At 43.4% G+C, this 243,793-nt stretch overlaps 4 protein-coding genes, 3 non-coding genes and 1 pseudogene across 10 annotated transcripts in view; 4 read left to right on the top strand and 4 right to left on the bottom strand.

Moving 5' to 3' along the window:
• Positions 1-743: 743 nt before the first annotated feature.
• On the top strand, positions 744-148,525 carry Sh3d19 (SH3 domain containing 19). The gene is given in 22 exon segments (XM_040752570.1): positions 744-1,072; positions 65,150-65,189; positions 94,670-94,710; positions 99,916-99,958; positions 102,095-102,233; positions 102,363-102,525; positions 103,228-104,214; positions 113,175-113,282; positions 118,182-118,294; positions 123,670-123,731; positions 124,789-125,053; positions 127,327-127,395; positions 127,577-127,717; positions 132,452-132,524; positions 133,674-133,804; positions 136,262-136,320; positions 140,085-140,229; positions 140,231-140,288; positions 140,886-140,938; positions 142,177-142,363; positions 142,736-142,833; positions 146,669-148,525. Coding segments are annotated over 22 exon segments (3,204 nt in total). The 5' UTR covers positions 744-960; the 3' UTR covers positions 146,786-148,525.
• Positions 20,248-28,051, bottom strand: Prss48 (serine protease 48). Its single transcript, XM_040752571.1, is given in 7 exon segments — positions 20,248-20,405; positions 20,407-20,588; positions 23,332-23,498; positions 24,053-24,309; positions 26,194-26,356; positions 26,750-26,794; positions 27,845-28,051. Coding segments are annotated over 7 exon segments (927 nt in total). The 5' UTR covers positions 27,894-28,051; the 3' UTR covers positions 20,248-20,341.
• Positions 148,526-159,369: 10,844 nt separating the features above from the next.
• Rps3a (ribosomal protein S3A) lies at positions 159,370-164,077 on the bottom strand. The gene is made up of 6 exons (XM_040752569.1): positions 163,925-164,077; positions 163,249-163,352; positions 162,805-162,992; positions 160,643-160,851; positions 160,136-160,245; positions 159,370-159,534 (listed from the first exon to the last, which is right to left on the bottom strand). Exons 1-6 carry the CDS (start codon positions 163,984-163,986, stop codon positions 159,413-159,415), a joined length of 795 nt encoding a protein of 264 aa, XP_040608503.1. The 5' UTR covers positions 163,987-164,077; the 3' UTR covers positions 159,370-159,412.
• On the bottom strand, positions 160,382-160,449 carry LOC121142495. Its single transcript, XR_005879540.1, has one exon. It is a non-coding gene; the product is annotated as a small nucleolar RNA SNORD73 (small nucleolar RNA).
• LOC121142494 lies at positions 161,934-162,006 on the bottom strand. Its single transcript, XR_005879539.1, has one exon. It is a non-coding gene; the product is annotated as a small nucleolar RNA SNORD73 (small nucleolar RNA).
• Positions 164,078-202,158: 38,081 nt separating the features above from the next.
• Positions 202,159-202,269, top strand: LOC121142563. The gene has a single exon (XR_005879597.1). It is a non-coding gene; the product is annotated as a U6 spliceosomal RNA (small nuclear RNA).
• An 8,191-nt stretch (positions 202,270-210,460) lies between these two features.
• Positions 210,461-211,603, top strand: LOC101841743 (annotated as a pseudogene).
• Positions 211,604-229,228: 17,625 nt separating this feature from the next.
• Positions 229,229-243,793, top strand: part of Lrba (LPS responsive beige-like anchor protein) — a 539,975-nt gene continuing 525,410 nt past the window's right edge. Inside the window, exons 1-2 of one of the 4 annotated variants that reach the window (XM_040752567.1) lie at positions 229,229-229,462; positions 230,504-230,942. In XM_040752567.1, coding sequence (XP_040608501.1) covers positions 230,727-230,942 — 216 coding nt within the window. In that variant the 5' untranslated portion in view covers positions 229,229-229,462; positions 230,504-230,726. Of the gene's footprint in view, positions 229,463-229,820; positions 229,932-230,001; positions 230,198-230,503; positions 230,943-243,793 lie in introns of those variants that run through there. The other 3 variants (XM_040752566.1, XM_040752565.1, XM_040752568.1) reach the window with 3 other exon arrangements.

Genomic DNA, 243,793 nt, shown 5'->3' with positions numbered 1-243,793 from the left:
ATCCCCCATATAGTGGTCCACTTGTTAACTAATAAACTTACGCAGACACGAGACACATCTTTATCACCCACAAAGTCCATAGTGTACATAGAGGCTCATCCTTGTTCTTGTACACTCTATGCCTAATCTATAATGACACGTATCATACAGTGGTTTCATTGCCAAAAACGAACAGCAACAAAAACCTGTTCCCTCGTGAGGTACATTTTAAAGGGTTATAAAAGGGGGAAGGGCCCGGCATGGTGGCACACTATTGTAACCGCATCACTTGGCAGGCAGATCAGGAGTTCGAGGCCTGCTTAAGTCACATGTGCCAGAGAGGGGTGGGGGTGGGGGGGAGAAGGAAGACGAGAGGGAGACAGACAGACAGACACACAGAGACAGAACTCCCAGAGCCTCCACTCAACTCTAGGTGGTGTGCCCCAAGTGAAGTTCAGCCTCTCCCAGCTGGCACATCTCTCCTAGCTCGCCTAGGAACCGGTTCCTCCCCCCTTTTGTTTAAGTGTCAAACGAATGGGTTTCCTGTTGACTCTGGAATATTGTGAAAGGGCAGGAAGAGGCCAGGCCTCCCCATCTCTCTCCCCTCGTCATCCCCTTTATTTATTTTGTGCACGTCTGTTTGGGTTCTGGGGGTGTTTCCAGCTTGTGCTGCTGGAGGGCGGCCTCAGCAGCCCGTAACCCCTCCCCGAGGAGGCGAGGCCGGCCGGGAGCCCGCCCGATCCCAGGCTGGACCTCTGTGGGGCGGGGAAGGGGACAGGACGGGAAGCGAGCAGAGAGAGCCAGCTGAGGAGCTGCAGGCCGCCCGTTCGTGCACAGGAGGCGGGGAGCTCGGCCGGGTCCGCGCCCCAGCTCCGCGCGCTGCAGGTGGAACCCTCCTTCCCCCGCTGAGCGCGCTGGCGAGGGGCACCCGCTGCCCGCAGCTCGCCGGCTGTCCCCGGGCTGCGTGGCGGTGCCTCGCCCATGGCTGAGGGCCGGCGGAGGGAGGACGAGGAGGAAGAGCTGCGAGAGCGCCGCGAGCTTGGGGGCCCGCGCCGTGCCCGGGGGCGCGCGCTCCCGGGCCACTCGGCTGCAGGTGAGACGCGTGGGGCGCGGGGACCCGGGCTACACAAGGGTGCGGAGCGCCTAGGACCCGGCTCCTCGGTGGCCACTCACACCCTGCCCCGCGCGGGGGCAGTTCTCGCTGCAGCCAGGAGGGACTGACACCTTTAACTCGTGGAGGCGAGAGGGCGGGACGGTGGCCATTCCATCCTTAGTCTCCTTTTTCCGGGCTGATCCCGAGAGAATTCAGATTGGTTTCTTTGCCTGCTCATGGCTTTGGAGCTAAAACTCCAAAATTTCCGTGCAAACTAAATCTCAGATTGCTGGTTTGGAACTTGTGGCTGGGTGATTACTTATCTGTGGGTGAGTCAGAGGCCATGGAGAACTCCCTGCGTCTGGCTCTCTCGGTGGACAACGACCCCTCCCTCCCTATGGTTTCGCCTGCTCCACCTCAACCTGGTCAGACCACGTGCCCGTACTGAGTCAAGTCTTGTTGAACTTTGGACCTCTGGTCCCTTCCTTCCCTCCCCCACGGCACCAGTTTTCTGCTTGAGAATTACTATTTGTTGAAACTACCCTCCCCGTGGTAAAAGGGAGTGCCCAGTGTGGTGTCGGAGAAAGCAATTCATTTGGACCATGGATCTTTTGGGGGCCTATACTTACCTTTATGATCTTGTTTTGGGGCACACAAACCCTGTGCGAATCAAGTAGCTTGGCGCATAAGTGTAAGAATAAATGGAGGTCCACGTTCCTTCCCTTTTCCTGGGGTGTTTTTTGTTTGTTTGTTTGTTTGGTTGGTTGGTTTTTGTTTTTTGTTTGTTTGTTTCTAACATAATGAGGAGGAAATGATTGGCCTTTGGTTCCAGCTGGCTAACCACAGTTACCTGCAGCTGGAGGGAGGGATTAACCTAGAGGCTGATACGGAGGTGAAGGTTTTGGGAAGAGTCAAGTGACATCCACCCACCTGGAGGAAGTTGGGTCTGTGGAAATGGAGGGCAGAACATGGGATACAAAGGAAAGGAGAAAGTTGATCAGAGCCGGGTGCTCTCGTAGAAGTCCTGGAACCTTAAAAATAACTTCTGTGCCCGTTACCGAGCCTTTTCTTCAGAGTGAAGACTCTTGAGTGTCATGAACCCCAACTGATAATCACTGGTAGTTTTGTACGGTGTAACCCTAAGTGAAATAATACATAACTGTTGAGTAAATGATTCAGGAATACCATGAAAAAGTTTGTAAGGCTGTGCTTCCATGGCTTTACGGGTTTCAGAAGTGTTTGCTCTTCTGGAGTCTTGGTACCTGAAAGCTTCTGTCTTACAAAGGCTGCACTGTGGAGTGCTGTGTTGGAATTTAAACTAGTACGACCCAGATATATGTTCAATATTTCCTCAGTGCTCCCCCAGGCCTGTACAAACGGTATTTTTGTAGCTTTTTACTGGTTCCATAATGTCCGAAGACTGCCAGGGCATAGCTAGGTTCTGTGATAATAGTTGCCAAGACATGGTGTGCAGTTTCTGCATCTAGAAATAGGTGCTTTCGCCTTTCTTAGCTTTCATACGGCCTTTCTTCACGGAGGGGTGGGGGACAGCAGTTCTGTAAGTGGGTAAGAGGGTCAAACTTACAAGTTTAGGTTTTATTGTCTTGGAGATAAGTTATTTAATAGTTGACACACTTTAGAGGTGGCGCTTCTCCCGCCAAATTTATTAGCATGTTTCAAACACTTTTTGCATTCCTTACCAAGCTTGGGCATTAACTGTGGCGCTTGTCTGGTGTCCCCTTCCAGGGAGTGGGAAGTGACTCCGAGGCCTACATTCCTCCGCCTCCTCCGTACAGTCGTTCATTCTGCCTGTTCCAGTGTTTCTTCCTTCCCCACCACGTTGAAGATTTCCTTTCTAAAGATTTCTCCTTCTCTTTCATCTCATATGACCTGATGCATGCCATAACCCTGGGGCGCGGAGACTTGAAACAGCCAGTGACCCTCCTCGCCCTGATAAATTATATGTGGTTATGCAAACTATCTATTTTTGCAATATACTTACAATAAACTATAACATGAAGACTAATTTATGCAAGGGTAAGAAAACAAATATCAGTTCCTTAGAGTCATGCTGCTACCCCTCAGACACTGCCCCCTCTCTCTGTATAGTTAACTATTAAAACCTTTGTGTGTGTGTGTGTGTGTGTGTGTGTGTGTGCGTGTGTGTGTGTTTCTAGAGACTGAATCCAGACCATTGTGTGTACTAGGCAAGTGCTTTCCCACTTGAAAAAAAACCTTTTTTTGAAACTGTTTCCTATTTTGTCTTTAAATTTTTACCACACATATCCTATACAATACTAAGTTTATAACTTGGCTTAGATAGAATCATCATGAATGTAGTTTTTCCAAGGTCATGCTATGCAGCTTCAAATTAATGATGCATTTACCTCAGCCTTTTAAGTGCTGGAATTATATAGGTATTTGACACCAGATTGTGCTTTTGTTTTATTTTGTGTTTCTTAGACGACAGCTGTAAGGTATTTTTAGAAAACAAAAGTGACTTTAATAATCATTTCATCTTACACGTAGAAAGTTAATTAATTTGGTTCTTACTTTCTTCCTAAAATATATTTGAGTTTTCTCAGGTTTTGTTTGTTTGTGGGAGGCAGGAAGGAATGCTAGAGATTGAAGCCAGGGCCTTACCTATGATAACATGGTTCTTACCAGCCCTATTTCTTTTTTTTAAATTTATTTTTTAGCGTTCCAAGGCATTACCTAGGGCACCAAACGGACTATTTCCTCACGTTTTGATTGTTATTGTTATCATTATTCTATTCTCCCCACACCAATTACTTCTTTGTGACTCCAGTTTTCTCTTAGCAATTAAGAGACTCCCACAAAAAGCATTGTAACCTAGCAGGGGTAAGAAAGAGGGGGCTTAAAAGAGAGAGAAAACAAAAGAATGAAGGGAAGAAGGAAGAAGAAAAAGCCAACTGAGATTTTGCAGAATTGGAGAAGCTGCCTGGTTGATATTAATTTATGAGCGGACAGGAGCAGAGAGGGTAACCATGTCCCAGCGTTTGTGGACGCTGTGCTGCTCGTGGACCCTGGGCGGTTCTGAACCTGGTACCACGGGAGAGATTCTCTGTTGATAGTTCGGTACGAAATCCTTAATTGCCTCACTTGACAGTTCTAATATAAAAGCCAGGCACATTTTAGTTCTTGGATCATCTTACTGACCCATTAAATGCCAGTCCCAAGCAGGGCAGACAAATGTGAGTTTGTGAATCAAGTGATTCTCGAACTTTTTCTTTATGCACCAGAGATTTTGATGATTCTGGTCCCTTCAGAAGGGTTCTTTTGAGCAGATGATTGCAAAACAATGAGTTAAACACAGAGAGATCCTCAGACGAGCACACAAGCTTATTTTTCATTCTGGGGTTCTTGGCAGCTTAAAGGATTCCGTGGTTATTTATGTGGGCCAGCCTAGACCGTCAACGGCATTCTCTGGTCTTGACTTTTTCTTTCTTGCGATTGGCCAGCGATTCTTCATCTTTCTGCACAGTTAAGTCTGGCGTGTTGGCGCTGCCGCATCATGCGGTTAAGTGATTAGCCCTGGTGAAGTGGATCACCGGAGGGCAGGAAGCAAAAGCTAGGGTGGCCAATTTCTTTCCAGGTTTTCTGACACTGCCTTAGCTTTTAAAAAGGAAAGTTCCCACGGAAGTCCAAAGTGTTAGCTGCAACAGGATGTAGTAAGGTTGGGCATCTGACCTTGGAGGAAGAGGGAGGAAAAGGGGAAAGCTGGCTGATGACACCTTGCTTACATCAGAGTGAGCATCCTGTTTGGTTTTCAGTCGATATTGTTTGTGAGATTGATAACGTCACAGGCTGCTGTGGTAGGTTTTTATCGCCGTTTTATAGAATAGGTCTTCTTAAATATTTTTTTCACTTAACACCCCTTTTTGGACCCAAAAATTTTATATACCCCTGGATGTATAAGCCTATAAAAATAGTAACTGATAAGAAATCACGAAGAATTTTTGTGTTGAAACAATTCTTTGATATACATGTGATTATGCCACTCATTTAAGAGAAAAACAGATTTGTGGGGTAATCAGCAGGATTTAGTTTTTATTTTGGGGTCTTGGCTGAAATGTTAGTGCTGCTGGATGTCAGGGCGTCACCAGTGTTTTCAGAGTTGGGTATTTTATTTTACACTTATCAGTGCTGACAGTGTTGCTCACAGAAGCACGTGGTCCAGGATGACTGAAGTTATGCTTAGGGCTTGTTTCACAGACAAGACAAAATTCACTTAACGATTTGTTTGTTTGTTTGCTTTTATTTTTGGAGACAGAGTTTCTCTGTAGCCTTGGCTGTCCTGGAATTTGCTTTGTAGACCAGACTGGCCTGCCTGCCTCTGCCCCCAAGTACTGGGATTGGATGCATGAGCCACCACTGCCCAGCCCCATTTAATGATGTTTTTTAATGAAACAAGCCAGTATCTCAAATAGCAACTTTAAAAATCTAACGGTCCAACATAATGCAATTCAAATATATACCGATGTGATCCGTGCCGAAGAATAGTGCTAAGAAAATATTGTCTTTATTTTCCATAATTAACTCATTATTTCTATAAAAGCAGAGGCTTCTTATATACAGAAAAAAAGAAAGAAAGAAAACAAAACCCTGCAATTTATATTGATTGATGTGGTACAGGCTGTGATTGGTGTGGTGATGTGGGGTACAGACTGGTGGTGTGGTGACGTGTGGTTCAGGCTCTGGTTGTTGTGGTGACGTGTGGTTCAGGCTCTGGTTGTTGTGGTGACGTGTGGTGAAGGGTCTGGTGTGGTGATGTGGTGAAGGGTCTGGTTGGTGTGGTGATGTGTGGTGAAGGGTCTGGTTGGTGTGGTGATGTGTGGTGAAGGGTCTGGTTGGTGTGGTGATGTGTGGTGAAGGGTCTGGTTGGTGTGGTGACGTGTGGTGAAGGGTCTGGTTGGTGTGGTGACGTGTGGTGAAGGGTCTGGTGTGGTGATGTGTGGTGAAGGGTCTGGTGTGGTGACGTGGGGTGCATGCAGGCTCTGGTTGGGGTGGTGATGTGTGGTTCAGGCTCTGGTTGATGTGATGATGTGGGGTGCATACTCTGGTTGGTGTGGTAACATGTGGTTCAGGCTCTGGTTGGTGTGGTGATGTGTGGTGAAGAGTCTGGTTGGTGTGGTGATGTGGGGTGCAGACTCTGGTTGGTGTGGTAACATGTGGTTCAGGCTCTGGTTGGTGTGGTGATGTGTGGTGAAGGCTCTGGTTAGTGTGGTGATGTGGGGTAAAGGGTCTGGTTGGTGTGGTAACATTGGGTGCAGAGTGTGTGTTACATGGTCAGAGCCAGGCTGCAGTGAAGCCCAGGGCTGTAACACAGGCAAGAACTGCCCTTGAATCTGCTGCACATTTGATTTTGAATTTATTTTTGACCCTCGTACATTCAGAAACATTTTACTATTCCCAGCTTTCTTGCAAATACACATTCAACTATGTGACCGCATATGAAAGGTGGCAGTTGACACTTTAAGAAGCTGTGGTAAATACATTGTGCTTTTTGTCCATTCTTTTTAATGATGAAAGTTTTTTGGCTTTTGTTTTTGACTCAGGTGTCTAAAATTTTGTGAGTTATATGCACTGCAAATGTTTTCTCTTCTGAAGCTTATCTGTTTATTTGTTATTTTCTTTGTGGTCTCTTTGTCAACATTTCTCATTTCAATGTAGATGACTATGCAAATTTTTTCTTTATGATTGTGTCCACTTCCTCTTCCTGGTTAATAAATGCTATTCCTACAATAAATTATGAGAGTATTTTCTCTGTAATGTTTCATTATGATACTCTTAGAACCCAGCTAGACATGTTGTAAATATTTATAGTTATTAGTGTTTACTTTATGTCCGCTTTATGTTATTGCTAAAGTATCTGGTATTTAGTTAAATCCAAATTTCTGCTCCATTTGGGGATTAGTTGTGGGGTGGATTTTTGTTTGGTTGGTTTTGGTTTTTCAAGACAGGGTTTCTCTGTGTAACACCTTGGTCCTGCAACTCACTCTGTAAACCAGGCTGACCTTGAACTCACAGAGATCTGCCTGCCTCTGCTTCTCGAGTGCTGGGATTAAAGGTGTTCGTCACGAATGCCTAGCTAGTTGTGGGATTTCTCAGCAGAAGCAGCAACAGGCACATGCGGTGTCACCACTTAACCATAGATGTGGTTTATGTGAAATGCACACTTCTCTTGGAAATACCTTAGTCCTACCAGACTCCCAAAGCCTGAGACTGGTTCTGTGTCTTGGCATTCTGTAAGCCAGATGATGATGATGATGATGATGATGATGAGTGTGGTTGTTTTGCTTGCATGTGAGTCTATCTACCGTGTGTCTGGTGCCCATAGAGGTCAGAAGAGGGTCTGGAGTTCTAGATGATTGTTACCCATCATATGGGCCCTAGGAATAAAACCCGGTCCTCTGCAAGGACTACACGTGCTTTTAACAAATGTCCCTACACAGATGATTTTAGCATGGCCCAACAGTAATATTTAGTTTTCATTATTTTCACAAATGAAAAGTTCCTTCCTGTGACTTAATTTCTAATCAGAAGTTGACAGTTTCCTTCCTCCTCCTCTCCTCAGTCCTGGAGATCAAACCCAGGGCCTTGAGCGTGTGAGGGAGCACTGTAAGGGAGTGAGCGTGCTAGGGAAGCTCCTGAGCTGCACACACACACACACACACACACACACGCACGCACGCACGCACGTGCACATACACACACGCACACACACACACGCACACACACGCACACACACGCGCACGCACACGCACGCACACACGTGCACATACACGCACGCACGCACACCCCGCTTCACGCTATCATTTGCTTTCTTTCATTCCACTTCTTTTCTCAAATTTATTTCTAAGCTAAAACAGCTGACCATTTTGTTTTTACATTTCACAACACACATGAAAACCGCACTTTTAACCCACCCCTCCCTTATATATATTTTTAATTGTGTGTATTCAAGGGTTTGCCTTTGTGTATGTGCATCATGCACACGCCCGGTGCCTTCAGTGGGTATGGGGTCTCCTGGACCAGGAGTTACAGACTGTTGTGAGCCACCGTGTGGGTGTGGGGAACTGAACCTGGATCCTTTGCAAGAGCAGCCAGTCTTTTACAAATACTTAAATAAAAATAGCAAAAAGCCGACATGAAGTAAACACTAGTAACTTTATAAATATGTACGTGTCTGGCGGTGTTCTGGGGGCACCATACTGCAGCACTACAGAGAAAGTATTCTCATGACCTTTAGGGCTGGCATAAGAACATGGGGCTTGCATTGTGGCCCTCACTGGCCTCAGACATGTGATGGCATTGCAGGTGTGCCAACCTGTAGTCTGCCTTCTGCCTTACTTTAGGAGTGCTAAGGTTATACTCTATTATAGAGGTGTGCTCTCTCATCTGGCTTTTTACATGGGTCTGAGCATCAAAACCAGGTCCATCAAACCATCTTCCTGGCCCCCTGTTGTTTTTCTAAAGATGAGACTGGGTGCCAGGAAGACCATGGAGATGAAATGCCATCTTCCTTCAGTATCAGGATGTATGCTATTCTTATTACTTATTCTGACTTTGGTCTCTGGCATTGGTAGTAACTGTTGGTTTATACACATCAGCTTTGTTCCCCAAAACTTCTGTACTGTATAAAGTGAAGGAAGTCACTGTGAAAGCCACCCTAACACTGTAAGATGCTCTGACATACATTTAAAAAAAACTCTACATGAAAAACCTATTTTGAATTTTTTTTAAGTGTCATGTATTTCAGGCAGCTCTCAACCTTGTTATGTAGCCACAAATGACCTTGAACTCATGATCTTTCTGCCAGCATCTTGAGTGCTGGGATTAAAGGTTTCTGCCACCATTTCTGGTTTTCAAGTTCTGGGAATCAAACTCAGGGTCTTCATGCCTGCTAGGCAAGCATTCTACCAACCAAATGGCATTCCTGCTCTGAGATCATTCTTTTCCACTCTCCCAGTATCTTCAACTCTACATAACAATGGCGTTTACTTTGGTCCGGGAGAATCTCACTTCCTCCACCCTATGTCTTCGTATAATTTCATTTCATAACTTAAAGGGGAAGGGTGTGAAGTACACACCTGATTGAGGTGACCCTGCAGCTAAGGCTCATTCATTCACACTAGAGTGTTCTAGCCACAGGTAGGATGACTAATAGGCATTCCTTTCCAATTTCGGAAATGGAGAGGAAGTCAGAGAGCAGGAAAGGATTTGGAAAAACACTGGGCTCTGGTGAACCAGATAATGAGTTACCATTTTACTGTGTGTTAGGTGCCAGGCAGCATCCTAGTTATTTACACATATTTTTCTTATTTAGCCCTGGCATGTGTCCGATGAAGTAGGTATGACTCTTTCCTTCGTTTTATGGACATAGGGCCCACAACCCACAAAGGGTAGATAATCCACTGCAGATCACACAGATGGTGATGGAATAAGACCGAGGGACAGACGCTGCTACCTAGTGCTCATTCATTATGCCATCTTGGTGACTGGAGCACCTGTTGCTGCTGAGTGCAGTAGCAGCGTAGTTACCCACAAAGCTGCTTCTAGCCTGCTGATGAGGTGCAAGTCCCTGTTTAGTGGGGTTTCTGAGAGAGCTTTGTTCTTTAAAGGGTTAACTCAAAGGCTGATGGGATGGTGATGGCTCAGCAGTTAAGAGCAGTGACTTCTCTTCCAGTGGACCCAGGTTCAGTTCCCAGCACCCATGTGATGTTTAACAACCAACCATCTGTACCTCTAGTTCCAGGACATCTGATGTCCTCTTTTGACCTTCAGAGCACTGCATGTCCCATTGCCTTTAGCTGTAGCAAGGTGAGACTCTCATGGCCAGTAGTTGTTGGTACAAGAAGCCTCTCTCTTAATGGTAGCTGGAGGCAAAGGGAGAGAAGAGAAGGTACCGTGCTTCTAGAGCTCACCTCATATCCGTTCCCTTACTTCCCCAAAGCTACGAGGGTGTGGGGTGTGGTTGCAAGCTTTCAAATGTGCACTATTTGGATTTTTTTCAAGACAGGACTTCTCTGTGTAGCTCTGGCTGTCCTGGAACTCACTTTGTAGACCAGGCTGGCCTCCAGCTCACAGAGATCCACCCGCCTCTGCCTCGTAAGTGCTGGGATTAAAGGCGTGAGCCCTATGCCTGGCTTATATATGACTTTTAATTGGATGCTTGATGTGAAATGCCTTAATATCACAAACATATATTTTATCTTTATCCTGTACTTTTTCTTTTTCATATAAATACTTTATAATAATGTGGCATATTCCCACATTTCTTTTCAAATCTCATTATGTCCACAAATCAGCTACATTATATGGATATCAAGTCCAGTTTTCAGAGCCTTCCCACCAGCCATCTTTGGGGATAGATGTTCTTGGCTGTCACCATAGAGAGGCTCTGTGGGGGCTGTGAGCTCCCTACACAAAGGCAGAGCCGGTGACTCCGCATCTCCCACAACTTCTTGTGTGCCCCGTACAGGAGGGCACAGCCACTGTGTTTCATTGACTGACTTTTAAATAAGTCCAAATTACATTTATATATTTAGCCATGCTAGTGATGGGGTAAAGAGGGAGATACTGGAAAGACACTACCATTAGAAGTGTTTACAGCCAAGTTTGGCGTAGTGTGACAGGGTTACCATCCCAGCACTGAGGGAGCTGAGGCAGGAGGCAGACATTGAGGCAAACCTGGGCTAGGCCTCAAAACAAAATAAAAACAACCAAAAGACAAACATAACCCTACCCACCCAATAAACCCAAACTGTGATTGCAAAAGCCCCTTGCTCCCTAACTCCCCACCAAGCTGTAGGAGGAGTTATGTGTGGCCGGGATGAACCTTAGAGGTATTTCTGAGGATGCTCTTCCTGCACTTGGGTACTGGGAGGCCTGGGTCCAGTAGTTCCAGACTAGCCTTGACAACGCAGTGGCTGTTTATAAGAGCAAATCGTGGCCGGGTGGCAGCGGCGCACGCCTTTAATCCCAGCATTTGGGAGGCAGAGGCAGGTGGATCTCTGTGAGTTCGAGGCCAGCCTGGTCTACAGAGTGAGTTCCAGGACAGCCTCCAAAGCCACAGAGAAACCCTGTCTCAAAAAACAAAAACAAACAAAAGAACAAATCATGGTGTAGTGGTTTGGAACACTTGTTGCTCTTCTCCCTGAGAACCCAGATCCATTTCCCAGCACCCACATGCAAGCTCACAACCACCTGTAACTCCAGCTCCACGGATCTCACGTCCTCTGAGGGCACTGGACCAAGGTGTACAAACATGTGCACATGATTTAAAGCAACAAAATAAATCTGTATAAAGTATTTACAGAGAGGAGTCCTGAGCTAGGCCAGGTGGTTCCCGAGTAAAGATGATAGACACAAAGCCTGAGTGTCAGAGTTCAGAGTCCGGGACTGTGTTAGTGGAAGGACAGGGCAGTCTCCCACTTTCCCACTGACATTCACGTGCGTGTCAAGGCATGGCAACCCCATGCTCGCAAAATAAATAAGTAAAAATGTAATAATTCAAGAAAAAAAGACGAGTCTTGGGGGCAGTAGAGACAGTTCAGGGGTCCAGTGACTGCTCTTTCTGAAGACCTGGGCTTGATTCCCAACTTCTGCGTGGTGGCTCATGACTATCTGTAACTCTAGTCTCAGGGGATCTAACACCCACTTCTGGCTTTTGAAGGCACCACACATGCATGTGCTGCACAGAGATACATGCAGAAAAACCACTTATACACATAAAAGAGAAACTGGAGAACATTTTCCTAAAAAGGAGTGTTACTTGACTGAGCATGGAAGCCCCATTCAGCTCGCTGGGCTCCTTGCTGTCCTAGATCATAGAAAGCCCCCGCACCCCTTTGTTGCATTTTATTTGTTAGTTTTTTTTCCTTCATCGCCTTTTAAAACATGATTTCCCCGGACTGTCTGGCCAGGGGAACTCCATAGTCTTCTTTGCCAAAGTGACTGGAAAAAGTGACTTCACCCCATTGCTCAGGTACGGTGGTGATTCATGATGGTAAAACAGAGAGTGTGGCTGACCCTCTGGAGAGTGGGATGGAGGAGGACCTGCAGTGCTCTGCCTTATATTCCTGCACTGTTTGAGTCCCTCCCAGTGAGGGCTTATTATTTTTGAAATTTAAAGAAAGGAAAATAAATGTAAAACGCGAAGGGTGCGGATAGGTCGGTGGTCCAAGCTTAGCTGACAGGCCCTGGGTTTATCTTCAATACAGAGACAACAAAGGGAAACATGAGAAGCGATTGTCGGCTGCTTTCCTAAACCTGTAACTTTCTGATATTTTTAAAATGCTATTTTTCCCTGGGATGAGTTTCTGTAAAGATAATAGCAAGTGCTGTCCTGTTGATAAAAGAAATGATTGACAAACTGTCGCACAGATGATTGTAGAAGGGAGCATGTAACTGTGTTTCCACCGAAGCTCATTTTTCAGAATGCTGGCTCAATTTATCATTTGTTCATGAGTTTGGTCTTATGCTGTTTACTTGTTTTCACAAACGCTATAATCATTTGAAAAGCAAATCCTCATTTATAACCAAACTGTTGCCTGTTTAACATAATTTTTAAAAAACCAAGTATTCGATGCTTTATTTTTTATGTGTAACTTTGTCTTTTTCTTGCAACCCAACAGAACCTCTTCTGAGGGTTAGATTCAGGAGACACGTATCCTTTTGGTTTTTGAGACAGGGCGTCTCTGTGTAGTCCTGGCTGTCCTGGGACTTGCCTGGTAGATCCGTCTACCTCAACTTCCCCAGTGCTAGGATTAAAAGTGTGTGCCACCACCTGGCTGAGACATGCATTATAAATGCTGAGCCTCAGTGGGCATGGGGGAGCTTTAATCCCAGCACTCAAGAGGCAGAAAGAAGCAGGTGATCCCTGAGTTCAAGGCTAGCCTGGTCTACAGAGTGAGTTCCAGGACAGTCAGGACTACACAGAGATCCTTTCTCAAAAAGTAGAAACAAAACAAAACTATACTAAATTAAATGTGCAACCACCTACTGGCCAGCTGTCCTAGTTAGTCAGCATTAATTGTCAATCAATTGTGGCAAAGTCTAGAATCGTGGAGTGGGGGGTGTGGTAAAGAGTATCAGTTGAGTAATTGTCTGTATCTGGTTGATCTGTGGCCAAGTTGCTGAGGCATGCCTTGATTGCTTTAATTGATCTGGGAAGACCCACTCCTGTGGGTAGCGCCACTGTCAGTGAACTAGCCAAGAAGCTAGCCCCAGCCTTCCTCCATGGCTTCTGCTTCAAGCTTCTGCTTGAGTTCCTGCTATAACTTCCCTCAACGATGGACTGTGACCTGAAAGTGTAAACCAAATAAACCCCCACCCCCAAATGTTTTTGGTGGGTGTCTTATACAGTCACAGAAAGAAGAGAATTAAGGGGTAAGAGAGATGGCTCCGAAGTTAGGTGCAGCGACTGCTCTTCCAGGAGACCTGGGTTCAATTTCCAGCACCCATTTGGCAGTTAACAACATCTGTAACTCCAGTTGCAGGGGATCCAGCACCACCTTCTGGCCTCTGAAGTCACAGATACACATGGTGCACAGGTGTACATGCAGACAAAAATATCCATACACATTTTAAAAAAAGAAAAATAACCAAAGGAAGCAAATTAAAATATCAACTATGTGACCATGACTCTCTCTTCTCAGAATCTTCATTGACATATGAAAGAGTTGGACCTAGGCCACAAGCTTATGACTCTTATAAAGTTTTATTGGCACATAGTCACACACATTTATACATGTTATATATAATCTATGGCTATTTTGTCCTATATCTCCAGAGTAGTTACAGTAGAATCCATGTGACTGCAAGCTTGAAATACTTGCTGTCTTGCCCTTTGGAGGAAGTTTTCTAATTCTTGTTTATCAAGTTTCCTTTCAGGCTTAAAATTCTTGCTTCTGGATTTGGATATATAAGCCAATATCCCCACTGGCCCCTTCTTAGTAAATTATTTGAAAAATTCAGCGGGAAGAGGGGGAAACACAATAAGTTATACATTGTTTGGCAGCAACCTGAACCTGACATACTTTTTCACCAATGCTATGGTTAAAACTAGCTTTATATCTCACTGTTGTATTCAGTTGGAGACATACACACAGGTTCACCCTGTTGGTTCTGAGATCCTGGCTGAAGGAGCAACCCCTAGCTGGGTAAGAACAATGGACAGAAATCCACCTGCCAACATTCAAGCTCTTGCTTGGAAGTTGCAGGTGTCAGTTCTCACATTTCTTTGGCCAACCTTGCTTTAACAGCACTAGAGTTGCATTCTCCTGTCGGAGACCGGCAAGTCATGGGGCCCTGGAGGAACAGTGATGGTCGGAGGAGGTGACAACGCAAAAGTCTTCCTCACCTGCTTAAAGCTTTGCTAGTTGGAACCAACTGACACCGTTGGCAGAAGCTTGTTTTGGAATTCTTTGGACAATGCTTTTCATGAACTTCCTGCGTCTAAGAAATAACTAGAAACCGGCCCAGTGAGCTTTTGGAATATGCTAGTTTTTGTAATTTGCTTATTCAAAACTCAAAGTATGGAGTGTGCCTTTAGAAGTTGAAAGTGACGCTATGAAGGATTTAGAGCAGGTCCATTCAGAACTACTTGGATACTGGCTTAGGCCCTTCAAATGGATTAGCGTTGTTTTCCTTGGGTGGCACTGACTTGGAAGTCTCTGAAGCAAGAGTGCATTTATTTTTCTTGTTTGTGGTCTTTCATGTCGGCCCTCTCGTTCCAGATTAAAAATAGCTTCGCTGAACTCCTAGGGGGATAGGATACTTCTCCTAAAATCCGAATACTTGCCTTTGATGATATGCCACCGAGTTTTAGTTTCCTAAAGCCAAGTGTTCGGTATTATTCCACTCGCTGGTAGACAATACTGATGAAACTGCTGTCGCGTCTCTTTTCCTCCCTATTGATATGGGAGTTTTAATGACATCAATCAACTCTGAAGCCTGATGGCTTCAGCATCACAGATTTCTGTCGTAAGCTGGCCTTCAACAGCTTAGTTTTAACAGATGAGCACTGTTTGTTCCAACTTTTCAGAGGGAGTCATGGCACAACAGCCAGGTCCTCAAGCCAGCTCAGAGGGCGACGGCGAGGACGCTGTGGCGCGCAGAGGGTCTGAACCTTCCGTGTCTGTCACATCTGTTGTGTTTGATTTTCTTTCAGTAGCCAGAATTCAGGAAAATGACTCCTTTTTTAGAGTAAGTGTTCCTGGGCCTTCCCTCTCTTAGGGAGGTGGCGGTCATGACATTGGGGCAGGCTGTTTTGTCATCACTCACGGCTTTCTGTGCTTACGGGGTTCTTGAATATTTTGAAAATTATAAGACAAATATGTGAGTGTGCATTTTTCCCCCTTAGGTCTTACTGTGCTGGCAGCGTGGAGAAGGGAGTCCATAAACTCAAAGGCTCTTTCTTATTTCTCTGCCCCGTTCCTCCTCCTGAACTGTAGCATATCTGTTTGGATAATTAAAAGGTCCTTCAGCTTGCCCCTATCTGTATTAGTTTCCTGTTGCTTTTGTAACAATGTACAAATGGAAGGCTTAAGAACAACATGTAGTTAAGAGTGTATCGTTCTGGGGCCCAGAGCTGACCAGACATTGCCACCACCACCCAGCTCTATCTGTTCACTAATTTTCACGAAATACAGGGTTAATGTCTGAAGTATCCTGGACCCCAGGCTGGCTCCCTGCCCCTGCCTTCCACTCTTGGGTGTTCAGAGTTAATTACAGCCCGATACTGTGTGAAAGTGAAATCTTACGTCACAGAGGACACTGGAGAGAATCTTGCAAGGCAACTAGGATTTGCATGGAAGATTTCAGTCTCTTTTTGTTCATATGGATGAGTATTCCCTCTCGATTATTGGGAATAGAGAATGAAATTAAGCTCAGGTTATCTGAGCAACTCTTTCCCTCCCCTTCCTGAGCAAAGGAAAGGGTATGTTTTTCAAAGTTGCAGGTGGCTTCTCTTTCTATTATGTAAATAAAGCATGTCTTGTCAGATTTGACGGGGAGCTTGTGACATCGTCAATGAAACGGCATCGGGATGGGTGAAGTACCACCATTGAAACAGTAGCAACATGCAGGCTTCCAATCCTATTCTGAACTTTTTGTCTAATGTCCCCACATGTGGGAGGACAACTGTATGGCTTCATGAAATGGAGGGGAAACTAGGTCACGACTTGAAGCAGTCTACTTGCTACAAAGAAAAAGAATCTGGATATCACATGCACTCCCCATCCCCACCCCACTTTTAGGGAGGAAGAAAAATGTTGACTAAATTTTCGGCAATTTTTATTTATTAAGATCCTACCTTAATTAAAATTCCTCAAGACATCTGAAAATGAAAGGTAGCACATATGAAAATGAGATACTCCAAGAAGTAACATATTCTGCAAATTAAAATTGATTTTCGATCAGAAGTTCTGTGCTGAGCCCTCCCACAGCTGAGAATAAAGATGGCCTTGTTTATACCCTCCTTCACTCTGTCAGTGTGATGGCGCTGACTGCATTAGTTGCCTGTAACTGCTTGACATTTTAGTTTTGTGGATACAAATGTCTATTGATTCCCCCCCCTTCAGTAATGTATTAACAAGTTCCATACCCCACATTTTGGGTTATACTTTCCATTTTGTGTTTTAGCAACTGAAACAGAAAATGTATATAATTACTTTGAGTCTTGTTTTGAAATGCAAATCACAAGTATTGTTCAGCTCTTCAGAGAGCCCCAGATATATCACAGACAAGTCGATATTTAAGTTAAGCAGGAGATAAACTTCCCTATTCGGTTCTAGAAAGTGGCATTAATGAGATATAACTCACATGCCATGCAATTCACCCATTGCCTGTTCATTTTTCTCTGCTGGTCCTGGGGATGGGATCCAAGGCTTTGCTTACCACAGCAAGCATTCTACAGCTGAGCCACACCCCAAGCCCTAATTTAGAAAACCATTCCCTATGGTGCTTTTAATGTATTTTGTCGGTATTCTCCCTTTTCCAAGCGGTAGACAGAAATGAGTGCGTTGAGATGTACAGAGAAGGGTATTTTAGGTATGGAGGGCAGATACAATGAAGCCACCAGGTGGAAATGGGCCGAAGGAACGAGAACCTGGGTGTCTCAATGCTGGGTTTTAATTCGGCGTAAGAAGCAAGCTGTGGCTTTCTCAGATCACCGAGGTAAACGGGCTCCAAGGACAGTGCAGGAAGAAGCAGGGGAGGAAGAAAACCAAGACGTGTCAGGTGGAATCCCGCTACTCCTCCCTGACTGTTTGGTCTCATTTCTCTCCATCAGACTTCCCTGTGCATGCTTTAGTTTGTTTCTTTTGCATTCGGGGTTGTCACTGCCTCAGCAGGCTGTGAACTCCTGCAGGGCCTGCTGTTTATCTGGTGCCCGATGCATGGTGGCCACTTGACACTGTTAAATGCACAGATGCACACACTGACTTAGTTCAGACTTCGCCAGGGGAGGAATCTGCTATGTTGTCCAGGACCAAGTGTATCTCTTAGGTAAGACACCTGGCTCCTGTGCAGTCGGGTTCCTGTTCCTGCTCCATCCCGCCAAGTGACGCGGTCCTTTTGATAGCCTTCTTTCCCTGCACCCACTAAAGGCTGGTTCATGAGATCCTATGCGGGGGTGGGGGAGGAGTCAGTTGCTTCCCATTTTGACAAAGCACTATTTTGGTCGTCTTGACCTATGTCCATTTTTCCTTGTGACTCTGGCTGACACCTGCCTTTCCATTCTGCCCTGGTCCTCGGTGGTAGTCTGTCTTTCCTGTTTCCTTCCTTTCGCTCAGCTGTGTCATCCAGAATTGCTTTAGCTTCTGTTCATGTGTCTGATAAGCACTTAGCTCCCCCGCTTTTAGTAATCTTTCTTCTCTGTTATGGCAGGAGGAGCATCATCCCCTCCTCATCTTTTTGTTTAATTAGTATCTGGAAACCCAAGGGTAAGAATTAGACCAGATTCTGGCTTGTCTCCATTCTCACAGTCTGTCTGGGGATGACAAAAATTAGCTGGGTGCTTTTCATTCATTCAGATAGCTTGACTGGGATACAGTTGCAGATGAAAACAAGAATTCTTACCCTTATAGACTTTCCATTTTGATAAGACAGATACAATAAACAAACGTTAGGTAAATGCTATGTTGAGTTCTGTGGAGGGGGGTTCCATCATGCTGTGCAAATGTTTATTAAAAGGATTTGCTCTGGCCAGGAGAGCCAACACAGCTTCTTTCAGAAAGTGAAGGGTAGCTTGAGGTTGGAAATCATGGTAAGAAATAAGCAAGCAAGGGCAGCGGGGAGGAAGGATAGAAGATGCAGAAGTCTGTGCTGAGTGGGGTGCGGGACCGCTGAAGAAGGCTGGGCACAGAGAGTGACAGGTAGAGTGATTTCATGGGAGGCTGAAGAGGTGAGCTCTGTGGGCCGCGTGAAGGATTCCTCTCCTTGCCTCGTGAAGGGCTTTTCTCCTTAGATGCCTTGAAGTGCTGTGAGCAGGAGAAATAGGGAGGCAGGTATTAAAAGTGTTTCTCATTTTAAAAGCCTGGATGTGAATGTGCTGAAGTCAAGGAGGTTGGGTAGAAAGCTTAGCATAAGAGAGGACACAGAAACACCAGTTAGGATGCTGTCGTGGCAGGTGCAAAAGACGTCAGTCACAAATGAAGCTGTTGGCTAGCTCTCACTTAATTATTAACCCATAATTACTAATATATATTTTCATAAGGCCTTATCTTACCGAGGATGCCAGGGTCATGTGTCCTCCCCTCCTGGGATCACATGGTGACTCCCTCTCTTGACTACATTTCCCAGAATCCTCCTTGACTCCTAGTCCCACCTATCTTGCTTCCCTATTGGCTAACCATGCTTTATCAACCAATAAGACAAACATATACACAGAAGGACTTCCCCCATCAATTTGGTATATGGGAGCTGCGTACATGTGCCATGTTTATATGGGCAGATCAGAGGATAGCTCCTGGAAGTTGGTTCTTGCCTTCTACCTGTGGGCCCCAAGGGTTGAACTCAGGTCTTCAGGCCTGCTGGCTTAGCGCTTAAGTTTCCAAGTCCACCTCACTGTCCTGCTTGCTCTTTTTCTCATTTTAGACATTGTCTCTGTAGCTGACACAAGCCTTGAACTCCTGCCTTAGCCTCCTAAGAGCTGGGACTGCAAGCATGTGCCATGCCTGGCTTTTACACTCACTTCCTATTTAATGTATTTATTTATCAAAAAATTACTTTTGAAAGTTGATTTACCACAAAAGGCACAAATACAATAAATAAGCCAAATGAGAAATAAAGGATGGCTTAAAGGTGTATAAATAAAATTATACCAGAAAATAAAGGAGAAAGATAATGACTATGGTCTCTGCAGAACTAAGCTCTGAATTTCTGCAGTCTGAACACAGAAACTCTTTCCTTGGTCTGAGCATTTAAAGTCCTTTATCATAAAACAATATTCTGGAAACTTGGTAGTTTAAAATTGTTTACCTAAAACTTCAGGGCTTGGGCTCATAGCATTAATCTACTTAGTTGATTGATCTATGTTTTTAGACAGGGTCTCTTGCTTTAGACAGGGTCTTTTAGACAGGTTTGCCTCAAACTCATTATGTAGCACAGGCTGGCCCCAGACTTACTGTCCTCTGATTTCCAGGTGCTGTGATTAGAGACCGTGCCGCCAAACCTAACAGTATTTTTAATAGTAGACCACACAGGAATTTGAAAAGAGTGAAGCTGCTTATATGCACTCCTTGTTACAGACTAAGAGATAGAAAAAGATTAGCAGGGAAACAAAGGCTAATAGAGGAGGCAAAAAAAAAAATACAGAGTAGGTAATGCAGTTGTGATGCAGCTAACGTTCAAAATAGACCTTTATAGACCTCCTTGAAGACCCTCCCTTACACCATTTTAATTTTTTTCTTTTTTTCTTTTAATTTTTTTAGCTTGCTTTTCTAGTAGCTATTTAACTCACATTCACAAACATCTATTCATAGAAAGCATCCTTCCTCCCTCATAAGATACATTATTCTGGGATAAAAATAAAAAATACCGTGCACAGAAGTGGTAGCCTTATTTATTAGCTGTTTGCATTCTAACCACTAGAACATGAGAAAATAAAGAACCTTTAAAACAAAATCATGAGGGAATCTCAGTGACTCTCTTAGGAGTTCTCTGCCCAAGGCTTTATTCTCCACACATTCCATCCCATTAGTTCCCCAGCAGCAGCATCTCTATGTTTATCTTGGTATCACGTTAGGACCACAGCTCAGGAGGGTCCCAGGAGAGCCAGAAAAAGAAGTACAGTAAGGAACAAGTCATAAGTACAGTCACCACCCAAGCCCTGGGCTTTTGAGATAATGGCGCTGATCCATTTTTGGTAGTAGGTCACGTTGACGTAGACTCCAGGAGGAATTTTGCCACATTCCAAACCCCAGCTTACGACACCCATCTGGATCCAGACACCATCAATGTGACATGACAGAGGCCCTCCAGAGTCACCCTAAGGGAGACAGAAAGGCCAGAGCTCAGCAGTGAGAAGACCTGAGGGGTGGGGGGAGTGTTATCCGTCAGGAGGGATGAACAGGACGGACTTGGTCCCTGAGCTGTGCAACTGCAAGGGAGCTGGACTTCCCACCGCTTCAGGGAGCCCTCGTTCTAGAATCAATAAAATTTGAAGTTGGCAGGGACCTTAGAAAAAATAGATGAGTGCAAAGCACTGCCCTTGTTTTTCCCCATAGGTTCTTACTGTGTTTTTAATGTGGTGTTCATTTCTTCTGCGGGATGATGACAGCCATTAGTAATTTGCCTCCTGTCTTGTTTCTTTGTTTTGTAACAGTTTTAAGATTTAATGCTGATCTCAGCTGACTTTGTGTGTCTGGTCTGATGCTTGCCCACACTGTTTTGATTACTGTTGCTTTATAGAAAGCTTTGGAATCAGAAGGTTTCAGTCTTCCAACTCTATTTTTCTTCTTCAAGACTGGTTATGGCCATTTGAATTTCCATATGGGTTTTAGTATCAGCTTATTAATTTCTCAGTCTAGCTATTTTTTCCCAATTTTATTTTAAAATAAACTTTAGCTTTTTTTTTCTTTTTATTGTCTTTCTGTTCTCTCCTTCAGTAAATAAAGTCCTTATTTCTTTGTTCTTTGTGCTCCCCAACCCCCAGAACTGTGCCCTCTTTCCCCTCCCCCTCTCTCCCTCCTCTTTTCTCCCTCTCTTTCCCTCTCTCCCTCTCCCCCCTCTCTCTTTCCCTCTCTCCATCTCTCAACTCTCTCCACCCCTCACCCCCTCTTTTTGGTGGCTGTCTTTCTCCTTGTGCCCTTCCTTACCCCTTTCCTCTTCAGTGTTCAGAGTGAAACCATGGCATTGCAGACTGGGAGGGTTAGGGTTAGGGTTAGGGTTAGGGTTAGGACTGCACAGACTGGGAGGTCTCTGCCACTACAATATGTCCTGCCTCCTTTCCCAGTGTCTTAATATAGAGATTGTGCACTTGAGATATTCTTGTTTATACAACTGACGTTTACAACTATGAGTTTCTCTAACCACTGCTTAAGCTCCACCCATAAGATGTGTCTTTACTTCATTTCTATCAAACTATTTCCCAATTTATGTAATGATTTCTTTTTTTGTTTCTTTTTTTGTTTTTTGTTTTTTTGCTCTCACTGGTTATTTGGGGATATGTTAACTACCACACATCTGAATTGTCCATATTTTTCTGTTACTTATTTCTAACCTTACTCTGTTATTAGAGACCCTCCTTCTTTTAAATTTCAATCCCCTTAACTGTATTAAGGCTCAGCTTACAGCCTTGGATAAATCGGTTTTGGAGAATGTTCTGTGTGCACTTAAAGGGTGTTCTGTTCTTTGCTGCTTATCCCAGAGCAACTCTGCTGCACATGAAATAGAAAAGCCAACTCTATGAAGGCAATGGAGAGAGGCCAAAAGCAGACAGAAATTGGGGTTAGTCCTCAGAAGAAAAAGAATAACTTTGTTTTTAAGTGGTTTTCTCTTAAACAAGCCCATCCTTGGCTTATCTGATAGCTAGAACGTAAAGAGAAACCCACAGTCTTGCTGGCTTGAGATCAGGGGACAGAGCTCAGAGCTACCACAGCCAGTTAGGAAGTGAAGGGTGAAATGCTAGAAAGGAGAGAGCAAAGGAGGAAGAGAGGGAGAGAGAGAGCCAGCCAGCAGCCTAGATTCAGCCAGAGCAATGCAGCATATACTTGCATGAAATGGAGGTCCAAGCAGCGGCTGGGTTGCTTGGTTGTTTTTATGGTTCTAGGAATCAAAGCCAAGGCTTCACAGATGCTAGGCAAGTCTCTACCATTGAATAATGCTCATAAACCTTGATAACTGACAGTTGATCAGGAGAATGACATTTGAAAAGTATATGATGAAATATTATTAAGAAAATTTAAGGCCGGGTGTTGGTGGCGCACGCCTTTAATCCCATCACTGAGGAGGCAGAGGTAGGCGGATCTCTGTGAATTCAAGGCCATCCTGGTCTACAAAGCAAGTTGCAGGACAGCCAAGACCATTTCACAGAGAAATTTGTCTCAAACACCCCCAAGAAAGAAAGAAAGAAAGAAAGAAAGAAAGAAAGAAAGAAAGAAAGAAAGAAAGAAAGATTCGGGGAGTTTGCTATATCCATGTCTCCTAGTAATGTCAGCAGCTACAGAGGCTCTCACCAACATGACTGCCCAAATCTGAGCTGAACAGAGACAGCAACAGACATGCCAGAGTAGACAGTGAAAAGCCCATGCATCCTCAACCCCACACAAAGAGCTGTAGGCAACTGAGGAATGCTGAGTCAGAGAGATGGTCTTGGTTATCTAATACCAAATGGTCAGCCCTAAAAACATACACATAAGCAACATTATATAGACTGAGCAGGTTATATTTATGTGTAGAGACATATATGTATGTGTGTATATGCATGTAACAAAAATGAAATAAAAATGGAGGCTGTGAATTTGAAAGGTATCACGGAGGGGCGTATTGGAGGGTTTTGAGGGAGGAAGTGAAAGGGGGAAATAATGTGATTATAATCTCAAAAATAAAATAAGTACATTTGAATATTGATGTAGGTCAGTTGATTTGTCCCGCATAACTGAAGCATTACTGTCAGAACCATCATTCGCTTCTTGGGTGGCAATTTATTGTTAATTACAGCTAAAACAACTCAGATACGACCTCCTGGCAGGGGAGAAGGTACCCGGAGTGCCTCAAGGGCTGGCACTAACCTTGCAGCTGTCCTTCTTCATCCGAATGTCGCTAGCACAGAACTCGTCCTTCTTGACGACCCGCTCCAGTTCTGGGAGGAAGAAGCCGATGGGGTTGTGTAGTTGCTCACACTGCCTGTTGCTGATGATGGGTACTTCAGCTTCTTGGAGGGTAGAGGGGTACTGATCTGCAGGGGGAGGCAGGAATGAAAGAGTGTGAACCCTGGAAGGTAACAGGGTGCCGGTCAGGGCCAGCCCCCTTCCAGCCACACTTGCTATGGGAAAATCCGAGGTGGTTCAGTCCAAACAGGTGAGTTTGAATTGCTTCAGTGTGTGCCAGAATTCTAATAAAGAATATTCGGACAAATTCTGATTAAGTCAAAATGTAGGTAATGTAAATGATTGTAAAATTGTTCTCCTCCTCATTTTTCTGCTTCCAGATCAATTTCTGTCATATCTCTACTTCATTCTGGAAAAGTATTGACATGCATTTTATAAACAAATTAACATATACAACCCCCCCAAAAAACTAGACTCTCCAAACATTAAACTATGTTTAATAGTCTCTGAAGGAGAGGTAATTATGTGTTTAAATTGTTAATATTTGCTCTCTCAGTTATAACCAGACTCTAGGCATGATATAGAAGTAAATAAACAGGTAAATGCCAAAAGGATATTTTATTTGAAAACTTGTAGATTGGTTTGATTAATTAATTCCTCTCTCCGCCCATCTCTCCTGTACCTTTCGTGGTTTGTCCCCATCCAGTCACCCAGCAAGAAGCTGGGAGCGTATGCTGCTTTGAGACATTGGGCAAGCAAATGGGCAGAATGACAGAGGTGAAGGTGACTGGGGAAGACAGTTTCAGCAGGGCAATGTCTCCGCTTATATCACTGCGTTTGGGATGGATGACGATTCTGGACACATAGTATTCCTCGCCTTCGCTTGAGTGCTTTACATCAATGGATCCAAGCCACACACTGTATGAAAAATACCATCTCCTAAGAGGAAAAGATAGGAGAGTATAAGAGTGGTGTATTGGCTTGCAGCACATCAGACAAGCTGCCTATCTGTAGCCCAAAGTCTCGGAACAAGAAAAGATGATACCGCCAGAGCTCAGTTCATCTTGAGCTAAGACTGGTTTGTGCCTTTTTCTTATACCCTGTGCCCTGTCCTGGCTTCTCTTCCTGGGGTCTCCACTTATATGCTGGTGGCCATAATTTCCATTACATACTCTCCCTGCTTCCCACTTAATCTCTTCCATTCTCCGTGTGTGTGTGTGTGTGTGTGTGTGTGTGTGTGTGTGTGTGTGTGTGTGTGTCAAATAGTCTCATAAGATGTACAAAATAAATAACCTAGTTCTTGGTTCTTTTTTGACTCCCCCTCACCCACACATCCACACACAACGTTTTGGCTCTTGAGTTCCGAATACAGAAGGTAAGGTCTGGGCTTTCTTATACATCTCACTGCCCAGCCTTGTCCTAGTTCGTTTTTTTTTTTTTTTGTTTTTTTTTGTCACAGCTGAAGTTGTCTGCGAAGAGGATCCTCAGCTGAGAAAATGCCTCCACCAGATAGGTTGTTAGGTGAGTCTGTGGGGCATTTTCTCAATTGGTGATTGATGTGGGAGGGACTGCCCCAGGGCAGGTCTTGGGCAGGCTGAGCAAGCTATGGGGACAAGCCGGTGAGCGTGGTTCCTCCTGGGGGTCTGCTTTAGTGTCTGTTTCATGATGGACAGCAACTGTAAGCTGACATAAGTCCTTTTCCTACTGGGTTGATTTGGTCATGGTCCTTATTAGAGCAAGAGAAAACAATGAAGACAAGCCTCTATCCTTACTTAGTTGTCCTCTTCTCCCTAACCCATAAGGCGGTAACTTTCTGTTGTGATCAGTGTTTTCTTGTCATTGCAGGTTAGGTTGGATCTTGGGATTGCATTTCTCATAAAACCCTTTGCTTTACCTGAAGTTCATCATGTAGTCTTGTTTTGCTTTCTTATGCCCATCACATGCCCATCACAGATCCATCACTTTGTCCCCCATCTCTCTGCTAGAAAGACAGATCCCTCAGTACATGCAGGCAGTCCTGTCTGGTGGTCCATCACCACCACCAACCCTCTTCCTTGGCCCTGTGCCTTCTTGTCCCTCCTGCCCATTTGCATGAGTGGTAAAGTTGTTTTGTGACTTGGAGTAAATGTCTGTGTTTATCCGCTATCCATTCAGAGTTTGTATATGGGAAGGCCTTACAATTCTGAGCTGGGAAGAAACTCTCCCTCAGCACTTTGACGTCACTATACCATTTTTCTGAGTTTTCATGGTTGCTAATGATAAAGCCTGCTATTTTGACTTGTCTGCCTATCAGTTACCTGTTGCTGCACAGTTAGTTGCTACAATGTTTTGTGGTGTAAATGAAAACATATTTGTGTCTGGGATTCTTTGAGTCGGGGATCAGCTGTGGTCTATCTAGTGCTCCCATCGCAGGATCTCTAAGGCCATTCCAGTCAGGGTGGGCTGCAGTCATCTCTGGGCTTGATGGGGGAGGGTCTGCCCCAGCTCACCTACATTGAGTTGGAGTCTTCGTGAGGAACCAGTTTCATATGGTGCTCGCCACGTGGCTACTGTATGCTTTCACACAATGGCTCTGAAAGCTCAGACTGTGCCCGTGAGACCCAAAGGCTCGAGACAAACCCCTGATGGTAGTTCAGAAGTGAGATAGTACAATGAAAGGGACCTGTCTACACCCTGTCCCCTGGTTGTGTTCACTCCAGGATGATGTAGTGTTCCCTTCTGCCCCGCTGATCTTAACACTTGTGCTAGCCTGTTGGTTCCCATGGTGCCATGCAAACATTCCCGGAGAAGCTGTCTGGGGGTCAGCTCCCGGCTACAACTTACTCTTTTATGCAGTGTGCTGCTGTCAGTACCCAATACTTGCTGATGAGGGAACCTCCACAAATGTGGGTCTGGTCAAACTGCAGGCTGACCTGCCAAGGCCAGCGCCCCAAAGCAGCAGCTTGGCCCCCTACGATTCGCCCAGAGTATACAGGTCGTCCACACACTAGACGAAGGAGAGAAGGAACTGTGCAGGCTGGGAGCTCAACCTCTGGTCTCCATTTCACCCTTGACCCCAAACGCCTACCTCATCCTTTTCTAGGGTTTAAGCCCTCCCTAAGACAATTTAACCCCTCCCTAAGACAACTTACACTTCCCAATTGCCCCCCTTTTTTTTTCAAAGAGTGTGCTTTAAGTATATGGGTGTTTTTATCTGCACATCAGAAGAAGGCATTACAGACGACTGTGAGCCACCATATGGGTTCTGGGAATTGAACTCGGAACCTCTGGGAGAGCAGCCAGTGTTCTTAACTGCTGAGCCATCTCTCTAGCACCCCACCCCCACCCCAAATTCCAGTTTCAAACTCAGCAGTCCTAAGCCAGGGTGGAGACTACTCACCTGATTGCAAAGTTTTATTTCTGGCAAAAGGGCATCGGCAAGACCCTGCAGAAAACACACCATGTCATTAATGCATAGTAACACATCTATGTTTAAACTCACAGAACAGAATGCTCTCCAGATTGGTGGTAAGGCTAAAATTTACAAATAACTACCAGTCACCTGGGGCTCTTGATAATTATATACCTCCCTGCCTGTAGCAACCGAAGTTTACCTTGCTTGATAATTCAGGGTCATTATCAGGAACATCAAGTGTGTTCACTTGTAATACATTGATGCCTTGGGTTGTTTATGAGATTTATAGACTTTATTTTTATGTCATTTTCTTTAGCTGAATTGTCACTTTCAGTATTTATGAATCTTTTTTTGCTACCTCTTACCTCTTTGCTACCGACAGCATGGCCTTCTTTTCATCAATTGTAGGCCAGAGAAATAGCAAGTTATGTATTATACCAGAAGTACCTCCAGTTTCTTCTGCCTGAAATGCAGTTTTCCAGGATCTAACCTCCTCGCTATAGGGAGGAAGCCTTGAGCGAATGAGTGAATGTATACTGTTGACCTGGCCATGGTCATGCCAGGGACCCTCAGACCTGTGGGAAAATGGCAAAGCCCCCTCACCCTAGGCGTGCGGCATGGAGGGAAGGGATAGCTTTGGCTCATGTGTGGATGGCGATAGTGCGATAGTGTGGGCAGAATATATCCCGGTCTCTTTCCAGGATCTGCTCAAATCACTCTGTTTTTAGAGAGGCCATTTTAGGCTAACCTGTTAAATTGCAGCACACCTCTTTGTGTTGTTGTTGTTTTATGTAGGCTAGGTTGGCCTAGCCCTCCTGAATGCAGCACAGTCTGGCCTCAGTCCTCCTGACTTGCCCCTGAACTTTAGCTGCCTCTTGCCTTTCATAATTTTCCACCCATCTTACTGCTTTATCTGACTGACCACGGACATTAATTAAAACAGTGGCGTATATGCAATAATCTCTCAAGAGTTTCTTAGGTGATGCCGCTCACAGTAGCATCCATACGATATCATTTAACGTCTTCTTGAGTCAAGTGGCTTCCGCTTTTCGCCCCTCTTGGCCCTGCCCTGGGGCTCACCTAACATAAGCAGCAGCAGGACCACGGAGACAGAGAAAGCGGGGCCCATGCCTCTGCCATCGGTGCAACACTTCCTCCTTCCCGGCTCAGGGCTCAAGCCGAGGAGTAAGTTCCCTGGGAAGGGGCTGGACCGGCTCCTGCTGTAGATGGAGCTCTCGGCTTCTTCCCCTTTGCCTCAGCCAGACTGCAAGGGATCAGATTTAACACTGTGGGACCGTGCAGCGCGCACCCTACTGTGACGAGGGAGCCCACTGTGTGGCGTTTTCACGTGAGTGGTGTAGTGTAGCACGCTAAGGGAGCTGGGAAGGAGCGAGAAGTGAAGGGGGACAGGATTCGAGGATTAGCCAAAAACAAGAAATGGGAGCCTGGTGTGGTGGTGCATGCCACCCAGCACGTGGGAGGCAGAGGCAGGGGGAATCTCTGTAAATTCGGGGACAGCCTGGTCTACAGAGCGAGTTCCGGGACAGCCAGGACTACACCCTGCCACCACTGCGCAAAAGAGACAGAGACAGAGACAGAGAGACGGAGACAGAGACACAGAGAGAGAGAGACACAGAGAAGAGAGAGAGAGAGAGAGAGAGAGAGAGAGAGAGAGAGAGAGAGAGAGAGAGAGAGAGAGAGAGAGAGAGAGAGGAAGAAATGGGGAAAGAGGAAACTAACCCAGTATCTGAATTAAATCCATTTTCCTTTTCAAATCAGGTTTACAAATAAACTCTAGTAAGACAATGATCTGTGTATAGGACTTTTGTCACAGACTCAGTGTTAATACCTGGGGTGTTCGTGGAAAAAGCCAGGAGCAGAGTGCTACAAGGACACCTGGAGCAAACCGAGGGCAGACCTGAAGGCCAGTGCTAGGAGGGCTTGGATGACGTCAGCTTCACAGCTGGTAGCAGGATTGTTCAGCGCCTCTGTCAGATTCCTGGCCGTCCATACACTAAAATAGCTCAACTGCACTCCATGCCACCTGCCTTGTAGCCAATTTGGAATTCCTAAGAGGCTTCATTTGATGCCGATAATCTGTTCTCACCAGGACATGGGTTCTCATGGCTATGGATGAATTAGTTTTGAGGTAGTTCTCCTTATATAAAAAGAGGAGGGGTAGGGGACACAGAAATGTCAGAGCAGGCCAGCTGTTTTCTAGAGAGGTTGCCCTCAGCCTGACTCCGCCTATTGTCATGAAGATGATTGAGCATGGTGCATGTGCCCACCCGAGCATGCAACTGATACAGAGTCCCAGGCCAGCCTCAGAAACGTGATCTTCCCAAGAGTTAGCTTTCCCAGTCGCCCTCCCCAGCCTACATCTTTATTTAAATAACTACAGTTAAAAGACATTTTAAGCCGGGCGGTGGTGGTGCACGCCTTTAATCTCAGCACTCAGGAGTCAGAGGCAGGCGGATCTCTGTGAGTTCCAGGCCAGGATGGACCGACAGCCTCCAAAACAATACAAAGAAACCCTGTCTCGTTTAAAAAAAAAAAAAAAAAAGACATTTTTAGAAGTGAACATTAAAAAAAAAAAAGCCTCCATGTATTTGTTTACTGGCTGCCCGACTACATTTTCCCAGGTTTGTGCTCTTCAGATCCACTTGTCTTGAGTTGTGTCTGCCGAAGTGCCTGCCATCTTAGCTGTTAACCTACTAGCGTCCCAAAGTCTTTCTCGGATCCTTAAGGGCTTTACACATTCAAACTGGCTTTGTACCAGTTGTGTGATTTTATCATCTTATAATTTATGACTTCCTGCTTTTTATCTTTTTTTTCTGAAGAAGAAAAAAAACACTTATTTTAATCACAACCACCTTTGTGGGTATTTCAAATAATTTATGGTGTTCACAATTTTATCTGTGAATGTACTTTAAAAAAAAAACCGCCATAGCAGAGTGTTGGCCTAGCAGACACAAGGCCCTGGGCTCTCCCCCACGCACTGCAAAAAGCAAAAAGTCAGATCTTTGTCTAGCATTTGCCTGAGTTGTGTCTGGAAATGGCAAGTTTCTCCTTGTTTTGTCATGACCCTTGGGTTCTGGACAGGTCTCTGACTAGTCTGGCGTAAAGGTTTGTGCAGACACTGTTGGGCCCCATCGTTACCCCAGATTGCTGGGCAAATGTGCATTTTTAACTGACTCCCTTTATAATTTGATTAGGTTGCTCACAGAATCTCTTTTCCCTTCTGTTAATATCTTTTCTAAAAATGTGTTTTGGCTGGGTGTTGGTGGCACATGCCTTTAATCCCAGCACTTTGGAGGCAGAGGCAGGTGGATCTCCATGAGTTTGAGACCAGCCTGGTCTACAAAGCGAGTTCCAGGACAGCCAGAGTTGTTACACAGAGAAACCCTGTCTCAAAAAAAAAAAAGTATTTTGCTACTGCTGTCTGTTAAATTTTGTCGTAGGCAAACTCTGTGGGATGTAACGAGGGCACCAGCTTCTTACTTACAAAGGGTTGTCCTGCTTTTCCTGTACAAATTATAGTTCATAGAAACCAGTTAGGCTCAGTTGGTGAGGGACAGAGTCTGCCTCATAACTGTGTTTGGGCTATTAGGAAAAAAAAAAAAACTAGGAGGTCACCACTTGCATCCCATCATGAATTGATTAGGACAGTGGTCACAAATACAGAAGCCTTAGTTGAAGGTGGATGCAGAGCTCAGGCTGGTACCTTTGAGCCCTCTGATCAAGTGTTTCGTGGCCAAAAGTGGGACAAGGCAGACACGTGCCTCTTGATGTCTCGAATATGAAGCACACAGTACCTCCTGTACAGCAGCCTCCTCAGGAAAAGAGACACTAGAGCTCTTAAGCTACCTCCATTTGCCAAAAATACAAGGCTTGAAAGAACCAGTTAAATTACAACACAAGGAAGTAAATAGGCAGAGTCAGAATGTGGGACATTTTCTAAAGCCGCTAACCTAGTTTCTGCAGTAAGTCAACCCTGTGGAGGAAAAGGAGGGAGGGAGACTTCGATAGGTTATAAGAAACTTTAAAGAGGGAGCTAAGTGTTGTCCCTGTTTGGATCCTGATTCCACAAACCAACTCTAATGAGTCCTTTTTCTGTAAGGTAGGAAACCTGATAGAGCTGGATATTGGATGGGTGGCCTTAATCTTGATGGGTGTGACAATGGCATTGGGTTATATAAAGAAATATATATTTTCAAATAGAGAACCAGGAACCTCTGAGTCCTTTGTAAATCTGAGCTAAATTCCTTTTTGTCATTTTGGAGAATGCTCCAGTGGTTTTTAGTCTGTAGCGCTATTGTTTTCATGGGTGAGGCATCGTGGCCTTGAACACATCATCTAATCCAGTGCCCTTTCTCCAGGCTCCTGTTGGGTCATGCAGGGACCAACTGAAGGTTGTAAAGACCCTTCATAAATGTAACATTGATTGGGCATTGCCTCTTTATTGGCATTTGCTTTATTGATTCTACTTTTCCTCTACAGATTTTTTAATTTCAGTTCAGCAATCAAGAAACATGCTAGGCTGGACATTTTACGGCTCCCCTGACTTTACTAAAATAGGGAAGCACTGGAGAATTGGAAGTAATGGGTGTAAATCTTATGCCCACCCCTTGGACACTCGTGGAGCTCTCCACCGCTCTTACCATGTTCTGTCCCAGGCGTTGGATCCTCTGTCCCCAGACATTACAGTTCAGGTGCTTTTCAGCTGCTGCTACTGTACACAAAAGCTGCTGGTTTGGGAAATGCCAGTATGGGGGGAGTCGTGATAACTTTGTTACTTGCTATGGAGCTGTGGACAAGTTATTACCTCTTTATCTTTGCAAAATAGGGATAAGTAATACACCATAAGATTTCCATAAGAATTAAATGTATTAGTACAGATCTAGCATTGAGCTTGGATTTCACCTATTAAAGCAGCTTAATAAACCGCAGCTGTGGTTTTTAGTTTAATTCTCAACAGACATTACCTTGGTGACAGCTTAGATTTGTGCCAGTGGACACTGGAGGCTAAGATGCCCCAACTTTGGCACTGGTGGCCTTAGGGATCAGATGACTCTTTGCTGTGGGGGTAGCTGCCTTGTTAATTGTGGATTATAAGGAGCATCCTTGGCCTTCCAGGTGGAGGGATTTCCCTATTAGTAGTGACATGTCAACAGACATTGTGAGATGTCCCTGGGGTCAGAGTCAGGTGGTTGTTGAGAATCTTGTTATAGAAATTAATTTTTATCATGAGTATCCTAAAAATAAAATAAGGGCAAAATGGATTTATAAGTTATGTAACTTTTTATTTGCATTCCTGTCTCTTCCCTAATTCAGTCCATCAAATTAACCTGTAATATTGGAAAACCATCTCCTAAAGCAGTGGTTCTCAACCTTCCTAATACTGGGACCCTTTAATACAGTCCCTCATGTTGTAGTGACTCCCAACCATAGCATTATTTCATTGCTACTTTGTAACTGTAATTTTTGCTACTGTTATGAATCATAATGTAAATATCTGATATGCAACCTCAAAGAGGTCACAGCCCAAAGGTTGAGAGCCAAAGTCCTAAAGACTAATTGGTTTCTGTAGCATGTGTGTAGCAGACCCAGACATTGGCCATTTTTTTAGTGCCCTGTGTTCTCTACTGGAAGAGCTAAACTGGGGCTGGCAAAATGGCTTAGCTGGTAAAGAGCTTACCATAGAAGCCTGTCATCCCAAGTTCAATCCCTGGAACCTATAGTAAAGGAGAGCACTGACTCCTAAAAATTGACCTCTGACCTTCACTGTTGCTATGGTGCACATATCCCTGCACACACATGCATATACACACATGCTCACGTATGCACTGCCACCACCACCACCGATGATGGTGATGATGATGATGATGTTGATGGTGATGATAAGCACAAATCTAAAAGGTCCAATCTGGTCTTAGTTCTTGAACCTGGACAAGAAAAATTTAGTGAAGCTTTAGTTTCACTACAGTAAGTCATAGAACTAGTTACTATGTGTATATAGTGTATCTGTTACATCCAGCTCACACCGTGGACAACCCTCTTCTCCCTGGCTCTTCATTTTCTTAGCTGGTCTGTGTGCATCTCTTGAATGAGACTAACCCTGTGCAAAGCTCTGCCCTGCTTCTTGCCTTATCGTAGGGATTTGTGCTGTCCTGTACATTACTAAAGAAGAAATACTTACCTTTTAAAATTTTTGCTTCTAAAAAACAGTTGCTTCTACTCATCCTGAGGAATCCTCCTTCATAGTTTTAACAGTTGGATTTCTATTGTGTACAGCTCTAAATTTATTCATTTAAAAATAGATTGAAGCTAGACAGTAGAGGTGCACAACTTTAATCCCTCTCAGTAGGCAGAAACTGGGGAATCTCTGAGTTCAAGGCTTGCCTCGTCTACAGAGCAAATTCCAGGAGAGCCAGGATTACACAAAGAAACTCTGTCTGGAAAAAAACTACAACATCTTCCCCTCTCCCACCCCAAAACTAAATTGAAGCAAGGCACGTGCCTGTAATCTCAGGATTTGGAATGTGGAAGCAGGAGGATCAGGAGTTCATGGTCATCTTCAGCAACATAGGAGATTTGGGCATGAGCCCCTATCTCAAAGAACCAAACCAAACCAACAAAACACCCATCCGTAACAAGCCTGGGCACTTTGCCGTTAGGAGGTTAAGAAGATAACTGGGGGTGGGGGGACTGGAGAGATGGCTCAAAGATTAAGAGCACTTGGCTGCTCTTCCAGAGGTTTTGAGTTCAATTCCCAGCAACCATATGGGGGCTCACAACCATCTGTAATGAAATCTGGTGCCCTCTTCTGGTGTGTGTATACATAATAAGGAAAGAAATCTTTAAAAAAAATGCTAGCTCCTGTGTACACTTCAACTTCCAGGGTCATCTTTAAAAAAAAAAAAAAGAAGAAGAAGAAGATAACTAGGACATTTGTGTCTTCTCTCAAGCTGTTCATACCGGCTCAAAAGGAGAAATAAACAACTACAAATGGAGGCTTGCACTCCAATAATTGGGCTCAGAGGGTGGATGTTGTTTTGGTATAATAGAAGGAAGAACCTTTGACAGAGCTTTTCAACAGTAAATGAAAGAAAGTTTTGATGGAAAGAGCCATATGTTTAGAGACAGGCAATTCCGGATAAATCTGTTAATATTAGCTTGGTTGTTTGGTGGTGTTTTCATTTGTGGGATAAGTAATAACCTTTAATTGTTAAGACTAAATAAAGGGATATTGAAAGTGAACAGTGTAGTATCTAATACTGAGAAATAATACAGGAATTGTAAGTTTGTGCCATAGTTAAGAGATGAGACAGAGATGTCATGTCACCTATAGAATCCAGGTCTTTACACGAATATGACTTGGTTCAACTCATCTCATTCTTTGTTCTAGGCCTTATCTTCCCGGCTTCTGGAATTCAAGGCTTGTCAGAGCACCCAAAAAAAAGATCCAATTTATGACATTCTAGACTTCCATAAGAAACTAGTGTCACTGTCTACAAGGGGAACTGCTTATTTCCTCATTATTTAAAACTTGTATTTTTTCCCAACCAGGCTCCTTGTTAGTTATGTGTAGGGAAGCCATATGAGGAGGTAGGTGTGGTTTGAAGAGCATACGAAGACAGCAAATGGTGTTGGTTAAACAACAAGAGGCTTTGATGCACTGGAATGAAATACCCTTGTAAACTGCTCTAACCAAAACTGCCTAAGAGCCCTCCACAGCATCGGATGTTTTTCTAAGAAAAATGCAATGCTTCTGTTTGGATTCATCTCTGAGAAGCTTAAGTTCTTATAAACATATATAGTTAACCGACTTCCCCTCTGAGATTCCATGTTGGCTACTGACTGTTTTTCTGCAATCAGTGTTGAGTGTTGTGGACAAGAATTAACTTTTCCTACAGACGATCTCATTCCAAGTGTGTTGCCTTGAAATCATTTGCAAGTTTAGCTTATTCCTAGAATACACAAGGGATAAATTTATAGAAACCATTTGACTTTTGTTTAGATGTAACTCAGTCATTCTATCTCACCTATTATGTATTATATTTAAGGTTTGGTTTTAAAAAGTTGCAGGGCTGGGGGGTTATAGTTTAGTGGTGGAACACGAGCCTGGCATGTTCTCTCCCCTCTCTCTCTCTCTCTCTCTCTCTCTCTCTCTCTCTCTCTCTCTCTCTCTCTCTCTCTCTCTCTCGATCTGCTGGTGTAGGAGAAGAGAGAAATCTAGGGTACAGGGTATGATGAAGCTACATAGTGAGCATAGCTCTCGTTTCCGACAGTCAACAATTAACTTTCCAGTGTATTATTAGCAGGCATGAGCATCATCTATTGTGTCTATTAAAAATCAAACCCATGCCTTAAGGTAAGGATTGTATCCTATCGTTTGCAAAGTACCTTTCAACTGTTTTATGATTCTATAACAATCTTTTCTCTATTTGTGTGTTTTGGGCTCTAAATGTAGACACATGACTTCTTTCACAACCTTTTATGTTTCTACATATTTGGCATCTCTCTCTTATGCTTAAGCATTCGCCAATGTCTAGTAGAATAAAATTGTAATCATTCTTTAAATCTTGATCATAATTTGGGTAATTTTATATTTGAGAATTTTTATTCAAAGTTCTTAGCACTTCATGTGTTTGGAAAAGTTTAAATTTTTTATTATTTTCTTAATTTTATGTGCATGGGGTTTATCAGCATGTATGTCTATGCCCCTTGTGTGTGCCTGGTGCCCAGAGAGGCCAAAAGAGGGTATCAGATTCCCTAGGACTGGAATTACAGACAGCTGTGAGCCCTCATGTGGGTGCTGGGAATTGGAGTCTAGTCCTCTGGAAGAGCAGCCAGTGCTCTTAACCACTGAGCCATCTCTACGGTTCTAGAAAGCTTTTATAAAAGTCCTGATTTAGTTCACTTACCACTGTGTAATTACTTTTGTGTGTGTGTGGTTGTTAGTCACGAAAGCTGTTGTTTTCAATAATGATTAAAGAAAAGAAAGAAATCTGGGGTATTGCTCTGCCTTTGTTCATCCTACTTGGTGCCAGAGCTCCCTCCTATAACTAAGTCTTACTCTTACCTATCATGTGATGTATTGTTGTTTTAGTGTTTTATGGAAAGAAAAATGGACTTAGCCCTGGCCAGTGTGTAACCACTCATCTTTGTTTGGAGGAGCCTAGGAAAAGAACAAGAAGGCAGCCTTGCATCTGTCATGAAAGGTGCTTTTTAGACTGCTCTCTATTCACATTGGATATATCTTTAATAAAACTTTCCCTAATGCCACTCCTGAGAGCATGACTATGAAGTGCTTTCTGTGGATGGGGTTAATGAGAGGCTCAAGGAATTTCCCCTACATTCTTCTGTTTGCTCCTTGAGCAATAAGCACAGCCAGCCTGGACTTTGGAGCCATCACACTGTTTCCCTTAGCTTCTAAATGAGGAAAGCAGCCTTTAGTATGTCCCCTGTGGTGGTCTGAATGAGAATGGCCTCCACTGGTTCATACAGTTGAGTTCTTAGTCCCCAGTTAGCGGACTGGTTGGGAAGGATTAGGGGGTGTTGCCTTTTTGGAGGAGATGTGTCGCTGGGGATCGGGATTGAAATTTCAAAAGCCCATGCCGTTCTCAGTTAGCTTTCTCTCTGCCTTGTGCCCTGGGATAAGGATGTGAGCTCTCGGCTACTGCTCCAGCATCGCACCTGCCGGCCTGCTGCCGTGCTGCCTGCCACGATAGCCATAGACCCTCTGAAACTGTGAGCCCCCGATAAACTCTTCTACGAGTTGCCTTGGTCATGGTGTCTCCACAGCAAAGATAAGTAACCGAGACACCCCAATCTTTGCCTCCTGACAGTCACACCTGTTGGCTTATTTCTAGCGAATACAACAGGAAGTAATAAGCTACTGACACTCAAGCAGCTTCTGAAAAGACCTAGGCTCTTCCTTTCACTCTTTCTTGAGTCGCACATCTTGGGCCGTCATTTTCACTAAGGCCGTTAGGGCTGCAGAGAGGTCCCTGTGGGTTGCGGGGGAAGATCGACAAGCAAGCTGAGATCTTGCAGGTATACGAGTGAGCTTACAAATGAAAGTGGGAAATGCCCGAGACCGTGGCAGTCCGTGAGAGACCCTGAGCCACTACTCCCCAGCCCAGCCCTTCCTGGTCACTGACCCACAGAAAGGAGCTAAGGTTTGCCATTTCGGTGACTTAAGTCTGGAAGTAATCTACTGTACAGCAGTAGATGACTAATGCACTGCGTGGGCTCTTCTAGCCTGATCCGATTTAACTGAGTTCATTTGATCTTTTGCATTCTTCCTCTTTTTTTTCAGAATCCAGTCTAAGTCCTACATTGGGTGATTTTCTTCTTGAATTCAACCAAGAGCAGGGTCACCTCTGGACTCCAGCTTTTCCAACTGAATGTGGAGAGTGGTTGGGCCAGTTGGTTTCTGGATTCCTTTCATCCGTAAAGTTCTGTGATTCTAAATTTCTTTCCAAGCTCTGCGTCAGTTTCATCAAAAGAATAAGTATGAGAACTCTTAGAGTTGACCAGTTGTCTTTAGGTGGCGGATTATAGCTGCACGAGCTCATGGCTTCTACGTGTTTTGGTACACGTACTACATCATGACGGACTTAAGATATTGGGGTTATCCTTCGTCTGAAGCAGTCACTCTGGCAGCTCAGCTTTCCAGGCAGGCAGAGAAAGTCAGTAAACAGGTTAGACTTGCTGGGTGTCAGGTCATCTGAGGTCCCCAGAAGTTGTAGCAGGTCCTCAGCACCAACAGAGTCCGCACCTCTGCCCTCAGGAGCATCAGATGGAGCAGCTGGGATCTGGAGCAGGCCCACCCTCTCCTAGTGGAGCCCTTTGCTCCCAACCCTCCACTTTGTCTCCACCTCAGCCTGGCTGTGAATGGATCAGACCGAAAGAGCAGCTGCGGGGCCAGACAGCGGGGGCGAGGGTGCTGTTTGGGGAGTTTCTGCTTAGTCTGGGGGAGAGGGGAAGGGAGGGGCAGGGCAAGGTGGGCAGTAGAAGGAGCAGCTATTGAGTGGCTAGTGACTGTAGTGAGGGACATGTCCAGCCACAGACCTTCTTCCGCCCTCTCGCTGTATCTCAGGGACACGCCCTAGTCTCCCATCTAATTCCTCCCCGAGAGTGGGTAGCTTAGACCAGCCCCTAACCCGGAATCACAGAGAACCCTGTGGGAACTGGCTGACTGTTAGCTAACCAGTGCTTTCTGCTTTCTCTTTACATTCTTGCCCTCCTGTGCTTTAGAGTTCTGGGTCACCAGGTATTTATTAGGTATTTGTAATATACACGGCGTGGGGCTAAATGAAGACCAGAATCTTTAGCACTCATGGGGCTGTGCGTGGACAATAGGAGACTCTAGTGGGAAAGGGAAATAGCTCAGAGGCGTTTGTTTGGCACTTATGTTTACTAAAAACAGTAGTAGAGAAGGCTGTGGGAGCTCAGAGACAGCATTGGCATGCATGGCGCGGGCTGTCCAGCCTTGTTCCCAGCCCGCCTGCAGGTTGACTCTGAGGACTTTTGAACTTACAAGGTCTAACTTCACTGCTGAGCAAGAGCTGCTTATGATTCCTAATAAAATGACGATGTTGGAGGAGCTGAGAGTCCTTTCTGTTTTAGGTCCTGTGCTCAACACAGAATACATCATGAGAATAATAAAAATGTACAGGGTCGAAGGCCCATGGGGGAAAAGGGAGGGGCATATTTCCCAAGAATCAAGGACAGGATTGTAATGTTATAAGGATTACAGTTGAGAACTGAAGGTTTCAGGAGGTCAGTGCACTAAAAGCACTAAAAGGCGTGTCTATACCCAATCCCACCTGACGATGGCAAGTGTGTGCTCAACCAGGAGATACTTTTTCCTCCTTTGCAATAAAATTCAGGGAATTTGTGACAGTATTACAAAAAGTGCATGATTAACATAATAAGCAGTTTGGTAGAGAACAGGTGACACTACCTTTGGAGATACACTAACTTAATTGAAGTGTTCACGTCCCTGAACTTGAAACACAAGTAGAACTCAGGGAAGATGTCCTCCTGTGCACTCTGGATAGATCCCTTAGAGCAGCGGCTGTCTTCCTAATGCTGCAATCCTTTAATGCAGTTCCTCATGCTATGGTGATCCCCAGCCATGAAATTATTCCATTGCTGTTTCATGGCTGTAATTTTGCTACTGTTATGAATCTTAATTAAATATCTTTGTTTTCTGATGGTCTTAGGCGACCCCTGTAGTACAGAGCTTCTGTTTTTGCATGTGCAGGAAGGTCTGTGGGAAGGACAAAAGCATCAAATATCTAAAATAACAAATAAAATTAATCTCAGAATACAAAGCAAAAAAATAATCTTGGCATAGCACCCAGAAGTTAGGGTTTATAAGGTACGAATATGTACAATTTGTATGGAGAGAATTATAAGCCATGGAGAAAAGAAGGAAGTTACAATCTTTTGTTATTCTCAAAGTTGTCCTTTTGGTCTATAAATCAAATAGTCCCTCTAACAATCAACCATTGCCTAGCAATTTGAAATAATTTAACGTGATCAATTACAGAAACTCAACAGTGTTTTTTATTTGCTCAGTGTTCTCATCACACAGTGGCCCTTCTAGTTTTCATTCCCATTTTGTGGATAAGGAACCTGAGGTCCTTGGAAGTTAAGTGACAGCTAATCATCTTATAGCATCAAGAAGCAAAGGTTGGTAACATCCTGATTTCTTAATATTACAGATTCAACCCCAGATCTTCAGATTCATTGTCTAACCACATACCCCTCCATGCTATAAAAGGCTCCTGAGACTGGGACCTCATTCATTTACCTAGCAGTCAGTTCTGAGGTGCTTATGTCAGGGTTAGGACCTGTTCTAGAGTGGGCATGTGATAACAGAAAAAGGCTCTGTCTGGACTTTTATTCTACCCCCTTTTAGAGAGTTTAGTATTTCTTGTGGTTTTCATTCGCTCAGATAAACCACAGGAAGAGAGAAAAGAGCAAAGGCAGAAGATGGCATCCCCGTGAGGACTACATACCATCAATACAAGACTTGTAAATATGAGTCACTAAAACAGAATGGCCAGCTGAGACAGGAGGACCACTAGTTAAAAGGCCAGCCTTAGCTACAGGCGCGTAGTTTGAAATAAGATGGCCTTAACCAGTGTCCTAATTAAGAAAACTATGAGCAGGACATAGTGACTCAAACCTTTAATCTAGTACTTGGGAAGCTGAGGCAGGAGGATGGTCACAAAGTCAAGGCCAGCTTGTGCTGCATAGCTAAACCCTGTCATAGAAAAAAAAGAAAAGGGAAAAGATGAAGAATTGTGAAGTCATCATTTTCTTCAGCAAGTTGGTAAAGACTGTAGGTTCTGGAGTAATAAATCCCTATAAAGTATTGATTTCAGACTAACCAGAGTGTGTGAGTTTCTGATGACTACACTGGAAATTTTTTCTTTAATCAGTAACCAGGTTTTCATATCTTTAAACTTTGACCTGTTTAACATGGAATGTACATGTATCTGATAGGCAGTAGTATAGATTTAGACTTAGAAAGTTTTTTCCTCATTGATTATTTTATGGAAATCTTAAATGCATGCTCTCAATCCAGTGAAGTCATATTCTTTGTCATGGCTTGAAAACATTTAACCTTCCAGAAAATAAAAACACTGAAAATAGTGTTCAGTTTTAAACCAGAAGAGCCAAGTGTAGTCCTTTTTTTTTTTTAACTGAAAAACTATGTTTAAATATTGTGACTTGCACAGACATAATGAATGTGTGCTTAGGATGAAGATGTGAATAGACAGAATACATGTGTGACTGTGCCCTGGGTGCCTTTGCCGTGACTTGACTTGTCAGCCCAGTGATGACCCTGGCGTGCTTTAGAGTGGAGAGCACATCTGTTTGAATCTCAGAACAATTCTGCAGTGTACACTTAAATATTTTCGAGGTGCACTTTATGTGTTTGAGTGGGGGCTGATAGAAAAGCTAACAGGTGGTCAACAAGGATATTGAGTTGACAAGGGACAAACTATAATTTAGTTGCCTTAGTTCCCGAGTAAAAACAGTTGAGTCAGTATAAACTCACTGTGTGAAAATCTTGTAACCGCTTTTTCCATTGAAGTCTTCTATTTACATTTCTTTTTTGGCAAGGTAAGGGACTGGCAGATGATAGGAGGGGGCAAGGGGAGATGGGAGTGAGGGACAAACGTGGTGGTCTGGAGATTTGAACCCTTATCTACAGTTTTTTAAAGTGTATGTTCTTTGCACTTTGCAAAGTATGTTGCTTTCCTGTTGACCTTTGTCATTGGAAGAATTTCTTAATGCTCAAAGGAGTTTTTCCTCGTAGCCTTGGATCTAAAAATGCTGCTGCCTTGAGCCTGCACGTTTGAACATGTAAAAATATTTTCTCATTCAATTAAGTTTAATCTTCTCCTTAATGCTCCCTGCTGTGTGGGGAGCACTTTGGAGCAAGGATCAGAAATCAAATGACACAAATGCTGCCTAATTAGGGCAGTCTGTACAATGCCAACCAAAAATATATTGGCCAGTATGTTAGTCAGCTGTTTCTGTTCCTAAGCACCAAACTCCTGAATATTTGGGGTGAAAACACTGTGTCCATTTCAGAAACAGCTTTTTCCAGACTCTCATTAGCCCAGATTATAAGAAGGTGAGCACTTAAAAATATCTTCCAGTGAAGAATGGTTAGCAGGAAGCAAGGGGGCCATTTTTTTTTTTTTTTTTTGGTTTTTATGAGACAGGGTTTCTCTGTATTGTTTTGGAGGCTGTCGGTACAGCCTGGCCTCAGACTCACAGAGATCCACCTGCCTCTGCCTCCCGAGTGCTGGGATTAAAGGCGTGCGCCACCACCACCCGGCTGGGAGCCATTTCTGAGATACTTCACAAACAGGAGGATTGCAGTGTCACGTTAGTGTCCGCCTCCTTTTGCATGGTCCCCAGAGCACCGCTAGGAATACGTGTTTGTGGAAGCCACAGAGCTGAATATAGGGAAATGAGAGCAGCCAGTTTTGGTTTGGTTTTTTCTTAGTGAAGACTGAGCCCAGGACCGCAAACATGCTAGACCGAGCTGTGTACCTTCACGTTGCGTTTTGAGATAAGAGCTCATCACGTTGCCCCTGCGGCCCTGAACCTGCAGTCCTTCTGCCTTAGCAAGTATTGCGGTGCCGCCGCTCCCGCTACCAGAGAGCTGTAATGAGCTCTAAGAAGATCACAACGCTTGTTTATATAATTTCCTAAGATTAGACATTTTTATAGGATATAGCCACATTATATACCACACATCAAGATTTCATCCTCGGCTAATCGATATAAAACAGGCATATCCATCCACATACATTAGGATTATAGAGTTACCTTAAAGTGGAAGGTTTGGAGAGGGTGGTGGGGTTTGGCTACAGATGGCAGGAAGGACTGTTCACTGGTGGTGAAAACCGAGCAGATTTCAAAGATTAATAAACCACCAGATTGAGACTCCCTATCCTATGTCTCAGGTTCTTCTTGCCAGCAAGGAAAGAATTCAGAGTTGAAAAAAGTAAATGATTGGGAAGAAGTGTATTAGGGCAAAGGTACTTTTACCCTAATACTGAGATGCATTGCTGGAGTTTTTGTATGGCTTATTCCCTGGGCAAACTTTTTTTGTTTTGTTTTGTTTTGTTTTTTTGTTTGTTTGTTTGTTTGTTTTTACGAGACAGGGTTTCTCTGTATTGTTTTGGAGGCTGTCCGACCAGCCCGACCTCAAACTCACAGAGACCCGCCTGCCTCTGCCTCCCGAGTGCTGGGATTAAAGGCATGCGCCACCACCGCCCGGCTCCCTGGGCAAATTTTAATGAAGGGAGAGTTATCTTGAATTATCGAGGTGAGGTTGCAGAAATGGGTTGAGGTTATTCTAGAAAGGGGTCTGCTCCCCTTTCCTGTTCTCATAGGGGAATTGCAACTGTGATCTGATGGGAGCAGGCAACTTTGCAAGGTCAGTGATGCACAGATGTTATTTTAATGGAGCTTAGATAGCAGCAGTGTTGGTCAGCTATGTTGGTCCCAGCTAGTTTGTGGTAGTCTTGTGTCTTTACAGTGAGAGCAGTCACATAATGCTCTGCTATAACACAAGCACGGCTCTGTAGTTGCAGCAGCCAATAGCCATGACGTAGTTTGCCTCTTAGTAGTCCTGAGACTGTTTGAGCTACATCTATGGTAGGGCTTCCACAATAACCATGGTAATGGGAGGGTTCTACAGTGATCATGGTAATGACTGCACAGCTCTGTAAGTTTACTAAAACTGTATCCTTCAAGTAGGTGAATTTTATGATATGTAAATTATGTACCATTAAATTGTATGAAATGAAAAGTGTGACTGTAGGTGACCACAGAACTCATAGAACTCATAAAATCTAAAGATGAATTAATATCGATTAAATAGAGAAGTTCTTAGAAGAGCTTCTCTTTCCTTTCCTCCTTCCTCCTCCAAGGCATAAAAACCTTACTGGGCCTTTGGTAGCTTATTAAAACTTGCTGTTCATTAAGAATACTACAGTGGGGTGCTGGAGAGATGGTTAAGCAGTTAAGAGCACTGGCTGTTCTTGAGGAGAACTCAGGTTCAACTCCCAACACCCACATAGCAGCTCACAACCATCTCTAACACCAGTTCTAGGGAATCCAAAACTTTCTTCTGACCTCTGTGAGCACTGGGCATTAGTATGCATATATGTAGGCAGGTAAAACACCTATGCAGATAAAAAATAATAAATCTTTTTTCAAAACAATAGTACAGTGAAAATCTTAATGGAAGTCTCCATTGATCTTTTCTTTCCTAGATAGATATTTTTAGAAACTGAACTTTTGAAAGAAAAAACTCTATAAAGTGCTACAGTCCTCTGATCTAGAAAGATTCATATCCATTTCTACCATGGGTAAGAACGATTGCCCATGTCTGTACTATTTGTACCATCATTGGACATTATTACTGAAAACAGTGTCATTTTATATGTATTTAGTTAAATACAGGATATGGGAGAGGAGGCAGATAGATTCTCAAGAGGTAGCTTAAGACTTTCAAATGCTAACATTTCAGCAAACACTGCTTGTCTCCGTTCACTAGCCACAGAGATAAAAAGGGTACACCCATTACACTAACACAATTAGCTGTGCCTTCTCAGCACAAGGCTAACGAAAAGTAATAAATTTGGTTAGCTGCCTGATGTCTCTATCCTGAATTTGGTTGCACAAAGAACCGTCTTTTAAGTGACTGCAGAATTAAAACCAACAGTAATGGAATTTGGCTAATTATTTCTTCTTGGCCCAGACAAAGGAGGCCAAGTGGAATTTTGACTTCTGGGGCAGAGCAGTTTGTTTGGCCGTCTCGAAAAAGTCACAGAAACTGGAGGAACCCAGTTCTTGGCTTTCTCTGTATGCCCTCCTTTCCGATTTCCACTTCATTCTTCAGGAAGGTTCCCTCAGGCTCCATTTCTTAAATCATGAGTCATGACCTCATAATGGATGGAGGGAATGAATGTAGGAGTCTTGAGTGTGAAATTTCTAAAGTGCAATGATGAAAAATTAGTTCAAAATCAAATGTGCAATGAACCTAAATTCTTTCTGGTGTTGCTAGCTTGTGTTGAATCACGTGACCTCGCTGCAGCCTTGGTTCTGATTGCCCATGGGTACCAGGCCATGCCTCCACGCCGTGTGGCCCCAATGGGTGCTGCCTGAAATGCCTCAGCCAAGAGACTGTTACATGTTATGAAGCACAGTGTTTTGGCTGTACATACAGAGTTTTCCGCTCTTTACAAACATAATGCTTATGAAAAGCAAAGGCAGTGTTTCCATGCCAGCATTCTTCAGCATGTGAGTACAGATTAGTGTGTCTGTGGGTTGTACTGTGTTACAAAGTTTTATTTTATTAATTTGAGATTTTTTATAGCCAGCTGTGGTGGCACAGGCATCAGGAGGCGGACACAGGTGGATCTCTGTAAGTTCTAGCCCAGCCTGGTCTACAGAGTGAGTTCCAGGACAGCCAGTGTTACACAGAGAAACCCTGGCTCAGAACAACCATCACCACCACAAAACAAAACAAAATTTATTTTATTTTATTTTATGTGTATGGGTATTTTGCCAGCATGCATGTCTTGTACCAGTTATGTGTTTGGTGTTTACAGAGTTCAGAAGAGGGCATCAGATCCCCTGGAACTGGAATTATAGTGCCAGCTGCCCTGTGAGTTTTGGGACTCCAACCCAGGTCCTCTGGAAGTGCTCTTAAGTGCTGAGCCATCTCTCCAGGCCCCAAAACTTTTGATTTTTAAGAATTGATATTTGACTTCATTTTAAAAACTGTTAAATGCACTTTGTCTTGGGATTAGGACAGAATTTCCAGTAATTTCAGAAGTGACCCTAAACATACCCCTGCCACATTTGTACCACGTTTTCATGTGAAGGCGCATTGGCAGCAATGATGACTGTAAATCAAAACACTATTCAACTCTGAAAACTGCTGAAGATGTTCTGCCCTTCAGTATCTCATTCAGCCAGGATTTAATTATTTATATAAAATTAAACAAGCACTTCTATCTCATTAACATATAAATTTGCCTTTGTCTTTAATAAATGATATATTTATATATATACCAAAGAATTGTTCTGGAATACATTTTTGTGGTTTATTGTCAGTGAATGTTTGATTCATATACTTATATCTATACCTATTTATGTGGAGCTTCATAAAAATTTCTCAGGTGAAAGGTGTTATGAGTGGAAAGAATTTTTTCGTTGGTTTTTTATTGTTGTTTGAGACAGGGTATCTCTGTGAAACAGTCCTGGCTGTCCTGGGACTCGCTCTGTAGACCAGGCTGGCCTCAAACTCACAGACATCTGCATGCCTCTGCCTTCTGAGTGCTGGGACTAAGGGCGTGCATCAACACTGCCTGGCAGAGTGGGAAGAATTTAATAAGCCTTTGTCTGAGAGTCACTGCTAATGCCAGGCTGAGGTGACAGTTCAGTTCTCTGGTGACAGATGGATAGCTGCAACTCAGATTTACCCCAGGGTGCATGAAACTCAGAAATACAGTTGGTAGTGCTCCTCTAGGTAGGTACCTGGAGTTGAATTTTCCTTTTCACATTTATGTTTTATATAATATTATAAAATTAAAACCACAATGTAAATATTAATGTGTAACATTATTATCCTATAAATATAACATTAATGATATAACTATATTAACATGTAATAAAAAATTAATCTTTGCAGCAAAAAGGTTAGATTTTTTTAATCTTGTGGAGAATTTATTTTTCCAAAAAATAAAAGTTAAATGCCACCAGAAAAAAACCTCTCTTTTAATCTTTTGTGAGCATGAGGATCTGGTCTTTTCAAGTCATGTGTCTTATCAATCCTTCCCTTTACTGTCTCTTTCCCAGTTAAATTTATCTTAGTCTTTAAATTCTTCGGGAGGTGAGAATGGCCAGATCTCAGCAAAAGCTTCAGAAGGCTGTACTGGATCAGTGTAAATCCATCCAATTACATTTGAATTGGACAGCTTTACTGCTAAACCAAACCCAGAACATTATGAGCGGTCACAGAAAACAGGTATGAATGTTCTAGGAATATTCCAAAGGCCTGGGCACACCTGCTACTAAAAGTTGGGAAGGTGGGAAGAGCCCATCCCTGTGACTGGACCCTCCCCTCATGCTGCTGAGGGAGGGCCCTTTTTCCCTGGGACTCTGTTGATTTGTAAGTCATGGAAACAGCAATGTTTCCTCACTCCTCCTCCTCCCTCCCCGAAGCACATTAAATGATGCAATATTTAATCGATATAGGAACAAATTAATATTAATATGCTTCAGAAAGGCCAGCAGTAATCAGTCCTCGGTGGTTCGATCATGGTGGAATGTTTAGAGACTGCTCCCGTTTGCCTGTCGGGTTCGCTGTGGTTGTGTTTCAGAGGCAGCCCCATGCAGTGACACTTGCTTAGCAACTTGGGTTAATATTGGAAGGGTGTTTGCTGTGTGGGCTGTTTTAAGTTAGTCACCCAAGTGAGAGACCACCATGACTCTGATGCCCATTGTTACCCTAGACTCTTTCAGAATCTACATTTTGTTTGACTGTGTACTATATGGTCTTCAATGATAACACAATACACATTAAATAAATAAATAAGTAAATAAATAATAAAAGTAAAATACCATCCTTAGTCTCAGATATAGGCAGAAACAGTTTGGGATCAAGTATTAGCTTGGTCCTTTCATGGCTTAGCTACACATTGTGCTTTCCCTAGGTTAATTCTAATGTCTGGCTTTCTTCCTATATTCTGTCAAGATTCGGAACAATTTTAAAAGCTAACATTGTAGTTCTCCCAACTGATAAACTACTAGGGTATTGGAACAAAAACAGAAACATCAAAACCCTTGAGTGTTGTGCCTTTGTTTTTGGAGAAGTGGAAATTCTGCAGTGTCCTGTAATACATGCCTCGTTTACTCTAGACCCTTAAAAATCAAATCAGCTGTTGCTCCCTGGTGATTAGTTTCAGGAGTTAATAGCCATTTCCCTAAACCACAGAAATCATTCAGCCTTCTGGTTAGCACCTGCTGGTGGTACCTTAAACAAATGTACATTGGAGACTAAATTCCACAGCCAATCTTCAAAATGCACTAGGTGTTCAGTCTTTGGAGAGAGTGTGTGAGATGGTCTTCCTTCTGAATCCTTTTCTAGTGAAATGGTGGTATCCTCATGTGATGATTCTCTGTGTGGAGGTTTGAATGAGAAATCCCCCATAAATCCTCGTGCATTTGACTGCTTGGTCCCCAGTTGGTTCCCCTCTTCATGGGAGGTGTGGCTTTGCTAAAGGAGGTATGTCATGAGGGGCCCACAGGCTTTGAGGGCTCAAACGCTGTGTTTCCAGTGAGAACTCTCTGCCTCCTGTTTACAGTGGAGACATGAGCCCTCAGCCATGCTCCAGCTACCCACAGCGGTGCTCCAGCTACCCACAGCGGTGCTCCAGCTACCCACAGCTGTGCTCCAGCTACCCTCAGCCGTGCTCCAGCTACCCACAGCGGTGCTCCAGCTACCCACAGCCGTGCTCCAGCTACCCTCAGCCGTGCTCCAGCTACCCACAGCGGTGCTCCAGCTACCCACAGCGGTGCTCCAGCTACCCTCAGCCGTGCTCCAGCTACCCACAGCGGTGCTCCAGCTACCCACAGCCGTGCTCCAGCTACCCATAGCCGTGTCTTTGCTCTGCCATCCAGACTCTAACGCTCTGGAACTGTATGCCGGGTTAACACTTTCTTTTGTAAGTTGCCTTGGTCGTGGTGTTTAATCAAAGGGATGGAAAAGTAGCTAAGACAATCCTTTCCGATTTGTCTGCTTCTTAACTGCAGTTCTCAAACCATTCTAGTTTTCGAACTTGTATCAAAGAATGAAGTTTTTTTGCAATACTCGGGCAAAATAAATAGATGTCTTTGTCCAGCTTTCCCCCAGCAGTTGAGACACTTTGCCTAGGAGATTGCTTTGCACACTCACACTACAGACCCAGTGTCTCCTGCTGCGTTTCTGTTTCCAAAGCAGTGTTATTAATAGTTACCATCTGCGTTTTATCTAGCTTCGTATTGTCCAGTTATGACTTAATTTCTGCTATTGGGAAAGAGCATAGCACTTTCTGTTGGTGGATGGAAGGTAGGTAGCTCAGGGAGAGATTATCTGCTTAACATCGATGAGACCCTGCATTTAATGTAGGCCATAAAAGGGGACAAGGGAAGGGTTGGGCTGAGGGCAAGGGAGAGGAGAGAAAGTGAGGGGAACTGTGGGTTGAGGAGAACAGGGAAGAAGTGCTAATGTTGAGGTAAGGGAGGGAAGGGAAGGACTTTGGCATCAATGACATCCTTTAATTGTCCTATACAGGAAACACTTACATTTTCCCCTTTGTTTGATGATTTATGATGTGACACATCTTAGTGATATTCACAGAAGGAAATAGCAAGAGACAATTCTTTTTTCTACTTTATAGCATAAAAGCTTAAAGTTTCATTTGTCGTCGGGCGGTGGTGGCGCACGCCTTTAATCCCAGCACTAGGGAGGCAGAGGCAGGCAGATCTCTGTGAGTTCGAGGCCGGGCTGGACTGATAACCTCCAAAACAATACAAAGAAACCCTGTCTCGTAAAAACCAAAAAAAAAAAAAAAAAGTTTCATTTGTCATTCATTGTACTTTTTATTCAATAATAGCAGAGTGCTCTAACCATATATATTAAATAATTGTTCTTATAAATATTTGGGCCCTGATTACTCAGGAAGTATAGAGGCTCTTCACTGAAATTTGTTTGCTCTGGGGGCTGGTAACTATGAGGATGTTTCCTTTTCAATTGTGCTGTTTCTGGGAAAATGCAGGAGAGATTACGGGACATCTCATGGAATTGCCAGTGTGTCTGTCACGGGGAGTTGTCTCTCTTGATTCATACAACTTAGTTACCCTAAGGGCAAATTTGTGTTCACCTTTTTAATCTATATTTCTACATGGCTTTCTGTTGAAAGTTCATTTCTATATCATTGTATCATATTTAGATAATTAAACTGTTATAGCCTTAGTTAAATATAAAAGGATATAGCTGGGACTATATTATTACTATTGACACTTTTATACTGGAGACTATGTATCCTTAAGGGTGACTGTTGGTTTTATTTTTAAACTTTAATTTATATTAAAGTTATTAATTTGCTGTCATCCAAGAGTAAAAGATAAAGCAGCTTCTGTCTTTTGATTGAAAAATGTTCTCCACAGGCTCAGGCATTTGACACCTTGGTCCCCAGGTGGTGAGATTGCTTGGGGAGGCTTAGGAGATGTGGCCTTGCTGAAGGAAGTGTGTCACTGGGGTTGGACTTTCAGGGGCTGTAGCCTTGGCTACTTCCAGTGCACTCTCTTTGCTTTGAACTTGTGGATGAGGATGTAAGCTTTCTGATCCTCCCATCATGCCCGTGATCAGTTTCTTTTGTTGAATAATGTTTCAAGGTTCACCCATGTGTGGCATGTTTCAGTTCCTCATTCTATTATATGCTATACTATTTTAAAATTTAAAGTGTGTGTGTGTGTGTGCGTGCGTGGCGTGCGTGCGTATCATGACACATTTATGGAGGCCAGAGAACACCTTGTAGGAGTTGGTTCTCTCCTCCTATCATGTGGGTTCCAAGGATGGAACTCAGATCTTCAGGCTTAGCAGCAACCACCTTTACCTACTGAGCCAATATTTTATCCACTACTAGTTCATTCTTTTAAAGTTTGTTTCCATGTTTTGGCTACCGTTAAGTTATGCAGATGAGCATTTTTGAACAGGAGTCTGTGTGGACATGACTTCGTTTGTCTTGGATATTGTGAAGAAGAATTCCTGGAGATAAGTTGGTCTGCAAAGACCGACTGGATGATTGGAACATCGGCGATGTGGAGAGGGTGGAATGCTGCAGGCCCAGAGTCCATTTAAATTTATCTTGGACTATCTTAAAAGTACTCAGTAGCTATTCCTTGCACTGCCCCCCACTAGTCCCCACTGTGCTGGGCCTAACATCCTGTCACTAACAGATAAAGCCACACTTAAAAACTTCTTGGAATGGCCTCAGATAGATAGCATCAGAGGGCAAAGGCTGAGATTTCTCTGCTGTACTGTAATTGCCTACTTAATGTTCCCAAAAGTGTATTTGCAAAGTGCCTTGATTTATGACTTTCTTTGTTCTCTTACTATAAAAACTTCACGAAACGGCTTCCATGTGTTGGAACAGGGAATTCTAGATAACCTAAGTCTGCGTTCCCAGGCCACAGTCACTCATATTGGCTCTAGAATAAGCTATCTCTTATTCTCTTGGAGGTATGAGCTGTGTTTTTTGTGTTGACTGCATGTACCTGGGGATGGCATCTTGGGGTCATATGGTAACTCTAGTATTTAGCTTTTTGAAAACTGCTGACTTTTTTACAGAGCAAATGCACCACTCTATGTTCCCACCAGGAATATGTAAGGGTTGCATTTTCTCCACATCTTTGCCAATACATTTTATTTTCCATTTGTTGGGTTGTAGCTATTCTAGTGGGTGTGTAGTAAAGTATCTTATTGTGTATTAGCAACTTCTTAGAGTCGAACATGTGAAAACCCTGGCCAGTGGTGAGGCTGATGGAAAACTTAAGCCTCTTATGTGGAATCTTGTATTAGCTACCTTGTGAATGGTATTTAGCTAGAAATTTTCTCATATTTATGTAATCTCTACTTCTTCTCGCGAATTGTGCTTCTCAATTTCCAGTGCTTTTTTGGGGTTCACCAGCTCTACCCTAGACACTTCCCCTGTAAATACTGTAGCAGAATCACCAGCTCCAGTAGCCAGTTACCTTGCTTCCCATCATTAATTCCAGCACCCATGAGGCTGAGGAAGACGTTTCCATAAGTTCAAGGCTAACCTACACTACATAGCGAGTTCTAGGCTAGCCTGGCATGTAGTTTGAGACCCTGTCTCAAAGGTAAAAGTAAATCCAAACACATACGCAGACACCCCAAAACAGATCCATAACCTCTTCTGTCTTCCTGCTGTCAACCCTTCCCCTTGGAGGATATTTTCTGGGCAGAATGTTGGAATATGGGAGATAACTCTTCTTTTGGACAGTTACCTAAGTCTTCAGAATATTTTCTGTTCATAGCTTTTAACCAACAATTTCTTTGGGATTCTTAGCTCTCTCTATTGTCTATCCTGTTGCTCTATGCTGAGTTAACATCTCAGAGATAAATGCATAAGTGAGCAAATGTTGTGGCCCTCCTGAGTCCATTTTCTATGGATCTTAATTTTTCTATCTCCTATCCTTGTGTTGTTTAAAATCCTGTCACCTTATTTTTTCAGATTAATTTTCAGTTCTGTTTATTCTCTTATTTAGCCTGTGTGATTAATATTTTATATTGACAACCAATCATATATTTACTTCCAAGAACTATTTTTAAAATTATTCATTAATTTTTACTTTTATGTGTATGTTTTATATACATATATATCTATATATGTGAATGTATATATGTGTACCATGTACATGCAGTATCTACAGAGACCCAGAGAGGGCATTGGATCCCCTGGAACTGGAGTTACAGACAGTTGTGAGCCACTATGTGGGTGCTGGGAACTGAACCCAGGTCCTCTGAAAGAGCAGCAAGTGCTCTTACCAACTGAGCCACTTCCCCAATCTCTCTCAAAGGACTACTTCTTGTTTGCTGTCTACTCTTTCTTCATAGTAGATTTTTCCTGTTTTATGTATAAGTAGAAAGATATAGATGAAAGCTTTGTTAAATTGGCGAATGCATTTAGAATATTGTTGCGGGATTCCCACCTGGGTCCCATCGCCTCGTTAGCCCCCAAAATAATACATGGAGACTCTATTAGTTATAATGCTGTCAGCCGATGTCCAAGGCGTCTCATTGGCTAGTTCTGTCTTACGTATTAACCCATGACTACTAATATATATTTCTGTAAGGACTTATCTTTCCGAAGACAGCATCCTGATGCCTCCTCTCTTCCCCAGGATCACATGGTGACTCTTCTCTTGACTACATTTCCCAGAATCCTCCTCAACTCCTAGTCCCACCTGTCTTGCTTCCATATTGGCCAACAGTGCTTTATTCATCAACTAATAAGACAGACGTATTTACAGAATGACATCTCCCATCAGAATATCTTTTGTTTTTGTTTTTTTGGGTTTTGTTTTGGCTTTTGGTTTTTAATCAGGTTTCTGTGTGTATAGCCCTGACTGTCCTTGAACTCCCTCTGTTGACCAGCCTGGCCACAAACTCTCAGAAATCCACCTGCCTCTGCCTCCTGAGTGCTGGGATTAAAAATGTGTGCCACCACCGACTGGTGTGATTAGAATATCTTACATATCTTATTCCTAAATTCTCTTTCTCTTTCATCCAGAAGAGATTGCACATTTGGCCATTCTCTCTCATGTATTGATTTCTTCAACTGTTTGTTTAACGTTTAGCATGTTTATGACTGAAGGAATGAGTTGACCGATACGGGATGAAAGTTGGTTGCCGTAACACTTTCCTCTGATTGCAGAGCTGACTGCACCCAGCCGTGTATCACTAGGACTTGCCCGTTTCCTGTAGGAAAGTAGAGAGTGGTGTGGGAATTAACAGCAAACAGTATCTCAACAGAATTCAAGCCTGTTAATGTTATGACACAGCACATCCCTATCCTTGTGTACATGTCTGCTCAGAAAATTGATGTTAGTAACAACAACAACAAAAATTCTGATAATGATAGGCAGTAAATTGGAGCTCTTCTCCCAGCTCGGATGCCTCTGCCATAAGGGTCTCCTCTAAAGGCTTCTGTATAGCTGGGGGTTTCTGAGCTTAAGAAAAGTTTGAGTCGGTGAGTATTCAAAGCTCTGGATTCAGTCTTTGAACAGCATCCCTACTGATGCAAGATGGGTGTGGCTTGTGGTCAACCGCAGGTATGTGGACCATGGGTTCATCAGGTGAGGGTGCCTCCAGCCTTCTGATGCAAATTGGAGGAGCAGAGATTTTGGGGATCTTCAGAGGAAGCTCCAAAAGCCTCCCCATTTAGTCTCTAAGTTCTCTGAGACTTTACTTTCTCATCAGTCAAATGTCAAAGGCATTCACTGTGGTGCTCTGGTAAAGATGAAGAGGCCATACTTTAAAAATGCCTCTAGCAGAGCAGACACTCACAGCAGCTTTCAGTGCTACTATGCTGCTAACCGGTTTTTGCTTTTGTTGCTATGGTTTTCTGTGGCCTGGGAGCCACAGTGACTCTTAGGTAGCTCTGCATTCTCTGTGCTCGATGCACAGCCCCTCAGTACTGCATTTCTTCACTGGTGTTATGCATTTCTTTTGTTTGAGTTCCTGAAGTAACACTTCACGATGCTCTCTTTCCTAACCAGAATTATTCGAGGCTTTTGTATGATGATGCATACTGTGAATCGGTCATAGTCACCCGCTCCCACAAAAGAAGAGACAAAGACAGGCAGCACAGGCATTTTACTCCACTTGTTTCTAGTTTGCAGAGACATGGAGGACCCCAGCCAGAGTATCCGTCTGTGTTGCACTGAGGCGGTTCCTGGGACAGGGCATCGCAGGCTTGGCCATCTTTAGGCGGTTTACACCGGTGGAAGTGATGAGCTGTCAAAGTGTGTTAGTGCTGAGACGTGCTTGGCCCTGGATGGATGAGGGAGAGGACAGGTGTTATTTCTGCTCCTGGGAGAAGTTCAAACAAGGGTTCACAGCGAAAGTGATAGATGTCTCTTAGGCATTTCTTCACACTCAGCGGCTCCGAGCACCTAGGTGTCTACACGGGGAAGAATAGCATGAGCCGGCTGGGAATTGTGCTTGTGTTTCTGTGTTCTTTTGAAAGAAGCTGTTTGGGTGGAAGTTAATGGAGAGGAGATGAGTGGGCTTGAGTTTGCAGGAGGCTAGAGGTGTATAGAAAATACATTCCTATCCCTAGGTAAGATACGTTAACAGGACTCATACATGGCTTCATCTTTTCTTGATTAAAAAAAAAATGTTGTTTCCAAAAGTCACTCTAGATTAGAGATCAAGACTTCCCCACTGTGGATAAACACCTGAATTTGAAAATGCAGGTCACAAGAATTCTCATTCCAGAGACAAAGGTTTCTGAACCAGTTGTTTCACTGGAGCCCTTGGGCCTGACCCAGTGTTTGGAATAGTGTAGTCCTGGAACACCCAGCTTCTCCACAAGGTCCAGGTGCTCCCAGCTTCTCCACAAGGTCCAGGTGCACCCAGCTTCTCCACAAGGTCCAGGTGCACCCAGCTTCTCCACAAGGTCCAGGTGCTCCCAGCTTCTCCACAAGGTCCAGGTGCACCCAGCTTCTCCACAAGGTCCAGGTGCTCCCAGCTTCTCCACAAGGTCCAGGTGCACCCAGCTTCTCCACAAGGTCCAGGTGCTCCCAGCTTCTCCACAAGGTCCAGGTGCACCCAGCTTCTCCACAAGATCCAGGTGCTCCCAGCTTCTCCACAAGTTGTCCTAATGTTTACTCCCTTGTTGTGCAGGAGGAAAGCCCTGGTGTTAAAAGATCATGTAATGCTCACAACTAGGACTAGGAGATGGGAAAATTGGGTCTTTGTCTTCAAAGGAATTTAAAGACTCATCCTTTTTTTTAAACCCTAACAACTGAAAAGGCAACATGTGGCTACTGATGTTGTCTATCCTTTTTGCATCTGAAACAGTAGTCTTAATTTTTGTTTCCCGAGTTTGCATGAACAAAATTTGTATTGTTCTGAAATATAATGGGAGGTTTTAATAATTTCACAAAGAGATAAAATTCTTACATTTAATCTATTTAGTTCCTTCCTCTGTGTCACCCATTCAGCCTACTCAGGAAAGTGATTCGGAACTCTTTCTTTTTTCCTTTTTGGTTTTTCGAGACAGGGTTTCTCTGTGTAGCTTTGGAGGCTGTCCTGGAGCTCACTCTATAGACCAGACTGGCCTAGAACTCACAGAGATTCTCACCACCTGCCTCTGCCTCCTGAGTGCTGAGTTTAAAGGTGTGGGCCGCCACCACCCTGATTTGGGGGCTAAAAAAATAATTTTGAGCTAACTTCAGTGTCACACACCTTAAATCCCAGAACCAAGGAGATAGATAGAGGCAGGCAGGCAGATCTGTAGGAGTTCGAGGCCAGCCAGGACTACATAGTGAGACCTTGTCTTAAAATAGCAAATTAACAATAATGATAGCATTTTTTAGATCAAAATGTGTTATGTCACAATGAAATACATTTGGGAGCACAAATATCATATGTTAATAAGGAGCAGGCCTGTTGCTGCATACCTGTAATCCTAGCACTTGAGAATATGAGGCAGGGGGATTGATAATAAATTCCAGGCCACCCTGTGCTACATAACAAAGTTTGTCCCAAAACAACAGCAAAAAGTCTTACACACAGGATAAATAGATAAAAGCAACAGAGAGATGTTGTAAGAACTTTGAAAGAAAGTAATCAATAAGGTGAGAGAATCTTTGGAAAGCTTGAGTCGGAGCAGCAAGGAGGATTGATGAGGCTCTGTCACTGAGCCGGCTTCCATTTCTGCTCCCTCCCTGCCAATAGCACAGGTGAAACGTGCATCTTCCTAAAGTCCCTGCCAGGGGCAATGCAAGGGCACTGGAGTCTCTGAAATGACCAACGTAAAAACGTTCAGATCATAAATAGCCTGATATAATACGCAGCTGAATTCAGCAATCAAAACGAGCCAGTCGAAACACTTTAAAGAATTGTTTAAAAAGAGGCAGCCTGTGGCTAAATAGCCAGCTCTTTTTCCAGGTCTGTGAGCTGCAGTTTTGTTGCCCTGTCGGTTTGTTTTCCTGAGTGCTGCTCTGAGGCAGGAGGATAGACTAAACGTGGGAGGCTTTAAAGCATAGATGATCTTCAAAAACCGTTATTATGTTCATGAAAAGCGAAAGATGGCACAGACATTCTTAGGTGTATTTTTCAGCAGTGTTGGGTTTATCTGTGAGATAATGAATATCGGTACAGTGTAAGGGATTGGGGTAGAGGAAGGTGGGGGGACACTGGGCAGTCCCATTATTGCAGACATTCCCAGTGACTGGCTATGTGAGGACCTAAGACTGTCCTTGCTGTCATCAGGCACAATGCTTGGGATAAATGGAAAAGACCTGTGCCAAAAACCGTACAGAGCAATACATACAAACTGTTGTGAGCTAAGTATTGAGTGAGTAGGATGGAGTGTGGCATTTAGATAAGGCAATTTGGGCAAAATAATCTTCTTCCCTTCCCCACAAAGGTCCACACCCTAATTCCTGGAACCAGCTGTCTCATTCTGTAGCAAAGGAGGATTAATGTCTCTGGTCAGTTGGTCATCTTACAAAGAAAATTGTACTGAAGGATCCTCTCCACTATAGCCATGACTGGTATTCAAACAGAGGTAGGAGAGAAAGCCAGAGTCGGAAAGACATTCTGAAGTGCTGCCCGATTGGTCTGGAGCTATGGCTCAGTCTGTGCAAGCCTGGGGGTCTTAGGGGGATCCTCAACACCCACATAAAAGCCCACCGCAGAGGTACGTGTCATCCTTAATTCCAGTGCTGGGGACATGGAGACAGGCCAGCCAGCCTGGCCAAATCAGTGAACTCCAAATTCAGTGAGAGACCCTGTATCAAGAGGTAGAGAGGACCCATGAGACTGCTCAGGGGGTAAAGGTGCCTACCACCAAGCCTGATGACCCAAGTGCAAACCTCAGGACTCATAATATAGGAGAGAACTGATTCCTGCACATTGTCCTCTGATCACCACGTGCACACTGTGGTACACATGTACTCCCCCACACAAAAACTGAGTAAAATAATTATAAAAATTTAAAAGTATAAAGTTATATAATTATAATATGAAATTATCAAAATTGTTAGAAAATAAATAATTATAAAAAGTGAGATGGAACACAGTAGAGAAAAATAGTGTCAATCTCTGGCTCCATGCACATGTACACACACACACACACCACACACATATACACATGCACATCACACACACACACACACACACACACCACAGTACTGAACCGAAGGAAAAGGCTATAAGCTAAGGAATGCAAATAACTTTGAGAAGAAAAGAAAAAGCAAGGAAATGAATAGATTTCCCCACCCCAAGATTCCAGAAGGAATAAAGCCTTTAAAGAAACCTTAGTTTTATCCCAAAGAGATGCACTTTTGACATCTTGCCTCTGAACTATGAGTTAATACATTTGTGTCGTTTACCATTAAGAATGAAGCAAGAGGAAACTACCAGAAGGATGTTGAAGAAGAGAACGAAAAATCAAGGTCTTCTCTGTGGAGAAAGTGGCTCTTGAGACACTTATTGAAGGTGGTAGAAGTAAGCCTGCTGAGGCAGGAGGATTGCTTGAGCCTAGGAGTTTGAGAGCAGCCTAGACAACATAGAAATACCTCATCTTTAAAAACAACAGCCGGGCGTGTTAGTTTGTGCCTGTAACCCCAGCATTTGGGAGGCCAGGCTGGGCTACATAGCAAGACCCTGCCTCAAAAAAGCAAAACAAGGGGCCTGGAGATAGGACCCTGTCGGTCGTTCGTTAGAAGCACCTGCTTTACAACCGTGAGGGCCTGAGTTTAGATGCTAATACCCATGCAGCAAGCCAGTGTACTCCTGGGCATGCCTATAATCCCAGGGAGGTGGCCCGTGGAGACAGGAAGGTCACTGGGACTTGCTGGCTGCCAGCCTTGCTGGAAATTGTGAACTCTGGGTTCAGGGAGAGCCCCTGCCTCAAAGGAATAGTCAGAGAGTGAGAGTACATGCCCTCCACTGGTGGACGCGCACAAGCCCACAGGCGTGCACAGCTGCGAACACACACACACCACACTCAACACCCCTCCCGCATACACTTGGTAGAGTGCTTACCTAGCCTGCATATAGCCTGGGGCTCGATCTCTAACACCCTGTAGAAAGGAATAGAATGCTGAAACCCCAGCACTTGGGAGGTGCAGGAAGGAGGGTCAGAAATTGAAGGTCATCCCAGCTACACAGTAAGTTCGGAGCCAGACAGGAATGTATTAGACACTGTATAAAAATAAATAGTGAGAACAATACAGCGAGCCCCCCATACACACAAAGTGATAATAAGTTGAATTTTTTTTCTAGATACTGAGGTAAGCTTTTATAGCCTTCTTTAGTTCATTCGGCTTGACAGAAAACTGAAGTATTCTCTCACCTTTTACACCTGAGAAAAATGGCTGAGCGTAAATAACTAGTGAAGTCATACACTAGTGACTACAGCCAGTTCACTGTGGCCCTCTGACATGATGGTGGCTAACGCTTACGAGGTCTTAAAAGCACAGGTAGCGTGTGAAAGGTGTCACTGTTATCTCAGTCTTCTGGCGATAAATGGCATGTCATGATTTGTAGTTTTTCAGAGACCTAGATTTATCTGGCAAGCAAAATGGCAGGATTGAAGAAATAGCCAGAACCAGAAAACCCAGTTGGGTCACAGCACCCTGAGGAGAGCTGATAAGCCCCTGGGAGGGAATAGAAACAGTGGGTGAGGCAATCCCACAGTCTGCGGCTGCGTGATCACAAACCCTATTTTGAAAACTAAACTCCCCTTTCATACACATTTCCCCTCCCTGTGATTAAGGTGCCACACTTCAGTGAGTTTAGGGTTTCTAATTAGAATTAGGAAAAGGGCAGCGATCGTGTAAACTACTCTGTAGTGTGCCTCAAATTTGTCCCGTCATAGTTCCACGGAGGTTCTCTTTAATATCCTGGCCTTTTAATGAAGAGAGTGGGTCTTTTTTTTAACAAGAAATAGTGGGCTGCTGCGTGGGGGGCAGGGCTCAGCCGTAGAGCGGTTACTTCCTTAGTGTGAGCAAGGCCTTGGCTCTAATCCCCAGCACTGCAAGGAAAGAAAACAGTTATTGGAAAACTTACACTTAATAAAGCAGTATCCCAGTCACTGTAGGACCCTCAAAAGTGAAGCAGAGTCACTTTATAGACACACTGGAACAAAACTGGGCAGCAGAGGTAGGCCGATCTCTGAGATTGTGGCCAGCCTAGTCTACACACATGAAGAGAATGATCACTGGATTCTTAAAACCTATGTATATGTAGAATGCATTTCTTTTCATTACATTTATTTGTAGCACATGCGTGTATGTACATGTGGAAGTCAGGGAACAGTTTTTAGGAGTTGGTTCTCTATTGCCACCATGGAGGTCCCAGAGATGGAACTTGGTCAGGCTTGGCAGCGAGCTCCTTGACCTGCTGAACTGTCCCAAACACCGTAGTATGTTGAAGTTTTAGAAAAGCCCGTGAAACTCCATATAACATGTAAAATTCTACCCACATACTATCTTTGTCGAATCAGTTTGCTATCTTTTAAAGAGTCATCAAGGACTCGTGAGCCCTGAATGTTTTTGTTCCGTCATATAATGGATGGGTTCATTGTTTTATTTAAGCTGCTTATCGTAAATAAAAAGCAGTAGCATTGTTGGGCAAATATCACCTTGGATAGCTAATGATGGGGATATAATGTGTATGAAAAACAGTGTCACCTGGCAGTTTCTTGGTCATGTGCACATCACTGAGTGACTGACACAAGGCCAGGTGGTGATCAGTTACAAAGGGAAACCCCTTGATGCAGTCAAGAGATGCGGCAGATGCAAGATGAATGAGGTTGCTATGTGCTATTCTATAGTAAATTTGCATTACAGAGAAGGAATACACCCTAAAATAATGATTAAAAATATAGGACAATAAATACCTAAGCCGTCAACATAGTCATTATCATGGGTCCTGCTTAATTGCATGTGCTACACTTTCATGAGTGACAGCACATTGGGTTTGTTTATGCAGAATCCTACAAATGTGTTGCCCTGTGACAGTACGAGAGGCATGGTGTCACAAAGTGATAGGAGCTCTTAGCCGCATTAACTCATTTGGCACCACCAGTGTATAGGTGGTCTATTGCAACCTTAGTAGCGCATGGCTAAACCTTTTTCATATATATGTTCCCCTATGTTAATATTAAATGATTTGTATGGGATTGGTCCATGTTTTTTTTTTGTTTGTTTGTTTGTTTGTTTGTTTGTTTTTGTTTTTGTTTTTGTTTTTTTGGTTTTACAAGTCAGGGTTTCTCTGTTGTTTTGGAGGCTGCCGGTCCAGCCTGGCCTTGAACTCACAGAGATCCGCCTGCCTCTGCCTCCCGAGTGCTAGGATTAAAGGCATGTGCCACCACCGCCCGGCGGTCCATGTTTTTGAAATAACGGAATAAACTGAATGTGGAGGCAAGAGCATGTCTGTTAATCCTACCTACTAGAGAGGCTAAGGTATCATTTGAGACAGATGTTGGCATCATAGTAAGACTTAAAAACAAAACAAAAAACACCCGGCATGGTGGTGGTGAACTTGGGAGACAGAGACAGACAGATCTCTGAGTTCTTAGCTAGTATGGTCTATGCAGAGAGTTACAAACCAGCCAAAGCTGTATGGTGAGACCCTTTCTCAAAATAGACACACACACACACACACACACACACACACACACACACGGGGGGGCGATATTCATACCACATGCATACACCACACCACACACACACAAATAAAATTTAAACTACTGGTTCTCAACCTCAATGCTATGACCCTTTAATACAGTTCCTCACATTGTAGTGACTCCCAACCATAAAATTGTTTTCATTGCTACTCCATAGCTGTAATTTTAGCCGGGCGTTGGTGGTGCACACCTTTAATCCCAGCACTCAGGAGGCAGAGGCAGGCAGATCTCTGTGAGTTCGAGGCCAGCTTGGTCTACAAAGTGAGTTCCAGGACAGCCTCCAAGACAATACAGAGAAACCCTGTCTCGAAAAAAACCTAAAGAAAAAAAAAATGTGCCACTGTCGTGAATAATAATGTAAATGTCTGTGTTTTTCAATGGTCTTAGGTGACCCCTGTGAAAGGGTTGGTCAAACCCCATAGGGCTACTACCCCCAGTTTGAGGACCACTGAACCAAACATATGATGCTTAGGAGCATGATACAGAATCTCTTTTTTTTTTCCCATCATAGAGACATTTTGACACTCCAATGTGCGGTGTGGAAGAGATTCCCACTCTGCTGTGAGTTTATTCTGTGTTCATCCTGGAGATTGAGTTTTCCCACGAATGTCAAAGAACAATGTAAGGCCTTTCTCTTCTGACTTCAGTTACTAAAGTAAGCCAGTCTCTACTCAATGAGGTTTGATTTTTCTCTGGAGTTATGTGATCAAAGTCAAATCATCAAAGCCTGACTATCTTACAGCAGATTCTGGCAAGTTCTACATTGGCCATTCTTCTTAAGTTTTAACCAAGGAAAAAGATGACATTTGCATTCTTGTCATCTTCATTTCAAAGTGTTTGTCATCTTAGATTCAGAGTCACCCTGAAACCATTCTGTGTAGTCATTCCCCAAAAGCAGCCCTGGTTAGAGGGGGCCCAAGTGGTATGCCATAAACACATAAACATTGGGTCACTCGTGGTGGTAGTTTAGATGTGAATGGCCCCCATAGGTGCATATGTTTGAATACTTCGTCCCCAGTTGGCAAAACTGTTTGGAAAGGATTAGGTGTGGTAACCTTGTTGGAGGAGGTGTGTCCCTGGGGGTGAGCTTCGGGGTTTCAAAAGCCCACCCCATTTCCAGTTAGCTCTCTTCTCCTCTTCCTTGTGGGTCAGGATGTAAGCTCTCAGCTACTGCCCCAGTACCATGCCTGTTGCCCGCTGCCATGCTCCGTGATGGTCAGGCTCTGCCTCTGAAACAGTGTAGCTGCAAAACCAGCAGGCTTTATGTGGTTATACAGGATAGCCCCCAAATCCAGGCATGTGTACCTTCACACGGAGGACACACTTCTAGCCTTTGCATGACGCACACTTTTCTTGGCGCGTTCTGAGCTTTAATTCTGAGTACATTCTGTGGTCTGCAGTATTTGACAGATAAATATTTGGGCCTTTTTATTTTTACCACTCTTCAGTGGTAAGCCTTTGAGCCGGTAGTTATTCATATCATTGCTAAATATGCATAAGTTCAGAAACCTTCGTTCTGCACACACATTCTTTTCTGATTATTTAAAAATTAGAAAGGATTTTTTTAAAGAAATGGAGAACGTATTAGAAAGTATTTGATTTGAAATAAATGAAATTCATACTTTAAGCATTGTGTGTGGCCAAGATAAAATGTCCATGTGTGCTGTCAGTCTGCTCGTGTTCTTCTTAAGGTTTTATTCAACTGCGTTTTGGGGCTCTTTGTTTTTTTCTGTTGGCAAGAAAGTAGAGTGTGACTCTGCTCTTGGTGGTTTGTTTTGTTCAGTCTTGGCTTTTGGACTGAAATAATCACAATATATTTCTTGACAGTTGCACAATATTCTTCCCTGTTCTGAAAATTCCTTTGCTCAAAATAGAAGTGAATAAACTGTAAGGATGCTTGAAAAATATAAACATAAGACAGACAACACCCACATACGTCCCACATATTTATATACATTCTAGCTAAAAGATGGCATGACCACCAAATGTGAAGTGAGTTTATCTGTATTCTTTGCGGGGGGGTCAAGGTGAGGGCGTGTATCTCAGTTTGTTCTTGTTGAAAGTTGAGAGTCTGGGGATATTGGAAGCAATGGATAACTTACCTTTACCCTCAAGTCACCACAGCGTGTCCCGGAGTAGCACATTATAAACCTGGCGTGTGTATTCACATAGGAATCTGATCCATAGCATGCACGAAGTGAACTTGTGGGAAATGTTTAAACGTCCTAACAGTTAATCAGGCCGTTCTCTTGGATTTTTATTTACCGGTGTACTACTGCGGGAAGGAAGGCGTTTGTATTCTCTTAGAGCAGAAAGTACCGAAATGACTGTAGGATTTCCTGTTTGAACCAAGAATGGAGGAGAGTTGCGAGCCCTCTGCTTCCTGAGTGGCCACATTCCAGATGTGCAGACTAGTCATAGCACATCTGCCAATCAGAATGGGCCCCGCAGGGAAGCCCTTGGATGCTGAGGCTTGTTTACATGCTCACTCGTGACTCTGTTTCTCCCCCTCCTGTGTGTTGTGCCACTGGGAAGATTAGTGAGGGAGCATGCTGGCACATGCCTAGATAAACAAAGTGCCTGAAAACAGGATCACCACTGGAGCAGCCACATCCGGGGCAGAGTTTTCGCTCATTGCTAGCCACAGGTAAGAGAACAACTGCTTCTGGCAAGTTTCTGGCTTTACCTTTGTTAACAAAACAAGCAAGCTAAGATATACCAAGTATCACTATGACTTTAATACGCAACAAGTGGGAAGTCTGCTGTTGCTTTTGCTTCAGGAGCGCGTGGAATGGGTAAATTAAGATAGTTTTTAAAGGCACGGCGACATTCAGTGTGTAGAAATTAGAACCAGAAGCATTAGCATTGTACACATAGAGGGCAGGGCATCTAAACAGTCATGTTTTAACACGAGCCTACTTCCTACTCGTTCAGAAAACAGTGTCTCCCTGTATACTGATTCTTGGCTTAAAAAGGCATTTCTTGGGTGGGTGAGATGGCTCAGTGGGTAAAAGTACTGCAGCGGATGAGAGTTTCTGTTATGCAGGACTGCTGACTGGCTGAGTCTAGTTCCCTGGAACCCACAGTAGAGGGAGAGAACTGATGCCTGTGCAAGTTACACACACACACACACACACACACACACACACACACACGCACGCACGCACGCACGAACTCTCTAGATCGTTTCTTTATTTTAATTATGAACTCAGTGCGGAAAGATGGACTATTTATGCATCTCCGTGTCGTCTTCCTTTCCTCCCCTTTCCTCCTAGGGTACAGGCTTATCCTGCTCTCTCCTTCTCCACCAGCAATGAAATTGGGGGTGGGAGTTAGAGTTATTGTCTAATCTTTGCTTTGTTTTCAGTTCTACCTTGTTAGCATTGATTCAGTGATGTCACAGAAAAGTGTGTTTTGATAGTATTCCCTTAGGGTTCCTTTTGACGTTGGGTGGGACTGTGCTGTGGTTTGTTTCTTTCAGTGTTGACTTTTGCGTAACACCGAGGCTTTCTCCAGTCTGCTTTCTTATTCTGAAGCATTTACCGGGGAACAGTTGTTGCTTCAACTCAAATGAGCAACTTGGGTGTTTTGTGGCTCTCATTCACTAGGTGTTTTTCGGGTTGATTCATAGTATTTTGTAATAGTCTAGAAAATCACTTTTGAGAAAACTAGGCCCCTAAACTTACACATAGCTGCCTTTCTCACCCGGAGCACAGTTGACATCTTCAGGGCGTTGCCCCTGTCACTTTTGGATACTTAACAGCATCTCTGCTGTCTCATCTGTAGAGCTCCATCCTTCTCTGTTGTGACAACTGGAACATTTACATGTACCACATTATAGCTAATTTATCCACAGAACGTTCTTAAATGTTCTGGATGGGAGAGAGTTAAGGCTGGTCTTGGTGTATTTGCAGATGTTGCCAGCTGCTCATTTTGCTCCCTCCCATTCTGTTAGAAACTCCTGCCAACCATGATTCATGGAATGATTTTTTGGAGCTGAGTAATCTGTGGCTTTTCAGTTTCTTTACTTTCTTTAAGTTTTTTTTTCCCAGCAAATCCTTTAATACAGCAAAAATCTTCTAAAATGAGAAACTGACACATGGCGATGTTTTCCGAGTAGTTTGATTTTAACAAACCATCAGAAAGTTTTATGTGTCTATGTTGCTTGCTGTTGGTATCCACGTCAGACAGATCATCACAATTCCAATGAAGAACACTGGAAAAAACACAGCTACCACGAACGGTCCTTTGTGAGACCAGAGGTGTGGCAGCCGGACTATCCAGCTTCTTTAAGGCCTGTGCTGACACGAGACTGTCTTCTTTCTTACAGAGCACAACGAGCGACGTAAGCCAGAGCACCGTTCTTCAAGGTATGAGCTTACAGTATTTCATGGCTCTGTTTAAAGCTGCTTGTTTGAAAAGCTACTTGGAAGCAAGGAAACTGTTCTTTTTAGGGAGACTCTTACATTGAACTCAGTTATGGCAGTCAGAGAAACTTCACAAGAGAAATGTTTGTTCTCTGAACAAAAATCCCTGTGAAGTGACTGCGTGCGTGGACAGTGTTTTACACTGAGGGTTCCTTTCAGGGACAGACACAGCCTCATAAACATTCTCAGTTCCTTTTATTACAACTCAGTTCCCTCTCCTCCTTCTAACCAATATTTTAAAATACACATGGCTGTTTTCCTAATTGCAACATTAACACAGACTCAGCATAGAAACTCAGAAAACATTTTAAATGTTATCATTGTGTATGTGTGGATGATGTATGATTACAGGGTTGGGTACATGCTGCAGCATGCCTGGGTTAGAGGACAACTCTGAGGAGCCGATTCTCCTCTTCCATCTTTATGTGGGTCCCAGGGATCAAACACGGGTTGTCGGGATTCTATGGCAAGTAAGTACCTTTACCTGCTGAGCCACTTTGTCCCAGAAAATTTTATTTTGTTTCGTTTGAGTCAGAGTTTCACTATGTAGCCCTGGCTCTCCTGGAACTTGATCTATAGATAGATCAGGCTGGCCTTGAACTCACAGACATCTGCTTGTTTCTACCTCCATAGTACTGGGATTAAAGCTGTTTACCACCACATCCAACAATTTTTTATAATTACAAAGTGTTAAAAAAAACAGACAGAAAAGCTGGGCATTGGTGGTGCACGCCTTTAATCCCAGCACTTGGGAGGCAGAGGCAGGCGGACCTCTGTGAGTTTGAGACCAGCCTGGTCTACAGAGCGAGTTCCAAGACAGCCTCCAAAACAATACAGAGAAACCTGTCTGGAAAACCAAAAACAAACAAACAAACAAAAAACAGACAAAAACCCAACCTTCACCAGCATCAAAGATTATTTCTAAAAATCCCTTCAAACTTGAAAAGGTAGAAACTGACTTTGTCTCTTTCTCTGTTAGGTAAGACTGGCAGGCTATTCTAGATATTTTCAATCAATTTCTAGAAAACTATAATTTTTCTACTATGACTTTCTCATTCTGTACTTTACTACCCTTTCTTTACATTTTATTTTGTGGAAATTGATAAAGTACTGGTAGTGCATTTATTAGGTTTACTGGTAAACTATACCCTAATGCTTTTTTAAGGAATCAGATCCTACCTTGTATTGAGCTTACTGAATCAGAATATAAATCTCTGAAAGCTCCCAGTTTTCAGTCAAATCAGTGAGAGTTTTTCTGAAAGCAGAAAGTAGCTGGGTGTCTATAATATTGGCCACTCTTCAGGTGTAATATATACACTATAATTCACTCTTTACATATGACTGGTTCTAAGTCTTGATAGACATAAAATTTACTGTATTATTACATATTTGTGTGTATGCATGTGTGTAAATGTGCATGTGTGTGGATGTGCATATATATATGAGTGTGAGCATGTGTATGTGTGCATGTGGCTAGTGTACATTTGGTGGGTGTGCCTGTGTGTGTGCATGTGACTGGTGTGAATATGGTAGATGTACATGTGTGCGGATGTGCATATATATGAGTGTGAATACATATGGGTATGCATGTGTGTGAGCCCATTGTTGGGCCTGTGCATGTGGTGTGTGTGCATTGTGTGGGTAGGCATGGTATGGCATGGGTATGGAGATCACAGTAAACTTTGCAGGAGTTAGTTCTCTCCTACCGTGTTCTTTGGATCAAACTCAGGTTATCAGGCTTAGTGGCAAGCACTTTTCGTGCTAGGCCATATTGAGTTTGATTTTTTTTTCAAATACAAAGTTAAGAAAGAAGAAAAAGGAAGAGAACTTTGAGAGCATTCTTTATCTATGAATCCTGTAAAGTTGGACTATTGCATGGCACAGTCCTTGTGATGTCAGAAGAAAATTTCTGGGAGTCAGTTCTTTCCTTCCACTGTGGATTCCCAGTAACTTACTCTTCAGCTTGACTGCAAACTCCTCTACCTGCTAAGCCATCTCATTGGCCCATGATGCTACAAAGTTGGAAGAGTAAATTCTAAAAATAGTCCAAATAATACAAACCAAGATTCATGAGACCCTTGGCACACTGAGGGTTGAGATGCATTGAGCAGTGTAAATTTCAATGTAACACAGACCCTTACACTAAAGCATAAGTGACATATAAAAGATAGGAGGAGGTAGGATTTTAAGCACCATGCTTTTTAAAAAATGTGAAATCTTCGTAGATTTACCGTGAGTGGAACCTTTGTGCTTGTTTCCACATCCCCCAAAGAGTTGTGCTATTGGATTCTATGAAAGGGGAAGAACCTGAGTGCTCTGGGTCTCAGACCTTTAAAAAAAAACATGGTATTCCACGGAGGGGATAGATTGATAGCAGATGGGCAGCTTAGAAAACAAAGTAGAATCCCACTTACCACCCCAGAGAGCTTTCTCGGGAAGCTTGGAGTGGTTCCTTGAAGACTGTGTAATCAAGGCCTCTGGTGTTTCTGGTGCATTGGCAAGCTGAGGCCCTCTGGTCCCAGATGCAGCAACTGACTTGAGACAGGTAGAGGAGAAACACAGCTTAGTCATGGGAAGACCGGGACAATGTAGCCAATGTAGGTGTTTGGGACAGAAGAGGGATCTGGCTTCAGAAACCTGGAGACTGACACATGAAGAGACCAGGAGCACTGTTCTTCATAGTTGCTGTCCCCTGTGTAAGCATAGTCCTGAAAGTTGGAAGCATCGCTGATTTCAGGTCTGGCAAGGGAAAGTACAAAATGAGTCTTGACTCCCTCTAGAAACAAAAAGCTAGGAAGGGCCCAACAGAAGGAGTCATTAAAATATATAAACTGGGGGCTTCAGGAGGTGGCTCAATCAATAAGGTGCTTGCTGCACAAACACCAGGACCTGAGTTGGATTTCCAGCACCTGTCTTAAAGCAAACACAATCCAGGCATGGACATGTTATCCATCCCAGCACTGGGAAAGTGAAAACAGGAGGCCCCTAGGCTTGCTGATCAGCCAGCTTAGCTATTCGGTGAGCTCCAGGGTCAGTGAGACACCCTGTCTCAAAAAATAAGATGGGTGCGATCAGTAAAGACACCTGATGCTGATTTCTGGCCTCTTCTCACACACACACACACACACACACACACACACACACACACACAGAGAGAGAGAGTAGGTTTTGGAATGATTTTGAGTATTTAAAATAAGATAATGGATTTTAAATATATGCATATATATTTTATGTATGAATATATTTGAAACAGGATCTCACTATGTAACCCTGGCTGGTCTTAAACTGACAGAGATCCTCCTGCCTCTGCCTCTTGAGTACCTGGCTGGATTAAAATATATTGGAATTTTTTAAATCCAAGTAGAAGAAATCCTTCACTCTGCAGTTTTCAGTGGAGTGGTTGACTGGGGCAAGGATCATTGGTGACAGTTACCACTTCTGCAGAGTTGTTGGAGAGTTGACATTTGGATGGCCTTAGAAGGATCATCTCATAGAAGAGTTTTTAGTTGCACAGGGGGAAGTTACCACCTTCATCAAGTGGTCACCTTATCTGTCATCACCAGCAAGAGCCTGACAGGTTGACTCCAGATGGTGCAGTCAGCTGCACACACGGTGCTGAGATGGTAGAGTGAGTTCTGGAATATAGTGTCTTGAAAAGCACAAAGAGACTGGGAGAAACCTTTACATTTAACAAAACAAAACAAAAAAGCTAAAAGAGCCAGATGTGGTGGACACCTGTAACCTCAGCTCTCAGGAAGCAGAAACAGGAAGATTCTGAGTTCCAAGCCAGCCTTACACACACACACACACACACACACACACACACACACACACACACACACACTTGATTAAAAGAGAATGTGATGTGTGCTTTTGATTTTTAAAAATTGAGGTAAAAATACCCCACACACAGACAACATACACAAAAAGTAAACAAATTTAAAACAACTTTAATTTTAAAGAAAGGAATTGGAGGAGTGGCAACTAAGGAAACTTATGTGGGGATTTTATTTGTAAACTTTGCTTGTTTGGGTAGAGAATAAGAATGCCATTCTCAGTAGACAGATGCCAGAGTATCAGGGATGACATGTTTTATGTTTACAATCTACTCTCAAATAATTTAAGGGCAGGTGAAGAAGCAGATGTATCGTAGAAGAATATTAGTGATTTGTGCATAGAAGGAAGGCATTGGCGTGTGAATTTTATTATTTCTTGCCTTTATAGACTTGAACATTTGTCACGCGTGCATTTTGGCAAGTACATGTGTGAGCATGTGGACAGCAGTCAGCCTTGGGCATGGCCCTGGTGCTGTCCACCATTTCTTTTAAGACAGCCTTTCAGGACGTCCAAAGCTCACCCTTTAGCCTAGGCTGGCTGACCCGAAAACTCCAGGGATTCACAGGCTCTGTGTGCCCAGCCCTGGGCTTACTCACGTGCCTGGCTTTGAATGCTGTGGTTTCAACCCAGGTCCTCATACTCGCATAGCAAGCAATTTACGGATGGAGCTGTCTCCAAGCCCTGACTGGAAAATTTCAAAGAAGAAAGTCTCAGGTAAAGAACTGCCGGAGTGTTCGCAAAAGTCCCAGGAGACGCATGTGCCTCTGAGGACAGAGCTTTAAGGAAAATGGATGTCTACACCATATGAGGAAGAATTTCCTGTCAGAGCTGATCAAAGAGAGACTGTTCTGTGAGCATACACTGCGAAGGAAAGCTAACATAGCCGGCACTAGGGAGAAAATAGAAAAAGATTCCAGTGCGACTAAGTTATTCTTCGAGTTGCTTCAGCCCTCGAATGCTTAATAACCCATAAATATCTGTCTGGGGGCATCCCTATTCTGGCTCACGAGATAGAGCTGGGTTCAAAGGAAGGGGCTGACAGAAATTGAAGGCGACGGAATCATGTGGTCGAGGTCCAAACTGGCTCCCTGGGGTTAGTTCCTAGTCGCTGACCCCACCGAATAAAGGATAGAGGGACCACAGTAGAGGAAAGCACTGAGGGCCTGGAAAAGCTAAGCTCATGGCTTTATCTGTTCACTGTGACCAACACACAGCTACCTTTTAAGCTGTGCTCAAGCTCTTTCTGGTTCCCTCCAGACAGGCTTTCTTATTTCTAAGTAGCCTCTTGGCTGACCTTCAGTTTGAGACCCTCCTGCCTCAACCGGTCATGGCCCATGGTTCACACTCAGCTTCTTTAGATGGACTTACAGATGCTGGTGCTGGGTCTCCACTGTTTCTATACATTGCTATTTAAAGGGGGGGGGTGTTTGGGCCATCCACTGTGCAGCCATCTGCACAAGGAGTCAATGCCAGCGTTAGTGACAATCATCTCCATCACATTTGACGTTTCCTTCTCTGGGGCCTTGGTGGCAAAAGCTGGCAGAGCTTGGAAGTACGGGATCACTGGGGCTTCAGACCCTCATCTGCTTCCCTCCGGGTGTCATTGCCATCGACAGGATGGGTCCCACAGGGTCACTCCTCCATTAGAGCAGACACCAGGTCAGCTCAGACGGGATCCCAGAGTGCAGAAGGAGCCTAGAGCTGCCACCTACTGAGGGCTGAGAGAAAAGCAGGGACCCAGTAGACTCCCATCTCAAGCCTTCCTTTTCCAGGAAGAGTCAAGGTTTGCAGGTTGGATTCTTTTTTCTCTTCTCACATTTAAAAAACAAAAAACAAAACCCCAGTGTGTAGAGAAGAGCCTGCTTTCATCTTTTTCTCTGAAGATCAGGCCCAACCCCAGCCTTTGCTGCTGCCTGTTAAAACATACTAACCTCGCTAGTTCGTAGGTTCTAGGCGAGGGGCAGGGTGTCAACGATAACTCTCTTTAGATTGACAGGTGAAAAGGATGGTGGGTGTTCTAGTTTCATTTCTGTGACAAAAGGTAACTTAGGGAAGAAAGGGTTTAGAGGTACAGATTACAGCCCATCATTTGGGGAGTCAAGTAGGAAGTGAAGCAGCTGGTCACATCGCATCCACGGCTAAAATCAGAGAGAAATGGTTGTACCCGTGCCGCCTGTTGTGGCTCTCATCCAGCCTATGTAGTTCAGGACCTGCTGCTCAGGGAATGGTGCCTCCCAAACGGGCTGGGTCCTTCCTACATCGATTAACAATCAAGAGATTCCCACACACAGTCCTACATTAACAATCAAGAGATTCCCACACACAATCCTACATTACCAATCAAGAGATTCCCACACACAATCCTACATTAACAATCAAGAGAATCCTGTACACATTCCTACATCACTTAACAATCAAGGCAGCCAAATAGGAGTAATTCTCCAATTGAGGTTGTCTCCCCAAGTGAATTAGTTGATTTTCTGCTGATGTGATAAGACACCATGACCAAGGCAATTTATGGAAGAAAGTTTTTTTTGTTTTTGTTTATGTTTTTGTTTTTGTTTTTTTGTTTTGTTTTTTGTTTTTTTGCTTAAAGTTCTAGATGGCTAGGGTCATAATGTGGGAGAATTATGGCAGAAGACGGCAGGCCTGGTGGCAGGGCAGAAGCCCTCACATCTTGAACCGAGAACACAAAGCAGAGAGAGTGAACTGGAGGTGGCAGGAGGCCTTCCATCTGAAAGCCCGCCCAGTGACGTACTTCCTCCAGCAAGGCTAGACCACTTAAGTCTTCCCCAAACAGTGCCACCAATTGGGAACCAAGTGTTCAGATGCCCGAGACTGTGGGGCACGTTTTCATTCAGACCACCGCACTCGGTGATTCTAGGCTGGCAAGTTGACACTGTAAAGTAACCATCACAGGCGCTTCGAGGAGAATGCAAAATGTCCTCTTTCTCTTCACCCTGTGTGCTTTGCCTATCAAAAGGAGTCTGAGCCATTTGCCTTCTGCTGAGACACATTAGGTGGCTTTCTTATTTCTCATTAACCTGTCAGCCGGCGGTTCTCAACCTTCCCAACGCTGTGACCCCTTTAATACAATCCCTCATGTTGTGGTGACCCCCCCAACCATAAGATCACTTTTTGCTACTTCATAACTGTAATTTTGCTCCTGTTATGAATCGTAATGTAAATATCTGATATGCCACCCACAGGTTGAGAACCACTGCTCTGAGCATTAGGTTCTGTTCTGCGCATTCTCAATGCCTAGTCTCCATTCTGTGTCCATGGAAAAAAGACAGACATTTTCCTTTTCTTGTTCTTCTAAGTAGGTGTGATTCAAAGAGGGTGGGGTGAAAATGGAAGATTCTGACAGGGTAAGAAACAAAACTTGGAGACAGAGTCATGCCTAATTGTCAGTGTAGAGGCCTGCTCATGTCACATAAAGGTATATAATGCCTTTAAGTACCAGATAGGTTCCTGTTAACATTATCATGACTATTGGTCCTAACCCTAAAATTCCTTTAAGGATGGGGAAACACCAGACCATATCTGAAGAAGTGCAGATGGGTTGTCTGGGTGGTGGTCACTCCTGGGCTTTACCCAAGAGTTACTCTCCCAGCTGGGTGACGACAGGGCAGGGTGTGATATGGCCATGAAGCATATTAGAAGATCATCATGGGAAGGCACCAGAGTGAGGCCTAAGATTGCAAACCTCAGGGAGATAGACTTGACCTATTTTAAGTCAGAGCATCACCCAGGCAGGCGTGTCATTGAGAGAAACAAAGGCACCCTGCAAAGGGTTTTGTAATGACTTGTGTTGTTTTAGTAAATTAAGATCCTCTGTTGACGTACAAATTCCAGGCAGGAGCTGGAGAAGAATGAAGCCCCTTCCTAAGGCAGAGCTCTCTTTTATTCTGGGTTTTATTCTTGCAATCCTGAGTGCAGTGTGAGTGTTTGTAACATCACAGCCAGCTGCAAAGGCTTGAGGCCCGTCTGGGTTTCTAGCAGCGCTTTTTCTGTGGGGTGGAGAGGGTGGAGGGCAGACCTGGAGAAAGTAGACCTATGTCTGACCCTATTTCAGTACATACTGTTTAATCCTAGCTGTATTTTCTCATTTAAAATGTGGAATGCCTATCTTAGGGGCTAGGCAAAGTCTCCCAAACACAGTGTCAAGAGGACTTAATTTGAGGGCTGGAGAGATGGTGGTGGCTCGGTGTTGAAGAGCACTTCCTGTTCTTTCTCAGAGGACGTTTGTTTGATTCCCAGCACCCATGTTGGGCCCTCACAGCTGCTCCTAGCTCCAGCTCTAGATGGTCTGGCGCCCTCTTCTGACTCTACAGGTACTTGCACTCCTGCATATACCTGCACATCAAAATCTTAAATCAATCTTTTTAAAGGCCTTGAGTCGGTTTCAAAAGTCTGCCTTAACTCAAAGTAAGGCAATAGGAAAGACTTCATCTCATTTTAAATGGGTCTCCAATATTTTTATTTTTAAGTTAAGGTTCATCTTTTCTCCTCCCCCTCCATGGATCCAAGTCCTCACAACAAATGTAATTCTAAGTTGTTTACAAACTTTGCCCACCTTTGAGGTGTCCAGAAACACAAGCCAGTCCATTGTCACTTTGAATAGAGCTGAAGAGTCCACACCCAGGAACCATCCTTGAGGGAAAACTTAATCATCTCTGTTCTCTTAATTCTAGTAGAGCATGTTTCCCCCAGCTTAGGGAAACACTCACAAATACTACTGAGAGCATTTTTTAAATATAAAGTTCTATATAAAAGTCTAAGTGAAAGCTCTTTTACACATCAAATTAAATTTTTATTTAAATTTGTAACTTTCTCCCCAAGATACGGCTATTAATAACGTCTAGAAAAAAGTGCTGTGAAGTAGTGTTGGAGAAGCTAATTAGATGGAAGTAGGAGCTAAAGATAATAAAGAATGTTAGGTCCTGTGGCGAGGATCACCACGAATAAATTACAGATTGCAGTGACTTACGGGCACTGAATAACTAGATATTTCACCTCAAATATTTTATCTTCTACAAGAAAATAATTTAGAGCAGCAAAGAAAAAGGCCGTGAAACAAAACCTTTAAATCTACTGTTCAGGAATTATCACATGAATCTTGATATTCCTAAAACCTTGTTAAAATTACCTATCATACTCTCTTTTGGGGCCCATTCAGGAAATTGAGTGATATTTTGTTTAAAAGCCACACAAGAAAGGAAACATAAAGTGATTCTGGCATGTATAATGAAGAGGAAAAGTAGCCAAGGTAATTTTGAAAGTCAAGAAGGGGAGGCAGATGGCCGAAAGTGATTAAGACAGTGTTGTCAACAGTTAGGTCACTGGGACAGAATGGGAAGTGCTCACAGACAAGTAATTATATCCAGTATCTGTGGGATGTGACAGAGGTGGCATTATAGATCAGTAAAAGGATGAGCTGTCAACAAATGGTGCTACAAACATTGATTATCCAGGTATTAAACGTCCACACGAACCCCTATGAGATAAGCCTGTAAAGCAAAACTGAAATGCTTGAACAAACATGGAAGCTTGTCTTTGTGACTGAAGGGTACACGGTGAGTTCTGGTTTTGTCCTAGTTTTATGTATATGGGTGTTTTATCTGCATATATGTCTGTACATGCCTGGCCAGAAGAATTATCAGGCCTCCTGGAGCTAGAGTTTGAGATGTGTGAGTTACCATGTGGGTGCTAGGAATTGAACGTAGGTCCTCTGAAAGAACAGTCAGTGCTCTTAACTGCGGAGCCATCTCTCCAAACGTCACAGCGAGTTTGTTAAGCTTGACAAGTACAAGTCATAGAAAGATTATTGGGCTGGATGAAATTGTTAGATTTAGGTATCTGATTATGTCAGAAAAACATAAAAAGGAAAGTGTGACCATGTGGTGTATATATAAGTGACAAAGGTTAGTGCCCAAAATAAAAACAAATGAACAAAAGAACTGCCTTTCAGGAAAAAGTAAAAGAAGATAATTCAGTAAAACAGGTCGAGGAATTCACAAAAGATGAAACTTAAATATTAAGAAAAGATTATTTAAGCCAGGCAGTGGTGGCACACGCCTTTAATCCCAGCACTTGGGGGCAGAGGCAGGTAAATCTCTGAGTTCAAGGCCACCCTGATCTACAGAGTGAGTTCCAGTACAACCAGCACTATATAGAAAAATACTGTCTCCAAAAACAAAACAAAAAAAAAAAAAAGAAAGAAAGAAAGAAAAGATTGTTATCTTCCTAGTGCGAAGTCATGCTAGCTTGTGTGTAGTATAGCTCAGCTTGGTATAGAGTACTTCCTGGTCTGCAGTTGTGTGTGGTATAGCTCAGTTTGGTACAGGGTACTTCCTGGTCTGCAGTTGTGTGTGGTATAGCTCAGCTTGGTACAGGGTACTTCCTGGTCTGCAGTTGTGTGTGGTATAGCTCAGCTTGGTACAGGGTACTTCCTGGTCTGCAGTTGTGTGTGGTATAGCTCAGCTTGGTACAGAGTACTTCCTGGTCTGCAGTTGAGCTCAGGGTTCAGTTGGAGTAGGTTGGGAGGAATAAGATGGCCCTTTGCCTCTGTTGGGATGACACAGAAAGTTCAAGGACTAAGGCTGTTAGCCAAGTCTGAAAGTGTTACTTGGCATGACAGTCAGGACAACCGTGTTCAGGACCAAAGCTTAGGTATGTTGACCATTGAAGTGAAATTTGGCAAACTGAGTTTGACTTTGAACACAGCATGGATATTTGCAGTTGAGGCATAGAGGTCAAAGACTTACATGCAGGCAAATATGTATATACATAATAAAACAATAAAAAAGAAGCAGGCTTACACAATAACACATGCCACTCTTTCTAATAGTACAGGGATCTGTGGCATTCACCTTTACCTCCTAGATAACCATTAGAGATTCTAGTGGTCTGAAATCTGCTCTAGCCTACTTTTTATGCATATATGTGGCACCTAATTACAAAGGAACACAGACAGATATTCCTGCCATTTTGCTTTTTTGAAAAGTGAACATTCATTTATTTGTTTGTTTGTTTGTTTTAGAATTCATTATTTTCTAACTGTTGTAAAAATTGCTCATCATAGCTTTATATCATTTATTCAGCCAGTTCCTTTTGAGTTGTGTTTAGGTTGTTTCCAGGTCATTACAGTCAGAAGATGTCCTGTAGGAAACATCTTGTATGTAGATCTGTGAAAACCTTGTTTCTTCCTAGATAGACTTTAACTGTTTATGTATTTTATGTATATGAGTGCTCTATGTACAGATATTCCTACATGCCAGAAGAAGGCATCAGATCCTATTAGATGGTTGTGAGCCACCATGTGGTTGCTGGAAATGCAACTCAAAACCTCTTAACCGCCGGGCGTTGGTGGCGCACGCCTTTAATCCCAGCACTCGGGAGGCAGAGGCAGGCGAATCTCTGTGAGTTCGAGGCCAGCCTGGTCTACAGAGTGAGTCCAGGACAGGCTCCAAAGCAATAAAGAGAAACCCTGTCTCAAAAAAAAAAAAAACCAAAAAAAACTCAAAACCTCTTAACCACTGGACCATCTCTCCAGATCTTCAATAGAACCCCCATTTCTATCCTCATAGTCATTTTAGATATTAATTTTACATGATTTATGTTTCTGCCTCTGAAATTTCAGATACCTCCATGGTGGTATGGTGCCTAGGGAGGGACTTCAGTACAACTCGGAGAATATTTGTAACACAGAGTTCAGTAAACTCAGTATTAAGGACTGATGATGTTCAAGTCACAGCAATCACCTCATCATTTAGAGTGTCAACAGCTCCTGGTTCTCAGCACTGATACCTGTCATTGATGGTTCTCAGCACTGATACCTGCCATTGCTGGCTCTCAACACTGATACCTGCCATTGATGATTCTTAGCATGGGTACCTGCCATTATGGTTCTAGGCATTAGCACCTGCCATTCATAGTGGCTCTCAGCATTAGTGTCTGTTGTTGATCATGGATCTCAACGTTGGTATCCATTGTTGATCTTGGTTCTAGGCATTGGTACCCTTTGCTGATGCTGAGGTTTCACTCTGACTCATCACCATCATCTCATTATGGTTTTAAATAGAATGTCTGAATGAAAGATTTACTTTGTTTTTTTTTTGCTTTTCTCCCTCTAAGTATGTCTACTAAACCATCATGTTCTCCTGGGCTCCATTTAACTACTGTAATTCTGTAGCATTTCCCTGCCCATATGTTTTGATTTCTGTACCCCTATAAACTATAGTTTGTGTGTAATTACTTCTTAGCATGATGTTTTATGAGCTATAACAGAAACATTACTTTTGCTCTAGGATCATTGAAGTTTGAAACAAGGTGAAAAATTAAAGTGCATATGGGTTTTGTGAAAGAAAGACCCCTTTTGCAGAGGGAGATGTGATAATATGAATTGTGCTGTTTTATTGTAGTTTTAAGAAATGGGACTTTAGCATTTCCCTGTGGTGTGATGGGAATGAAAATGAAATGTTTATATTGTGCCTTTTGGATAATTGAAAAGTTTTATCAGCTGACCTACTGCTGCCATCAAACTTACTTGGGAGCTTTTCTGAAGTTGCAAATTTAGCAGCAGGCAGCTAGCTTTGGACTAGCTGGCCTGTATTTATGTCCTCTCAAGACAGGCCTGAATGGCCACCTTTTTTCAGCAGTCCACGGAACACATGGAACTCCTGACCCTTTAATTTTTCCCCCTCTTTCCTTGGGTTGTATTTTATATTCGTCCTTCACCTTTCTGCACTATAATTTAGAAGCACTATAATTTCCTACAGGTCTGCAAAGCCAATATCACAGAAATTTTGGTTGAGTGAGCATGGTGTACAGTTTTGTGGCTCAGTCTGTCCGTAGGTTATGGTTTCTCTTAACCAGTAAATATACTTGTAAAACGGGGCTTTAAATTTTATTTAAATATGCCCCTTACTGGCAGAGCACAGACCACCTTTTTCAAGTATATCTGCTGGTACCATAAACTACAAAAGAAAACTAATTCCTAGAAGAATCTTAGTCTAGGCAGAGTTGGTTAAAAACGAAAACATCCATTTGGCCTAGACTTCAGGCCTCTGTCTCATTGACAGTCAACAGCTGCTGCTTAGAAGCCACATTTTCCTTAGCCAGCAGCTAAAACTGAGTTAGTCCAGAAACCAGTACTGGAGCTCACTGGGCCCAAGAATGGAGGGAGCACTCTGGTTGATAAGAGAATTCTCTACATAACACATCATCCCCAGCCACATTTTTGCCTCCTTTGCTCTAACTCATGTGGTAGACAGCCCAGCTCTGTGACTGTGCTAAAACAAGATAAGTATCTAGAGAAGGCTTGTCTTGTCCACCCCTCCTTTGGAACAGGGCTCCTTCCCTTTGGTCATTAGGAAAATGAAAGAACAGAGGGGTGTCCCAGTTGTCTCCTAAGCTTCAGAGAAGCAGTGTCTAAAGGACAAGCATTCCTTCAGCAACACCTGTTTCCTCAAGATAAAGCTGTCCTTGGCACTCAAGTCCTGCCAGCAACCCAGGGGCACAATGCAAGCTGATGGGCGGGACCTAACACTCACCCCAGCCATTGCCCGCTAGTCCGCCAGTAGATCCTGAAGGGAAGATCTAGACAGAGGAAGTCCTCAGAGACTGGACTGTATCCGTCACTGTTTTACCATCTGGGGAGTCCTGTCTTTAACACCATGGCTCTTGTGGAATTACATGTGTTTATTCTAATTATGAAGCAGAATATATTCATGATAGGAATTTTTGAGAAGTCTATAAACGAAAAGAAGATTATCTAATCATACCTCTCCATAGTTAATCACTATTACATTTTAATGTCATTTTTCTTGATTTTTATCTTTTCAAATAGATCCTGACTTTAATATGGAGAGAGACTCATGAATATGCTATCTTAAAATTATTGCTTTTATTTCATTAGTTCATGAAAATATTCCCATTTCAAAAAATATTCTTAAAATTATGGTTAACTTTTTTTATAAAATAGATTATGTTTATTATAGAAAATCTATTAGAAACTTCAAGAAAAAAAGCATATTGCTGATAGTTCGAAAGTAACTGATGTCAGTGCACTGATGGCTTGGCGTTTTGCTTCATAGCTTGTTGTACTTTGCTATGAAAGCTTGTACGCTTCCTGCCACAGTTCTTCACACAACAATAACAGATAAATGGCAGCACTTTCCCATAACATACACTTTAGTGTTCTATATACAGTGTATCAAACTTTAACTGTCTTCCTGTCACCTGTTGTCTCAGTTATTTCCATTCCCTCCCTCCCTCCCTGTCCTTTCTCCTTCCCAAAAGGCTTCACTATGAAACCTCAAACGCTCGCTCGCCCTGCCTCTGCCTCCTGGGTGTTGCCCAGCCTCTTACCATGAGTAAACAGTGCTGTGAACATTCCTGTGTTTCCATTTTATCAGCTGCCACTGACTATCTCATGATAAATGCCTCATAGTGAAATTAAGAGAGAAAAAAAAACGCAAATAAACAGTTTGGGACTTCCTGTGCACAGATCACCTTTGACTTAGTGATTTGACTTAAAATTTTTAGGTAAAGCTATGCAGTGATATTCAGTAGGCAAGAAGGCGTGCGTGTGTGCGTGCGTGCGTGCGTGCGTGCGTGTGTGTGTGTGTGTGTGTGTGTGTGTGTGTGTGTATTTACATTTGTATGTGAGTATGTGTCCAGGTAGAAATCAGAGGACAACTTTAAGGGTTTGTCCTGCCTTCTACATTGCTTGAGACACAGTTTCTCTTTCAGTCAAAGAGTATCTGTACTGCCAAATGGTTTTGCTGGAAGTTTGCGTGCTCACTTACTCTACAACATCTTTTTTAAAGCTCTTCCTTGCCCTACATTATTTATGAGTATAGCAGAAGAAAATAACAAGAATATTGGTTTTTGTGAGGGTGTAGCTCCATGGTAAAGCACTTACATAGCACTTTGCAAGGCAGTGAATTCTCTCTCTTTCCCTCTCTCTCCCTCCCCCTCCCTCCCTCCCCCTTCCCCCCCCCCGCTAGTCCTCTCCCCTTCCCTCCTCCCTCTATCTCTATTTCTATTACACACACACACACACACACACACACACACACACACACACTGTATCTTTCACTTTAACTCACATTTTCTATTAGAATGTTCATACCCATTTCTGTTTTGCATTCCTGTACATTTTAATTCAGACTCCGAGTCAACACTTTACAGCCTGTATTTGAAAAAAGACCATGTATGTTCAAATTGAAGAAACTTTTAAGAAATGAGCTTTTAAAGTCCTGTTGCAGCTGTGTAGGGCTCCCATATTAGTAGAACGATTCCAAGAGTCTGTAGAAGAGGCATGAAACGGCATGGTTCAGACTGCCTGAATTCAAACCCTGGCCTCATCACTTAGGAGCTGAGTTCCCTGGGGCAAGTTTTGGTCTTTCTTTACTGCAAGGAGGGCTAATCATAGTAGCTCTCTCTTAGATTTGTGTTACTTCTTTAGTTGCTGTATCTGTCAGAAAAGCAGAACTAGTGGTAACTATGCCTATGTTAGTAGATATATTGGGAAGCTGAAGAGATGACCCAGCAGTTAGAACATGTGCTGCTCTTGCAGAGGGCCAGAGCTCAGTTCCCATCGTCCACACTGGGTGGCTCACCTGTGACTCCAGATCCAATGCCTCTGGCCTCTGAGATGGTCAGCGCTCTAGTTCACACATGCAGAACCGCGTATGTATACGGAATTAACAATAGAATAAATGTTTTATTAAAGAGATTGTAGAGACTCACAATATTGTAGGAGCTGACTAAGCAAGTCAAGAGCCATAGGACAGACCACAAGGAAGCAGGTTGGTGCTTGCCCACACACTGAAGCAGCTGCCCACAGAGAGATTTCTCCATCACAGATGCCTCAACTCTGCTTTTGAGAGTCTCCAACTGACAGAGTCAGACCCACCTGGATTTATTTAAGGCTAGCCTCGCAGTATTAACCCTTCACAACACCTATATAGTGCCTTTAGAGGGGCATGTAAATATGAGGACTATCCCCAGATAATTGACTGTAGGCTCTTTGAACATTGAATAAGCAGACTAAGCTCTTCAAGGTCGGGACTCTTTGATCCCCTCTAACCCAGAAGGTCTTGATATTTTAATATTCGTTCATTTTTGTCATAAATAACTTCACAGTTACCATTGATTGTGGTCCTGAAGAGCTGTCATTTTGAGACAGGTGTCTGATCGTGATAAGATTCTACACAGTAAGAAGAGCCAGGCTCTGAGTATGTGCCGCATCCAGGCTACCCTGAAGCCTTCCGAGGCGCATGGCTACTTGCTTTATCTGGACTGGAGGTGCCTGGGGTTGTCAGGAACTGTGGGTTTTGATGTCATGATAAGGTACTTTCTTAGGCTGCTTGAAAGAATATTACAGATTTGTTTTTCTTCCTTTATTAGGGCTGATTTGTCTATAAGCAGGACGACTACTTGGGAGACTGGTTTCATCCCTTTGGGAATAAACCAAACTAACGTCTTTTAGATGTTGTCAGGGTACTACTTCCTGGTGTTTGAGGATTCAGAGATCTTAGGAATGGCTGGAACCATCCCCATGTGAGTTCTCCAGCCTGTGTTCAGGGTATTGATTCCATCGTTTTGAGCTATGTGGTGATAATAGTGCTACGAAATCTTAACCCCACGCAGTGATGGTGATTGTACGGTCCCCGGTGCTTTGCCTGCTTCTCTGAGAACTGCCTCCAGGTCCCCAGGCCCAGCAGAAGCACAGGGACCTTGAGCCAGGCTTCCGTAGCTGGTGAGGATGTGCTAATCGAGTCTTAATCTTGAAACTTCAAGCTAGAAGACCCAGAGTTTTAAAGTTAACGTTGCTCTGGGCTCGACATTCTTTCGATTTGGGATTGCTGGGCTGTGTGTGCCCATGCAGGCAGAGCGCAAGCACCAGTAACAGTGAGAGCAGAGAGGGCGGCAAGGCTTGCTTCCCACCAGTGCTGAGCCGTGTTCATCTGTTTTCTGTCTGTAAGAATTCTAGACATAAAATTTGCATGCTCATAATAAAACTCCTCATTTCTTTAGATCTTAAAAAAGTTTGGGGTTAAGCTGGGCGTTGGTAGCTCACGCCTTTAATCCCAGCACTCGGGAGGCAGAGGCAGGCGGATCTCTGAGTCTGAGGCCAGCCTGGTCTACAGAGCGAGTTCCAGGACAGCCTCCAAAACAATACAGAGAAACCCTGTCTCAGAAAAAAAAAAAAAGTTTGGGGTTGTTTCAGCTTCAAATGACAATATGATTCCATTAAAAGAGGTAGCAGCAGCAGCAGTATTACAGCTTAGAAGTGAGAGCTGCGTTCCCCACATGCGTACACTGGCTTTATGACTATCCCAGACCGTAGTTTTCACTCTAAAATGGATTCGGATGCCATGAATACATTAGGAAACAGAGGCGAATAGGGCTTTAAAGTGTTTCCAGACAAACCAAACCCCTGCCATCTCCTACATTATGAGGGGAAAAATGCATTGCCTTTTGGACACTGGCAGCCAACCTGTGCCTCAGTGAGCAATAGGCTTCTTTGTTCTTTGGTTTTCTTAAACCAGCAAAGGCTGAAAATATTTTTATGTAGGATTTCTTAAAACAAAACACAGCCAGCTCTATGCATTTCCAGATACTCATTATAGCCTCACAATTTTCCTTGATGTGATTTGTCTTTTCAAAAACCCCAGATGTAATCAATCTTTTCCTCAAGGCAAGGCTCTAGCCCTGACTTGACTTGGCCTTGAACTTGGCTTTGTAGCCAAGTGTAACCTTGGACATCTGGTTCTCCTGCCCCTACCTCCCATGTGCCACCATGTTCAGTCTGTGTGGTGCTAGGAACTAAGCCCAAGGCCTGCATGCCAGCAAACTTCACCAACAGACCATATATCCAGTCCTTAGTACCCTTCGAGTAGTGCTCCTGGTCTTCCGATGTTACCTCTCATTTAAATCTAGCCTACAGGATGGTCACTGAAAGATGACGAATCCTCAAGTTTCCTTGAAATTACTCCATGTTTTTTACTTGTTTGGTTTTGGTTTTTTGAGACAGGGTTTCTCTATGTAACAGCTGTGACTGTCCTGGTATTCACTCTGTAGACCAGGCTGGCCTCGAACTCACAGAAATCAGCATGCCTCTGCCTCCCGAGTGCTGGGATTAATAATGGGCACTACCATCAACACCACCCAGCAACATTTTTATTCCATTTTATTTGTGTACTTTAACTTTGTTGTTGTTGAAAGGGGCACATGCTACGTCTTGCTGGAGTCCATTCTGTCCTTCTACCATGTAGGTCCTAGGGATGGAACTCGGGTCCTCGGGCATGCATTTACACACTGTGTCGTCTGCACAGCTCCATCGCTCAGGTTGCAGTCCATTGACAGACTGAGTGCTCAGTCTTTTCTGGTAGTTTCTGTGAGGCTGCCAGCATGAGCTCATCATCCTTCAGGCACAGGCTGACCTTCAGCACACTGGACACTAATACAAACAAGAATGTCTCATAAATATAAACTAAAACTAGTTGTTCAACGGATAACATCAGACAAAACTGTCATTGCCCCAAATTCTAGGGAGAGTTGTCTTTATAGGTATGTAATTATGATAGTCTAGAACTACCCATGCCACGAAGTTTTTGAGCCTTCTACAAATGAACACAATGTTCTGTGTAATTTTTAAGTTGCTTTGTTTATTGCTATGTGTGTTTATAATGGACACATGTGTATACACGTTCCATGGCTTGTGTGTGGCAGCCAGAGGAGGGCTTTGTGGAATCTGTTCTCTCCTCTGAGCCTTATGTGGGTTCTGGAGACCAAACCCAGTCACAAAGCTTCAGAGCAAGCACTTTCATCCACTGAGCCATCTTGTCAGCCCTGTGAATTATTTTAAAGTAACTTGTCCTGGCAAAAAAAAAGCAAAACAAAATAAATCAATTGGCTCATGTCAATTTCAACACCTTTGAATAATGAACATTATATTTAAGCCATCACCAAATCAATCACTTTGTGAAATTAACAGCCCGAGGTCAAATTTATTTACCATTATAGGAGAGAAAATCCCCTGGATCCGAAGTTGAATAATAAAATGGCTCAGGGCCTGTATGCAATGTCAGAGCTGTTTACACAAAGAAAATGATCTGTTTCCTGAGCCACTACTGCTGTGGCGTGAAAATGAAACAGTTAGCAATCACATTAAATCAACGTGTAGACTTAGAGTTCTTAAGATTTATTTATTTTTGTTTTATGTGTATTGTGTTGCCTGTATGTCTGTCTGTGTACCACATGTGTATAATGTCCTTGGAGGCCAGAAGAGGGCATCAGGTAGATCGCCATGAAACTAGTTACAGCCAGTTGTGAACCACTCGACTGTCTGTGCTAGGAACTGAACCCAGGTCCTCTGGAAGGGCAGTCGGTGTTCTTAGCCACTGAGCCATTTCTTCAGCCCCAACACTTTAGAATTGTCTTTTTAAGCAGTAGTGCAATTAATATTTCTTGAGAGCATTTGCAAGATTCCAGGTTTTCCTAGATACTGGGACAAATGTAAAAGTGAGCCCCTGCCTTCAAAAAGTTTATTAGTGGGGAAGAAAGAATTAAACAGGTAACTAAACAAATCAAACCCAGGATTTTAATATATACACCAGGAGTCAGGAATCTTTAAAAATAATTATCAAATATAGAGCTAATCGTGTGCCACTTTGAACAAAATATATCTAAAGGAGAGGGTATTGTCAGAGTCAAAAAATAAGCAAGTACATCGCCCTCTCCTGATGCAAGAAGAAACTGAATGACAGATTCCTAGGAGCAAGGCTGTACAGTCATGAGTAGTTGCATTCACCTTGCTTTCAGCACCCAAAGTCAAAGCCATCCCTCAACCAACCCAGCTAGTCCAGCCCAGGCATGTGTGCACAGAGTCCATTATTAATTCGAACCTGTAATAGATGGCAGCATCACTCTAAGAGTGTCTAGAGTGTCTAGACACTATCTGATTACAGTCCTCCCTGCTTATAAATAACCAACAAGAGAAGTCAGCTGATTGGACCTGAGTACAGGGGTGTGAATGACAGGTGGACAGCTTTGTTTTGGGAGTTAGAGAGATGGCTCAGTGGTTGAGAGCACTTCCTGCTCTTGCAGAGGACCAGGGTTCAGTTCCCAGCACTTTCATGGTGATTTTAAATGACCTGTAACTCCTGTTCCAAAGGATCTGATGTCTTCTGGCCTCTGAAGGCACCAGGATGGCGCATGGTATACATAATGCTTTCATACACCTAAAACAAAAAGGAATATTTTTTGTTGTTGTTGCTGTTAAGTTTGGGGCTGGAGAGATTGCATGGTGATTAAGAGCAAATTGATCTTTCAGAAGACAAGTTTGGCTTGTAGCACCCAAGTCAGGCAAATAACAACTGCTTATTAAGTCCAGCTCCAGAGAAGCCTGAAGTTCTGCAGGCACCTGCCCTCAGATGCGCTCTCTCTCTCTCTCTCTCTCTCTCTCTCTCTCTCTCTCTCTCTCTCTCTCTCTCTCTCTCTCTCTCTCATGCTCATAATAAAACTCCTCATTTCTTTAGATCTTAAAAAAGTTTGGGGTTAAGCTGGGCGTTGGTAGCTCACGCCTTTAATCCCAGCACTCGGGAGGCAGAGGCAGGCGGATCTCTGAGTCTGAGGCCAGCCTGGTCTACAGAGTGAGTTTCAGGACAGCCTCCAAAGCTACAGAGAAACCCTGTCTCGAAAAACCAAAAAAAAAAAAAAAAAAAAAAGTACTTCCAAAGTAAGGTTGACCTTTGAGAGAAGAATGATACATGCTCAATCGTTGTTTTAGTTCTCATATTGATGGGATGACAGTTCTGTCTTTCCAAACACCACAGCTACTATGATAACACTGGACATTCTATTCCAGACAGGTGCCCTGCTGAAACCAAGGCCATAACTTTCCCAAGATTTACAGCTGTTTCTGTCTGAGTGCAACCATGTCAGAGAACGTTGAGAAAAAGCTAAGAAGTGAGTGGCAAGGGTGCTTTTAAAGCCCAGCATAGTTGTGCTGTGTATGAGTGTTTTGCATACATGTATGTATGATGTTAGATGAGGGCACCAAAATTACAGACAGTTGTGAGCTGCCGTGTGGGTACTGGGAATTAAATTTGGGTCCTCTGCAAGAGCAGTCACTGAGCCACATAAAAGATATTTTTAAAGATATGTCCAGCCACATAAAAGATATTTTTAAGAGTTATTTTAGTGTGGGAACTATTACAGCCCTTTTGTTTGGAGGGAGTATGATTTTGAGACATCTTCCTATGTAGCCTTCCTACGGGGACCCTCCTGGAGTACTGGGCTTATGTGCCACCATATCTGGCTTATTGTGGTATCTTATAATAACTTTACTTAAGGGCTTTATTGCCATCTAAAGTATAAAAAATGTATCTGCCACATGTCACATCAAGCTTGTTTCAAAATAACTTAATTTCTGCCTTAGTTTTCCAAAGTATCAATTAATATTTTGATCAATTTCAAATGCTTAAAATATGTATTTGTCTTGGCTTTAAGGGGGAACAAAACAAGACCTCCATCCCTCTTGGCAGTTTTGTTTTAGTTTCATAAAGAATGGAGAAATATAAAATCATGTTTCTCACCTGTTTTCTGTTAAATCCACAGATCTTTGAGTGACTTTGTGTTTGTTGTAAGGTTTGAATTTTTAGGAGGGATAGGAGACTATTGTTAGCTGAGGTGACTCTAGTCTTGTCTGAACAGTATTTTTGCTGAAGTCAAGGTCCCTGCCTGAAGCTTACATGCAAGCACAAGCCCTTGTGTAATGTATTTTGTTTCTAGCCCAATTCTAAATGTCAGCTGTTTCTGGAACTTCAAGTTTTGTTACCAACTTCTTTTTTTGTTTGTTTGTTTGTTTGTTTTTGCTATAGCATCAATGGATATTAGAGATCTATGCTAGGAATTTCCACCTTCTAGATTTCAATATTGAATGCTTCAAAATGACTTAGAAGCAATGTCAAAAGGAAAGCCAAATATACTGGGCTGACCAAAGTGAAAGGTGGGGCTTGTGTATGGAATATATTTCTCTCTTCCTCTCACCCTTCTTCCTTTCTCCTCCTCTATCCTCTTTTCCACATGTACGTGTGATGTGTATAGTATAGGTGTGTAAATGTGTGTTCGTACATGTGTGTGCGTGTGGGGTAAGGCATGTACTTGCCCATGCGTGGGCCTGCGTGGGGAGACCCAAGGTTGAGATCTGGAGTCTGCCTCAGTCACTTCCTACCTCATTCAGTGAGGCAGGGTCTCTCAACCAAACCCCATTTGATGCGGTCCCATCTCTGCCTCGGTGCTCTGGAATTTCAGATGGGCTGCCACAAGCACCCGGCATTTACATAGGTTCTGGGGATCTCAGCTCTGACCCTATGCTCGCTGCTTGCTGGGTGAGTACTTTAGCCTTGGAGCAATCTCCCCAGCCCCTCACATCCTTTTTTTTTTTTTTTTTTTTTTTTTTGAGACAGGGTTTCTCTGTGGCTTTGGAGGCTTTCCTGGAACTAGCTCTTGTAGACCAGGTTGGTCTTGAACTCACAGAGATCCACCTGCCTCTGCCTCCCGAGTGCTGGGATTAAAGGTGTGCACCACCACTGCCCAGCCACATCCTTTTTTTAAAAAGTATGTTTACCTTTGAAAATATGTATGGGTATTCTGTGTGCATATTTGTCTGTGTACCTTGTATATGCAATGCCTACAGGGACCAGAAGAGGGCACTGGATCCCTGGGACTAAGCTATATCCCCAGGTTATTTAGCTTTTGAACCAAGGTCTCGAACTGTAACCCAGACTGGCCTTGAACCCACCATCCTCCTACCTGCGTCTCCTTAGGGCTGGGACTATAGGTGTGTGACACCAGTCCAGTGAACAGCTCCTGTTTTCAGACGCAGACACCTTGGACAAGACGTACATATGACAGGGCATAACTGGGTATTGCTATCAAGAGGACAAAACCAGCAGCAAAATTAGTCCTGAGGATTTGTGTGCTAAGTGGGTTGTGTGTGGAATCGCTGGAACTAGTTAAGTTGTATTTCTTTCTGCCTGTAAGAAGGATTGAGTTCACGTTAGTTCAGCAACCATATGATGCAGTTTCACTGAGCTGCTCTGTGAAAATGGGGAGAAGCCATTGTTTCTCCTTGAGAAACTTGCAGGCCAATTAGGAAGTCAAGACATGCATGTATGGGGGGAAAAACAGGATTAGGAAGGACACTCCAATTTTAAATGCTCGGGAGTTATAACAGTTGAAAGCGTTTTCCATGATCTTTGAACTTTTTATAGAATTTCTTTTTTAATAGACTTAAAGCAATATGAAACTAAATCCACAGAGCCACTGATCACCATGGCCATTTTGTAGAACACATCCTGGGAGGGTGACCTAGAAGAACAGAGGACTATCTTTGTTTACAGTGGGAGTAAGAACATGTTACTAAAGTTTGTGGCTTCTCCTCTTGGCCTTTGCTTGGACTCCATAAGAGATGAGGTATACAAGAAGTATGCTTTGTGAGTTTGTCAAATGGAGAGTAGTAATTCCAACAGGAATGCAAAATATTTGAATTTCAGGATAGGATTATGGTAACTCTAGATCAGCCTAGCAGGTGTCGACTTAGTAGCTCTGACAATTTCATCCTGGCTGTAGGGCAATGGGAATGTAGGACAATGGATAGAATGCTTCCTTATCATGGATGAGGTCCTGAGTCCAATCCATAGCACCATATAATCAAGGTGTGGTGACACATGCCTGTAATCCCAGTATTCCAGAGACAGAGGCAGGAGGATCAGAAATTCAAGGTCATCCTCAACTACATAGTTTGAGACCAGCCCAGAACACAGAAGAGTGTATCTCACAAACAAAAGAAGATTTCAGCCATGTATATTAAGAGCTATAAAGATTTCAGTGTCGGAAAGTAGGGTAGGAAATAGAACATTTTGAGTCTAATATGTACCAGCTCTGTGTTACTATATTTTGCATTGTTTTCCTTTGAGTCTTAGCTGCCAGCCCAAGGATAGACATCATGTCATCATCTTACAGTCCAAAGAGAAAGTAGATAGAATGGGCTGCCACAGAAGTCGGGAAGTAGGCCTCTCACTGATTTTGTATCCTTCTCTTTTTTTTTTTTCCTTTTGTATTTTTTTTTATTCTTTTTTTTAAAATTTAGATAAGAAACAAGGTTGCTTCACAAGTCAGTTCCAGGTCCCTCTCCCTTTCCCTCCCCTTGTATCCTTCTCTTGACGGCGATGTGTCTCCAGTCAACACACAGAACATCATACATCCTACCAGCCTGTCTCTCCCCACAAATATGTAGCATGTGAATGCAACTCGTTGAAAATGGTTGTGTCTATCCTTTATATGATTTGTTTACCTTTGAATAAGATGAATAGAAAAGTCCCTGGTAAAACTTGATACTGTATTATTGATCTTTTTGGGTTTTCCAGCCAGGGTCTCACTATGTAGCTGTGGCTATCCTGGAAACTAGCGCTGTAGACCACGCAGGCCTCAAGCTCACAGAGGTCCGCCTGCCTCTCCTTCTCCAGTGCTTGGATTAAAGACTTGTGCCGCCACCATCAAGCATATTATTGATCTTTTTAATATTTTTACTTATTCTTTGACAAATCCAAACCTGTATATACAGATCTTCTTTAATCTTTTTGTATACAGTATATCTTGATCAAATTCACCCAATGCCTCCCCTTCCCCCAGACCTGCCCCTCAACATGGCCGCTCCCACCCTGATATCTTGTTTGTATGACCCGCTGAGCCCAGTTAGTGCCGCTGAACACACGAAAGATTAGAAATTGGGTTGTCAGTGGTGACCATAGGTGAGTGAATTCAAACTCACATACCTTTTCCTTACAGGTTTCAGAGATTTAATTACGGGGGGTGGGGGGTTCTTGTTAAGTTTTTTGTTTTCGTTCTGAGTTTTGAGACACAAGCTTGCCAAGTAGCTGAAGCAGGCTAGCCTCAGACTCACCCACCAAGGGCTGGGATTATGTGTGCCCATCCCTCCCAGTTTAGACATTCTTTTGTTGTGTCTTGTTGTGTCACAGTTTTTAATTTTATCCAAAGCCATTCCCTGAGGCTGGAGATGTAGCGTGTGGATGAGCATGCGCTGTGTGGTAGTGGTGGTGGCGTGTGGATGAGCATGCGCCGTGTGGTAGTGGTGGTAGTGTGTGGATGAGCATGTGCCGTGTGGTAGTGGTGGTAGTGTGTGGATGAGCATGCGCCGTGTGGTAGTGGTGGTGGCGGCGTGTGGATGAGCATGTGCCGTGTGGTAGACACGTGAGTGCAGTCAGCGCCCTTCCTTGAAAGTCACTCCAGTTGGATCACAGTTTTCTTTGTTTCCTTATTTAAGATAGGGTCTCGTTTAGCCACAGACTCATTTTATAGCTGAGCTTGAAGTCCCTTCTGCCTCTGCCTCCACGGTGATGGGGTTACAGGCCTGTGCCTCCACATCTGTCGTATGCGGTGCTAGGAATCAAATCTTATGCTAAGCAGTACCCTGCCAACCACATCCCCGGCCCCCTTTACAAATCTTCATTCTCTACGTCTTAAGTATGAGGGTTATCCAAATTTTAGAACTAGACTTCATTTTTTTTCACTCATTTCATGCAGCTACATTTACTTTCTCCTGTTTTTCATCATTTATCACATTCTAGCCCAACATAGTATGTTATGGCATTAATTTAGACCAATAAAATGTCATTATTCCTTTATATTTGTAGAGCAGAGTCCTTATAGAGCAGTACTTCCCTTTCCCTACCACATGATATATTGCTTTAATTCAAGCGTTAATACAAGGTGGTGTGAGTTATGTCCGGTGCACACAGAACGGAAGCACAAGCTATCCCATTCCTCTTTGAGGATGCAAATCAGACTGACCACAGCCCTGTTTATAAAATAACAAACAGTTGTATTTTTCTGAAATATGAATAGGTCATATGTGTTTCGCTGTAGTCAAGGAAGAAATATTTGGAGTGGGGGAAAAAATGGAACAGGAAAGTATATTATGTGCCCATATAAAAATGCCATGATGGAAGCCATTTGGTTTCTTTGTTTACAGGTGGTTTTCTGGGACGTGACATATATCTCCAAATCCCAGATTTTCAGTTGACTGTAGAGCTTGTCTGGCCTTCAGGTCACAGTCTTCCTGCCTTAGCTTCCTGAGTATTAAAGGGACTACGGGTATGACAGCCATACACAGTCCGTTATTGTGTAAAATTACTATATGTTAAAGACAGAGATGATATCATTATAGACTGGAGCATATAACTCAGTGGTAGAACCTCTCTTGGCCGGCCTGGGGTCCAGGCTCAGCATCGACATGGCTCAGTGGGGGAAGGGTGCTTCCTGCCAAAGCTCACAACCACACGGTGGAAGGAGAGGACCAGCTTCCAGAGGTGCCCTCTCACCTCAGAAGTGCTCACCGTAGGACACACGTGTGGACACGCAATAAATACATATAAAAAACTGTTTTGACTGCAGATAATCCTGAACTCTTAAACACCTCGCTTACACGAAGATTTGTCTCTTTAGAATGGCTGCCTTTCTGTGTTCTATCAGAGAAAGACTTCTCTACCTCATGTTGGATGTGCTCCCAGTTTTCTGAAAACCCACTGTTTCTGGAGACGGGTTTCCTCCCTTCCTCCCTTCCTCACACTGCCTCAGCCCTGTGTCCTCACGCCCAGCCCCTGGTTTTGTCACTGCTTTTCCTGCCATCCTGCCTTGCCAACCAGAAGTGGTGACGCCGGCTTCAATCCAACCACGTTGGTCCTGGCTCTTTGTCGCTGCCAACGCCGGCTCTCAGTGGCACTTTCAGCTGCCACAGCTGGAGGAGACAGAACGGCTGCTGCTACTCAGTCTGAATTCTATTTTGGGGAAATGTGACATCCACAAGGTATAGAGTTCAGTGAATTACCACATCCTCTCAGTGACTTGGGAGTCCTTTGTCTGAAACACCTACGACAGAAGTGTTTTGGATTTCAGAGTCTTTCAGGTTTGGAGTACCTGAGTGGACTTTGCCTGGGAGGCATCCTTGTCCCCAAATCCAAAGCACTCACACATCTGCAACAAAGGTTTCGGTTTGGGATCTTTACACCAAAGATGCTCAACAGTGACATAGGACTTAAAGGAGACTTAAAACAATAGCAACGTATTTATTTCACTGTTTTTGCTGGCAAAAACATATTAGCAACTGTTTTTTTTTTTTTTTTTTTTTTTTTTTTTGCTGGTGTTGAGGTGTCAGGAAACCTGGGTTCCTTTGAAACCCACAGGCAAAAGCATCCTGGCTTCCTAGTTCCTGTGATCACCGACAGTCTTTGATGTTTCTCAGCTCTGAGCAACATCACTGTTACCGTGCGGGGCTTTCCGTAGGTGTCTGTCTTCTGAGCAACCAGCCATATTGGACTCTGCCCATCCGGCCCCCACATGATTTTATCTTAACCCAAATGAGTCACATGAGAAGGCACCAGGCTAATGTCCCCAACAAACCTTTGTGGAGGAAGATGGAATCCAGCCCTCACATCCCCTGACTCCACCTTGTCAGGACACTGTCCTCTGCCACAATGGTAACAAAGGGTGTTTCTAATAAATTTTGTTCCCGGTTAGTGAGCTGAGAGTGCATTGTACTCAAACAGCCGCTCTTCTTCACATATACAACATGTTAGCTTCCCAGCACTGATTCTTTTTTTTACATGTGTTTACTGTCTCTGTGGGGGAGGGGGCATATGTACATATACAAGTGCATGACTATGTGTGTGTGAGAGAGAGAATGGGGGGGGTAATATGTGTGTGGAGGTTGTAAGCATATATGTGCCAAAAAGGACATGTGAACGTGGGAGTCTTCTGTCATATGGTTCTGGAGATACAACTCAGGTCCTTGGGGACAAGCACCTTTACCGACTGACTCATCCTGCTAATCACGCTGTGGGACTCGAGCCTCAACCTACTTGCTTCTCAGAGCAGTTGCTTCTGCATTTCCTTATCGTTAATTCGCTTTTCAAGCAATTGTGTTATAGAAGGCCTTTAAGAGCTCTTCCAAAACTGAATGTTGCTGCAATAGTTCTTGCTTTCTGCTATCAAAGAGCTTCCAGAACTTGCCTTCCTTCTTCTAGAACAATGCATCATCTCAGTTCACTCTGTGCTGCCATAACAGAGTGCCACAGACTGGGTCATTTATAATGAGTAGAAATTTATTGGCTCTAAAAAAAAGAAATTTATTGGCTCCTGTTTCTCCTGGCAGCTGAGATGTCAACAGCTGGGGAACTGGCATCTGGAGAGGACTTTCTTGTTCATGGAATGCTAAAGGGAGGTGACAGAGAGCATGTGTGGACAGGAACCAAATCCAGCTCTTCTATAGTGAATTTACTCCTGTGCTACTAACTACAACAGGGCCCTTACGGCCTAATCTCCTCTAACTAGGTCCTCCCAATACTGGTCCGTGGGAGCTAAACTTCTAATACACGCTTTATAGGAGACCATAGCAAGTTTATTCTTAAAGAACCCTCCTTCAAATGAACCAATACCCCCAAAGTTTATACTTACCTACTTAAGAACATGAAATTTAAAAGCGAGCATCTTAGTCATTTAATTGCTGTGAAGAGACACCATGACCAAGGCAACTCTTATAAAGGGAAACATTTAGATGAGGCTCACTTAAGTTTCAGAGTGTTGGTCCATGATCATCGTGGTGAGCATCAGACAGGCATGGTGCTGGGGCAGTAGCTGAGAGCTTTACATCCTGATCCACAGGCAGAGAGAGAGAGGAGAGAGAGAGAGAAGAGAGAGAGAGAGGAGAGAGAGAGAGGAGAGAGGGAGAGAGGAGAGAGGAGAGAGGGAGAGAGAGAGAGATTGGGCCTGATGTGGGCTTTTGAAACCTCAGAGCCCACCCCTTGTGACACACCTCCAACAAGGCCACACCTCCTAATCCTTCCAATCTTCTCAAACAGTTCTATGCCCTAATAACTAGTCATTCAAATACATGAGCCCCTGAGGACCATCCTCATTCAAACCACCACAGCAAAGAACATCCTGAAAAATATAAGGAATGTTATAAAAAACTATTTCGTTGGTTTTTTCCCTAAATCTTTTCTTGAGACTGTATTTTTTTAAGGGTTCCAAAGACAATACAGCGAATTCACGTATTTTGTGGCTAGAGCGTCTTGACCAATGAACAAGCATACTGGAAAAGGGGGCTATAACAAAGTCAACAGGAAGCCAGCTACTAAACAAATTGTTGGCCCTTAGTTCAAATTGATACTCAGATAATGTATTCAGATCTGACGTAAGGTTGTGGCGGAGCTGTGGAAAGCCCTTTGAGTCACAAGTAATACTACTACTCTCTGATGGTGAGGTGTGTCCAGATTTTCACTGGCAGATGTGACTTGTAGATGTCTAGGAAAGCCATTTTAAGGCATCACAATACAAAAGGCAATTGCAAGTGTTTCATTAATTTTTGTTCTGCAAAGAGACCAGGACACTAATGGTTTATGCCCCCCAGTGGCCTGGCATTGTGAAAAGCTACCCTCCTCAGGGCTGATGAATGTGTAATACATTTTCTCTCTTTCTTCTTCCAGCCAAGGACCATTGTCATCCATTAGAGCGGTAATCAAGAGATGTAAGTCTGTTTTCTTCTGCTCTATATTTTCCTCTGTAGTCATTACAAATGATGGTTTAGGTTCCCAGCAAGTGATTGCAGATGATGAATCTACAAAGGCCCAAAGAGTATAGCTTCTCCTAAGAGACAATAACACATTTTTGACAGCTAGTTTTTCATGTGTTATTGAATGATAAGCCAGTATCTCAGAATTCTACTTTTCCCTCATAGAATCAAGTAATTTAAAACAAAATCTGGAACTGGGCATGGTGGCCATTTCTATAGTCCTAGCACTTGGGAGGTGGAAACTAGGGGATCCAGAGTCCATACTTATCTTTGGTCACATAAGAAAGTTGAGGCCAGCCTGGGCTACATGAGACCCTGTCTCAAAAAACAAAACCGAAAACCTAAATCTGGTAATGCAGTATCTACAAGCAGACATAATTTTGTGTAACAATTTTTCTAAAGTATGAGATATCTGTCTTCTGGGTTTAAAAAATATTAAACCCTGGACTAGGGGAATGGCTCAGTGGTTAATATCACTGGCTGTTCTTCCAGAGAACTTGGAAGAACATGGCAGCTCACAACTCCAGTTCCGGTGGACCCAATGCCCACTGGAAAAACATTTATATTTTGGGTTTTTACCCTTTGGCTGGTGTGGCCAGGTGGTGGCGCACGTCTTTAACCCCAACATTTGGGAGACAGCGACAGGTGGCTCTCTGTGGGTTTGAGGTCAGCCTGGTCTACAGAGCAAATTGCAGGACAGGCTCCAAAGCTACACAGAAACCCTGGTGGGGGGGTCGGCTTTGGATGGTGTTTTAGAATTTGCTGTTGTATGGGATTTAACATTTTATACATAAAGACTCTGAAAAGGTCCAGTATTTAGACAAGACGGGGATTACCTTTTACAGAAAAAGTAAAGATGTGATTTTAGATGTCTTACTCAGTATCTGAGCCAAGATCACCACACTAAAAAGGATATAGCCTATTTTTAGGACTCAACTTCTAATATATAATAAGTATTTAAGGCATGAACACGGATTTGAACAATTACAGTGAAAACTCAATATGGTAGCAGTTCATAAAAGTGTGTCCTCTTGGGGTGGAGAGAGGGTCAGTGGTTACGAGTACTTTCTGTTCTTTCAGAGGGCTGGAGTTTTGTCCCTGGCACTCACATTGGGAGGGGAAAAAATGACAAGAGACAGAATCTTCTGGTGTCTCTTAAAGCTGTTCCCTCTAGGGGACAGTAATGGAGGACATGTGTGGTCATCTTTGTAAGTCCTTCCCCGCTGAGGAGGGGGGCATGCTGTCACTGCCTGGCGTCTTCCCTCTCCTTGCCTGGGATGTGAGGACTGTTAGGAGGGAGGTTCCGCTTTGTATCTAGTTCCGCATTAGAGTCCCCAGGATGTAGTTTGCTTACACTACACAAGGCTGAAAGAGAGGGCAGCTGAGGAGAAAGAACAGAACAAACCAAAACCAGAGTGGCCAGAGTAGGAGAAAAACCAGGGGATAGCAGCCCCTGAGGCTAAAGGATTGTGCCCTGAAAGGAAGGACATGTTAAAGTAGAGCCACAAAGCCAAGCAAAAGGTGACCAAGGACAGGCTCTTCTGGGCCATACCTGGGAGGTCAGTGGAGACAGCCGTGACGTAGAATATTCGAACAGTGAACGGAATGGAGTTTGGGAGTAACGAGAAGAGGCGCTGGTGTTTTGAGGTCAGCAGAGTCATGCAGAGAACCTGTGTGCAGACTGCTGAGGATGAGGAACTTTTGGGGGGGTGTCTGGTGGGGAAGAAGTCACTGGGGTCAGCTGGGGCGTGGGGGAAGAGGAAGGTGGCACAGTGGTCCTAGGAGAGGAGGGAGGAGATGGAGCAAAAGGAAACAGAGCCAGATTTTTGTTGCGAATGACCCAACTGACTTTGAGTTCCCATGTGTCATTTGCATCGTAACAATTACACAAGAGTCTGCATTTGTTCTGTCGCTGGACAAGAAGGCCAGGCAGATGCAGGGCTCTCGTTCATATAGTCAAAATGAGGAGTGATCACCACCACCATGCCTCCTTTTGTCTATTTAAAAAATCTGGAGGGCTGGAGAGATGGCTCGGTGGTTAAGAGCACTGGATGCTCTTCCGGAAATGCCAGGTTTGATTTCCAGAACTCATATGGCAGCTCACAAACATCTGTGACTCTAGTCCTAGCGGATCAAATACCCTTTTCTGACCTCTGTGGGCACGAGGCATGCACCGAGTACACAGACACACATGCAAGCAAATACCCATGTACATAGTTACAGATGGTGGGTGCTGGGAATCCAACCTGGGTCCTCTGGAACAGCAGCCCCTGCTCTTAACCGGTGAGCTATCTCCCTGGTTAAGCCACTGATTAAATAAATAAATAAAAAGTTATAATTTATCTTATCTTAGTAGCAGATTAAGATGTATTTTTATTAGCCCAAAATCAACCACTTAACCCAGACAAGAAAAGAGCCTTCGTTACTTTTTTTAAGGCAGTATCCCACAGCCAGTTGCTTTTCAAATTCTTTAATATTGATTCTAGCTCCAGTCTATGGTGAGTCTTTGTGAATTCATTCTTATGAACCCTTAATATTTTAAAGTTTTTTATATATGTTAATTGGATCTATATGACCTTTCATTAACTTTATTTGCCATTTTTTTTAAAGACAGGGTTTGTTAGGTAGCTCAGGCTATCCTGGAACTCATTATGTACACCAGGCTGGCCTTGAGCTTATAGGTGATTCTCATGCCTCCCAAGTACTGAGATTATAGGTGGGTACCACAGCTCTTGGCCCTTTCATTCGCTTTTTTAGACAAAACTATCCATAGAATTCCAGTGTAGCCGACACTGTTTCCATACATAAATTGGGAACTGTCTCTCACTTAGGAAGCCACACGGCCTGCAGATTGTGAACTAACCCTGTTTTACAACTGAAGGGAAGCTGAATTCAGGGAGGCAAATACTTGAGAAGGTGGAGCTGGCATGTGGACGAGGCTACCAAACTTGAAGGCCACTGAGTTCACCACTCTGGATGTCATATCACATGCATCTGCTGACACCCTGTCCAAAATAATGTAGCCATCGAGGTTTTTATTACTGTGACTTTTACCACTAGGGTGGTTCTATGACAAGAACATTTATAACCTAAAAACCCTTCAATATATTTGTTTCCTCTAATTATCTAATAGATAATTTTAAATAATTTAGGATCAGGACTAACATCCAACTGAGCCAGTACCACAGGAGCCAGACAATTTGGAGAAACTAACTTCTCCCAGCCATGGCCACCATCACTACCGTGTGACCTCCTCAGGTTGCTGCCTTGAATATACATCTCTCTTCCTGTGCTTTTAGGAGGATCAAAGAGGGTCTGTCCAGGCTTACGATCCCACTAGAACTCGGAGGGTTCTGTATTGGTGGTAACATCACAAATCAACATCCCAACTTACTTCTTAACCATCTGAAACTATGGTGCATCGACTTTTCTTCTCTGCTTGAGTGTGCATAATGGGGGGAGAACCTGGAGGTCTCCCCTGCAAAAGGGTCTTTAGAGTGGGCTCCTTGAGACCAGAGGCAATAATGTCTTAGGTAAAAATCAACATGGCTGGCGGTCTTGCTGCCGAGTTCCTCGTAGAGCATAGGCAACTGGCTCTCCCTGCCCCCCCTTTCCTCTTCTGTAACCCCTTCTTTTTCTCCCTTAGCACTCATGAATAGTACACAGCACAATGCCCCGTGGAAGAGGTACGTTTATGCCAGTAAGACTTAAGTCTGGGGGACAGTGCCTGATCTGCTGATTGCTGCTTCTGTGGCGATGGCGGGGACATGACTGCAGCCTACTCGAGCGATCCTGATGCAATGAAACCTTCTTACCAATCAATCAGATATCTCCCGCAGAGCTCTGTCCTCTCCTGTTGTAGTAGATAAATGTCTCTCAGAGTGGCTCAACTTTGATGTGAATGTCGAACGTCAATGGAGCCAGGTGATGCCATGAGCGTGTTCTAAGTCGAGATCCATACATGGGTTTGGGTTTCACATGTTGAGGGTTTCACCTATCCAGCCCAGTATTGGTTCAGCTGGCCCAGCTCTAAGTGTAGCCCAGATTTCATTCCTGCCTTCCGTGGTGTCACCCTGGGGTCTGGCAGCCATGCTCAGAGAAAGTTGACAGATGGAGAAGAGATACACACTTCCAATCTTCCCATGTCAGAAGCGCCAGGAGAGTGTAGTGAGTGGAGAGGCAGGCGGTGAACGCGCCATTCAAGAAGTCTGTCAAGCAAATGAATGCCCTTGGGTGCGAGTCTTTATGGTAGAGTAGATGAAGAATCCCCCCACCAAAGGGATCTTTGAAAATAGAGATAATTATATCCAAATGGATCTCCACATGTGACCTATTTGCCACATTATCCTATTGGATTGATTTGCTTTGTAAATAGATTTCAGGAAAAATCGAAGCCACAGAGTTTTTATTGGGGCCAGGTGAGGTGAGTAGTCAAGAGTCTCACTGTGTAACCCTGACCAGCCTGGAACTCACTAGTAGACCAGGCTAGCCCTGGACTCTCAGAGATCTGCCTGCCTCTGCCTCAGAACTGGGACCAAAGACATGTGCCGCCATACCTGGCTACCATGGAGAGCTTTGAGATTGAGACTTGAGGGAAAAGTCACTGCTTCACACAAAAGTAGGTGTTATAAATATGATTGTGAAAGTATTTTGAGTACCTTTATATTTATTATTATTTCTTTAATGAAGAAAACTACTGTAAAGGTAAATAAAGTTAGGCAATGGATTTAAAAAGTGTTACTTCTACACTTTTTACAATAGAAGTTTAAACTATTGAATAGGATAGTCCTGTAGTTACATTTAAGTTTTTCTTCCCATTGTTATTCTTGTCATAATTTCAGTGTGCCACCAAGCAGTTCCTCTCTCATAACTCCTCTCTTTGTTCATTCTTCACACTGTGGTTTTCAGAACAACATGATCTTTTAGATGCTATTTAAAATCTATTATTTTCTTCTTCAATGCAAATATAAGATTATAATTAATTGTGCCATATTCAAAGATCAGTTTGATTTCTTTTTCTTAGAGGCATTGAAAGTAATGCCTTTCATATCAGTCCTGTCTAAGCTAACACTATTCTTGATGGTGTACTCTCTATAGAAATTGAATCTTCACTGAATGTACTAATTTGGTGCTACACTAATTTATTTTTTTCTCTCACAGCTTCTCGGACCTGTATTCAGAGTGAACTTCATCGTGATAGGAGGTATGGTTACATTTATAATAGAGGGCATATTCTGATCATGTAAATTAAAGTATCTCATCAATTGGCAGATTATTTTTGCCTTCATAAGAAGTATTGTACTGAGTTCTATCTCAGCAACACATCTCTGAACCAATTTGCAAGATTGAGAAATTAAGATTTTGCTTTAGAAAAGTAACACAGAAGATTCTTCTGTTTGCTGAATTCAATTTAAATTAATTATTAAGCAGTTATTAGATGTAAAATGTTATTATAATGACTTAAAGGAATAATCTGTTCTTTATAAGTACTAATAAATGTTGCCTAGATACACGAATGGAGGGCAGGGTGGAAAATGGGTTAGAAAGGTAAGAGGCTAGATATGTATGTGAATGGATAAATGGTAGAGGTGAAAGAGAAGAGAGTGTAAGGGAGGATGGATGGGTGGATGGATGGATGGATAGATGGAGAGATGGATGGATAGATGGATGGGTAGATAGATGCATAGATGGAGGATGGATGGATGGATGGGTGGATGGATAGATGCATAGATGGAGGATGGATGGATGGATGGATGGATGGGTGGGTGGATAGATGCATAGATGGAGGATGGATGGATGGGTGGATAGATGCATAGATGGATGGATGGATGCATGGATGCATGGAAAGTACATAGATCAAAGGATGGGCAGGCAGATAAATGAATAGACAAAGCTTTATGAGTCAACATCCCTGTTTTCACCTTTTTAAAAGTACAGTAAAGAAAGAACAAGGACTGTTTTGGACATTGGAGAGCATAAAGTCTCCCTCAGTGGGCCAGGCCGGTCTGGAACTCATTATGCAGCCTGGCAAGTCTCAGACTTGCTGCAAACCCCCAGCCTCCACTGTCGGAGTGCTGGGATTACAGATGTGAGCCACTTATCCCAGCAGGACCTTAGACTGAGACAGAGCCAAGTTCAAATCCTGACTTCAGTATTTCCCAATCATATAACCTTGGGGATAAGATACTTATCTCCTTGGCTTCCATGTCCCTCTCTATAAAATGGTGCTGGTCACACCCACTTCACAGGTTGTCATGGGGATTAATATATATTTATAGTGCTCAACATTAACAGGTACTCTTAATTAGAAAAGACTATCAGCAGGGGTTTTAGGGAATTCAGTTCAAACTTAATTAATGGTAAGGTTATCATACTTCACAAGCTAGCAAGAGAATGTGTATATATGCACAGTTTAATAACAGTTTCATAGAGTGCTAGAGATGACAAAATAAATACCATTATTCCTGTTTGTTAGATTAGAAACTGAAGTTCAGAGACGTTGACTGGGCTTCCCAGGGTCATATAGTTGGAGTTTGCTAGAAAAGCAAGTTGAAAATTAAACATAAAACTGTAGATTCAGAAGCCAGGCATAATAGTGCACCCCTTTAATTCCAACACTGAGGAGACAGAGGCAAGCAGATCTCTGAGTTCGAGGCCAGCATGGTCCATAGAGTAAGCTCCACGACAGCCAGGGCTACATAGTAAAACGCTGTCTCAAACAAACAAACAAATGAAAATGTTGACTAAGAGTAGTGAAGGAAGGTTTTCCTGCGGCACTATGACAGAAATACTCCAGATGAATCATCAAGTCTTGTACAAATTTGACTAGGGCTGTGTATACACACCAGGTTCTCAAGGTAGACATGTAAATTTGAAACATTTAAAGGTAACTTCCAGTTGGGGTAGAGAAAGAGTGAGAACAATGATATCCCTCACATGGTGTCTTTCACTCTGTCTACCCTTTATCATCGTAAAACCAAACAAGCCCACCACCAACCAGTATGGTTTTCTGTTGTATGCCACACTTTCGTACCAGCAGCAGAGCTGTGGAATAAAGCTGAAAGGCCTTAAAGCCCTGTCCACTATCAACCAAAGCCCAGCTAAGCATACTGGACCTAATTCTCTAACTTTTCAAGATTCTTGGAGGATGCTAGTCATTTCCTCCCTTGGATCCTTCCTGGCTGCACTATGCAGCCAAGTCCCGAAAGGACATTCTGAGACCTCTAATAGTGATCGATGCCTTTTTTGGAAAGGGGCTTCGGCCATGAGTTTCTGAACACTGATAGATACTGGTAACTTGTTTCCTACCTGAGAACCTAACGGGGGCTCCATCTTGCAGGCGCCCGGAGATCACGATTGTGGCAGCTGAGCCACTGAGGCCGGCCTCGTGGTTCCCAGGAGCTCCACCACCAGGACTGGGATTTCCCTCCACCCCTGTAGCTGGCCCTTGGAGACCAAATGACTTGGTTCCTGCTGAGGTTCGTAAACACTGAGTTACCCCTTTGCATTCTGTTTTTCAAATTAAATCCAAAGGTTTTCACAGTGATACTTGAAGCACCTTGCCTGTTGCCCATAGATGCAGGTGATTCTCATTCTTTGCTTTCCAGCTTCCGCCGTCCTATGAACAAGTGATAAAAGAGATCAACCAAGTTCAGGTCAACACTACAAATAACAATAATGCCACTGCAACACCAAGGAGCACTATTACTTCTGCAACTCAGACCGACTTTCCGGAAGAAATAGACAGCGATCTGCCTCAAAGTAATGCAAGTAACAGTCTCCCCTAATTCTGACCTAGTTCTAGCCCTGGAATCAGCTGGCCTCCAACCTTTAAAATAATTTACAAGTCGTGCATAATTTATTGAGCTCTGCTTCCTAGGCTCTGTGATTACTGTATGCTTTCTTAATTTGGGTATACAGTGATTGCTAGAATAGACCTTTCCCGAGAGCTTCAACCCTGATCTCTGGTCCATATGATAAAACCATCCTCTGTTTAACTCCCAGTCTGTGTTACCATGGGTCCCCTTTGTTCCCATGGAGAAGGATTTTGCATTTAGCAAGTTCAGCTGGTAAGATGCTAATGGCGATTATTCTCTGGGCTTCTTCAGAGTTGTTCATTAGGGAGATAGAGATGAGGAGAGTGACTTGCCTTGGGAAGTAAAGCATTGAAGCTGTTGGGAGTTTTGACAACCAGATAGATGTGGTTCCTATGATGTCTAACCAGAACCAGGAATCTAAATGGTATTTTAAAACATACAGTGACTATGCTATATAAACAAATGCAAGTTGTACGCTCCTATAAGCTGACTACAAACAGTTCCCTGGTGGTTTTGCAATTAATTCTACTGCTTAAGAAAGCCAAATCTCTTGGTAGCCTATATGCATATTTTTAAAATCTGTATTTCTTCTGTTAAGTTTTTTGCTTTCAAATGATAACACGGTAACTTTGCTTTGTTCCTTCGGTCCTGTCAGCACTACAGGCGCCTCTCAAGCCTCTTCAGGCATCTCCAGCAGCCTCAGCTGGTGACCTCCCAAGTGTAGCGCCTTTAATAGTCTTTGATATCTCTGAAGAGCAGACTTGTCCTGAAAACTCCAGTGCTACAAGATGTCCAGTGCCAAGACCAAGATCAAAAAGCAACCTCAGACCAGTAGCTAGAGATACTAGCAGTGAAGAGAAAGGTATCCAGAAAAGCCCAGTGGGCCCCAGAGAAGACTGGCCGCCCCCGTGTCTGCTGGACAGCACCTGCAACTTAGATAGTCAGGCAGTGATGAACATTATGAACACAGAACAAAACCAAAATAGTATTGTTTCCAGGATCAAAGCATTTCAGGGCCAGACAAATACAGAAATCTCAGAACTGCCCAAGAAACCAGAGATTATTCCCCGCACAGTTCCCCCGAAGCCTGCTGTTTCCTCAGGGAAACCCTTGGTGGCGCCCAAGCCAGCTGCTAACAGGGCTTCTGGACAGTGGGACTCTTGGACAGGAAACAGGCTCAAGGTGACTTCCAGAGAAGGGCTCACCCCATCCTCCTCGCCACAAGAAGCCGGAAGCATCCCAGTAACCAAACCTGAATTGCCAAAGAAACCAACTCCTGGCCTTACACGAAGTGTGAACCATGAGATTTCGGGAGGAAGGCCCGTGGCCGAGAACCCCGATACGGGGAAGAAAGTCCCAACTCCTGCACCCCGGCCTCTGCTACCGAAGAAGTCAGCCTCTGCAGATGCCCCAACTTACCCATCGGTTCCACCAAAACTGGTTTCGGTTCCTCCCCGCCTCTCAGTAGCATCACAAGCCAAAGCGTTCAGGTCTCCGGGAGAAGGGCCTCCAGCCAGTCCTCCAGCGCCGGCTCTGCAGAGCAAGGCCCTGGGGGACATTGACCTCATCAGCTTTGACGATGATGTTTTGCCCACCTCAGGGAGCCCAGCCGAAGAACACATCAGTCCTGAGACGGTTCTAGGTGAGTAAAACCCTGAAGTGTGTGTTGGAGGGGAGTGGGACCCAAACTCATCAATGGTGTCCACAGGTCGCTTACTGGTTTGGTTTTCAGTACATATGCATGTATGGAGACGTGTGTGTGTTTCAAGATAGTGTAACAGAAATAAGAGACCCGGAGTAACCACTTGCTGAGACAGGGAGGGGATGGAGACAAGAGTAATGGAGAGATGCTTGAACACGTTGGTTTCTGTTAGAGGGACCAGAGGTAAGCAGACAGGTTTCTGTTATATGGGTTGGGGATCAATTTGTTGTGACGCTGGCTGGCTTCCCTAATTAGCGGATCCTCACATTGAAAGGATCCGGGGACAGCAGTGGGAGAATGAGATGGCAGCGTCTCGCGGGTAGAAAACCATGTGGTGACCCCAAAGGGTCCTGGCTGAGAGGCAAAAGGTCCTGCCAAGGATGGGTCCTGCAAGGGTGATGTGTGAAGCTAGGACCCACGCGCTGCAAGAGTCTTCCCATAACCCTCACAGTGTATCTGGCAATGCAGATTTCTGTAAATAAAACTCCACAACCGTCAGTGTGCTGCCAAGATCAGGATAATTAAATTTCCCAAAGGCCAAGAGAATGTTTTCTTCCCTCACACTGCTCAGATAGCAAGGCTTATCTCTCTATGATGTGAAGCTTATCTTTGATCTGTCAAACCAAGTCGATCCATAGATCACTGACAAAGTTCCTTTTACATTGTTTGCTTATTTGGATGAATTTTGTGGGCTTACAAACTTAACAGTTATTTCCCAGATTTTAACTGTTATCTTACGAATACTAAGCATGCCTCAGGATTTCAAAGCCAAAGTCTGGCCAAGCAGGACAGCACTCGGGAGGCTGAGTTAGAAAGACAACAAGTTCAAAGACAAGGTGGGCTACATCTGAGACTTGCCTCAAACAAACAAAAAAAATCTTGTATACCATACACATGGTAGCAGACATATTTGTTAAATATTCAATGCACACAGCAATATAACTGGCTGTGGCAAATAAAGCAAAAAGATATATGTCATTTCCATAAAAAGCAGCAGGAAAACATTAGACTATATTGAGCATCTGTTGGTGGTTCTAACACAGTGAGGGATATTATTTTTATTTAATGCATACAATTCATGCATATTTGATTTAATACAGAAACCCTCAGCAGGGCATCAATTGACCTTACTTTGCCGATGAAGTAAACAGACTGAGAGACTGTCAATACCTCATGTCATAAACTGTTTTCCCAGCCAAGGCTCCAGTGTGTGCGTGTGTGCGTGTGGCGTGTGTGTGTGTGTGTGTGTTTCAATTTGCATATCTTTGGGGGTCAAACCCAAGGCTTCATTCATCATGCTGTCAACTGATCTGCATTCCCAGCAGTCTTTCTATTCTGTCTTGTTTACTTTTCACATTAGAGTTGCTACCCAACGTTTTCAGGACTCCCTAAACAAAGCAAAAACCTCTGAGGCCTTTTTAACGTTGTTGCTAATATCATTTTCTTATCTAACCCTCTTGATGTTACAAGTGTCAGAGAAGGACAGAGATGGGGAAAGCCATACAAACCAGACAGATGTTGCCTCTTTAGAACATGCTAGATACTGCAGGGTGGGAACCCGGTTAAAGCGCTGAGAATCTCTTCCGTATGGTAGAGTAGATGATAGCAGCCGTCTTCAAACAGGAAGCTGAACGGCAGATATTCGGCGCAGCCCTCCACACCCTTGATTTCTTCCACTTCATCGCGCGACATTTCATTGTCAGGACTGTCCTTCGGCAAAGCGTGTAATCTGTATGCTCCACCTGACTTCAACCGTTGCTCTGAACTGTGAAGTCATAGGGAGCCCAGCGCTTATCTTGTAAACCTGCCTCCTACATGTCTCACCTCACCTGGTGACAGCCTCGCGTGAACAGCCTTCCCTAGAGATGCAGAAGCTGTCCCTCAATAATCTCCCTGTGCCACACGGTATCCAGCTACTTGGATTTGGAGTAGAGCAGGCTCTCCCACAATTGCTGTGTGACTTTCAGCACTTGCCTTATTCTCGAAGGAACTCCAGAGTTTCCTCATAGATAAAATACCACAGTTAACACCTCGCCATGGAGGATGTTACTAAGGCTACCGTGGTTATGTAGGAAGGCCCGGCCACCACTGTCGACTGGGACGCAATGATTACTTCTCTGCCTTCAGGTCTATTAAGTCACCGCCACCTGCTGGCTTGACCTTGTGACCCGTCCTCAAAATGGCCTCCCTGCTCCCATCCCGGCATGCTGCCCCACGATCAGCCTTTGTGCCAAGATTACTGCAGCTTCCTTCTAAACTGAGCTTGCTCGAGCTTTTCATTGTCTTCTGAACTATGGCTGCCTGAGCGATTTTTCCCAAGTGCACACTGGCCTTGTGGCTCCCCATACTTGTTACCTTCCAGAGGCCTCCAGGGTCACCTCAGCCCCTCAGTACTGGTGAATTTTTTGCTTGATTTTTGACTGGGGATTCTGTGAGGTTCTCCTGGTATTTTTAGGAGTATTGTCATTAGAAATAAAGGTTTATGGCCTCTCTGAACCCTTGCCTAATTGGTCCAGGCATCAGCCAGAAACTGGGGGAGGATCAGAGAAGAAAACTCAGAAATATGGCTTTGCTCCTCTTTGTCTCCCCTCAAAAATGATGAAAAACTAATAAAAGTGTTCATAAAATGAAGTTGCCATATTAATCTCAGGAAATAGAGATCAGAAAATACTGACACTATGGAAACATTGTAAAGATTAGAAAAATTATTAAAGGAAAACTCATAAAACAGACAATTTAATATTGGATCCATTTCTTAGGTAGAATGCCTCCCAGGTTAATGTAATAAAGGCGAGAAGTATTAGCGACTCCACTTCACCCCCTTACAAATCATACTCAGCTGTGGGGGGGGGCAGAAAGCTTCCACTGTCAGCTCCATTACACAGACAAGAATAGTAGTTTAGCAGCCAATCTCTGCTATTAACAGAGCTCCAGGGAGAGCAATGACAGAAAAGCAAGCCAGAGATGGGGGAACGAATTGCAGTGACAAGCATATTATTACAGACAGGTAAGGCCGGAAGACTGCTTTATCAACAGTGTTTTTTTCAGCCCTGTAATAAAGACCATGCATAGGTGGAAAGGGGCCTGCTTGTCTGGTGACACGTGTAGAATAGTTGGTGTTGATATGAGGGACTAAAAGGAAGACAGAATGAACCCTGCAAATGAAAATGCAGAAAAATGCCATTGACTTCCCTAGATCTGGATGGTCCATTTGTCTTGTGACGAGTGAGCAGTCTCTGATAGAATTGTCGCCATGAGGTTGTTAACCAATGGACTAACATCCCAGGGTTCAGAGGACCTCATGAAGACTGTGAATCTTTTATCTCCTTTCAGATGTGTCCATGAGTTCGGGTGCAAACATTTTGAGGTACAACATTCAGCATGTCAAGATCACTCCTGGGTGCTAGATTAAGAACTTGTTCTAAAGAACATTGTCAATAATGCACATATGTCCTAGTTCCTTTTCTATTGCTGTGACTATAACCAAGACAACTTATAGAAGAGTTTTTTTGGGCCTTGTGGTTTTGGAGGGTTAGGGTCCATGACCATCATAGCAGAGCGCATGCAGCAGGCAGAGCCTATATCCTTATCCACAACTAGGAGGCAGCACATCCTGGGAATGACTCTTGAAACCTCAAAGCCTGCCCCCAGTGACGCACCTCCTCCAACAAGACCACACCCCTAATCCTTCCCAAACAGTTCTACCAACGCTACTGGTTACATACACACACACACACACACACACACACACACACACACGAAGAATATTGGAAATAAGTTTCAGTGGGCTGATTAAATGAACTGTGGAATAATACAATACAATGAGTGGAAAAGCATGTACCTAGACAGCAAACAAACCTATTATTTCCGAGTATGGTCCAACTTCCATATATTTTATTCACTTTTTTTTAATGCAGGGTATAGGGAACTAGGGATGTAGCTCAGTTGACAGAGTGCATGTCTGGGATGCATGAAGTCCTGGGTTTAACCCACAGTACTGCTTCAACCAGATGTAGTGGCACTTGCCTGTAACTCCAGCACTCAGAAAGAAGGAACTAGGGGGTCAGAAACTCAAGGTCATCCTCAGCTACATGGTGAGTGTGATTCATCTTCTATGTATGTAGTGCATACATCTTACATATCAGTATGTATCACTGCCCCGGGATACATAAGACCCTCTCTCAACATAAACAGTAAATGTGAAGAATGGTGTTCCTGTTATTTTAGCTACTGGTTGTATTAAAAGTTTTAAACAACCTGTCTGGAAGGACTCTGAGGAGAGGGTAATAGAAAATGAAATGGAAGGCATGGTTTCCATTTGTGTTAAGAACCATTTGATTTGCCAGGTGCTGGTGGTACACGCCTTTAATCCCAGCACTTAGGAGGCAGAGGCAAGCGGATCTCTATGAGTTAGAGGCCAGCCTGGACTACAGAGTGAGTTCCAGGACAACCTCCAAAACAATACAGAGAAACCCTGTCTCGAAAAAATAAAAAAATTAGATTGTATAAGTGCTGTCTTTAACAAGATAGCTCATCTTTTCTTGTTTTTCTTTTCTTGTTTTTACTGCCAGGATTTCATTGTTATGTAGCACAGGTTGCCATCCTCCTGCCTTCGCCTCACAGCTGTTGGAATTACAGAATATGCACCCATGTCCATCCCAATTACCATTGATTTTCTAAGTTTTTAAATCTTGTTTGTTTATCATGTGTATTAGTTATATGTGCATCTCTACATTCCTCGAGGCCACCAAATCAGATTTGATTTGTATAGTTTCTTATTATTGTTTATTCGTATTATTGTTGCCTTGGAAAAGCAATGAGATGTTTGTTCTCTTGTTTTATATTGTCGTTTTTGTTTGTTTATTTTTTCAAGAGAGGGTTTCTCTGTGTAGCTCTGGCTGTTCTGGAACTTACTCTGTAGAGCAGGATGGCCTTGAACTCAGAGTTCCACTTGCCTCTGCTTCCTGAGAGTCCTGGATTAAAGGCGCCTGCACCACCCTGCCTAGCTATAAAACAATGAGATTTATTGACAACATCTTTTCAGATTAATAATCCTCATACCTAATATCTTCACCTTTAAAACTATAGCCATTTCCCAAACCACTGAAAAGAAAAATCCTTAAAATTTATTTAAAATTCTTTCTTAAAGCATATTCTTTTTTTTTTTTTTTTTTTGGTTTTTCGAAACAGGGTTTCTCTGTATTGTTTTGGAGGCTGTCCTGGAACTCGCTCTGTAGACCAGGCTGGCCTCGAACTCACAGAGATCCGCCTGCCTCTGCCTCCCGAGTGCTGGGATTAAAGGCGTGCGCCACCACTGCCCAGCAAGCATATTCTTTTTAAATGTTTGTTATCCATTTTTTTCAATAATGAAATCAAAGTTCACTCAGAGTTTCCCAGTTGATATTCAGATTGTTTCCCCTGTATTTTGCTTTTGTTTCATTTATTTTTAAAAAATTATATAATATATACTCCCATAAACGTTTACTTCCTGTGTTTTTTGTTTCTGGAATAAATTTCTAAAACTAAAGCCCAGGACCAGAAGTCATGAACTTGAGACCTTTGAACAGTGGTCAGTGATGCAGTCTCCTTGAGGCTGCCCACACAGCCCCAAACACAAAGGGATGTGCCGAGCCTGTTTTGTGTGCTGTCCTTGTTGGGGGAGAAAAGTAAGCATCAGCACTTGGGGGTGTGCCTCATTTGGCGGGGACTTGCCTGGCATGCTCAGGACCCTGGGTCCCACCATCACAGACATTAAAACCAGGCCTTTGGTCCTCCTTCCTTCTCCTGGATTGGGTTGGTGCTGTTTGTCCACTCTGGTTGTGGTCTGTCGCATGGAACACAGCCCAGCACAACATGCCGATGGCTTCCTGACTCACTAAGCACCGCTGGGGTCCATCAGCATACCAGTTCCTGCCCGTCTGTAATGGTGGGGCACTGTTTTTCACCTAGACATGCATAGCAGAGTAATTACACATGGCCAAGTCGGTTATTTAAGAGCAGCTTGTGATATGGAAATCAAGAAGAAAGAGAGACGGAGTGGCAGCTAGAACACTGAGAGTTCTTTGCATGTAAACTGTAGCCTACCTTCTTGTGTCTGCAACCTTCATCCTAAGGCAGCGACAGCGTGGCTGACCCTTTGACAGAACTGTTGAGATCTGCCCTCTGCAGACTGCAGCATTTGGGCCAGGGCTTCCTGAGGCTAGCCTCTCCAGCAAGCTGGATTTGGGCATTCCTGTGCCAGCCTCTCCACAGTACCTAGTGACCTCCTTTCTATGCCCACCGCCCACCCTGTGTCCTTGTCATGCACACACCTACCTAATCTGGAGTGTGAAAATGTACAGGTAGTGTATTTGCCCAGAACCCGATTTCACATATTTCACAGTCAACATTTTCTTCTTCATCCAGACACACCCAGCAATCATCATTAGCCCAAAACTATACCAACAGATTAGCAATGCCTGAAGCAGCAGCTACAGCAGAAGTACAACGTGAAGAAAGGGTTGATCACACTGAACATTTGTCTTAAGTCTTTGGTCCTCTTGCCAGCAGAAAATAATGCCCTGAGAGAGGGCGAAACTGGGATGGAACAGCTGAGATTTTGGGTGATGGTTGTGGTTGACTGGAAGGCAAGGACAAGCTTCTGCAGCTTGTAGAGGGTAGAGAAAGCTATAGTTCTAAGTTCCCGCAGCCCAAGCAGGCAGCTCAGAGCAATGGCAGGGGAGGAGGTGACGAAGCGAAAGGGAAAATGCTATAGAGCATATCATTGTATTTTGCTATTCTATTTATTTTATTTCATCTTTTTAAAATTCTTTTTGTGATGTGTGTGTGTGTGTGTGTGTCTGTAGTATGTCTGTGTGTGGTGTATGTATTGTATCTGTGTGTCTGTGTGGTGTGTTTGTGGTATGTGTAGTGTGCATGTCTGGGTCTGTGTGTGTGCTCTGTGTGTGTGTGTGTGTGTGTGTGTGTGTGCGCGCGCACTGTGGTACTCACCTGTGCTGTTGATATTCAGAGGCTGACATCGAGGGCCTTCCTCTGTTGCTCACCCCCTTTTTTCTTAAATAGGGTCTCTCACTGAACCTGGTGCTCCCCTTTTCTGCTGTACTGGTTTTCTTTTTTTTTTTTTTTTTTTTTTTTTTTGGTTTTTCAAGGCAGGGTTTCTCTGTGGCTTTGGAGGCTGTCCTGGAACTCGCTTGGTAGTTCAGGCTGGTCTCGAACTCACAGAGATCCGCCTGCCTCTGCCTCCCGAGTGCTGGGATTAAAGGCGTGTGCCACCAACGCCCGGCTTGCTGTACTGGTTTTCAAACCAACCCCAGGGGATCCTCTTTTCCCTGCTTCCTCAATGCACCAAGCTTTTTTCATGAATTCTAGTGATTGAACAAGGTCCTCATGTTTGCATGACAAGCCTTTTACCAGCTGACTTATATTATCTCCTAAGCCTTAGGTTTCCAATCTTTAAAATAATTTTTAGAGCTGGAGAGATGGTTAAGAGCACTGACTGTTCTAGATGTCCTGAGTTCAACTCCCTGGCAACCACATGGTGGCTCACAACCACCTTGAATGAGATTTGGTGCCCTCTGCTGGCATGTAGGCAGAAGACTGTATGCATAATAAATAAATAAAATATTTTTAAGGATTTTTATAGGAGCTGGGGAGGTGGTGGGTATGAGTGGGTATGAGTGCTTGCTGCACAAACATGAGGGCCTGAATACGGATCCCCAGCACCCGCGTAAAGGCCCAGGAGGTGCCCGTGCATCTGCAAGAGTGGGGCGAAGATAGGCAGACACTGGAGCTCACAGGCCAGTCAGTCTAGCCAGGAAGCAGCAAGGGGTAAGAGTGATAGAGCAGGACACTTGGCATCCTCTTGTGGCCTCTGTACTCACCGGCACACGCATGTGAACCAGCACGTGCATACACATGCATACACACACGCATACACGCATATGCATATACCATACATGCAGACATTTTTAAGGATTTATTTACAGGGGAGCTCCATGCATATTTACACAGCACATGTGTGCCTGGCACCCCTGGAGACCAGACAAGGCAGTGGATACCCGAGAGCTGGAGTTATAGGCCTGATGTGGGTGCTGGAAACTGAGCTTGGGTCCTCTGCAAGAACAGCAAATACTCTTAACCTCTGAGCCATCTCTCTGGACCCAGTACAAACGTTTTATAGACATATTTCTAAAATAATGAAGCGAGCATTTACATTAAAGTTCATTTCTATCAGTTTTTTAAAAATGGGTTCATAGTTAGGTTTTGATTTAAAATATGTACCCTAGGCATATCTGATTCACTTACAATAAATTAATAAAGATGGAGAAATGCTAAGTCTTTGCCCCAAAGTTAAATTATTTGAAGGAAAATGTTTTATTTCTTGAATAAAACCTGTTTTACTTCCACATTGTGGAAGTATAGCCTCACTAAGTTAAGGCTAAGACAGCGGGGGCCCCTTCCCAGCGACAGGTCACGCAAATGGGAGGATGAGGCCCCTGGTGAGCATGTGTTGCAGCCGAGCACAGGAATATGAGGAGAAGCCTCCTGGGAGCTGGGCGGTGCTGCTTTTTCAAAAGATGACTGCTACAGTTGCCCCTCATTTGCAGAGACATTTATGAAATGATTGCACTCCCCTGAAAGCTGGCTTCTACATAATTCAGGGTTGTCCTGGATCTCTCTCATCAGAGAGGAAGAAAGCCATATGAATTATTTACAGGGTACTAAATTATTTCCTTTTATGAGCTCCAACTTTGTTTTTGTCTCTGCAAACTGAGATTTTGTTTATCCATGAATAGTTTTCCCTAGGGCATGAAAAATATGACTCTTAAATTATGAATGAGGCTTTTTTGTTTGAGTCCGTGTTAACTAAAACATGCAAAATAAACTATGTTTTTCATTAGATCCCTTCCAGCTCCCCACAAAAACAGAACCGACAAAAGAAAGAGCCGCTCCACCAGCGCCCACCAGGAAGCCTACTGTAATCCGAATTCCAGCCAAACCAGAGAAATGTAAGCTCCTCTCTATCTCCCTAATTTACCCCTCCAAGAGCCTGGGAGAAATCTAAATGGACTTATCAATGTCTGCTTTTGAAATTATGTATAACCTGCTGTTTGTTACTCACAGTCACGGACATCCTGAAGCAAGATGTTCTCTCACAGTTCTGTGGAGAATTCTCACCATAAATGTGTATTCTGTTTCTCTTTAAGGTTGATTTTAGACAAAGAGAATAGGAGACTGTTGCCCTGAGAACGAGCACAGTACTCTGTATCACCAGTGCCTCTGGTAAAGACGGGCGGGGAAGCAATGAAACTAATAGCAAGTGGAGTTAGATATGTCTATTGTGGGTCTATTGTTCCTGTCAGCTCGACCCTCATATGGCGATGCGTGAATTGTACAAAGAACTGTACCCGAAAGCTTTAGAAACATATAACAATTACATGTCTTAGGATGACTAAATTGCAAAATAAACGTCATCTTAAAATTGGTATAACACAAAAAAATTGGTATAACACTAGATTTTTTTGTATACTTCCTTAGTTGATTTTTTAAAAATCATACACTAAGTGAAATTTTGTATTTTTTCATATTTAAGGTTAGAGGTGTGACTTTGTTGGTAAAATGCTCGCTTAGCATGCTTGAAACCCCGGATTCAATTCCTAGAAGTGAATAAGACTGGGAGAGATGGTGCATACCTTTAATCCTCGCACTGAGAAGGTGAAGGGCTGGAGAGATGGCTCAGAGGTTAAGAGCATTGGCTGACCTTCCCCAGAGGTCCTGAGTTCAATTCCCAGTAACCACATGGTGGCTCACAACCATCTGTCAAGATCTGGTGCCCCCTTCTGTCCTACAGGCATACTTGCAGACAGAACACTGTATACATAATAAATGAATAAATACATTCTTTAAAAGAAAAGGACTGGGGTGGGGGGTGGTGCACGCCTTTAATCTCAGCACTCGAGAGGCAGAGGCAGAGGCAGGAGGATCTCTGTAAGTTCAAAACCAGCCTGGTCTACAGAGCAAGATTCCAGGACAGGCTCCAAAGCTACGCAGAGAAACGCTGTCTCAAAAAAGGAAGGAAGAAAGACAGATAGATAAAGGCAAGAGGATCAGGAGTTCAAGGTTATCTTGGGCTACACAGTGAGTTTGAGGCCAGCCTGGGCTGTGAGAGACACTAAGAAAAGGAAAGGAAGAAAAGAAAATCTGAGGCTTCAGGAGCAGTCCCCGCCATTGCTGAAAACCATCCCTCTGCTTTCCGGGAGCCTCTGTTTTCATTCCTGCCTGCAGTGCTTTTGCGTGTCCCCAAGGTGTCCTTGCCTTTGTCTGACTAGAGGTACTGCAGGCATGTGGGGTACGATGTATCCAGGGCTGGAGTACCCCAAGAGTGTACAGGAACAAACACTTGAATTTAGGGATCTGACTTTTCTCTAAAATACTACCGAGAAGCATCATATTGGTCTTGGTCTCTTGGTGGTTTGTTATTAACCAATAGATAGCATTCAACCAGTAGCAAGAAATTGAACTGAGTTGCTGTGAAAAAATGAGGAGGAAATCAGAGCTCTGGAATTCCAGAAATTACATCAGGTCTTGCTTCTTTGAAGGTTATATCATAGTGTTGATTGAGGAAATGGTGGCATAATTGCTTTTGACAGTCATATAGTCAGAAAGGCGTAAAATTATAGCTCATTGGGTTATTCACCTATTTGCCGTTACCTTATAATTGTGCTCTTGCCTCAACAGGCATAGTAAAAAATATAAAGATCATGAATATTATATGTGGGTTCTAAGTTGGCCTTTTTTGACTCGCAAAAGATAGAGACCAGCCCTGTCTTGTGGCTTACACTGAGCTCTGCTCCCTAATGCCAGTGCCCCTAAGACTACCTCTGAGCCAATGAATCATTAGGGTTCCCCATAGGGTTCAGTATTCTGGGTTATGATTTATTACTGCAGAAGTAAATGAGACAGAATCCACCCTGGGGGAAAGTCAAGTGGGGTATGATGTTACAGAACCCAGGTATCAGCTTCCAGGAATCTTCTAGGGAAGTCACACAGGGCAGCCTCCAGTCGCCCTACCATGAGTTAGGACAACACACAAAGTGTTGTTAAATAGAGGAACTTCCTGCAATGCTTTGCCCACTTTTGTGACTGGGCACATAGCCACCATTAGAAACAGAACAGGTTTGGCCTGGAGAGATGACTCAGTGGTTAAGAGCACTGCCTGATCATTCAAAGGTCCTAAATTCAATTCCCGGTAACCACATGGTGGCTCACAATCATCTGTAATGAGATCTGGTGCCCTCTTATGGCGTGCAAACAGAACACTGTATACATAATAAATAAATCTTTTTAAAAATATGAAAAGAAACTGACATTCTGAAATTACATGTATCTGGAAGAAAAGTAGATGGTGACACATACCCCAGCACTCAGGAGGCAGAGGCAGGCAGATCTCTATGAGTTCAAGGCTACCTTGGTGGTCTACAGAGTGAGTTCCAGGACAGCCAGGGCTACACAGAAGAAACCTGTCTCAAAAACAAAATAGTTGGTCCCATCTTGCAAACAAGTTCTGAGTGCCAGCTAACAGCAGAGCTTGTAATGCAGGCATTCCTAGGGATGGGCAGTGTCAGGCCTACTGTTTACTTCTACTGAAGTAATGATAACTCTGATATCATGAAAGGATAAGCTAAGGAACCACCTTAAATTATTTTCCAAACAAAGCCCCAGGAACTGTTAAAAAAGATGAATCTGCCCTGCTGGGTGTGAGAGATTTGACTTGCCAAAATAGCCTCCAAAGAGTTAGTTCCAGCAAAAATCAATGCCCCAGGATTCTATTAGTGCAATTTTTAAAATCGTTTGTTTCTTAATGGACGTCTTGCCAGCATGTGTGTCTGTGTACCATGTGCGTGCGGTACTAAAGGAGGTAAGAACGAGATGTCAGGTTCCCTGGAACTGGAGTGAGAGGTGATGGACTGTGAGCTGCCACCGGTCCTGGGAATCGAACCTGGATCCTCTGGAAGGTCACTGAGCCATCCTCCAGCCCCTGCTGGTACAGTTTGTTTGTTTGTTTGTTTCAAGACAGGGTTTCTTTGTATTCCTTGGATCCTGTCCTGGAACTCGCTCTGTAGATCATGCTGGCCTTGAACTCACAGAGATCTGCCTACCTCTGCCTCCCAGGTGGTAGGATTAAAGGCGTGCACCACCACCCGGCACTGTTGTTATAATTTTTAAACAATGTGTTTATGCAGTAGAGGGAAAAGACTATGGTTTCTGGTGTCTAAAGAATTTGGAATGGACAGGGAAGAAATGAACAGCTTTGTGGTACAAGGTCCTTTATGGTCTTTAAACCTGCCAGCTGCTTCCCCTGGAGCCTGTTTGTCCTAAGATATCCTCCCCAGGGTATAGGCGCTCCTTCAGGGCTTTGCCAGATACCTTTACTGGCTGGATTAAAATTGGAGCTGTATTCTGAAGCCCAGCACGCCCACACCAGGTGCTCACTGTGCCCTGACTGTAAGCATCCAGCCCACTTCTTGCTTATGACTACAGTAGACTCCTAAGTAGCATAGTCCATTTTCTTGTGAGGATGAGGAATTGCCACCATGGAGGGGGTATGCGGAAGGTGACTTGACTTGCACGGTCCCGTGTGCATTCATCCCCGGAGCAGTCCTGCCTCTCACTACCAACACTTGCCCATCTTAAATCATGGTCTTCCTAGTAGCTGGCTTGGACGGTTTTCTCCCTTCGAGGTTTTCCTGTCTGTGGATAAAACAGGGACCTGACAGACCTTCCTCTTGTGAGAGGTTTTTCACTGAAGCTGCAAATTTGACCACAGGAGAATTCCCATACACTTTTAGTGGTGACACCAGATGGTGTGAAAGGTGGCGTTAGCCTCCTGCAATATGTTACAATCATCCCCTCATGAGGCATTCCTGCACACAGATTTTAATTATCAGGCAATAATTAAATCTAATCATCTCTATTTTCTTTCTTTAAGCCGGGAATAAGTATTACTGAGTTAAGTGTGTGGTTTGGATATAAAGGTATTGTTTTTTGTAATTGAGGCTAATTATGACCATTAACCTAAATTATCAGAAGTATTTAATTATTTGTGGATGGGGGAGGGTTGAGTACTGCACCTACTAAGGACCATGTCGTAATGAACACACGCTTTGGGTTCAAACGAACAAACCTGACAATTACTGACATCAATAAATTAAGTAACTAAGTTTTCTTAATTTCAGCTTCTGTAAAATTGGTAGGATATTTTTCAGTATGAGGTAATGCTGTGTCTGTCCTGGTCACCATGGCAGCCTCTATGCCCCAGTGGCTACTGGGTGATGGAAATACGCCTAGCACAACTAAAGAACAAAAGCTTTAACTTTATTTCACTTTAAGAAAGATTTAGCTGGGTGTTGGTGGTGCACGCCTTTAATCCCAGCACTCAGGAAGCAGAGGCAGGCGGATCTCTGTGAGTTCGAGGCCAGCCTGGTCTACAGAGAGAGTTCCAGGACAGCCTCCAAAACAATACAGAGAAACCCTGTCTCAAAAAAAAAAAAAAAGAAAGAAAGAAAGAAAGAAAGATTTAAATCTGAATTGTCACATGTAGTTAGTTACCGGCTACTTGTTGACTAGACAAAACTAATACAGGGATGATGGTTGCAAAGCCTAAGTCAGTGCCTGACACATCATTCTCAGCAATGCTGTCCCCCATTGTGACTCGTAATATGTTAGCTCATTCTGCAATTTTCTGAGGTCTGCTGAGGGCTCTTTATCGTTACTTAACTGTCTAGCGCTGTATGGGACTCTCTTCTGCCAGCCATTTTCCTACGGAGCCCAACTAACATCCAAGAAGTCATTGTATGGAATCCTGGCCCAGCCATTGCTGGTGACCTCTGTCTTCTGTCTTTCCCCAGGTTTACACGAGGGCCCACAAGGCCCACCTCCTCTCCCTGCTGAAAAGCCTGTTGGGAATACCTACAGTACAGTGTCCGGAAGGCTCAGTAATGCGGACAGAACTAGACACCCGGTAAGTGATCCTGAGATGTTGTTAGGCTTAAGGCAAAGTTCTAAACCAGTTCTAAATATTCAGTTGCTGCTTAAGTTATTTTACCATTGGTTTGATTTTTAGAAATATTTTATTAGAACCCAATTGCTAACCCTCATGTACTTTCTTAATGTTATATTCAATATTTTACAACTCCCTGTAGAAGGATTGGGTTCATTTGTTGTACTCATTATAAAGTAGTTTCTCCTGTACCAATACAGTGGCATCGTCTTTTATATGATACTAGAATAATAATGAAGAGGCTACTAAAACTTCCAAAAAAACTTTAATATTGGTAGAAATAGATTTATTCAAATTGTCAGGTTTTGTTTAAAACACTCAAATCTATTTTTATTAAAAAATAATAATAATGGTAGCAATTTAAGATAACTACCCTAAGAATTTTTATTCTGAAGTTTAAGACATTTTTTAAATTAAAATACAATGCTTTCCTATACTTTTGTTAACATACATAGGACCTTTGATGTAAGTATTTTAAATTTCAACCTTCATACTATTCCCTCGTGCATTTTTAAAAATTTCCTCCTGATGGGCCATCGTTATGGCTTGTTTCAAGAGAAATCAATTCTTAAAGTCTTTAAACCGATTCAGTTCAATTTTTGTAATAGTTTTACCCTGTGCGTTAACTGTGCTCATCATACAAGCAAACTCATCCAATCTTCTAGTGAAGAGAAATTTCTTTGAAAAAGACATTAAATTAAATTAGCCAGTACCAAGCTAATGAGATTTTCTGTAGAATGAATTAAAATTTAGTGATCATTTGTATCTTCAAAGTACTTGATAATAAATTTTTATTAAAACTGGGCCAAGGAAACCAAAAAGCAAGAGTAGGGCCCCTGCCATACTGTAACCCCAAACTCCTGTGGAAGAATAGTTGCTTGCAAAGATCTCAGGCTCCCACTCTCAAAGGCTCCTGGAAGGAGCTGAGAGACCGTGATGAGCAGATGTGTTCTCCAGTGACTGATGTGATGGGGTCTGTGGACAACAGAGCTATGGAAACACTAGGGTTATCACTGCCGTGTCAGCCGTCCAAGAGCAATACCTACATTTAAAAGTAAACAAGTTAGGAAAAACTGCACCGCCCAGAGAGCTCCTGTGTTCACACCTACGTCTCTGCCTCACATGAACATGGTGGAAACCTTTCCCTGCGTCCATCCCAGAGGTGGTCAGAGCCACCTGCATGCTCATCCGTGCAGACCATAATAGACATGAAGAAAAGGGCATGCCAAAACAGATTATAAATTCAGTGATATGCCTGAAGTCACAAGTGTGGATTTTTAGAGACTAAGCTCAAACACATGCCTGAAAATTTTGTCTTGTGAATTGTAATTACTGAGTTCATTTAGATCAGAGGCCATAAGGTGAAGGGGACAACCTCTAGTAAGTGTCAGTGTCACTGGACTGTGGTGGCACAGGCCTTTAATCTCAGCACTTGGGAAACAGAAGCCAGCAGATTTCTGAGTTTGAAGCCAGGCTGGTCTGCAGAATAAGTTTCAGGACAGCCAGGGCTACACAGAGAAACCCTGTCTTTAAAACAAAACAAAAAAACTATCAGTGTTGCAGACCAGGAGGATAGACAAAATTCATCTATTTCTCCTAACAGAGTGCTAGAAACTTTATCAGACCTGGTGGCTACAGTTGCCAAACCTCACTTCTGTTACTTAACTGATGGACTCTAGGGTCCCATCCAGAGCCACTGGAGCTGAAAGCTCTCTGGCTTGTGCCAAAGCATCCCCTAAAGAAGCTACCACCTCTGTGGCAGATTCGGGAAACCTGCATGACTCGTGTCAATCCAAGCACACAGCCCAGAAGCATGTGTGCAGAGGCAAGCTGATTTTAAACTCCTCTCTAAGAAGGAGTGTCAGCTCCTGCAAAACACACCTAGGGCAGTTGTTCCACAATCCCAACACACATGTAATGCGCATGTGGTCTTAAGAGAAGGAGAAATATCTCCCTTTTTTAAAATGCCACAGAGCCGGGCGTTGGTGGCGCACGCCTTTAATCCCAGCACTCGGGAGGCAGAGGCAGGCGGATCTCTGTGAGTTCAAGTCCAGCCTGGTCTACAGAGCGAGTTCCAAGACAGCCTCCAAAGCCACAGAGAAACCCTGTCTCGAAAAACCAAAAAAATAAATAAATAAATAAATAAATAAATAAATAAATAAATAAATAAATAAATATCCCTGGGCATGGTGACACTCATATTACCCTAGCTCTTGGAGAGACTAAGACAGAAGAATGGTGAGTTCCGTTCCCATCCAAGCAGTACAGCAAGATCCCGTCTCAAAAAGAAAAGGAGGAAAAGGAATTTTTCTAAAATTAAAGTGTGATTCAAATGTGAAAATACACCACCTATAGAGACGCTACAAGCAGAAAACACCTCTGCCAGGCCCTCAGGCAGCCTGTAAGATGCCAAAGTTCCAGGGTCTCAGAACTAGGAAGAACTAAAAAGATGTAGGAAGGCTTCACAGTCCGTGCGGATTGCTGCAGAGGGGGACATCTCTAATCAGTGGTCTCCTAGGACTGTTGGCGGAACCTGGGTACCAACCCAGGTTGAGCAACCACCAAGACAACTGCAGCCATAGGGGCCACTCTTCCCGGTGTGGGAGATGTCGCATACGGCGATGCCTTCTAGGATGTGCCTTTCTTGTTCCAACTTAAAGTCTGCCACAAGTGGAAGATCAAAAGGATGCTTTAAATTTCCCATAAACATGCCAGCACTGGGATGGGATGCAGCTCAGGTGTAGTCCAGTCTTGCTGAAAGAAAGTGAGAGAAAGAAAAAAAAAAAACCTCTGCCCGTGAGACTGCAGCTAGTGCTTGTTATTTCCCTATCAAAGTTACACATTAGTATTTTTGCTTAAATTTCCCTTCATTTTTAAGGCACCTCCCACAACTAATTTTGAGAAAAAAATCAATAAAAATATCTCCTTTCCTGCTAAAGCTTGTTTGCTTTCATTTTAAAGGTGACCAAGGAAAGACATGATTTTTATCTAGCAATATTGTCAGGAAGAATTACGGGCAGCAGCGTATTTATAAGGCGTGGGTTATACTCTGCAATATTGCAGGGTTTATGAGCCCATGAAGTGCTTCACTACATTAACTGAACTCATTAGTGAAACCAAGTTTTAAGGGCAAGCTTAATTTGTTTTTTAAAAAATGAGATTTTAAAACATTGGAGTGTGTTTAAATTATCATCGTTATTGGCGATTAATCACTTGGTATTTAAGGAAGTGTTGTAAATAACATGAATTTAAAAATTGTGGAAAGAAGTTTTAACTCATTTGTTACATGAATGACACAGATTCCTAAGCAATAGCTAAATAATAGTTAATGCAATGTAAGTTTAAAGGGCTGGAAATTTCCCCCTTAAAGTCTTAGAGGCAGCATGTCATGGGTATACATTGGGGTCTTAAAATATAGGAAAGGGAAAGCTGGTCTTGGTAGTGAATTCTTTCAATTTTACAGTTGAAAACAGAAAAAAAAAAACAATTTAGTTAGTACTTCTACAAAAGAAAAGAACAAACAGTGCTGTTTGGGCTTTGAGGTATTTTGTTTCTCATTCAACAGAAGAATGATTTCTGGGTCCTCAAAAATGTGTTCTGGGAACTGGAGATGACTTACTGGTTAGGAGCACTGCTGCTCTTCCACAGGACCTGGGTTCGATTCCCAGCACGCACACAGCAGCTCACCACTATCTGATGCCCTCTTGTGGTCTCTGTGGGTACCAGACACACACACGATGACAGACACACATGCAGGTAAAGCAGGCATACACATAAAATAAATGCTTTTAAAAAAGTGTTCTGAGGGGGCTGGAGAGATGGCCCAGAGGTTAAGAGCACTGACTGCTCTTCCAGAGGTCCTGAGTTCAATTCCCAGCAACCACATGGTGGGCCACAACCATCTGTAATGAGATCTGGTACCCTCTTCTGATGTGTACATGGAGGCAGGGTGTTGTATTCTAAATAAATAAATCTTTTAAAAAAAAAAAAAAGTGTTCTGAGGGCCGGGCGTTGGTGGCACACGCCTTTAATCCCAGCACTCGGGAGGCAGAGGCAGGCGGATCTCTGTAAGTTCGAGACCAGCCTGGACTACCAAGCGAGTTCCAGGACAGCCTCCAAGGCCACAGAGAAACCCTGTCTCGAAAAACCAAAAAAAAAAAAAAAAAAAAAAAGTGTTCTGAAAAACCTTTGAAACAGGAGCCGAGCTGAGCCTCTAGAGAAACCTCTATCAGTTTCCCACTCCCAAATCCTCTTGCATTGGTTCACTGCATTCACTCACTGAATTCATTCACCGCATTCGCTCACTGCATTGCCTCACCACATTGCCTCACCACAATGCCTCACCACATTCACTGCATTGGCTCACTGCAATCGCTCACTGCACTCGCTCACTGCATTGCCTCACCGCATTCACTGCATTCACTCACTGCATTCGCTCACTGCATTGGCTCACTGCACTCGCTCACTGCATTGGCTCACCACATTCACTGCATTGGCTCACTGCATCCCTCACTGCATCGCTTCACTGCATCACTTCACTGCATCCACTCACTGCATTGGCTCACTGCATTGCCTTGCTGCATTTTCCGGTCCCCCTCTTCACTCTTTCCCCATAAAGCCCTTGTCAGCCTCTCTGGTGAAATCCCTGTCTCCCTGCCCTTCTATCTCCTTGCATGTCTTCCTTTCATCCACTCCTTAAGTTTTTTTTTTTAATGTCCTCAACTTCTTTAGTTCAAAACCCACTGCTTGTTTTGAAGCTATCCAGTAAGGAGATCTGACTGTCCAAGGCAAAACAACCACCCACTTACTCTCAGGTTTAAACTCAGGGTCTTTTGTTTCATATCATAATTGAGATGAAGAAATACCATATATTAAAATTGAAGCAAACTCTAGCAGCAAAGGAGAAAACCACCGGCTAGGGCACCTGACCCGCTCTTCTGTCCTCTGAGGGAGCCAGGCACACAGGTGGGAAAAACTGTCATACACATAAGAAAGTCTTTTTAAACAATACTGCTTTATGGGCTTGGCATGGTGGTGCACCCCTTTAAACCCAGCACTCTAGAGACGAGACAGGTGGATCTCTGTGAGTTTGAGGCCAGCCTGAGCTACATATTTCCAGGCCATCAAGGGTTACATAGTGAGACCCTGTCTCAGAAATAAATAAAAATAACATGTGTATTATGTGTATGTGTAGTACCGAGAGTCCTTCTCGGCTACTTCCTATAACTTCACAGCTTTTCTACTTAGAGACTCACTAAAAAAGTTGATCCCAGTTCCTCCTGCAAACTCTTGTTTTAGGTTAGTCTTAACTAAAAAGCCTTCTGTAACATTTATAGGAACTGGAGCAAGCCAGTGAATCAGGAGGCCTGGGACAAGGACCCCCGAGATTGCCACCAAGGTAGGTAAAATGTGGGCAAGTTGGAGGGAATGGAAGGCCTTGAAGAACTGCCTCATGTTCTCTGTCGTCAGACGCAGGGCTGTGAGCTTTAGATCTTGCCTTGGAGAGAAACTCACGAGTCTGCCCAGGCCACCAGGCCACAGTCTGCTTGGGACAGCAGGTTATGGGACTCTCATCTTTTCTTCTTCCCACGTGATCCAAACACCTACAGAGCACAAACATGAGTCTCTGATACTGTTTCCAAATAAACAAGAGCGCTTTCCAAACTGACATAGTTCTCTGCTGCAATCACTAACAAACGCCCTCCTGTTAGGAGGGGCCAGCATGTTTCTCAGCATCACTGAAGGGAACTCAGAGGTGGTCTATACCAGCCCCACCCACCCCACCCCCAGCACTAGAGGTGTCCAAACCAAAGGCTGATGCGCTTTCAGAAGGCACTGCCATGTTGAAATGCATTTCCATTTAGATATTAGGGAAAGGGGTTTTTATAAAGTAGTTACTGTCCTATTCCATTTTCAGAACTTCCTTTATGCTCTCTAAGTTAAGAGTTTTTTAATAGTAACAGCTATAATGTGAACGTTAGGGGGGTTGATGTTCCTTTTCTAATTATGCAAGAGGACCCAGGCACATATACCTGATATCATCATGTGTATAATCTTTTGTCTCAGACTATGGTAGAAAGTATTTAGCTTCCTGAAATAGCCGGTGTATTTAGGAGCAGTTGGGACCTTGGAGAACTCAACGACAGTAAGTGCTTGTTTGTCTTGAACTAATGAATCTCTAGTGCAAGATAAGAGGAAGCTGGGACATCATGGCATTTCCTCTACTATAATGTTTAATGCAAGAGTCATTTGCTCAAAAACAGCATACCCTGCAGGTTTCAGTAAATTGTATACCACAAGCACAAAAGCTCTTCATGCCTGTGGGAGACTGTGTGTGTGTGTGTGTGTGTGTGTGTGTGTGTGTGTGTGTGTGTGTGTGTGTGTGTGTAGAAAGGGTGGAACAGAACCTAGATGAGAGAAAAATGCTGACTCATAGCTCCCTACTTGTCTTTCAGACCTGTTCATGGAAAAGTCATTCCAGCTTGGAAGCCTCTTCCCAAAGGGGCCCCTGAGAGACCACCCCCCCCTAAGCTTTCTGCAACCAAATCATCAAGTAAAAATCTGCCTTTTTATCGGTCCTCTTCAGACATGGATCTTCAGAAAAAGCAAAGCCACTTGACCTCTGGACTCTCAAAAGCCAAGAGTCAGGTCTTTAAAAACCAAGATCCGGTGCTACCCCCTCGTCCTCAACCAGGACACCCTCTCTACAGGAAATACATGGTAAGCCTGGAATTTAAAATTGGTGCTTAAGAGGTTTACTCTAGCCAGGCAGTGGCAGTGACACCTTTGGTCCCAGCACTCAGGAGGCAGAGGCAGGCAGATCTCTGTGAGGCCAGCCTGGTCTGCAGAGTGAATTCTAGGACATCCAGGGCTACACAGAGAAATTCTGTCTCGGAAAACAAAAACAAAGGGGAGTTGTCCTAGGATGAGTAAGATCTGTAATCCCCAGGAAAAGTGGTAAGAACAAGTGTGGGGTTGGCCCCTGACAGGGCAAACTTTAGGCCGCCACAAAACCTGTTTCCCGGGGACTGAAGAGATGGCGCTGAGGCTTAGAGTACTTGTTCTTGCAGAAGACCCCATCCCGATTCCCAGCATCTGTACAGCAATTCACTACCGTCCATAACTCTAGTTCCAGGACTCACGTGATACAGACATACATGGGAGCACAATACTCAGACACATAAAAAACAACAAAAGCTGGGTTTTCAAGGCAGGGTGTCAGTATTAGAAGAATCTGCCAGAAAGGGAAAGCAGGCAGATAGGGGATATAAGTCGTTGACACAGTAGGACCTGCCGTGGGAGTGGGTGACAAATGCTGTGGGTCATCTCCTGGGATAGTTTGTACTTTCCAGATGCTTTGCCCACTAAATGGGTAGCATTTAAATGAAGTAGAAATTAAGTTTTTATTAAGATCAATGGACTTTCTCACAGATTTTTTCCCATTTTGTAAGCATAATTATCATGGCCCATTTAATAGCTACTAGTTAAAAGTTCTTATCAGTAATTGAGATAGTTGAGTATTAATTTTGTCCCCTTTGGATTTTTTTTTCATCAGATGATTTTGCCTGAGTTTCCCACAAATGACAAACAGAGTTGATTTGCTTTTCTATGTGCTCAGGTCAACCAGAAAAATAAGAAAATTAACTTAGAAGTGGGGGGAACATTATTTGCATTTTTAGAATAATTGGATGGCAGTACTGTGTTTAATAGCAGTTAGTAATTTTATCCTGTTCTATACTTCCATCAAGCCAGAAAGTGTTTCTTAGTTTAAGCTAATTCAGATTTTAAAAAGAGAATAGACAGACAAAAAGAGGTAATATATTCAGTCGTTTAAATTGCTGAAACCCATTGCTTCTCTCTGTCTCTGTCTCTCTCTCAGCTAATCTCTCTCTCTCTCTCTCTCTCTCTCTCTCTCTCTCTCTCTCTCTCTCTCTCTCTCTCTCAGCTAAAATGAATATAAACTGATGAAACTTTAACTGCCCAAACCCAAGGGATAGTCTCTGGGTTAGACTACTTAATAAAATAGTAATTGGTATGTATTGAGAACTAATTGTTAGCTAGACACTATTCAAAAGTAATTTTATAGATTAGATACTGTTATTATCCCCATTATACAAATAAGGAAAATGAGACCAAGATAGAGACTTAAGCCAGCTAGCAGTAAAACCAGGATTTGAACACAAAACAATTGGCATTGAGTCCACAGTCTTCATCGTCTTGCCGTACTATGAACACAGTGCTAATTAAAAGTAAGACCTCTGTCTTCTTTGGTCATTCTATGCCAAGATTGTCTACTCCAAGGAGAACCAGCTTCCACTTGGGGTTCTTTGCATAGCTGCATAATGTCAAAACATTGAAGGAATTCAAAGAAATCAGTGCATCAAAACGATGGTTATTTAAGTGATGTGTCTCACTATAAAATACACCCATAAATCCACTTCCTGGCCCCCTGGCTACACTACCATTAAATTACTTCTAGGAGTCTGTGTGCTTTGGGAGCCCTGCATGCTGTGGAGATGTGGGGGAAGTGGCCCTTCTCAACCCAGCTTTACAAGGCTACCTCCTGTACTCTGACCCAGGGGCCCAGGCAGCTCCTCCTCGTGTTTTAAGTGTGTATTATATAGGACTTCTGACAAGTACTCCTCAGAAACGGAACCCTTGACCCCGGGGCCCCAGTATACAAACCATTGTAAGATCAGACTGCTGAGGGAACGGGAAGATGCTGGGCTTCAAGCAGACAGACAATCAGGGAGACTACAAGGCAAATGGAGAGAACCTGAGGCCACATTCACCCCTTACGGTCCTGTGGGCTCAACTCCACCTTTTTGGAAGGTTAGTGGAGGAGACCTGCTGCCCTCCCCTGGATCAGGGTGTGAAGTCTGCTCACCCTCTGAAGAAGCCACCCGTTTCAGGCACACGTGCCAAGTCCTAAGTGATCAGCCACAGGTGAGGGTTGGGGATTGCCAATAATTCTCTTATGGTTTACATTTAAGCTGTCTGTGCCTCATGGAATTGCCAATGAAGACATTGTCTCCCAAAACCCCACGGAACTCTCTTGTAAGGTAAAGTCAAGCTCTTTCTTTACTAGCTAATTTAAAAAAAAAAATTACAGAAAAATCCCTGCCCTCTGTTCCTGCTATTACACATTATTAAATGCTTTAGGCTCCAAAGATTAAAATGTGGGAAAGTAATAATGTTTTATTAAATAATAATTGCTTCAGAGAGTGGCGTTGTGTCTTACAGCGCGGGGACGTGCTTGTGATCCTGAAGCAGGCAGAAAATAATTACTTGGAGTGCCAGCGGGGAGAGGGCACCGGCAGAGTCCACCCGTCCCAGATGAGAATCATCACTCCCCTTGAGGAGCGGCCGAGGAGCAGACCTAACGTACGTGAGGCATCGCTACTGCTCAGCCTTCCTGTCACACATGGCAGCACCGTCATAGAGTTGCTATTAATTATATTCTTTCCTCCCCAGGCTTCTTTTATTAGCAGCATTATTTTAACCAGGGTGGAAATAACAGTAGCAGTTTGCTCCAGTTTTGGAATAAATGACTCTAATCACGTTGGCACAGACTGCTGGGTATTCTGCCCTCTCCGTGCTGTGGTGGCTTCTGGGAACTAGGACACTCACTCACGGATTTTCGACTGAGAAAGTGACTTACTCTTTTTAAATAACATGAACCTGTTTACCAAACCAGAGTTTGGTTCCCTAGCAGAATGAGTTAGTTATTTTTAAAGGAACCCTGTGAATGCTAAATCTGACATAAGAGTCCTTCAAAATGCAAGCTTACTCTAACAGGGTGTGGTGGGTGCTCTTTTGTAATTCCAGCGCATAGGGGGTGGGGGCAGGAGGGATCAGAAGTCCATCAGTCATCTTTGGGTGCATAGCACAGGTCAGGGCCAGCCTTAGTGACAAGAGAGACTGTCTGGGGAGGGGGAAGTTAGTGTAAACTTTTTGACCTTGCTTCTCTGATTTAACAAATTCACTGGATAATGAAATACAATCCACATCTCAAGTCACAATTTAGGACTAACAACAAATCTGTGGAACCTGATATAAGATGCAGTGATTCCTGAAGAGGATTTGCTTAGCACTGAGGGTGGCTGAGCTCAGGGTCTGGGAGAAACCAGGCATCTACTGCCAGCTCTGACTGTAGTCTTAGAGGAGTTTTACTTCCCAGTTAAGTTTCCATTCTGTGTTACTCCAGGTCACATATATGAAAAATACACCAGCCATTCAAGTCAACAGCTTAGTTTGCTATTCACCCTAGACTTCCTAATCGTCTAATTCCTTCTTCTTGGAAGGCAGCTTTATCTTTTCAAGTTTTCCTAAGAAACTAAAATGTCTCATTTTAGGGAGAAGATATGGCTTCAACTAGTGCAGCTGGCATGTGAAAAATCTAAGTAGTTCACACGAGAAAAAAAAACCTCTCTTACCCAGTTTTCTCTTTTGAGTCCAGCATCATCCGTCTGTCATAACCGCCCCTCCCGCCTCAGAGTATGCCGCTGGTAATGGCAGGAGCTATGCTGCCAAAAACCTATCCTTGCACATAGATTTTTAAAGCTTAAAAATTAAAAGTTGTAACAGTCCAAAGTTTCCCCACCTTAAACATTGCAGTTACCTTTTAAAAAGTTTCTGTCCTCCAGGGGCCATTGTATTACCTCTGTTGGTGGGAATGAATGAACCACTCTTCAGGCTTTTGGTGGGAATGAATGAACCACTCTTCAGGCTTTTGGGTTTGTAAGGATTGTTACAGCTCTGAGACAACAAACTTAGGCAGCTCCCTGGCCTAGCGCTCCCTTGGCATGCGCCCGGGGCCTGCCCCCAGGCCACCTTCCATGACAAAGGAGGAGGCCCAAAAATGTGTTATGCTTTTGGACCTAACTTGGTAAACAGGAGATATTAATCAGTTAAGGTTGGAAACAAAGGATTGGTCATAGAGACAGTGAAGGATTATCACCAAGTGTATGGCTTCACTTCCCCTCTCCACCCTGGTGGTCAGAGTGTGCTGAAGGGCTTTTGTTGTTGCTGCTTTGGTTTCTGATGTGTGAAGTTAGTGTGGTAATGCTCAACAGAGTTGTTTTTGGAATTGACATATTGTATAGAAACCCAGAAAAGGTACTTTGTTTTTTGTTTTTGTTTTTTTTTTTTGTTTTTGTTTTTGTTTTTTTGTTTTTGTTTTTTTGAGACAGGGTTTCTCTGTGGCTTTGGAGGCTGCCCTGGAACTCACCTTGTAGACCAGGCTGGTCTCGGGCGATCCACCTGCCTCTGCCTCCCAAGTACTGGGATTAAAGGCATGTGCCACCCCAACTTCGTCCAATCAGGGATAGGCACTCGTCCTGACGTACTTCCTGTCTATGTACCTCCCATCTACGAGTGATCAAGCACATCCTGTGCAATTGGGGCAACCAACCTTGCTTACAGCAGTGAAAACACAGGGCTTGTTATATTTCCTAAACAACAGTCCCCAGCCTTCCAGGAAATTATCTGTCCTAGGGTAAATGGGGCCTACAGGTTAGAGGCATTTTTGTTTTAAAGATCTCTTAAGCATAATAATTAAAACTTAAAACATAACTTTAGCCCTCACATAAGTTCTGTAGGGGAGAGGTCATAAAAATGCTCTAAACATAGACTTCAGTGATAGTTACAAATTCTATGAATGTTCTAAAACCATATACATTCTAAATGAATAAGCTTTATTTTGTGTGAATTTTATCTCAGACATTTAACAAGTAAGCCAATATTAGTGCATAGAAGGTATTTGTCACAGTGAGTGGAGCACCATAAATGAGCAATGGTTGCAGCTACTCTTACTGTTATGCTATTTCTTGAGCAATGATGTAGAAAGACCTTCAAACTCTCTTAGATATACCTATCTCATATAAGCACTCTGGTGGCAGCGTTTGGACTGTACTGCTCCCTTGTGGCCAACCCTGTCTAGCCTGTTCCGCCTGATGGGTCTCATTGCTCATCACTGAAGGCTTGAAAAGGAAACTAACTGGAGGCTCAAATTACCTTCTCAGCTGTCTTACTTGGGCATGTGTAGATCTTTGGTCCGTTCGGAGATTCGTGCTCATGTTACATTTAAGGTAGGTCTCTGATTTGACTTTCTCCAGGTCAGTAGCCATCTAGACTAATACTGTTTATTGAACAGCCATTCCTTTTCCTGAAGATGTAAATCAGGAACAAATAACACACACACATACACACGGCGATGTATCTCACATCTTTAATTCCAGCACTTGGAAGGCAGAGACAGCCGGATCTCCAAATTTGAGGCCAACCTAGTCTACAGAGCGAGTTCCAGGATAGCTAGGGACACATGGAGAAACCCTGTCTCAGGGGGCAAAAAAAAAAAAAAAATCACATATACACACACACACACACACACACACACACATACACGCATAATTAATTACATAAATGGTGATCTTAAAGCCACTGGAGACCTAAAATAGCTCACAATTACTGAAACTCCCGTCTTGCCCTGAGTTACAGCCCTGCTTACCTGTGTTAAGAACAGACAGCTTTCCCTGTGGTTCAAAGAGCAGGTGGATTCGGGAAAGATCTGACAGAAGTGCTTCGGGGTAGAAGAGTGGGCCATTCCTTACGGCACACTGTGATCGAGCCAGCGCACTGAGGCTGTGGGAGGGACAGAGATGAAGTATCCCTAAGAAGGCAAGAGTCATTGAAAAACAAAAGCACAAAAGTCTACCTTCGTTCATTTCATAAGTCTGCTAGTGTTGAAGAATTTTAAGTAACATCTCCCAAGGGTTGAGGGTGGACCACTTCCTTGCCCATGAGTAAGGCCCTGGGATTGATTCCCAAGCGTCACCAAAGAAAGTAAGCAACATCCTTAACTGGATTTGATGATGATGATGATGATGTCATTGATAAGCCCGTTTCTTCATATAAAGGGTTATTTATGGGTGACACCCCCCACAATTCTAGAACTCAGTGTGTTTGAGGCAGAAGCATTGTGAATTTGAAACCATGCTAGTCTACATAGTGAGTTCCAGATCTACCTGGGGTGTATAGCAAGACCCTCCTGTCTCAAGAAACAAGTAAAGCCTTTAATGCCAACACTAGGGAGGCAGAGACAGGACTCTCTCTGAGTTTGGGGCCAGCCTGGTCCACAGAGCAGCAGCAGGACAAACAACAAGGAGCAAAAGCCAGGAAGAACTAACTGCTCAGCAGTCATGAAGTGTCCCTCTTGAACCTCACCCTCTCCTCCAGCTTGTCCAGGCCATCGCTTACCTAGCTAAGGAATACTACACAGCCTTTGCTAATTTACTTAGAATTGCTGTTGAATAAACCATTCAGATTAAATAGAAAGACCAAGCATGGTAGATAGCATTGCTTTCAAAATACAGAATGTATTCAGTTAAGTGGTAATAAATGAAGTGGTTGCACTCTTGTCAATTATACTTTTGTGGAAAGTCATTAGCTCCTTTCACTGCAGAAAGCAAAGACATAAACACAGAACTTCTTTCTCCTGCGGCAGAATGGGCTTAACTTTGAAAGCTCTGTCCTTAGGGTCTAAATTGGCCAGTTAGGGGGGAAAGTACCATTGGAATGCTAAGTGGCTAACCCCCCCCAACTTTGAGGCAGGATAAGTGTTTGGGTGTTTTGTTTTGTTTCCTTTAAAGCCTTTAAAGCTAGACAGTTCTGTTTTGTTTTAGTTTCTTCCTTTAAAATTCAAATGCTTAAGGGGCTGGAGAGAGTATAAGGTTCAATTTTGAATATGCACATCTGGTTCCGGGGGATCCGTTGCTTTCTTCTGGTCTCTGTATGTGCCAGATACTTCTATGGTGTGCAGACATACATGCAGGCAAAACACCCATGTGCATAAAATAAGTAAATCTTTGAAAAGAACTGCTTAGTGATATGCGATTGAAAGTTACTTCTGCCCCTCCCTGGCAAGGACACATTCTATTTTGAGGTGATAATGATTCCCTTAACTAGTTCACCTGTGTGGTTTACATCTTGTGCGTATAGAGCAATTCTTCTGGGGAGACTCTAAAGAGAAACAGCAAACAAACAAACAGTGGCCTAGGGGGAATAATGAAACCAGTTCTATCCTGCAGACTCCATTCACAGCCCTGCTTTTCCCCCAAGGATTCAGGCCACACTCAGAAGCCTGTTGACAGTGGAACGCCTCACGCTGTGGTTCGGCATGATTTCCCAGCAGGTAAGGACACACATAGTGAGCTGATGGAGCCCTGGAACGCCTCTCAAAGCCTTCCTTCCTCATTGCCTGTGTCTGGAGAGTCCTAGCCTGTGGATACCCTCTTATCCATCAGTTCTGCCTTCAGGAAGGGGCTGTGCGCCCAGCCGTGCCGGAAAGCTTAGCTGGAAAGCTGTCCTTTGAAAGGGATGGGAGATCCCCGTACAAATGACAAATAGCCATTGCTTACCAGTTACAAACTTTAGCACTCGGATGAAGTTACAGCTCACATTAACGTCCTTCGGGGGCTCAGGCTAGAACATTTACTTGTTTTTTTGTTTTTTGTTTTTGGGTTTTTGTTTTGTTTGGTTTTTGGTTTTTGTCGAGACAGGGTTTCTCTGTATTGTTTTGGAGGGTCCTGGAACTTTATCTATAGACCAGGCTGGCCTCGAACTCACAGAGATCCACCTGCCTCTGCCTACGGAGTGCTGGGATAAAAGGCATGCGCCACCAACACCCGGCTAATATTTACTTGTTTAGCATTGGGATGAAGTCAATTCTAATTTAATAAAGTGAGTTTTTTAAAAAGATTGTTTAAATATGTGTCTCACCCACCACTTAGCTATGAGATCAAAGCATTAGATTTTTTAAACCATTTTAAGTTATCCTTTGTAGCCAAGGCTACAGACTTTTTTGAACTATTTACAGCTTATTTATATATACTTGGCAGGCTGATTTTTTATTTTAGTGTAGATAGTTTTTCTTCCTAAAGAGCTGTAGTTAATACTTGAAGCTGGGATGGCTTTTAAGGGTGACTGGGAATAATGGTCAGTGTATCACGCCATGTCTACAAAAGCCTTTCAGTGTTGAATGTGTTTTCAGCAAGAGACTTGCGTTGGCGCAGCGGGAACCCCTGGCCAGGACAATGATGGTTTTATAAACGATTTTCCTTAATAGATAAATCTGATCTGTTCTTAGAAAAGAGAATCCCTAATATCAAAATTGTTAAATAAAATGTTATGAAAAAATGAATTTGATCAGTGCACTCCAGTCTGTCTCAGAATCAGTAGAATCTAGGCACATGTGGACAGAACTAAATGCCACTTTCTTCTCTGCTTTTAATCTCATGTGCAGCTGGGGCAATTCATCGTTGTCGCTAATTCTGTGTTACAGAGGAAGCTGATGACCTGAGTCTCACATCTGGAGAAATCGTTTATCTTCTCGAAAAAATCGACGCAGAATGGTACAGAGGGAAATGCAGGAACCAGACTGGCATATTTCCTGCCAATCATGTCAAAGTCCTTGTAAGTGGGTTTTGTTTGTTTTATTTGGCCACACATTCAGTGGTCCAGTGAGGCCTGAAGATGAGGAAGAAGAGCTAGAAGCCTACAGTCATGAGTTCCTCTTTTCTGTCTTCTCTTGATCGTTTGGCATTTGGACACTTTCAGAATAAATCTTCATCCCATGTAGACGGGCTGGATCATCAGTCAGTTATGGAAGGGATGCCCCTTACTGCTGAGTATTGACTATTGACAGTGTCTGGGGGAGGGGAGTCGTTATCTTCAATTGAGGGCGCACCATGCCCCATGAAGAGATATCAGTTGGCAGATCATTATCCTTGGAGGGTTCTTAAACACTTAAGGATTTATGTTAATTCTTCTTTTTATTTAACAAATTTATTTTTCATTTTACACACCAACCCAGTGCTCCCTCCCTCCCCTTCTGCCCCCCCCGCCTCCCCCCTTCACATCCTCCATCCACTCCTCGGAGGGGGTGTGGCCTTCTTGGGGAGTCACCACCAAGTTGAGGCAGGACCAACTCTCCCCCTGTATCAAGCCTGAGCAAGGTATTCCACCATAGGGAGTGGGCTCCAAAAGAGCCAGTTCATGCCCCTGGGATAGGTTCTGGTTCCACTACCAGCACCGCCCCCCCCCCATCAGATCAAGTCACGTAACTGTCACCACATTCAGAGGGCCTACTTTGGTCCCGTGCAGGTTGCCCAGCTGTCAGTCCACAGTCCCTGGGCTCCTCTAGCTTGCGTTAGCTGTCTCTGTGGTTTCCCCATCATATTCTTGACCCTCCCTCCTCCCTCCTTGTTCATATGATCCCTCCTCCCTCTCTTCATCCGAACCCCGGGAGCTCAGTCCAGTGCTTGGCCATGAGTCACTCCATCTGCTTCTGTCAGGTACTGGATGTAGGTTCTATGATGACAATTAGGATAGTCACCAATCTGATTAAAGGGGAAGGCCCGTTCAGACACCTCTCCACTAATGCCAGGAGTCTTAGCAGGGGTCATTCTGTGATTCCTGAGGCCTTCAGTGAACGTAAACTGGGTACTACTGACCAGTTCTGAAAGGATGTTGTGTGGAGCTGTGGTGCCGTGTCAGTTTGAGAGTACCGAGGCACTTTCACCTTAGGCAGTGGCCCATTAATGGGTTCTTCACATAATATCTTCAAGTCTGACTGAAGAAAATTATATTGAAGCATCAAGAATGTATAGCCCCTAATAGCTGAACCTGTGAACACACTCCAGTATGTTGAAGGTTTTCATGCTAAGCCTAGGTAGCTGTGAAACATAGAGAGAAAACATGATTGCTCTTTGAATACTTGTATAATGAGGGAAATATAACTCACTCCCTGATATAACCTGAAACTATGAAATATCAATAGAGCTAGCTTAAAAGTTAACAGCTTATTTCGAAGGGGAAAAAAAAACAATAATTTTCCATTACATCAGAAACTTTAAAATCTAAGTACAACAGAAAATCTGTATTTTTCAAATAGAAAAGAGTTTGAGTCTCTTGAAGTATGAAATGTAGATCTTAAAAATTGCCCAGTGTAGACGTGATCTGGTTCTTTGGAGAAATCTAACCAACATTCTCTAAATTAATAGTAAGAGTGATGCTAGTTTTAGCACTCTTCATTTTTCTTCTGCTTGGTGTAACAGGGCTTTAAACAGCACAATTACCACACTGAAATCAATCACACCCAGGCGGCCACATTATTGGTATAAATGTATTCCCAAGCCCACAGGTTTAAAAAATTGTGTTAAAACACCAAACTTACAGAATTTATTTAAAAGGGCACTGATCTAATATAGACCTCACAGCCTTAAGTAGTTTTTGACTGCATGCATCTGGCCAAGAACTTTATTCCAGCCTAGCCGAGGTGTTTACTGAGGTGCCCGGCACTTAGTAGATGCTCATTTAGTACACATTGCTTTCTTCCTACCCTTGCAGTGAAGGGGCAAAGTCCCCTTCAGTATATGGAGAGAATCCACAAATCTGATCAAACGCTTCATTTGGGGACCAGGGAGGCATTGCTGAATCCTGCCCTTCCTTAGGGCAGCAGCATTTTGACCTGATGGCTGATGGCTGTCTCAAGTTCCTTGGATAAAGTGTAGAGAGCTCGTGCTCGTGGCGGCAGGGTGTTTGATTGCTCAAGGAGAACTACATCAGCAGCTATTCTCCCTCACGCCTTTTAGACAGGGTCTCACTTCAGTAGCCCAGGCTAGCCTCTGCCTCAGCCTCCTGGGTGCTGGTGTTACTCGAGTATGTCACCACATCCGGCTGAACTTGTATATTTTTCCCAAAACTCAGTTTTTGTTTCCTTAGCGTTGCAGCTGTACCTGCAATACACTCACCAGCTAGCTTTCCTGTTTAATTTAAATCGTGCATTTCCTAAGCACTTGATGTTAAATTTATCTTAACCAAATTGTGAAAAAGAAGCAAGTATTACTTACCTGATTTTGTCTTTGCTAGGTTGATATTCCAGAAGGAAGAAGTGGAAAAAGAGAATCATTTCCATCTCACTGTGCTAAGTAAGTTTTGTCTGTGTTCTTTTGTATAAAATAAAAAAAGAGGAAGAAAAAAAGTTCTAAGCTGAATCACTCCCATTGCATGATTAGCCAGATTCTCTGTGTCTTTGCTTCTGAGGAAATTTTATTTGCTTAACATGTGATAGTGAAAGGCTGGAGACATGGTTCAGGGTTTAGGCTGCATCCTGCTCCTACAAAAGACCCAAGTTCAATTCCCAGCACCCACATTAGGTAGCTTACAAGACCCAACTCCAGTTCCAGAGGGATCTGGTGCCCTCTGCTGGCCTCTGAAGGTGTGTGCAGAGCGAGAGAGAGAAGCCGGACATAGTAGCACATGCCTTTAATCCCAGCACTAGGAAGGCAGGAGGATTTCTTGAGTTTGAGGCCAGCCTGGTCTACAAAGAAATTTCCAAGACAGCCAAGGGTAATATATACAGAGAAACCCTGACTCAAGAGGGGGAGGGGAAGGGAGGGGAGGGGGAAGGGAAGGGAAGGGAAGGGAAGGGAAGGGAAGGGAAGGGAAGGGAAGGGAGCCTGCAGAAATGATTCCTCAATTAAAAAGAACAGCTTGCTGCTCACCATCTATAACTCCAGTTCCAGGGGCCCCGATGCTTTTTTCTGACTGCTGTAGGCACCAGGCATACGTGTGATGCACATACATACTTCAGGCAACACACTCATACACATAAATGAGTAACAGAAGACTGTTAAGGTAGAAACACATGTAAAAATCAGTGCAGCAGGCCGATAGACGCCAGCTTAAGCAGCCTTCCATATGGGGACAGCAGTGAAGCAGTCTAGGTAAGCATGCCCTGACCTGGCTGCAGCCTGCAGAGGTAGTTTTGTCATCAGTGAGATTGTAGTGTGGCTCTCTGGTGTCTCCTAACAGCCTTTTTAGAAACGTTAACTGTTTTCCTCATGAAAAATATGTCTCAGAAATAGGAATCCTGAGCTGGAGAGATGGCTCAGCAGCTAAGAACACTGGCTGCTCTTCCAGAGGTCCTGAGTTCAATTCCCAGCAACCACATGATGGCTCACAGCCATCTGTAATGAAATCTGGTGTCCTCTTCTGGCCTGTAGGGATACATGTAGACAGAACACTGTATACATAATAAATAGATAAATATCTATTTATTTAAAAAAAAGAAATATGTCCAAAGCCACAGAGAAACCCTGTCTCGAAAAAAAAAAAAAAAAAAAGAAATATGGATCCTACAAAAACAGCCAGGTGAGGCCAGAGCCCAACTCAGTGGTTAAATGCTTACCTAGCAATGTATGCAACTCTGGGTTCAAATCCCACCCATGAAAATAATAAACTGCGTCTCAGTAGATGTGTTGTGCGGCTCTGTTCTTAAGGACTAGGCAAAGGGGAGGGGAGGGTTACACTGCAGACTCTTCCTGCTATCCCTGTGTTTGTGAGACCTTTCCAGGGATTTATATGCCTTTAATGCTTCATTGTAACTCTTGTGTGATTTAAAGCCCTGCCACAATGCAGCTTTATATTCTAGTTAAATGAGCAAATTAGAACAATTCACTACCTGGTGAAGACTGTAAACCTGTCTGTGAATAGGTCAGACATAAGGAGGTGTTCCCAGGGGACTGGAGACGATAAATGCAAAGGTTATCGCAAATATGAAAACTTTTGGTACCACGGCATCAAGTCATTGGGTCACTCTTCGGGCTGTGTTTCTCCTGTGAGCACAGACGCCACACGGGCAGGTCGAGTTTAAATGGGCTTGAAGGGCCCTTGATCCTCCACGGACCCGCTTAGATCAGAATTTGAATTCTTCAAGGGCCAGCCTTTCCGTTACAGGCACTTGTTTGCTCTTGTGATTTCTGCTCTTGAAACTTCCTTTCTGAGGCCTCAAATCAAAGGTCTGGTATTAAATCAGGCCTTCTACAGACCAAGTTCTGTCTCTGCTTCTATCTTATTTTATCCTCAGAATTGCAGATCGCTAAAGGGTTGTTCCAGTCTCGGGAATGCAGCCTTTTTTTTTTTTTTCTGGTTTTTCAAGACAGGGTTTTTCTGTGTAGCTTTGGAGCCTATCCTGGCACTTGCTGTGTAGACCAGGCTGGCCTTGAACCTACAGAGATCCTCCTGCCTCTGCCTCCCTAGTACTGGGATTAAAGGTGTGTGCCTCCACCCAGCAGGGAATGCAACCTTTTTTGTTTTTGTTTACTTATTAAATACAGTGTTCTGCCTGCATGTATGCCTGCATGCCAGATCTCATTACAGATGGTTGTGAGCCACCATGTGGTTGCTAGGAATTGAACTCAGGACCTCTGGAAGAGCAGCCAGTGCTCCTAACCTCTGAGCCATCTCTCCAGCCCTGAATGCAACCTTCTTAAAGGCGGCACCCAGTCCTTACAGAGCAACCAAGTGGATGGAGGGTTAAATGGTTTCGCCAGCTTTCTGTCGGCCTCATTTATTCCTCCTGCTCACTGGTGCAGTCAGTGCCTAGTGAGCATCCCTCCTGCTGCCAGATGCTCCTCTTACTGTCTGCATTCTTAAACAAGCCTTTGATGTCTTGCCCTCAGATTCTCAGGGGGACTACTCCCAATCCCAGCATGTTTGTGATTGAAAGGGTTCACCCTGGGCCATGGACTGCTTTGGCACAAAGACACAAATACTCGGAGTCTGGGGAGAGTCTGTAATTAAATAAATGCTGAAAAAAAAATACTGACCATAAGGCAGATGTGCAGTGTAGACCACCAGTCGGCTACTGATCGGGAATGCTGCTTGAAGTGTCTGGCCTTGAGCTTGGCCCTTCTGTGTTCAGAGATATCTAGAAATAAACCTTGTCATTTAGATATGTAACTTACTCTTTTTTGTGGAACAAGAAATACAGAGTTCCATAGTAAACAGGATATTTATAGAAAGTCTGAATGAAAGTTGAAAAGGTTTTTTGTTTTTTTTTAAGTTACCACTAGAGAATACTTTATTCTGGTTTGTTGTTGTCTGGTTGTGGTTTTGGGTTTTGTTTTTTGGTTTATGAGACAGGGTTTCTCAGTGTGGCTCTGGCTATCCTGGAAGTCAGTCTGTAGACTCAGCTCACCTGAAACTCAGAGATCCACCTGCCTCTGCCTCCAAAATGCTGGGATTAAAGGTGTCCAGCACCACATTTAGTTGCTGGCTAAGCAACACTTCTTAAAATAGAGTAAAGCAACCGGGGCGACAGGGGAGCGCATGCCTTTAACCCCAGCACTTGGGAGGCAGAGGCAGGTGGATTTCTGTGAGTTCGAGGCCAGCCTGGTCTACAGAGTGAGTTCCAGGACAGCCAGGGCTACACAGAAAAACCCTGTCTCCAAAAACAAACCAAATCAGGGCGTTGGTGGCGCTCACCTTTAATCCCAGCACTTGGGAGGCAGAGGCAGGCGGATCTCTGTGAGCTGGAGTCCAGCATGGTCTACAGAGTGAGTTCCAAGACAGCCTCCAAAACAATACAGAGAAACCCTGTCTCAAAAAAAAAAAAAAAGTGTTGCTTAATGGTAGTCTTAAAAATAAAGCCAATGAAGGTCTTTATATATTTGTTTATTTGTTTGTAAATGTTTTTTTTTTTTTTTTTTTTTTTGGTTTTTCGAGCCAGGGTTTCTCTGTATTGTTTTGGAGGCTTTCCTGGAACTCGCTTTGTAGACCAGGATGGCCTCGAACTCACAGAGATCCACCTGCCTCTGCATCCCAAGTGCTGGGATTAAAGTCGTGCACCACCAACGCCCAGCGTAAATGTTCTTAAATTTAACCCATAACTATGCTCTTCTTTGTTCAGAGGTCCACGATGTGTTGCTCGGTTTGAATATATTGGAGACCAGAAGGATGAGTTAAGTTTCTCAGAGGGAGAAGTAATTATTCTAAAAGAATATGTGAATGAGGAATGGGCCAGAGGAGAGATTCGAGACAGGACTGGGATCTTCCCCCCTTAACTTTGTGGAACTTGTGGAGGATCATCCCATATCTGGTGCCAGTGCCTTAAGTGAGTACGGAGAACGCGGGTGTTTGTTGTGTCATTGCCTAATTCAAATGAACCAGTAATTAACGACACTTCAGACGCTTAACAATCCACATTGCCATATTCATAACGTAGACGGAAAACTTAGATTGAATGGTAATTTGTGTTGGAAATTGTTTTTTTTGGGGGGGGTTTTGGGGGGGGTTGGGTTTTTTTTTTTGGTTTTTTTTGTTTTTGTTTTTTCGAGACAGGGTTTCTCTGTGGCTTTGGAAGCTGTCCTGGAACTGGCTCTTGTAGACCAGGCTGGTCTCAAACTCACAGAGATCCACCTGCCTCTGCCTCCCAAGTGCTGGGATTAAAGGCGTGCGCCACCAACGCCCGGCTGGAAATTGGTTTTATTTATTGTTTTTGGTAGTTCCAATGGCCACGTGTGAGAAATGACAAAGACCTTTAGACAGTGAGTTGTTCTGTTAACTGTGGGTGCTAGCCTGTAGTTAAATAAATAGTCCCAGGAAGCTAACACTCCACACTCTCACCCAAAAATTTTCCCCTAATACTATGGAGTCTTTTCATCTGACCTTTTTTTTTTTTAATTTTTCCTTTTCTTTTTTTTAAATGTAGGCACAAGGGAGCCACCAAAGATTAAAAATGGAGACCCTGGCTCAGATTCTCAGGTAGGCTGCTTGAGTGGATAGCTGCAGTGACAGCCACATTTAAACCCTGGGAGAGCTGATACTACAATTATTGAGAGAAAAAAGTGTGAAAGCACTTTTCTTGTTGCATGTTTGCAGCAGATTGGACGGTTGATATAATACTGTGCATAAATTTCATGGGAAGCCATGCAGACCCTGACAGACAGTGAAGAAACAGGCGCCGTGCCTCTTGGTCTCCCCTTCCTCCTCTTCTTCCCAAATAGTCTGCCTCTCTGTGTCCATGCCGCATGCGTTCCATTCTACTACTCTCTTTTGTGTTGAGGGGGGTTAAGTTAGAGTAGCCCAGGCTGGCCTTGAACTCCCCACCGTCCTGCTTCTACCTCCCAGGTAGTGATAATTCAAGTATGCATGACCGTACTGGTGCTCTCTCTCTCCTCTATCACTGAAGCTCTTCTTCCCCCTGATCTTCATTCCAGTTTCATGACCTACACACACACACACACACACACACACACACACACACACACACACGCACGCACGCACGCACGCACACACTATTAGACACAGTTTGTTTGGGTTGGTTTTTCCTTTAATTTTGTTTTTTAGGTTTTGGTTTGTGTTCTGTTGTGGACAGAATCTCATTCTGTAGCCCAGGCTGGCCTCAAATATATGGCAATTCTCCTGCCTCCGCTTCCCAAGTGCTGGGATTACAGGTGTGGGCCACCAAACGTAGCAGGTAAGAGGTTTTTAGTTTTTTGCTTTTTGTTTTCAGTCCACTAGTTACTGAGAAGGGAAGTGGAAAGTGTCCCACCAGGCACTGTGGAACGCATTCTCTTTGTGTCCTGTGTTTCATCCTCACAGCAACCCTTAAATGAAACCGAATTTGGAGAAGCCTGGTGTTGCACATAGCCAGGAAATGGCAGAGCCAGGTCTAGAACCCTTGCCTGCCTGACTGCAAAGCCTTAGCTCTTAACTTACTCTCCACTGCCTACTAGAAGTTCTGAAATACTAAGTTCCCATCCAACTTGGAAGAGCTGTGTCTCAGAGGCCAAACAAGGGTGTTAGAGTTACAGATGGTTGTGAGCTGCCTGTCGAGGGTTCTGGGGAACTGAACTCAAGGCTTCTGGGAGAGAAGCATGTGCTCTTAACAACTGAGCCATCCCACCAGCCCCCATAACTCCTTAACTTTTATTCCTCATTGTCCTTGAAGCCTTGGGATAATCCCTCACATTCCTTACCATACTCCTACTTTGAAACAGGCTAGCAGCCCTTCTGGAGAGTGGTGCAGAGCTCTGCACAGCTTCACAGCGGAGACCAGTGAGGACCTGTCCTTCAAACGTGGAGACCAGATCCTGATCCTGGAGCGACTAGACGCGGACTGGTACCGCGGCCGACTGCACGACAGAGAGGGCATCTTCCCAGCCGTGTTTGTGCAGCCCTGCCCAGGTACGGCAGCTGCCAGATGTGGCCCACGCTTCGAGGGCCCAAGGCTATTAAACAGTGTATATTCCTTTACCTCTGACCACACTTGACTTACGTTTCCTGTCTGGAGCCAGAAGCGAGGATGAATAAACTCACTCCCACACTGCCATGTCAGCTATGTGGAGGGAAGGAGATAAAGATACCACTAAATAACAGCAAACTTTGATTAATAAATAGACTTTATACAATTCTTTTCTGGCTAAGTGCACATCCTTTATTCTTTTTTGCAAGTTAAGTAAACTCAAAACTAAGTGAAAATATTTAGAGTGACAAGCCAGGTTCTTAGGATGTTTGTGTTTTGTGTGATTGCCTTCCTGTGTATTTGTGTCTTTACAGCAGAAGCAAAAAGTATGACTGCCACATTACTGAAGGGGAGGAAGGTCAAAGCCCTGTATGATTTCCTTGGGGAAAATGAAGATGAGCTCTCTTTCAAGGTCAGACTGCATACCTTTTTCTACCTCTCTAACAGTACATAGTTTGCAATGTGCTTATGAATGGAGCATTGATCATTACCTAAGAACAAAGACCTCTCAGACTCTAATTGTAAGGGAAGAGAGTGGGTAGAACTGTGCATGGTAACGCAGTCATCTAGGCCCAGCTCTCAGGAGGCAGAGGAGGGAGGACCATATTTGAGGTCAGCTTTGCCCTCTAGTGAGGCCTTGTCCAAAAAGGGGGAAGGAGCAAGTGAATAAGACCTGATAGTTTGCATCATCAACTGCCGCTTAAGGACCGAGGGAAGACTTTAGCTTGGTGATCACAGCCTTCAAATAATCCCTGTATCTTGGCTTTATAATGTCAGATCTCAATACGGGAGTTCTCATTAAGACTGTTCTCCACTGCTGCCAACATCTGAATGGAGGAGTCAGACAGCTCCTGCTGTGGTTCGCTTTGGCAGCCTGATAAGAGCTGTTCGTGTCCACAGACACCCACCAGTGCTTTGGGAAACAGACCCAAAGTGGTGAGCTGAACTGTGAAGATTTTTTTTTTTAATAAACCCAAATATGCCAGGCGTTGGTGGCGCACGCCTTTAATCCCAGCACTTGGGAGGTAGAGGCAGGTGGATCTCTGTGAGTTTGAGACCAGCCTGGTCTACAAAGCAAGTTCCAGGACAGTCTCCAAAACAATACAGAGAAACCATGTCTCGAAAAACCAAAACAAAAAACAAAAAAAACAAAAAAGAAACCCAAATATAACCCTGATCTTCCTTCCAGAAAAAGTACCTGTTTTCTCGAATGTGGAAATGAAGTATGTTTCTGTTGAGCCAAGGTGAGAGGAGAGAGCATCCAGGCAGACCTTTAGGATGCTGTAGGAAACTGGTGTTGTAGTTGGTGCTACCAGACAGCTGTGGCACAGTGCTAAAGTCCCATCCTAGAAGGCAGCCCATCACAAACAAAGAAGGAAAGCCTCCAGGGGCAGCTGGATAAGATGAGACCTAGTGCAGGAGACACAAAGGTTTCACTACATGAAGTGACCAAAGGGTGCTAACCAGCCTGGCAGTGCTGCCTGAGACGTGTCAGGTGAAGCTGCTAACTCCTACTGTGTGACAGTTTCCTTTATCCTAAGACCATCTGCATTTAAATTAAAGTATCTAATTCCTACTGTGTGACAGTTTCCTTTATCCTGTCTGCACTTTATATTAAAATATCTAACTCCTACTGTGTGATAGTTTCCTTTATCCTTAGACTGTCTGCATTTTATATTAAAGTATCATTTCTACTGTTGTTAATAAATATTGCTAATAAATGACAGGCATCACAAACTGAGTTGGAAGCTCTAGTCTGTGTGTAAGGTCTTGATCCACAAATTCCTCAGGTTTGGATACTGTTATATTGCTCCTTCTCAGTCTTGCAAATCTGAAGCTCAAGATTTGTTCCTTGTCTTCAGATAAAATGTTGTTGTAGGTGAAGAATTTTTTAGGGGGTTATTTTGGCTTTCATTTGTGTCAATTCACAGAATTCACAGCATACCCCACAAAGAACAGGCTGTCCTCATAGTTGAGTGTCTTGTAAGTTAAATAGTTATGGAGGTTTTTTTTTTTGTTAAGGAATTCTTTACTGCTTTCAATGATAGCAGTCATTAAAACTTTATTAAATATTATTTAAAGGGAGCTGGAGAGATGGCTCAGAGGTTTTAAAGATTTTTTTTATTTTTAATCCCCTTTCTCGTGTGTGTGTGTGTGTGTGTGTGTGTGTGTGTGTGTGTGTGTGTGTGTGTGTGTGTATGCGCGCACGTGCGTGCATGTGTGCCACCAACCAACACCCGGCTTGTATCAATTTTTGAATAGCAAAAATTTTTCATATTTAAACAAAATAAAATAAATAGATAAGTGACATCTGATATTCACATTGTTTTCAGTCCATTCTCAAAAAAAGGAAAGAAGTTAATCAAATAATTTTGCAGACAGCTATGTAATAGTGCTACAAAGAAATCCATTTCTCAGGCCGGGCGTTGGTGGCACACGCCTTTAATCCCAGCACTCAGGAGGCAGAGGCAGGCGGATCTCTGTGAGTTCGAGGCCAGCCTGGTCTACAAAGTGAGTTCCAGAACAGCCTCCAAAGCTACAGAGAAACCCTGTCTCAAAAAACCAAAAAAAAAGAAAAAAGAAAAGAAATCCATTTCTCCTAGAAAAGATATTTTTAAAGGTCATCTTAGACCTTGGCAGAGATTTAAAACTAGGCTGTAAAAAAGTATTAGCCATCATAAGGAACAAAATCATATTCTTCATTTGATACAGGAATTATGACTTGCACATGTGTAAGACACATTACCACTGCGACTAACATAGATGAAGATAAAACAGTATCCTGTGTCAAGGCAGAGCACTTAAGATGGGACTGGATGAAAACTGACATTGAGGCTAGGGAGAGACAGAATGAGCCACGTGTTAGAGGGAAACCCTCCTATGACAAGAATTAAAGCAGAGGGCCAGGCGGTGGTGGCGCACGCCTTTAATCCCAGCACTCAGGAGGCAGAGGCAGGCGGATCTCTGTGAGTTCAAGGCCAGCCTGGTCTACAAAGCGAGTTCCAGGACAGCCTCCAAAACAATGCAGAGAAACCCTGTCTCAAAACAAACAAACAAAAAGAATTAAAGCAGAGTATAATGTGCTCAGGCTGCTACAGAACAGTTTTGTAGTTACTTTCCACTGTGAACCGTGGTGGCCTCCTAGCCTCTTCGTTAGGTGTGTGGACCGTGGAATACCCCGAGGTTTGAACTCTGTCTGTATGCTAATTATATGTGTAGCCCTGACAAGTTGCATGATGTCTGAGCTTCAGATTCTTCATCTGTCTTACCCACAGAGCTGGGAAGACGCTCTGTGGGTAAAGCCTTCTGCACGTGTCAGGATCAGGATTCAGATGCCCGGGAGCCATGTGAATGCAGGAGATCATGGCAGTCTGGGGGACAGGGACCCCCATAGCAAGCTGCCTAGCTAGACTAGCTGAATTAGTGAGTTCTGGGTTCAAGTGAGAGACTTTTCCTCAGTAGGTGGAAAATGATTGAGGGAGACACTTGGCATCAACCTCTGGCTTTCACGTGTATACACACACACACACCTGCACTTGTACACACACGAGCCCACACACAAACACAAATGCACACATGCATGCCCACCACATACACACAAAATAAAATATCTCTCTAAAATGAGGATGCTAACAGCACTCACTTGTAGAAATACACTTATTTAAATAAGTTCATCTTTTGTAAGGGACAGACTAGGACAAAGCACAAAGGGAACATGGGGCTCACGCTTTCATCTGCAACCTTTATGGAAGTCAGTGTGTCCCTCTTTGATGGCCCTCACGAGTAGCAAAGCCATGCTCTCTGTCCCTCTCTGCCTTATTTGTCTTCCCACTCTAGCATGGATCCATTATTTACTACACTGTACCTATATCACCAAGAACAGTGTCTGCTACATAGTAGGTATTCTGCAAATACGTGTTAGATGAGCATGTGCACGTTGAGTGTATATAGCTGATGCTGTTATTGATTAAAAAGTGGTTAAGATTAGGAATTGTGAGCATAAGCAGGACACAGTGTGCAGCAATGATGGCAGTGGCAGGGAGCTGAGTTTACTTTGAGATGCTACAAGCAGATGTCATCATTAGGTATACATCATCCGTGTGGCGGCGCATCATTTAATCCTCTCTGCATCAAGATAGATGAGTTGTATTAAGAGAAGACTATTCATGCCGCTCCAGGTGGGCTACGCTCTGTGCTTATGCCCTGCAGAAACCAATAATTATTTCTAACCCCTGTCTTTTTTCCAGGCTGGAGATGTAATAACAGAGCTGGAGCCCATAGATGATGACTGGATGAGCGGAGAGCTAATGGGAAGATCTGGAATATTTCCCAAAAACTACGTTCAGTTTCTACAAGTCAGCTGAAGGTGAAGCTTGGCTGTTCCCGGGCACAAGAACTCACTTGAACACTCACTTTGACTATCTGATATTTTGCACTATTTTTTTTAACAGAAAGAGAAATATCTAAGCTGTATGTGAACACTAGGATTTCTGAGAGCAGAAAGTGTGTAGGTTTTATAGTTTAGCTTCATTTATAGTGGAAAGGTGTACGAAATCGTAAGTGAGGAAGCCAGGAAGGAAACGTTAGTGGGGGCAGCAGGCAGATGCACACTTCCCCGGGGAAATCATCTGGAGTTGGCAACGTGGGGAGGCTAACGAGCAGGAACCGTACTCGTACGCCTGTCCCCACCAACACACCTGAATTAACCGTGCTTCTTCGTTTTCTACTTTAGTTTAAAAAGAGGACGTTTGACATTCTATATGCTGTAACTATCAGGACACGGATGGTAATCGGAATTTCGTTTTTGATACTCAAATTAATTCTAACAGCTTGAGCACATTAGTCTTAGTCCCAGGGCAAATTCTTGCTTCAGGACAGATAGCTTGGTAACTAGTGGCACATTTACATGCAGGTGTGGAAATAAGCTCTGTTCCCCCAATGTTCCTTGTGTTCCCAGCATTTCCCATTTGTCCAGGGACTTGAAGGGGTCAAAAGAACCAAAACCATCCCTGAGATGCCTTGCTAATCCAACTAACCCTTCCACAAACACGCCTCACTTAATCTCTTCCTCCATGTATACTTTATGTTAACAGGGTTATTATAAAGCACACTTTCTAAATCTGCAATCATTCCTTTGACAATTACTGGTACCCAAAGGAAAACTCATTTTCTTTGCATTACCCCAGTAATACATAAAAGCTGTGTCTTGTTATAGTAGTACATTATGAATCATGGATAGTATCTTACAGTACAGAGCAAATGGTAAGATGAAAAACAGTACCAAGGCCTGGTAGCTCATTCATTTCTTCTCAATACAATCAGAAGGGAAAATAATTTAAGAGGACTGAAGGCTGGTGCAACCCCCTCCCTCCCCCAGCTCATCCCTGGAGTTACTGGAGTAAACACAAGACCACTTTCCTGCTGACCAGGGTAACACATTTTGAGCTTCAAAAGTGGTTCTTTCGTGACTGAATCAATTGCAGTTTACAAACTAAAGCCAAATGGATTGATGACAATCTTCCTGATGGATCAGTGTGCTAACGTTTCACTGGAAATGGGAAACACTTCCCAACAAGGTTCGTGGCTTTCTTCTGGTTTTGAGAAGAGTTCCATGTGCTGGAGCACTTCTTAGTTTCTGGTTTCTTCCATCATTATCCAAATGGCCAGTGATTATCTGAACATGAGGCTGCTATAAGGAAGTAATATTTACTTTGACTAAATTTCCTATCCCTGGCATATGGTCACATTTCATTTTGGAATTTAGGACCTGAAGTTTCTACTATGTTTTAAGTGAAGAATGTATAAGGAAAATTCTTGTCAGTTTTCAATCAAATCAATCTCATGGGGCTGGGATGACTTAAAGTGTTATCCAAACTAAATCCTCATTGACAGCCAGCCCTACAAGCACATGAAGGGGTCAAGGGTGAGGAGCAGAGCATGAAGTGTCTTTGCCTATGCTATTTCAACATCTAACAGTAAAGATTCTGAAAAACCTATCCTTGTTGAAGAAACAAATCCCTCTTAAACGTTGGCCTTCTGTAAGCAGAATGATAAGTGCAATAGTTGTGTATCTACTTGACACTATAATAAACTGAACTTTTCAATTCCTTGTCTCAGGCTACACTGTGTTTTTCAGAATGGAGACAGTATCTTAGCCTTTGCTAGGTGGGTGAGGGGCGCTGTGCTAGGGGGGTTTGTTGGACAGACAGACGGATCACTTCACAGGCAGCAGCAGCACTGTCAAGTCTACTCAATACCTTTCCTCTTTGTTGACAGAGATATATATTCAAACAAATTCAGGATTTTGTCATTTCACTCTGCCATGTTCTGTTTTGCTTGCTATTTATTTCTCTCTCAACTAATAGAAACCAAAATGCATCTGTGGGGTTTCCATAGGTCATATATATATGTATGTATGTATGTATGTATGTATATGTATATGTATATGTATATATTGACGCCAAGGCAAATATCAACAATGTTCCAAGAAAGATAATTGTGTGCAAAAGCAATTTATAAGACAGAAATGGGGCGGGCCGGGCGGTGGTGGCGCACGCCTTTAATCCCAGCACTTGGGAGGTAGAGGCAGGCAGATCTCTGTGAGTTTCAGGCCAGGCTGGACCGACAGCCTCCAAAACAATACAGAGAAACCCTGTCTTATAAAACAAAAAAAAAGAAAGAAAGAAAGAAATGGGGCGGGCTGGAGAGATGGCTCAGAGGTTAAGAGCTCTGGCTGCTCTTCCAGAGGTCCTGAGTTCAACCACATGGTGGCTCACAACCACCTTGAATGAGATCTGGTGCCCTCTGCTGGCCTGCAGGCAGAAAATTGTATACACAATAATAAAATTAAAGAGAAAGAAAGAAGGAAAAATGGGGCATTGGTAGCGCACGTCTTTAATCCCAGCACTCGGGAGGCAGAGGCAGGCGGATCTCTGTGAGTTCGAGGCCAGCCTGGTCTACAGAGTGAGTTCCAGGACAGCCTCCAAGACAATACAGAGAAACCCTGCCTCGAAAAACCAAAAAAAATAAAAATAAAAAAAAATAAGGAGACAGAAATGGATTGTTGAGTTTGTTTCCAGAATTTTTAGGTGAAAGCTTAACATTGTTCATCTTTGTCAATCAGCTTTTCATAGCTGTGATAAAATACCTGATTATAAAAAACTTGAGGAAATATTCGTTTTGGCCTTATTTCAAAGTTTTCAGTCCAAGAACATCATGATGGGAAGCTGTCTACCTTATAGAATCCATGACAGAAGAGGCAGGGAAGGGAGAGGAAAGCAGGGAACAGGAGGAGAGAAGAGAAAGGGCCGGCCGGGTACAAGACATGCTCTTCAAAGCAACATCCCCAGCGGCTCCCCTGCCTCCTCTTAGCCCACTCAGTGGTGGATTCATCGGTGGATTACATCCATCGAGGACTAATTCAGTCAGGACCTGATCACGTCTAAGTAGTGCCTACAGAGATCAGACCCTTTAACACACGGTCCTTCTGGGGACACCTTCACACCCAAACCAGCCATCATACAAACCTCTGGAAATACTCAATTTTTTAAATTAGGTTAAAATTGGAGAGGCCATTTTTAATATATTGCCTTGCTTTGTTTTCTTTGCAGTATGTGGGATTGTGCATGCTAGGCAAGCACTCTCCTACTTAGCTACATTCCCCAACACAACATACTATCCTTTGAACCCTAAACGATGTGCTGTTTCCTTAGGTGCCCTTGTATACCTTGCTGTATACATTTCGTTGCTTTTGGAAATCAGTCGGTAACATTCAGAAAAGAGAATATTAGTGGAATTATCAAAATGTATTATTAGGACTGACATTTTAAAAAATACTTATAGGACTGTATGTCAGTGTCCCTAAAAATAGATGTTTGTATTCAGTTTCTTCAATTTAATTACATAAGCCCCGAGAAAACAGTGGTGGGTATGTGGATCAGTACCAAGGGATTATTTTCCCTTTGGTGTGAACATCAAAGGTTTCTTGTAATTAATGTCAGATGCACATAGGCCACAAGATTCATGATTCAATGCCATTTTGAATGTCACTGAGTGAATCCGTAAGCTGATTTTCAAAACTAATGGGAAATAATTTTCTACCTTACTTTGCACTTCTCTGTGGGAGGAACAGAATCCAGAGCCTCCCTCAGAACACCACCGCCATCTAGAGGCCTCTCCTTGCATTACAAGGCTCTTCTACCACAGCCAGGAGGCTCAGGGACTTGCCGAAGTCACTGGGAGAGCCCTAAGTATAGCCTGTCTCCACTAATGACCAGTACAGTGTCTTTCCCATTAGGCTAAAATGTTGTGTTTCTCTTTGGCTGTTAAAACCCTTCATGTGACTGGAGAGATGGCTCAGCAGACAGAGCACATCCTGTTCCCCCAGAGGACCCGTGACAGGCAGCTCACAACTGTCTACAGCTTCAGCTAGATCACCCGAAACCTTTTCCAGACTCCAGGAACACCTGTGTCACACAGACACAGAGATATGAATGAAAATAAGTCTTTAAAATGTTTTGATGTTAGCCGGGTGGTGGTGGCGCACGCCTTTAATCCCAGCACTCAGGAGGCAGAGGCAGGCAGATCTCTGTGAGTTCGAGGCCAGGCTGGACCCACAGCCTCCAAAACAATACAGAGAAACCCTGTCTCATAAAACCAAAAAAAAAATGTTTTGATGTTTTCTTAACCTGTAAAAGTTACAGCTGCTCATGCAACTCATTAAAGAGTCTCCCAGGTATTCCTGTAACCCTAGTACTGAGGACCCTGATGCAGGAGGGAATGAGAAGGGAAGGAGGAGAAAGAGCGATTGTACAGAACAAATTAAAGCTCTAATTTTTTTTTCTGAGACAGGGTTTCGCTGTATTGTTTTGGAGCCTGTCCTGGAACTCAATAGGTAGACCAGGGTGGTCTCCAACTCACAGAGATCCTCCTGCCTCTGCCTCCCCAGTGCTGGGATTAAAGGCGTGCGCCACCAACGCCCGGCTCAAAGCTCTAAAATTTTTAAAGTTATTTTATATGAATGATGTTTTGCCTGCGTGTGTGTGTGTTTATACCATGTGCCCATGCCAATTACAAAGCGTTGGCTCCCTTGGGAACTGGAGTTACAGATGGTTTTGAGCCACCATGTGGATACTGGGAATTGAACTCAGGTCCTCTGCAAGCACAACCAGTACTCCTAACCACCGAGCCCCTGAAATGCTCTTTCAAATAGAGAAGTACAAGCCAACCTGGCCCGGCATGCCTGTGATCCCAGCATTTAGGAGGTAGAGGCAGACAGATCAGAAGTTCAAGGCTACTTGGTTAGTCAATGAGTTCAAAGCTAGCCTGAGCTATATGAGACTGTCTAGGACAGTTTGTGGGTAAGTCCTGTCAGTCTCTGTTTTATGTAGACATTGTATACCAGTGTTACCTAGAAACTCAAGTTGTGAGCTCCTCCACTGATGGACAGTCCCTTTCTCTGTGACTGCTTACACTTCAGGTCTGTAGAATTCATAAGGCGGTGCAACAAGCCATCTCCAAACTACATGTCAGATAAAAGTAATACAAGGGGCTGGAGAGATGGTTCAGAGGTTAAGAGCACTGGCTGCTCTTCCAGAGGTCCTGATTTCAATTCCCAGCAGCCACATGGTGTCTCACAGCCATCTGTAATGAGATCTGGTGTCTTCTGGCTTGCAGACAGACATGGAGGCAGGATGTTGTATTCATAATAAACAAATAAAAAATAAATCTTTAAAAAAAGTAATACTAAGCCGGGCATTGGTGGCGCACGCCTTTAATCCCAGCACTCGGGAGGCAGAGGCAGGCGGATCTCTGTGAGTTCAAGGCCAGCTGCTCTCGGCTGCTTGTTCAGGCTGGAATGACAAGGTCACGTCAGCCCAAGAGGGTTTAAACTCAAACTTGAATCTGAAGCCAATCTGGGCAATAATAGTAAAACCTCACATCTAAATAATTCAGAGCCAGGCACAATGGCACATCCTATAATCCTAGCACTCGGAAAGTAGAGGCAGGAGGATAAGGAGTTCAAGGCTATCCTTTGATACATAGTTAATCCACAACAAGCCACATGAGGCCATGTCAAAAACAAAGCACATCAATCTACATTTATTTCTCCAATCATGCAGAAGTACTTTATTTATTAAGAGTCCTGACTCAAAGACCATCGAAGCCAGCCACATTGTTTTCCAGGCCCCCAGGTGGCCATTACTCTTCCAAGGCCTCAGTGTGCCAGGCAGTGATAGTGTACACCTGCAATTCCAGCACTGGAGGAAAGGGCAAGCGGATCGCAGTGGGTTTGAGGCCAGCCAGGGATACCAAGAGAAACGCTGTCTTGGGGTGGAAAGGGGACAGGGTTCAGTGCATGTAACCGTGCAGTTCAGTAGCACAAAGACTGCACTGTCTTCTCTGGATGTATGAGAATGTTGACATGATTCTAAGAATACAGAGTGGTGAGAAGGTTGTGAGCACATAAGCGTCAGAGCTCTGCTGGGCACGAGCAGACCCAGGTAACCCCTGGGCGGGCACGCAAATGGGGTGAGATGGACATGTCTTTAATTCCAGTACTCAGGAGACAAAGACCAAAGATCACCAAGGAGTTTGAGGTTAGCCTGCTCAATATTGTGAGTTCCAGGCCAGCCAGAACTACCTAGCTAGACTCTGAAAAACAAAAACAAAATAGCAGCCACAGCATTGGTGGCACACGCCTTTAATCCCCGCACTGGAGAGGCAGAGGCAGGCGGATCTCGGTGAGTTCGAGGCCAGCCTGGTCTAGAGAGTGAGTGCCAGGATAGGCTCTAAAGCTACACAGAGAAACCCTGTCTCCAAAAACAAAAAACAAACAAACAAAAACTGCAATGTGTGGTGACACATGCCTTTAATCCCATCACTTGGAAGGCAGAGGCAAGCTAATCTGTGTGAGTTCAAGGACAGCCTGGGCTACATAGTGAGTTTCTGGACAGAACTTTGTAGTAAGATCCTCTCTCAAAAAACAAAACAAAGCTGGACAGTGGCGGCGCACACCTTTGATCCCAGCACTCACGGGGCAGAGGCAGGTGGATCCTCTGTGAGTTCTGGTCTACAGAGCTACACAGAGAAACCCTGTTTTGAAAAGAAAAAACAAAAACAAAAAACAGCCAGGCACACCTTTAATTCCAGTACTCTGGGAGGCAGTCTGGTGGATCTTTGAGTTCAAAGCCAGCCTGGTCTACAGAGAGAATTCCAGGACAGCCAGGGGTGGGGGCAGGGGGTTGCCACAAAGAAAACAAAAGCCACAAGTCTGGTGGATCTCTGAGTCCAGGGCCAGCCTGATCTATAGAGAATTCCAGGACAGCCAGGGGTTCACAGGGAAAGGGGGGACACAGAAAACATAAACCATAGACCAAACAAGCAGCAAAAATAAAAGTGCTGAACCCCTGCAAATGTGAATCTCAAGTGGTCTAGCCATCCTGTTGTTGGTTCTTTCTACTGAATGGGTAGACCACTTCAGGATCATGTTCTAGGGGATGGATACAGAAGATTTCGTGAGAACGAGGTAAGATGAGACCTTATGGAAACCGGGTACCTCAGGCAGGAAGAGTTTCAGGACCACAATTTTCAGCACAACTGTAGAGCAGAACCCTGCAGCTAGGAATCACTGTTGTCAGGCCATTAATGATGCTGATTCTGACCTTTGGGATGCTGGATAGCATTATCAAATCCAGCCCCATGACTCTGGTCTTGATTACCACAGAAGCCAAGAACCCCAAGATGGGAAGAAATAGTGTCCAGTTCCAAGTAGGTGTGAAAGGGTAAGTTCAGGGTGGAAAGCATGCGTGGGACAGACAGGACACCAGAGTGCAACAAAATCAATGACCTGGTTGACTACCCATTTTTAAATCAATTCGTAAATTAGAAAATACATGAATATTAAGTAAATAATTCTATAAATTTTGACCCCATATACAATCAATATATGAAACATTTGTTTGTGGGTGTTGGTAAGATGTACAGTGACTGGAGAGGGGTGTGAAAAAACAATTGTTTGTCTAGGAGGCAGTCTACAAAGTTCTGTCCAGAAACTCACTATGTTGCCCAGGCTGTCCTTGAACTCCCAAACATTTGTTCCTTCACACCCCTTTCCAGTCTGTACACCTTACCAACCTCCACACCTTTAATCCCAGTACTGGGGAGGCAGAGACAAGCAGATCTCTGAGGTCAAGGCCAGCCTGGTCTACATAGCAAGTTCTAGGACAGCTAGGGCCAGAGAAATCTTGTCTCAAAAATAAATACAATTATAAAAAAATTGATCAAGACCAAGTTGGTGGTGCATACACTGCTTGCTCCTCCAGGACTTAACTTCAACATTTCTGTCTGAGTCTCTGGAGTGTGTACCTGAGATCGGTTCTGCAGGTTGCCTTCAGCTGTGCTCTTAAGGAGTCTTGCTGATGGTAACCTTAATTAAATGTCTGAATGGGTCTGGCTTTAGCCTGTTTGTTAGATTAACTGTAGCCCTCAGAATAGCATAACATGTCAAGGTTGTCAAACAGGAGTGACCGTCTCTACATTTGTATTCTAGTACATATACAATGTCAAAAATATAACCTATTGGCAGCTCTTGGACTGGACCATATCATGTGTTTACACCTGTGTGTAGTCCTGAGGGATGAGGTAATGTCTTCCTCAGGAAAAGCAGGCTTGCTTCTACTTGCCACCAAAGTGAAAATCTTAAATTAAACGTCCTGTACCATAGCCATTACAGTATGGGCCCTCAGGATTTAGGGGCACAGGAAACAAGGAACATGAAATTCAGCCAGTACTTGAAGTCCTCACCCTCTGATTTATGAAACTGCAGCAAACCCAGATGTAGAAAACACAGCACCAAGCCAGTGTGACTTCTACAGTAAACGTCTGGGGGCTGGAGAGATGGTGCAGTGGTTAAGGGCACTGGCTGCTTTTCCAGAGAACCCAGGGTCCACTGCTAGCACCCACATGGTGTTCCAGTTTCAGTAACTCTGGCTCAACAGCTCCAGTGTCCCTGAGGACCAGGAGTGCTTGTGCATGCATGGAAGCAAAGTAGGCACACACGAGTGGTATTTCAGCAGGTATCTGTTGGTCAGCTTTCTGTTGTGTTTTGGTTGCTTGGCACCACTGCCTTTGTGCCTGAGTGAGTCTAAGGTATCAGGTAGGTGTGGCAGAGGGGGCTGTTTACTACTTGGCGGTTCAGACACTGTTGGTAATAGCAGTGGCGGAAGCAGTAGTCCACTAGCACCTCAGGTGAGATGCCACTGACTCAGACGACTGTGGGGCTAAAGATAGTGGTTCCAACTGGAAGTTCTGCCCTTTAGGATACCTCACAACGCCTAACAGCATTTCTCTCACAACTAGGGTGTTACTGGCATCTATCTAGTGGGTAGAGACCAGTGACCCTGCTAAATACCCCACACTGTACAAAGCAACCTGCACTTGAACTATCTGGTCAAAAATACAGATGCGCTCTTTGTAACTGGGTTCCTGGTCTCTTCTACTGCATTCTCACAAGGCCAATTGGCCTCCTCTGCCACACTTACCATGATGTACCTGCCATGCCACCACAGGCCCAAAACAATGGGGCCAGTTGATCCTGAACTGAAGCCTCCAAATCTGAGCCCAAATAACCATTCCTAAGATGCTGTTTCAGTCACAGAAAGCTGACATACTGCTTCATGCGGAAACATGAAGTCAAGGCTTCTGCTTCTCCAAATATCCAAATTTTTACTCTCATGTCTCTTGCACAATGAATCAAAGTTCTGAACAGACCAACAAACTCTACTGGAGGTCTATATGCCATACTTCTACAGGTGGCAATGATGGAGCCAATAAGGCTTGAGACTACCAAGTACCCCTTAGCAAACAGTAGTTTGTTCCATTAAGAAATTTAAGTGCACATGGTGGCACCTATCTGTAATTCAGCAACACCCTTAAACCATCTTGGCCTGGGACAACAGCTCAGCCCTTGTGGAGGAGCTGAGTTCCTAGCACCCAGGGCAGAGAGATCACAACTGCCTGTTAATTCCACCTTCAAGGGATCAGATATCTCTGGCCTAACCTTTGATCATGTATGGACACATGCAAACCACCCACCCACACACACACACACACATACACACGTAAAAGATAAAAAGCCATCTTGCCCTCCACATTCCCCCCTCCAAAGACCAACTTTCCTAATAATGCCCTAAAAATGGGAGTCTGTACTGGAACCCTGAGCATTAGCGCCCAAGCACGCACACATTGCCGTGTGTAGCAATGGAAACTGATGAAGCACCACAGGCACATATAATGTACAGTCCAAGTCACTAGGGAGGTTGAGGCAGGATCTGGAGTTCAAGGCCAGCTTGGGCCACATGGTAAGACCCTATTTAAAAGTTGGCAGGCCAGGCGTTGGTGGCGCACGCCTTTAATCCCAGCACTCGGGAGGCAGAGGCAGGCGGATCTCTGTGAGTTCAAGGCCAGCCCGGCCTACAAAGCGAGTTCCAGGACAGCCTCCAAAACAATACAGAGAAACCCTGTCTCGAAAAACAAAACAAACAAACAAAAAAAAAAGTTGGCAGGAGCTGGGCATTGGTGGCGCACGCCTTTAATCCCAGCACTTGGGAGGCAGAGGCAGGTGGAGCTCTGTGAGTTCGAAGCCAGCCTGGTCTACAAGAGCTAGTTCCAGGACAGCCTCCAAAGCCACAGAGAAACCCTGTCTCGAAAAACCAAAAAAAAAAAAAAGTTGGCAGGAGGGCTGGAGATGGCTCAGAGGTTAAGAGCACTGGCTGCTCTTCCAGAGGTCCTGAGTTTAATTCCCAGTAACCACATGGTGGATCACAACCATCTACAATGAGATCTGGTACCCTCTCTGGCCTGCAGGTATACACGTAAGCAGAACATTGTATACATAATACATTTGTTCTTCCAGAGGATCCTGGTCCCATTTCCACACCCACATGGCAGGTGACAGATGTCTACCCCACCAGTTTCAGATCTGATGCCTCTTCTAACCTCTGCAGGTTCCTGAACACGTGGAATATAAATTCACTCAGGCACACACATACATAAAACTTAAAAAGACTTTTGATACAAAGTACATGAAAATATTTAAGAATTCAAGTCTGAGCTGACCTGAACAAGCTCTTGGACCCAGACTGATGGCTGAGAGGCCAGCATGGAACAGATGCAGATCTCCTAAACTTGGGTGTCAGCGAGGAAGCCTTGGGTTCAGTATTTATCCCTAGAATATAAATGGACTTTGGGAGCCCATCCTGCACCAAGGGATGCTCTCAGCCTTGACATGTGGGTAATGGCCTAGGAAGAAATGAGACACTGGAGATCCCCCCATGAAGGGGCCCCACCCTCCCCGAGGAGTGAGGATTGGGTGGGGGGTTGGAGCGGCTGGGAGAGGAAAGGAGGGAGCTGGAATTGACATGGGAACCAAGCTTGTTTCTAAATTTAAAGAATTCCAAAAAAATAATTCTGGTCTGGCAGTAGTGGAACATGCCTTTAATCCCAGTACTTGGGAGGCAGAGACAGGTGGATCTCTGTGAGTTCAAGGAGAGCCTAGTCTTCAGAGCTAGTTCCAGGACAGCCAGGGATATACAGAGAAACCCTGTCCCCTCAAAACCAAATAATTCTATTGTTCTGAGAACTTCCTGAGAAGTGATTTACAAAAAGCCTGCCCACATTGCCTCTTCTAAGTTAGATGACTTCTCAATTCTCTCTTATGTTACAAGGACCCATCTTGACAGTCTCTCTAGGATTTTCCCTTTCAAGTTGGTCTACAGTTAAGGTTGCTCTTGGTTGTACACACTGAAGAAACCAACACAAGGTTTGCTACCTTGATTGCAAAATTTTGTCTTTCTAGGACAGACTTAGGACTAAGGGAAAAATGATTCAAAGACCTACCATACTGAAGATAGGTTTCTATTTACCCCATGGGAGCATTTGTTGTCACTTTCAGAGTGGCTCCAATGCATGTGCACCACACACATACCTGGTGCCCAGAAAGCCCAGAAAAGGGTATGGGATCCCCCTGAACTTGAGTTTTGAATGGCTGGGCCACACTATGTGGCTACCAAGAATTGAACCTAGGTCCTCTGCCATGAACAAACAGCAAGACTCTTAATGGCTGAGTCACCTCTTGAGTTCCTGGCCTAACAATTTTTAACTCCTTTTTGAGCCTCTCCAAACAAGCCCTTTATTGTTACCACTAGGCTTGCTTGTTACATTTATCATGGAGATCCTGTCTCACCTTAACACTTTAGGGCTGGAAAAATAGTTGACAGTTGCTACCATGTGCAAGGCGCCTGTGTTTTGCAAACAGAACTATTTTATGATGTCAAATATAATATCCAGAGGGTAGACACCTGGTAATACTTTATCTTGTAAAGGCATAGGCTAAAACTGGTGGAGGGACATACCAAATGGCCATGGCCAGGCAGTTAATTCCAGGATTCAGGAAGCAGAGGCATGTGGAGTTCAAGGCCAGCCTGGTCAACAGGGCTAGTTCCAGGACACACAGGGATGCAGAAAAGAAACCCTGTCTTTAGAGAAAAAAAAGGGGGGGAGGGGGACTCAACAGCAGAGCACTTTCCTAGCATGTTTACCTGAGATCTGGATGCTCCCTAGGGATCACAAAACCTTAAAAGTAGCATTCACTACTCAGCCTTTAATTAAAAGGATAGAAAGGAAACACCTTTGGAGTATACTGTTATCTTTTTCAAGGCATAGTGGAGCCGACACCTTTAAATCAGAGGCAACCAAATCTCCCACTGGAGCACTGGAGGCCAGAGTTACACAGTAATCTCTCTCATTACTTATTCAGATCACTAAAATGTACATTACCTTCTTCCAACTTTTGAACCCACACAAAAAGTCACAAGTTCAGGTCACATTAAACAATACCGAATTCTCCAAGCTGTCATATTTTAACACAATGTTCAGAAGCAAACCATCATCACAAATAAGACTTTTATTTGTCACTATTAAAAATCTGGATTTTAAACAGATTCTTGGACTGGTGGTTCATATCCATCAGCTCGTTCAACTTTAGCACCTGTCTCATCACCAGTAGTTTTTCCAGAACTACCTCCTTCACCATGGAGCTCCATGAGTTTTCCCACTAAAAAGGGGGGAAAAATCTGTTATAAACAAGTATTACAACTTCAAAGCAATGCTCTTTCATTCTACAAACACAAAAAAGACCATTATCTTGCCATTAAAATTTACAGTAATTAAGCTGGGCGGTGGTGGCGCACGCCTTTAATCCCAGCACTCGAGAGGCAGAGGCAGGCGGATCTCTGTGAGTTCGAGACCAGCCTGGACTACCAAGCGAGTTCCAGGACAGCCTCCAAAGCCACAGAGAAACCCTGTCTCGAAAAACCAAAAAAAATTTTTTTACAGTAATTCCAGGCCATGGTGGGGCACACCTGTAATCCCAACACTAGGGAGGCAAACCAAGGCTCCAAACAAACAAAACTGAAGAGCTCGGTGGTTAAGAGCACTTGTTCTCGAAGAAGAGAAGGGTTCAGTTCCCAGCACACAGACAGCTTGCAACCACCTGTTAACTCCAGTCCCAGTGGAACTGGAGCCTCTTCAGAAGATCAAGATCACCAAGAATAAACATGGTGCCTATACATACATGCAGGGAAATTACTTCACATCACTCATGTATTATTTGGCCCCACAAATTTTCATTTCATGAATCCTGATTTCTCACTTACATTCAAACTTGGGTTTCTTCAGCATTTTTACTTTCCTAACGAAGACATCATGAAGAGGATAAATGGACTGGCAAGCCTTTTCTATGTCTTTCCCAATGCTGTCTGGAATCCTGCAAGACCAGCAAACTTTAAAACAACCAAGCAAAGAAACCCACCGAAGCAAATTTTTCACATCAGCACTTTACATCTAGCATCTAAGTCTTCCTCACTTTTTTGCATAACACCCTCAATTGTATTCTGCATGGGAACATCAGAAAAATGTTACTTCATCAGCATACATCAACTGGGACCGAAACATTTTCTCATCATGTATTCCCATACATTATTTTATATATATCTACTAGGTTAACAACTAAGTTTCACTATCTACTGTTAAGAGAGCTTCAGTCAAAACCAGTAATTTAAACTGAGGTCCAACTCCACCCTGCCACACATGCCTTCCCTTGGAGGATGATTCCAACAGGCATTCAGGATGCTTTTTAAAGGAGGAAAAATAAACCCACTTACAATTTATTAACCACTTCTTTCAAGTCATTTGTCTGCACTTCTCGGGTCATGATTTCCATCATCTTCTTGCGGATCTGGCGGACCTGCTGATGCTGTGCATAGGAGGTCTTGCGGATCTGGTTGTTGCGTTTTTTAGTGAAACCAACACAGAACAGACGTAGCAAATAACCATCGGTTGTCTTGACATCGACATGCGCTTCAATCATGGTCTGGAGAGAAAAGGACACTGTAAGATCTAATAGTTTGTTTTCTGAGACGGGGTCTCCCCCAGCTTTGTTTGGCTTGCCCCCGACTGCACACCAGCTCCACCAGCTTCTACAACAGTTGTTAGCATCTCAACATAATAAAAGCTTGGAATACCAAACCCACTATGTGGCATAAAATGTGAGTATCTAGTTCACATCTTTCCTAAAGTGAAATGAAAGGTACCCCAAAATTCATTCTGCCATCTCAACTGGAACCCACACCCTGTACACTACTGTACCCCCAAACAGAAGTTTCGAAAGTTAAATTCTAAGACAATACACAGGATGAGACATGAATGGTTTCATCTTTTAAAAAGAAAAAAAATAGGTTGTGTGTGATAGCTTTTATCCCAGCACTCCAAGCAGGAGGCAGAAGATAAAAATCCAGTGCCGCCGGGCATTGGTGGCACACACCTTTAATCCCAGCACTCAGGAGACAAGCAGGCGGATCTCTGTGAGTTCAAGGCCAGCCTGATCTACAAGAGCTAGTTCCAGGATGGGCTCCAAATGACACAATGACACATTATCTACAATCCCTTTGCTTAGAATACAAATACTTGTGATTTACAAGTTCAAGTCCAGCTTGGTTTACATAGCAAGCACCATACCATAACAGGCTAGGGATCCTTTCTCCAAAGGAAAAGGTAGTTTTGCCATAACACCATTTTTAAGTCCCTTTTATTCCAAACTAAAGCCACGTCATGGATTTAAATACATAACTCCACAGATAAATCTAAATAAAAACCATAATTGGACCACATTCCCATCTTTTAAGGGGCCATTTTAGTGGCAAAACTATTTGCTCTCTTTGCATTTTATATTGTATACCTTGACTTTAAAAGCATACCCACTATCTGCCATGAGTGGTGGCACACACCTACAGTCGCAGCACTCAGGAGGCAGAAACAGGTAGATCTTTGTGAATTTGGGGCCAGCCTGGGCAGCACATTACCACCCTGCCTCAAAAAAAAACTTCCACTGCAAAAAAGAATTATTAATATTTATTAAACAACTTTTTACTTCCAGAATTGCATAATCTGTAAGGGAATGTCAGAAAAACATGTAACGGTAAAATCAGGGTGTTTCATCTGGGACCGAAACATTTTGTCATCATTCATTCCCATACACAATATGCCAATACTTGTTACCTGGATACTTCTGAACAGCTATGTCCTGACATGACATGGTGACCGACTTCTGTGGTAGTCACTGTGCTAAAGCTCAATTACCTGCATCAGCTATTTCATCTCCACAACAAAATGAGCTGATTTTATAAATGAAGAAATCAAACTGCTAGCTTGTTACTTTCAAAGGACGAAATACATGGAGACTGAATGACTTTAGCCCCACAATAGATGTTCTGCACTGTTATACTCCCCTGTCAGTCAAATTAGCTAGAGCCACCTTTGCACCACAAACTCAGAAGACGGTAGCCCTAAAATATACCCTAAACCTGCAAAGCTGGCCACCTTGCCCATGTGTCCTTCATCAGTTAATACTCGGTAAGAGTGACGACTGCCATGTGGGTTCTACCTCTAGCACCAAAGAGTAAATAAACAGTAGCTTGGCCACACGTTAAAACCTTACGTCATCCGTGAGGGCAGCGGGAGTTCAGAAGGAAGGACTCAAGAGAAATGGGTGAAAGATATTATTTGATCAAGCCGACTGCAGTTTATCTCTAGGAGCTTACCAGACAATATATAAACAGCAGTGGGAAAATAAAAGTTGCTCACTCTTCGAGTGAATGAACTTTTTATGTCATGGCTTACTGATGTATACAAACGCGAGGACTCAGTACTTAACACCGCGAAAACAAAGGTTTGGAATGAAACCTAAGTCCGTAGCACGTTTTCCCCACCCCGCGACACCCTTGCACGCGCACCACAGCACATGCTCAGATACAGTCTGGGGTCTCACCTGCCACTTTTTGACCATGGAACACATTTTGTCCCGGGTAAGATCCATGCCATGGAAGTTAGTCAGACAGTTTTTGCCCTGAACATCCTCAGTAATTAGCTTGAATTTTCTAAATGCAACTTCGTCATTCTGTAGATCAGCAAGGCTCACTTCAAACACTCGACCCTTGAGGCCATCAGATGCAATTTCTACAAAAGAACCAAAGATCCCGTTAACTTGTCACAAAACCCACCTGGACACCAATGACTTTCCCTCGTTATCCAACCAAAGGTTCCCTGGGCTCATTCTAGAAAAACCTCCTTGCTGCTACAAACCACAGCCCAAATGCCAAATCTGCAACAAGCCCTGTGCAGATCTTCACATGGCAGAACAAGCAGCAGGCCCAGGAGCCTGTCAGAACACACAACGCTTGAGGACAAAGCAAAGACAGGTTCGGGTACTCACTGGTTCCTTGGGTCCTGGTGACCAGCGTTTTCCCAATGTTTCTAATATTGAACATTGCAGGGGCCTTCACATCATACCAGTCTTTCTTCGAAAATGGATCAACCCTAGATTTGAGAGACACAGACTCAAGCTTCTCTGCAAGTCGCTAAGGGTGCCACCGCCAACTCTTAAACCTCCCCCGGTCCTGAAGACTTCTGCTGACAGCGTCCCAGGCAAAGCCGTGGCCTCCCCGTGATGAGCGCGGAGGCGGCTTGCCCGTCAACGGGGCAAACCGGGGAGTGGGAGACCATGCCTTTCGCTCTCCTCCACCCCACTGGCGGCCCCAGACTGTCCCGGACCCCGAAGGGCCGGCGCCACTAACGATCCCGTGGCGGCACGACCCGGCCGGCAAGGGTCAGGAGCTCCCGGGGCCCCCGGGTGCGGAAGCCAGCGGCCGCCGGGCTTCCACGTGCACAGGGCATACTGGAGGCGCCCTCCGGTCCCCCGGGGCCCGCACTTCGCCCCACGCGGCGCGCGACACCCGGCCCGGCAGGGGAGAGGCGGCCGTCGGGAGCGCCCCGGCCGCCGCGCAATCCGCCCCGCATCGTCGCCATCCGGCCCGCGCTGCAGCCCGGAACGTGCCCACCAATTCCTGCGGGGCCCCAAAGACCGGGGAAGCGCAAAATCCGCCACTTACACTTTCTTCTTGGCTCCCTTCTTGCCGCCTTTCGTCAGGCGCTTATTCTTGCCGACCGCCATGGTGCTGCTGCGAGAGCCAAAAGGGCGGAAGTAGAACTCGCGCGAGAACTTACGCCAGCTGGGCGGGGAGCGCTGTCTACGTGACCCTTGCTCTTCCGCCCTTCCGGCTCTCGCAATCTCGCGACACGAGCCGGCGGCTCGCTCGCACCGGGCTGCGACAGCGCCCTCGTGTGTCGGGAGGCCGCGCAGCGCGCCACGGGCTAGCAGGGAGATTTCGCCGAGGACAAGAGCGCGCAGGCCCCCAGAGGGGCACACGCCAGGTCTCCTGTGGTTTCAGCTGCCCCCGACCGGGAACGCTAAGCCGTCTCGTGTTCTAAGTTTGAGAGTATGTGTCTTTCCTAGAGCCTGGACTTTGAATCGGAGACAGCAAATTCGTGTTCAAGTGGTGGTTTGAACAGTGCTTAGCCTTCCGATCTCTCTGGCCTTCTGCTCCCTCCTGTGTAAAATGGGAATAATGATATGATCTACTTCAAAACGTTGGTATAATTAAATAAGCATAACTCCAGGCATGCTGCTCACGTCCCGCGCGTTGATCTGGATTCTGATTCGTCTCGGGTGTGGGTGTTCTGTGAGCGTGCATGAAGATAGAGGATTAGCCAGGGCTAGTAAGGCCTGCCTGCAATCCCAGAGCTCTGCAGGCAGGAGGATAGCAAATTGGAGGGCAGCGAGTTCCAGACCAGCCTGAGCTACCTAGTAAAACAGACTGGGCTGGGGGGCGGGATAGATACTCTCCCGTGTATTTCTTCCTCATCAACGCAAACAAAGGCATTTCGGATACCAACTCCTGCCCAGTTGTATACTTACCTATATATGGCTTACACGTTTGCAATCATTATTTTCATTGCTTTTGTGTGCCTGTGTGTGTGGTTATGCGTGTGCCTCTCCAGTCTATGTGTGCAGGTCAGAGAACAACTCTCAGGCGTTCTCTTCTTGTATTCTATGGGTCTAGGGCTGAACTCAGGTGGTCAGGCAGAACTCAGGGTCAGGCCTCTGCAGGTGCCTTTACCAGATGAGCCATGTCGCCATCCCCCGGCCCAGGGGTGGGGGCCTCTTGCTTTTTTAGTGGAACGGGAGCGGCATGTCACAGGCCCTACACTCCATCCTTAGCGCGTCTAAAAGGCACAGTGGAGCTCAATCGTTGTACCTAATTGCCCACCAGTTTCTTAGCGTAAACCCCCTTTCCCATTTTTTTTAAAGATTTATTTATTACATATACAGTGTTCTGCCTACATGCCAGAAGGGAGCACCAGATTAAATTGTAGATGGTTGTGAGCCACCATGTGGTTGCTGGGAATTGAACTCATGACCTCTGGAAGAGCAGTCAGTGCTCTTAACCTCTGAGCCATCTCTCCAGCCCCCCTTTCCCATTTTTATGTTTGTTTTTTTCAAGACAAAAGTCTTGCTGTGGCCGGGCATTGGTGGCGCACGCCTTTAATCCCAGCACTTGGGAGGCAGAGGCAGGTAGATCTCTGTGAGTTCGAGGCCAGCCTGGTCTACAGAGCGAGTTCCAGGACAGCCTCCAAAACCATACAGAGAAACCCTGTCTCGAAAAAAAAAAAAAAGAAGTCTTGCTGTGGAGTTTATGGGGGACCTCAAAGCCTCGCTCCTCGGGCCTCAGCGCCACTGCACCCAACTTAGCTACAGCAAAGCACCACTTAGTGAGGCGCTCCAGCTACCTCAGGAGTATAGGAGAGCTGGCCTGTGCAGGTTTGGTCTTCAGCCAGCAGTGTACTGAGTTCCCTTCTCTAACTTCCTCTTTGGCCAAAGCCAAAACAAACAAACAAACAAACAACAACAGCAAAAACAGTGACCAAGCTGGAAATCAATGCCCTATTCACCTGGCGCCCAAGAAGTTTTTAAATCTTTTTTTCTTCAGAATATACTGACTCTGATTTGAGAGAGGGGTTGCTGTCATGTTACCCTATATTTGGGAAATGACAAAGAGGTCCCGTTTCCAGTCTGTTTATAAAGATAACATATACCCAGATGTCTCAGACTAGATACAAGAAAGACAGAAGCTGTCTAGTTAAGGGCACACCGTAAACTTTAAAGGAAATCATGGAGCCAGGGGCGATGACACACTCCTGTAAGCCCAGCATGCCAAAGGCGGCCAAGACAAGATTCTTTGAGGACAGCCTGGGCTACATAATGAGGTCTGTCCCTGAAAATCTAGGACTGGAGGTGTTGTTCAGTGGCGGTATATCTCGAGATGAACAAGGTACTGAATTCATTCCCCAGCACCATAAAAGAAGTAAATGTGGGTGTGTCTGCGTCTCAGTGTCTGTGTTGTGTGCATATGTGATATGATGGAAATACCCATCATAGTAACAAGGACTATGTGACTAGACTGCTGTTTTAGTGTTATTTCTCCGTGGAGTCTCTGGTTTAAAGGATCCTCCCACCTCAGGTTCCCAGGAATCTAGAACTCCGGTCATACTCTTCCGGCATCCAGCTGGACCGTGAAGCTTTGTTTTGTTTTCTGCTGCCGTTGCCTTTTGCCTCTATCTTTAAGCATGTGTGTGAATGCAGTGCAGTTGGAATCCCCTTTTTTTTGGTCAGTGGGTGCCCTTCTCCACAGATCATTCTCCACAGCGAATCTACAAGTGGATCTCACACCCTCAGAGCTGCTCCACCAAGTAATGCTGCTGAACGGATACAAACTCCCTAATCTGTACCATTTAACTCCCAGCAGCATTGCGGGAAGCCCACGAGACCTGAAACCTCACTATCATGACATCGAGATGCTCATCACTTTTCCTCCAGCAGGAAAGCACAGCATGAAACCCTTCTCTGTTAATGAAGCCATCTTTGTTCCCATCAGTCATGTTAAAAGCTCTTGAAGTCCCCAGTCTGCAACTGGTCAAGCCTGGCAAACACTTTGGTGGTTGTACTCCGAGGGCTTTTCTTTGCCCTCAGGCTCTACTCGATAGTCATTAAGTTCCAGCCTTCATAACCACAGCACAGCTTCTACTCTCCAAGCTTTTAAATCCTGAAATCCCTTCCAGATTTCAGCTCCTACCTACTTCTACCCTAGCCTTGAAAGTCAGTCTTCCTAAACTGCTCGTCCATTCTGCAGTTCTTCAGTATCTCCGTGTATCTCAGTTGTCCGTAGTCTCCTACAGTCCATACTGTATACCAGGGACTATTACTTAACCCTGCTCGTGTGCCCTCAGAGATAGTTAAGGCGAAGCAAGGAGTGTAAGCCAGTAATAGAGCATTTGTCCAACATGTATGAAGTCCTCAGCACAATTCACCAACCCCCCATTGTCCAACATGTATGAAGTCCTCAGCACAATTCACCAACCCCACCACCACCACCACCACACAAACGAATTTTAGCCGGGCGCTGGTGGCGCACGCCTTTAATCCCAGCACTTGGGAGGCAGAGGCAGGCAGATCTCTGTGAGTTCGAGGCCAGCCTGGTCTACAAAGTGAGTTCCAGGACAGCCTCCAAAGCCACAGAGAAACCCTGTCTCGAAAAACCAAAAAAAAAAAAGTCTTTTAAAGACAGTAAAATTTTTTATTACAGTTTAAAAAGGCAAAACCACAGGGCTAGAGATGGGACTCAGTTCCTAGCATGCTTGAATAGCATACACAAAGCCCCAGTTTTAATACCTAGCTCCACATAAACTGAGTATAGAAGCACATATCTGTGAAGCTGGGTGGTGGTGGCACTCATCTTTGATCCCAACACTCAGGAGGCAGAGGAAGGTGGATCTTCAGCCTGGTCTATAGAATGAGTTCCAGGACAGCCAGGACTACACAGAGAAACCCTGTTTGAGAACAAAAGAAGTTCATGCCTGAAATCGTAGCACTCAGGAAGTATAGAGGATCAGAAGTTCAAGGTAATCCACAACACACAGGGAGTCTGAGGCCAACATGAGATACTGTGTCACTTTTTTCTACTTTTCTTTGAAGTTTTAATTAATTATTTGATTGTTCTGTCTGCATATATATATGTCTGCATATATATATATATATATATATATATTAGCATGCCAGAAGAGGGCACCAGATCTCATTATAGATGGTTGTGAGCCACCATGTGGTTACTGGGATTGAACTCAGGACCTCTGGAAGAACAGCCAGTGCTCTTAACCACTGAGCCATCTCACCAGACCCCCCTATATCACCCTTCATTCTAGTATTGAGGAGGTAGAGGCAATTGAATCTGTGTATTGAAGGCTAGCCTAGTCCACATAGTGAGTTCAAGGCCAGTCAGGTCTATAATAAAGGAGATTCTGACTTTATTATAATTTTATTGAAAATTTTTTCATACTATGTATTTTGTTCATATTTTCCCCTCCCTGAGTTCCTCCCAGATTCCTCCAGCCTCTCTTACTCACCCAACTTTGTTATTTTGTTCCTATCTTTCAAAAACAAAAACTCCACAAAAACGAAAATCAAAACAAGCGGGCAAAAGACCATTTCTGAAACACAGCAAAGTGAAACAAAAGTCCACAAAATACCACTGAGTTAGTTTCGTGTTTGCCAACTGCTGTTGGGCTTGGGGCCTACCCAGGAGTGTGGTCAATACACCCAGTGAAACCACTGGAGAAAATGGATTTTCTTGGTTAGGAGTTGGACGCCATGTCCACTCCCTGCTCTCTATGTTAGGGCCCCATCTGGCTGGAACCTGAGCAGGTAGTGCTGCCACAGCCTCTGGGTTCCTTACGTTCATCAGTCCTGTGTGTCCGGAAGATGCTGTTTCCATGTAGCCACCGTCATCTCTGGCTCTTACAATCTTTGCTCCCTCTCCCACATAGCTCCCCGATCCTTGAGGGGATAGAGACGTCCTATTCAGGACTGAGTGTTCCAAAGTCTCTCACTCTCTGCACATTGCCCAGTTATGGATCTCTTTGTTAATCCCCGTTTATCTTCTCTGACGAGGGCTGAGTGGGGCCCTGATCTATGCGTAGAGAAGTGTGTCATTGGGAGTCATTTTGCTATGTTCCTTTTTTTTTTTTTTTTTTTTTTTTCCTCGACACAGGGTTTCTCTGTATTGTTTTGGAGGCTGTCCTGGAACTTTCTCTGTAGACCAGGCTGGCCTGGAACTCACAGAGATCCGCCTGCCTCTGCCTCCTGAGTGCTGGGATTAAAGGTGTGCACCACCAACGCCAGCTTTTTTTTTTTTTTTGGTGAGATGGCTCAGAGGTTAAGAGCACTGGCTGCTCTTCCAGAGATCCTGAGTTCAATTCCCAGCAACAACATGAGATCTGGTGCCCTCTTCTGGCATGTAGGAATACATACAAGCAGAACACTGTATACATAATAAATAAATCTTAAAAAAAAAAAAAACAAGAGTACTTTCCAGCACTATTGATGTCAGAAGCAGGCCCCAGCTTGACTTCTCAGTGTTCAGTGACATAAGCAAGCATTCTCTTCAGCAATAGGACCTTACCATCAGGTTGTGGAGAGCAACCAGTATCCTTGGCAATAGTCTGAGTTGTTAGGGGCTTTTCATGGGAACCCTCTTGCCAATGATTCAACAAGATGTAACCCATTCTTGGCACTGGAGGTTTTACTTAGTGGTATGTCTAGTTGGTACACTGTCTCCCTATTATTTGGTCACTTCATTTAGATTCCTTTCACATATATATCTATATTTAGAAAGCTTCTACAGTAGTAGGTTCCTATATGGTTATTCTTTTTCTTTCTTTTGCTAGATGGTTTTTAAAATGACCTGTGGTGTTAGCTGTCCTTCCTTTTACTCATTCATTTCCCTATTTAATCCTCCTATACTATTTTCCCCTTAGTCTCCATAACACTATATTCTATTTCCCCTTCCTCGGCCGAATCCCTCTCCCACCCATTCCCTTAGATACATAACCTCTGTGGCTACTCAGATTATAGAATACAATTTTAAAGCTCTAAAGCTAGCATCCATGTAAGAGAAAACAAACAGTATTTGTCTTCAGGGGCCTGGGTCACCTCACTCAAGAAGAACTTTTTCTAGCTCCATCCATTTACCTGAAAATTTCATTTTTCATAATTGCTGAATAAATATTGCATTGTGTGAATGTACTACATTTTTTTTTTTTTTGGTTTTTTGAGACAGGGTTTCTCTGTGGCTTTGGAGGCTGTCCTGGAACTCGCTTGGTAGTCCAGGCTGGTCTCACAGAGATCCGCCTGCCTCTGCCTGCCGAGTGCTGGGATTAAAGGCGTGCGCCACCAACGCCCGGCTGAATGTACCACATTTTTGTTATCTATTCATCCATTAATGGACATCTAGGGTATTTCCAATTTCTGGTTATTCTGACCAAAGAAGCCACAAACATGGCTGAGCAACTGTCTTTGTAGTAGGATGTAGAGTCCTTTGAGCATATGCTCCAGAGTCATATAGCTGCATCTTGTGGTAACTCACCTCCCAACTTTCTGATGAACTGCCACACTGATCTCCGCAGTGGCTGTACCAGTGTGCACAACCACCAGCCACGGATGAGTGTTCTCCTTTCCAACATCCTTGCCAGCATGGACTGCCATTTGTTTTGTTGATCTTGGCAATTCTGGTCCACGTAAGATGAAATTTCAAAGTAGTTTTAATTTGTTTTTCCCTGATGACTAAGGATGTTGAACATTTATTCAAGAGTCTTTCAACCATTTGTATTTCATCTTTTTAAGTCTCTGTTTAAAGCCAGGCATTGGTGGCGTACGCCTTTAATCCCAGCGGATCTCTGCGAGTTCGAGGCCAGCCTGGTCTACAGAGTGAGTTCCAGGACAGCCTCCAAATACAATACAGAGAAACCCTGTCTCCAAAAACCAAAAAAAAAAAAAAAAAATCTGTTTACTCTGTAGCCTATTTTTAATGGAGTCATTTCTTTTCGTGATGTTCAGCTTTTGTTTTGAGTTCTTTATATATTCTAGATACTAACCCTCTGTCTTAGTCACCGTTCTATTGCTGTGAAGAGACACCATGGCCAAGGCAACTCGTATAAAAGAAAGCATTTAATTGGAGGCTTGCTTACAGTTTCATTGGGTTAGTCTGTTACTACCGTTGGCAGGGAGCATGTCAGTATCCAGGCAGGCACCCTGCTGGAAAAGTAGCTGAGAGCTACAAACAGATCTGTGGGCAGCAGGCAGAAAGGGAGACACCGGGCCTGGTGTGGGCTTTTAAAACCTCAAAGCCCACCCCCAGTGACACTTCTTCCAAAGAGGTCACAGCTGCTAATCCTCTAATCCTTCCCTAACAGTTCGCCAACTGGGGCGCTGAGCATGGGAATAAATGAGCTATGGGCCCATTCTCATTCAAGCCGCCACATCATCTATGAGAGCTGTAACTGGTAAATATCTTTTCTTGTCCTTGTAGGCTCCGCTTTTCCTGAGTGACGGTGTCATTTGATGTATAGAAGCTTTTCTGCTTCATGAGGGACTCTGACTTTAAAAACAAACTACAACAAAGTGAAACCAAAAATCATGATGGGTGGGTCCTTTGGCAGCCTTTACAAGGCCCTGGGCTCAATCTCTAGTACATGAATAAAGCAAAACAAACACCCTTCGCTGGAAATACTCTTAGCTGCCCTCACTTACTGTTTTCCTCACCATATCCTAACTCCTGCAAGGCAATTTTACTTCAGTCATCAATACATTTAACTACTTAAAATTCCCTGAACTAGACAAGCTTCCCTTGCTCACACCCCACTCACCCCTCATTAGCAGGCACACATCTGAAGTTTTCCCAGGTAGCCTAGCTTCTTTCTGTATGAAACTGGTCCCTGGAAAAACAGGTTTTCCCTCAGACCTGCTCCCCGGACACCTAGTGTTAGAAACAACTGACAAAACGTGTCCCTTTCTCACGGTGTGCAGGAAAGGGACCACAGTGGTCTTTTTCTCTTCTGTGCCTCATACCCCTCAGGATATTTGTTGACTAAATAGAGAAACTTAGATGACTCCAGTCACCGGTTGTTTGTGAACCAGTCCCTATACTCAGAGTAATTTTAGGAACCAACAAGACAGCAATTGTTAAATTTTGCCAATTTTAAAACAAAAACAAATAAACAAAAAGACTTCTTCAATGCAGAAGTCATTTCCATCCCCCACCACCCTGATTTGTGGCTTTGCTTTTGTTGTTGTTGTTTAAAGTCAGGGTCTCTGGTGAAGCTAAAAAGCTTGTGTACAACAAGGACACCATCACTCGGGAAAAGTGGCAGCTACAGAATGAGAAAATATCTTTACCATTATGCATACATAGACCTTATTTCTCCATGTCATTGCAGACTGGTGAAAACTGGTGACCATGTTAGGGTGTTCCATGTAACTAAGCAAAGGAAACACCCTCCCTTTCTCTCCTCCTCTCCCCTACCCCTCTCCTCCCTTCCCCTCCCCTCCTTTTCCCTCCCTTCCCCTCCCCTCTCCTCTCCTTCCCTCCCTTCCCCTCTCCTCCCCTCTCCTCTCTCTCCTTTCTTTTTCAGTGTTATATAGAACCCAGGACCACCTACAGCCTCACACTTTCCACACAAGTGCTCAAACCCTGAGTTACACACCCAACTGTCAGTAATAATCTGACTCCAATTTCCTTCTAGCTGGCATTTCACTATTGTAAAACTTTCCCAATAGAATTTATTATGGACCCCTCCCCCACAGGCTACCAACTCTAGAATAAAACCTGAATTTACTTTTTGTCTCTACCCAAGAGGAAAAACTACAGTGGGAGACATTCACACAGCCAGCTATGTCTAGTTTTTTTTTTTTTTAATTTCTTTCATTTTCCCCCTGCCTCCCTCAGGCAGGGGCTCACTCTGTAGCTCAGCAAGACCTGAGACCAACTCTGCAGCCCAGACTTGTCTCCTCCCTCTGCATTCTCCTCCCTGGGCCTCTGGAGAGCTGGGATCACAACCCTGAAGCTCCACACGGTCAGGAGGAGCTTACCGGGCTGTGGGCATTCGGTGGGTGCCAGGGCTGGAGTTCTTCTGCCATCCCGAGCGGCAATCCAAATAAAGTGTGATTTTTCCTGGAGCCAACAAGTGTCCTCTGGTCAAAAGTGGCTTGGCCCTTGCTTATCTTGCCTCTCCCTGCTTTTCTCTTCCGTTTTGAACATGTCATTCTTTCTAAAATAGCAGCACTTAAAATAGAATCTGACCTGCAGTTTGCTGTTTAGTAGGTAATTTATTTAATTAATGGGTGGAAATGTCTCCAGTAGATGAAGAAATTTGAGGAAATCTTAGGTTGTTATTTTTGCTTTTAGAATTCTGCCTCGTTAGGGGCTGGAGAGATGCCTCCGTGATTAAGAACACGAGCTGGCCGGGCGTTGGTGGCGCACGCCTTTAATCCCAGCACTCGGGAGGCAGAGGCAGGTGGATCTCTGTGAGTTCGAGGCCAGCCTGGTCTACAAAGTGAGTTCCAGGACAGCCTCCAAAGCCACAGAGAAACCCTGTCTCGAAAAAACCAAAAAAAAAAAAAAAAAAAAAAAAAAAAAAGAACACGAGCTGATTTTGCAGAGGTCCTGAGTTCAATTCCCAGCAATCACATGATAGCTCACAACACCAGTAATGAGATCTGGTGCCCTCTTCTGGCCTGCAGGGAGAGATGCAGACAGAATACTGTATATATAACAAATAAATAAATCTTAAAAAAAATTTTTGCCTTTTTAGAAGCCGAGCATGGTGACATACACACCTTTAATCTCAGCACTCAGGAGGCAGAGGCAGGTGGATCTTCTACTTTGAGGCCAGCCTGGTCTATGGACTGAGTTCTAGGAAATCCTGCAAATTACAAATGTCTTTGTAAGGATGACATTTCCTAAAATGCTTAGATGATAATATAGATTGCCCATGGAAACATGAAATGCTTCAAAATCTGAAACTGTGTGACCACCAATATGATACTTCAAGTGGAAAATTCCACATAATTTTATTCAGGCACAAAATTATTTACAAAATATTTGTATAAAATACGCCGACCATGGTAGTGCATGACTTCATATTAGTTAGGAGGCAGAAGCAGGTGGATCTCTGTGAGTTCAAGACCAGCCTAGTCTAAATAAATGGTTTCATGTTAGCCAGGACTACATTTGTAAGACCTTTTTCTCAAAAAATAAGTAAATAAAAATAATTGTGGTATTTCTCAGTAGTAGAGAACATGCCTGCATGCCCTAGATTCAATTCCCAACACTAAAAGTTAATTGTTTATTGTTTGTACTACACAAAACTACTCTCGGCTATGTGTGGAAGCCATAGGTCACCATGTCCAGCTACATAAGGACCACAGTTTCATTAATACATTTAGAAACGATGATTTTGTAAATATTGTTATAAAAGGTCATAGTGCGGGGCTTTAACTAAAAGTTATTACATTGACGACTTCGAATTAAATTCAAGGTTCTAGTCACAATGGCAGAAACTTCCAATTCAAGGTCTTTGTGACAAAGACCTTGATGTGATTGCGCATGCCTGTGACCCCCAACCCTTCTAAGGTGGGAGTGGAAAAATCAGGAGTTGAAGTTCATCTCTTGCTAGAGTGAAGTAGAAGGCAGACTACATGAGACTCTCCTTCTGAAAAGAAAGACTTAAAATTTAAGGATAGATTGTCTAAGAACAGTAAGCCATTTAGCATTAGGGTTGTGTAGTCAATTCAGTTCCCTGTGAGCTCAAACATGGCTAGGCCCTTAAAGCAGCCCGAGGGAGAGAGAGAGAGAAGGCACAAAGAAAGGGAAGCTTGGTCTGACCTTAGTCTAGACCACGTTTAATCAGGGCAAGGGAGCATTTTGTCACCCATGTATGTTGATGACCAAAATAGGAGAAGGTGGGATGCCCCCCTTATAGTGGCAGAAATGACTTCTGTAGTCTGCAAGGGAAGCTGGGAAGCGTAGCCCGTCAGCAGGAAACTATCATTCCTAACTCGGAGAGGAATATCAAAATTTCAGGCTGGGCAGTGGTGGCACACACCTTTAATCCCAGCACTCAGGAGGCAGAGATAGGAGGACTTCCATGAGTTCAAGGCCAGCCTGGTCTACAGATCGAGTTCCAGGCAGCCAGAGCTACATAGAGAGAAACTGTCTCAAATATATATATATATATATATATATATATATATATATATATATATATATATATATAATGACAACAACAATAATAATGTAAGGCAGGGGTGTTGTAGCTGCTTTCTGCTGAGGAGGGTCTTTGACAGAGAGGGTCCTCTGGTCTGTAGCACAGGGAGAGTATTAACTTGGTCTGCTGCGATGAATCCCATTATTGCCATCCTGTATGCCTGAAGAAACTTGGAAGATAATTACTAGAGGGCCGGAAGCAGCTAATGCGGTTACAGACTTGAACTGAGAGACTTTCTGGGAAGGTGGGGAAGGGGGAGAGGCAGAGGACAGAGTAGGTCCACATAGAGTCGATTCAGGGTGACAGTGACTGGTCCCATTGCCAGAACTGAAAGAGCTATCGAGCGCACAGACGCATCAGGGGACTACAGAGGACCGAAGGAAGGCGACAGGAGAAAATAGCCTAATGTACCGAACAGTGTCTGGCCTGGGGTGAAAGGGAGGAAGGTCCGCCGCAGCCAGGGTTTCTCCACAGCATGTAAAAGTCCTTTGTGCAGATGTGTCGACATCAAATAGAACAAATGCAGCCGTTGTAAGGTAAGAGCCACTGGGAGAGCTTGCACGGCACATTTTGTTTAGGTCTCGGGGGGGGAAGTCCAACAAGTAAAACATTTAAAAGACAGGATACAAACATAGGTATGAGGATGAGGAGGAAGGAGTGATCAAGGGGAGGAGCCAGGGTGAAACAAGAGGAATTTTATCTGGTCTCCGCGTCTCGAGGCTCCATTTAAACCAGTTAGGACCTGTTGGTTTGGAAGCAGCGTTGTTGGAGGAGCTCACAGATCCCTCCCGTGGCAGTCGTCAGAGCTGGTCCTTTTCAATCTTGGAGTGCTGCAGCAGTCAGAACGTGAAGCTGCTCTGAGCTATACAGAGGGGAGCCGATGCAGAGACGGCCTCAGTCTAGATGCTTGAATTCTGAGCCCCGAACAATGTCCAGGGCGGCAAGACAAGGAATGAATCCGATGGCCCACGGCCCACTGGTCTCCTTTACAGAGGTCATTTGAGATGCTTTAAGTGTTTGGGGCCACTCTTCAAGGCTGACAGAAGGAGCAACAGTTAGAGTCCAACAAAGAGCCTTGGTAGAAGCAAACAGTTGGCAAAAATCCAGAACATGAGCCAGGAGGAAAGCACTGTGCAGCTCTGTGGGAAACATTAAAGGACAACGTTACACGAGGGAAGATTTTACATCAAGATTAACAAGAGTCAATAAAACACAAGGTTAAATAAAGCTAATATAAGGTTAAAGGCAATTGTACAACTGGCTGGACCGTGTGCTCTGCAGAAGGAAAAGGGGACTGGAATCAGCTGTTTGTTACATCAGACTGCTGCGTGAGGAAAAGGGGCCTGGGAGCTGTGCACAAGATATCAGTTAAAGTCAACATCTAGCCGGGCGTTGGTGGCACACGCCTTTAATCTCAGCACTCGGGAGGCAGAGGCAGGCGGATCTCTGTGAGTTCGAGGCCAGGCTGGACCGATAGCCTCCAAAACAATACAGAGAAACCCTGTCTCGTAAAAACCAAAAAAAAAAAAAAGTCAACATCTAAAATGAACCTGAACAAAAAGTGTCTAGGTGATATTTCTTGCTTTCACAAATGATGAACTTTGTATATTTGTTTCGATATTAACAATACCTGCTATTTTTTTAATGAAAAAAAGAATGTATCTAGTAAAACATAATTTTTGGTTAGAAACATTTATTTAAAGTAAAATTTTAAAGTTGTGACTATTACCTTAAATGACTATAATCTAGTATTTTTTTAAAGGTTTATTATGTATATAGTCTTCTGCCAGCATAAACTCATGTACACCAGAAGAGGGCACCACATCTCATTATAGATGTTTGTGAGCCATCATGTGGTTGCTGGGAATTGAACTCAGAACCTCTAGAAGAGCAGTCAGTGCTTTTAACCTCTGAGCCATCTCTCCAGCCCCCATTATCTAATATCTAAAAGCATGACAATATATATTTTTGTTAATATCAAATTGTCCAAGGATTATCCAGTAGATATATTTTATACTGTCAGACTAGAGAAGTAAAGAGATTATTTAATTCCAAGTTATATTCCCCCAAAAGAAATGATTTCCAATTTCCAAATTTAAAATTATATTCCCAGAGACAGTGACTGCCTTACAAGCATAAATTATTTGTTTTACAACATTTTCTATTAACCCTGTTAGCAGAACTTAAAAAAAAATTCTCTGCATTTTCATTCCATATACTCAACCAAGAGATGGGAGATGAAAATAGTCATGTCAAATCTGTCATGAATGATTTACGTGTATCATGGGCTGAATTAACAAAGAAGGCTAAACCAATTCCACTCCTGCTGATGGACCAATCTCTAACCCACCACATATTGACAGCCATAAGCATGTTTCTTTTTTTAAATTAATTTTTATTTAAATTAACAACAATCTTATTTTACATATCAATCCCAGTTCCCTCTCCCTCCCATCCTCCCACCCCCCCCATCATCCCCCCCATCCACTCCTCAGGGAGGGTGAGGCCTCCCATGGGGGAATCATCAAAGTCTGTCTCATCATTTGGGGCAGGACCTAGGCCTCCCCTGTGTATCTAGTGTGTCTAGGCTGAGAGAGTATCCCTCCATAGGGAATGGGCTCCCAAAGTTCATTCATGCACTAGGGATAAATACTGGTTCCACTGCCAAGAGGTCCCATAGACTACCCAAGCCTCCCAACTGACACCCACGTTCAGGGGGCCTGGTTCCGTCTTACTCCGGTTCCCCAGCTGTCAGACTGGGGTTCATGAACTTCCACTTGCTAAAGTCGACAGTTTCTGTGGGTTCCCCAGCACGGTCTTGACCCCTTTGCTCATCACTCTTCCCTCTCTACAACTGGATCCCAGGAGTTCAGCTCAGTGATTTGTTTTTGTTTTTTTTTTTTTGTTTTGTTTTTTGTTTGTTTGTTTTTTGGGTTTTTTTTTTTTCGAGACAGGGTTTCTCTGTAGCTTTGGAGGCTGTCCTGGAACTCACTTTGTAGACCAGGCTGGCCTCGAACTCACAGAGATCCGCCTGCCTCTGTCTCCCGAGTGCTGGGATTAAAGGCGTGCGCCACCACCGCCCGGCCCCAGCTCAGTGCTTTGTAAGCATGTTTCTTAACCTCCTTTTACTTATAAATAGGTTGGTTGTTTATTTATAAAGCCAGATAACCAAATTAGATGCGCTTTTGGCTTTTGGAATTTCCTAGAAAGCATCCACAAGCCTCAGTGCGGAAGCCTGTCTACGCACTCCCTGTAGGCCTCGAGGTAATGCAGGCGCCGGCCCTGGAGTGCTCTATCTGGGTAGAGACTAGACTGGCAATTTCCTAAGAGCCCAGGCCTCATATGTGCCAAGCATGTGCCTCAGTATTGCCGCATACCCCGGAACAATACATTTGGAAATGGGAACATTTTCAAAGGATTTTAAAACGTTAGCGAAGTGTGCTGAAAAGAGCACGGGCTTCGTAGGCAGTTGGGTCACAGCTACGTCCTTGTTTTCTCAACAGGAAGAGTGGATGATACCTAGTTCCTGGCATCACTGTAAGATGTGGAAAAATACAGTAAATGTTAGCGGCCTACCTCAGAGCTTAGCATATAGCAGGCACTCAGAAACACTTTTTCTCTGTCTCACAAAGGGAGTGTGAGGCTTACGATCTGGACAGCTTTCTCTCGAGTGCCCACTGGCTTCCAGGTCAGCTCTGTCCCTAGCCTGGTGAAATGACTGAAATGATGGGTGTGGCTTTGTAGGGGTCATTGCCCCGCCCCCCTGTACTCCAGCCTTCGGGGTTTTGTTGTGATTGGCAGACAAGAAGAAAGTACGTGTTCCAGGAAACAAAGCAAGAAAACTGAGAGAAGAAGCTGAGATTAAATCTGTACATGGTCATGTTAGTGTCATAAGAGTCCGGAGGTACAGTCACGCCAGGTTCTCAGTTCTCTTTGCTACCTCAGGAGCTCAACCTGTCTGGGGCAGGCACTCACTCCTCTTCACTCCCCACACAGACATTGCCACTGTCTTCACACGGGAATTGAAACGGCTTTGTCCACTCTGAAAGCACAAGTTCTAGAACTTTCCTCTAGCCAGCAACATTCCAGAAAGTGAAAACGGGGGTCTCAGTTCAGCCTTAACCTCAAAATAGTTTGATATTGGGAAATACTCTAATCTTCATGAGATTAGATTAATTAGAAGTCTGGTGAAATCTGCCACATTCCACAACTCAGGGAGGCGCCAACAAGAATTCAGATAACAACAGATTAAACAAGGTAGAAGCCATCTAACGTAACTGACAATCCAAGTATGGGCAGACCAGACCTGACATACAGGTCCCATGGTGTCTGGACTTAAACATCGTTGATGTGGGATGTCTTTCTTTGTGCTGTGAATACTGTTGCTCTCATTGGTTGATAAATAAAGCTACACAATGAAACCTTGTTTCCAAAAGAAGATAAATAAATCTCCTTTTCTTTTCTTTTCTTTTCTTTTTTTTTTTTTTTTTTTTTTTTGGTACAAGGTAAGAGGACTCAGGAGGAGGAAAGGAAGCATATTTTTTAGCATCTATGTACTTTTCACCGAGCATTTCTCTGCAAACTTCATTTCATAAGGCTTTACTAGGGAGCTAGCAGCTAACTGTTTTTAACGATCCGTTCCTGCCTTTGTGGACAACACCAGGTTTACTTATTTACTCTTCCTATTGCAGAGCTGGGGAGGGAACCAGGGCCTTGCACACGTGGGCACGCGCTCTCTCACTGAGGTGTGCCCCAGCCTTACTAACAGAAGTTTTGGTGTGCCAGCCTGTCTTCATTCTCAGTGTGTCAAGGCACCGCGAGCAGAACGGCTGTGTGGAACATGTGGGTGGTACCCTGTGAGAAAAGGAACATGACTTCCCATTTGCCTTCTCTTCTGCTACGGATCCTTTGCTGGCCTGGAACTCACTGTGTAGACAGAGATTCACCTGCTTCTGCTTTCTGATCCCAGCGATTAAAGGCATGTTCCACCACTCCTGGCAGGAAATTGTTTCTCATAGCTATTTATCAAAATACACTTATGACCAATCAATAAGGATTATGTACATGAGATTTTTTTCCTTAACTTGTTACTCACAAGGTTTATTCAATGACCACATATGGAATGATATAACAAATAAATGGAATGTATCGCAAAATTTAGAGATTGGCAGCAGGCATGGCTATGCACACCCATATTCTCAGCATTTGACAACTAGAGACCACCTTTAACCACACAGTGAGTCCAAGACCTGTCAGGCTCCATAAGACCCTATTTCAAAATCAAAATAAAACAAGAAATATTGACCCCAAGGATTAGAACCACAGAAAGATGCCTTTGACAAGAGGGGGACTGAATGAAGAATAATTGTAAAGAAAATAAATGAATTTGTTCACTCATGTATTTACTTACAAATAGATGAGATTAGGAGAAAAAAAAGGGCCCTTCCCCAGGCTCAGGGATCTTAGGTCTGGTATGGTAAGGAGATTGGATAGTATAGACACATACACTATAATACTATAACACAGATATTATGAATGTGTTAGCTAGTTCTATGTCAGCTAGGCACAAGCTAGAGGCATCTGACAGGAAGGAACCTCAATTGAGAAAATTTCTCCCATAAAAATCAAGTTGCAGGCAAATCTATGTGATATTTTCTTAGTGATTGGTAGGGGGAGATTCCAGTTCATTGTGGGTGTGGGTGGTGCCATCCTTGGACTGATGGTCCTGGGTGCTATAAGAACGCAGGTTGAGCAAGCCATGGGAGCAAGCCAGTAAGCAGCACCCTCCATGGCCTCTGCATCAGCTCCTGCCTCCAGGTTCCTGCCCTAGTTGAGTTCCTGCCCTGACTGCTTCCATGATGGACATTGATATGGAAGAGTAAATGAAATAAACCTTTTGTTCCCCAAGATGCTTTTGGCCATGATCCTTCATCATAATTATAGAAACCCTGATTAAAACAACCCATTACCACTGTTTCCATATTTACTGCTGTTTCTCCCCTGTCCCTACCAAAATCCAGGTTGTGTCAAAGGCCAAACTCATTATGCACATATCAAGGCAGACTTTGAACTCCTGGTCCTCCTGCTTCACTTACCAAGAGCTGGGATTACAGGCATGTGCCATCATGCCTAGCTTAAAATCTTCCCTTAAATGCACAATTCTCTTTCCTATTCAAGTGACATCTTTTTGAATCTATTCATTTGGATTCATTATAATAATTTCTTTAACTAATCAATCAGATATGTATTTCCTCAGTAGCATTATCTAGGTGTGTAGTGACCTTTATCCACACAGAAGATACTTTATTTTAAGATCTTCTCAACAGCTCTGAGACTGTAATTTGCAGCTAATTGACCTGACTTAAGCTCCAGCTTCCTCAAGTAATCACAGGCAAGCCACTTGATCCCTGACTAAAAATGGAGATAATAATAATTGCCCTACCCATCTCAAATGGTCATTAAAAGTGGAAAATACACAGACCAATGGCTCTTGTCAGTTCAGGCCTTGAGTCTACACTAGCATCCAGGATGGTTTAGTTAATTCTATTTTCAGAATTTTTTAATTGTCAAAATCACTCTGTAACAGTAGAATGTAGTGTAGTATTTAAATTGCCAACTCTGAGCACCTTGAAAATGAATGTGGACAGAATTTCTCTTTCCTGAAACACCGCATAACCTCAGTTTTCTATTCCCAGTCCTGTTTCTGCATTTCTCCTTCCTGATAATTGCTAAAATGAGAAGTGTTTTAAATACTTGAAGCCTCCCATATTACATTAAAAACTCAGTATCAAGGAAAGTGTTCTTCTTATAGTTTGTCAATAGGAAAGAAAGTTAGCACTGTCTGTTAAAGCTTTGAGCTAGTAGAAAAATCATTTACATGATCTCACTAAATCTATTTGAGTCCTCTGGGGTCAAAGGAGGAAACAAGACTCAGTGGTTTTGTGATTTGTCCCCAACCACACTGTTGAGGAAGTGGGGCTAGGAGCCAAGTGTTTAAGCACAGAGATTAAATTTTTCTGGAGTTGCTGACCTTTGGGTGCCTGTTCTGAGAGCCTGAGGGAAAGCTCTTGTGTTTGTCATTCAGTGTCAGTATTCCATGTGGTCTATTTATTTATTCATCTGTTTATTGATATCTGTAGGCAGTGTTGGGCATCGAGCCCAGGATCAGGTGGGCCATCTCTGAATGAGCTTCTCCTCAGCCCAGTGCTCTTTGGTATGATGGTCAGATGGGAGAGTTACAAGGCCTGACACAGAAACACAAGAAACCAGTATTTACTAGTCACAGGTTCTAGAGAAGAGGTCACTGGCTGCCACCCAATCGTCAGTGCCAGGTTTGGGTCAGCTGACTGAGCTGTGGAGAGCCAACAGTAGAACCTTTTGGGGGGAATTTCTGTAAGACAAGAAAGGAGGGGCAGAGTGAGTCAACAGTTTACATCAGGCCAGTTTGAGTTTGGATAGTTGAGGGTGCCCTAAACTCTACGACTGATTTTTAGTTGCTTTTGACTTAGGTCTGTAAAGACCAAAGAAAGTAATATTGCCTCCTGAGGTGTGTGCTTTTGCCAGTTACTTTGCATGTTAAGACATGCAGATTCGGGGTTGGGGATTGGCTCAGTGGTAGAGCGCTTGCCTAGCAAGCGCAAGGCCCTGGGTTCGGTCCTCAGCTCTGGAAAAAAAAAAAAAAGACATGCAGATTCTTTGCTAGTTTTCAAAATTGGCTAGCTTCACAGGGCATCTGGTCCCAGCAATAACGATTTTCCTATTGAAGCATCATAATATACAGAAAATACAGATCTGAGCCGGGCGTTGGTGGCACACGCCTTTAATCCCAGCACTCGGGAGGCAGAGGCAGGCGGATCTCTGTGAGTTCGAGGCCAGCCTGGTCTACAAGAGTTAGTTCTAGGACAGCCTCCAAAGCCACAGAGAAACCCTGCCTTGAAAAACCAAAAAAAAAAAAAAAAAAAAAAAAAAAAAAAAAGAAAATACAGATCTGTAGAAAGAGCATGGGGGTAGGGGGAGAAAGAGCATAGGCTTATAACAGCCCAGGTTACTTCTGTGGAAACACATGCCTTTGTGTATGCTGAAAAGCAAGAGGAGTCAAACCACATAACAATATATAGAAAACAAGAAGTATTTAAACGACCTCTACTTAGGGACCTGAGATGTCGCTCATCTGGTAGAGTACTAGCCTGTCGTGCATAGAGCTCTGGGTTGACCCCCAGCTCTTCATCAACAGGGTGTGAGGATATATGCCAGTAATCATAGCACTCAGGAGATAGAGCTCTGGGTTGACCCCCAGCTCTTCATCAACTGGGTGTGAGGATATATGCCAGTAATCCTAGCACTCAGGAGATAGAGGCTTAAGGAAAAGAAGCACCAAGTTGAGGCTGGAGAGATGCTCAGCTAGGAGTCGTACTATTCAGTCTTGGTGGCACATGACTTTAATACCAGCACTCCAGATCTCTGTGAGCTCCAGGACAGACTTGATGACTTTCAGGGTAGACAGGTCTACATAGTGAAACCTTGTTCTTCCAGAGGTCCTGAGTTCAATTCCCAGCAACCACATGGTGGCTCACAACTATCTATAATGAGATCTGGTGCTTACTTCTGGTGTGTAAGCATGCAGGTGGAACACTACATAATAAATAAATCTTTGAAAAAAGATCTTATTTTTTTATTGAGTATGATTATTTTTCCTGCATATATGTCTGTGAGCCATGTGTGAGTCTGGTGCCTAAGGAGGCCAGAAGAGCACATCGTATCCCCTGGAATTGGAGTTCAGACAGTGAGCCACTGTATGGGTGCTGGGAACCAAACCCGGGGCCTCTGCAAGAACAGCAAGTGCTGTAACCACTAACCCATCTATCCAGCCGTGAGACCATATTTAGATCCAAAAGTAGAAGTAAAAGGATGAAGAAGCAGCCAGGCACTGTGGCTCATGACCTTGATCTCAAGAAACAGGGATATCTGTGAGTTTGAGGCCAGCCTGCTGTACATAATGAATTCCTGGCTAGGCAGGGAGATCCAGTCTCAAAAGGAAGGAGGAGGAGGAGCTATCATGAAAATGACGAGAGAAGTGGGAGTTCTGGGCATGGCTACACACATGTGATCTCAGCAATCCGGAAGATTTAGGAAGATCACCACTTGGAGACCAACCTGCTCTAGTAATATGACCTATCTCAAAAACTAGAAAAACCCAACAAGCAGCAAACACTGTGGAGTGATTCTACTATTATCCGATGAAATAGAATAGATGTGATAACAGAAAATGTTGCTATAGGTAACAGTGACAAAAGAGTAAATACACCAATCAAAAGCCGGCAGAAATGAAGGAAGAGGGGCTGGAGGTTAAGAGCATTGGAGTCAAATTTAATTTGTCCTCATGGTAGCTACAACCATCTGTAACTCTAGTACAAGGGGTTCGTGTGTGTGTGTGTGTGTGTGTGTGTGTGTGTGTATTTATTTATTTATTTATACATACGCACACACATATATGCAAGAACAATTCTAAGAACATTCTCTATATGTTAGCAATATCAATCAGAAAATGATATCAAGATATGCCATGCCTTGAATCCCAGCACTCGGGAGGCAGAGGCAGGCGGATCTTTGTGAGTTTGAGGCCAGCCTGGTCTACAGAGCTAGGTCCAGGACAGCCAGGGCTATACAGAGAAACCCTGTCTCAAAAAACAAACAAAATTAAGATAATAATGAGAACAGGGGGTAGAAACTGCACAGGGCAGCTCAGGGAAGGGACCCACTTAGAAGGCAAAAGTTCCAAAATGTCTTGCTTCTCTGGCCAGAAGGGAGCTCTGGTTTCCTATCTAATCCTAAATGAGCACCGTGCTGGAGGCTCTGTGGTAGAAATGAGTTATTTCCATTCCCAACCCCAGCCCATCTCACTGAGGAGGAGCTGGTGCTGCCTCGGAGGCTCACTAAGGGAAAACTTCCCTCTTGGTCAAGAATGCAATCTTTAGCCTGGGTGGAGACCTAATATTCCGGCTTGGCAAGCCAGTCACTTGGCCCTCAGGAAGGAGGATCCACCCTAAACCACCCTAAAGAGATAGAAAGAGTGATTGTCCCCTTAGTGAGACTTTGTACTTTCCTTTCCAAATCCTGGGCAGCCACTTACAGGCTGCTCAGCTTCCTTAGTGTCTGCCTGATTCCCTGAATTGCTGAGAAGACCATAACTTCTCACTCTCTTGTTAAGCTGCTCTCTGTGGGCCACCACGGCCCCGCCCTGTTGCCTGTTTGTTAGAGAGAGAGAGAGAGAGAGAGAGAGAGAGAGAGAGAGAGAGAGAGAGAGAGAGAGAGAGAGAGAAAGAGAGAGAAGGGCAGAGAGAGTAGATTTGGGTGGGTGGAGATGTAGGGAGAGCTGGGAGGAATTGGGGGTGGGGAACTGTGACCAGAATATATATTCTCAATAAAAATTAAAATTGTATAACAAACTCAGACTCATGGCCATTTCCATCCTTTTTAAAAGCACTCTGCACTTCACCTGCAGGTGAAAGAAGGAAGGTGGGGATGTGCAAACATGATTTGTTCACAAATACTCACAGCAGCACAATCTGAAACACACAAAAGAGCTAACCTAAAATGTTTGCCAGGGAGAGGATGAACACACAATGTGATATATTCACACAGTGGAGAGTCAGTCAGCTTTTAAGGAGAATGTCACTAATATATACTACAGATGACACGTAGGACCACTTACCCCAGAGAAAGAACTCACAGGCAAAGGCCGTGTTTGCTTGTTTGTTGTGGTACTAGCTCTTCTACCCGAGGGCTCCGTGTGTGCTCAGTGTACACTCAACTCCCCAGCTACATCTACCCGAGGGCTCCGTGTGTGCTCAGTGTACACTCAACTCCCCAGCTACATCTACCCGAGGGCTCCGTGTGTGCTCAGTGTACACTCAACTCCCCAGCTACATCTCCATCCCAGGGGTGGAAATGATCGTAGAAACCTGCAAAGACACTAAATATCAATGGTGGTCATTTTTATGTCTTGCATATTTTGCCCCTGTTAGACAAACCAAGCATGTATCCATTATTCAGCCTAAGAAATGAACCACTCAAGGAGCTGCAGAGAACTGGCTGCTCTTCCAGAGGACACGGGTTCGATTTCTAGCACCCATATTGTGGCTCACAACCATCCTTAACTCCAGTTCTATGAGATCCTAAAACCCTCTTCAGACCTTCTAAAGCACCAGGCACACACATGGTGCACTTACATACACTCACAGGCATAAAATAAATAAATCTAAAAAGCAATTAAAAAATAAAGCATTTGCCAGGCATTGGTGGCACACCCCTTTAATCCCAGCACTCAGGAGGCAGAGGCAGGCGGATCTCTGTGAGTTCAAGACCAGCCTGAGCTACCAAGCGAGTTCCAGGACAGCCTCCAAAGCCACAGAGAAACCCTGTCTCGAAAAACCAAAAAAAATAAAAAATAAAAAATAAATAAATAAAGTATTTAAATACAAAGAATAGCCCAGCAGTGGTAGCACACACCTTTAATCCCAGCACTCGGGAGGCAGATGCAGGCAGATCTCTGTTAGTTTGAGACCAGCCTGGTCTACAAGAGCTAGTTCCAGGACAGCCTCCAAAGTCACAGAGAAACCCTGTTTTGAAAAAACAAAAAACAATAACAAAAAGTACAAAGGAGATGGTATGCCAACTGTAACAATGAAAATGAGTTTACTGTTATTATAAACTTTTGAGGTGCTTGAAATGAACCTAATGGCCTTGTTTATGCAAGGTAAGCTCTCTATCACTGAACTAGACCCTAATTCCTGTTTTTCCCCCACAAAAGAGCATTTTATTTCATGGTATACCACATGCCAAAATATACAGTTGAGAGTTTTTGGAAGGCTGCGGAGAGCCAGATGCTTTATTGACCAGCAGAGTGATATGATGCGAACTCCGCTGTAGGAAAACTGCCTGGTTTGGTTTGGTTTTCCGGAGGCGAGGTAGGTTGTTGGAACTACTGAGCTCAAGTGATTCTCCTGCCTCAGCCTCCTGTGGCGGTGTTTGGCTTCAGGTATACTGCCTCTGGCTCTAGCAAAGCCATCAAATTAAAACTCTGATTGGCCTGGGTTCCTTGTTGGGTTGGCTGGTTTGGTTGTGTTACTAGTTGTTCTTTGTTTTGTTTTTAAAATTAATGAATTAATGTATTATGTATAGTGTGTGTATGTTGAGTGTGTACACACATGTACCATGCCATGTGTGGAGGTCAGAGAGCAACTTTTGGGGAGTTGGTTCTTTCCTTATGCCGTTATTAAGGCTGGGTCTATCTTGCTTCTGTTTTTAGACCGCAGCTCCAGGCTGGCTGGCCTGCGAGCTTCTGATGATTTCCTTGTCTCTCTCTGCCTCCGGTCTCACCATATGAGCGAGGGCTGGGATTGCAGACTTACGCTTCTGCATCCAGGCTTGCTGGCCTGTGAGCTTCTGATGGGTTTTCTTGTCTCTGGCTCCCGTATCACCATAAGAGCAGAGTGTTGGGATCGCCTCTGCAGCGAGTTTGTAAGTGGGTTTTGTGGATCCAGCTCAAGTAGTCAGGCTTGGCTAATAAGAACATGGGCTTTTACCTACTGAGCCATCTCCCAGGTCCTCCGGTTTTGTTCTGTGTGTTTTGGTTTGGTTTTGGTTTTGATTTTAGGAAGGGCTCACTCTAGCGCGGACTGATTTTGAATCCACTCTGCAGCTCCACCTGGCTTCGGAGTCACTGCAGTCCTTTGATCTCTGACTCCTGAGTACTGGGATCACAGGTCTTCAACCCATTTGGCTGTATTTTTGTTGATAGTATTTGCAGTGCAAGGGACTGAGCCAGGACTGAAATCTCCTTCAAGACCGGTATTAAAGTGGTGGAGGCAGGAAGGACGGAAGCCGATCTGATGGCTTGGTCACTGGTGTTCGTTTTCACCCACAGCACTCACAATTCTAATTCCTGGGCAGCCAGAGTCCCTGAACCAGAAGATACAGAGCAGAGTTATTCCAAATCCAGGCACATGTAGAGTCCCTAAGAAAGGGATCCAGCGAGATCAGACCAGGAGATAGCAGGTAGCCTTTGCTATTGAGGCTGTTGTTAAACAAGGCCTTCACAATATTTGCTTTCTTATTTTGGCCTAAGAAAAGAAGTATGTCTGCTTTATTGACCATTTCCTAAGTAGATCATAGGGAACTTTCTGATCAACTCTGTCATTTTACAACCCTGGGGAAAGTTATTTTATGAATGAGTAGATTGAGGTTCAAAAATATTAAGATCAAAACCTGAGTACGTTTTTTTAAAGATTCATTTATTTTTCTTTTAAATGTGTATGTGTTTTGTCTTCGTGTTATAACTATGCACCACATGTTTACAGTGCCCTCAGAGAAGAGGCTGTTGGATCCTCTAGAGTTGCATACTGCCCAATGGGTGGGTTAGCAGGCCATGAGAAGCAAGGCAGTGAGCAGCTCCCTTCCATGGCCTCTGCATCAGCTCCTGTCTCTGGGATCCTGCCCTGTTTGAGCTCCTGTCCTGACTTAGTTCAGTAATGAATAGCAATGCTGAAGCGTAAGCCTAATAAACTCTTTCCTCCCCAACTTGCTTTTTGGTCATGGTTCTTATTGCAGCAGTAGAAGCCCTAACTAAGACACAGTTTTGCTGTCCTGATCATGCCTCTGCTGCATTTCAGACTAGTCTTCACACAGAATGGCCAGTACAGACTATTAGCTTTCTAGAAGCCTAAACGTAAATATTTTAATTAGTATGGTGAAGGGTCACAAAAAACTTTTTTTAAAAAATGTATATCTCTTTGAAGAACGTTAAGCTTGTGCTGGGCAGTGGTGGTGCATTCCTTTAGTGGTCAGGAGACAGACAGGCAGATCTCTGAGTTTGAGGACAGCCTGGTCTACAGAGTGAGTTCAAGGTCAGGCAGGACTACACAGAGAAACCCAGTCTCGGAAAAAAGGAAAAAAAAAAAAAAAGAAAAGAATGTTAAGTTTGTGGCATCAAAAATTGCATAAAACCAAAGAGCAAGGTCCCACTTCTGAGATGGGATGTGACATCCTCTACCAAAGACTGGACAGTGAAAGTGACGAGCATCAGAGAAAAGAAGGGACTTAGCCAGAAAATCAGACTGGGAGCTGGAGGTGCCCAACTGGGAGTCACCCTGCTCTGCTGTAAGAATTCATTTCATTCCTGGAAGGAAAACAAAAGCTGACCTTTGCAGCTTAGAGGCAGACCGGGCCGGGCCCAGCTCAGGATGAATAAGATTTGTCTTCACAGAAGATCAGCTGGCTCAGGTTTCTTCACTGAGCCTTTGGGGAAAGCCTATTTAAATGTTTCGGGCTGACTTAACTAAGCCTCAGGGAGTGAAGGTAAGCGATCTCTCCAGCTTGAACCAAAGGTTACTAGGAGGGAGTAGGTCCCCTTGACTGCAACTCCCACTGGGAAGGTAAAATTCAGGACGTCGAAGCTGGGGTTGAGCAACCACTGTGCTTGTCACTGTGGTGTGTGACAGTAGCTTTCCCTCCACTTCCTGCTGTGACTGGTACTAAGGGAGCCAGGTGTTGTTTATCTTTTGTCTTAGAATGGCATTGTGCTCTATAGACTGAAAGTCAGCTACATTAATGAGTCATGATATCAAGCTAATGGGTGTCAAAGTGAGGCAGTATAGAGGAAAATTACCAGGACATGGGAGGGAAAAGGAGATTCTCACTCTGGAGTTTGACTGAAGTTTGTCATCAACTGAAAATCACAGCACAATGAACATATTGCTGGGAAGGCTGCCACCCCAGAGTCAATCTGTCAATCTCTCTCTCTCTCTCTCTCTCTCTCTCTCTCTCTCTCTCTCTCTCTCTCTCACACACACACACACACACACACACACACACACACACACACACACACGCTTTTCCCATGTTGAGACGGTTTCCTGAATCGTAAACTCCCTTTGTAGTAGGGGATACATTTAAATTTCTAACCCTCCGCCCCCCTGGAGTGCTGGATGACCGTCACGTGCTCCCATTCAGAGCTTTATTTGATACTGGTGACTCAGCTTGGGGCTTTGTACATGCTAGGCAAGCATTCTACCAACTGAGCCATATTCCTATAAGCACAGTTTCTCATGTTGTGGTGACCCCGGCCATAACATTATTTTCATTTCTATTTCATAGTTGTGATTTTGTTACTGTTATGGATCGTAATGTAAATATCTGTGTTTTCTGATGGTCTTAGGTAACTCTTGTGAAAGGGTTGTTCCACCCCCAAAGGAGTTTCCACCCACAGATTGAGAACCACTGCTGTAGATTTTCAAATAAGAATGTCAAAATAGCATGGTCTATAGAGTGAGTTCCAGGTCAGGCTCCAAAGCTACAGAGAAACCCTGTCTTGAAAACAAACAAAATGTCAAAATAGTAATGAATCATGCTTAAGGCCTGAGCATCCATGTCCTTGAGTATGGCCTGACTCCTCTTCTGGATATCTTCTGGGAGTCTCATAAGACGATTCTGTTTGCAAACATAAGCTTACTTTCCTATGACCCAGGATTTGGTTTTGGTAGCTGTTAACTCTGTCTGGTGCACCTCAGGAAAAACCCTGCGATCTCAATGAAATTCTTTAGCCACACCTTGAAGATAAAAACTTGAACTCACAAAAGTGTGTGAATGGCTATCACAGTAAGTGCGATTCTTTTTGTTTGTTTGTTTGTTTGGTTGGTTGGTTGGTTGCTTTGGTTTTTTGAGACAGATTTTCTGTCTCTGTGTAGCCCTGGCTGTCCTGGAACTCTACAGACCTGGCTGGCCTTGAATTCAGAGATCCACCTGCCTCTGCCTCCTGTATGCTGGGATTAAAGGTGTGCGTCACCACCTCGCTGTGTGACTCTTTTTGACCAGCCCGCATCTGTGCTTTTGGCTGTTTCCTATTCTGTCCCTGGAGCACTTCTGTATTAACTCCTACACTTAAATCTCTGTTTTAAAATATCTCTTAAATCAGACATGTGCCTGGCAGTGGTGGTGCACTCAGGAGGCAGAGGCAGTCAGATCTCTGTGAGTTCGAGGCCAGCCTGGTCTACAAAGCTGCACAGAGAAACCCTATCTTGAAAAACAAACAAACAAACAAAAACCAAAAAAAAAAAAAAACCAACCAAACAAAAAAGAACATAGAAAATAGAAAAACAAAGTCAGGTATGATATGAATAACTTTAGCCTCAGTACTCAGGAGGCAGGTAGATATTTATAAACTCAAGGCCAGCCTGATCTACATAGTAAGTCCGAGAGAGAGAGAGAGAGAGAGAGAGAGAGAGAGAGAGAGAGAGAGAGAGAGAGAGAGAAGGAGGGAGGGAGGGAGGGAGGGAGGGAGGGAGGAAAGGAGAGCTGAGCAAGCTCAGTGGTTAAGAGTGCTAACTGTTCTTGCAGAGGACCCAGACCCAAGTTCAGTTCCCAGAACCCACATCAAGAATCTGTCTATTTTCTATAACTCCCAGTCCAGGTGATACACTGCCTCTGGCCATCTTGAGCACCTGAACTTATGTGTACATCCTAACACACACACACACACACACACACACACACACACACACACACACACACACACACACACAATCTTAAAAAAAACTAATAAACTCCAACTTGGAGCTAGAAAGTTGTCTCTGTGGGTTAGGTATTTGCTGTGCAGACATTAAAACCTGAGTTTGGATCCCCGGTATCCACTTACGAGCCTGGTATGGTGACATGTGCCTGTAACCCCATATGTGTTATGACTCGGGAGTCAGAAACCCAGAGCTTTCTGATCTACCAGCTGAGCCAAAACTGTCACTCCGCAGAAGGGAAACTCCTAAGGCTGCTGCCAACAAAAGCATCTTTTCCTTCCGAAACAAGATCTTGCTGTATAGCCCAGGTTAGCCCCATACTCATCACCTCTTGATTCAGCCTCTTGATTAGTGGTATTCCCGAAACAAAAGGCCATGCTCAGCAACACTTGTGTTAAATAAAATGTAGTAGGAATGATTATGTACTTGGAGAATTCATGGCTTTTTGTGTGTGGTTGTCATTTGAATTTTTGAGACGGGGCTTATTGTATAATAAGTACACTCTGGTCTTGTACTTGAGCAGTCCTATTTCTGCTTCTGGAATGTTGGGATTACAGACACATGCCACCATACCTACTGTCACAGCTTCCACTGTCAACTTGACACAAACCTCTAGTCACCTTGGAATGGGGGACCTGTTGAGGAATTGCCTCTATCAGATTGGCCTGTGGCGTGTCTGTGAGGCATTTTCTTAGAAGCTAATCGGTATAGAAGGGACCACTATGGGTAGAACCATCTCTAGGCAGGAGGGCCAAGGCCGTTTAAGAAAACTAGTTGACCAAGCCAGAAGGTGCAGCCCACTAAGTAGCTTTCCTCCATGGTTTCTGCTTCAAGCTGTCACTTGGAAGTGCAAGATAAAATAAACCCTTTTTTCCCCCAAGCTGTCTTTGGCCACAGTGTTTTACCATAGCAACAGAAAACCAAACTAGGACATCCAAATAGTTGTTGTATTGCTGAAACACATAACTCTGTGTGTGTGTGTGTGTGTGTGTGTGTGTATGTGTCTGTGTGTCTGTGTGTGTGTATGTGTATGAGTGTGTGTATGTGTGTGAGTGTGTGTGTTACATCACTAGATTAAATATTTTATTCTTTACTGTAGGTTGTAATTAGAAAAGCTTGAAAACCATTGCTATAATCATCCTGGAAACAATGAGCTATCCTTTTGTTTTAACGTTTTAAGTTTATAGATGGTTGTGAGCCACCATGTGGTTGCTGGGAATTGAACTCAGGACCTCTGGTAGAGCAGCCAGTGCTCTTAACCTCTGAGCCATCTCTCCAGCCCAGCCATAGACTTTTGACCCAGTATTCCTCCCAACTGTGAGGTCTTCAAATTCAATCAGAAATCAGCTGGTTACCCACAAATAGTCATGACCAGATCCTGTCTGGTAGGTTGACATTGTATCACACAGGGTTCAAGGATGGGTAAGTCCATGGACCCCTTTTCTTTCATCAGCCTGCATAGCACCTTCTAGCACTAGCAATGCTGCCTAGTCGGGAGGAAGTTTCCAACTCAATTCCAGTTTGATTTATCTGTGTGCACTTTCCAAAGTGTGTAGCATCCTTAGCAATAGGGCCTTACCCTTTTGTAAGAATAAAGGCGTTTTAAAGAGGGACACTTTTTTTTTTTCGAGACAGGGTTTCTCTGTATTGTTTTGGAGGCTGTCCTGGAACTCACTTGGTAGCCCAGGCTGGCCTCGAACTCACAGAGATCCGCCTGTCTCTGCCTCCGGAGTGCTGGGATTAAAGGCATGCGCTACCAACGCCGGGCAAAGAGGGACACTTTTGTCCACTCCTTTGGCTATGATATTACTGAAACAATGGACTTCAAAGAATTGAAATTTCCTCAGGAATCTTATGCTGGAAGGAAAATGCTGAACTCCTGGTGCTGACCAGGGAACTTGCCACCCAGGAAGAGATTTTCATACTTAGGAAAAGTGTTTAGGCCACCTTGGAGGATAGCCTGCCTCTGAGACAATGGTGGGTGAATGAGAGTCGGAACTGCACCTGACTCTGACTTGAAAGTTATTGACCTGGTACCTTCTATTTAAATGAAAACTTCGTGTTAGTACCCTCTGAGATGGATCTGGGGGTGACTCTTTCTCTTCCTAATATGGTTGCAATGAATGAATCTCCTTTCTCTGCTTTTCACTATTATTTATTTAAGAACAGGTGACCTAACTGTCAGGGCTGCCAGGCCAGCCTTTGACCATTGTAGCAAATGTGGTGACAGTGCTACAAAGTATGCAGCAAACAAAACAAACCAGCCGTATCAGAATAATAAAGGGAAAAGATTGGAGATACCTTTTTTTCATTTTAGAATTTGTACACTCATTTGCCACTTAAGCACATGTAAGACACCTCATTTAACAAAGTCAATTGTTTTAATCTGGGCTTCGTGGTACATGCCTCAGTCATAACACTTGGGAGGTGAAGGCGGGAGAGCAGAAATTCAAGACTTTCAGGACAGCAAGTTCGAGGTTACTGCGGGCTGCTTGAGACCTTGTCTCAAACAACCAAAAAGGCTTGTACCTAGTGGTACAAGACAAGAAATCCCGGATACTTAGGAGGCTGAGGCCAGAGTATAGAAAGTTCAGTGCTAGCCTAGAGTATGGAAAGTTCAGTGCTAGCCTGGGTAATTTAGGAAGAGTGTGTCACAAAATAAGAAGTAAAAGGGAGCTGAGGATGTAGCTAAGGGGCAGTGCTTTGCTCCCCAATATCACAGAACAAAAACGGCAACCGAAAGCTGTTCTGGTGGCTTTTTAGAAGTTATTTAACAGTTAACGGCGCTCCCAACAGTTTTTGGTCTGGCCTGCTAGGAATGAAGACACACATCTACCAACAAGGTTAGGTGCTTGCATAGCGACCTTAGGTTAAGACTCAGCCTCTTTACTCCTCTCTCATTATTATCCATCTGTTTATTTTGTGAGTGGGTAGTTGTGGAGACAGAAGGCAATCTGCAGGAGCTGGCTCTCTCCTTCTAAGATACAGATTCCGGGGATGGAGCCCGGGTCCCCAGCTTGATTACAAGTGCTTTCATCCACTGAGCCATCCTGCTGGTCCTATTTTTTTCTTATTTAAGATTGATTTTTATTTAAATAATATGTGTTATTCATGTGTTGTATGTGGGTATGTGCACATGAGTGCAGGTGCCTTTGGAAACCAAAGGCAGAGGGCAGCCTTGGAGCTGGAGTCACAGGCAGTTACAGGCCACCCAGTGTGGGTGCTGGGAACTGAACCCTGGTCTTCTGCAAAAGCAGTAAGCATTCTGCCCACATCTGTCTCTCCAGTTCACTCTGTTACTTTTTGTTTCTTTGTTTGCTTGTTTGTTTTTGAGATGTGGTCTCATGTAACCCATGATGACTTTGAATTTGGTATTTCCTGAGAAGGATGTTGAAACTTCTGACCTTGTTATCTCTACCTCCCAAGGGCTGAGATTACAGGCATGTACCTCCATGACCAGTTTATTTGGTACTGGGGATCAAACCTAAGGTCTCGTACATATTGTACAAATATTCTACCAACTGAGCTAAATTCCTCTTAAATCCTTTACTTCTGGGTTTAAGCATTTTCCTACACTCTGACTTTTTGGTACTCCTTTGCATTCACTGATAAGTACTTTGATAATTAATTTTGAATTTTTAATTACAATGAATTACATGTAACTGAATTGTCTCACATATACTCCACAGTTCATGTTAATTCATTTATACCCAGACATTTTTTATAAGTCTATAATTTTTTTTCAAGCCAAGTACTCAGATACTTATGTCTTTTTTGTTGACTACACAAGAACAGTAGGACCTTGGTGCTGGTTCTGGGTTTGGGGAAAAAAAGCAACATTCTTCATCAAAACATGAACATGAAATACTGAGATTTTTTTTTCAAGACAGGGTTTCTCTGTGGCTTTGGAGGCTGTACTGGAACTCACTTTGTAGACCAGGCTGGCCTCGAACTCACAGAGATCCACCTGCCTCTGCCTCCCTAGTGCTGGGATTAAAGTAGTGCACCACCAACGCCTGGCGAAATACTGAGATCTTATCAGTGTTATCAACCAGCAACAAGTTTCACTTAAGAGAAAACTAAGGACACGCCAACAAAAGTAAAAGTAGGACTATTGTGGGAGCCCACCGGAGAAACAGTTTATGGTCAACTGAAAGTCCTTATTCCAGCTGCCTGGGACTACACTTAGGTATTTGGGGACTCAAGTGTGACCTTGGGTGTCCAGATCATGGGGTTTTCAAAGACAAAAATCACGTCCTCGCGTCTTGCTTGAAAACTTTGGTGTCTGTGTGTGTGTGTGTGTGTGTGTGTGTGTATGTGTGTGTAGGGGGACAACTGGTTGTGTGTGTGTGTCTGTGTGTGTGTGTGTCTGTAGGGGGACAACTGGTTCCGTGTATGTGTGTGTGTGTGTGTGTGTGTGTGTGTAGGGGGACAACTGGTTGTGTGTGTGTGTATGTGTGTGTGTCTGTGTGTGTGTGTGTCTGTAGGGGGACAACTGGTTCCATGTGTGTGTGTGTGTGTGTGTGTGTGTGTGTGTGTGTGTGTAGGGGGACAACTGGTTGTGTGTGTGTACGTGTGTGTGTGTGTGTAGGGGGACAACTGGTTCCGTGTGTGTGTGTGTGTGTGTGTGTGTGTGTGTGTGTGTGTAGGGGGACAACTGGTTCCGTGTGTGTGTGTGTGTGTGTGTGTGTGTGTGTGTGTGTGTGTGTGTGTGTGTAGGGGGACAACTGATTTCCTGTAAGCAAGCATTTTGACAGAAGCTAAGATCAGTGGTTAGCTGGAAGGAAAGTTCTGTGCTAAGATAAGGTATTAGCTAGAGGGGCTTCTGTAAACACAGACGATTTAACAGAAGCTGAGACAAGTTAGCTGGGACAGCTTGATTTTGGGTTCCCAGAAGTGTAGGCAGAGATTTCCTGTCTCAAGAGCCACTTCCAGATTACCACACAGAGATTCATAATAATTGCAAATGATTGGCCTATAGCTCAGGCGTATTACTAAGTAGCTCTTAGATTTTAAGTTAACCCATATTCCTTATTTATGCTTTGTCAAATGGAAATACTTTTATCAGCATGGTGTGAGCTCATCTCCTGCTCCCTCTGTCTTACTAGCAATTCCTCACTCTACCCTTCCTCATCCCATCATTCTCAGTTTGGCTTTCCTGCCTAACTTTATCCTGTTCAGCTATTGGCCAGTCAGCTTGTTTATTAAACCAACCACAGTGACATATATTCATACAGTGTAAAGGAATACTCCACAGCACCGAAGAGAGTTGGGCCATTTTCTATGGGATTCTCCATCAAGGAGGTCAAGTTCTAGTTAAACCTAAAATGACCTCATCAAGAATACAAGATGGCCGGGCATTGGTGGCACACGTGTTTAATGCCAGCACTCGGGAGGCAGAGGCAGGTGGATCTCTGTGAGTCTGAGGCCAGCCTGGTCTACAGAGCAAGTTCCAGGACAGGCTCCAAAACAATACAGAGAAACCCTGTCTCAAAAAAACAAACAAACAAACAAAGAATACAAGATGGAGGAATGTCTACACTGTTTGCTCTGTTATAGACTTACTAAATATGGTTGATTCTTTACTATTTATCTCACACATAAAGTTTTGTGGTGTCCCTATATGGTCAGCAGATGATAGCAGGTAATCAGGGTCCCTTCTTGGGGATTTTAATCTAGTTAATAAAATAACTTAAGAATGTACTCAAACAGAAGGTTATGGTCAATTTTGTTTGAGTTTAAAAGAAAACTCCCTGGACAGGCAAACTGTTCAGAGGGAAGAGAGAAAGGTGGGGGGAGGGGGGGAGAGAGAGAGAGAGAGAGAGAGAGAGAGAGAGAGAGAGAGAGAGAGAGAGAGAGAGAGAGAGAGAGAGAGAAACATTCTAACTGAGATAAGCCAGCGTGAACAACAGCTACATGGAGTAGGCAGTGAAGGGGTTTGAGTAAGGAAATTCAGAGATTTAGGGAAAACATACTTAGAGCAGAGACAGAGAGAAGAAAAGGAAAAGTATGTCTGTGGCCCTGTAAGAGAGTGTGCTGTGGGAGGGAATTCTGGGAAGGAAAGGTACACTGTTCCTTTAAGAGAATAATTATACTCCCTTCTGCTTTAATATACCTTACAGTCAGCCTGGCATCCTAGGGGTGATCCATTCACCAGGTCAAGGACCTGCTCAACTGGATTACCTCTTAAGAAAGCAGACAATGGCATGTCTGTACCTACAGGCAAATTCCATTCTTTACTGTAACAATATGACTAGCACAATTAATCCAGGGCATTCCGTCCTGGGACCAGAAATTGGTTCTCAAATAAGCATGTGGCCAATTTTGTGGGGTTCTTAAAAAAGACTTCCTCATTCCTGCAAATGGATCTTCTTTCTCTGGTCGTTAGCACTGCTGGGTTAGTGTGTTAAGAATGGCTGCAGTTACTTCCCACTGTCTGAGGGCAGCAGGTGACCTGGTGTGACACACCTGAAGGGACAGAAGAGTCCTTTAGTTTTTGTATAGTTGTCAGTCAATGACATCAGTCAACCCTGCCCTAGCCTTGAACTCCCTCGTCTTATAACATAGCAAATGTCCTTATAGTGTGTGAATATGATTCGTGGGAGTGGGTTTTATTAAGTGTTTACATCTGAAGTACTCTCATTGATCCATTGATGCTAATGCCTTTGGTAACTAGTTGCTATGGCTTGACTCGGAAATGTCCCTCACCCAAGACTCTTCAAGCCTTGGTCCCCAGCTGGTGGTGCTGACAAGAGGTTGCAGATCATAAAGGAGCTAATGAGTTGTAGGAAGCTAGGAAGTGGCACCTATTTAGTGGAAGTAGAGTCAGGTGGTGGGCGTTTTATGTCCTGTTCATCATGAGCTCTCCACCATTCTTCTCCCAACATGACTGTCCAACATGACGCTTTGCCTTGCTACAAGCTTACAAGCACCTGGTCACAGACTGAGTGAGACCTCTGAGCCTGTGAGCCAACATAAACATGTCTTTCTCTTATACTGTTTGCTCAGGGATTCTGTCACAAAGATGGAAAGTGTCCAACACGCTGTTTTTCCTAGATGCTGGTAAAATGTTTTCTTCAGCTCATCTAATACAGTTAGAGGACTCTCTGAAGAACACACATAGCCCCAAATTTACAAGCACTCTACAAGGTATCCAGCCCCCAGCATCTTGTTAGGGTTGGTTTATGTCAAAAACTCTTGTTGCCAACTCTTCATTTCCTCCGTTGCCGACCCAGGCGAGGTTTGAGAATGTAATTCTTTCCTTAAGCACATGAAAACTCCCAGGTGGGCAGAGGGTGTAGCTGATCGACAGAGCTGGTGTAGCGTGTGTGAGGTCCTCAGGCTTAAGCTCTGCTCAAGTTCTGAATTCTTTTAAGAAGACTGCTTGAATAGATTTCTGACCCCATATTTCTCTTCTTCTTGTTTGTCCTACTGACCCAAACTTCCCTTCTGGTGGTCTCAAATTTCAGCCTTTCCTGCCCACCAGGAACCATTTCTTCCTTAAGTATCTTCGAGTTCCCATAAGTGTGGCAGGGTGTATTTACAAGGAGGAAATGAATAGCCCAAAGAACCCAGCAGATTTTCATCAGGATGACCACAAAGGGTTACCCAGTTCCTGTGCCTGTTTTCCTCTGTGACATGAAGAAAATTTATAAACTGTTAACTCTGTGCACTCTCATGAAACGTCTTTAAACATTCCAGAGTTATATTGAAGTCGGTTTTAACTACCAAAGATTTCAAAGAGGGATGTGGAATTAATCAGAAAGCTTTATTTCAAGAGCCACACTTATTTTTTAAAGCATCACTGGCAATCATTCAACATATAAAGCTAATAACTTCTTGAATGTAGCCATTTGTCATTTGTGGATGCCAGCCCATTAGCCTAAGGAATCAGCCCTGGTTTCCTTTCAGGCCCTCTCAGCTCAGTGGGGCAGATTTTCCTTCAGCTGTGTTTCATGTAATAGCTTCTAACTATCTGCTTTATATGTACTTACAGGTATGAGTAGAAGTCAAAATATATTACAGGTTCTTTACTCTTACATAGCAAGTATATGAAATTTAATTTTCTATCCATTAAGTACCTTGCCTTTTAATTACTTGTCATTTTTTCTTATTTTTCTTGGAATGTACTCCTGAATTACTTTCCTATTTACTATAGAATTCTATGAAACTGTTCAGTGTGAGTTAGAAAACATTACCCTGTTTTCAGCTCCCCAAAGATTTTAATTTTTTCAATTATTTAATTAATCTATTTTTCTGGCCTTGAACTCACAGAGATCCACCTGTCTCTGCCTCCCAAGTGCTGGGATTAAAGGCGTGTGCCACCACTACGCAGCTTCTTCCTTTACTTTTTATTTTATGTGCATAAGTGTTTTACCTTCCTGAATGTCTGTGTATCACATGCATGCAGTGCCTATAGAGGCCAAAAGAGGGCACTTAATTCCCTAGACCCGGGGTTACAAAGTGTGAACCACTGTGTGGATACTGGGAATTCAACCCAGGTCCTCTAGAAGAGCAGCCAGTGCTTTTAACCACTGAGCCATCTCTCCAGTCACTAATAATTTTGTTCTGAAACAAGGTCCGGTCCTCAGGGTCTCAGTCTGCAGCCTAGAGGATGCCCTAGAGCTTATTATGTAGCTCTGGGTGTCTCAAATTCATGGCAATATTTCTCTTCAGCTTCTAGAATACAGGGATTATAGGCATGAGTCATCATGCCCAGATTCCCAAGGGCCTTTAAAAAACTGGTTTATTATTAAAAGTTTTTACATCTTTTTTTTTGTGAAAGAGAATAAGAAACTTACACCCCTTCCCCAAATAAATATTTTGTGCTTTGAAGGATACCAAAAAAGTGAAAAGGCAACCTGAAGACTGGAAGAGAAAATTTATAAACCATATGTAGCTGATTTACACTCAAATATATGTCAAATGGTTATACTATAATTTACTATAACCCTTTAAAATAATGGGCAGAGGGACAGGACATAATGGTGCACATCTAAAGCTTTGGGTGGTGGAGACAGGAAGTCATTCATTCTTGGCTACATAACAAGTTTGAGGTCAGCTTGGGATACATGAGCCCTTGTCGCAGGGGAAAAAACAGACATACGGAAAGGAAGAAATTCAAGGCTGATCTACAAAGTTAAATACAGCCAGGAGGTGGTGGCACACACCTTCAATCCCAGCACTCGGGAGGCAGAGGCAAGCAGATCTCTGTGAGTTTGAGGCCAGTCTGGTCTACAGAGAGAGTTCCAGGACAGCCTCCAAAACAATACAGAGAAACCCTGTCTCAAAAAACCAAAAAGAAAAAAAAAAAAAAAAAGAAAATGTCCTGGAACTAGATAATGGTGATGTGAACAACTGACTGAATGGTTACTTCTGAATATACTAAAGCCCAATGCATTGTCAACATTGTAATTTCTTTTGTAGTTCTAGCGACTGAACCCATGGTCTTTCATATGTCAGTCAAATACTGTACCAATAAGCTACATCCCCAATTCTGTATATTGTATATCATAAGGACAAATTATATAGTATATCATTAGAATTCAATTAAGAAATCAATTACAGGGTCTGGGAAGATTGCTCAGAGGCTAAGAACACTTGTTGCTTTTGCAGACAACTTGGGTTTCCAGCACCTATACTGGATGGATCACAGCCACCTGTAACTCCAGTTCCAGGGAATCTGAGGCTTCTTCTGACTTTTGGAGGTTTCTGTATACACATAGTGCACATATACTGAAGCACACACATACAAATAAAGTCAATATTAAAACAAGATATCAATGATCATATTTCTACTGTATTCTATTACAGTAACAAAACTGGCTCTAGAAATATCTTCAGAATCCAGAAGTGCACAGAAAAAAAAAACAATATCTGGGTGTGGTCATTCACACCGGTAATCCCAGTACAGGGGTAACCGAGGCAGAAGGCTTGAACGTGCCAAGCCGGCCTTCACTATATACTGAGACAGACCCTGACTAAAAAAAATAAAACAAAGCATAAATAACAATTCTCAGCAATGGCAAAACATATCTGAACTCATATTCTACTTTTTCAAACATCTCACCATGATTTATGCTTACATGCTTCTTTACTGTTCTCTTCGTGGAAATAATAACTACCTCTAGACAGCTCTAGCATCCTTGAGGTGAAGGGTACAATTAAGGCACAGCTCATCTGCTGCTGTTCGCTGGGGGGTGGAATGCAAAAAAAATGTCTTTATCTGCTCTTTTCAGTTTGCTCCAAAACCATCAGATCTGAAAAAGGAGCCAGGTGGAAGTTGCTATCCAGAAGGTTTAAGTGTCTGTCTCACAAAAGTATTAAAAAGTGAGAGATTTCAGGAGCCTTGGGTTCCTACTAAATTTGTCATTCATGAATTTTTCACAGTTCCTTCATAAGTGTAGATATGAATCTCATGGATGATGAATTACAGAAGTAGAAAAAGGTCTGGAAAAGTCTCCAAGCTTCACTGAACACTAAGGATGGGCACATTAGAAGGAGAAAGAGGTCTTTTAGGCCTGGGGTTGTTGCTCAGTGGTAGTGTACTTGCCTAGATGCATGGAGTGGTTCATAAAAAGGGAGAGCACATTTACTAAAACTGGGATGATATAGAGAAGATTAGCATGATCCCTGCACTAAAATGACATGCAAAGCAAAAAGCATTCTATTTTTTTATAAAGGCAGTCTCTGGGTTTTTATTAATTTGTGTTACAGATTCTTTACTAGTTTAGATTGGATGGTCAAGGAAGAGAGTGAAAACAGTTGGAAATTCAGAGAATCAGACTGTAAGGATTGGCACAGTCCAGTGATTGACTGTTTGTGTAGCATGCATGAGGCCCTGGGGCTGTCTCTGTCTCTCTGTCTATCTCTATCTAGTTCAACTGGAAGACCCCACCCTCCCTGGGGAGTGGATCAGGGGTGGTAGATCGGAGGATGGGAGGGAGAGGGAACTGGGAATGGTATGTAAAGTAAGATTGATTCTAAATTAAATAAATAAAAACCTGAAATAAGATATTTTAATTCTAACAATATTTTTGTATTGTTGATTTAAAAATCAACAGTAACACTACTTTCAATTTTGTTATTATTGTTGTTGTTATTATTTTATTATTATTTAATCAGAGTCTCATGTATTCCAGGCCAGCCTCAAAGTTGCTATGTAGTCAAGAATGTGAACTCCTGATGGTCCTGCCCCCACCTTAGGTGCTGAGATTACAGAAATGAACCTACCATCCCAAGCTTATATGGTGCTAGTGATCAAACCAGTGTGCGCAGCATACTGCACAGCATATGCATGCAGTGCCCATGGAGGCCAGAAGAAGGCTTGGGTTTCCTGAACTGGGGCTACAGACAGTTCTACACTGCCATGCGGGTGCTAGAAACCAAACCCAGATCCCCAGATCCCTGGAAAGAGCAGCCAGTGCTCCTAACCACTGAGCCATCTCCCCACCCTCTACTAGTTTTAATTGTGAACTCAGTGCAATCTAGAGTCATCTAGGAAGAGAATCTCAGTGAGGACTTATCTCATGTGGGCTGGCCTGTTGCCATGGCTCTGAGGGATAGTCTCGATTGTCTTAATTGATGTGGCAAGACCCTAGGTAGTTATTTGTAATGGCGTTTGATCAAGCTAACAAAAATAAAAGGAGGACTGTAGTCAAGCACTCTGTCAACTGTGTGGCCCCCCCCATTACCCTGAAGAGCTATTAAAAACCTATAATTCAAAAGTTAGAAGGCATACTAACTGGTCCAACCCCTTCATTTTTCAGAACAGAAAAGTGGGCTGAATGGCTATGATCCTGACTTAGTGTCACATAGATAGGTGGAGGCTTCTTGGGGACATATCCCTGGGTGTTTGATTAAAGCAGTTGTGCTTTCTGTACCTCGAGGGATGTGTGGGCAGAATCCATAGAAGAGACGAGTTTAGCTGTAAGAAAGAACATCCCATTAAAGAGGCTTGTTTCTAATTTAAATTTTAAAAAGGGGGGAGGGGAAGGGGGAAAAAAAAGAAAGAACATCCTGGCAATTTGATTTCCTTAGAAGTGAAGTGAATAGATTGCCATGTTGTATAAATAAGGTCTCTGATACTGGAAAGGTTTTGAAAATGAGCTGGGTAACTCACCTAATTAAGGCAGTAAATTGAATCGTACTACTTCCAAGCATCCCATCAACTTAAACATATGATTTCATGTTGTTGTTAAAATTAAAAAGAATGCAAGTGGGGTTGGGGATATATATAGCCCACTGGTAGAGCATCTGTTTACCCCTAGTTTCCATTCACAGTATGATTTAAAAAAAAAAAAAGTAAAACAGATCATGGCAGTAAAAACAGAATTCTTTGATTTAAAAGATTGACTTTCACTTTCTTACTGTCTCTATATATGTGTATATATATATATACACACTACACTTTATGTATGTGTGTAAGCATTAGTGCGGAGGTCAGAGGACAATCTGTGGGGACTGGTTCTCTACTTTTAGCATGTGGGTCCTGAGGATCAGACTCAGGGGCGGCAGAGATGACTCAGTGGTTAAAGAACATTGGCTGCTCTTATAGAGGACCTGGATTTGATTCCTAGCACCTACATGGCAGCTCACAAATATCTGTAACTCCAACTCCAGGGGTTCCAATGTCCTCTTCTAATTTCTGTGGGCACTAGGCACATACACAGTACACAGATAAAAATATAGGTAAGGGGCAGGAGAGATGGCTCAGTGGTTAAGAGCACTGGCTATTCTCCCAGAGATTCAAAGTTCAATTCCCAGCAACCACATGGTGGCTCACAATCATCTGTAATGAGATCTGGTGCCCTCTTCTGGAATGCAGGTGTACATACAGGAAGAACACATACATAATAATAATTTTTTTTTCTTGAGACAGGGTTTCTCTGTTTTGTTTTGGAGGCTGTCCTGGAACTCGCTCTGTAGACCAGGCTGGCCTAGAACTCACAGAGATCCACCTGCTTCCTGAGTGCTGGGATTAAAGGCGTGCACCACCAACACCTGGCTTCATAATAATAAATCTTAAAAAAAAGAAAATTAAAAAAATATGGCATAACAGCCATACATCTAAAATAAAATAATAATACTAAACAACTCAGGCAGGGAAACATAGCGGTAAGTGTGTTTACCTATTGGGTCATCTTGCATTCTAGAATTCTGTAATTTTAAAAAACCAAACAAAACTCACTTTATAAAATTAATTCATTTCTAAGACTGGAGAGAGAGCTTTCTTAGTGCCGTACAAACATGAGGATGTGAGTTCATTTTCCCAACGCTTACATAAAAGAAAAGCCTGGTACAGCAGTGTGTGTGCCTATAGTTTCAGCACTGGTGAGGAGGAGGCAGGGAGATTCCCGTCGGTTTGCTTGCTACCCAGACTACATTGGCAAGTACAGGGCTCAGCGATAGACCTGCCTCAATGTCCACACCCCAGGTTCAAGCAAACTCAAGTAGAAAACATTTAAAGTGTTGTATCTGTATTGAATATGCAACTAGTGGTATAGCATTTATGTTACACTAGGTGCTAGCAATTTAGCACAAGTAATCTAGACATTAAATGAATTATGCAGGCAGTGTAATAGTATGCCATTTTAAATAAAGGATGTGAGCATCCCTGCTGTTCTCAGGGGCTCCCAGGGCAAACCTGGCATGGTACCAAGGGAACCAGTGTACTTAGATAACTAATGAGATGTTATTGAAACATAAAGCTCCTTTGTAAACCCACAGGTTCGTACTAACAACAGGATGTGGCCTCCCCGTCTCAGTTATGGCAACTGAATTCTTCCAGCTGCTTAAGCCTGAAACTTTAAAATTAGCCTCTACTTCTCCATTTCTTTCATACTTTAGGCTTCAAACCCATATTTAAAATACATATCTCCAGAGTTCAAGCGCTTCTTAACACTGCCACTGCAAACCCCTGTAGCAGAGTATAACCTTAGTGGTAGACTGCTTGCCTAGCATGCGTAAGGGTGGTTGGAGGAGGAAAAGGAAGCAGGGGGAGAAAAGGAAAGATCTCATGGCAAAACATAAATAGAATAAAAGCCGGTGGTGGTGGCGCACGCCTTTAATCCCAGCACTCAGGAGGCAGAGGCAGGAGGATCTCTGTGAGTTCAAGGCCAGCCTGGACTACAAGCGAGTTCCAGGACAGCCTCCAAAAACTGCAGAGAAACACTGTCTCAAAAAAACAAAATAGGCCTGGAGAGATGGCTCAGGGGTTAAGAGCACTGACTGCTCTTCCAGAGGTCCTGAGTTCAATTCCCAGCAACCACATGGTGGCTCACAACCATCTATAACATGATCTGGTGCCCTCTTCTGATGTGCAGGCATACATGTAGACAGAACACTATAAAAATAATAAATGTTTAAAAAAAAACAAAATAAAATAGCCGGGCATTGGTGGCACATGTCTTTAATCCCAGCACTCTGTGAGTTTGAGGCCAACCTAGTCTACAGAGCAAGTTCCAGGACAGCCTCCAAAGCCACAGAGAAACCCTGTCTCTAAAAGCAAACAAACAAACAAACAAACAAAAAGTAAATAAATAAATAGAATAAAATAAAATAAAAGTTCCAGCATAGGGGCACATTCCTATAATCTCAACCCTTGAGGAAGCAAGAGACAGAAGGGTACAGAATTCCAGGCCAACCTGTGCTACATAGCCAGACTAATTGAAAAAAATAAAATAAACAATATGACTTTACAATCATCAGAAATCAAAATATTCATGGTATTCCAGTTATTACAGATATTTTTAAAACACTATCTCTATTACTATTATGAAATAATAGTAGTTACTTTTTAGTTTAGTTTTTTTTTTTTTTTTTACTATTTTATCTGCATGTATATATTTGTACCACATGCATGCCTGGTGACCATGGAGGCCAGGGACTAGAGTTGCAGACAGTTGTAAGCCACCTTGTGGGTACTAGGAATTGAACCCAGGTCCTTTTCAAGAGCTAAAGTGCTCTTAACCACTGACCCAACTCTCCAGCCCTGAAATCACAGTAGTTATTACACCTACTCCTAGACCTTATTATTGCTGAGTAAATAAACGTATGCAGAAAACATGGCACTTGTGTTTTAAGTGTTCTGATAACTGCTGCAATAACTTCCTCCCTACTTTTTTCATTTAAAAACATGATTCTAAGTTGACTTCATTGGCTTTAGCAAGTGGGCCAGAGTAGGTTCAAAAATCTCTTCTCAACCTGCAGTTTAGTATCTGTGGCTTCTCTAAAACAGTGGATCCCAGGTTCAGCACTAATTATCTTCTCCACCCTTAACCAACTCTTCCAGATCTTACCTCAAGATTCCTAGCACCTATTCCCTACTACTTCCCCAGGCTATCCCCCACTCCTGTAGAACCCTGTAGGCCTTGGGATGCTAGGAAAACACTCAACCCTTGGGCTACAACACTAACAGCACAAGGGTCCTTTTTCTGTATTCACTGAGCAGCCTACTTTTACCCCAAACATAGTACTTACCGCGTGGATCCAACATCCCTCAATTTAGCATTAGAGGTTTTAAATATCACAAGCAGTCCTGAAACTCCAGGACATGTAGTAATTTGCCAGTCCACTGAGGCATGAAATAGGATTGCTACTTCTGAGATTGAAGTCAGTGAGCCGGTGAGAAGCCTGACTACCCAGGATGCACATTGCTACATGATGTTTTTTCACGCTGGTAACGAAGCTAACAAATCTGTATGTAAACCCATTTTACAGATGAAGAATTGATGAGATTATAAATTGTGCAAGAATCGAAGGGCCTAGGGATTTTAATTGACTGCTGTATTATTTGTGACCCAACCATTATGGAGGTAAAGACTGTCTTTAGTCTTAGAACCCCAGGGCCCATACTGAGCCTGACAAGAGGTAGGTGTTAAGTAAATCACTTCCTGATTAATGAGAGGGAGTGTGGTAAGAATTCTGCCTTCACTTTCTGAAAAGGAATCTCCTGAGGTCATCGCCTTCAAGTGCTTCTCACTGAAAGTCTAACCCTGGAGCAGCACACGGATGGTACAGGTGAAGAACTTACTATCTCACTCCATGGTAATTTTTTAAATGCAGGATGGCATTACTTACCCCAGACTGGTCTTAAACTCCATCTTCCTGCCTGAATCTCCCAAATTCTGGGAATACAGATTTAATCCACTGTGCCTGGCATCACGTTTTAGGTTTTTTTCTTTTCTTTTCTTTTCTTTTCTTTTTTTTTACGAGACAGGGTTTCTCTGTATTGTTTTGGAGGCTGTCGGTCCAGCCTGGCCTCGAACTCACAGGGATCTGCCTGCCTCTGCCTCCCGAGTGCTGGGATTAAAGACGTGTGCCACCACCGCCCAGCCTTGTTTTAGGTTTTCTAAGGCAGCCTCAGAATAGGAAAATAGTTTACAGAAGTATAAATACAATTAATTATACACATAATTCACAATTGTTTCAGCTTTCAACTTTTCAAATAACTTGATCGACAACTATCAGGATTATTGCAGGAAGCATTTGCTTTTACATATTATGGGAAGGGAAATCTCTATTTTCTTAGGGTAGTGATCATCATTAAAATATGACTGAGACAAGTATGCAAGTGAAATCATTTAGTTATAATCTTCCTTGTTAAAATAAAATAAAAAATAATATTCAGCTCCTTAAATATTTCAGATGAATACTTCATCTGATAGAATGAAAAAAATTGAGGCAAAGATCAATATATTGGGAATTTTTTTTCTTGCTTTGTAGCCCTGGCTAGTCTGATGCTATGTAGACCTGATTAACCAGAACTCATGGTGATCCTCCTGCATCAGCCTCCCAAATACTAAGATTACAGGCACAAATCACTGTTCCCAGTTTGAGAAAACTTTTTTTAATGTAGCTCTAATTGGCCTGGACTCACTCAATAGACAGACTGGCCTCAACTCAGAGAGATCTACCTGCCTCTGCCTCCTGAATGCTAAAGGCATTTGCCACTATGCTCTGCCTTGAAAAAAGTCTTAATAAAAACGTTTATTGTTTTGTTTGTTCATTGTTTGAAATTGAAGTCTCAGTAGCCCAAGCTGTTCTCAGACTCACTATGTAGTTGAAGATGACCTTGAACTTAGTCTCCTCCCTGTTCTGCCTCCCAAGTTCTGGGACTACAGGTATGCACCACTATCTGCCTTGTAAGCATTTTACTTTATTTCTCTTTAGGATTCTTCTTTTCTTTTGATGCTGAAAATGAAGCCCAGAGTCTCACAAATGCTAGGCAAGTAAGTATCCTATTGCTGACCTATACCACTATCCTCTTGTGCGTATTTTAGCAAGACAGATTTGACTGTAGTTCAGGATAAAAGAAAAAGAATACCTCTTTATTTCAATGTCTAGAATGTGTTAAATGTAAATGTATCCTATCCCAAATTAGAGAAGTCTAGAAGTGTGACATGTTTATATTTCTCCTAAAAGCCTAGCTTCCATTGAACTAAGCTTGCTCATGTGTATCTGGAAGCCACCTTGGAGAGGTGATGCTTTTGCTTCCAAGTGTAGCGTTTAGGTAAGCATCTTAGTTGTTATGTGTCACCAAACTCCAGCTTTGTGAAATTAACCACTTTTTACTTACCTTTTAAGTTTTCTTTTATTATTTTTATTATGAGTATGTCTCTGTTTGTGGATATATGCATGCGAGTGTGTCCAAAGAAGTTAGAGGTGTTGGGTCTGCTGGAGCTAGAGTTACCTACGGTTGTAAGCCACTTCACATGGGTGCTGGGAACTGAACTCAAGTCCTCTGGAAAAGCAACAAGCTCTCAAGTTGCCAGACATGGAACTGCAAGCTTTGGTGTTTGCCCTGCTGGGCTTTGGTTTTGCTTTGGTCTGATCTTTATCTGCCGTTCTGGCTTTCTCCCTTATAGAATGGAAGTCTTGTCCTTCTGTCAGGTGCTCTGTCACAGGACACCTTCAACATTCTGCGTGCTGGAATACTTGTTTTGACTTTCTAGGGGCTCATAGTTAAGAGACTGTCATGAATATCAGAAGAGACTTTGGACTATTGAACCATGTTAGAACTCTAAGAAGACCTTTAGGCAGCAGAACCTAGTAATAGGAAGTTAGATCGTTGAGGAAGTGAAAGGTATATTGGAATCTTGGCCACTTCCTCTCTCTTCTTCCCAACCATGAGATGAACATATATCTTTTTTTTTCTTTTTTTTTTGTTTGTTTTTCTAGACAGGATTTCTCTGGGTAGCTTTGGCTGTCCTGGAACTCCTCAAACTCAGAGATGCCCTGGCCTCTCCCTCAGGAGTACTGGGATTAAAGGCAAGTGCCACCGCTCTCCAGCTGAACTACATCTTTACCAGACCCTCCTACCACTACAGGCCCAGAACAACAGATTCATAAAGTGGTGGACCAAAACCTCTGAGATCATGAGCCAGCATAAAACTTTCCTCTGGTAATTAGTTTATCTGTGGTATTTTATCACAGACATTAGTATCTTCAAGTAATAAGAAATATATTTAAAGATATGATGGGTCCACAGCTGTAATACCAGAGGTAGAGGTGGGGGTTTGAAGTAAGTTCAAGGCCATCCTGAGCTATATAGTAAGATTCTTTCTAAGGGAAGACATACACACAGACACACAAGTGTGATCTCTCTATATATGTATATATACACATACATATAAATGTATACACATATGTATCCATACACACGTATATGTATATGTGTATATATAGTTACACACACACAGAGAGAGAGAGAGAGAGAGAGAGAGAGAGAGAGAGAGAGAGAGAGAGAGAGAGAGAGAAGAGCAGAGCAGAGCAGAGCAGAGCAGAGCAGAGCAGAGCAGAGCAGAGCAGAGCAGAGCCAGGCAACTTTGCAGACATGGCTGTCCCCTCTTGTCTCTTGGTGCAGCCATGGTCAACCCCACCATGTTCTTCAACTTTACAGCTGATGACAAGCCACCTTTGGGCCACATCTCTTTTGATCTGTTTGCAGACAAAGTTCCAAGGATGGCAGAAAACTTTTGTGCTCTGAGGCCTGGAGAGAAAGGATTTTGGTGCAAGGGTCCCTCCTTTCACAGAATTATTCCAGGATACATGTGCCAGGATGGTGACTTCACACACTATAATGGCACTGGTGGCAGGTCCATCTGTGGAGAGAAATTTGAGGATGAGAACTTCGTCCTGAATCTTGTCCATGGCAAATGCTGGACCAAACACAAACGGTTCCCAGTTTTTTATCTGCACCATCAAGACTGAGTGGCTGGATGGCAAACATGTGGTCTTTGGGAAGGTGAAGCATTGTGGAAGTCACAGAGTGTTTGGGTCCAGGAATGGCAAGATCACCATTTCCAACTATGGACAGCTCTAATTCTTTTGACTTGCAGGCATCTTACCCAATGGACCATTCTTTCTGTAGCTCAGAAGAGCACCCCTACACTAGCTGCTCACAGTACTCTGTAATCTCTGCTCTCACTGAAGTTCTTTGGGTTCCATATTTCCCTCATTCCCCTCCAAATGTGTCTGGATTGCAGAGTTAAGATACTCAAGAGACTAAGAGAGCCAGGCGGTGGTGGCGCACGCCTTTAATCCCAGCACTCGGGAGGCAGAGGCAGGCGGATCTCTGTGAGTTCGAGGCTGGGCTGGACCGATAGCCTCCAAAACAATACAGAGAAACGCTGTCTCGAAAAACCAAAAAGAAAAAAAAAGAGACTAAGAGAGAGTGCTTGCTTTAGTCCAAGAGTCCCGGATGTGAATAGGTAAAATAAATAGTAAGACTATCTGTAGAAAAAATAGAAAAGAGTTTTTTTTATATACATAAAAGTAGTACTAGGAATCAAACACAGAGCCTAGACTATAACCTACTACTGAGCTACCATTATTTTGGTTCAGTGGTTTTTATTTGTTTGTTTACCTTTTGATGGCATAAAATGCTTCGGTTGAGCTGGACATTGTTTGCGCACGCCTTTAATGCCAGCACTTGGGAGGCAGAGGCAGGCGGATCTCTGTGAGTTCAAGGCCAACCTGGTCTACAAGAGTTAGTTCCAGGACAGCCTCCAAAAGCCGCAGAGAAACCCTGTCTCAAAAAAACAAAAACAAAACAAAACAAAAAGATGCTCCAGCTGGTTTCCTAGGCTCAAGTGATCCTCCTGCCTCAGTCTCCTGTGTACCTGGGACTAAAGCAGGTGCCACTATGCCCTATTCATCAAGAAGAGCAGAAACAAAGTAATTTCTGAAAACAGTTTGTTTTCTACTCACTGAATGGTAGTGGAGCTCCAGCCTTCAAAAGTGGACTGCTTAGTAGGAAGATTCTCCCCAACTCCCCCAAACCAACAGATGGACAAATTGCAACAGAGAAACAAGAAATAGAAATGCAACGTGACTATTCCAAAGGGTAACCCCTCAATTACTGACCTCAAAGATGAAGAAATAAGTAAGACACCACATGAATATTTCAAAAGATTTATGATAAAAGTGCCAATAATCTGAAGGAAAGCATAAACAAGTAGATGAATTCCATATGGGGCTTGAACAAGAAAGTCATCAACACAGAAGAAAATGGAGAAGAAAGTCAACAATGTGGCACAAAAATGCAGCAATCAAGATGAAATTTTGTCAAAAAAAATGACATCTTAGAAATGAAAAACTCAATGAATCATATGAAAAAATACAATGGAAAATATCACCAGTAAGAAGAAAGATGTCATGAGTAAAAACCAAGGCTGATGAAATACTGCATTCAAACACAAATAAGGAAAAATTAACGTTAAATTAACAGAAGTACATCATCTAAGAACTCAGGAATATGATCGAGGAATCAGATCCAGAAATCCATAAGAAAGATGAAGGAGCTAAAATAAAACTAGAGGCACAAAAATCAAAGTAGAAAATTCCCCAGATCTACAGGGAAAATACAGACATTCAAACACAAGAGACATTGAGAACTCTGAATAATTGTGAGCAAAGAAGAGTCTCTCTGTAGCTTATTATAGTCCAGATGCCAAAAATGCAAAGCAAAAAAACTATATTAAAAGCTGTACAGAAAAATACCAAGTCACCTAAAAAGGTAGAAATGTCAGAAAAGCATCAGATATCTTGTCAGCAACTCCAACAGCTAAGAAAGCACAAATGACTTATCTCAAGCCCTGGAAGTAATAACTGCCAACCAAGACTGTCAAATCTAATAAAATTATATTTCAAATTTTATAGGAAAATAATCACATATCAATACAAGCACAGTGTAAGGGAATGCATTACCACTGAGCCAACATTGCAGAATACCATATTCAAAGGAGTTATGTGTTCATAAGAGAACGGGAAAGAATACATTTATAGGGGAATAGATGGGAGAGCTAGGACTCAATCATATCAACACAGTTAACTAGAAAATTCTTAATACCAATGGGGAAGAAAGTAAAAAACAAACAATAATCCAACCAACCAGTAAAACAATCACATCCTGGGAACTAGTAAACACTTTGCAATAATAACCTTAAAAGTAAGTGGGCTCAATCCACCAATGAAGAGACATAGATTGACTGGTTAGATTAAAAAATTAGATCCTACTCTATATTGTCTCTAAGATACATACATCACTGGCAAAAATAAAATAAAATAAAAAATCCACAGACTGAGTTAATGAAAAACATTTTGTCAAACAAATAGAAACCCAAAACAAGCTTATATATCTATTCTGATAATTGAGAAGAGACTTGAACCAAAAGGAAGAGATGAAAAATACCACTACATGTTCCTTTGGTTTGGTTTTTTTATTTGTGTTTTTTGTTTGTTTTTTGTTTTGAGCTGTCCTGTGCTTTGTAGACCAGCAGGCCTTAAACTCACAGAGATCTGCCTCCCAAATGCTGGGATTAAAGGTGTGTGCCACCACACCTGGCTGAGAACACTACATGTTAATAAAGGGAAAATTCATTAAGAAGATATAGTAATTGTATGTATACCCCTAATTAACATAGATGCAAAACTGTCCAATAAAATATTTGTAAACCAGCCGGGCGTTGAGGGCGCACGCCTTTAATCCCAGCACTCGGGAGGCAGAGGCAGGCGGATCTCTGTGAGTTCGAGGCCAGCCTGGTCTACAAAGTGAGTTCCAGGACAGCATCCAAAGCTACAGAGAAACCCTGTCTCGAAAAACAAAAAAACAAACAAAAAAATTTGCAAACCAAACCAGAACACATTAAGCAATACATACACCCTAATCAAGTGGGTTTCATTTCAGGAATGCAAGTTTGGTTCAACATATGTGATGGGGAAGTCCTGTGTATATGTCAATAAAGCACTGTTGGCCAATAGGGAAGCAAGATAGGTGGGACTAGGAGTGGAGGAGGATTCTGGGAAGGAGAAACACAGGGAGTCACAATGTAGCCCTCCAGAGAAGTAAGATGTCTGGACCCCTTTCTCTGATAAGAGAAATGCTTTTATTAATAATTATGGAGTAAATACTTAAGTCAGAGATAGCCAGTAAGAAACCAAGCAAACTGCCCACAGCTTCATAATTAATACAGCATCTTGTGTGTTATTTGGGGACTGCAACTCAGTAGAGCCCAGGCGACTGGTGGGGAAAAACCAAAGCGGCGGCAAGGAAAAGACTTCACCCTACACAAATGCAAGACAATAAGCATTTTATAAGTAGATTTGAGAGCAGAGATCACATGAACATCATAATCAATACAGAAACACCTTCAACATCTCAAGATACAAAGCCTTGCCAGGTGGTGGTGGCACATGCCTTTAATCCCAGCACTTGGGAGGCAGAGGTAGGCGGATCTCTGTGAGTTCGAGACCAGCCTGGTCTATAAGACCAGGACAGCCTCCAAAACCACAGAGAAACCTTGTCTCGAAAAAAACAAAAACAAAAACAAAAAGATACAAAGCCTTGAAGAAACTAGGAATTATCTACTAGGCTAAGCATGCCAAAATCACCCCTGTCCATCTTAAAATTGTGAACTTATGCTCTTGGCCTTCATAGAAACACACCCAGAAATGTCTTTGCTATCTTTCTTTCCTCAACTTTACAGTTAGTGTATTGAAGAATGTTTTTAACTGTTTCTGCTCAGGAATGACCCCAGTCATAAAGTATTTTCCTGTGTGAGTATGTTTGGGTTTTCTGAGTAAAATCTCCATTACTTTCTTTGTTCAAAGAGGGCATTGTTTTGGAAATAACTCCATGCCTCCCTTGCCTGCTATGTGTCTCTCTCTAGTCTTTGATGTCTTGACCACACTTGTTTTGGCATTGCACAGGTCAAGATGCAAACTCAGTATGTGATTACACAGTAAACTGAGAGTGCTGCAGACTGGGGCTGGAGAGATGGCTTAGCAGCCAAGAGCACACACGCTCTTTCAGAAGACCCGGGTCTCAGGACCCACATGACAGCTTACAACCATCTGCAACCCAAATTCCAGGGAATCAGACATTTTTTTTTTTTTTTTTTTTGGTTTTTTGAGACAGGGTTTCTCTGTGGCTTTGGAGGCTGTCCTGGAACTCGTTTGTAGTCCAGGCTGGTCTCGAACTCACAGAGATCCTCCTGCCTCTGCCTCCTGAGTGCTGGGATTAAAGGCGTGCGCCACCACCACCGGCTTTTATTCTATTTATGTTCTGCCATGAGATCTTTCCTTTTCTCCCCCTGCTTCCTTTTCCTCCTCCAACCACCCTTACGCATGCTAGGCAAGCAGTCTACCACTAAGGTTCTATTCTCAGCCCAGAAATTGTTAATGTTGGGGTTTACTTATTGCACTCATAATTATAGGACACCTTAAATTTCAGTTGGATATGAGTAAAAAAAGAGTATGTATTTTTTCTTCTGTGTCTCAGTTCAACCTATCCCAGCTTCCAGGTTATGAGGCCCTGGTTTTACTCTGCAGCCTCCTAGTAGAGTTCCCTGCATTCAGTCAGATCCCATCTCTAACCCTCCACAATTAAGTCAAAGTTATTATTTATTTATGTGAATCACAAATCTCTCCAAGATGGGTCTGTCTCTACTCCTTGACTTCTGTTCTTTTCAAAATAGAACTGTGAAAGACAGTTCACTCCCCCAACCCCAGGTAGGCTTTGCTTTGCAGCCCAGGCTGTCCTGAAAGTCAAAGTTGTCCCTCCTTAGACCCCTGAACCTTGGGTTTACAGGCGGGTGCCACGCCCAGCTATAACCACAGACAGTGCTCTGTTATTACAGCACAATGTGAGAACTGCTCTGTTCACTGTTGAGTTTCCCAAGTGCCTGGAACATAATCTGCCTGCTCCCTAAGTGCTACACAATTCTGGGGTGTGCCTTTCCTTCTCAACTGCATGGTGAATGGCTCCCCTGGGATTGTGTAACTATCAACCCCAGGCTATCAGTATTTTACTGAAGAATAAACTGGCCTCAGCTGGGTGAGAGAGGTCTCCAGCCAACAAATTTAGGCAGGAGTCATCCTGGGAGTACATGTACTCAGTTTGTTATTTTAATCTTCTTGTGTGTTCAAGATTATTTGTAATGCAAAATCAATGATTATTGAAGGAGCCTTTTCTGATCAAACGTAGAACTGTTTCTTTTACGACTTTTGAGTAAACTATTGAGTTGCTGAATTGGGGTTTATAAACTCTGGCTAATGAGCTAAATCTGGTCTGTCAAGTGTTTTTGTATGATACTGAAACTAAAAATTATTTTCACACTTGGAAATTACTGGAGGGAAAAGTCAAAAGAATAATGTATCATGTTCATAACTGGGGACATGGTAATTAAGCCCAGAAAGATTTCCCACCAAAAATTTTTGTTCAGGTTCTTTATTCAAATAATGGGCACAAACTTGCTTCAAGTGCCCATTCCTGAGTGGTCAGTGACAGGTCCTCCACACCAATAAGGAAATCAGTGCTTCCAGAGAACGTCCCTGTTTGGCCAGTGGCTGGGTTTAGTTGCAAGCAGCTCATTGGTCAGCTTTGGCAGGTTCTCTGGAGGCTGGCTGTTGTTGTGCATCTGTGCTAATAGGATGTGTTTACAGTAGCTGTGGCTTTAATTCTGGGGCTGCCTTGTGTGTGAAGAGGAGGTTGTAGCCTGATGCTTGGCTGGAGCTGAGGAGGGTGCTAATGTGTCATGCTTAGTGGGGATTAACCTAGGATGGGACTGCATATCTCAGAATTATGGTCTGTCTTCCATGCTGACCACTCGTCAACACCTACTCACTCTTCAACCTTAATTAATCTGGTTTCTCGTCATTTACTGCCATAGTTCTCTGGAAGGTCACCAAGCATCATCAGGAAAGGTAATGAATGGTCTTTGATCAGCATTGTACTTCCTTATTTACCTGCAAAATTCAGCCCTTTGCCTTTCCTTCCTTCCTTCCTTCCTTCCTTCCTTCCTTCCTTCCTTCCTTCCTTCCTTCCTTTTCACTCCCTAAATTTTCATTTTTAAAAGAACAAATTCTTAAGCCCAGTGTGGTGGTGGCCATCTGTAAGCCACCCCCCACCCCCAGCTTTTGAGAGGTAGAGCTAACAGTGTCAGGAGTTCAAGGTTATTCTTAGTGAGTTTGAGGCCAGGCTGGGAAACAAGGGACTACATCTCAAAAACCAAAACAAATAAATGACACCTACATATTCTCATTCAGCAAAACACTAACATTTAATCTCCTTATTTGGGAAAGGAAGGCAGAGGCCCCAGAAGTTCAGGGTCAGCCTAAATCCCCTATCTAAAAACAAACAAACAAACAAACAAAAAACAAGGGCCGGAGATGAGTGTAGATGGGCGGTACTATAAGAAAGACCCTGAGTTTCTAACCTAGCACCAAAGTAAAGGAAATTGTATGTGGGTGTTGGGACTCTAACCTGGGTCCTCTGGAAGAGCAGCTGATACTCTTAACCCTCTCTCCAGACCCTATTCCCTTTTCTTATCCTCCTCCCCCAATCTCTTTCCTCTTTCCTAATAGTACCCATTTTACATCATGAGTCCCCTCCCAGATTCTGTATACTTCAGAAACATGCACTGCTTATCTTTCTGAGAGTAATTTAACTTGTAATCTTCACCTCCATTCATTTTCCTGCAAAGGTCATGATTTTTATCTTTATGGCTGAGTAATACTTTTTGTGTATATAGCATATTTTCTTTCTCTTTTCTTTTGCTTTTTCTTCTTCCTTCCTTCCTTCCTTTTTTTTGTGACAGGGTCTCACTATTTTAGTCTGGCTAGCCTAGAACTTACTATGTAGCCCAAGCTAGCCCTTAACTTACAGAGATCTATCTGCCAAAGTCATGGCTGCCATAAAAGGTCAGTGCATTTTCTTTTCTTTCTTTCTTTCTTTCTTTCTTTCTTTTTTATTTTTGGTTTTTTACGAGACAGGGTTTCTCTGTAGTGTTTTGGAGGCTGTCGGACCAGTCCGGCCACGAACTCACAGAGATCTGCCTGCCTCTGCCTCCCAAGTGCTGGGATTAAAGGCGTGTGCTACCACCACCAGGCGCATTTTGTTAATGTACTTAATTGATGGGCACGTAGGCAGATCAATCCATAGAACTGTCACCCACATTCAGAGGGCTTAGACAGACATACCACAGAAATTCCCAGTTTCTGCAGGGGTGGAGATCAAACCCAGTACTTCACGTGTTAGGACATAGTACTCTGTCACCCAAGTTACATCCCTAGTCCTCCTCGAGTGACAAAGAACAGAAATGGATTCCAGTTGGGATGTGGTTGTCAGTTGGAAATGATAAGGCCACTAAAGTTTCCATATTCAGCATTTACTTCTTTCATTTGAACACAAACTTCTATGGAAAGCACACCACATCTGTGAAGAAGGCTCCTGGAATTGCCAGCATTGTGGAGAGCAGAGTTGGGTAAGGAGGTAGTTCAAAGTCAAAGCACAGTAAGGCAGAGGTGGGCAAGGAGCTTAAACAGTTTCTGTGGCTCCAAGAGGAAATGGCAACTAAAAATGACCTTGGATGGGGCTGGGAGAGAGCTCAGTCAGTAAAGTGCTCGCCTCAGAAACATGAAGACCTGAGTTAATAGTCAAATGTAATGTTGTGTACTTACATAATCATAGCACTGGGCAGGTGAAAACAGGAGGATCAGCATTTTAAGCCTGGCTTTAGATATACAAGCCCTTGCATTAAATAACCATAATACATACATAAGTAAGTAAATGAATGAACAAACAAATAAGTAAATAATAGTGACTAGATGTTTATTTAAGTATATTCCTTCATTTATTTTTTTACTAAATACTAGCACTTAACTGAGGGGGATTCATAGCTCTCAGGTCTCACTACATTAATTTACCTCATTTTCTTCATTGTTAACATGGCAGAACAATCTGTTAGTCTGGGGACTATCGACTCTTTAATTCCAACGTGTACAGTAGAATCTATGGAGTTTGGAAGATCAATTCACCCCTCTAAAGCTATGTATACAGAGTTGTAGGCAGAGTTTCCCAGTCCTGCAGGCATTCTCAATTAATACTCAGAGGCTTACTATTAATTACAAATGCTCAGCTAATAGCTCAGGCTTGTTACTACCTAACTTGTATAACTTCAATTAATCCATTTCTCTTAATCTACATTCTGCTATGCTGCTTTTACCTCTATCCCATTGGCGGGTCTGACTCATTCTGTATCTGGCTGGTGACTCCTCATCCCATTACTTTCAGTTTGAGCAGTCAGCTTGTTTATTAAGCCAATCATAGTGTCATATATTCGCACAGTGTACAGAAGTATGATTCCCCAGCAGAGCAGTCCTGAGATGATGAAAAGTGTGTGCAACTAAGAGTGGGCCGAAAGACGGAGGAGATACGAATGGGTGGAAGGAAGGATCAACCAAACAAAGTGCATGAAAATACAATAAGGAAACCTGGTACTTTGCTAGGTTAAAAGTTAAATAAATCACTCAATGCAGCATTCACACAACATTAAGAAGTGTGCCATTTAAAAGGTATCAGTAGTTCAGTTCAAAAAGGGGGAGCAGATGCTGAGGTTATAGCTCACTTGGTAGAGTGCCAGCCACGGTGTATATGAGGTCCTGGGTTTGATCCCCAGCATCAAACAAAGTTTCTGTCTTATTAGGGTTTCTATTGCTGCAATGAAACACCATGGCCAAAAGGCAAGTTGCGGGGGGAAAGGGTTTATTAGGCTTACACTTCAGTGTTGCTGTTCATCACTGAAGAGAGTCAGGATAGGAGCTCAAACAGGGCAGGATCCCGAGGCAGAAGCTGATGCAGAGGCCATGGAGGGTACCCGCTGCTTTGCTCACTGCCTTGCTTCTCCTGGCCTGCTCAACCCACCTTCTAATAGAGCCAGCTGCCTAGGGATGACACCACCTACCATGGGCTGAACCCTCCCCCATTGATCACAAAATGAGAACATGCCTTACAGCTGGATCTCAAGGAGGCATTTCCTCAGCTGAGGCTCCTTCCTCTGATGGCTCTATAGCTTGTGTCAAACACAAAACCACCCAGTACAGTTTCCTTGTCACACCTGTAATCCTAGCACTCAGGAGTTCAAGGTCCTCTCCTACTACACAGTGAGTTCAAGGCTAGGCTGAACTTGTCTCAAACGACAACATAAAGACAAAGACAAAAACTGGGCCAGTAGGCTAACTCACTGGGTAAAGGCCTCTGCAAAGGCCTGGTGACCTAGACACATGGCAGAACGGGCACTTACCAGTTATCTTCTGACGTGTACACATATATTGTCATATGCATCTCCCCCACTACAATAAATATAATATATACATTTCTAGAGAGTGAGGCATATTGATTGGAACTTGTTCAGGGCTCTCAAATTCAGTTTCAGTTTTGGGAAATCCAGAATGGTGTTATTTTGTCAGTCTTTTCTTTTTCTTGTTAAAACTAGGGTAATCAATCAGGCTTGAGGCAGTCAAACCAGTTTGATGGGTGTCCCTCCCACTTCTTCCATCAGAAACTGACTTTAGACCTTCCTGCTCATTGGTTAATGGTTAGAGTTGGATTGACAGGTACAACAATGGGGGTAAATGGATTAGAGCTTTGCAAAGGCCACAAAGACATTTTGTAAATAGAAATGAAGGCTGTGTAAATAAAGTACCTGCACTTTCTCTAGTTTCCATGCTACACTCAGCCTGGTAGAAAGAGATCCCAGCAGACTGCTAACAATCCACAGAGTGTTTGTTTGTTGAGGGAGGGTGCAGAGTGGAAGGCAAGGAAGGTGTTTGGCTGCTGCTGCTTTTTTTAATTTTAAAGATTTATTTTTTTTACCTTATGTTTGTGGGTGTTTGCCTCAAGGTATGTATGCCCGTGTACTATGTGCATGCGTTGACCTTGAAGGCCAGAATAGTGTTTCATATACCTCTGGAACTGGTTGTTGGCTGCCTTGTGGGTGCTGGGAATTGAATTGAGCCCTCTGGAAGAACAGTCAGTGCTCTTAATTGTTGAACCATCTCTCCAGCTTGACGGCTGCTACTTTCACCTAAAACAATGCTGACCAAACTTTTGATTTCATGAGTTCCCATGTAGGCCCTGAAAGATTTTCATTGATTAAAAAATCACCAGGACACGATTGAGAGCTGCATTCACTACAAAAGGATGCACTGAGGTGGAAATCAATAGAATTTTGTAGTCTAGGAGCCGGTGATGGAGTCCACGAAGGGTCTAGCTAGGGTGATGGGGTTGATGGTGGGTTGGAGGGGATCCAGTCACTACTCTTTTTAGCTCTGGTATGAACTTTGTGTAGTCTTCTCTCCTTCACCTTCAAAAGACTGCAGAGATGAAGTAGAGAGTAGTGTTGCCTGAGCAGGCAGAGCAGAAACTGGTTCCAGTGTGCTGGGGTTGGTTAGTTTTAGTCATCTTACTTGGTAGACTACTCATAAGCAAAGAGAAATCCACTATCGAGAATAACAAACATGGTGGACATGTCTTTAATCCTAGCACTCAGTGTGAGTTTAAGGGCGACTGGTCTACACAGTGAGTTCCAGGCCAGTCAGGGTCACTCGGTGAGATCCTGTCTCAACAAAAACAAACAAGTCTTTCTAAAATTAACAGCAGCAGCAGCAGTAGAGAGGGGGGGGGGGGAGAGAGAGAGAGAGAGAATGGAAGAAGAAAAAGGAACAGAAAAATAAAGAAAAATGACCTCTTTTGATTTAAGAAATAAATAGGATCTGTAACCCAAAGAATTTATGTGACTATCACAGATGCTAATCACCAGTAGATAAGAAATTACACATACAAATTAATTCACCAGAAAAATAGTTTTCATATTTTTTCCCAAAATTTAAAAAGTTATACTTTATTTATTGTACAGTTGGTTTATTTTTATTATGTACTGATTGCCTATAGTCTGCCAGGCTAAGAGCTTTACCTTAATTCTCTTGGTATAAACATTTAATAGATGAAGAAATGCAAAATTCAATGACTTATTCAATTATTTCACTAGAGCAGTTGTGGTGGCACATGCCTGTGATTCCAACACTTGAGTGTTTTTTCCAGACAGGGTTTCTCTGTATTGTTTTGGAGGCTGTCCTGGAACTCGCTCGGTAAACCAAGCTGGCCTTGAACTCACAGAGATCTGGTTCCACATAGTTGTCCTCTGTCTGTCACGCAGCTAATGTAACAGGCAGTTGTGTCCACATACATGCAGCATGTGCAGCTGCACAATACTAATATAATATACACGTCTGTTTGCTTATTCTGCTCACCTTGTTAATCTTGGCTAATCATGGCTAAGGGAGAATTGAGATAAAGGGAAATAAAGTTCTCTTCTTACTTCTCATTCATGTGTAGAGAAACCCACAGGCAGGATCAAATGAGTTTGTGTCACGGTCTGGAGGGAGCTGACTAGACTTGTTTCTACTGTTTAGTCTTACCTCATTTTCCAGGACCTTAGTTCATAGAATTAGGTTTTTCTTTCAAGCTTTTACAGTTTTGACTCATGAAAACTAGAAACAGATCTTTGGTACTGCTAAGTGTTACTTTCTGTATTAGTTTTTTCTCATCTAATTAAAATGACATAAGCAAAATACATCTTTAAACAGATTAAACACAAAGTCCTACTGACAGGCAACCTATTAAAGAAAGGTTAATTTAGCAGAGGAACAAAGGCCTTCTAATTTTACTGTACAGCACAGCACTTCTACTAGGGTCCCACTAATCTCACTTACACACTGGAAATTATAATGTTAATTATCATTTCTAGTTTAGTAACTACATTTGCCTTAGAAATCAATTATTTAAAAGTTTCACACCACAGTTGTGTTGTCTTTACTATGAAATCTAGCAAATGTATTTTCTTTTCTTGACACCGACGAGATCTCAGCTTTCCCTCCTCATTTAGACAGCTAATGCCTTTAGGAAAAAAAATCAGACCATCCAGATTTGGTGACACTGTAATCACCAAGATTTCCAGTAATCTTTTTTTTTATTAATATTTTTTATTTTCCATTTTAAATTTAGATAAGAAACAAGGTTGCTTCACAAGTCAGTACGAGGTCCCTCTCCCTTTCCCTCCCCTCCTCCCGTGCCCTCCCCGCATCCCCCCCCCGTTATCCCCTCATTCCCCCAGGGAGGGTGAGGCCCTCCATGGGGGTGTCCATAGTCTGTCATTTCATATAGGGCAGGGCCTAGACCCTTTCCCAAGAGTTCAGGGTGAGAGTGCACCTCACATTGTTCTATGGGAGTCCAAAGTCCGTGTGTATACTTGGTATGGGTACTGATCTGCTGCCCAAGGCTCAATAGATTACCTAGGCCTCCTCACTGACACCCAGATTCAGGGGGTCTTGATCAGTCCCATGCTGGATTCCCAGGCTGATGCCTGGGATTCTAGAGTTAACCTTTGTCTGGTCAGCTGTTTCTGGGGGTTAAACCAGCCCAGTCTTAATCCCTTTGATCATCAGTCCTCCCTCTCTGATACTGGCTTTCTTGAGTTCAGCTCAGTACTTAACCAGCCACTAAATGTAGTTTCTGTTTCCCAGACTCTCTGGCCATAGGATTGTAGGCTGGCACTCCCCAGATCTATGTCTAAAATCCATATATGAGAGAGTACATGCCATGTTTCTCTTTTTGTGACTGGGTTACCTCACTCAGGATGGTTTCTTCTAGTGTCATCCATTTGCCTGCGAATCTCATGATTCCATTATTTTTTTCTGCTGAATAGTACTCCATTGTGTAGATGTACCACATTTTCTCTATCCACTCTTCGGGTGAGGGACATCTAGGTTGCTTCCAAGTTCTGGCTATTACAAATAAAGCTGCTATGAACATAGTGGAACAGACATTTGTTATATGAATGGGCATCTTTTGGATATATGCCTAAGAGTGCAGTTGCTGGGTCTTGTGGTAGGTTTATTCCCATTTTTCTGAGGAATCTCCATACTGCTTTCCAAAGTGGCTGAACCAGTTGGCACTCCCACCAGCAATGGAGGAGTGTCCCCTTTCGCCACACCCTCTCCAGCATAAATTGTCATTGGTGTTTTTGATTTTAGCCATTCTGACAGGAGTGAGATGGTATCTCAGAGTTGCTTTGATTTGCATTTCCCGGATGGCTAAGGATGTTGAGCACTTTCTCAAGTGCCTCTCAGCCATTTTAGACTCCTCTATTGAAAACTCTCTATTTAGTTCTGCAGCCCACTTTTTAATAGGGTCCTTTGCTGTTTTGGAGACTTGCTTCTTGAGTTCTTTGTAAATTTTGGAGATCAACCCTCTGTCCGATGTGGGATTAGTGAATATTTTTTCCCATTCTGTGGGCTGCCTTTTTGTCTTGCTGACTGTGTCCTTTGCCTTACAGAAGCTTCTCAGTTTCAGTAGGTCCCATTTATTAATTGTTGATCTTACTGCCTGTGCTACTGGTAAGTGCGCTAAAATCTTCATGCAAGTTAATTTTAAATAGTGTTAGACTCAATGCTTCTTGTCCCAGTTACTCAGGAGTCTGAATGAAGCAGGAGGATCACTAAAGCCAGAAATTCAAGACCAGCCTGAGCAATAGAGTGAGACTTCAGCTTTAAAACCAAACAAAACCCCTAAACAACACATCCTCATAATCTGGGTACAGCGGTTCACATGTGACTGTACTCCTGGCACTTGGGAACCTGATGCTGGAAGATGGGAAACATGAGGGCAATTTATGCTCTGTAGCAAGACCTGGTCTACAAAATAATACAAAAACAAAACAAAAAAGCCACTACAAAAACCGCAGAAATCTCATTAAACTCTTTATAATAATTGTTATCAAAAGGGAATTATGAAATCAAATAAAAAATAAATGGTCTCAGTCGTTATTGCCTCAAATAAGAATTAGCTAGGGCCAGTGTGGTGGCACCCACCTGTAACCCCAGCACTTGGGAGGCAGAGGCAGGCAGATCTCCTTGAGTTCAAGGCCAATGTGTCCTACATAGCAAATTACAGGCCAGTCATGGTTAGATAGTAAGACCCTGCCTCAAACAAAACAAAACAAACAAATTGCCCAGGAAGCTGTAATAAAATCTTGATGTCTGGATCTTACTCATGATTCTGATTTAATGGGTCTAGGCGACTTTAAAGACCCATAGCTGAGACCCACTGAATTAGGCTGTAACAACTCAAGATGGCATTTACTATGATTGAGACTAGCTGCTCATATGACAATCATATCACTTTTCTAGAGCTACATGCAACACATTAATAGTGTATATGTTTTAGGTATATGGTTACAGTGAAGCAATATCTATGTTTCCGTATTCCTTACTAAAGATATTGTGGCATGTATCTATGAGGCTATGACATTGATATTTTATCTTTATTTTCTAAAATTTCCAAGGAAAAGTCTTAAAATGAATGAGTCATCCAACTCCACATATTAGTACTTTGTAAAACCATGAAATTACAGTTCACCAATAACATACAATGACTACCAAAATATGTAGTGGAAGTTGAAAGCTTCTAGTGATTTCCTTAAGAGGCTGTTACTTTATTGCTCAGAATCTTTTCAAGGTAGATAGAGGATTGTCCTCAGGATGGAATTTGGTCCTTTAGAAAGTTTATCACAGTCTGCCCTATCTCTTTAGCTTGACTTCTAGTTTCAATTCAATCATAAACAACTTGCTGTTCCCAGGCTCGTGTGTGTGTGTGTGTGTGTGTGTGTGTGTGTGTGTGTGTGTGTGTGTGTGTGTTACTAGAGATTGGACCCAGGTCCTCACACATATTAAGACAGCACTCTATTACTAAGTTACACTACTGCTACATTTCCCCTCCATTCCCTTCTAATAGGATACAGTCTTAAGAGCAAAGTGCAGCCTCCTGCTGATGAGCTAATCATCACTGTGCATCTGCAGTAAATTAGCGTGATACTTCCCCTTTGCTCAATACTATCTTAATTTTCAGTTAGGGTATCTGAGCATGTATATGTTTCTCTGCATAAATAATTTAGAATACCTATAAGGAAATGGGTATTTCCTTTAGTAAAAGTTTTCATTTAGCAAGAAAGGAAATCCTAGTGCCAAATTCCTCCACATTATAACCCCAATATGATTCATGATTCCATACAAATCATCCTTCTTTTGGTCTCTGAGTGATAACACCGTCTGCAAAATGGGAGTATGAATTGCAGCATAGCTGTGACCAGCCTTTGAAACCAGTATTTGAAAGTTTTTCCTCTGACCAAACAAGGAGAGGTAACACACTCAAAACTTGAGAATTTGTTTTACCTGATGTTTGGTCTTCCATCTAGATGACAAGTAACTAAAAACCCAGTTATTTAAATCAACATGTATCTAATATCTTTCATAAACTCTATGTGGGTAAACAGGTTCTGTATGAATTCTGACATGTGTTTGCTAGGGCTGTAATCTTCTCACAGCTCACTAAGACTGCAATATTCAAGATGGATTTACATGGAAGTTGGTAGGTATGGTTGTTGGCCAGATAACAGCGTGGGATGTTGGCTGATGGGCCTTGATACTTCTCTACTTGGCTTCTTCAAATAGCTTGGATGCTAAGAGAGTCTTCCAAGCACACTACCATATGCAGTAGTAACAGCCCTAATTGGCCTGGAACTTGCTTTGTAGTTCAGGCTGGCCTTGAACTCACAGAGATGAGCCTGGGTATACCTCCTGAGTGCCCAGAAGTAATCTTTCTCCTCCATTTGGACACTAGCAAGCAGTTTATTCCTTGTCTGGAGAGTAAACATCTCCTTTCAGAGGAAGTCCTCGTCTCTCGGAGACCTCAAATGGACAAGGATTTTAGGACATAACTGGCAGATGCAGTTGGTTACTCTAGTGATATGCACTCACATAAATTGCAGTTGTTACAGAGTTGTAGCTCAGTGACAGTGCTTTTTTAGCATTCTAGATGCCTTGGGTTCCATCCCTGAAGAAAAAATTGTAGTGTTGTAGTGACATGTCATAGTAGAGCATTTCACGGCACTCTAAGGGCTCTATTAACAGTATGTATGAGCACATGGTTTCATCCCAGCACCATTGCAGCAAGTTTGAGACCAGTTTGGGTTATATAGTGAGTTCCAGGCTCTTTGGGGTTCATAGCAAGAAAGTCTCTAAAACTCAACTTATCAACCAACCAACCAACCAGTCAGTAATGAGAGAATGAGAGCTACTCATTTTTGAAGTTTTATTTAATAATAAAAGCAGTGTTTGGAGCTGGGCGTTGGTGGCGCACGCCTTTAATCCCAGCACTCAGGGGGCAGAGGCAGGAGGATCTCTCTGAGTTCGAGGCCAGCCTGGTCTACAGAGCGAGTTCCAGGACAGCCTCCAAAACAATACAGAGAAACCCTGCCTCAAAAAACCAAAATAAATACGATGTAAACACAGTACTCATGTAGGAAAGTCTCAAAAAATCAGGAAATCATTAAAAAATGTTTGACTTTCTCACATGAGGAAGTAAATTAGAAACATGGATTTCAGCCTATGTTAAGTTATACTAAAAAATAGTTAAGGGTGTACTTTCCTTATAAATTATCATTTAACATATATTTACAAAGTGCTGAGAAGTTACAATTGAGTGGATTGCTGTCCTGACAAGAGAAAATTCCATCCCATCTCTGTTCTCGTTTCTTTTTTGTATGTAGGTAAGAGTTCATAGATCAATAATCTTGATTTCAGTATGAAATTGCATTCTTTTTGCTTGAGTTCTTCTGAGTTATGCAGAAAGCTTCCTGTTCTGAATTCACCCCCTCCCCTTCCCTTTCTCCCCTGGGTACTGAACCCAGGACCTCACACATGCTAGGCATGCATTCTTTGCCACCAAGCTACATATATTCTGACCTCTTATGAAAAACAATTATATTAATCCCAGCACTCGGGAGGCAGAGGCAGGCGGATCTCTGTGAGTTCGAGGCCGGGCAATACAGAGAAACCCTGTCTCGTTAAAACAAAACAAAACAAAACAAAAAAACAAAAAGAAAAAAAGAAAAACAAGAAAAACAATTATTCTTATTATTTTGTGTGTATGATTGTTTGACTTGCATGTTTGTACATACATCACATGCATGCCTGGTACCCACAGAAGGCAGAAGAGGGTTTCAGATCTCCTGGAATTAGAGTTACAGATGGTTGTGAATCTCCATGTGGGTGCTGGGAACTGAATCTCCATCTTAACAAGTGCGAACAAGCACTCTTAACTTCTGAGTCAATTCACCAGCCCCTCAACCCTCTTTAAACTTTAATTTTTTTTTGAGGTTTTATTAAGGTGTCTACGTAGGCCTTGAATTTATGATCATCAGACCTTAGCTAGAATTGTAGCCTAACTACCACACCCACCTTCTCTCTGTTTCTTTTGTTTTCTTTTATGGCTTTAATATATGTTTAAGATAAGGAAAATTATAAAAAAAAATCTTCGGACTTAATTCCAAGACGTTGGTATCAGATAGATACAAACAGGATGGCAGTAAGAAAGGGGAACTTGGCTTTACAGAAGGTAAGCTTTATCTCTCCCGCCCTGCTTTTATTATTTTCTCACTCTCCCCATTTTTTCTCCTCCCCAACCCTCCCTTGTGTGTATGAAAAGCTCAAAAGGCACTACTAAAGTAGCTCTAAGGGCTCATATGATTAGACAAACTTCCACTAGGGACAGCAAAGATGGAACTGATATAACTTTTTCAGATCAAAATACCCATTTATAACAGAATTTTCCTCACTTCAAACGGTAGCAAGGGCTTTTAGGTCTAGAGAAAATAAAGCAAGTAAGTTCAGTGTTTGATTCAATCCACACAGTATGGTATACACAGAGTATTTACAATGCACAATCTTGTTAAGGAGCTTATGAATTGATGGGCAGATAGTTTAGCCCAAAACATCCCTTCAGTATACTGTACATCTAAACGGCAATCTACAGGGATTGCACTTTAACCAGGGCTGGGCTAGCCCAAAGTTTCCTCTTCTGCCTTTATTATGCTTCTTTCTGCAATGAATCTCCAAAGAAAAGCAGGAGGTGGTAAAATAAAGCTGGGAAATGATAAAGTTTGAAATAATTAGCTGGGTGTCATGTATCTACTTTTGTATCTGTTTTTTTTTCTTAAGCAATCAAAGAACGAGGCAAACTTTCACATTCGAAAATTGAGAGGAAGTCCCCCCCTGCCCAGTTTCAGGGCCCAGCGAATCCCGCCTCCACTGCTTTGAGCAGCTGTCTCAGGAATGAATCCTCTTCTCCTTAGAATGTGGGCGAGCTTTGCTGGGGCGGCAGCTGCGGCGAGGCAAGGAATCCTCCCTGTCGCTGTCCCTCCCCTCGGAGCCGTGGCAGCTGCCCTGGCATCCCAGTGGAAATCTTTCCCAGTCGCCGCCAGCGCCGCGGGGCGAGCAGCAGCTGAGCGCAGTCAGGGGTGGGGACCGCTCCCGGGAGGCTCCCGCACCGCCGCCTCAACGACTCCCAGGTCCCTCAGGTGGCCTCCTCCAAGTCCAACAGGAGGACACCTTGGCAACGCGGGGCGGGTTCCCTGGGCGCCCGGAGACCTGCCGTGGGGTGACAACACTTGCCTCTGCGCTCCAGCAAGCCAGGTCTGGGCGAGAGGGTGCGGGAAAAGCCGGCGGCCGCACTACCTGAGCAGCGCGCGCCCGCCCCCTCCGGGCAAGCGCGTGCCCGGCGCCCGTGCTCGCGGTCCCCGGGCCCGCCCGCACGTCCCCCAAGCCGGCCTCGCGGCCGCCTCCGCCCGAGCACCCCGCTCGCCCCACCGCTCCGCGCGCTCGCGCACGCGCACGCCGCGCCGCGCGGCCCTCGGCGCTGTCATGGCGGCGGGGAGCAGCCTGCGCGGGCACAGGGGCAGTCCCGCGCGCCTCGGCTGGGCGGCCCGTGGCAGTAGCGCCCTCAGCCCCCGCGGCGGCACGAGCCGCGGCGTCGCCCCGCGCCTGCCGTAGCTGCTTGAGCAGGGTTGGGCGGAGGGGTGGGGCGGCCTAGGAAAGCCATGGGGCTGTAGGCAGCCGCGGGCTCCGCGGGAGCGGACCAGGGAAACTTGGAGGCTGCGACCAGGTGCATTGACCTTTCTCTCCTCCCCGCCTCCTCTCCTCTCCTCGCGGTCGCGTCGGGCCTGCCTTCCCGCCCCGACACACACCTCCCCGCCTCTCCTCCGCGACGCTCAGGTGCCGGCTCGAGGTGCCGCACTCCTCCCCCTGGGCCGAGCGCTGAGGAGAGTCGCCGCCCCCTTCCCCCGCCTTTTCCTGCCCTGGATCTCCGCCGCCACCTCCGTCTCTCTGCGCCCCGGCGGCGGGGGGTGAGGACGAGGCCGGAGTCTCGGGGTGAGGAGGACCCCTGTGCCCCGGCGGTCGCGGGGGGTCCCCGCCCGGGTCCTCGCGGCACTTCCCCCGCGGTGCACCTGCCCGCGGCCGCCACCTGCGCCGGGGGTGCGGGGGAGGAGGGGACCTGCCCGCGGGCCTGCAGGACCCGCCTTCGCCAGAACCCGCTCCGGGGCCCGGGAGGAGCGGCCGGCTGGCCCCGGGGTGCCCTTAGCAACTTGTTTGACAGACAGTAACTATTTCCCTCTCCTCCCTAAAAAATCCCACGACAGACCTAGCCTATTTAACACGGGTTTAATCTTCCAATAGGGTTTGGCGTTGTTGTCAGCCTCGGGGAGAGAGATTGGACAAATATTCTCCAAGAGGAGGAGGGCGACGCCAAGGACTTTCCACATCAACTGCTTTCGGGGTTTCTCCTCAAGTTGGGACAGAAACCCCCCTTGCTCCAGCGTCCGCGTGTGTTGTGCCTCCTGGTAGTGCAGCGACTGCTGGCCCAGGGCGACTCTGAGTTGTCCCTCCTCGGGAGTTAGTCATGGCCAGTGAAGACAATCGTGCCCCTTCCCGGTCACCAACAGGTGATGACGGGGGAGGTGGCGGGGCCGAAGAAACCCCTGCCGAAGGGGCTGCGCTGTCTCTGAAGCCGGGGCTTCCCATCAGGGGCATCAGAATGAAATTCGCCGTGCTGACGGGGTTGGTGGAAGTTGGAGAAGTGTCCAACAGGGATATTGTAGAAACTGTCTTTAACCTGGTAAGTAGATAAATATTTGATAAGCATATACTTTTCTCGGTGAGTTGGGGAACAAGACGAACCTGGGGTCATGTGCTTCACTCAAACTAATGGCTTTTTCCACAGCGAGACACAAAACTCCACTTGACCTAAATGAAACAATTACTTGTATTTCAGTTTAAAGAGAATTTTATGCAAAATTTGACACTTCAGGTTTTGAATCAACAGATCACTTTTGTGCTAAGGAAGCAAGTGTTGGTGTATTTGTGTGTGTGTGGGGAGGGGTGTCAGGTGTTCGATGGAGAATTTGGCTGTAATTTTTTCCCCCTTGGAGTGTATGTTTTAAGCCTGCATTTCTCTTTAACATTTTAAATAAGTGACTTTTTTGGACTTGGGAGCTAATATAAGTTCGCATAAGTTATCTTTTGCCATAGTTTAAAACACAAAATTCATGTTCATAGTGTTGTTAAAAGGCTAACATTGCAAAGTAATATTTTAAATTCTGGCTAGCAAAGAACTAGCAAAGGGTAAATTCTGGAGTGAATTTAGGGTTATACTTAATCTTGTGATAATCTAATGACGATTTGAAATACTATGAGCTTTATGTTTTTGCATATTCGTGTGTAGCGGAAAAGCACACTTGGTCTTTGGAAGTTGCTGATTATGTTATTTTAAGTGGATAGGAGATAATTTTTCTTTCCTCCCTTCTGTTCTTAGAAATTACCTTTAGTGGAGGCTTTTTAGACTTTTTAACTCTCTGTTGGTTATCAACTTAAGAATCAAAAAGGAGTCTGGCTTTGAAATAATTTCCTCTCTTTGACTCAACCCGTGTTAGAAGATAATAGTAGTACCAAATATAAATGTGTAAGGGTTGCCGTTACTGTGTAGCGTTTTCACGGTGAGACTTGTTTTACCCCAGGCAGCCAATTACTTCCTTCATGAGGCCATTACTAGTAGTCATGAGCAGTACAGATTCTAGAATGACAAATTAGGTAGGTGGAATTCACTTACTTTTGAAGCCTGAAAACTCTAAACTGTATTTTATTTCTCTACTGGATTATCGTATTGTCCCTTTAGATATAAAAACTGACAGACACATTCATACATGACTTTGAAACAGTATATTATGGAAATGACTGAATATATGTAAAATTGAATAGTATAGTGAACTCTGGTATCCATCATGCAGCTTCAACATTTTGGGGATGTTTTGTGTGTTTGGAACCTTTTCAGATAAAAGACAAATTCATCTATTCCTTTACCTCAAAAAACTTGAGGTAAAAAAATTTTTTTGGGGGGGTTTCTTTTCCTGAATCTAATGTACTGTGGATGGGAAACAAATCTGGTAGTGATATAGTCCATACTTAGTTGTTTATATGTGAAAACACTACATTATTTGGCAGTAAGATTGAGACTCCTCTGTTCTTTATAGTGTGCTGTGTTGGGGTGGATGGCCAAACAGGTATCACTTTCATTTTTATCATTAAAGAAAGTCTAAATTCTGTATCAGTAGTTTGCTGAAGTGTAGGCCTGATAGATACTTTAAGGTTAGGTCCCGCAAAGATGCATGCTTGTAGTGTAGTCAGTGGCAGGGTAGAGAGATGGAAAGTCTGTCCCGAGGCTCTTCTTCTCCAGCATTCCTTCTCTGAGGAGCGTGGGGGAGAGGCTGAGGGTAGTAGAGGCAGTTCCTTGCCTTTGTAGTCCTTTATAGTATTTTTATGATTAAAATACGGGACCTGAGAAAATTATGGGAACTAAAGCATTGGTAGTTCAGCTAGTTCATCTCATTGTTACTATTGTTGTGCCTAATCCTAGTGGATGTAGTGTGAGTTGTAATTCTATTCCAAGGAAGAACCATTTATTCTGGGCCAGGCTCTGGGCCAGGTAGCTTTATTATTGAAGTCTTTTCTGAGTACTCTTCTAATACATATGTGTCATTTCAAAGATGAGGAAACCGAGCTTCTTAGGGTTAGTCTTTTCAGGAATATATCTGTCACATATTGGTGTGGAGTTGTTTTCATCTCTAAGCATCTTTTTTGTACCTTGGGTATTGCTTTCCTGAAGGACACAGCAATCATTCATCTTGATAAATATTCATGACTAAACCTTCACCAATAGTTGTTACTCCTTTTTATCTAGCTTTCAAAAGACCTTAAAACTGGACAAAATTGTTTTAGTTCTTCACATAATTGGTTTCTCATTCAGGCTATGCACAAAGTTGATTATTAACTTTTTCTTTTCTTTTCTTTTTTATGCATATGCATATGTATGTGTTTGTCTGTTTGTGCTGGTGTGTGTATGTATGTGTGTAGGCCAGAGGTTGATGTCTGGTGTTGTCCTCAGTCGCTTCTCCATCTTATTTATTTTTTTAATATTTTATTTGTTACTATTATTGTGTGTGTGTAAGTGTAGGTGAGTGTGCTATGGAGGTCAGAGGGCAGACTTCGGGTGTTGGTTCTCTCCTTCCCCCTTGGTGAGGCAGAGTTTCTTTCTCTTCTTGTTTGTGTTACTTTGTGTGCTGTGGGTTAGCAGACCCTTGCACTTTGGTTTTGTTTTGTTTTTCGAGACAGGGTTTCTCTGTAGCTCTGGCTGTCCTGGAACTCACTCTGTAGACCAGACTTGCCTTGACCTCAGAGATTCACCTGCCTGTGCCTCCTGAGTGCTGGGATTAAAGGTGTGCACCCCCACTGCTGGGCCAAGACTCTTTTTTTACATTTCTTTTTTTTTTTTTGGTTTTTCGAGACAGGGTTTCTCTGTATTGTTTTGGAGTTTGTCCTGGAACTCACTTGGTAGCCCAGGCTGGCCTCGAACTCACAGAGATCCACCTGCCTCTGTTTCCCGAGTTCTGAGATTAAAGGCGTGCGCCACTAATGTCCAGCTGGGCCGAGACTCTTTACTGATGAAGGTTCACAGTGCTTACACTGCTCTAATTTCCTGATTTATATATGTCTCATGTTCTGTTGCTTGCTTCCAACTTTTCACAGTTTTGGAAGTTTTTTTTTGTTTTTTTGTTTTTTTTTTTTTTTTTTCGAGACAGGGTTTCTCTATGGCTTTGGAGGCTGTCCTGGAACTAGCTCTTGTAGACCAGGCTGGCCTCGAACTCACAGAGATCTGCCTGCCTCTGCCTCCCAAGTGCTGGGATTAAAGGCGTGCGCCACCAACGCCCGGCAGTTTTGGAAGTTTTAATTCAATGTATTGTTAAGAAAAAAGTTAGGGGGCTGGACTGATATCTCAGTGGTTAGGAGTACTGGCTCCTCTTCCAGAAAATCTAGGTTCAATTCTCAGCACCTACAGGACAGCCCAAATAGGGTTTGCCTTAGATCTGAGACAGTTTTTCCTTCTCTGTAACTCCAACTCCAAGAGATCTGAACCCCCATACAAACATACATGAAGGCAGAACAGCCGTACACATAAAATAAAAATGAATGAATGAATGAATAAAAGAAGTTAGTTACCAGGCAGTGGTGATGGTGGGTGAAAGGAAGTTCAGGAACGCTGGACTAAAGACTAACATATTTATTTTGGGAGCAGTCCCACAATGATGGTAAATAACCACTGGAGTCTCTGCCCCTAGAGGCGCACGGTCTGTGATGCGGGATGCTCAGACCACAACCCAAGAGACAGCCCCAGTGAAGCTCCTCTTCTTCCTTACAAGGGGTCACATCCGCACACTGAAGCCACACCATAAGGCCATTACCTCAAGTCTATTGGTGGAACGAGATGCCTCTCCATAGAGGAACACACCTATAATCCCAGCATGCAGGAGGCGGAAGCAGGAGGATTCCAATACGTTTCAGCCCGTCTGGTCTACATAGAAAGTTTCAAGTTAGCCTGCTCTACTTAGAGAGATCCAGACCAGGTTGGAATACATAATGAGGACCTGTCTTAGAAAAGAAGAAAGGAAAAAGGGAGGAAGGAAGAAAGAAAGAAAGAAAAAGTTCAGAATAGAGGTGGTGTCTTTATCAGCAAGCATGAGAATCAGGCTTCAATCCCCAACAGCAGCATGGAAGGCATGTACCTGTAACCCCAGTGCTAGGAAGGTGGAGGCACAAGGAATTCCTGCTGAATCTATCAGTTCCAAGTTCAGTGACAGATCTGTCTCAAAAACCCGAGGGCAGAGGCAGGTGGATCTCCAAATCTCAGAGAATTCCAGGACAGCCAGGGCTGCACAGAGAAACTGTGTTTCAAAAAGCAAAGCAAACAAACAACAAAAACAATAGTGTTTCTCTCAGGCTGCTGACAAATATATGTTTTCATTATTTGTTTTGTTATTTATTTTTGAGATAGGATCTTGTATAAGTCCAGGTTCTCTAGAGTAACAGGATTTATAGAATGAATCTTTTTATATGTATAAAGGGGATTTATTGGAATGACTGTGGTCCAACACCAGTGGCTACTTATAAATGGAAGGTCCAAGCATCCATTTGTTGATTAGTTCATGAAGCTGGATGTCTTAGCTGATCTCCAGTTTACTCCAGAATCCTGAAGAAGTAAGCGCGGATGCTATTGAAGGAATGGAGTTGCTGTTGAGGTGAGAGCAGACAGGCAAAGAGCAATGCTTCCTTCCTCCATGTCCTTATATATGCTTCTAGCAGTGATGTGGCCCAGATCACCATTGGGTTTTCTTAACTCAGAATGTCTGAATTAAAGGTATGTCCTCCTGCCTCAAAGATCTGGATTAGAAGTAGATCTTCCCACTTCAAATTAAGCAGCCCCCCCCCACAGATATACCCTTCACTTTCTGGTTTTATTTAATTCCAAATGTAGTCAAGTTGACACCTTCCACCCCTATTTTTTTGGGTTCTTAAGACAGGGACTGTCTATGGAGTCCTGATTATACTGGAACTCATTCTATAGAACAGGCTGGTCTCAAACTCACAGAGATCTCCCTGCTTCTGCCTCATGAGTGCTGGGATTAAAAATATGTGCTACCATGTCCAGCAGATTTCTGTTATCCCTCTATTTATTTATTTATTTATTTATTTATTTATTTATTTATTTGCTTTTTGAGACAGCATCTCTATGTGATATATAGCAATGCTGAATTAGAACTTTCTGTGTAGCCTAGGGTAGTTTTGAATTTGAGATCCTCCTATTTCATCTTCCTGAGTACTAGGATTACAAGTATATAATAACAGCACCATGCACAGCCCGTAATATTTAATTTAAATTTAAATGTTACAGCTTGAAAAATGGAATATGATTTTTTATTATCTACTGTTTAGCAATTGGTATATATTTTCAATAATAGAGGAACTAGGTACTAAATGTTTTTATTGACTGTACAGATTACCCTTTGTGGACTTAGTGGGTAGAAGCTATTCTGTTCTATCTGATTATTGTCTTGCAGTAATGTGAACTCAATGGTTTTGTACATCTTTAGTTTTTCGAGGAAAAAATTAGGAATATAGATTAAAAAATCTTTAAAAATAGAAATTACAATGTTTAAAAATTTTATATGGATTATATAAATCCATAGTTGGCTATATAGTTGGACTATATAAATGCATAGTATGTGTATGTGTGTGTGTGTGTGGTGTATGTGTCTGTACACAGGTGTGCAAGTCTGTGCACATGCTCACGAGCATACATGTCATGTCAGGTGAGGATCTTGAGTATCCTGCTCTATTACCTTCAGCCTTATTCATTCGAGACAGGGTCCCTTACTGAATCTAGGACTATGCTGGTCTACACTTTTCAAACTCTTATATGAACTTTGCTATAAAGATAAACTCATCCAGTGGGTTTTTATTGTCATGTTAGTCTCTAGATTACTTCCTATATAATACCTATAATCACACATTAAGGATTAAGAGTAATCTACTCTATAAACATTCTTGTTAATGATCTTTTTGTAATTGGTATTAGTGATAGAAAACAACTGTTGGTGGGCATAGTGTTGTGCCTTTAATCCCAGTCCTGTGGAGACAGAGGCAAGCAGATTTCTGAGTTCTAGGATAGTCCAGTCTGCAAAGAAAGTTCCAGGACAGCTAGGGTTACACAGAGAAAACCTGTCTCAATAAACCAGCTACCCCTGACAAAAAGGAAAACTCAACCGCTTTGGGCACAATAAAGGGGTTTATGGAATTATTTATCTGGAGTCCAAAGGTAGGACAAGATTTCAAGTAACAGCTTTATTCTGTTTCTGTTATGTGTTTCCTGATTTTAGCTTCAGTCTGGTATATTCCTCTCAAGTTGTAGTATGGTTGGTTATCAGACAGGGTGCTGGGACAATTTGTGTCATTATTCATATCTTTTGGTAGAGTGTCTGTTCTGAACTAATGGAACCGTTGATCAGTGAAATGGGCTGATGATGAGCTTAAGTAGTATATATCATTTGTTTGCATAATTTTGTTATTATTTTAAGTCAATTTATAGAGCTTTTCAACCAATACCTTAAGACAATTTTTTGGTTTTGTTTTTCAAGACAGGGTTTCTCTGTGTAATTTTGGAGCCTGTCTTGGAACTCACTTTGTAGAATAGGCTGGCCTCGAACTCACAGAGATCTGCCTGCCTCTGCCTCCTGAGTGCTGGTATTTAAGGTGTGCACTGCCACTACCACCTGGCTGACATTAAAATTTTTAATTAACCTGTAATCGATTTTGAGTTAACTTATATAGGATGTGATTTTTTTGTGTGTGTGGGGGTATCTGATTGCCTCATTGTTATTTGTTGAAAACCGGTTGTTAGTATTTTCTGTCTTGTTGCCTTTGCTGAAACTCAGTTGGCTTGTAAGTGTAAATATCTGTCTTGACTCTTGGTTTTCAAAAAAAATTGTTTGTCTTTGTGTGTGTGCATGTGCACGTATGTATACTTGTATTTGTATGCATGGAGGTCAGAAATTGAGGGTTTCGTATCTTCTTCAACTGTTGTCCAACTTATGATGTTCTTTTTTTTCAGACAACAGATTTTAAATTAAAAGTTAATTTTATTATTTGCACCCCTCTCCCATTTTGCTTCCATCCAGCTCTTTCCATCCATGCTTCCCCCTTGCTCCGTTTCAATCCATGGTCTCTTATTCTTTGTTATTGTGACATATATATGCATATGAACATATGTGTATGTATGTGAACACACACACTTATTAATACATACATGTGTACAACCTGCTAAGTCTGTTTAATGTTGCTTGTATATGTATGTTTTTGGTGGGGAAGCTGACTTGTTGGAATAACCATTTAGGGTACTTGTTTCTGGGGAAGAAAAAGTCTCTCTCAGCAGGTCTTTCTCTGGGGATGGGACACCAAGTGATCTCCCCATCCATGTTGACTTGTTGCTGGTGCTGTCATTGTTTAGGTCTTATTTAAACAGCCACATTGTTGCCATTTCTTGGGGCTTCCCTGTTATACCTAGAAGACTCATGGCTTTTTATCTCTTGTGCAATGTTCCTGGAGCCTTAGGTGCAAGGGTTGTGTTGTTGTAAATGTATCAGTAGGGGTTAGACACCCCACAGTTGGTTGTTATCTGCATTTGCCTAGTTGCATCTTTCTGTAGTGGTTCCTGTCTGCTGAGAAAAGAAACTTCTTTTTTTCCCTCAATATATGTTTTTATTTAAATTAGAAACATGAACGCTTCACATATCAATCCCAGCTCCTTCTCCCACCCCTCCTCCCTTGCCCTCTACCAGCCCCCCCCAGCCTCCCACCCAATCCCCACATCATTCCCCAGGGAGGGTGAGGCCCTCCTTGGGGGGATCTCCAAAGTCTGTCATTTCATCCAGGGCAGGACCTAGGCCCTTCCCCATGTGTCCAGGCTGAGAGAGCATTCCTCTATTTGGAATGGGCTCCCAAAGATAATTCATACACCATGGTAAACACTGATCTACTACCCAAGGCCCCAGTGATTTCTGTGGCCTCCTCACTGGCACTGCATTCATGGAGTTTGGATCAGTCCCCTGTTGGCTTCTCAGGCATCAGACTGGGATTCAAGAGCTCCCCCTTATCCAGTCAGCTGTCTTTGTGGGTTTCACCATCACGGTCTTGACCCCTTTGCTCATCACTCCTCCATCTCTGTCACTAGGTTCCAGGAGTTCAGTTCAGTGTTTAGCTGTGGGTATCTGTCTCTGCTTCCATCAGTCACTGGATGAAGGTTCTAGGATGGCATATAAGGTAGTCATCAACCCTATCATCAAGGAGGGGCTGTTAGTGTAGTCTCTCCACTATTGTTTAGTTTGCCAGTTGGTGTTATCCTTGTAGATCTCTGGAGTTCTCACTAGTGTAATCTCTCTCCTCAAACCTATAATGACTCGATCTATTATGGTATCTCTCATCCTGCTCTCCTCTATTCCTACCTTGACTCAACCTTCCTGTTCCTCCACGCCTTCTTCTCCCCTCCTCTTATCCCCCTCCTGAAAAGAAACTTTTTTTTTTTGAGACAAGGTTTCTCTGTATTGTTTTGGAGGCTGTTCTGGAACTTGCTCTGTACACCAGGCTGGCCTCGAACTCAGAGATCTGCCTTCCTCTGCCTCCTGAGTGCTGGGATTAAAGGTGTGAGCCACCAACGCCCGGTGAAAAGAAACTTCTTTGAGGATGCAGGTTACACTTATCTGTGGGCACCTTACATTTTGAGACATGTTTTTTTTTACTGAACCCATTTGGCAAGACTACCTGGCAAGCAAGTTCTAGGGATCCTCCTTTCTTGACCTCCTCAGAATGAGATTACAGGTGTGGAACTTACTTATTTCATTTAAGCAGGGTCTCACTATATAGCTCTGGATGACCTGGAGCTTGCTATGTAGACTAGTCTGGCTGTGGACTAAGAGAGATAGATCCTCTTGCCTCTACTTCAGGAATGCTGGTATTAAGGTGTACAGTATCATACCTGGTGCTGATGAGCTTTTAACATGGGTGCTAGGGATGATACTCAATTTGACATGTTTGTGGGACTAGCTCACTGCATTTTATATTTCCATTTTATAGAGCTGTATATGAAATCCATGGTTTTGTGTGGTGTAGATGCACTAAGCATGGGCTGTACCACTGAGCTACATCCCTAGTTTCTTTATTTTCCATTGATCTACTGTATGTCTTTTATATTATCCTCAAATTTTGTTGATTACTGTAGCTTTGTAGTAAGTTTTGAAATAGTGAATGTAATCTTCCTACTATGTTCCTCTTTCAGGATTATTTTGATTATTCTAGGTTTTTTTGTATTTGCAAGTGAATTGTAGGTTCAGGTTATTAGATTTTGTGAAAAAGCAAGCAGGAATTTAAATTTTTTTTTTTGAGACAGGATCTTTTTCCACAGAGCCCTAGCTGTTCCAGAACTCACTATGTAGACAGAGGCTGGCCTCAAACTCAGAGAAATCTATCTACCCCACCTCCTGAGTGGTGGGACTAAAGGTGTGCACATAGCGCTATGCTTGTCTAGCAAGCAGGGGTTTTGATAGGGAGTGGTGAATCTGTGGATCACTTGAGGGGCTTGGTTCATGAACAAAGAACATTTCTCCATTTACTTAGTTCTTTCATTTAGTGATTTTTTTTTTTGCATGAGTATATTGTGTGGTGAGCATGTATGTATGTGTGTTCACATGGCTCTGTGGAGTCTGGATCTTGACATGGGGAGTCTTCTTTGTTCTTTGTCTCATTCATTGAGGTAGGATGTCACTCTGAACCAGAGCTCCCTATTGGCTAGTCTAACTAGCCGGCTTGCTACAGAGTTCTTGTCTTTGCCTTCTAAGTCTGGGAGAGTTGAAATTACAGGTGGGTGGCCCCATCCTCTTGGCCATTATATTGATTTCAGCCAGCAGTTTATCCATTGAACCTTCTCCTAACTATTTTAGCAATTTTCAGTTGTCTTTCTCTTTGAATTTGTAATCCTCCTGCTTAATCCTCCCGAACATTGGGTTTATAGATACGTACCACCATGTCCTGTTTGTAGATATTTTTGTGTATTCAGATTTCTGTAAGAAGAATAAATGTTTCAGAGAGTATGAACATTTGTGGGACTTAGGAGTAGATTTAGATGGATTGCTAATGTTGATAAAAGTGAAATGGTGAATTGGTGAAATTTTAAACTTTAACCATTTTCTAGATGCAGTTGTTTGATAGTTTAGATTATAAGTATGCAATCTTGTTCTTACTTGAATTGTTTTATTTTAAACTGAGAAATAGTTTGGTAATTAAAAATAGATTTTTTTCTGTTTAAGGATTAACAGAAAATGTAAATAAGTAAGCATTTTATTTCTTTTACTGACTTGGATGACTATTCCAATGCATTTGTCTTATAAAATAAAATATCTTATTAGATATACATTTTATTTTGGTCTGTCTCATATAGTTTAAGCTGGCCTCAAACTTGCTGTAGTTTTTGTATGTTTGAAATAAAAGTGCCCAAATATAGTTTTCTTTCTTCTTAATGTATACGGCAGTGGTTCTCAACCTTCCTAATGTTGTAACCCTTTAATATGTATGAGCCTATCAGAGCCATTCTTACTCATTCTATAATCCGAGCTCTAAGCCATTGGTGGTGTATGACAGCAAAGAACTATGAATGTTTAATAGTGGCTTAGCATATCCTTTAGTTATGTAACTTAATTCTGTAATTGAGTCTGGAAAAGTAACTGGGTTGTTTAACTTGTCTAGTGTAGTCTTATTTCCACTCAGGAGTCAGTGGTTTTTACTTTGTTTTGCTTTAAAGAACATAAAAATGTGTGTTAGGAAAAGGGTGTATCTTCCTTCCTTCCTTCCTTCCTTCCTTCCTTCCTTCCTTCCTTCCTTCCTTCCTTCCTTCCTTCCTTCCTTCCTTCCTTCCTTTATCTTTGTTTCGAGTCAGGGTTTCTCTGTGTAACAGCCCAGCTGTCCTGGAACTAGTTCTGTCGACCAGGCTGGCTTTGAACTCATGGAGATCCACCTGCCTCTGCCACCTGAGTGAGTGTTAACCCTAACCCTGGTTTTAATGAATAGAATAGTTAAATTGAGGGGAATCAGAACCAGTTTATTATTGTACAAGGTCCTGGACTTTTATTCTTACGGTTAGGATTGAGTTTGGGGCCTGGAGAGATGACCTAATGGTTAAGAGCACTGGCTGTGCTTGCAGAGGACTCTTGATTCTTGGCGCCTACATTTCAGCGCACAACAGCTCAAATTCCAGGGGACCTGACACCTTCTTCCTGTCTCCAAGGGCACTAGGCACAAATGCAGGTAAAACACACACCCAAATTAAAAAAAGAAAAAGATTTAGTTGCTTAGTTTCCAATATGAAATGACCTTGCATGTTGATCATGTAAGTCTGGAATTTATGTGTAAAGCATTTGCCTAGCATGTTTGAGGCCTCGAGTCTGGTCTCTAGCACCACAGAAAACAAACAAACAAACAAAAACCCTAATTATTTTTGTAAGTTTCTATGTTTCCTTTTTTTTTTTTTTGAAGAAGACAATGCCACAATGCCTGGTGTCACCTTTAGTATTGAAACTCTATTAATAAGTCTCCATAATTCAAATGCCCTTTCTTTGAAATTGATATACTTCTATGCTAGATCTACTCAATAAAGTCATACCTTTTGGGGCAATATTGTTCTTACAGGTTAGGGTATGAATTTAGTCAGGATTTAGCACTTAGATGTTCAGATAAGTAATTTAGGAAGAATAAACTATGAAAAAGATTTTAAAGTAGAATGTTTATATTATATATATGTATATGTATATATATAATTTTTGTGTTTTAGTAATTTGATACTACTTCCCTTCATGAAATAAGTATTTCCATTAAATGTACCAGTTATGGGACTAGTGGATACAGTGACTAAAGTATTGAACAAGGTAAATGTGAATCTCACCTTTATGGAACTTATAGTATAAATTATTTTAGGTTCCAGTAAACTCATTTCTTACACCTATATCCTTGATTTTGACATTTTTTTTCTTCTCTTCTCTTTTCTTTTTGTGTTGGGGTATAGTGTACTCTAAGAAAATGCTATAAAACTGAGCTGTTTTCCAAGCCCATAAATGTGTTTCCTAATCTTTCACAAACATACCTAGTTATTATTCCTGCCTTTAGAGTTCCTAAGAAAACAGATTGCATTTTTGTGATTTTTAGCCTATGAATCATACTGAGCACTGGCTGTGTATCTCATATATCTTTTATTAGGAATTCTTTTTCTTCTTTGGCTAAGCTATCATAATGGATACTCTTGTGCCAGTATATAAGTGTAATTCTGTTTGTATTTGGTTTCTGATTCTTTTATACTTCATTTGGAAAGATGTTGATTGGGGGTTAGTCCATATGGAAGGATTTTTAATACATTTTTCTACTTTTTTTTTTTTTGTTTTTTTTCGAGACAGGGTTTCTATGTATTGTTTTGGAGGCTGTCCTGGCACTTACTCTGTAGACCAGGCTGGCCTCGAACTCACAGAGATCCTCCTGCCTCTGCCTCCCAAGTGCTGGGATTAAAGGCGTGCGCCACCAACGCCCGGTCCCACATTTTTCTACTTTTAAACTGTACTTTTTTGCTATGTTCCGTACATTGATTTGTTTAGACATTTCTGTGTTAACTTTGGGTCATTAATTTGAATTGGTGTTTGGAGATGTGGTGCCAATACTGACTATTCAGTAGTCTTTCCCATCTTGTTTATTTCTGGTGCTACAATAGTAGTTTGGGCACTTAATCTTTTTTTTTTTTGTATGTGTGTACATTTAAAATACTGTTCCCCCCCCTTCTCTCTTTTTGAGTCTTCATTTCTTTCAAATAACCTTATATAGCAGCTTGAGTATTTTATCAAAATTGAAAATCTGACCATTTGATGATTTTGTTTCAAAAATCCTTCTAGTTTTTCATTAATTTCTGTGTAAAGGCTAAGTTTTGTCACCCTCCCCCCCTTTTTATTTTCTGAGACAGGGTCTCACTTTGCAGCCTTGACTGGCCTGGAACTTGTT

Source organism: Mesocricetus auratus, unplaced genomic scaffold (assembly GCF_017639785.1).
Source record: "Mesocricetus auratus isolate SY011 unplaced genomic scaffold, BCM_Maur_2.0 Super-Scaffold_100009, whole genome shotgun sequence".
NCBI classification, from domain to species: Eukaryota; Metazoa; Chordata; class Mammalia; order Rodentia; family Cricetidae; genus Mesocricetus; species Mesocricetus auratus.
The sequence above is the reverse complement of the archived record's forward strand: the minus strand, read 5'-3'. Positions and strand labels throughout refer to the sequence as shown.

Coding starts and splice junctions, on each gene's coding strand:
- Rps3a (XM_040752569.1), bottom strand. CDS start 163,986: ATGGCGGTCGGCAAGAATAAGCGCCTGACGAAAGGCGGCAAGAAGGGA. Junction 162,993..163,248: donor CACCAGGACCCAAGGAACCA/GTGAGTACCCGA, acceptor GTTCTTTTGTAG/AAATTGCATCTGATGGCCTC. Junction 159,535..160,135: donor GAAGAAACCCAAGTTTGAAT/GTAAGTGAGAAA, acceptor CCCCCTTTTTAG/TGGGAAAACTCATGGAGCTC.